The sequence below is a fragment of the Stegodyphus dumicola genome, chromosome 8, assembly GCF_044657685.1.
Source record: "Stegodyphus dumicola isolate Sdum_Otavi_A_Nest chromosome 8, ASM4465768v1".
In the NCBI taxonomy this organism is placed as follows: Eukaryota; Metazoa; Arthropoda; class Arachnida; order Araneae; family Eresidae; genus Stegodyphus; species Stegodyphus dumicola.
Genome location: NC_140775.1, coordinates 74,630,057 through 74,879,704, shown reverse-complemented (window position 1 = coordinate 74,879,704; position 249,648 = coordinate 74,630,057). Strand labels below are relative to the sequence as shown.

The 249,648-nt window shown below is 32.4% G+C and overlaps 1 protein-coding gene, 1 long non-coding RNA gene and 1 pseudogene across 4 annotated transcripts; all 3 read right to left on the bottom strand.

Annotated features, from left to right (window-relative positions):
- Positions 1–26,043: 26,043 nt before the first annotated feature.
- LOC146995880 (uncharacterized) lies at positions 26,044–31,762 on the bottom strand. Its single transcript, XR_015042851.1, has 2 exons — positions 31,655–31,762; positions 26,044–26,204 (listed from the first exon to the last, which is right to left on the bottom strand). It is a non-coding gene; the product is annotated as an uncharacterized LOC146995880 (long non-coding RNA).
- A 41,831-nt stretch (positions 31,763–73,593) lies between these two features.
- On the bottom strand, positions 73,594–74,388 carry LOC146995879 (uncharacterized; annotated as a pseudogene).
- An 8,378-nt stretch (positions 74,389–82,766) lies between these two features.
- Positions 82,767–231,529, bottom strand: Mybbp1A (MYB binding protein 1a). 3 transcript variants are annotated; one of them, XM_085822006.1, is made up of 31 exons: positions 231,346–231,529; positions 216,105–216,221; positions 212,847–212,927; positions 212,533–212,709; positions 204,745–204,867; positions 191,889–191,978; positions 189,384–189,489; positions 189,179–189,273; positions 188,992–189,084; positions 185,163–185,242; positions 184,933–184,996; positions 164,417–164,487; positions 162,826–162,877; positions 162,173–162,295; positions 160,344–160,553; positions 158,634–158,792; positions 156,834–157,049; positions 155,776–155,824; positions 155,548–155,690; positions 152,317–152,450; positions 141,939–142,110; positions 133,664–133,739; positions 129,067–129,116; positions 128,711–128,758; positions 127,162–127,229; positions 122,542–122,590; positions 119,625–119,741; positions 119,447–119,515; positions 111,818–111,925; positions 84,665–84,786; positions 82,767–82,989 (listed from the first exon to the last, which is right to left on the bottom strand). In XM_085822006.1, exons 1-31 carry the CDS (start codon positions 231,475–231,477, stop codon positions 82,821–82,823), a joined length of 3,363 nt encoding a protein of 1,120 aa, XP_085678132.1. In that variant the 5' UTR covers positions 231,478–231,529; the 3' UTR covers positions 82,767–82,820. The 3 variants fall into 3 exon arrangements, with proteins under 3 accessions (XP_085678132.1, XP_085678133.1, XP_085678134.1); XM_085822007.1 differs by having other exon boundaries at positions 231,385–231,522; XM_085822008.1 differs by lacking the exon at positions 188,992–189,084.
- Positions 231,530–249,648: the final 18,119 nt, after the last annotated feature.

Here is a 249,648-nt window from a genome sequence, read left to right as displayed (position 1 = left end):
CTAGCAGACTAAACGTGTTTTCAGCTAGACTTCAGAGAGCTATTCTTTCATATGAAGTTAGTGAATCTAGGCCAGTATATTTGAAAACAATGCACAGAGTGATTTTTCTGAATACTTTAATACTACCTAAAAACTGTATCTTCTAATCTATTAAGCTTAAAAATTCCTATCTTTTTTTAAAAAAGCGACATTAAAGTCGATTTGAAATTCATATTAAGACTAGTAATAATTATTGCAGATTTTCAGAATTTTTAAGAATCAAATGACGAAACTAATGTTATTTCACATTTTCTATACTTTTTGCTTCTTCATAGGAATAGAAAAATATTCCGAAATTTCTATGGTCAAGAGTTCTTACAAATAATTAGGTTAAATATAAATGCGTAGAATTCAAAAAGTGGAAATAATCAAATTAAATTCGGGTTTTGAGGGTTGCTAAAAAGCAAAATTAGAATTTTATCTTCCGTATTCACCAGGTCTTTATTTTCGCAATCGTTGGTCATTAACATATACTTTCAATTATAAAAACAATTTAAATGACGCAGGTAGTCATCTTTTCGTACTTTTAAATTTAAAGAAATCAATTTTGTAAAAATTACGAAACTTAAATTTTTATATCTTTTATACTATAACATTTTAAGCCACTTCCTTCGGTCTCTATACTTATAGTTAGAAAAATACTGTAATCGTTATAAGAAGTAAGATAAAAAAATTTGACTTTCGTAAGACAAAAATTGATCGAGATATTTAACTTCAAAATTTGCCATTTTTGACCTCATATTCAGTTTGCATTGGGAGGGGGGTCGGTTAATAAGTAAATTAGAATTATTTGAGGTTGATTTTTTTCCCCTTAAATATCCTTAAAATGGTATTTTTTTATGGTTTACTAGTGCCTTTAATTTGCATTTTTGTTACCTTTGATATTCGAATGCATTTTCACGCAAATAATTTGTACGTTTAGTACCGAAAGTCTAAGAACTTGCTATTAATATTCTCATGAAGTCTTATTACTTTAGATTCACAATCACGTTAATTGTACAAATTATACTGATCAATATTTCTCACAATGATCAGTATAGAAATGCTAGTAACATATCCTCTGAAGATCAGAAACTATTTTTCTAAACTAATGTTATATTTTTTGTTGCGTACAAATATGAAAACACTTTGTTTTTCAATCTGTACATGTCTCCTAAAAATGAACCTCGATTTTAATACCAAACATCTCGGTCAATTTTTGCGGAAGTCAAAAACTTTTCCGTTTTATTTTTTATAAGGAGTCCAAAATTATCCTAAATATATGTATAGGGACCGGGGAAAAGTATAAAAAGCTGACCTTTCGTATTTTATACACTTTTTTGAAAGTTTAAAAGTACGGAAATGGGAATCTTTTGAGCATTTAAAGCATTTTTGTAAATGGAACTAACTATGTGTCTAAGGCCAAATGTGGCGAAAGTAAAGCCAGGGTAAAGACGTTTATGGACACGATGGGTGTTTTAAAGGATAGAAACCAAAAAACCGTATGAAATTTTTATGTCTGATACATATTAATATCCAAGATTTCTAAAAATTAATTGAAATATTGACTGGAAGTTTTCTTCTAGAGAAGCATATATAACAAACTTGCCATTATTTTACCAGAACCGTCCCCAGCTTCAACGGTGAGACTGTTTTCAAAGGTTCAATTTCAAAGGTTCAATTTCAAAGGTTCGACGACGATATTTTGTACGACGATGATTTAGAACTGCGATGTTTTCTCTTTGCGATGTTTTCTCCCACGATGTTTTGTAGCACGACGTTTTCGCCTTGCGTTGTTTTCGCCGCGACGTTTTCGTCCGCGATGTATTTGCCGCGATGTTATCGGCGGACACCGTTTTCAAAACATTCTCCTCCTTCTTTCCAGAAGCATTCTGTAATTGGAAGTATACGGTTACGAGCATTATTTAAAGATGCGAAGTTTATATACACCGTTCCTACAAAAGTTCCTGTGTGACCATTATTTTCACAACCATTTTTCGTAGACATATACTTCTAGTTATAAATATCTTAAATTACGCAAATATTCATGTTATACAATTTTTATGTAAAAAAAATCTGATTGGGATACCGCACGACTTCTTTGAGCGGTCCACTAACTTATAAATTATACACCTTGTTGGTTGCACTTCATTTAAACTTATTTCCTCGAATTATTCTAACTTAAAATTAACCGATAAAATTAAATATTTCGCTCAGTTTTTGTCGTACAGGAGTCAACTTCTTATAAATTTATTTTTTCATAACAAGTATAAAATTTTTCCAAATACAAGCATAGGAACCGGAAGACAAAGTTAAAATATGGATTTCGTTATTGTCCAAAATTAATATTTTTTTTGACTTGAAATTTCCGAAAACATGAATATTTTCGTCATTTAAAACACTTCTGTAACTGGAAGTATATGACTACGACCAATGATTGCCAAAATAAAGGCTGTATAAAGACTTTAAGGCCGGGTTAGGAGTTGGGTATATACACACACACATATTTATAGTATATATATATTTTAGAAGAGGAACGTTTAAAAGCTAATGCTAAAAAATACATTTGACTCTATATTTCCTTAGCAAAAATGTAAAATCATTCAATAACTAGAAAAAATAATAAAGTAGTAAAAACAATCTCGTAAAAACTAAATGTTAAAATTGCAAGTCGAGATGATTTCAAAATCAGAAGGGGTAAGAAAAAATTATAAATTTTAACTTACAAGTAATTTTAAAAGGACTTTTGTAAAATTTAAGCATATTACAAAAATACATGATATGTACAAAAAATTGCAACAAATGGTAAATAGCTCAATTCGAGGTTTGAGCCGGATTTATCAAGGATTTTCCTTGATAAATCCGGCTCAAACCTCCTGATAAAGCAGCTTAAAACTCGAATCAAGTTAATACCTATAGCGTGTTTCGTCGAATGATAATAATTGAGACCATAAACGCAATTTCACTAAAAGAAAATTCCAACTTAATGACCTAAAAAAGTAGGGTAAGTCTCAATTATATCGCTCTTTTCCCTACGCGCCGGAATTTAAATTGAAAATGTAAAACTTACTATTTAACAAGAAAAAGCTTGACAATAAATCTCACTTATGCAAAGGCACAATTAAAATAAAATAGCTAAAAGGTCACCACTAAAATCTCTCTAATTCATGTTGTTTTGCTACATTTATATATATATATATATATATATAGTGTGTATACTTTGTTACTGTTGATTGTAATAAAAAAGGGCGATGCACAACTACATGTTATTGGAGTCCGATATACAAAATTTCAACGTTCTACGCTTTTGAGGAATGCGATATATAGACGTTCTTACGTACAGAAGTCTTGAAAAAGTTTCTTTTTAAATCCATTTTACAATCCGATTTGGAGAAAAAAGTCCTTTATTCTGTCCCTACGTACAGATGTTAGGCAAAAAAAAAATAATCAAAATATATTTTAGAACGTTCAAACTGGATATTACTGTTAAAATATGATACCAGAAATTTTTCGCGATTACTTCTTTTCCTTCGTAGAAATAAGTAATAATTAATTTTTGAATAATTACAAAAGCTAATGGTCTCTAGGTACATATAATTACACTTCGTAAAACATACGCACATTCTAAAATATGATACACAAAAATGTGTGATTCCGTCATCAAAAACTGACTGAGAGTTTGAATTTTAAAATTTGATTTTAAAGTTATGCTGATTAACTCCTACATAAACTGAAAAATGGAATGTTTGCAGTTGTATGCAATTAAATATAAATTATTGATTTTGGAAAAGGTTTCTGATATTAATAGTGTTGAGTTTTTTTTATTCTTCTGACACCAGTTGTTACGTTATTTTCTTCCTTCAATTCGTACGGGGATTTGGAGTGAATAACGACGACACTTCTTGAAGTATCGAAACACACTTTATTAACCAGTATTGTCAGGACAGTTCCAAAACACGTTTTACAGTCGTCGATGAACTACTATAAACACGCTGACACGATCAGCGACACAGCCTTCAGGTTATCAGCCTATCACGGTGGAAACAGGTTCCTGCAAAGCACCCGACTCTGCTTTCCGGAGTACAGCTCCCGACTCTGCTCGTTCTCGGAACTCCACGTACTCTCGAGACTCTCCACGCTACAACTCGCGATGCTCTCGACGACACACGAGCACAGCTCCCGACTCTTCGGTTCAGTCGTTCCCGGAGCTCAACACGCTCTCTCGACGATGCATTAACAGCGATACACTAAGAGACTCTTCGATGCACTCGACGACCCACTCGGCACTCGCTGGCCGTTTGTCAACTCGATCGTCTCCGCACGGACTAACTAGATGAGACACCGCAATCAGTTAGCGTAACTAACTGACTGCGGACCAGCAAGGTTTGCAGAGCTTTCGGCTTTTAAAGAACATTCTGGGCTAAACCGGTAAGAATTCGTTCCAGAAAGTTCTCCAACCGTCCATGGTATGTTGCCAATTTTTGTCGCCAAATAGGCGATTTATCACCAAATGTGGCAACCCTACAACTGCTTTGCGGGGAAGCCATCTTACCGCGCCTTGACATTTCGTAACAATAGATTAAGTTACGAGCATTGCTATGTAGACTGTCATAGAAAATACAGATCTTTAAAAAAAAATCAAAAAGGAGATTTTACTGTTTCTTACGCTGTTTTCCTTTTACAAAGTGGCATACTTCAATATTATTACATAATCAACTCATAACATTACTTTGGTGTACCAAATGTAACAGAATTTTAAATTAAAGAATGTTAAACACTAGTAAATCATAAAAGGATATATCCTTGAATGACATTTAAGGGAAAAGAATCAGCTTCGAATTATTCTAATTTATTCTTTAATCTATTCTATTAGAATTCTAAATTATTCTAATTTATTCTAATCTAAATTATCCCGACTCCTTGAGGCAAACGGAAGCGGATGGAAAATATCCTAAATTTTGAAATTAGGTATCTCTATCAGTTTTATTGCTCGGAAGTCAAACATTTTGTGCCTTAAATTTTATAATCAGTATAACTTTTAGTAAATAACTATAATTATTGGCAAGAAGTTAGATTATCTGAAAAGTTAGTTAATTGTCTAGGAAGCTTTGCAAAACTGACTTTTAAAATTATAATAAGTAACATAAGTGTCTGCGTCATTTAAACGACTGCTATAATTTTAAGTATATGTGTACCCTCAACTACTGCGAAAATAAAGGCCATATATGGACTTTTGTGGACCACGGTGTACATCTTTATCATGCACTTTGCATAATATAAATTCTGAAATATATATTTTAAAAAAAATTTCTTTGTTTCTTAAGGATACTCTTTTGCTTTTAATAAACCTTGTGCCCATCGCACATATTAACAACATATGACTTAATTTATTTAAGAATCTTTTTGGATTTTTAGACTGCATAAAAGACGCAAGCAGATTAACAATAATGCGATTCATAAATAAAAACCGTAAATTTACCTTTACGCAACAGTTATTTAAATTCTTAAAAACCGTAAAGGTAAATTTACAAGGAACTTTACAGAATTTAAAGTTATTTAAATTCTTAAAAACCGTAAAGGTAAATTTACGGTTTTTAAGAATTTAAATAACTGTTGCTTCGCAGCTAGCCCGCTGTACCCAACTAATTAGTCAGAGATTTATTATTTTTAATGCATTGTCAAACAACTATGAAACCCAGTGCCTTAATGAAGATTTATTGGGTTGCCAGAACATTAGTTCCTTTTATTGGACGTTATGAACTCATTTAAGATTAATTAAAGAGATTAATTAAGAAAACTCCTTAATTGGGGGAACTTCTAAATTCTCAAATCCATAGATTATAAAAGCACCTTACATAAAGTATAATAACTTTTAAGCCTAAAATATTTTAATCTGTTCTTTTTTTTTTTTTTAAATGCATTTAGATACACAAGAAAATGAATTATCTTTTTGTAATATTAATGTAATAATTATCTTTTTTATAGATAAAATAAAAGTTAAAAAAAGTTAGGAAATCCAAAATTAAAAACTTATCACGCTATATTTTATTATTATATACAGAATCTTGTTCTTCTGTGTCCTAAGACGAAAATTTTATTTCATTAACAGTGATCATACTATTCCGATGCTTCCTAATATTCTTTATTATTATCCTAATATTTCAATAACGTTGAAACTTCATAAGTAATAATAATGTAATAAGGTGTGTTTTAATCACTTTTAGGGCCTGTAGTGTCGACTGAATATTTTTAAGCTATATATTAAATAAGAAAGGTCGCCTGCTTTCTACGTATTAATATAGAAAATCCTTTATTGAAATTAGATTTGTTTTTACTTTCTGTATTTTGTTTCGAATTCTCTGTATTATAGCTGTTATTGATTTCAAACCTTTAATGTTATTTGTAATTCTGTAAAAATAATTTTCTAATAATAATGCTTAACACTTTCCTGTACATTACACAATTTTTCTAAATTACACTGTAACTTTTTATTATGAGTTTTGTGATGCCCACAATTAATGGTACAAACTTTTTCAATACTTCAAAACAGCCATTCTTAATATTTTAAAATTTTAACATTTGTCATATAATTTTGAAAAAAGAAAATGACATAAGCCATGTAAATAGGGGAGCGGAATAATACATTTTGAAGAAAACGTGAAAAAGTGGTCAGTTTCTGAATCTGTGAAATTCCTCCACAGAATTTTGTTTACTTGAACAGAAATCATAAGATTAATTGATTTCACTTACAATGAGTTACTGCAATCGTTTAGATGATGAGATGGGATGGAGAAACATGGATAGGCTTGAGACTCCCCAGTCGCATGTGAATGTTGCTTGACTGTTGCGAGTTATGATATTAACTCTGAGCTACGAGTGCCATCACCAGAATGCTCGCTTAAGGCCATCTAAGAACTTAGACACCTGAAGAGGTCAATGCGTGGTTTAAATGCATGATGTCATATAGAGATGATGATTAGAGCTCTCTCTCTAAAACTTGCTGTGCGTCTGGAACTACAATTTCCAGGCAAACTGTACAGATGCCTAAAAGAGCAGATCTTTTACGCCAGACAACCAGCGGTAGGTGTTCCTCTGAAAAGGTCGCAGAAGGCACTCCCTCTCTTATGGAGCCAGGCATACCATTCTTGGGCATACCAAGACTGTATTTTAAATTTTTACAGGAGGAACTTCCCCAGTGAAATTCTGTCTATGAAAAATGCCATAATAAGGTCAATCTACGAGAATTATGTATGGCATAGGCGCATGGGGTTGCCGGGCGGAGGAGCTAGTTAGACTTGTATGAAAGAGTCAAAGAGTTAGACTTGTATGAGCTAGTTAGACTAGTATGAAACTTGACACAATGCAGAGAGCTTGGTTGTTAATGCTTACGAGATGTTTCAGAACGACCTCTACTGAGGTTGTTTGTATCCTGGCCGGTGTGCCTTCTCTCTCCAACTATTTGTTTTTTATTATGATAAATTTCGTTTAAGAACAGGAAATATAGATTTTAAATTATATGGAGATTGTATTGTAACACGGTGTGTTTTTGAAAAATTTGATTCACTCTGCTGAAAGAATTTTTACTCCGTATTATTTGGATGCTCCAAAAATAGGAGAAATTGACTTTTATACAGATGGGTCATGTCTGGGAGACGCCATTGCTTTCGCATAAGTTATATATTATTATGGAACAGAGATTGAGAATAATAAGTTTGAACTCAATGTTTATAACTCAGTTTATCAAGCGGAAGCTATGGCTATTTTTTATTCACTGAAATGGATTAGGAAGACTCTTAAAGGGAAATATGATATACATATTTATTCTGACAGTCTGACAGTTCTTCAAGCTCTCTCACGACCTGATCAAGACAACCCTTTAATAGTAGATATTAGAGAATTATACAAAGACTTGAAAGAAGATCAACATATTGTGTTTAAATTGGGTGAAGGCACACGTTGGACATTTTGGAAATGAGAGGGCGGACGCGCTGGCCAAGGAGGCAATTACCGATGTTAATGCTCGTGATATTGATGTACAGGGATCAACAAAGAAAGCTGTGACTATTACGAAAAGGAGTGAGAAAGGTCTGATCTAAATAAAGGTTACATGAAATTTGTCAAACTTAAAAAAGGTTTATGTTATTCAGACATTGACGTTAATCAAATCATTACAGGTCATGGCCGTTTCCCTTCCTATTTTAAAAGGTTTAAATTACAACAGCCTGACCTCTGTGACATCTGTAAAGAACCGGGCACTGCAGAGCATTATGTGGAAACATGTAGATATTTTACTGATATCAGGAACGAGTTTAAGACAAATGATGTTTTTAATATATATGATATTTTAAATTATTTTAAAAGACTGAAAAAAATTACCAGGGAAATGATGGAGAGGATTAATCATAATAAGCTTGCAGTAGGGATTTTAATCTGAATTTTGTTTTTTAGTTATGTTCTTTATGTCTGTTAAAAGTGCTGTTTCTGGCTTGCTCTGGCGCAGCCCGCAAAAAGGCCATAGGGCGACGTAAAGTCTACCAGGAGGGTCGGGCTGCGTCCCTTATATCATATCATACCAAGACTGAGGCCACGTCTTCTTCAATAATGAGTCGAGATTCAGTACACAGAGTGATTCTTGATAAGCCTTCGTCTGAACAGAGCTTTGAGCTCTCTGTTATCACTCCAACATAAAAAATAGACCGCTTTGGCGGAAGTGAAATCCTTGTATAGGGAGGCATCTTGTTATATGACCATAAAACCACCATCATGTCTCGAGGACGGCACCATGACGACATAACGAATATACAGGAATGAGGTTCTTGAACCTTATATGAAGGTCTTCCCAGAGAGCTCCTGGAAAAGAAATTATTTGATGGACGATAATACGAAGCCACACAGAACTCAGCTTGTCGATGATCTTCCTGAAGAATCGAGTATTCGTCGTAGAGTGTGGGCAGCGAAGTTGCAGACCTTAGTTTTATTGTGATATCTGTGAAATTCTAGGAAAACCCATTGCATGACGTCAGGACCCTCCAAGCATCAGAATGCTCACTTTTAGAAAAATAGAGTTCGTTGTTACATGCTATGATTAACAATTGCATTTACAGTATGAGAACCTGTTGTAAGAGAGGTAAAGCTTTAAGTGATGACCATACTCTTTATTAAATCACTCTGAAATGTAAGTGTCATATTTTGTCTGTTTTAGGTTTCATTTGCTTATCGTAAAACATTTAATCCTCATTTAGTTTGGTATGTCACTATTGACTGTCTCATAGCATTCTACTTTTGTGCACAAAACTTCCTCGTAACAAGCCAATTGTTTTTTGAAATATCATACATTTTATGTCTGTGTTACCGTGAAAGACCGAAATTGGAGAATTTCGACTTTCACCGGAGAATATCAACATTCACCAAATACGTCGGTGAAAGACCGAATATTTCACTATATTCTTGTATATTCGGACCCTCACCGGTGTATGTCGACAATCACAGATATGCTCTGGTGAAAGTCGAAAAGAGAGGTCATAAAGTGCCATAATAGTTTAAGTTGTTACAATAAATAAGATTTGAATCACATAATTTAGTAAGTTTTTTATTACTGTTATTTTATTTTCTCATTTAGAACGTACTGTATAATTAAGTAAGTTTTTAACTTCTATTATTTTCCTTTCTCATTTTGAATGTATTGTGTGTTTTAGGTTCTCATGTTCTTAAGTTCTTATTTCAAGTCTCAAGTGCGTTTATTCGCGACTGAATTACGGAGAAGAAAATATAATATTGTTATATGTTCAACATTGACCATTAGCACACGGTGAATGTCGACATTGACCGGTGAAAGTCAGAAATAAGAGTATTTGGAAAATATTTCGAACATACACCAAGAGACTATGTGAATGTTGACATTCACCGGTGAAAGTCGACATTCTCCAGGTTTCGGTGTTTCACCGTAACATCTGTAATCTTAATTTCGGACACCAATGTAACATTTAATAATTGTTCAAGGTTCCATTGCTCTCACAGCTACTGTATTTTAAAGTGAAAAAGGCTAAACCATGATGCAGTTAAAGAATTATATAAATTAATGGGTTAATATGAATTATTTTATGTATTCAACGCAAGTAAACATAATTATTTCTCTTTAGAGCAAAATATTTTAAAATGCAAATAAACAGTAGGAAGTCAAAAAGCAAAAAGAATTTATTCCTTCTATGAATCAGAGCTATAAAGTCTTTTCTAAATCTTCCTTGTAACACTGGAATATCCCCTTATAAACTGCGAAGTAACAAGATGCAGGAATTCGTCACTGCTTTCAAATGCAAAACTGATTCTTTTGAACCGATTTGTAAAAGTACCATTTAAAATATTTTATGTTTCTTATATAAATAAAAACATATTTGTGCATATAAGGAATAAATTTTAGTTCTTAAAACCTAAATATTATCTATTCTGTTTTATAACTCATTTGAGATAAGATTTAACGTTACACAAGATATCACATACTTTTTTGGACCTATGTATCTTCAAAAAATTGCTTATAAACTAGAAAGTTAACATTTTACCGAATTACCAGTGCAGAAATCTCAATAAAAGAGTGTATGATGCTCTATTTTTAAGTGAAAATTGCTCTATTTTTGTTTTCGTACTGAACACTTTAACGTAACTTGAACAAAGTACACTATCTCATCATAATTTTAAATGCAATCTGAAAAAAAAAAAAATGTTTTAGACATAAATTTCATTTTTTAGGTTAAAATTAATTTTTAATTAAAAAAATGTTTTACGACATATTGTGTTCTGTATTACTTAACAAGCAGAATTTTATATTAATTAAGTAACCTTTCAAAAACATATTTGTAGCATTTATTATTTAAATTAACCAGATATTTATAATTTCAGCCTTTACTATAACTTCTCCTTTCCGTTTCCTCAAATGAGTTAGAGAGTATTAGAGATTATTTAAATGAGGTTTTGGGATGTTGAGACAGAGCGCGTTTCTACTCTCGCGGCCACGTTACTTAGTTCTGCCATCTTTGATAAGATTGTTATTATTCATCTTTTGTGTTTTTGATGCAGCCGTTTAAACTGATATTCCAGTTAGAGTTTTCTAACTCAGATTTAAATGTGATTGTTTGTTCTTTGACAACTAGCCTACATTATTAATTTAAATTCGTCTCTTACTTTAGTTTCATCGCCACAAATGCTGGCTGATTTTATTAAGCACAAGAAGTGCACTTACGTTCAAGTTCTGTTTTAATAAAAAGGTTGTTTTAAACCTTTCAAGTCTTTGTAGCTAATTTCAGACATAGCGATAATTCGCTTAACGTCTGTTAGGGTTTGGAAATAGTTTGTGGTCCCAAAGAAAGCCAAACTCTCTATGTTCAAAAGTAATATTTAAGCAAGCAAAAGAAGAATAATTCCCTGTTGTCTTCCAACATTACCAGTTTTATATTTAACATGCATTGATTGAATAAAGACAAGAGCCATATACAGTGTGTGCCAGAAATATGGCTACGTATTTAATCACGTCTTGTGATGACAGAAAAATGGCGAAGAAAATTGATTGCATTTGGGAAGTCAAGTTTTTAAAGTGAACAACAATACCAACCAGACTCACTTTATTGACTTAAACTGCTCGTTGTTTCGAATGCTTCCACAGTCTTGACGATGTTGCTGCATAGGTGCTATTGTGAGGTTTATCTTTTTGACTATTTCCTTTGAAAACAGTCATTTTCTCTGCTTTCTCACATTCAACAACTACGCTACATTAAAAATCATGTCTGGCCAAGCTCAAGACAGTCATGCTGAACTGTAATTTGCTACCGCGTTTCCCTGCCATCTTTGCTTACGAAGTAATCGTTTTTACATATTGGTTAATGAAATAATAATCACCATATGAATGTTATTTTTTAAATGAAAAAAAAATGTTGCATTTATTTTCTTTTGCAATATACAGTAACACAGTACATTTATTTCAAATGATTAACTGAGAACATAACTTCAGGTAAAACTGAAGTGTAGCTTCTTGTGGGCTTTGTCATAGTTTACGTAATTTAACTTAAAAGTTGGTAAACAATATTTGCTAATCACGTTTAAATAAAAATTTTAATTTTCACCTGCAGATATTAGTCTCTGTTTTACTCATTGACTTACCTTTCGGCAATGTCTTATAGACGACCTTTGTTTCCCCACGCAAATCAAATGTATTTGGACACTGGCTCAAGGTCAAATAAACCCACACAAGGTTTTGTTATTGTTCGTAATTAAAGTATTCCTATTGCCTAAACTCATTTGAAGGTTATTCGGACATAAACAACGTGCTCCTTGTTTACATTGGGTGTGAAAATCACAAAGATAATTTTAAAATTCATATTAACTTTCAACCGATATGATAAGATAAATACTCTACACATAGCATTTATTATAGCCAATATATAGCTTCCGTTTTTTACAGGTGGAAAGTAGGCTAACCATTGGTACTTTTCTGAGTATCTATCTTAAAGCAAGATGTCTGCGTTGTTTCTAAACTTCATGGCATAGGATGAGCGATGATTACCACATGCGGTTTAGTTTCATCACAGTCGCCAAAAATAAGCAAGCAAATTTTGTAAATCCAACATACGCGATTACGTAAAATTCATTCGTGGAAAAGTATGTTCTTGAAACGCTTGATGTCAAATCATGAAATCATAAAAAATATCAACAGGCAAGACTTGGAATTTCTTTTATATTGTTTTGTTAGAATATAGGAATAAAACTGCAGATATTATCAATTGCTTGCAACTTTATTCATGATTATTAGGCTTTTTTAGGTTATTCATGATTATTAGGTTCAGATTAGGTTTTTTTTAATGTACATTTTATTTTATGTGCAATTTAATACGAACAGAAGTTCACATTAAAAACTTTAAACAGCGATATGAAATCCATTTAATTTTTTTGATGTTGTAATCTTGAACAAAAGTGAAATCTCTTACACAACCAACTTTCAAAGCCAGCCACCTTTGAAAATGACCAGTATTCCTGAGAACGTATTTAAATAAGAGTACTGAGTACGTGTCTTAAGATACCGCTTCCACGCAGAAGGACAAAATCATCTGAAGCCATGGGCGGTTACTTCAAAGAGTACTGTGGAATTTTTTGTGAATCCGAAGAAACGAAAGATGAACATTGCTAACAAATCGGCTAAAATTGTTTGTTAATCACAAAATCCTTGAAAGGTAAACATTTGTTCTAAGTATATATTTTAACTATGAGGTTCTTATTATAAGCACATTAGAAAGCTTTCTCGGAAGATAGCGATTTCGGAAAACTGCGAATTCTGACTACGTTGGAAGTTGGGAGTTGCATGAATTATGACTAAACATTATTCATTTTGCAGATACGAGATACCTTAAAAAGTACTGACTGCACCTAAAATGGAATTACAAGTAAATAACAACAGATATTTAAATTATTCGTGCAGCATATTAATGTGTGAGGTCAGGAACTTATGCAGTACGCTCCGGTATCTTATTATTATTACTTACGTGTTCCGCCCTAAGGCACTATACGGAAGAGAGGGATGCCTTCGTGGAGGATTTTCTAATGAAAACTGGCTCGTATTAACACGTTACACGTGGGGGAAAGCACAAAAACGATCATGCAGTCAGACCGTTTGCGGTATTCGAACCTTGGATCGAACTACCAGTGTTCAGGGACTTTACCGCTCGGCTGCTGGTGGGCCTTAAAACCAAATGTCACCAACAGATGGCTGGAAATATTTCCGCACAAAATCCAAATGCAGCAACCGCTTCGCGTGGTATCAAAGGGGGGGGGACTTATTTTGGAGAAAGAAATGCTGCATTTGACAGACTATTTATTGATGAAAAAAAAATGGTCTTCTTATATCAACCAAATCCTACCTCAGTCTCAGGTCTGGAACAAACCGTCAGTCGTTAAGTGTGAAGACATTCCATTCCGGACATTGCAGAATATGTCTGCTATTTTTCTACGTTTCTTGCGACGAATCATTATTTTGAATGGTAGACATTTTGGAAACATTTTCATATAATTTTCAAAAGTAATCGAATAATTGTCAGTTTTTCAGAAATTGAAGTGCCACTTGTTGGTGACATCTGGTACTAAGACAAGGAAACATTCGAAAAATATTTCTACTTTGCGCATTAATCTCTTCTTAGAGTAATTGTAATAGTTATTCTAGCAAGGTTAATTATTATTAATGATTACTATTCTATTTTAAAAACCCTCAATCCATTTTAGGATACTCTATATAAATATTTAACTGCGCGAACGAAAGTCGCTACTTGAGCAGTTTAAATGACAACATGGTGAAACTCTCCGAGATATCAATCCATGGTTCTAGATGATTTTGATCTTCTGTGGATGTGGTCTCCAACAGAACTTGATTACTGATGAATTTTTTAATATCCTAGACACAGTTTTCGTATATTTATCTTCTAAAAGAGCAAAAAGTCAGTGAAACTGTCAGTTTTTATCGTACCTTTAAACACTAGAAATAAACCGTTCTGCAAGATATTCTGCGTTGCCTCTCAACTTGAAAATCTAATCTGAATAAAATTTCTAAAACTTTAACCTTACTTGATCACCGCGTAAATTTTTAAGTGCGGACTACTCTGCCTTGACGTTTTTCCTTTGCATTATCATTCGTTAAAAGTGACCGCGAAAGCCCCGGATGAATAGAAATTAAACTTGACATTTTTCCTAAAAATAGAAAGAAGTCCTTGCGTGCTTTGCTAGAATATGTTAATCCAACCAACGGCTAACGAAACCTATTGAAATAGCTTTGGATTTTTTAGATATTTTGTAAATATGTCTTTGTCGTGTATCTCTATAAAACCTGTATGATCATGTTAGTATTTTGTGATTATACTTGTCCAGGAGAATATAAAGATTATAAACAAATTTCCTTTCCCTAAGATATTTTAGTAATAAGTAATAAGAAGTAAATACAAAATAAAAAATATATTTTTCCGAATATTATTTTTCTATTGTAGGTGATTTTCGTTTTTTTCCCTCACATAGTTATTTTCCAGGTAAAACTATATATTTAACAAAATTAAATGGTTGGAAAGTTTGAGACATTTGTGGCCAATAGAAACATGTCTAGCATTTAAGCTGGCTTGCGATGGAAACTAACTTGTTCTTTGTACTATTAAATAAAATGGCAATTAATTAAACGACTTTTGTAAAGACACGCAAAAACGAAAACTTTACGTTTAAGTCAGCTAAACCTAAGAATACATTTAAGACGTCTTACGATCGATCTGGAGAAAAATAAATAGTAAATCAAAAGACTTATATTAGGATATTTTTGTTGTATTATTATAAACGTAACAAATGATGAGGAAATGTTGTATTTTAAAGTTTTTGCGGATTTTAAATGGGTAAATAAACGAAGAAACACTTTTAACACATTTTCTTCTTAAGGCATTTTTTGTGCCTTAAGAAGTAGCCTTAAGATATATCAAATTAAGCTCAGTACCCTTCATAACCCAGCAACAAAGATCACGGCAAGCATAAGCATTTTGGCTGTAATTTCCTAAATGTTTAATTGAATGTAAGAAGGCAAAATAAACAGCTCTGCAGAGCGTGTTAATGACACTTATTCATATTAATGTTTCTTCTGCTAATGAACTTGAAGATGAGTCATCGGTGAAAGATAGTTCAATTTCTTTTTTTCGGTAGAAGTTCAAAGGGTTAGTTATTTTCCTCCCCCGCAGGTGTCGCGGCAGGTGCAAATATCAAATGACGTCAATTTTTGACGGTACTAGCTTCCTCTCTTGTTTCGAGCTCGTTCTCTTTATTTTAATGTGACACTGCCCTTGACGTTGTTATTGTGTATATTTCTGCAAGCTTCAAAGTCTTGTTTCGAATTTCAATTGTCAGATCGAAATACGTGAATTTGATGACATTTTTGTTGCTGAATTCAAATACATAAACGGAATTTTCCTATCACAAAGGACATTTTGCGACACAAATAAAATTTATATCGCGTTATTTATATCACGCTATGTTAAAATTTATATTACGTATACGTTAATTTACATTATGAAACAAATCAAAAGTTGGATACACAGCATGTCCCATAAATTTGGTCACACTTAAAAAAAATTATGTAAAGTCAACAAATTAGCGTTCAGATTTTCCACGCCTGTTGTCTTGTCGTAAAAGCTCCATGGAATTAGTCACACTTATTTTTTCTGGCAGGGGATGTTGAGGAGAACATGCATCTTAGTATTATAGTTTCACTGATCGTTGTATCGTTAATACCCTGAAAATCTGCAAATGTAAATCGTTCGAAAGATAAGAGCAACTAATAGCTGAGGACTAACTACTACATCAATAGTAATTTTGTAATACATTCGCAAAGGCAAACAGTTAAAAGCGTAGAATCTTTTTCATTCTATTTAAAATGTAACAACAGCAGTGCCAACAATGCTAAAAGGTACTATTATGTACACAACTAAAAAATATACAGTATGGGCAAAATTTTTAGAATTTATCTCTGTTATAAGTCTTCAGGAGAAAACAGCACTCTGATCCACAAATCTATATTTTTTTTTAAAATGTGTTCAGAGTAATTAGGATACCTTGCAAATGATTTTCTACTGCACCTGAGGAATATTTTTTTTACAAACCCAAGAGAAAATAGCAAACTCTGTGGCACACCTACACCTATCGAGGCCTCAGTGGAAATCTCCCTTCCCCCCTCCATTTATTGGAATGATCACCTATAAATGTCAGCACAAATATACAATTAACAATATTTAATTAAAATTAAATTGTAAAAAGGATCTGGAAAACAAAAAAAAATCCTTACATCAGGAGGCAAACATGCATTTAAGAAAACTTAATAATTTGATGATTTAAACAAATGTTTAAAATTTTTCTATTAATAAAAAAGTTAAAACTGTTTCTTGCAAACTTTGAAATTTTTTTTTTCATAGCTTCATCAAAATTAAAGTTTTTAACTACTGCATTTTCAAGGAAAGGATTGCCAAACCGTTAAGTCTTACTTGGCTCACTATTGATCAAAAGTAACTTTAAATCAAGAAAATTTGCTCTTCCAAGAAGAAACTAAAACATTGTCAAAAATGTCTTCAGTGCCAAATATAAGTTATGGACTGATTCTTGGAAGCTCATTTTTACAACAAACATTAGCATTTTCTATGCAGAATACATTTTAGTTTCGTCCTTTTTTATATTTCTATACGCAAGTACATGGCCACTCAGACGGCTCGGGGGCCAGCACCAGATTCGGTGCGACAGGTGCGGTTGCACTGGCTGGTAAAATTTAGAGGCGACAAAATTCTTAACATTTAAAGAAGTTATAATGTATTTCTCCCTCCTTCTTAGCATGCGTTTGTTGTGTAATGGTCAGCACACTCACCCGTATTCGAGAGGTCCACGTTCGTGTCCTGGCGAGGGCATTGCTCATTTTTCATAGCTTCATCTCAGCATCCAAAACTCTGGTGTCTCTATAGTGGGACTCGAAACAAAAAAGGTGGTGGATGATGATCCTCCACCACCAGGATTTGACGATTGGGTCTCTTAACCTCCAGTTGCCCTTTAAAAGGGGTATTTCTTCCGCCTTCTTAGCGTGCCTTCGTGGTGTAATTGTCAGCTCAGTAATGGTGTAATGGTCAGATCCAAGTGCAAGTCTCGGTGAGGGCATTGCTCATTTTTCACGTCTCTCAGCATCAAAAATCCTAATGTCTTTCTCTACAAAGTAAAGTGCAGCAAAATTTAGAGATAGTAAAATTTTCAGAATTCAGTGGAAGCTCTGAGCAACTAAATTTAGGGGTGGCAAAATTTTTAGAATTTAAAGATATGCCTGGTAGTAGGATTTAAAACCCAAAGAGATTACGCCGAATGGCAAAACCCTAGTATTAAGAGGCGTAGATTTTTTTTAACAGAAGCGCTTTGAACGATTCAGTACTGATACGAATTTTGTATATATGCAAATAATTTTGAAGAACTAGTATGTAAATTGTAGTATCTCTTGTACAGCGTAACATGAAAGGTTTCGAGAATGCGAAGCTTCGCTGGAAAAATAAGGTTAAAAGTTCAAGTCCATTTAAACATTGAGGTAAATAGCTATCTGCCCAGATTGGCGAGATAGCAATACCAAGCTGGCGATGGTTTTTGAGACTAATTTTTGTCACCGTTTGGTGACATTTGAGTCCAATTCCTATGCAACTGTAAGTGCATATGCCTCCAGCAATTTCGAAACATGAAGGTACTGAAAATTTCTTGGCGGAAGAGGAAAAACTGTATAAGACAGCAGACAACCTCAGTCTAGTTTCTCCATGAGGTTTTCGTACGCGAGAGTACCCTACCCGGGGATTATCTGATGGGCCGAAATAGTACGATAAAGTTCGCGCTGGCACCGGCTCATACAAAAATATCAAAGTATCAGTTTAGGTTCATTTTGAGTTAAGTTCAGAGTAATGAGAGATCACTTATGCATCTGAGGCCTTTTATATTGGCTTGTGTTTAACTTTCTTAATAGTTTGAAGGGATAACTATTGATTGTGTTCTCTCATACTAAGAAGAGCTATACGAGCATTTTTTGTGGAAAGTTCCAGAACTTTAAAGTGTTTCGTTTGGTAAATTAAATTTTATAAAGCTATAGTGGGTTCTGTGGGCATTCAATCCATTACGAACTTGACGCACATAACAGTACTGTTGCCTAATTTCTGTACCTAAAGGATCAATAGTAGCTGCAACTGAAGGTCTTGAATCACTGAAAGCATTTCTGTTATAAAATCTATATTAATCAGCTTAATGTTTTCTTACATTCAGTTTTGTTTAGCCTGTTGTCTTTCTCCTAGCATTAGTTGGTGTTAGGGCAAGAAGATAATTCTCCGCATTCTTCGAAATGGAATGAATTCCAGCTCAAAGCATATGGAATAATATTACTGTTACCAAAATCATACTAATAATAGTGGCATCTAACCTACAACAAGAGCATATACATACATAACATTAAATTTTCTGTAATATATTGGAAAATATTTATGGCAGTGAAAACTTGAAATACATTTGGAAGGAATTTTGTCAGGAATATGGATGGTGAATGTCCTTTTACATGAATGATTATACCATCTGTTTTGCCACTGAGTTTTACTTAATCCTCAAAGATTCTTTTTTTGGTTTTTTATAACAAAATTTAGACTGGGATATTTCACTGCGATTGTGTCGCCCACTTTGCAGTGCTACTAACCTGCGCATTATTTTTTAAGCTATCTAAGGCGCTGGTAGTGCGCCTTAGATAGCTTAGTGCTTTTGATGATGAGTTATCTCTAATTTTCCTGAGCAGCACTACGATTACGAGCTGAAAAAGACCTGCACTGAAAAAAACACTAGAGGTAAGTAGAATGCTAAATTTCCACGAATCCAACCAGGATCCGAATCTTTCGAATCTCGGAACTTTCGAATCTGCTAAGTAAGCACAGCAAAAGGAGGAAAAAGAGGAGAAATAAAGCAAAATTTAAATTGTCTTTACTAATAAAAAATAGACTACAGTTTTTAAAAAAAGTATCTATGTTTATTAGAAAAATACTAAAAAATTTAGCAAATCAAGTATATAATTTAACTCTTCAATATTGAAGTTCCTTGTTCTCAACATAATTGGCAAACATATTTAAGTAACAATTCAAATTTCAGGTAATAGTTCAAACTTCAACAGCCGTGGTTGAATATTCCAAGTGGTGAAACAAATGGAATCATACAAAGTCGTCATTGTTAGGACGATTGAGAAGCTGAGAGACCTAATAGAAGAGACCTCTGTCGCCAAATCCAGGTGGTGACGAGTTATCGTCCACCAGATGCCACTGTAGAGAGATTTAGAGTTTTTTTAGCCGGGAAGCTTGAAGAAAATGGATGTTCTCGCCGCAATCTTCCGACTGCGAGCTGGACGTGCACAGATGTATGCATTGAAGAAGAAGGAAATTCCTTATACCTTTGAACAAAATATTCATATTCTGGAAGCCATAGTACTAAGAAAATTATTCCTCTACAATCTTTTCTTTAAATTAAAAATGTTTATAGCTTCCTATATTTGACAATGTTTTCTTTAACAGTTATAGTTAGAAAATTTTTAATATTCATCAAGCCAGCTAAACAGGTAACAATGGCGAACAAGAAAAGAAAAACAAATTGCTAGCGCAAACTGCTTTGCAAGGTGGGATGTAGTAAAATAAACATTTTTGGCTTTTGTGATCGCTTAACTGCTTTCATTGTCAAGGTTAAATAAATAACGCATAGCGAATGGAATGTAGATGGTTAACAAAAGGTGAAGAATACAAAAGTGTAGGATGGTTTTTTTTTTTTTTTTTTTTATTTTGTTTTAAGACTAAAAAAAAATGTTTGATTTTTGATTTATGGGTTATAAAAGTCTTCTTATTTCCACTGGTTCTAACCTATGAAGTACTGGAGTTTCCGAAATAAATGGAATAAAATTCGAAGTAAGAAGTATATTTCATTAGTTATTGATAGAAAAGGGAAAGCAAATAAAGGGAAAGAAACTGCTACATAAAGTGTGACGCCGCGATATAACATTCAGTTTTCTTAATAAATCAACCTTTACAGACAAGAGTATACTGAAGACAAGCCTTTTTCGAAATGGAAAATATTTTAATATTTGGTATTCTAATGTAAATTCTTAAATAACTCGCATTCTATCAAAACAATATTTTACAGCCTCATAAAATTTCAAAATACATGCATTGCGATTAGAGAAAGCTAGCTGTATAACCACCATAACACTATTCTCAGGATGTCCTATTTAGGTAGCAACTTCTCAGTACGTATTAAGGATAGTCATAGGATCTTAATTCTCAGATATCCTGACGACTTCGGTTTAACTTAAGGATAACTCAGAATATATTAAGATGCCCTTACTATTTTAAGTCTCAGATGCTTTGAGGCCTCGGTCAATTAACATCTTGATGGTAATCTTAGTGCATTTTCTACAGGACTTCCGTCGTCAAACATTCTATGAATCTTTAATCTTAGCTCTTCAAGGGGTTTAGGATTTTCGAATTTGCTTGAAGATGTCATCGAGATATACTGAGATGAGACCTTAAGCACTTGGGAAGGTGTATTGGGGGATATTCCGAATATTATCAAAATGTGGTAAATAGGACTTCAAATTTCACAGAATCTCGTACATTGTCGAGGATACTTTGCGAATATGTTCTGGAAATATACTGGGATGTGACATTAAGTAGTTAAGAGTATCTGTTTGAGAAGTTACGGATGTACTCCGGGTTGGCTTGTCGATTTGGATACGGCGCAAAATTTGCTATGATTATGATCTGCCAGATACTTGACCTGATAACTCGCAAGTTAAAACTCATGCAGACAAATATACGGAAAATCAGATCCAAAAGATGCATACAATTGACGAACCTACAAAACTAAGACATTAGTATAAGAAACAACATCAGCAAATAGAAACGCAAAAGACAAAATTAAGTCAAAAATAAATTTAAACCGCATTCTACTGACAAGCTATGATCATGTCATATCAGTAAATGACTATAAGCTACGGTACGAATACCTATTAAAATGAGCAGTTAAATCTGTGTATATACACTGGTTATCCTAAATTAAGGAAAAATCACAAAAATCACGATTACTGAAAATGTTACATATAGAATTTAATGAAACTTACCCACAATATACAACAAATAGTAAGGTATCAAATAACATAAAAAGAAATTACCAGACAAATATGGTAGTATAGAAATGAGCACATGTATAAAATGAACAAAATCATAGGTGTTAATTTGCTATAGGAAAAGTACCTTCAATATGGAATATAATCGCATCTAGAAGCAATACAGCACATACAGCGATGTGTGATGCTTTCAATTATGCGGTCTATCAGTTCCATAGGAAGCGAGAGCCATTGCTCTTGCAAAGCAGTTGCAAGCGCGACAAGGGTCTAAGGGGGCGGATTGAGAGCAGCTAGACGTCTCCCTAAAGCATTCCAAACGTGCTCGATAGGATTCAAGTCCGGGAATCGAGCTGGCCACTCCAAGTGCATAATTGTTTCCCGTTGAAGATAATCATCTACGATGGAGCCCTGTGTGGTCTTGCGTTGTGGTCCTGTAGCAGGAAAGCATCCCCTATAGCCCCGGCATATGGGCGCACATAAACATCAAGGATGTCATCTCTGCAAACTTTAGCATTCATGGTTCCCCTTGGAAGGACATGGAGGTCTGTGCGTCCAGCCAAAGAGATGCCACCTCCAACACAGACACTGTCTTCCGTATGCATCTCTTTCACGGATGTTTGACGGAGGATAACGGGTTCCAGATTCTCTCCATATCAAATAACGCTTGCTATCGCTTTCTTGACTAAACCTGGACTGATCCGTAAAGAGAACAGCCCTCCATTGATTAGGTGTCCAGTGGACATGTTGTCGTTCCCACTGCAAACGGTTTCTCCTATGGCGTGACGTGAAAGACACACAAATGGCTGGTCGCCTCGCATACAGACCACCTTCGTGAAGCCTTCTACGCACAGTTGACGTTGACACCAACCTTCCGGTGGCTGCAGCAAGGGAGGATCTAAGAAGAATCGGAGTAGCGGTTCTATAGCGGTTCTAGTTGCGTGCACATAATATCAAATATCGGTCATCGACGCTCGTCGTAGCAGCTGGCCGTCCTTGGCTGAACCTCCTTTAGATACCGAATCTGTGGTTTGAAATTGCCTCCAAAGTCTATGAACCACAGAAGGACTCACATTTAGCCATCTGGCCACCTCTGCTTGACTTTGTCCTACCTCTAGTCTCCCAAGGGCTCTCCATCGTAGTTCTGCAGGCAAATGATGCCTGGAGGTCATTGTAACGAATTGACTATCTCAGATTTCTGATATCACTATCACAATGAAATATGTGGGCTTGCTCTCAAACATGGACTTTTATGCTCCTCGCAGATGACGTATTCCGAGTGCAGCGCCACTAATTTGCATATTGGAGTTTTACTCAGCTACTCTTACTTGGAAACATAGTCAAATTTTACACGGTTTTGCTTATTTTTGAGGGTGTTATTGCTATTTTGGGGCTTTTTCCTTAATTTATGATAACCAGTGTACTTTAGAATAAGTTTAGATCATTACATAATTTGTAAAAACTTAAAACCACATTATCAAAATGGTAAAAAAAAAAAATTGTAAACAGCCCAAATTGTGGTACAAATTAATGCGTTTTAAAGATGTTAAATAGGTTAAAATGAGCTTCGAATCTGAAGAGGTATGAGGCTGCATTCATAAAATATAAACAGCGAGAGGAAAGTAAAACATGGGCAGCCAACTAAAATATGCTGAATGGGTTAAAGGCAAGTCACATTCTGTGCAGATTAATTCCTACTCTCCGCTCAACAGAAGTCAAGATGTCGATGAGTAAGACTAAAGTGACCAGTTCGCAGGAGGGCCAAAAACCTTTCTTACGATATGCACCTATCTCCCACCACTCTGTATTTTATCGGTCTGAGTTTATTATTCACTTGGCTATTCCAGAACTGTTGTCATTTGGTAAGCATTTTCTGAATAATGAGCGTCTGCATGTCTATAAAATGAACAAGATATATCGATACTTCCACCGCTGATTTTGTCTTTACCATCTGCTAATTCATTATTTTTCATCATTCATCCTTCATGCCCAGCAACCCAGCAGTAAAGTATTGCTACGAAATACCCGGGATGCGGTAAGATAGGTTCCCCGCAAAGCGGGTTTAGGATTGCCGAAAAATGGAAAGGAAATGCTGGATTGCCAGATTTGGCACGAAATCCCCCATTTGGCAACATTTGATGAAAAAATTCGCAATATGCCAGAGACGGAAGGAGAACATTCTGGAACGAATTCTTACAGGTTTACCCCAGAATGTTCTCGAAAGCAGTCGAAAGCTATATAAAACCTGCTGTACGCGGAGTAGCAGTTTATCGTGAAGTGTTATCGTGGAGAGTATCGAGAGCACATTGAGGTCAGTAGTAGCGTCTTGAGCTCCGAGAGCGACCGACCCGAGTCGGAAGCTGTACTTTAGTGCTTTGTCGTGAAGCTGTCTTCACCGTTGTAGCCTGATAGTCTGAAGGCTGTGCTGCTGATTGTTTCAGCGTGTTTATCGTAGTTTTTCGACGACTGTAACGCATATTTGGAATTGTCTTCTGTAATACTGACGAATAAATTGTGCTTTGATTTTTCATTAAGTGTTGTAGTCAATCACTCCAAATCCACGAACCCGAAGAAACGCATCAGTGTCACACTGTAAAAAAAAATCTGTAAGGTTACTAAGAAAACTCATGGAAACTGGGATGCCATAGGTTGAGTAACAGCAACAGGTGTTTTCTTTGTAACTTTACAAGAGTTTTGCCTGTAATGGTTACAGATCTTTTTCTTGTAATATCACAGCATATAGTTATGTAAGTAGAACATATTTTTCTCATGTAAAATCCCAAACGATATATCTGTAATGGTTACAGATTATTTGCATGTAATATTACAGCAAATAATTATGTAAAAAGAACATGTTTTTCTCATGTAAAATCCCAAACGATATATCTGTAATGTTTGCAGATTATTTGCGTGTAATACTACATCAAATAATTATGTAAAAAGAACATGTTTTTCTCATGTAAGATCTCAACAGATATATCTGTAACCGTTACAGGTTATTTGCTTGTATTATTACAGCACGTTATTATGTGAGTAGAAGATACTTTTCTTACGTAAAATTCCAATGGTTGTATCTGTAAAGGTTTCAGATTATTTCCTTCTAATATCTCATTAAGTAATTATATGTGTGTAGAATATATTTTTCATAGATGAAATACTAAAGGATATGTGTATAAAAGTAATAGATTTTTGGTCTAAAATAATGCTTATTATAATAAAATGCATTGAAATGCATATAAAGCAATGATATCTGTAGGTATATATATCATTTTGATTAATAATCGATTTGAGCTTAATTTGATAATTAAGTTCAAATTGATATGCTACTCCTTACATTAAATTACATGTATATCCTTTACATAAAATAATGGAAAGTCATCTGGAATTTATATTTGGCCTGTAAAATAGCTGAAAAAAAAACAGTATACTTTATTTGCATGTTTTAGTGTCAATTATTAAGATATGTTCTAGAACTTTCTTTTTAGTAATTTTAGCTAAAATAGACACATGTTCCTTTAGATTTAACTTATATGATTAAACGTGTTGCATGTTGATATGATCATATTATTACAATAAAAGACATTTTGTGAAATATTTCTATGAAGAACTCAGAACAGCTGTTCTTCATGTTTCAAAAATATTATATTCTCTCCTTCTAAAAAATGACATTTTCAGTAAATTAAAGAATTCAACATAGCAATGAACTTTATTTTGTTACTACAAGGAATTCAAAATTTTGTTCATAAGCTTGAATTACAACGTCCAACTAACCTTTTTATTCTTATCTGCACTCAGTGTTTGACAACAGTCTGCTATTGTTTGAAGTAATAGATGGCAACTGCCTAACGTTTTTACCCTACCTTCAAATAATTTCCTTTGAATTAACAGATAGAAGTCTTTCATTAAAAACCTAATATCATGCTTTTTGAATAAGCATAAAACTTCACCAACTGACCTTTATTTTTAAAGCCTTGCTTCCATTAAAATTCTTGATGCTTAATACAATTATGCCTTTAACAAATTTGTTTCAAAAATTAATACTTCAGTTTAGCTTAAAATTTAATGTATTTTAATTTTTTACAAACGTGATATGTAATAAAACTTTAAGCTTAATAATTACCATTTATAAAATGATACTAAAATGTATTCTTAGTTATTATAAATTTCGAGATTTGCATACAAAATTGTGAAATATACATGTGACAACAGAAAACAAACTTTATGCTCTCCCTCTCTATATATATTACAGCATGTTAATTAAGAAGCTTATTGAATTTATAATTTTATTGTGAAACATTATGAAGCAAATAATATGCTAATTAAAATACAGAAGTAAAAATAATTTATTACTTAATTCATAAACTTTACATAAAACCTTAAAAAAAGAATTAATTAAAAAATAACACAATATAACATTTCATAAAAATTCGTTTCGACTGCTTGGAAAAAATGAATGGTTTTTCCCCTTCTTTGTAAACCATGTCTCCTAAATAAAGAAAAAAAAACATTTCTTTTAAAATCATAATCATGCTCTTAAAAAGTTTATAAAAATTATTTTAATAGATGTTTTAAACATGTGCTTATATAACACTTTTTATCATATTTCTTTATAATATCTTAAGTAATCAGGAACAGCTTAAATACTTTAAAAAATTGCATTACAGTGAACCGTCTCATTACTACAAGCTACCTCAGTCAATCACTTTTTTTAATTTAACCAGCATTCCTCATAAAATAACTAATTAGTAAACATAACTTCTCTAAGATGCCCAATATCATAAAAGATCAAAATCTTCAGGAATCACGCATAGCTAGCTTAGAGAAGGTTCATTGTACAAAAACAGCCAATATGCAAGTCTTTCATAAATGAAGCCACCATAGTTATTAAATATAATATACAGTATACTTATATTCAGAATTCAGAATTCAGAACTTGAATAAATTTCTCGAACTGTTTTAGCATTCGAAAAATATTATATTTATTACTTTAAATTTCTAAAACAATATTACATATTGGTCCAAATGAATCACTGGGACTCGGACAACATTTTCCCTAAGCTTTCTTTTAGCAACAGGATTCTGAAATTGTTTTAATGATTTAGGTAATGTTTGTCTTCCTTAAGGCGCTCACAAAACAAGTTACCCTAAATTTTTTTCGTCTGCATAGTGGTCGTTTTCATCTTACTAACTGATTTGCTAGTGGATTTTGGGTGCATGGCCTATTATTTATAAAACAATAATAGTGAACAGCTTCAAGAAAATGGGGATATCTAATGCTCTTGATGCTATATTCCCACTTATTTTTACTAATTTTATCTTCCGAAAATTGAGAGGGAAAAATTAAACGAATAATTTAATTTCCAAAGGACACAATCACAGTAGGAATATAACAAATGAAAAGTAATCATGTATAAACTACTACTATCACAATATTATTTCTTTAAAAGAAACCTCTATTTCAATAAGAATACACATAATTGCGACATCTAATAAGTTATCTCATTTCTTTATAATTTGAATTTCTCTCATTCTCATTGTTGTTCTTGCAATTCCTTAAGCCTCAGATCATACATAAATAATTAGAGAAGATGAATATGCAGCTGATATGGCAAAATTGCACAGTGAATGGCAGTTGGTATTTCCTTTCACTATCATAGATCATTTTTTGTATTAGGCTGACATAATATTCAACAGTTAGAAGAGAAAGATTCAACGGGGCCTTTAGTGTACAAAAGTTTGCCTTTGTTAGTATGACGAAAACAATCAGTATGTCGATAAATCCATTTTAAAATCTTGGGATATTCATTTTCTAAATGGGGGGAAAAATTAAAAGGGGGAAAATTATGCAAATATTTTTTTTAATTTTCAAAATCTGGTTCTAAAGCTGGGTGGGATGGAATATGCAATGCAATCCGGTAATTCTGAAGATCATTGCTCGTGGTAGTACAAACTGAGTGGTGATTACATGCTGTAGAAGACGCCACAAATTGCAGTTCCAGATGCAATAAATGCTTTGAGGTCTAGGGAATAGCATTGGGCAATAATAAGAATGAAATTCAAGGTATAGGGAAGTAGGAATGAAGATTATTATTATCAGATACTGAAATGTTAATGTTACTAAACATTCTTATTGGAATGTAGGTTTCTTTTATATAATAATACTATGATAGTTACCAGTAGTTCATTCATGAATATTTTTGATTGGTTATGGTTTTACTGTAATCACATCCTTCAAAATTAAATTATTGCTTAATTTTCCCCTTGATTTTCATACTATAATATTAGTAAAAAGGAGGAAAAAAGTCTGCAAGTAAACATAACTCCTCTCTATATATCATTATGTCGATAAATCCATTTTAAAATCTTGGGATATTCATTTCCTAAATGCATTAAAAGGGGGATAATTATGCAAATATTTTTTTTTAATTTTCGCGGGCAACTAAGCAAAACAAATGTGACTTTTTCTTCTTTAAAAAATTTGTGTTAATAAATAGTATGAGAATTAAGTTCATTTTAAAGACTTATGACACATGAAATATACATGATCAAAATAAATTAGAAAATTAAGTTCAAATAAATTTTAAGCTAAATTACTTGTTTAAGTTGCAATACTTCAGTTTGATCTATAATCCGGACCTCAAAGCTACAAACTTTCTGCGCATGCGTCGCGTTGAGGCATGCGCGTAAGACCTTTACGGCTGCGAATATGCTTGGGCGCATGCGCATAATACGTTTACACATGTGCGTTTAATGTATAATGGATGGTATAAGCTAAGCTAAAATTATCTAATTCAGTTAATGTTACAGATTGCGTTGTTCCTTAATCTTCGAACTGGATCCGGCTTATTATTTTTTGAAGACTGTTAGAGCAATTTTATAAACGTAAGCTTGAACTTTCAATTATGTCAAATAGAATTTCCGATATATATTTACTAATATGTAAAGGATCTCTAAAGCGAAAGTATGTTTCGAAGTCCATTAAACAAAAAGTGGAATTGCTGCAAAAAAATGGATAAAGGCATAATCCTTTGTTTATCTAACCATTCAGAAATCTGCTGTTTATCAATTTCACGCTACTCTGCGGCGGGGAGGGGAAACGCCGCGGCGCGCAATGTATTGGATGTTCATCTGTCAGCAATCCTTATCTTCAGGGCAGATGTTTTATTTTATTTGGCTTATAATTCCTTACTAAATGTAGTATTTCCTCTCGATGTACTCCGTCTTGTTTATGATTTAAATCAAATTCCTCGTCAATATAATTCGCTTCCGATAGTGAAGAAAGTGATACAGAGGTTATTGAAAACGAAAAAATTTCGATTGACAAATTAGTCGGCATTCTCGACACAGCAATTATAGGACTTCAACAGCGGAACAGAAGAAGAAATTATTGCTGTTTATAGAATTAAAGAGAAAGTATTATCACATAAAACGAAGCAACTTAAACAACTTACATTGAAAGAAATATTTAATAAAGTAAAGAAATAAATATTAAGCTTTTTTTTGATACCCTTTAGATCATAATTGTTCTTTATTTCATAAATTACGGTTTCATATTTTTAATTTTATAATTTCTGCATGCCATCTTACCAGATTTAAACTGATGATCTGTAATCCGGAAAAATCGATAATCCGGAATCGCCGAAGTCCCGACGAGTCCGGATTAACGACTTTTGACTGTACTAAGAAAACCAAACATCATATTCCCATTCTGCACAGTATAAAAATCTTCTGCAAAACTGCAAAAATTACCAACACTTTGGCTTATTTGATAACTTTCAAATTCACCCCTTTGTTTGCAATTAGAATTTATATCTTTAATTTTCCACAGAAATTTGTTTTTGATTTTAAAAAATTTCACTGACACAACTTCATTCACTTCAGCATATATTAATAGATGCACAAGGTTTTCGTACCTTACATAATTTTAAATCTTATGTAACCTAACGTAATTAATAACAAAATCAAAATGTAGATCAGAAACTGCATAAAATTTAATAAATAATTTCTACTAGTGTCACACGAAATGCTATGAAATTAATCAATAAAATGAGATAAAATATATAGAATTAATATTCCACATGTGTGAAGCTGGAAGTTTTACGTTAAATACTTTTTTTTTAATTAAGTATTTTTAAAAATGACCCCTTAGAGCATGGGACCTTTCGTAATTAGAACTTGCAAATCCACTTCGCTAGTCTTTCATAACATTGCTTTTCTTTTATTAACAAGAAATATTGCATTCAGTTATTTAATTTAAGATTTCCAAAAATAATGCTACTGAAAGGCATGAATACTTACTTAAATTTGAAATTAATTTAGTTGACTTAAAATAATATTTAAAAAAATAAATCTTCATATATACGTCTAACAATCAGACCTTATTAATTTTCTTTTATTTGAACAATATCTGAATTCTGCATTAGTTTGGACTAGTAAATCATTGGACAATTAAATACCAAGCTATAAGAGAACTAATGTAGTATACAAATGCACTGAATTTTATTTCCTGCATTAACTTTCAAAGAAAGTAAAATTTTCTGCATATTTGCATCATTTGGATTGATAGAATATGGCAAAGCATGCAAAGGCTATCAGCCTAAAGGGAAGTATATATTCATGAACGGCTTTGTAAGGAAAAGTAACTTGCATTTCCATTTATTCATGTGTGAGTATATATATATATTTACAATTGTTAATGCTAAAATCAATGCTTCATTAAAAATTTATTATTATTTTATTTTTAATACTAACATACAGATACAGAATTGTTTTAAATTCCAATACACAATCATAATTTATTTTTAAGAAAACTTATTTTATAATTTATATATTATATTACATAAATAAGAGAAACATTTGTCAAGAAATATATTAAACTTGTATTAGCAGATTCATGCTATCCTAGTAACAAGACTATCATACTTCAAAACTGTATTAAAATTGGGCAAAACAAAATCAACATAAATTCTACATTAAATGTTTAAAAACTTATAAGTATGCAATGGTAGTTATATATACAATATAATAAATTTTGTAATTTATAAAATAGTAATGGAATATTTTTGGAAATAATGTACAAAATTTTAGTTTTCTTTTATAACTAGTTTAACGAATTTTTAGAAAAATATTTTAGGTCATTTCCATCTTTTCCCTGTTGATATTGGTATATTAAAATATATGGAATAATTAAGTTGCATCTAGTTAGTAAACCAAAACATTACGAAAAGTATGATGCGACATATTTTTAATCAATATAATTACTTCATTTTGGAATTATAACATATTCGTAAGAAATTAATACCATTGAAAAAATAATATTATTACACTAAAGAATAAACGAGATTCTCGACCGCATTGTTCAAGTTTTTGTAATTTTACTTCATAACACACTCGTATATAAACATATTAGACTGAATTATAAACCAAGTATAATTAATTAGGTAATCCTAGAAAAAGAATAAACTAAACCTAGTAAGCAAAAAAAATATATACATTACATTCAGAATTCTAAATGTTTACATAAACTTTTCTCGCAAGGCCTGCCGGGAAAAAGATGTCAAACGTTCTTTGGTCAGACGATTGCAAACGAACGCTAACATGATTAATTTTGTTTTCAACAACCACATTACCGTTTCAATTAAATACCACAACAGTGATTAAATTTTTGAATAATTAGTTATAAATAATACGGGCAATTTAAGGCGTAATTTATCGGATGCACATTGACAAAATACTACTATTAGATCTGCATTTGGAATAAATATTCTGCACTCTTTCAACTCATTAGACATTACGAACACTGATATTAATTAATCGCAAAGCTTAAACGTTTAAATACTTACTCACTACATATAACAGTGCAAAGTGCATGAGAATAATCTGCATATAATGAACAAAAAATATTTCAAACGTAATTGTAAACATTTTCTTACTTACCTGCGCTATACAACCAACATGCATTCAGCCATGTTTTTTTCTGCAACTAGCTTTCAAACACTTTTCTTCTGATTGGCTGATTTCCAGTCAGTCACGTGATTCTTCCGCGCGGCTACTGAAACATTATCTGTAATGTTACAGACAAATTAGCTGTACCAGCCACAGTTTGCTTTCAACCTGTTACCATTACAGGAAATTCTTGTGTAACTTTTTGATTTCTGTAACTTTACAAAACTTTTGCCTGTAAAGAGCGAACTTTTTTTTACAGTGCAGAAGTGGGATTTGCGAATGAATACCAGCGACCCGCCTGCAGGAAAACGCCATGGTGGAGGAAGTGAAGTTCACGGACTTGTTAGCAGCTGTAAAAGCCGGACTAGAAAAATTAAAAACCAGACAGAAAGAGATGAAGGCTACGATGAAAGCCGGATATGAAGAGATGAAGGCTGAGATGAAAGCCGTACTGGAAGAGATGAAAGCCGACAGGAGGACATGAAGGTTAAGATTAGGAGCAAAATAAAATCGTGTCGGGAAAAGAAAACAACCGCTAGAGAAAAAAGAGAGAAAAGCAGCTAGAGAAACTTCAACAAATGGTAGTGGACTAAAAGAAGATTAGAAGCGACTTCTTGAAGTTTAGAAAGAAAATTGAAGCCAAAATAAAATATATGGAAATAACGGTAGGGGCATTTGAAGAATCAAAGAATGAAGAAGAAAGTAGCTAGTGAAGTGTTTGGGAAAGATCAAGAAATGGGAGATGAAACATCTAAAGAGATTAAAGAAAAAGAACGAAAAGATGAAGTAATGAAAAATGGAGAAAGAAACTTTTGATTCTCAAGTGCCTGAAATAGAGATGGAAAAAAGTGAAAATATGACTGTTAAATTGATAGAAACTGATAGTGAAGTTACTAAGTCGCAGTTAGCAAGTTCTAACCATCTGAAAATTCATATGATGCAGAGATAGAAGAAGCTACGTACAGCTTAAGCACAATGTTCTAGTATTGCAAGAAAATACGTTTTCACAAACTACCTGTGTGTCTCACAATGCAAGCTGTACAGACAAAAACTTGATTCTAAACCAGGATACTTCTGTTTGTAAAGAATGGGATTATAGTCATAACTCTTATGCAAAATTCGGAAATGGTTTTCAGGAAATGAAGGAAAATAAGCATATACCAACCTTTAAAAGTACCGAGGTGAACTGTACACATGAGGCGAATAAACTACAATGTGGTGAGTAAACTATTTCAGAACTTCCTGTGAATGAAAAATCTGAAAGGACTGAATCTTCAGACTGTGATATGCAAATATGCAAAATAGAAATACATTTGGAACTGCAGTGAAAAAGTAATTAACCTTAGTATAACTTAATGAAAAGCATGAGAATGAAATTCATTCTGAACTTTAATTAATTTAAAATTGTCATGTGGTTAATTTGTGTATATAACTTGCAAACATTTTTTTCTTTGTTTCTCTTATTTGCTTGTTTTATCACCTTTCGTTTGCATCAAATTTGGATTCCAGCCAAGGATTGTACTGCCCGGGACGTGCAGTCCTTGGGAGGGGGAGGCAGTACTACGAAATGCCCAGCTGTGGTAAGATAGCTTCCCCGCTTTGCGGGGAAGCCATTATTTAGACGTTTTTCGACTAAACGCCCAGTTCGTATTTTCCTTAAACGCATTAGTCGCTTAAGAACAAGTAAATATATTACGCATTTTTTATTTTTTATTCAAGTGAATATTAATAAGCGCATATGCTGAGATTTCCCATCATCTAATAATGAGCACAGTAAAAAATCGATTGGAAAACCAGTTACTATGCATACTTGGAACACCCGCAATTTTCTTCATTTCATAAGCTACTATAAGTTCTTTTCGCAGAATGATAAATAGTTTTCATGCAAAATATTTAACATTTCTTTTAAAGGTCAAGTAATTATGCTTTAAAAACATTGAAAAATCATTTGTTAGAATTCGTCAAGGCTAGGAGAGCGCACCTCGTCATGGTCATTCTCCCATCGCGGGATGTAAATAAATGCTGGAAATGAAGTTGCTTTTGTGCAGTAGATGCAATTACTAACATAAATAGACATACTGGTAAAGAATTAAAGTGAGATAACCTTGAAATTGTTCTTTTTATTTGCATTTAATTGCGAATCATGCTTAAGCTCTGCATTGTCATGACAATAGAGCACAGAATTCCAAAAATTAGAAGGCGAGTAATAAATACAGTGAAGTACTTATGTGTAAAGTATTTACAGATAGGAGATGCCTGTAATAAAATGCAAGGACAATAATTAACTGCTGCTGTACTTGATAATAATAAATGGGCTTTTAACCGTAAGTACTAGTCTGGAAAAATAATTGCATCACTGAAAAAGCGTCTATCTTAATTTGAATATTTTTCTTTTTACCTTGAAAAGAAGCTCAGTGCTCAGTACATCGTTGAATGAATGAGTGAATTAATCGCTTGTGTGTAAATGATGACGTCAGCGGATAATTTGAGTTTCGTCTTTAGATGTTACAAAACCAAAAATTTAAGATTAATTTGACACATTGAAAACAGAGTTTGACAGACACGAAGTGAAGTTGCAGTAAGGTTAGTTTTATTATTTTTTTCTATTTCAAATTTAAATTAACTGTTTGATTAAGCAGTTTTGAGCGATAACTTCAGAAAATTCAGCGTTGACATAAAACAGAATATTTTCATATGAAAACATTTAACTTAAGAAAAAAATATTTTTCTCTGCTTCGCCAAAACCTTACAATAGTATTAAAATACAAATATGGACAAATTATTCGGTTAACAAAGACGTAATGATTTTATTGATAATTATTTATTCATACTATTATTATTATTACTATTATTATACGATTAAATCAACTGTCATTTGAAAACATACATTTTCTTGTTGGTTTTTAATTTAATAATGACAGTACTTAATTAATAGTTATACTTCCCGTAATATTCGAAAGGTATCACAATTATTCTTTAATAACAACAGTTTATCTTTCCATTCTTTTAATTCTACTTTTCTTACTTTCTATATGACTTTTGTGGAAACTGATTATGCTATAAAATAGAATAAAGTCTAGTTTAAGTTATTATTCTAATGGATATTTATTTTATTTTATTAATTTAATTTATAAATATTATTATTTTACGTTTATTAAAAAATTATTAATAATTTGATTAACTATTTTAATTCTATTTTATTTTTCCTTATTATTTACTTCAATTTTTTTATATATTTTTCAATAGATCTGAAAATTAACCCTTAACTTCACAAAATTTCAGTTGTTTAAATTTTCGTGCATGAAAATAAATATAATCAGAAAAATGTTGCTAAAGAATTCAATATGAGTCAAAAATTTGTGTTATTCATAAAGTTAATTAACGGTCGGGAATAAGCGCAAGAGAAAAATGAAATTGGCATCAAGAGAACACTAAAGAAAATTGATGGAAATGTGCTTTTTAGATAAAGAAGTATCTTCAATAGATTAAAAAAAATGAATTAACTTTTATGGGTTTAAAAATACCAGCTCCCACAATGAGGAGAACATTACAACCTAAATAAAAGAGCAAAATGAACAAGCTAATGCAAGAACATGATATATTTAAACCTAAAAAGTTACTAATAAGCTCTTACAGAATTGAGAAAATAAAATAGCCATGAATGATTAGTATTCTGTTTTATTTTGTTGCCTTTAATTCTAACTTTATTCTAAATCTTATTTTTTTAACTTGCATATTTTCTCGGTAAAAAGTTATAAAAAATAAATAATTATATTTAGGGATATTGTAAGGTTATTATTTAAATTAACCAGTTATTTATTATATCAGCATTTACTATAACTTCTTCTTTTCGTTTCGTCACCAAAATGTAAATGAGTTGCATAGAATTTAAACTGAGTTTTTTGAGTTTCAAGAGAACAGCGGGTTTCTGGCATATGTGTGCACGCTACGTTTAATTCCTGCTAGCTCTGATAAGTTGTAATTATTCGGCTTTGAGTTACATCATTGCCGACATTTGAATCTGATGCCCTGGTAATGATTTCCTGAGCCAGCTTAGATCAAGATTTAAATTGTCTATCTGTGACTACTAGTCCACGTTTAAATTGAATATGATTGTTCCTTTAGTTGCATCACCACGATTTGTGGCTGATACTGTTAACATAAAAATGTGCATTTATGTTCTAAGTTCTGTTTAAAAAAAAAAGTTTTGTTTAAATTTTTCCCTAACCTTTTAGTTACTTTCAGACCTAGCGGTAATTTGTTTTGCATCTTTTGCGGTTGCTGGGCAAATTAACTCTCACCAGATCAAGTAGATGTATTAGTAATGACCATAATATATTAATGAGAGCCCATAATATATTAGTAATGAATAGTCTTTTCTGTAAAGAAACACCCCAGTATGTTTATAGGTTTCTTTAAGAAACAGTACATTTAATGCATTGTAAAGCAAGCAAACGTCAGTAATGTTCTGCAATGTTGATGAATTTTAAAGAACTCGGGAGGTTATATTAGTGTGTGCGTGTGATTATGGCGAAGCCTCGAGGGCTATCTACCTAAGGGGAGAAAGACCTTCGTGGAGGACTTTCTAAGGGAAAGTGGCTCGTATACACGTTACACATGGGAAAACCACGAAAACGCCTATGCAGCCAGCCCGTTCGCGGGATTCGAACCTCGGACCGAACTACCAATGTTCCAGCCACTTACCGCTAGGCCGCTGGTGAGCTAGTTATATTAGAGCAATGTAACAATGATATGATAAAAGCACTATAATAATGATGTATTACTCTTACCTCATAAATAGATAAGAGTTTTAATGCTTTTATTGCTTTAAAAACGTAACTTAAAACTCTCAAATGTGAGATTAATTTTCCAAAACATTTTTTTCATTCAAATAGTTTTATTTTATTTCATGATGCACCATAATACAAAGCGGAAAATATTCCTAACTTTTTGGCTAAGCATAATCTAAAAATATTTCCTGTATCATAAAATAACCAAATGAATCCAGTAGAAAATTTGCTATCCCTTAAAAAAAAAAAAAAAAAAAAAAAAAACTGAAGTAGAATTGAAAAAATCAAGGTGGAGCCCATCAAGCTATATAAGATATCTCACCATGACGCGGATGTTAAAAGAAAATGTCAATTCTTAATTGAAAGAATGCCTAAACGTATCAGAATGCTCAGAAAATCAAGTTTTCATAAAAGTATTAAATTATTTTCAATACATTGAAGTTTTACATTTAATGATATAAATCTAATAATTTAAATTCTAATTCATGTTAAATTCTTTGTTAGTTTGTCAATCTGCCCGTAAATGCAACTTTTATTCTAGCAAACTGATTAAATTTGAAATATTTAAAGCTTTTTTTTAAAGTTCCTCTAATATTTTGGCAACAAGAAAATACGAAAACAGCCATCATACTACTTGACATTATCGACTTGCTTTCATTTCTGTCGGTCTAAGAGAAGGGATACTTTCGTGGAGGACTTTCTAAGAGGAAACGGTTTGTATTTTAGTCAGATAAGAAAAAATTGCGAAAACTTCTGAGCTTGCAGCTTTTTCGATGAGATTTGAACTACCAATGTTAAGCGATTTTACTGCTTGGCTGCACTTGCATTTCTGTATCATCATTTAAACTGCATCCTATTATATATTTCATATTATATATTGTTTCTAAAATATCATTCTATTAAGTTTTCGTGAACGGCTGGAACCAATAATGCAAATGATTTATGAAATGAATTAAGTAAGGCATGCTTCCAGATTAAGACAATTTTTAATTATATTCAGCTACTTAGTGACACTGTTTAGCAAAAATATGCAAAATTCAAACTTTCGACCCCGCATTATTTGGAGAATGGTCCATATAATAAGTAATGACTTCTAAGTAATATCTTGCTCTAAAAAATATTTAAAAAAATATGCTTTGGGAAAGTATTCTATAAAAATTCCCTACCTTATTCAGTTCATTTTGTTAAAACGCACTATTTTGAGTCTACCATTGACGATGAAAAAAATAAGCAATGTATTCTTCCAGTCTTTCTGAAATACGCTGTATGAAATTTGGCCAACAAATAAAGCAATTTTTTACTCATCATGCTCATCAGGTAGTCTTTTTACGCCTCTCCATATGCATGCGAGGCTCCAAGCACAGCCGATATAAGGCGGCCGCCTAGGGCGTCGATTTAAGGAAAGGTGCCAGCCAAAATAACTTTGATATTAAGAATACTTACATAAATAAAAGAGCCTGGATGTCTAATGCGAAGCTTAAAATGCATAATATGAATCTCGCTAAATAAATACTGAAAAAGTAGTGATTTGTTTAAAGATAGAAATGCTTCGTTATACCTTTAAATTTTTATCACTAATTTTAAAAAACTAAATTTGCTATATCCTTCTTGAGAGATGTGAACCTGGACAATGGTTAGGCAAGTGAGGCATCAGGCGAACAGCTAAGAAGGACGCCGGCGCACCAGCGGCCGACCGGTAAAAGCCGCTGAACACTGGTAGCTCGGTCCAGGGTTCAAGTCCTGGCGAACGGGCTAACTACATGGAAGTTTTCGTTTTTTTCCCATGTGTAACGTGGATATGAGCTATTTTCCCTTAAAAAGATTTCCATGGGGCATCCCTCCCTTTCCGTAAAGTGCCTAAGGGCGGAGCACGTAATATGTAAAGTGGGAAGTTAAATGAGCTGCGAAATTTTAGAAAAACATTTCAAAATGAATTATAATTCGTCGGCATTCAATTTTGAAACGTGTGAAGAAGCAACGTTTTGCAATAGCATATTTAAAGGAAAAAAAAGAAAGAATGTATGTTCTTTAGCACTTGCAAACACACGTGCTTTTTCTTAATCGTTAAACAAACCAAATCAAAACCTTCATTGATTTTTAACGACTAAGTATCTAAAGTGAAACAGAAGAATCATTGTGATGTATTTTATGTAATTTTTAGCTCGTTATGGTTACTTTATATTTGTACAAATTTCGAACTGGTATGAGATACCAAATGCTAAGTTATTACCCTGTGCTGGAAATAACAACCACTTCAAACAAATCAAATTGAAATTTTATGTATGCCTTCATGGATTTTAATATTGCAAAAATAAAAGAGCTTTTAATGCAATAAAGCCTTCAATGAAATAAAGTAAATAAAAAAGCCTTCAATGAAAATTTTTAAAGATGTAATAATAGCTCGCTTAACAGATGGACCGAATTTTTGTAAAATTACGTTAGGAATATTTTCAACTTTGCCATTCACTAATATTAGGGTGAAAGAACCTTTAAAATGCATAAAATTAAAAAAAAATATATATATATATATTATGCGACATCTTCTCTTGCTCAAAAAATTTTAATATCACTGTATATAGAGCATCTTAAATAATGAAGTAGATTTTGAAAAAAAGTGCTGTCCATTTTATTTCATTAAGAGCAAGAAAAATTAAATTACCAAAAGCGAAAATTTGAATTTTTAATGTAACACTTTTTTATATTCATTGTAATATAACATACATAATATTTATTTAAGTTCTAGTTGCCGTTTATCGAAAAGGTACATTTTAACGTTTTCGTTTAAAAGTTGTAGGATTCTCCACTGTGTAATTCTAAGTTACAGTTGAAAGTGAAGAATCTTAAGAACTAGTAAGCGAATAATCGCTTGAGTTCGCGTACAGGAAACAACAAGTAAGAAGGGTGAAATAACCCTTTATTATTCCAACTAAAGTTTAACAGAACTCCGTCTTGGAGTTGTACAATAAAGCCGACACTTGGGCTTGAACTTAAGAGACTAAGAATTAAACTAAACTAATCTTAACTAAAAAGATATAGCCGAAGCTATCAAAATTCTAACAGAGTTGGCCCCTTAACGCTAATTGACTGCGTAGCTATCAAGGGCCTAAAGTACGGCCGAGCGTAATAATAGCTTACGAGAGAGTAGCCTAAAAAGACGAACGCTTGCAGCCAGAATATCTGATATCTCTCTCTCTAAGACAGTACAACTTTGCGGTTAAATACCGCTCTTCCTCATTAGCATTCAGACGTGACTCTAAAACTACGTTCTAGCCGGAAGTGGTAAGTTGAAATTAAGAATCGATAGGAAAGGAAGTTTAACTGAAAATTTAACTGTTAATAAAATTAAGATAATCCTTACAAAGTTATAAATTATTACATGAATTAGTTTTCTGAATGCATAAAGTTATGATTTCGAAATATTCGAAAAGTTATGGTGCGATTCTATATAATTACCTTTGTTAAACATAGATGTATACAGACAGTTAATTTGTTAATTTGAGTCAATATAGGAGCGCACATTTACTTCTTTGGCTCAGTTGAAAAAATACCTTTGCACGGCTCTGTGAGAGATGGTTTCTTCCTTTCTTTTCTCTTCTTCTTCTTCTTCTTCTTTTTTTTTTTTTTTTTTTTTTTTTTTAAATAATTTTCCAGTTGATGCTTTGTTTTTCACCTAAAAATCATATCTATGCTTTTAATTCCCTACTTAACAATTATTTTTACATAGTATCGTTATCTTGCTTTTCAATTAAAGTCTACTTTCAAAACTATTAAGATTCGATGAAACATACGAATGTTTAATTATGAACATTCACACGAAGCTCCGCTAAATATAGAAAAGGAATTTTAAAAAAACATTTCTTCATCCCACTCATATAAATCAAGCACTTTTTAACTCAAGCAATGATTTTAACAGTTCAAAACTAGGCGTTCCTTTATGACCTTGAAAAATTCAATAGAAGCTCATTAGCAAAAAATAGTCACGTGATTAACACAAATGGATAATTCAGAGGTAAGCAGTTGGGTAGGGTAAGAACTGCGCCAAATTTGATCGAAAATCCCCGTCCCCCTCTTATCTAATCCACGAACTGCGCGACCTTTCCTGTTCCCTATTTCTTTTCCTGGAGTACACTCCTGCTTACATGATCTCATTTCTGGAGCAGCAAAAAAGCACCATAAGAAGTTGATTCCCAAGTTCACATATATTCTTAAGAAAACATTTATTGTTAAATGCGTCATGCCACAATAGGATAAGTGAAATTTTATTATAGTTGCACAATTTATTGTTTTATACTTCATCTCTACTTCCTCGTGATTAATTAACCAAATAGGCTTGAATATACTAGATTTCATAAATTTTAGATATCTCACTATTAATATTTTATATAAAAGTTTGATTCATAAAGCAAAGAAGTTGGTCTCCTCTGTCCTATATAACGGCCAGGTTAAACCACGTGAGGTCGCTATATCAGATTGTTTGTTTTTCTTAAGTTTCCTTGTTAATTTATTTCCTTAAACATTTGGGTAAGAAAAAAACAGTTTATTAACTTTTCAGATTCTGTTATTATTCTTCCCAGCTACGGAGAAGAAATTATGCAGATAGGACTGTCATATATTTCCAATGAAACAAAGAAATTGTTATACCACCTACGTGTTTATTTTGATGCGTAATTCTTTTCTTTACGAAGAGAAATTTCTGTTTTTTACATTCACGAGTTGATACGCCGATAGGGGAGTTTTTTTTTTTTTTTTTTCATTTGCGCATACATATACGTTCCGATATATATAGATATACATTTAGGCTAACACTCCTTTGAGCTAAAAATATTTTAAAATAACATAGCATTACAATTTACGATAGATAGTCTCGCGGCCTGGAGATAAAAATGTTTTGTTCCGTATATTGTTGCCATTGGTCGCTTTGAAATCGTTGAATTTGTTAATCAAAAATTCGTTAAAGTTTTAAAAAATATGAAACAGATAATAAAATTAATTCAAATTCAAGATTCGGGCTTCCAGGTGCCCATATTCGGGTGGAGGACTACATTATTCAAAATTTGATGGCTGTAGGTACCGCTGTGTTTTCGCAATGCGAGAAACATACACGCATTCATGCAGATTCCTCGTTATTTAAATATAATTTTATTTTAATATAAATTTTATATTTTATTTTAATATATAATTTTATTTTATATAACTTAAATAAAAATTTTAGTGATTCGACGCAAAATGCCGTTTCGAGATTGATAATTCTTCTGGCCTAACGCCTCTTTGGGCTAAAAAGAACTTTGAAACTAACTACCATGTATATATTTTCTTTCATCTTTTTATCTTTGATACTGAGCTGTATTATCACTCTTGCCATTTACTTTCCTACCTCTTTCTTTTTCTTCTGTACCTAATATCCTTAAAATTTATCGGGTTGATACATAAGATCATGCAGCTTTTTCCATATTTCCTCTAAATGTCATTGATGATAGAAATGGAGCTTTGCCAAATTCAAAGCTAATTGTACCCCATGCACATATCAATATAAATTGTTTTGCGTCTGCTAACCAGACTTTTTTTAGGGTTTGGAGAATGAAGAAGTTGAAAAGAAGAAACATCTCTACTGTGTTCTTCTGTGTTAATTCGTGTGAGTTCAGGAAAAGTTCCGGTATCCAACATAATATGTGTTAAGATTGTTTCAACAAAGCTTGGTTTAGCCTCGTCTTTAAGATGGTCAAATAATATTTTTAAGATAAGAATCCTCAAATAAATACGCTATGAAGCAATACACTTTAACTGTTATTAGTTGCCAAATGGTAAAGTCATTGCCAGAATTTTTTTGAGTTAAAAGAAAAGTAAGCTATTAAATCCGCTTAACATTCAGTAGATAAATGGGAGGTTCCTCTGCATCCAACATATTTCCTAGATATGATTGCTAAGGATAATTACGCTTCCATATCTTCGGTGAATGCCCTTCGCGGCTGATTATTCAAAATTAATTATAAGCCGAAAACTTTTCTGTGTGAATTTTACACATTCAAACCACGTAGTTTTTATAGGAATGACATTAAAAATATGTATGAACGGTGGGAGCAATGCAGAGGACTACCCTAATTATGCACTGTATGATTAGTTTAACATTGAAAGTAATAAATATACATTGGTCAAAAACTGCAGGCAACTGTAATGAACGAAAGAAAAAAGCAAAAGTTTTATTTCAATAAAATTTTCCGAATGTAGGTTTAGCATAGTATTTCATTTAAATACCTACTAAGACTGTTTCAGCAAAGCATGGTTTAGCCTTGTCGTTAAGATGGTCAAATGATATTATTAAGATAAGAATCCTCAAAAAAATACGCTATGAAGCAAGGGTAAAGTCACTGCCAGAATTTTTTGAGGTAAAAAAAGTAAGCTATTAAATCCGCTTAACAATGAAAGCCCAGATTTTGCAGTTTTGTTAAACAAGGTTTGCAAAAATAGTATATTTATTCATATTTTAAGTTATTTAATCTACATGAAGTGTATGCGAGCATACATGAAAACACGCTGATTTCAAGCCATAAATGCGTCAAGTTCTTCGGAATTTTTAAATATGAAAATTAATGTAAAAAATAAAATTCTTCATATATTTCTTCTAGCTTTCGAAATAAAGCAATCAAACTTGATTTTAAATCCCTTGGGATATCCTGAGGAAAATAGGACCCAATTTCAATGTTGATTAAAGACAAGAAGAAAATTTGGATTTTGGCAAAGGAAGAATGTCCAGAAATAGCAGCAAAGGCAATTAATATCCTGTCACGCTTTTGAACCACATATCTGTAGAAACTGCTTTCAATTGAAAGGAGCCAAAATATTATAACCATCTCCAATTTTTTCAATGAAGTAGTCTGGATAACGTGGAGGGCACGTGATTAAGTGGAATAGCATTTAGCTGCTGGAGAAAATAGAAAACCATTCTTGCACTTACTTTTGAGAGTAATGGGAAAGGTGGCTAATATAAGCAAATTTGATAGAAGGCAGATTGTAAGGTCCCGAAGACTCAAAGGATATCTTCGAAACTGCACGACTGGTTGTTGTTCTGACGTTGTTAGTATTTATGCAAAATGGATAAATGACTGTGAAACCAGCAATAGACGAATAGGCGTTGGAGATCCACGCGTAATCAAAGAAAAAGAATGTCCCGCTTAGTACATCAAAATTGGCGCCATACAGTGGCTCTGCTGACAACCCAAGGTCCAAGTGCAAGCATTTCAGGACACACAGCTCAGCGGACATTGTGGGTATAGGACTACGCAGCAGACGTCCCACTCGTGTGCCAAACCTGTTAACCAAGCCTCATTGTCAACTAGGCCTACAGTGAGCCCGAGAATATCGAGACTTGTTCGATTCTGTACTATAATTTCTCCTTTTCGTAACCCGCACCACGATGCCAAAATTAAAGCTTATTTAAGACGGAATTCGTTGAATGTTTCAAGTATAGAGTTTGGGCAGCTACTGTCGCAAGCTGTACCTTCGTTCAGCTCTGCTAAGTTAGTGTTCATGTATTAGCCATTTTGCTAGTTAAACCGTGCATTTAGGAGTTTCAGTCAACGCCTAATTAAGCTAATTATATTACAGTCTCCGGCTACGAATATACTTTAATTTATAGATTTAATTCTGTTATTTAATACATGTGAGTGGCGACGATTGATTTGTATGTACAAAGTGTGCAATTGTTAGGTTCAAGTTTTAAATAATAATGTTGTTTTAAAATTTTCATAGGATTTTTTAGGTGTACTCCAACTGCGCAAATGAAAATCCCCCCCCGGGTCCTGCTATAGTCCAACTGCGCCAATCAAAATTTCTTCCCCCTGTTGCCTACAGGGTTACAATTTAACATTTCGAAGCCAATTGTAGCCAAGAGGAAAATAAAATAAAGAGATAGAATTACAGATCACAAGAACAAGTAAAAAAATATCTAATAAGCAGGCTAATTACTTGAATAACAGTAATAAATGCGAGATCTAACAAAGAAAGTAAAATGTATTGGTAAACATACACATTAGCATTACAAGCATCTTTCATTTATTATAATAATATGATAAATTAAATAATTATAAAGCATACCAATTATATTTTTTATAAATTACATCAATAATAGTCAAGATGTCTGAACTAGACTGGAAAATTTAATAGAGTTCACTGGCGTGCAAAAGATTATTCCATATCAAAGTGTGTTAAAAATATTTTTGTTAATTAAAGTAATCATGTAAATGTTTGCAGAAATTAATAGTTAAATTTTAAAAAAGTTTAGCGTGAAATCTATTATAACAACATTACTATGCGTTTGGAACACTGACGTATAAATTGTAAATAAATTTAAATTATTATGCTAAGAAGTTTTTTCAAAAATTTTCCTAGAAGAAAGGAATTAGATAAACAGTACTGCAAATTAATATAATCAATCAGTTCTCTCAATAAATAAAAGTTTATTTTTTAAACCAAAAATTAAAAAATGGAATGCAAAAGTTTGTGTAATATACTTGGAAATATCTGAACATATAATTAATTATAAATGTATAATTAAATTAACAACAAACTAATTAACAGTAACATTAAGCTTAATTTCATTCAATCTAAAACAAGCAATTGAGCAGGAGCTCCACATAACTGAAGTTTTATTGCTATTTTACGTAGATTTGCGTATAAAATAAATATTTGCACTTGTGAAACAAGTGAATAATGTACTGATAGTTAACAGGAATTAAAATACAGTCGTTAAAAATATAACTACTTGTCAGAAGGTATGCAAAGTTGCCATAGTTAGAGAAATTGAATGATTATAGAAAACTCATAAAGTTAAGCGCTACAGTGTGAAAAGAAAATTCTGGAATAAACATGTTAAGAAAATTAGATGGAGAAATAATCCTTAATTTATTGATATCCATATAAACTCTGTGCTTTTGGAAAACGTTACATATAATTTGCACCGAGGAATCAACCACTGAAAACGAGTTAATTTCTTTCCTTATTTTTTCTTATTAGAGAGATTTGTAAAAAGGTATGCCAAGGTGAAAATTTTTTCAATATTTTTAAAGAATAAATTAAAAAGTATTTTTACTTCATAAACTGAAATTTTTACGATACATTTTTACAAAGTAAATAAATACAAAAAAAAAATAATAATAAAAAAAAAAAGTCCTGGGAGTTCTCTGGGATTAGAAACTCGGGTCGAACTATTACTGTTTAGTGACTTTTCCGTTTGATCATAAAACCTTTTGAAATTAGGCTGAACAATATATTAAGGAAAATAGAAGATACAGCACAGATAAGAACAAAAGTGAGATGAAACTTTACAATGAGTGTAAAAGAAATTCATTTCCAATTTAGCACATGCCAGACTTTAAATTAATATTTGCTTTGTATGTACAATTTTTACAATATTAATAAACAAAAATAGAGGCTTGCTGTCTCAATAAAATGTCCCATTAATTGCGATAAATGACTTTTTGTAGCACCCAGTATTCTTGGTAAAGAAAGAGGGGACAGGAAACGTCGCTCAGTTCGTGGATTAGATAAAAGGGGGGAGGGGATTTTCGATCAAATTTCGCGCAGTTCGTACCCTACCGATTTTTTATACCTCCACAGACGGAACGATAACGCCCTTGTAGAATTGGAAGCTAAGAAGAGTTGGAAAGAATTTAAAGTTATTTTACACAGGATAGTACCTTACAAGATGACACGTACAAAGCAAGCCCGACTGCATGTTTTTCTAATACAAGTATTAAACTTTCTGCGTAATGAAACACTGCATCGGGAAGCATAAAGAATTTTAAAAAAGTCTTATCCCATATACATGTGATTTCGTGTATGTGTTCAATATTTAACAAAGCAGAATTAACACTTTGATAGTGATTAATTTACTCTGGAATTTAAACACCAATTTTAATTATTGTGAGGACTTTATAGAATTTCATGTCTTCGTTCAAAAATTATTACGCATATCACAAATAAACGCAAGTCATTGCGCATCAAATGTTTGCGGAATAATTTTGAAAAGAGAAAATATTCCTTTACTGCATGATTGAGGTCACTAGACACACATACAAACATAAGCAGAAAAACAAATAATGTTTAAAAGAAGGATAAAAATCATTATAATAATTATAATTTTAGGAAGTAAATAACTGACATAGAAGAGCATCATTTTTTTCTACCCTACATTTACTATTAACTTCACATTAAAAAGTACGGACCTTCAGGCAGTGTAACTTAAGGAACGTAATAACCTTTCGCTGTTTCAAATAGAAATTATCCATTTGTTTAGAAAGGAATACTACAATTTCCTAGAAATTGAGGTCACGTTAAAGATGCGGTTGTTTTTTGATTCATGGTGCGTTTACCTCTTTTTATCACGCTTCGAAATCTGATAATTGTACTCTTTTACGCTAATAACTTTTTTAATAAAGGTGTGGTTAATAATCATGAAGACTTGAAGGATATATTCTGTACAGGAAACGCATATTCCTTTTGTACCAGTGATTTATTGCCTTGTCATTTGCCCTTTATTGTCATCTAAAGAGGAAAGAAGTGAAGGAAAGTGGCAAAGAATATGCGTACCTTGAACACGATTTAACGTAAGATTAGCTCTTTAACGTCTTCAAGTTATAACTGACTACATTTGTTATTAATCAAGCCATCAAACTACAGTGATTAATCAGTTCATACTGATTATTGAAACAGATGCATACAATTTATCTTACAAGCTATGATTACTGCATTAGATAATAACACTTTTAAAGCCACCCACCTTGAATTTAACTTTATATTGGCTGTTCTTGCCCAACTACAAGATGCTCTTATATTACTAAAATATTTTTGAAGGGGATAAAAAGGCTTATAAGTAAGATGGCTTGTTACTTAGAAAGCGCTCTCTAAGAAAGTGAATAAATATTCTAATAGCATGTTTTGTGATAAAATTAAGTAAATATTGAAAATAGCTTGCCTTATAAAAGCTGCTTAAAAGTTATCTTAATTAATTTTTTTAAATATTTGGCTGCACATTTAAGAAGGCTATAGTTTTTTAAAACGGTAAATTAAGAAAACTAAGCATTTCACATTCAACCTAATAGAGTACATTTAGAATCTTCACTTCGTTTCTAAATTTCTCATACAATCCATTTGCGGATTATCCATATTTCCTCCCCCGAAACATTTCTCAGACTGTCACTTAAAAACATAAGATTTTTTTAAAGAAACTCATAACTTTTTATGCTTGAATCTCATTGCTAAGTTTTGAAATGAAACCAGAAACTTTACGCTAATCCGTGACTGAGGAAAACTTGATCACTAATTGATTTTAAAATCTAGAGCAAATCTCAAAATTGTGCCCTTTAAATACTTTTTATCCCTTTTATTATATTTTAATTTCCTAGTATTAGATTTATTAAATTTTAATTTTTCAGTACCTTTCATTCTTTACTTGTGTCAAGCGTCTCAGTCATATACCCTTGCTTGGTTTTTCTTGATTCAAGTGGTGGTGTTGGTGTATTTAATTATGGCAAAGCACACTAGGGCTATCTGCCTAAGGAGAGGGATGCCTTTCGTGGAGGACTTTCTAAGGGAAACTGGCTCGTATACACGTTACACATGGGGAAAACCATGAAAACGCCCATGCAGCCAGCCCGTTCGCGGGATTCGAACCTCGGACCGAACTACCAGTGTTCAGCGTCTTTGCCGCTCGGCCGCTGGTGGGCTCTTTCTTGATTCAAGAGGTAAGGGTAAAAAAAGGCTCCTATACACATATACTATATAGGAGCCTTAGGTAAGGGCATTGAACATTGCAGATATTATTTCTGATATTCAAAGGTGTGAAAGTATTAGTGAAGGTTATGGGATTTTATCAGGCCAAGAAGTGTTTTATGCAACAATCTTAAGATGATAATGAAGATGAAACAGCAAGAGGCTTAAATACAGCGAACAGTAAAAGAAACAGCAAACGACTGAAAGAGCATTGGGCTATTGGAATGCGTAGGCAAGCTGTTAGACTATGTGGATGAATAAACTGAATTTAAATTTAATAAGAAATGTTTGGAAAATAATTCCTACTAAACTGATTGGTATAATAAATATGTTGCATAATAAATATGTTGTATAATAAATTTTTGTATAATAAATGTATAATTTGTATAATGATAATAAAATACTAATACCATTATTCTGAACATAGTAATTATATAGAATGACTATTTCAGTACTAGAGATAAGAAAATTCAAATGCATTTTTTGGGTCGAATACCGAAAGAGTCCTCCTGCATAATACGTACGGAATTTAGAAGATAAACCGTTCAGCTGTAGTTCTGTAAAATTTATTACTTTTCATTACCAAATTATAAATAGTCTTTGCTGCAAATATAAACACACATTTGTTCTTTAGAGCTGTTTTATAAAACTTTAAAATTTATTAAAGAAATTTTACTTATCAATTAATATTACATTTTACTAGTGAAATTTGTGCTTAATTTCGTATTATATGACATAAATTAGGAAAATATGGTAAAGTCTTTACTTTTTAATTAATTAGAATAACCTGCATAGCAGATTAGAATAACTTATATATCAGAACATTTCCTTAACATTTAATTAGGAGAATGCATATCTGAGGATGGTGGATTAATTTTGTTAGAATAAAAATTCCAGGAGCTCAGTTAATAATTACAGTTTTATCAGATCATGAAAACATTTTCTTGTCAGAAATTCTATTGAAAATGTAGAAGTTTGTTCATCCTTATACGCTTATCATGAAATGGCAAAGGAAAGATGATAAATACATCAAGCTCTCAAAAATGATTATGCAGTCTTTATTTTCGTAGCCGTTTGGCGAAAAGAGATACTTTCAATTACAAAATTAAATAATACAAAAATTCATGTTTTTACATTTTCAAATTTAATTCTTTTAGGACTGATATTGTAATATTTTTGATACCAAAAATAACTTTTGAATTTATTCAAAAATATACGTTTAATTTACTCACTCATTTATTTATTTACTTCACTATTTTTTACACTAAGGTAACCAGCAGTTCCTTCTCCCTTCTAGCAAAGATTTGTAATATCTATAGAAAATTTCTTAGAAATTTCATAGCATAAAAATGCATTTCATCAGTACGAGTTGAGTTTACTTTCTAATGTCACTTAACTGTTTTTCAAAAAGGGTATTCGCCCTTGGGAATTTGCTGTCCCTTTCCGACTTAGTTTACAGATAAATGTATTTTTCACAAAGATGATACCATGTTTACAGCAAACGCTTCTTTTGAAATATGTTTTGTCCACTGAAAAATCTTTGGTGTGACAGCGAAATGCCTTTAAAATCTGTGACTACGGAGACAGGCCAAAATTTCTTACACATGAGATCAGATTGTAGAGACTAATCGGTTTTCAGGAAAAAGGACATGAAAAATCAGGCTATGTTCACTCCAGCAGTTAAACCATATTTCTTCTCATTCTTACAGGACATTTTATTACGTACATAATGAAAGGATGCCAGGCGGAGATACTGCTACTTAAACAACGAAAGCACGCTCTGGGGAATGCGATTTCTAAGTTGACTGTTGACTACAAAGCACAAGTAGCTACTTCGAAGTTGTTACTACAAAACCTCTGAACACGAGACGTTAGTGTCTCGATGGAAGAGCAAAGTTAAAGCCCTTTCCAACAGTCTGGTACCCAAATGAAGACTGTAGACCTCGCGAAAGAAAGATTCCTATCATCCCACTTTCCACAAAGATGACAAGGTTTATGCTAATTAGACCGTTTCGCCATCTGGTTCAACTAATCCTAAGAAATGACTCATCTTTCAAAACAATTTCTAAGTTTTTACGTATTTCCAATGGGAGGATTTGGAAGTCTTTGGTTTTGATTGCAGCTGTATACAACAGCATGAAATACTGATTTCTGCCATTTCAGTACTTTGTTAACGTATGATTTATTTGTAAGTATGATTTAAAATTATAAATTGTTTATTGTTTATAACATTAGTTAAACAATCCATCATCGAGTATTTAAATACAGGACAAAGAGAAAGTTGTCTTCGAATCTAATGTTGTTTTAGATTAAATATTCTCAGCACATTTTTCTTAATATTCCGACACTGTTGTAAACCTATAACTTAAGGCAATCTCTAATGTGATCATGACTTTATCGCAGCCAATCTATTATAAACTAGCCTAGTTTACAAAGTGCTTTAAGATTTTATGACACCCAAACGTTGCGCCGTGCTATAACTGCTTCAACCCACAATCATGAAGTTGATATGATGCGCTTGGCACCCATTACATTGCGGTATTTCGACCGAAGACTGACCTTGACAGAATTTCTTCAACGCTATTATTAAAGACAGGATTGCCATAATACTTCTATATCAACAAATGTTTAAGAGTATTATTATTTATGCTGATTAAATATGCTAAGCGGCATTATAATTTCTTGTTATTCCATGATTAGCAGAAAAATATCGATGACGGTAAAATGGGTGACTTTAATGTACAAGAACAGTAAAAGCACTTGAATACATATCTTCTCAAACGAAGACGGAATTGAATAACTCCATGTTTAGTATGCACGTTAGATTGTAATTGAACAAACTGAATATCATTTCGAAAATATCTGTTCAGTTTACCATGTATCTTCCCTCCATAAAAAAAAAAAAAAAAACCCTTTTTCTTAATTTTTTATGTATAACTTAAAAACTTAATCGCTTAGTATTACTTACATCTAACACCCCTTTGATGAAATTCGGTTAGACCAAACAAGCAAACAGATTTTAGAATGAGTGACAATGTATTGTGCATTTTGAATTGAACTTTTCGATACGCATTTGTGTTTCATTTGTGAAGCTTATGTGAAGACCATTAAAATGCATTTCTTTCAGTCCAAATGTAACAGAACTTGTGTTCTAATTAGAAACATTACGTACATTTTGTACATTAATGTACGTAGTGTGCATTTTGTGTTTTATTAGAATCATTTTTATGCCGTTTAATAAGATTTCTCTTTGCAGACCATAATCAAAAAAATAAAAATTCCTTATATAATTAATTCAGTAGGATTTATTGAAAATAGCACTGGCACTTTGACAAAAGATAAGCAGTAACTTTGTCATATAATTTTTCACGATAAAAGATAGCGCTAGGCGTTTCTACTATTAACACTTGGATGTGCTAATCATAGTTATCTGTACCTTTTAATTTAGCTAGAACTATGGTTCTTGCAATTACCACAGAACTAAATACTACTGTGACTTCTTTATTGCCAGGATATTCGGTCTTTAAATTAGCCTATAAAGTACTATTCTTTATAAATTAAAGTGTATTTAGTATAACTCGTAACACTTTATTTAGAAAAATTTACGAATGCTTTCTGGTAGAATTTTTGATAAGTAAATTGGTAATAAGTTTGTTTGTTTCAGAATAAAATTCGGAAATTGTTACTGATGATAAAGATGTTGTTGCGTACGTACGGGTTTGTATTAAATTGAATTCACAAGTCCGATGAAAAGTGAATAAAATTTATTTTCATCACAACAAATAAAAAACAATGCTTAAATTTCCTCAGATATTCGTAATGTATTGCAATATATCGCAGTAGTTATCTTTTAAACTACCAAAACGTTCAAAAGAACTAATTCAAAATAAAGAAAGCTAATCCGATTTAACCGCGAATTCGCTACAGTAAACAACAACAGTTTTCTAAACAAACTGAACTGAGATGTTTTGATCCCGCTTTTTATAAGCTTTTTAATCAGCAGAAGAATATTCTGGTATTTTCTCGATTTTTTTCCCCGAAAAGCAAAAGCGTTCAATTACGAGACATCTATTTATTAAATGCGCGTGCTCCTGTATTTTTAATTTTTCAGACGTAGCTTTCTCTTCATATAAGTCTCGTGCTACATTGCACGGTAATATAAAACAATTTTGATTAATTCTATTTAAAAATATCTAAATCAATAAAAAAACCGTAACACTGCCCCCTTCCTAAGGACTGCACGTCCCAGGCAGTACAATCCCTGGACAGGAAGCCAAACTTAAACTAAGGTAAAATGCAATAATAAACATTGCATTACAATAGCAACATAAACAATAATTGCAATAAGTAACTTAAGTAATTTTCAATTCAAATACTAAATACAAATCAAATACTAAATTCATAAACAAAAAGGACCATGGTCTTACACTATTTACAAATATTTACACTATGTACTATGGCCATAGTAATGAGCTAACCTATCGTATTGAACGACTTTAGGTTTAGAGTTCGATGACTGACGGAGCGAAACCATGACGTTGTTCAGCCTGTTTAGGAGTATGTACGGACCATCTCAAGGTGACTTTAGTTTCGGACAGAGTCGTTTCTGTCGAGTCGGATTTCACAACCACACCTTGTCTCCTTCGTTGAATCGATATTCAGTAGCTCTTATGTCGTATCGTGTCTTCAGCTTCTCCGTCAGCAAGTTAAATCGCTCTAGTGCAAAGTTGTGCATCACTTCAAACCGTGCCTGGAGATCTTGGATGTACTCCTCAGGCGATGAAGGCGCATCCGGAGGGCGACCAACAAGAGATCACAAGGCAGACGAAGGTCACAACCGAAGAGCATCTGAGATGGAGAATAGCTGGTAGTCTGGCGTTTCTCTTCGGTCCTAGTAATGATTTCGGCAGCGGTCTTTCACATGAGACGTCGACGTTTCCAGGTGAGGATCCCTTCTGAGAATGGATAGTCATGCTCTCTGATGCTGAAAGCAGTTTGTTGTTTTTGAAGTCCAAGGAAAAATTGTATTACCTTAAAAAGTCCAATTCGAGTATCCAGGGATCTGTAATTTCTGCCACTTATGCTGTGTGATAGTAGGCGGCACTTCCAAACGTGATATTTAACGTTTAGTTTCCCATTTATGACGATTTTATCACCAAACGCAGTCTGAAGGGTAGCACAGGATGGCGTCCAAATGAGCTTATGTTTAAATCGCTGAGCTAAATCTTTCCGAATGAAGGTAACATTAGCTCCTGTGTCAATGATAATATTTGCAAGGAACTCCATCGATATGCCCATTGATAGACAGTCCGTTTCTGTTGCGACTCACTGTATAAATCTTGATCGCTTTAAAACGGGGTTTTTCACTATCGTTCAAACTCTGCTCCGCGATATGATCATTAATTCGTTTCCTGCATCGTTGCTGTGAAATGGTCTTATTTTTCGTACACTGAGGTGTTCTGCAGTTCCTTCGTTGTGGCCTTCAACTCCGCAGTTCCAGCACTTTGGTTTCTGGTCATTCCTTTTTCGTCTCATGGAATTTAATTGTCTGTTTAAATGGTCTATCTTATTTTCCGTGCAATGGAGAGTTCTGTAATGCCGTCGTATATGGCCTTCAGCACCCCACTTCCAACACTTTAGAGCCAGTCTCACTCTTACTCTATCAAAGCATTCACTTGTCTGGATAAATCTTCTATACGAGCAATCAATTGATCCAGTGACTCGTGGACTCCCTCGGCTCTATTGGGTAGCGATCATGGAGGTAGGAAAGGGAGGAGGGGCCAACCCGCGCTAAAAGTGAAGCACTGCTTTGAGGCTTGGGTCACCAGATGGGGTATTCTTTGTTTACATTCAGAAGCTAGCTTGACAAGATTCTGATAGTATTTCGACACACGACAGTTCCATAGAAATCGAAAAAGGGACACTTTCGCATGAAAGAAACATTCATAGTGGGATGGATAATAGCAATTTGTATAGTTTAGTGACATTTACGCAAAATTCACATCTTGGTTATTTTTCGATAACTAACAACAGTGATTTTGATTATGAATTTGTTTTATAAAATTATAAGCTGTTGCACTACAAAAATATAGATTTTAAGAAAAATGTTATGCTTAAAGAATGAAAAATACCTTACGGTACATTTAAAATTGTATGCGTCTTTCGATACCCTTGACAGAGTATTCGCTACTTTTATTTTATTTTCCAAACGTCAAAATGTTTTAAATAAAACAAATTTTTTTCACATCCATATATTATTGTAACATGTACCTTTCAAAATTTTTTAGAGGAGAGGCTTTACTGCTGCTCATTTTTAATCCATCGTTTTAATTTTATATATCTGAAAAATAATCACTTTGGGCTTACACGTTTTATAAATATAAAATTATGTACGTTAAAATATTTGTAATTAGGCACATAGGTCAGATTAAATAGAGTAACGCATGCAAGGGCTCTCTGCCTAAAGAGAGAGATGCCATGGTGGAAGAATTTTGAAGAAAAACTGACCTTTGAGTGGGTATTAAAAATAATACTTATAATTTTCATTCAAATTATATTCATATATATTTTTTATGTAAAACTTTCGGGTGTATGCTAAATTAGTGTAAATTACTTTACACGAAAAATATAGTGAATGCACAGAAATTAAGGATTTGCACATGCCGGAAATGAAAAATAGGAAATATGTATGGGTATTTATGCATGTGCTTGCAAAAAGCATGTATCTGCCTTTGACAAAATACTTAAATATTCATTAAATTATTTATAAATGCATTTGAAATGAAGAATTTATTCACTTATAAACAACTGTGAAAGTACTGTGAAGAAATCTAATTATTAAATGTATCTAATTTATAATGATTATAAATGTTATCTAAATATATAAATAATAACCTTAATATTGAACTGTAAACATAAATTGAAATCCTGTTGACAAATACGTTATAAGACTATTTAAGCAAGAATTGTTCGCATTGGAAAGCAATCTGTTTGTAAAGCAAATGCTATGAGATGCGCACTTAAGAACGTAATAAAGAGTTTTGGAATATGTATTGTTGAAATGAAGGGTAAAAAAAAAAAATCTGATAAGTATAATTAAAAGAATTATTCCCCTTACATTTTATAATAACTCAGTTACAAGTTTTAAATAATACTTTAAAAAAAAAAAAAAAAAAAAAAAAAAAACTTATTTTATTCCCTTTCAGAAATGTTCAGAGAAAGTCAAATACTATTTAATACCTATTTAATTATTAGAAATTAGCGAAATACTTATTTAAAGTATTTCGCTAATTCCTAATAATTCTCTAATTTAAAATGAACCGAATAGAGCATTAATTATAAATTGATTTGCATTTTTCGATTTAAAAGATGCTTCAGAAGCCAAAAAATCATGTCATATTTAAGAAAGTATTTTAGGAAGAAGCTCTATAAATAGAAAAGAAATAATGCATAATTTTAATATTAATAATACAATAAATTTTGATCTTAATTTTTTGTACCTTAACCGAATAAAATCGAATTACCTTAATATTTTTTTCTAATGTAATTAACGAAAACTTGTGAAAATATTTCATTCAAATTAAACAATTCTGAGAAAACTGTCCTGTGAAAAGTATAGCATTTAATTCCGTTCAGAATGAAATGTTGTTTGAAAATATGTTGTTTTCACATACTTAGGACTCTGAAGTGTTGTAGAAAAAGAAAATATATACATTTATATGTATATTTACGACGTAATTACAAAATATTTACGTCCGAACGCGTCAAATCCCATAGAACTCAATGGTAAATGACCCAATGTTTTGGTCACCGCGTAGGGATCGCCGGTGCTTCAGAGCAGGGTACGGGAGAAACCTGTTTAGGGCGACTCCATCTTACTTCCTACCTCCTTGGTAGCGATTTCTAGGAGTTGCTTGCTGAGTTGCCTCAAATTTCACGGCGTATAACAGAGTGCTTTTTATGTCCTTGAAACCCGCCATTCATAGAGCTTGCTGTGTTTCGGTATCCCGGATGTCATCGATAAAGTACTGCAGGGACAGGATTTCTCTTGTTTCTCTCGTGCACTCCTTAGGTGAGGTGGGACAGCCTTTCAACATCCGTGGCGAGCTTCTAGATTGTTTCCAATGGCTGCTATTGATGGGATATTAAATGAAGCCTGCTGCAGTCTTTTAAACATTTATCGAAGCCATTTCCAATGCGCCGGACAGAGCTTCAAAGCCTAATCTCTGGTTTTGGGGAAGAGTGTGCAGGATATCCGCTGCGTGTGCTCTCAGAGAAACGGCGAACAGCCTGCATTTCTCCTTTAACAGATTCCTGACCCACTTTCATTTCTTCTTGGCCTGCTTTCATCTCTCCTTTAAATGAAGCAAAGGCTGGATTCAGTTGTCTTAACTGCTGTTCCATCGCTCTTGTGATTGGCATTCAAGCCCCACTCCTGATACCAAAATGTGTAGCGTGCGTATAGGTTCGCAATAAATTGAATGCACAAGTCCGATGAAAAGTGAATAAAATTTATTTTCATCACGACACATAAAAAAAAAATGCTTAAATTTCCTCAGATATTCGTACTGTATTGCAATATATCGCAGTAGTTATCTTTTAAACTACCAAAACGTTCAAAAGAACTAATTCAAAATAAAGAAAGCTAATCCGATTTAACCGCGAATTCGCTACAGTAAACAACAACAGTTTTCTAAACAAACTGAACTGAGATGTTTTGATCTCTCTTTTTATCAGCTTTTTAATCAGTAGGAGAATATTCTGGTATTTACTCGATTTTTCCCCGAAAAGCAAAAGCGTTCAATTACGAGACATCTATTTATTAAATGCGCGTGCTCCTGTATATTTCCTGTATAGCTCCTGCACAGTAATATAAAACAATTTTGCTTAATTCTACTTAAAAATATCTAAATCAATAAAAAATACCGTAACAATATTCATAAAAGCTTTAATCTTTTGACTACATTGTGGGTTTCTTGAGTGTGCATTTTATCTTTGTTGTGCGAGACAAACAACAAAGTGTTTGTGTACTGCAATTAATTGCACTAGCTAGTGAATTACATGTTTTATGACGTCAAATAATGACAGAACATTTTGTGGCGTTGATTTTAAATTTCGCAAACGCTCTCACAAATGCTAATTTAGTGAATGGCCGTTTGAAATTGGTATAGTTGAAAGATGAACTAACTCTTTTAGTCCAAAGGGGCAGTGTTCTCAGAAGACCTATTAATTTCGTTTTGGCATTTTGCCTCGTCCACTATAGAACGGCGTTTCACTTTTCAAATTGTTGCCACCAAATATTACAGCTTGCATTATGTTTAAAGGAATTAAATAATGAAGAAACTGCATGAATGTATGTATGTTTTTCGCTTTGTGAAAAACACAACGGTACCTAGAGACATCAAATTTTCAATAACGTATTCCTCCACTAAAATATGGACATCTGAAAGCCCAAATTTAGAATTTTGAATTTGTTTTACTATCTGTTTCATATTTTGTAAACTTTACCGAATTTTCTATTAACAAACTCAATGATTTCAAAGCGAGCAATGTCAACACTGTACTGGGAAAAAAAAAAAAAAAAAAAATGTCCAGCGCCCGAGACTGTGTATCGGAAATTCTAAATATATGCTCCCTTTAAATATTTTGTGATATTGCTGTTGAACTGAATTTTATGGTTTAAGTGGGAAAAACATGATATTTAATAAATAAAGGTAACACGCAAGTTAAAAAAAATGTAATATAAAATCTCAAAGCTTTCAGTTTTTTATTTATTTATTTTTCAGGCAGGCACTATCCATTTTCAGGCTTGATGAACTAATATAAAAGGTCATCACATATTGAACAAAAAGTGATTACATTTTGGTAAGAAATATCATTCCAAAAATATTAAAACATTTCCTCTGAGAAAAATCTTTGCAGAATACTTGCTATGATGCATTTAATTTTCAGAGTTCTTTACCGATACCCATCTATAACTTCAGTGAATAACCGTTTCCAATACCAATCTATAATTTTCTTTTAAATAGCTGTTTATAATGAGAATTCATCCTGGAAGGTAACTCGAATTCCAAAGATTCTACATAATTCGTGATGCAGTTTTATTTCTTGACTTCTTCCAGAATTTTCCTGAAATAACATTACCGTTAGATTGTGGCGAAAAAACATTGTCAGTGATATTCTTATCCATTTATTTTTAGGCATACAAGTGACCACTGAAGTGGATGCAGGTTTAAGCTGAAATCGCTCAACTAGTACATGTGGCTATAATAATTAGCGTTAGTTATGCAGCTTATAATATATGGTAATTAACTGTAATTTCCTGTATGGTTTATTTAGCATTTAAACAATATAATTATTTTATACAGCATAATAATTAAACTCCTTCTTCTCTGCAATTTCATTTATTGAAATAACCGGTTATAAGACTCTATCAAATTTCAGAGTAAAATTATAGCCTCTCCCCCCCCATCCAAAAAAATCATCTTATTTTACAGCAAATATAGTGTATGTTTTTCCCCAATGTCTTAAAGAAGACATAAGAATTCTTTCCTTTTTATTGAAAGACAGAGCAATATTTGCAGCGAGACGCCAATTTAATTAAGAATAAGGAGCAGCTTTTGAACTCAAATTCGCATCATCTTCAGCCAGTTATTTATACTTAAATCACAATCCGTTTTATTAAAATAATCTTTCTGAATATTTAACTACATCTGGGAGGAAGTAATGGGTTTATAAACTTTTGGATAGTTGCTATTTTTTCCAAATTAAGACAAAAATTGAGACAAATTTGCAAGATGACTGAAAGCTGTTCAGCTTGAAGCAATGTAAGGATCCTAAGTTTTACTAACGTTTATTTTATTTTAAATCTTTACTATCACTTCTTATTTTCTACTTCCGGCCAGAATTAAAAGCTTTAACTTATTTATGCAAATTTGTCTTGCGAACGCCAAGTACTTAAGTTGTGGCTTTTTGCCAAGCAAGAGAGAGGAAGGAGCTATTAGAAGCAGGCCGCTTGCCATAGTAGTTTTACTCGGTTGCTGGTTGCCTTCAAGGCCAGAGGTTTAATCCTCTTGATAATTTTAAACGTATCGTAGTGTTAGCAGTTCTCTGTACTACATACGGCTTTTTGATAATATACGGCCAATCTTGGAGGCACTTGTTTGATTAATCCAAAGTTAGTTTAGTTAGAGTTTAGTTAATATTTTTATATTCTTACGTTCAGACCACAAGTGGTTGGTCTCTGTATTCCGAAGTCCGGAAATCATTGTAGAGAGAGAAAAATAAAGGGTTTCGTATACCCTATCTGTGTGTATTGTCTACTTCCCAAATTTATTGAACATAGCTTTAGTAAGCTTCCTGTTCCGAGTCAGGACAGTTAAATGTTCCCTAAGCAAGTAAGGAGGAACAAAAGAACCTGATAGCAAAGCATTGAAAAATTAATTAACAACATGAGAGACATTTATAAAAGTGGCCAGAAAGCAGGACTGGAATTTTTATTATGGCCAATGATTCATCGAACTGAGTCCGTTGTTAGAAACTTCAATATCCTTTGGTTTGTTGGTATATTGATAATAGCGAAAAAAGCAAAAGTAGGTCTTTTTTAGCATCTGAGATGCTATTAATCTCAATCCTCATTTTTTTTTTTTTTTTTCGTATCACTTTTCAAATAAAAGTATGTTACCATCAAATATTATCGCCCCCTATCGTTTTAAAACAATAATATATCTACTATAAAATTGTATGCCAACACATTAAAAGTATGTTACCTTCAATTAGTATTGGCATGCATTACTTGTAAGAAATAATATAACGAATATAAAAAATTCATGGCAACACTTAAAACTATTGGGAATTCTAAAGCTAGACTGCTTTTAAATATTTTATGATTTGCTGTTAAATTTTGTGTCTCATATGTGCGAAGAAAAAAATATTTAATAATAAAGAAACAAAAAATTAATAATAATAAGACAAAATAGTTGTGTAAGTCATCTTACTAAGAAAATTGAAAGTTGATATGATGAACTGAGAAAAGAGAACTGAGAAAGAACTGAGAGAACTGAAAAAACATTAACGGCAACACTTTAACACTATACCGAGAATTACAAATGTCTGATGCTTTTAAAAATTTTGTGTGGTGATCAAAATGAGTATAAAAATAGTATTTAAATTTATTTTGGATATATTTTGAAAAGCACAGATTTTTAGAATTTTTTCTTTCAAATTTTTACAATTTTTTCGTAGATCTTTTTATCAGTTTCTTAAAAATTATGTAAGAAACTAAAATTACCACTACGTAATTTTAGTAGCTCAGAATTTTCATTTAAGAATGTCCAAGCAATATTTAAAACAACAAGGAATACATTAACTCTAAATTTATTTTCAGGCGTTTGTAATCATTTGTCTTGATGTTCATATCGAAACTGACATGTTTTTTGCCTTCGTCATTTTGCCTTTAACACGAGATTTAAATTGAAATTGCGCATCTACATCTTCACTAAGATTTTTAACAATTTTAAACATATTGTTGCGATTAGAATCTCATGTGTATTCTAAGAAAAACGTTTATTTTTCTTCAATGGATTTTAAAGCAAGTTTAATATCCATAGTATTATCTTAAAATCTATTTGCTGATAAGAGTTATTATGCTAAGAATATTGTGCTAATTTATCATAGATGAAATAAATTTTGAAACTTTAATTTTAACGCAGAAATTTTATGCTTTGTGTTATATTAATACATTAAAATTCTTGTGTTCATAAAATGCTTCATAAATTTCTTACGCAGTTATATTGTAGAGGTCGAATTGTTTCGAAAATGCTTTCGCGTCGGTATCTGATGGTGGCTGCTTCAATGTTAACTTAAATATTAAAATTGGATTAATACAGTATCAATTCAGTATTCAAATACAGTATCAATTACAGCTATGCAGATACTGGGGGTAAAATATAGTCAAATGCTCTCCAAGTTTGGCGACTTTTGATGATTTTTCTCCAAATTTGGTGAAACAAATTAGACGCCAAAACCATTGCCAAGTTAGCTATATCTCTCCAAACTTCAATATTAAATAGACTTACTCCTGTAATCTTCTTTTTTTTTTTTTTGCAGAGCATCGCTGTCTTCAGACTTCTCATGTTACATTACACGAAATGTACTACAACTTCACATATAATCTCACTAAAATTCTTTCATATCAACATAATTCGTAACAATGGTTTCGAACCGCCTATAATCGAAACAGAGCAGTTTAAAACCATGTACGTTTGCAATACGTTGCATTTAGAATTCAAATAAATAAATGAATAAATGGCCCTAAAAACGCTTGAAACTCTCGGAGCAAATGCATTCTGATAACTGGAAGTAAAACACGCCAATATAAAATTTAAATTTAGCCTCGTCCTCCCCCCAAAAAAAAAAGTAGCCTCAGTTGCTAAGAGATTTATTCAAAACTAAATTTGCTTTTTCCTAATTTAAAATACAACATGCTTCATAAATTCTGAGGTACAATTTCAAATGCAATATAAATATAAAAAATTCACCAATGATTGCTTTGAGAAATACAAAATAGTCTGCGACGAACACTTTTCTTTCACCAACAACATAAACAGTACGGTATAATGGTTCTAACATTAACATTATTAATAAGTTTATAAAAATGTTTTTTTTTCTAGTACTGTTTCTTTTTGTTTGTTTTTACTTTCTACAAATTACAAGTGTGACAAATTAAATGTTGGCCATTCTGCATGGTATAAAGATATGAAAAGAATTAACGAGTGCTCACAACTGGCAATTTTTAAAACATTTATCTCATTAGAAAAAAAATTTATAAAAGTCATCTGAACCTGGTATTTGTCATTTGAGCTATGATGAATAGGTGTTTCGCGCTAAAGCAATGTATATTAATATAAGGAAAGAAAATGTAAAGTCTTGACTGTTCCTTCAATTAAGATTCAGTGAATTTATTACTTCGTTTCATATTAAGCAGTAGGTATTTTAAAATTAATCAAATTAAAATGCTTTTTTTTTTTTTTTTTTTTTTTTTTTATGGTTAACAGTGTTTTCAAGTACGTAAATCTGAGGCAAGAATTTACATGTGATGCATTCATGTAATTTGACTCATATAAGCGTTTTAAAAAATCATTTGGATTCTCGAAATCTGCTTTGAAACTATCATAGAATTGGAACTATTTGAGAGGAATTTTTGAAGAAGTGTTAGCATAAATCTGTAATAATTTGTCCCTTACATTCATTCTTTAGAACAGAGTTTCTCAAACTTTTTTCAAGTGGGAACCACTTTTGTAAATTAGAATATTCTGAGGACCACCTCACTTTTTCCTTTTTTTTAAAGCAGTTGTTCTGGCATATGTTACTATCAATGCTTTTACATTTTAAAATTAGAGTTCATTAAAATTCGTCTAATTGTATACTAGTATTAAGTAATTAAATTAATAGAAAAAATATACATTTGTTTTTAATAATTCAAGGCTACTAGAACTGGGTTAATTTTATTAACTAAAAATTAAATAAATGTTGTCACCCGCATGAATAAGACCCTCTCGATTCTCGCATAGCTGTTCTATGTTTGAGTGTATGCTTGTAATAGGCACCACGACCATAGTGTTTTACATTCTTCTTTGTTGTTAAGACTTAGAGTGGGAATTCCGTAAGTAAGTTAGTCGGTAATAAATTTCATAAAATGTCAGTTGATCAAGAAAAAGTATTAGACGACTGTCATGTGCAACTGTCATTTCCAAACTCTCGGAGTGATTTTCAATTATAGTGCGGTCGCGCAGTTAATTTAAATTTTATATTTTGCCCTTTCTAGGAAGCTTCACAAGTGCAGGCTTCGAGGACCACTTGTGGTCCACGGACTACAGAGTAAGAAACGCTAATTTAGAAGGGTTAGATTTAAAAAATTTCACGCTACCTGTTCTTTCATTTACTTGTTCATAATTTTTCTTATTGTTTCATAATTTCTTTTACTGTGATTGTTACTTAATGTAAATCTCTCTTTTCCTGTCTTAGACTTCTATTAATTTGCGACAGAAACGATTTTCTACTTATGTTAATGTTATGTACATAAAATTACGCTTGAAACTAAACAAGATAGGTAAAATATATCAAAATAGATAGGATGTTCCAAATAATGAGCCGAAAATTCGGTAAAAATAGGTGTTATTTAATGAATGTAGGTCAAAACCGTAAAGAAATGCGATTTGGCACTCATATATTGACTGCCAATAGGACGTGTACCTTGGATACAAGATACTTTTCAGCAACAACTTAGGTGACAAACAACGTTCTTTTTAGCGCCTCGGAATGAATCAGAAGGTGAATGTGCTTTTTCACTACCTACTCTCCGCCCAGTGTCCAAACTCCCACCGATGTTCAGGACCTACGCATTTGCGTCAATGAGGAAGGACACCACTGTGGGTCTTTTCCTCTTCTCCCTCTACCCCTCTCATTTCTGCCAATAACAAAATAGCGTCGCCCACTAGCAAGAACCGAAGTAATAAAAAACGGCTTTATAGTAGTTCGTTTTGCGGTATCTGAAGAAACAGTTTACCTCTTTACGCATTCGCATCACCACTCGCATGTTCCATTTCTTCCAGGGACAGACAAAATACTGCTTTTTTTACATTGTTGCACAATCTTAAATGATAAAATAGCAAACTGAAAATTAATGCAATTAATCACCTAAAAAGAGCATTTTCCGTAAAATAAACAAAACTAAGTGCCAACAATAATGGCTAAAGTGGAGTATTTATGTCAGAACGATAGCAAAATTGTCCCCCCAAAAAAACATTTCCTTTTAGCGAAAATGCACTACATAATTATTAGTTGAATACACTATCTTCCATAAACATATTAATATTTAATTTCCAAGGAAGTTAGCCATCTTTTAAAGTATCAGAATAAATAATTTAAAACATTTACTGAACTGAAATCTCAGACTATCAAAACCATTGTGGTAGCAAAATAAAATCGTTGAAGTATGATATGTCATCCCAAGTTTCACTCCTTGCAAAATAAAATGATTTTAATATACTTCGTATCTTTCTTTCAGTCAAACATTAGTATAATCCATTTCTTTTAATAATAATCTAAAAATGCACTCTTCGGAAACTGAATATACTGAAATAATTCTCTAAATTTCTCCTAAAATTCAAATATTCCTTTCACTTACGTATAATGAAAAAGAGTTGCTGAGATATATAGTTTCATTCTTTTGTAAATATATAGATGTCTGGCATAGAAGCATTTTCGGAAGCAATGATTGCTTTTTTTTTCATGTCAATGACGGAAACAAAGCGAGTAACTCCTAACTCTCCTAGATCTGTAACTGTAGTCCATTTTAAACTTTTAATGGTCCTCGATTGCCTGCTAACCCATCTCCATATGTTAGGCTTGGCTGACTATCCTTTTTATTTCCTTATATAACTACAAACCAATTATTTTTAAAGATGAACACCTTGAACGCGTACATTCCGCTTAGCGATGACAAATTTGCGCAAAAATACTGAACAGCTAATGAGCAAGTGGCATTGCAGCTAAATCTTTGGTATTTGCCAAATACATGCACCCAAAATGATAAATATTACAATTAAATTCCATAGTTTATCTGAGAACTCAGTTGTAAAATTCTCAATTCTGAAAGCTCTTTTAAGGGCAAATAATGAATCTTCTTTTCAAGAAAGAATTTCCTACCAAAAGATTGCAGAAAGTGATGCTGAGCAGAGTGGATTAACTGAGTGGGGATGTAACATGCTCCTCATAAGGAAGACAAATTATCCGAATCTGTTTTTATAAATCTGTAAAAGCATGAGGTAACTGAGAAGTAGACTGAAAGTCAATGTGGAATGAAAAGGTATGACCACTACATGACGGCAATATGCCTAAGGGAGGAATGTCTTCATAAAGAATTGTCTAAAGGAAACTTGCTGCCATTTACAAACTAATGAAACACTACACAGTCAGCTCGTTCGTTGAGATCAGAATCCAAGTCGAACTATCAGCAGATTTATTCACACGGATTTTTATTAGGCTTATCCATTACGTACCTCGTTTAACTTTTAATTTGTGGTCATCTATTTTAATATTAATGGCCTAATTGTTCTACAATAATAGTAATTTCGTGTAATTAGATGTTAAAACTGCGCAAATAGTTAAAGGAGGATAGCAGGCATAGACTGTTGACAAAGCCTTAGCGTATTTTATCGCCAATCTGGCGACTGAGTAGTTTTCTAGAAAATACATTTCGACAGTTCAGAACCGAATTTTGTAAAAATTTCTGATAGTGCTAGTAGTATGATCTGCTTTTTAGCCAACAGTTTGAATAAAGCTGCTATAAAAGGTCTCCAGTTAGTTGAGAGCTTATCTAGCCTTTCTTGCAGGTTAAGGAGCTGTTGAACTGAGTCATTTGCTCAGAAACTAATCTACAATTTATGACATCCTTCGTACGTTAAGATTATCGCGTTATCTCTAGTTTCTCTTTAAGTTACTTTTAGTAGATATTGGTTTATAAATTATGTTATCAAATGGAGCTTTAAAAAAGTATTCAAATCTTCCTTTTTATTTGCCCTATTTACTCAGATTTTCATAAACCGATAACACATACATTTTCAAAATTTTTGTTCTGATTATATAATTTTAAACGTTCTAACTAAATAAAACATTTAAAATGCTTATTAGTCCAAAGGGATTTGAATCCCGAAGGACTATTAGTTTCGTTTTGGCATTTTGCGTCGGACTCATAAATGTCGGTTCACTTTTCAAACTGTTGCCACAAAATGTTAGAGTCCTGCATTATATTTGAAGAAATTAAATAATGAAAAATCTGCATAAATGTATGTATATTTCTCGTATTGTGATAAAACAACGGTACATAGAGTCATCGAATTTTGAATAACGTAATCCTCCAACGAATATGAGCATGTGGAAGACCAAATTTGAAATTTGAAATTTGTTTTATGATCGATATCCTATTTTTTAAAACTTTGACGAATTTTTGATTAACAAACTCAAGGATTCCAAAGCGAGCAATGGCAACGTTGTGCAGAAAAAACATTTTTATCTCCAGCGCGTGAGTCTCTGTATCGGAAATTCTAAAGATATGCTCGTTTTAAAACTATTTTGCGATATTGCTGTTGCACTGGATCTTATGGTTTTTTTTAAGTGCGAGGAACATGATATTTAATAAAGAAAGATAACACACAAAATTTTAAAAAACGCCCCTTTGGACGTAATTTAAAATCTGAAACATTTCAGATTTTTTTTTTTTTTTTTTTTTTTTTTTTTTAATATACGCATAGCTGCAAAACTTATAGTCGAGATACCAGAATTCTGCTATTAAAATCGCAGACCACGCGATAAATTAATTGCGAAACAGTTTTCTCGGTCTACCTTAGTCCTTGCACTATAACAGTTTATGAAGAACTAAGAGCGGCAAAAATGCATCCACTAATTGGCAGCTAGTTGTAAAAAGCTACTTTTGCTTTTACGAATATAGGTTTGATTTTTGCTCGAGCAACAGTTACTTTATTAAAGTTTCTGTGAAAGTATTTTAACTTAGGATAGAAAATGGAAGAAGTACCGATTAAGATTTTAAAATACCATTTCACTAATTTTCATGCAAGGGAAACAGCCTCTGTATATAAAATGCTGTTTCTAGCATTTTTTACACTAAGTTAAAAACCATCCTGTATAGTTTTTAATAATCTCCATTTCGTCAAAGCCGGCACTACATTTAGTTTACGAAGACTTGATTTTTCTCAATTAAGTACAGGTATCCATTTGGTTTTACCACATTACTGTACTAACAGAAGTACAATAAAATACAGATTAATCGGTTAGTTATAACACCTAAATACGTTTTCTTCCTGATTTTAGCGGTTTCATGTTCAGAGAAATTTCAGCAACGGTCCATGTTATATCTGCACAGATTTATCAAGACATGATGCAATACCAATTTTAACAGAAAATAACCTTCTTTGAAATTCACTATTGAATTTCTTTTCATGTTGATGCATTTATGGCAATTTTTCTTTTGATTTATGTTATTTCTAGAGCTTCTTAAATTTTTATCTCAAATTTTTAACTACACAAAATGATATCTGTTTCCAGTAATTAGCTCTATGCTTACATAAAATAATAATAATAATAAAAATTAGCTCCATATCCATTCATAAAGTCTTGTGGACCTGTAATTTTTCTTAGTATCATTAACTCGAAAAGATTATCTTTTAGTGAGGTGAGCCTCGATATTTTTCTTTAATGAACGAAATTGCACGATTTAACACATGATAATTACAGATGATTCAACACAAAAAGGGGCAAATTAATTTACAGATTACAAGGTTGTCAAAATGAATGTGACCCTTACATCTCTCTGCACTGACATACCAATCCTAGCACTTGCACTGTAATCGATATATTCCCCAAAGCCTTTTATTTGAAGTTATAGAAAAAGAAGAAAATGAAATATGCCTTGAATATCATCTTGCCCACTAGCAGGCTCTTGTATACCGGTAGTTCAACCCACGTGGCTGCATGGTTGGCATTCTACAATATTGAAATAAGCTAGTCTAACCTGAGTAGCACATATAATACTCTTAAAATTAATATTACTTTTACATTAATGTTGTAATTGAAAGTACTCTATAGTCTAAATGCCATAAAAAGACTTAATGGCCACTATCAAACAGAACAAGGATAACAATTTGCACTCAATCAATGGCAATAGCCATTGACATCAAGGGAGCCTTTGACTCCCTTTGGTGGCCAGACGTAATAAATTTTCTGCACAACATGGCGTGCCCAACAGCCATTATTACCATCCTTCGCTCTTACCTTCAAGATCGAAGTGTACAAGTAACATCAGACAGCGGCATTTATGTCAAAAATGTCTTTAGAGGATGCCCACAGGGGTCATGCCTTGGACCAACACTGTGGAATATAGTGGCAAACTCGGCATTTCGTCAGTTTGAGAGCGTAGAATACGCTCGAATCATAGCCTATGCGGACGATTTTATACTAGTTGTGGCAGGAAGGAGTAACCTCGAAATGAGATCTCAATACTGTCTTGATCTGTTCTCCCAATGGGCCAGAGCACATAAGCTTCAGATTTCGGCAGAGAAAACTAAAGCTTTGCTCATAGGACGCAGCAGGCAGCTAAGACGCAACCCAAGCATTAAACTCCATGGGATACCGGTAAAATGTTTCCCCCAATTATCTTGGGCTATTACTCGACAACAGACTTTCTTGGATGCCACATGTCAGGAATCTTAAGACTCGAATTAGCATCCTAAGCAACAACATGAGACGCATGACTTCACATAAATGGGGTATCTCATCTAAGCTACTAAAAATTTGGCATAGAACCATTACAGAAAGAGTAATAACTTATGGAGCAGCAATCTGGGGTGGCGAACTTACCTCTCATATGAAAAGATCCCTGCTCTCTATTCAGAGACAGCAGCTACTTCAAGTATGCAGGGCCTACCGTACCACGTCAACACTAGCAGGTCTACAACAACTAGCAGGAATTCCTCCCCTAGATTTGAGAGTAGAAAGGGAGGCAGCTATCGTAAGGGTTACCAGGCTGGGTCAAACTTCAACACTCTGGGGTCATAGTTATCACCACTCGGACTACGAGGAGCAAAACAACTGCAATAACTTTCATCCAGCAGCTTTTAATCTCTCTGACGGTATCAGTATAAACGACCAACCAATTCAGAGGTACAGTAATAACCTTTTCACAGATGGTTCCAAAACTGAGAACGGCACGGGCAGCGCCTTCTGTAGACTAGAAAATGGAGTTGTAACATTCGAGTGGAAAAGGAAATTAGGCTCGAACAATTCGGTATACCAAGCAGAGCTTCTAGCCATCAGTGCTGCAATTAGATATGCGAACACATGTCAACAGGAGAAATTCTCCATACTCAGTGATTCGGCATCAAGTCTGGCGGCTATCGCAAGTCAAAACAGCCGGAGTCCATTGGTATACAGAATTCAGAAACAGCTTCTGACAATGCCTATTTCGCAAAGACCCACTTTAAAATGGGTTCCCGCTCACACAGGGATTCAAGGCAATGAAGCCGCTGACCTACTGGCCAAGCAGGCAGCCAACTGCACGGATATATTAGAAAGACCAATTAAACTTCCTTGGTCTCATATTAAGCGAACAACTTTGACAAGTCTGCTACAAAATTGGCAAAGTAGATGGACAGAGGCAGAGGTAGGACGAAGGACATTTCGCTTACTGCCAAAAGTTAACATGGAAATAAAGACCCACTGTGCTAGCCTAACACAGTTCTTGACAGGTCATGGACCATTCCCAGTATACCTGAACAGATTCAGACTTAGGGATACTCCTTTCTGCGAATGCGGAGAGGAAGGCGACACGGACCATTATTACTTCCATTGTGTACATACAAGAACCTGGCACTTGAAGAAACCATCGGACTGTGCCTGGGCAATGCGGACGACTAACACACTCAAAAACAGAATAGCCCTTGATAAAATAGAGAAAATCTCAGGACACTGCCTAAGCAGAAACAACCGTGGATAATATTATAATGTTTCAAAAGTTCAGAACTTAAAGCAGATAACCAGAATAACGCTTAGTGCCTTTCAGTTAACAATATGTAAAAACTGTTATTAGTTTATAATATTCAACCTTGTTACTCTGGAGTCTTCCCCGCCGTGATGGTATATAATTCCGTTTGGTTCATGTCCGTGGTCGGAAGCCATCATAGCGGTGCACTCACTCACTCTATAGTCTAAAAATTATTGAGCCTATGGCAGTTGTTAATGGATGCCATTTTTGATTGCACGTTGAATGTTTAACAAAATCTGACTCGGTAATATTAACATTTATATTTAATTCTAGGATGATATATATTTTAACATATATTCACTTATACACAATCACATTGCATGTAGTTACAAGATGAGCATTTTTCAGTTCGCAAGTCCGCATGAGTAAAAGTCAAGAAAGTCATATTACAGCTACGATCACATCACGGAGGGAAAGAGAGGTGAGTGCGTGCTTCACCGACGGCAACCAGGAACTCGAGTAACCAGTTCGAATTTTCCTCCAGAGAGGAAGAGGGAGAAAGCTGGTAGCGCCCTCTCTCGGGGCAGCGGACAAATAATAATAATAAAGAGTTCTCCACAGTATTCCCCCCCCCCCGAGTACCAAAGGTACGATGAAAAAAAAATCAGTTCACAAATATCTGGTGTTGAAGCGCACACGTCTTCCCGATCGTGTGACGACTGGTGGAGCACTGGGAGGAAGCGTAAGGTTGGTCGAAGAAGGAGTATCCGGAGTAGCAGTTGGATCCGGGGCGTCAGGAGGATCGCTGGTCACAGAAACCCGAGTGTTTGAAGCTTCGAAGAAAGCAGGCTTCAGACGATCTATGCTCAGGACGGTTTCCTTGTCGCGTACGAGAACGGTGAAATGCTTATTGTTACGTGCACAGACCTTGAAGGGTCCATCGTATGGAGGAGTGAGTGGTTGTTTGACCGCGTCGTTTCGCACAAACACGTGAGTGCAAGCTCAGTGCGTGATGCACGAAAGGGACAGATTTGTTGTGGCACGAAGTAGGAGTCGGAGACAGCTTCTTCATCGCCTCTCGGAAAGTCTCGACAAAGGATGCTGGATCGACTGGAGCAGAGGATGGCTGAAAGAACTCTGATGGTAATCGAAGGGGTGTGCCGTAGACAAGTTCAGCGGATGTACCTGCGAGGTCTTGCTTGAAAGAAGAACGCAAACCAAGAAGTACAAGAGGAAGTGAAGTAGTCCAACGGGTGTGATTACGGCACTTCAGGGCTGCTTTCAGGTCGCGATGTAAGTGTTCCACTAAGGCGTTGGCGGAAGGATGGTATGGTGAAGTGCGAATTCTGTGTATTCCAAGCATAGATGTCAGAGAAGCGAAAAGGTGTGACTGGAATTGTCGACCTTGATCAATAGTCACAACTGATGGTACACCAAATCGTGCAATCCAACCGGTGATGAATTGTCGAACCACAGAGTCAGCAGAGATGTCCTGAATGGGAAAAGCTTCAGGCCAACGAGTAAATCTGTCAATGCAGGTGAGTAGATATCGATAACCGTCAGATGGTGGCAGAGGACCGACGATGTCTATATGGACATGGTCGAATCGTTCGGATGGCATCGCAATATTTTCCAAAGATGTGTTTTTTTCCAATGTGTGTGCCGGGTAACTTTTGAACGTTGTCACATGATGCAGGAACGAGTCCAGTTGGCAATGTCCTTTAGCATGGATGGCCAAACGAATCTTTCTTGTATGAGCTTTTTGGAAGCCCGGATACCTGGGTGCGATAGGTTGTGAAAACAGTCAAAAACTTTTTTCCTGAACTCAAGTGGTACATAAGGTCGCAGTCTGTTGTTGGAGGTATCGCACAATAGTTGGAGGTCCCGAGTAAGTTGTAATGACTGGAATTTCAGCGAGCAGTTTGGGCCTTCACTCAGACGTTTTAAATCCTCATCAGTGACTTGCGAGTGAGCAATAAGTGTGAAATCCAGTGGTGCATTGGCATCGATGCCCTGAATACGTGAGAGAGTATTCGCGACGACATTGCTGGAACCTCATATATGCTGAATATCAGTGCTGAATTGAGCTATATAATTTAAATGCCGAATTTGTCTCGGGGAAGCAGAATTTGATTTTGATGTGAATGCATAAGTTAGATGTCGGTGATCAGTAAATATAGTGAAGTGTTGACCTTCAAGATTATGCCTGAAATACTTAATAGCTGCGTAAATAGCTAATAATTCTCTATCATACGTGCTGTATTTTTGTTCTGTAGGGGACAGCTAACGTGAGAAAAATCCTAGCGGCTGGTAGTCATTAAAATGCCGAACGTTTAAGACAGCTCCGATGGAAATGTCAGAAGCGTCGACCATCACACTCAGCTTTTGGTTAGGAGAGTGATAGGAGAGAGTTGCAGCATTACTAAGGTCGTGTTTACATTTTTCAAATGCCTGATTAAGTTCGTCGTTCCAAGGAACAGGGCGTTTATCATTTTTACGTGAGTCTTTTAAGAGTTCATTCAGTGAAGCTTGGGTCTCGGCTGCCTTTGGTAAGAAGCGGCGATAAAAGTTTATCATGGCTAAAAAACGTCTGAGCTCGATAATAGTGGTAGGTTTTGGGAAGTCGGCAATTGCTTTTGTTTTCTCAGGCAGGGGTTTTACACCTGAGGCAGTAATGAGGCAACCTAAAAATGAAACAGATCGTTTTCCGAGTACACATTTGTTAGGGTTCAATGTCAAACCATGTTTATTCAAACGATAAAACACGAAGATGACGGATGTGCTCTTCTTCGCTAGTCGATGCAATAAGGATGTCGTCAAAATAAGGGATGCAAAAATCCAATCCAAATAAAACTTCATGTATAAAACTTTGGAAAGTTTGGCCTGAATTTCATAAACCAAACGGCATAGCCAAAAATTCAAAAAGACCAAAAGGAGTTGTGACGGCAGTTTTCGAAATGTCTGCAAGGTTAACAGGAATTTGATGATAGGCACGTGCTAAATCAAGTGTTGAGAATATGTTCTTTCCTGAAAACATTTGAGTGCAATCTTGAATATGGGGTACGGGATAGCGATCCGGAATTGTAACGGCATTTAAGCGACGATAATCCCCGCACGGTCGCCAGTCACCATTAGCCTTACGAACCATGTGCAGGGGGCTTGTCCAAGGACTTTTTGAAGGCTGAATGATGCCTTTTGATAGGAGAAAATCAAACTCTTGACGTGTAGCTTGAAGTAATTCTGGAGATAATCTTCTAGGTTTGGAGAAAATAGGAGGTCCTTTAGTTTCAATGTGATGGAAAATCGTTGACATTGGCGGCCTCTCAAAAGTTTGCGAAGGATTCGTCAAGCTAGGGTAATCGGCAAGAATTTTGTCAAATTTTGAGTTACCCATCAAAATATGAATGCTAGTACTGAGCGGGTTCACATTAGGAAGTCTACCGCAAGAATATAGTTTTGTTTGTCCATCAATTAAACGGTTGTTTTTAACGTCTATGAGTAAGTTGAACTTTGTGAGAAAGTCAACACCTGTGATGGGTTGATTGACGTCTGCCAGGATAAAAGGCTAAGTAAATGAGCGACGTAAGTTTAAATTGATGGTCAAAAGTTTGGTGCCATACGTTGCAATTTTAGTGTCGTTAGCGGCAAAGAGTTCCAATGCAGCTGGTACTTACAGCTGGCATGCTTACTATAACTCTTGGGAATGACAGATAAATCGGCTCCGGTGTCAATTAAAAAAGTCAGCTTTGAGGATGAATCGGCCAAAAGAATTCGATTGATGTGGCGGTCGCAACGTTGGCCGGCAAGCGATCGCCGATCTAGTTTTCCGACTGCCGGAAATTGCACGGAGAAACACATTTTCGTGCCTTGGAACCAAAATTAGTATGGTAGAAACAGATGTTGTTGTATGGTTCTTTATACTGTCGATAGCGTCCACTAGATCTATTACGCCTACTTTTGCGTTTGGAATAGTCTCTTCGTTTACAGGAACGCTCACGGCTGTTTTTGAGGGCTAGCGAAAGTTCATTTACCTGCTTTGTCAGCTCTGCAACTTGCTGTTCAATGGGAGAGGTAGATGCCGTAGCAGCATTTATGTGCGGGAGAGTTGTGAGATCTGTAATTTTATCAGCTACAACTGCTAGCTTTGGAAGATCATCACTTAAGGCAGCAAGAATACTTTGTGTATTTTGCGGGAGACGAGATATCCATAGGAATTTCAACAAAGGTTCTCCAACGGTCTCTCCATCGAGGTTTCGCATACGGCAAAGTAATTGTGATAGGCGTTGATCGCCAAGTTCTAGCCCTTGAAGAAGTGTACGTATCTTTGACTCCTCACTTTTAGAATGTAATTCAATTAAGCGTGTTTTTAGTGTATCATATTTGCCAGTCACAGGTGGGTGTACAACGATATCACAAACGCTATTGAGAATATCAGATTCGATTGCAGATATCACATGATTGAATTTCGTGGAGTCAACAGTGATTCCGGCGATATCAAACTGGGCCTCTAGTTGTGCAAACCACAAAGTAGGGTTGACCTTCTAAAATGGGGGAGGTTTGACGGAAACACGTGAAATATTAAGATCGTCTGCGATGGGTTGTGGTGAAGCCATGATTCACAAAAACAAATATATATTGCCAATATGACACAAATAAATACACAATAATCAGTCACTAATAAGTTCACATACGACACTAGTGCAAAATAAATAAAGTTAATGTAAACATTAACGTGATAGAAACACTTTTGCAGGTAAGCTATCCGAATATAAGCATAAGTAATACTAAGAATTTGCGTGGCTTACCTCCGAATTATACGAGAAATATTTGCTCAGTCAGCAGCAGATTCAGCACAACACAATTCACTTATAGAAAAAATATTCCGAAAAAGCTTATTTTATGATATGTAACCACGTTGTACGATTTATACGGAGATCACTTCAAAGCACTTTGACGATTTGCATGAGACACATGATAATTCAGAACCACGTTGTTAAGCAGGCACAACTGTTTTTCACACTATATTGCTGATGACACGAAAATAATGATGGATTACGCTAGTAGTTTGCATGAACAGAAATAATTTTCACTTCATAGCACATTATAATCACAGAACTTGAGGATGCAAGCAGGTTACAGGAGGCACGTGTTCACTAACTTGACGAGTCACCATTTATGGCAGTTGTTAATGGATGCCATTTTTGATTGCACGTTGAATGTTTAACAAAATCTGACTCGGTAATATTAACATTTATATTTAATTCTAGGATGATATATATTTTAACATATATTCACTTATACACAATCACATTGCATGTAGTTACAAGATGAGCATTTTTCAGTTTGCAAGTCCGCATGAGTAAAAATCAAGAAAGTCATATTACAGCTACGATAACATCACGGAGGGAAAGAGAGGGGAGTGCGTGCTTCACCGACGGCAACCAGGAACCGAGTAACCAGTTCGAATTTTCCTCCAGAGAGGAAGAGGGAGAAAGCTGGTAGCGCCCTCTCTCGGGGCAGCGGACAAATAATAATAATAAAGAGTTCTCCACAAGCCTTTTGCGTCAGCATTACGGTTTTAAACGTCTATATGAGTCACAGCGGGTCAAGCCAAATGTCATTTGAAGCTAGATGATATGCAAAAAGTGTTGAAATTGTTATACTCATGTATAAGGTATTGTGAATTAAAGGTGAGTGAATTTTCTGCAAAACGGTGTTACATTGTATAATTTTATTTCAATAAAGGTACAAATGCTGCACAGTAAAGAAATTTATACTGTTAACAAGAGCAACAAGAGTAAAAGATGGTTCAGTCATTCTTGTTCTGGAAAGTTTGACGTTCAAGCTAATTGCTCCATGACACTCCTTTCTCCTCCATGAGCTGTTGCCATGGAGGTAGGAAAGGAAGGAGGAGCCAACCGGCGCTAAAAGTGAAGCACTGCTTTGAAGCTTGGGTCACCAGATGGGGTGTTCTTTGTTTACATTCAGAAGCTCGCTTGACAGGGTTCTGATAGTATTTCGACACACGACAGTTCCACACATATCGAAAAAGGGACACTTTCGAATGAAAGAAACATTCATAGTGGGATGGATAATAGCAATTTGTATATTTTAGCGACATTTACGCAAAAATCACATCTTGGTTATTTTTCGATAACTAACAACAGCGATTTTGATTATGAATTTGTTTTATAAAATTATAAACTGTTGCACTACAAAAATATAGATTTTAAGAAAAATGTTATGCTTAAAGAATGAAAAATACCTTACGGTACATTTAAAATTGTATGCGTCTTTCAATACCCTTTATACAGTATTCGCTACTTTTATTTTATTTTTCAAACGCCAAAATGTTTTAAATAAAACAAATTTTTTTCACATCCATATATTATTTAACATATGCCTTTTAAAATTTTTTAGAGGAGAGGCTTTACTGCTGCCCATTTTAAACTCATCGTTTTAATTTTATATATCTGAAAAATAATCACTTTGCGCTTACACGTTTTACTTATTTGGGTTAATTAAAAATAAAATTACCATCAAATGCTGCAATCCTCGTCAAAATTAATAAATATACACACAGATATGCCAATAAGTTAGCTTTCCCTTGATTTGGAACAACACATTTGTGTAAAATTATGTACAGTTTTACACAAATGTGTGGAACAGAAGAGGGATACATTTGCGAATTTGGCGGAAGTACCATGTGCAGTCAAGATGATGTGACCATGCGAACGTGCTACATCATCCAGACAGCTTATTCAGAATTTGAAAACAGGGTAATCGACGGAGGTGAAAACATTTGTATATCCTGCCAAAGGAGGTCCGATCATGAATGGTCCTCTTATTGATTCCAGATTGTTAAATGTTTCCCACGCAAGTCTTTTTTTCTCGGAAATTCGAGTTTTATGCTGGCTTCTTAACGTACGCAGGTCATTAAATTATTTATAAATGTATTTGAAATGAAGAATTTATTCACTTATAAACAACTGTGAAGAAATCTAATTATTAAATGTATCTAATTTATAATGATTATAAATGTTATCCAAATATATAATAACCTTAATATTGTATTGTAAACATAAATTGAAATCCTGTTGACAAATACGTTATAAAACTATTTAAGCAAGAATTGTTGGTATTGGAAAGCAATCTGTTAAAAGGTATTGTAAAGCAAATGCTATAAGATGCGCACTTAAGAACGTAATAAAAAGTTTTGGAATATGTATTGTTAAAATGAAGGATAAAAAAAAATCTGATAAGTATAATTAAAAGAACTATTCCCCTTACATTTTATAATAACTAAGTTACAAGTCTTAAATAATACTTTAAAAAAAAAACTTATTTTATTAACTTTCAGAAATCTTCAGAGAAAGTCAAGTACTGTTTAACGTATTTCGCTAATTCCTAATAATTCTCTAATTTAAAATGAATCGAATAGAGCATTAATTATAAATTGACTTACATTTTTCGATTTAAAAGATGCCTCAGAAGCCAAAAAATCATGTCATATTTAAGAAAGTATTTTAGGAAGAAGCTCTATAAATAGAAAAGAAATAATGCATAATTTTAATATTAATAATACAATAAACTTTGATCTTAATTTTTGTACCTTAACCGAATAAAATCGAATTACCTTAATTTTTTTTCTAATGTAATTAACGAAAACTTGTGAAAATATTTCATTCAAATTAAACAATTCTGAGAAAACTGTCCTGTGAAAAGTATAGCATTTAATTCCGTTCAGAATGAAATGTTGTTTAAAAATATGTTGTTTTCATATACTTAGGACTCTGAAGTGTTGTAGAAAAAGAAAATATATACATTTATATGTATATTTACGACGTAATTACGAAATATTTACATCCGAACGCGTCAAATCCTCATTATTGAACTCAATGGTAAATGACCCAGTGTTTTGGTCACCACGTAGGGATCGTCGGTGCTTCAGAGCAGGGTACGGGAGAAACTTGCTTAGGGCGACTCCATCTTACTTCCTACCTCCATGGCTGTTGCTACCAGGTAGAACAATAGATGTGGACCTATACTTTTGACAGTTAGAACAACTGCACCTATCAGTTCAAAAGAAATGACTGGAACTTAGCAACAGAATAGATGTTGTATACCATGCTGACAATACCAGACCACATACATATCAGAAAACTGATAGGCCCCGTTCAGACGAGGGCGTAAAGGGCATAAGTGTGTGTGGTTAAAGTGTAAGTAGTTAAAGCCGAGCTCCGTTGCCAAGGCAACCAGTCACTGCTACGTCATAGAATCTGGTTTAGGTCTCGTGGCATAGAGTTCCAAGTTTTCAACTTTACGCCAAGTTTGGGATAAGCGTCGACCAATCAGAGCGAAGCTAAAACGAAGCGGCTTTCTTTAGACGATTTCGCTGTCACATCGAAGGCGACGTTTTTTTTAATGTGGTTCGTATCCGAACGAAATAAAGAGTTGATCTCGCAAGAAATTACGATGATGACATGCATTTTTTAATGAGTTTTTAATGCATTTTTTTAATGAGTTTTTCAATTTATATTGAAAAATATGGATGAAACTCGTAAAGCGAAAGTTAAGCTCAGGATTATGCACGCTGTGTATGATGATCCTGTAGATGATTGATCCCATCCAATATTTTTCATTCTATTATGAAAAATTCTTTAAAAAATGCATGCTTGCAAAAATTTTATTTTTTCTGTGTAAATTATTAATATTACTTTCTTTCTGTCTATAATTTTTCTTAAAATTATTACTACAATTTTTTCCTGTTTAATTATTTTTGCATTTAAGAATAAATTTATTAAAAAAGCTGAAAATATTGTATTGCTATTTGCTTCAAATGCTGATTCTCTTTCCAAACAAACTTCATGAATTAATTTTACTAAAACATCAAATCAATATCAAGAATCTGTTGTTTTTTTTAACAGTAAAAATATTACTTTAAAAAAAAAAAGAAAAAATTATTTTCACTTATTTAAGAATAGTCACAATAGTCAATTCAATGGTGTAAGCTTTGTAAAAGTAATAAAAGATTAATCTTTTGAGAAAATGCTCTTATGAATTCCAAGAAAGGAAAAATGTAGTGAAATATCCTTAAAACAACAGTCAACAGTCTAGACAGTTTTGTCTCCTGTTGAAGTTCTGTTCTGTTTTTTAATTACGTTCTCCATAAAAGGAATTTACTTTTAATGAAACTAAATAGCACACATAATTCATAACATAAACTATAATTTAATGAATAGTATTTGTTATTATTATCCACTCTTTATTACTATCATTTGAATGGAATTTTGATCATTAAATTCATGCTATTTCTCTGGTAGAAATTCCTGGATAAGGTATGAATGTTTCTAATTTTGATGTATTTGAAAACTTGGGTAGCTAAAATTTGTCAATGTGAAATTACTTTTGAGATTTGGTCGTAAATAGAAATGACAGCATATGTTGAAATTAAATTCAGGGGTGCGGCTTATACATGCAAATTATTAGAAATAGATGTATACAAACAGCTGGCAACATGGCAAAATGTATTTAATGATTGAGCGTAAAATACATTGTTGGGTGAATGTTTTCTAGTATTGTACTAGTTGTGGTTGCTGGTTATTGTGACCAGTTGTGGGATACTAGTACTAGTGATAATTGATACTGGTAGTGCAGCAAACTACTATAGTGATCGATAGGGACAGTGAATAAGGAGTGCTAAGCACACATGTTTCACTGTCACAGAAATATGTTCCTTTTGATTGAAAATTAAATAATAATAATAATAATAATAATGTATGGTAAATACTGTTTTTAGCTTAATTGCTTTCACACCTGCAAAATGGAAAAATATTATATGCAGGCTATCTGTTAGTTATCCTCAAGATTTTTTTTTTAATTAGGCCTATTCAGAATATCATGTTTCTCCTAAGACTGCAGTACAATGCAGAAATATTCCATACTGCTTTGCACAGAAAGACATGATAAAACAGCATTCTGTTGAACCAGTGTTGAGCTGAAAAAGCCATGACACAAAATAACGAAAACGAGCAGAGCGAGCGCGAGAAATAAATTGAGCTAGAAAAAAACAGCGCGCGAAAGGTGTAGATACATCCACGCATGTGCAAATTTAGCTTCTCTCATTGGCCACAGCTTAGACCCCGTCTCGCAGGTGTGAACGGATGTCCCGTATTTTATGCCCTTTTGACTATGCCTCTATGTGCTTTACACCCACGTCTGAACGCACCTATAGAGCCCATAAAGCCCATTACAGCACCAACAGATTATCAATTGTTTCAGTTTTATAAAACTCCCTGAATGGCATTTAGTTTCATAAGAAGTCTTCAAAAATTATGTGTTGCAATTTTTTGAACTGAAGCCACAACAGTCCTACAGCAATGGGATTATGGTGCAGCCAGAAAAATGGCAGGTCATCAAACAAAATGGTTCATATGTGGTTTCATAATGTTGTTTTCTAATAAGCGAAAATTTATTCTCAGTTTTGACTTCCAAAAGCTCAATGCTGTTTAGGCAAACCAATAATAACTATATTTAATAAATATGAAATTTATTAACCTATAAATTATGACTGCATTTAATGAATATAAAATAGGAAACATTTCTATTATTTTTCCTGTGCTTAAACAATATGCTTAAATTTAACATTTTCAGTTAGAATTTCTTTACTTTGAGGCTGTTTCCTCCTACCAGTTTAGTCAAGGAACTGAAAAACTGAAATCAAACAATTTTAGCTTTTACTCTGAGACTGTGAAATCCTCCCCCTTACCAGATGAAAACCTCTAGTCTGTGATCACCATAAAGAAACAAAGTTTGATTCATTAGTCAAAGCAACAGGCTCTAAAGAGAACCTCAAAATCTTCCAAGGCTAGCCCCCCCAAAAAAAGATGAAGAATAAATAATTTGTTGATACATTTTGCCTTTGCTGAATGTGAGAGTTATGTCATTAATACACTGCACATATGGCAAAACCACATTCTGAAAAATTAAATTTTAATAGGAAAAACATAATAGATATAATTCAAATTAAGACAGTATGCATGATTTAAATAAACTAACATATCATTGTAATTAAAAGGGGGGATGTTAATTGAAAAGGTTTTTATTACTGTTTAATAAGCAACTGATACAACTATTTTTCAAAAAAAGCTGGCGATTTTTGCCCAGGACAATGATCAGCAAAATAAACTTTCTCAATAAGAAAGGCAGTTTTCTACTGCTTCTCAGAATTTTTTTTTTTTAACCTGGGCCAATCTCTATTTACAAATTTAGGTAATTCCTATGCCTTTTCTAACTGTACTAACATAAGTTAGTACAGTTAAAAAAGGCACAGGACTGTACTACATGTTTACCTTCTTATAAGTTAAATATGCTTTATCTCCTTCGTTATCATTCCTTTCAGTATCAGATAGTGTTTCAAGATCATCGAATTCTTTATATCTAGATTAATTCTTTGACTATTTCTCCTTCCATATCTCAAAACCTTTTGTCACAAATTGCCTTTGCAATTTGTATGATTTCTTTAGCTTCATTTTCAATCAATGGAAATTCATTAAATTAAAACTATTGAAAATGAATTAATTTCTACATTAATTAATTTATGGCCAGAAATGATTCTAGCAATTCTAATTATTCATGAATAAATGTTGAACCACATATAAATGGAATTCTAGCACTGGACAAATTAAATAAAAACAATTATGATAATGCGAATTTGTGAAATTGTGTTCTGCAAATTCACGCTTGGTAAGAGTTTACTGTATTCTTTTCTGTATCAAGAGATTGTGTTCTCAACATTAACTTCAGACAGTCAGTCGATCATTGTTATATTTTATGATAATATGAGGTGAATAAGAGAGGATGTTTGCTACAAAAAATGTTAACAGTGAAGAAATCAGTACTGCATGCTTCACCATGACAATGCACAAGATCATAACATTATGAAAAAACCACATTTTTTTTTTTTTTTTTTTTTTTTTTTTTTTTTTGTGGATAAAAGCTATTCAAAATAGACCCTCATCTTTCCAACTTGCTAGAGTTGCCACCCTTTAGTTCATGTAAGCTTTCAAAATTTATTTAGCTACATGTGTTACTTTTTGATCAATTTAGCACTTGTGGCTTCTAATCACCAAGATTGATTTGTTTTTCTTTTTTGTTGTTTACTTAATTTGTTTTTTTTTTATGATGCATTCAGAATTGTTAACATGTACATGGCAAAATAACAACTTTTATGACTATATGATTAAGCAGACATGTTAATGTTAAAAAATCAGTTTGCATAAGGCAGTGACAGATAAATCTTGCCTTATATTGTGATATTTACTTCCTTATTATCTTCTTAATAGTTCTTTTCTCTTGAAGCATAAAATTTGTTATTGGTCTTTATCAATCAATTTCCAGAAAACAAGATTTTTTTTTAAACAGATAAATAAGACAAAACAATTCTCAAACCTGAATCTTAATTTTAGAGATTAAGCTCCATGGAACGATACTATTAGAGCTATAAAAATGTTTAGTTTCTTAACTTCTCCCTTTAAAACATACATACTTAATATATATATAACTTTTCTTAGATTAGTATTTAAAACAGACAAAACAATATAAATTTATAAGACATGCATACCAATTTTATACATAAGGATATATATATATTGCTTGATGTGACCTACTGAAGTGCTTTATGAAAAGTGGCCCATTTTATCTAGTTAAATAATTTAAACATTATTTACTATTTACTTGTAATAAAAATGTTGAAAGCACAACAAACTCTTGTTAATTCAAAATTTTGATTGATCAAACAGATATTTCAATCCAAAAATATCAACTAAAAAGAAATAACTTTCTGAATAATTTTGAAAATTCAAACAGTTTTTTTTAGTCCCAATGAATTCAAATTCATTGCTCAAGGTAACTTCCAGACATGACTAAGATTTTTTTTTCAGTTTCAAAAAAGTAGATTACACAATTACTTTTCTCCCAGATATTACAATAATTTTTAAACAAAATAATAAATATTTTATTAACAGTTTTAAAAAGTGTACACAAATTAGCTGTTTTCATCATCATTTTCACTGTTTTCAATTTCCATATTTGAAATAACGTCTATATGCCTTCTCTTCGTCTTTTTACTTTGTTTTGATGATTTCCTTTTCTTTGGCATCACATCAGATGAATCATTCATCTGCTCCATTTCATTGTTTTTGTTAGGAATAGATCTACGAAGAGATATAAAATTTATCATCATTTTATCTAAATAAAGTACCTCGTTATGGAAAACCAATCATGTAAGCATAAATTTGTGAGATTAATAATTTGGCTCCATAGCTGAGTATCTACTTGGGCATACACCTCAAAACAAAACATTCACCAATTTTATATCCCTAACGTTGACCTGCCAAGTCATTATTTATTATATTTTGCTTTCATCATCGCATGTTTATCAATACATGACAGCTTCAGAAATAACTCATGCAGTGATGTCTAAACTTTTTTAATATTAGCAATTGAATAACAAGAGTATGGCAACCTTTTATGCTCACATAACGCTTGGCGATCATTATAGATTTTTAAATGCTCTAAGAAATGTTGACGAGGAAAAATTCAACAAATTTTTCATATGCTAAAAATAGATTTTGTTAATGAAACCAATAGGCCAAAAGATTACATTTAGTGTTATTTTAATTAATAATAACTGATATGTTATTCACCATAAACCCAGAAGCGGCGGCAAAATATATCGGCACGGGACGGCAGAATTTAGGGAAGACGAAATTTTTGGAATTTAGGGAAGCACCGAGCGGCAAAATTAAGAAGTTGATAAGTTTTTATGATTTAGGGAAACACTGGAATCCAAAGTTTAGGCACGGTGAAGATTTAGAACTTAGGAAAGCACTTTGTAGCAGAGTTTAGGACCCGTATAGATTGCTCCAGGTGGTATCAAGCGCCGGCGCTAGATAAAGCATAAGTATATGTGGGAATTTATTTAATCAGGACTCAGATTAGTTTTAAGCATGTGCAAGAAATAAATGTAGGTATAGTAAATAACTAAGGAAATACAATTCAGGCTTAATTCAGTATACAATAAGAGCAAGACAAAATTTAGCAAAACAACTTGGCTTTCATCACCAACCTAGTGATACACAGCCAATAATGTATAATGGACACTATTAAGCTGGCTAAAATTATCTTTACTGATTCTAAGGCATTTCAATTAATGTAGCAGACTGCACTGTTCCCTAATCTTCTAATCTGATCCAGCTTATTATTTCTTGCAAACTTTTATTATTATGCCAATTTTATAAAAGCTAAGCTTGAACTTTCGATTATGTCGAAAAGAGTTTCCAATACTGGAGTTGCCAAAGGATCTACAAAGTGAAACCATGTTTCGATGTCCATTAAAAGCAAAAAGTGGAATTGGTGCAAAAAATAGGTAAAGGCATATCCGTCTCAAAATTACACGAGAAGTATGGCACTAGAAAGTCCACTATATATAACACAAGAAAAAGGAACTTTTTGAATTTTTTGTGGAAGCATCTTAAACAACTTATATTGAAAGAAATGTTTAATAAATTAAACAAATAATAACCTTTTTTTTTTGTGTAAATTTTGATACCCTTTAGATCATAATTGTTCTTTATTTCATAAATTATGATTTAATATTTTTAATTGTATAATTTCTGTATGCCATCTTACCAGATTTAAATTGATGATCTATTATCCAGAAAAATCCCAAATCCGGAATCGGCAAAGTCCCGACCAGTCCGGATTTTGGACTTTGTACTGTATTACTATATACAAATATAGTACTGGTGAATACGACAGTGTCCCTTTACATGTCTATATGAACACAAAACTCACAGCAATATTTACATGAATAATAAAACAACTTACCCTCCTAAAAGTAAAATAATTTTCCTCCACACCATATAACCTCTCTTTGTAAGCTTTTTTGCTTTAGAACGGTTTACACTAGTTAGAAGTGGTAGAAGATCTGAATGCTTTTGCAGCAAAGACTGGAAAAACAAAAAAATAGCTATTTATAAAAGTGAGTATTTAGACATCGCCACAAAAATAAATATATGGCAATAATTAACTGTATATGTGGTAGCTTGAGGATTTACGTGAAAGGTAATATATTAATATTTAAATTGTGATTTCCAGTTCTCAGTTCTTATTTCATTAATCACATTATCAGATAAATGAATATCGTTGCTTCTATAACTGAAATGATGAATGAAATGCATTATTTTGCTGAGAAAAATAAAAATATGTATAACTTACATCTTACAAGTTAGAATATTTTCCACAAACAATATATGCACATATTACACACACCTTCAACAAAATATTCTGTGATTATAATATGGGCAGATGTACACCAGGTTCATATAACATAAATGAAACCAAATGTTCAGGATAATCCATTTGGGTGTTTTGCACATTATCTAATTATGAAATCTTTTGAGAGCCTGAACTAATTTTTTAAATAAATCAAATTGATAATTCAGAAGTCAAACAACAAAAATCAGCGTTATATTTTAAAAATTTCACAGGACTAGTTTTGATGGTTTTACCGACCCACCATCCTCAGCTGCAAAACTGCAAATGAACAAGATAAGAAAGTCTGGACAAGAATAAGCAAGTGCTGCTATCTGTTGCTGAAACCAGAACTAAAACATAATTTCTTTAAGGGCCGAAGGCACAGATGGATTGGAATTAGGATCGTTAACTAGAACAGAAAGATTTTTTTTAATGTGAAATGCCTCTAGAAAATCACTTATCCCATCTGTTGTCCAATGGAAGTTCTCCAATGGCAGATGTTCTTTGAATAATTTTGCCAGCAGAAAAATTGAAAGTGTGATTTTCGGACCAACAATGTACAAGGAAAACAGAAGACTTCTGTTTTCCTTTTTTCTAACATATGCCTCATGTTCCTTGATGCGAAATTTTAAGGCCCTCTTAATTTGGCCAATGTAAATTAAACCACACTGGCAAGGAAACCTATAAATACCCCAGGAATTCATATCCGGAGTGGGGTTCTTGAGTATGGAACTCGGAATTTTATCGATGGGAGAATAAACGACCCGAAAGTTAAATTTCTGCAAAATATGTGCAACTTTATAGCTAATTGATGGAAAAAAGGGAATGACAACAGAATTTTTATAATCTCCTAAAACAAGAGTGTGCCTTTTAGTGTGTTGAGATGAGAATTTTTTAACTGCTTGATAATAATTTTGGGTGAAAAGCCTCTGTCAATAGCTATTGCTTTTAAATAATTTAGTTCTTCATCAAGGAATAGTTTGAAGGAGCAAACTTGAAGAGCACGGAAAACATAGGAATAAAATGAAGCTAACTTTTGTTTAGTCAGATGACATGATTTAAATCCAAACCGATGTAGGTTTACTGTAAACCGCAGTACTGAAGTTGGATGTGTTACATGTGACTAGAATGTCGAGAAACGGAAGAGAATTGCAAGTCTCAAGTTCAAAAGTGAACTGAATAGCAGGATCAATAGAATTCATTGTTGAAAGAACTTTATTTAAATCATCTTTATTACCTTCAAACAGGGTAAAAGTATCGTCTATGTAACGGAACCATGCCTGGAAGTTTAAAGTTTCAAACAATTTTGATTCATAATAATACATGTAGATATCAGCCAGGATGGGACTGAGGGGGCTTCCCATGGCTAATCCCTCAAATTGCTTGTAATATTTATTTTGCAAAACAAAATGTGTTTGTTTCAAACAGAGTTGAGTGAGAGAAATTAGCTCATCAATTTCGATGCAAGAGAAATGAAATTCGCGAAGTTTGGTTTCTATACATCTTAATACACCATCCACTGGAACATTGGTAAATAATGATTTTACATCAAAAAAACCATGAGTAAATTTCTAGGAGAAATGTTTTTAACCTTTTTTACAAACTCTATTGAATTTTTTATGGTGTAAATATTATTGTCTAATAAGCCTCGTTCACAAGAGCAGATTCGACCGGTAGCGAAAACCGGTTCTTCCAACGTGTCCCGTTCACATGGGACAAGCATTAACTGCCTCGCCGAATTGGAGGTAGAACTTGGTTGAATGTTTCTTACCTCTCGGGAGCAGGGCAAATGGGGAGATTTCCCGTACTATACTGCGCGGTTCACTTAATTTTAGTTACTGCTCGCTGGACTGTCAGCGAAACAATCGCGCTGATAGATGTCTGGGGATCCTCCCCCAAATTAGATAGAACTGTACAAGATACGGAAATTGTAGACAAATACAGACAAGGTTATCTGATGCTAGGTATTCCAGAAATATCGTTAAAATTAAAACTAAAGTTAAGACAAGTGCATATCGGCTTCAACGCAAAAAGGGACTCTGTACTTTTGAATGATTTTTTTTTTTTTTATTATTTAAGCATTTTCATCTACTTTTTATGAATATTATTAAATGGTTTTGTGAGACAAAATAATTTTAAGCTGAAAAAAAGTTTTTGCTAGCATTTTTTTTAATTTAAATTTTTGAAGAAAAATTTTACAATTAAAATGTCTTTCTTCTCCTACAATTTTCAATGTCTTCCCCCCCAGTTTTTTTATTGTATTTATTAGAGTGTTCTTAATAACTTCAAGGAATGATTTTGCAATTAATGAATTAGTTTCTGAGAAAAAAATACACTTTTATCTAAAATCTTTAAAACAAATATGATCTCAGTCACATTTTCATTTCAAATAATTTTTCCCGAAAGTATTTTGCAAAATCCATCCTTGTTTCTATAAAGTATATAATTTTATATAAACAGTAAAAATAATAAAAAATTTAGTCCATACCTGTATATGTTTTAGGAGTAAAAGGATTTATTGAAAAAAGTGGAAAAGGTTTCTCAGTTTGCATTTGCAGTTTAAAGAATGAAAACTGTCTAAATAGACATTTAATCATTTCAAATCTTTAAAATTTTATTACTGAATTTCAATATACACATATGTATATAAATCAAACCTAGTGCTATTTATTCAATTGGTAAATATAAACATAAATTACAATCCTTTTTTTAAAACCTTATGTGGCCAGACAAATTGCAAAAACTCATAAAACACAAGCAGAATTTTTCTTTACCTGTTTTTGTTTTGTAAAACACGTTCAAAACAATTTTAATACTACATTACTTAATTATAATATTGCTGCGTGCGTACGGGTTTGTAATAGATTGATAATAGTTCGTAAATGATTGTCATTGCATTCAAATCCGATGATAGCTTAATTAAGTTTATTTTATCCACATAAACACTTCAAAGTTCTGGAATTTTCCACAGAAATACCCATACAAGTGTTTAGCATATCACTAAGTATAATCAGTAGTTATGCTTCAATCTAATAAGAACGTTAAACACAACGGAATGCAAAACAAATCTTAAGAGAAAAATAACTCAAAAATATCTCCAATCTCACGCTGAACTAACAACTGGTAACAATAACAACTTATATAGCGTAAATAATGTCATAAAAATAGTGTGGTATAATGAAATTATTACTTTGAAACCGATGTTTCGAATTGATGCCCAAGAAGAACCAATATTTTCCATTCTGCTTCATTGCATATCTTTTAAAAAAGTACAAAATCATCCAATTAATTTCCTTTATCATTTTTTTTAAATGCGAAAAGTTTGTTTTATAAGCTGTGAAAATGTCGGAAGTTTGTAACCGATATATTTTTAGACATGAAATTTTAAAATTAATGGGCGTCAAAAAGTCTAAAAATATGAACGATTTTCAAAAAATTCTCCCAAAATATTTTTAAAAAAAAATTACGCTAAAAATTTCATTTAATTTTTTTTTCTTTCACAGTGTGTTATGGTGCAAACTATAATATTATGAGATCCTCAGTTTATTTGTTAATATCTGCAAAAAGTCGTTTCAACTTTAAATTTGAAAAAAAAAAATCTAATCCTCTAAAAATCAAAAGCGTGTCACCACATCCACAAGCAGTGTATGTACAAAGTTTGAGTTCTATATCTTATCGGGAAGCAGTTTAAAAATCCATTACCATCTTTTAACCATAGCGACAAGCACCAAGAGTGAACTAAATAACAGCTTATAAAATAATAATAATAATTAAAAAGCATATATTTTTCAGGAACCATTACGAAAGTTCAGGTACCAGTTGCGAAAGTACAGATTACAAAATTAACAACAGTAAACCACGTTAAAAATGTGTAAACAGTATTAGAAATCTGCCAATTCGGAGACGTGATTGTTCAGAGAGGCTTTAGGTGTAAAGGGGAAGGAAGGCGGTGGTCTTCTGAACGGGTCCTAAAGACGAAACTCTTTCATGTCTCCTTTTTCTCCCCTTGCTAACGGCAGCTGTGCGAAGGAGCGTTGCATGTGAACGGGGCTATAGAGTTTAAAATCTAGAAACTAAATATTTAGCTAATGAATAAGAGGCAGTACCTAAATTTAATACAATAGGACAGAAGGGAATACCACTTTTATGAATTTTGGGAAGAGCATATAATCTGGCACAATTCGCAACAGATGGGACAAGCGAATGTTTTAAGTTGCTTGAAATGATTTGCGAAGATTTGATCGCAGTTTTTATTTTTGACAAGTCCGAAGGTTGAGGATCTTTAGGGATCGGATTATATGGTCCTTCATTTAAGAGTTTAGTGACACCATCGATGAAAGTGTTCTTATCCATGACGACTATCTGGCCACCTTTGTTGGCCTTTGAAACGATAATATCCGGGTTAGAATGAATTTCGCGCATTGTAGCTCTTTCTCTCACAGTTAGATTTTGTTTCAAAGGTTTATTATTGAATTTCACATTATGAGCGATAAGATGCCTATTCATTTCTTTCTGTGAATCTGAAACTTTACTGAACTTGAAAGCTTTTTTGATAGGAGCGAAAATCTTTGGAATCGAGGGTTTACAGGTTTGTGAGAAGTTAAAATTCTATTTTAGAATTCTCTCTTGTTCTTCTGAAAGACTAACATTAGAAATATTAACTATTGGCTTGATTCAGAAGTCAAACAACAAAAATCAGCGTTAATTTACAAAATTTTCACAGGACTAGTTTCGATGGTTTTACCGAACCATCATCTTCAGCTGCAAAACCGCAAATGAACAAGATAGGAAATAATGTTTAGATAAGATAAGAAAGCAGGACAAGAATAAGCAAGTGGCGCCATCTGTTGGCGAAACCAGAACTAAAACATAATTTCTCTAAAAGCCGAAGGCAAATTTGGATTGGAATTAGGATCGTTAACTAGAACAGAAAGATTTTTATGAATGTGAAATGCCTCTAGAAAATCCAGTTCTCCAATGGAAGATGTTTTTTGAATAATTTTGGCAGCAGAAAAATTGAAAGTGTGGTTTTCGGACCAACAATGTTGAGCAACAGAAGACTTCTGTGTTTCCTTTTTTCTAACATATGCCTCATGTTCTTTGACGCGAAATTTTAAGGCTCTATTAGTTTGGCCAATGTAAATTAAACCGCACTGGCAAGGAATCCTATAAATACCCCAGGAATTCATATCCGGAATGGGGTCCTTGAGTATAGAAGTTCGAATTTTATTGATGGGAGAGTAAACAATTTTATTGATGGGAGAGTTATTTTATTGATGGGAGAGTGAACTCTATAAGCTTCATCTGGAACTCGCTAAAACATATCCAAAATTCACTGCACTTGAACAAAAGTCTTGGTCTAGAACGGAGAATGCAGTTAACCGTCATCAAAACACCCTTGCAGTTAAATTCGAAAAACTTCTTTCACAGTCTTCCAGTTCAAGTAGTTCAAAAAATCTTCCCATTGTAAACATCAAGCCAATAGTTAATATTTCTAATGTTAGTCTTTCAGAAGAACAAGAGAGAATTCTAAAATATAATTTTAACTTCTCACTAACCTGTAAACCCTCAATTCCAAAGATTTTGGCTCCTATCGAAAAAGCTTTCAAGTTCAGTAAAGTTTCAGATTCACAGAAAGAAATGATTAGGCATCTTATCGCTCATAATGTGAAAGTCAATAATAAACCTTTGAAACCAAATCTAACTGCGAGAGAAAGAGCTACAATGCGCGAGATTCATTCTAACCCGGATATTGTCATTTCAAAGGCCGACAAAGGTGGCCAGATAGTCGTCATGGATAAGAACACTTACATCGATGGTGTCACTAAACTCTTAAACGAAGGACCATATAATCCGATCCCTAAAGATCCTTCACCTTCGGACTTATCCAAAATAAAAACTGCGATCAAATCTTCGCAAATCATTTCAAGCAACTTAAAACATTCGCTTATCCCATCTGTTGCGAATTGTGCCAGATTATATGCTCTTCCCAAAATTCATAAAAGTGGTATTCCTTTCCGCCCTATTGTATCAAATTTAGGTACTGCCTCGTATCCATTAGCTAAATATTTAGTTTCTAGATTTTCCACTCTATTAGACAATAACATTTACACCATAAAAAATTCAATAGAGTTTGTAAAAAAGGTTAAAAACATTTCTCCTCGTAATTTACTCATGGTTCCTTTTGATGTAAAATCATTATTCACCAATGTCCCAGTGGAGGGTGCATTAAGATGTCTAGAAACCAGACTTCGCGAATTTCATTTCTCTTGCATCGAAATTGATGAGCTAATTTCTCTCACTCTGTTTGAAACAAACACATTTTGTTTTCCAAAATAAATATTACAAGCAATTTGAGGGATTAGCCATGGGAAGCCCCCTCAGTCCCATCCTGGCTGATATCTACATGCATTATTATGAATCAAAATTGTTTGAAACTTTAAACTTCCCGCCATGGTTCCGCTACGTAGACGATACTTTTACCCTGTATGAAGGTAATAAAGATGATTTAAATAGAGTTCTCTCAACAATGAATTCTATTGATCCTGCTATTCAGTTCACTTTTGAACTTGAGACTTGCAATTCTCTTCCGTTTCTCGACATTCTGGTCACACGTAACACATCCAACTTCATTACTACAGTTTACCGTAAACCTTCATTGGTTTGCCTTCCACCACACTTTAAATCATGTCATCCGACTAAACAAAAGTTAGCTTCATTTTATTCCTATGTTTTCCGTGCTGTTCAAGTTTGCTCCTCCAAACTAGCCCTTGATGAAGAACTAAATTATTTAAAAGCAATAGCTATTGACAGCGGCTTTTCACCCAACATTATTAATCAAGCAGTTAAAAAATTCTCATCTCAACACACTAAAAGCCACACTCTTATTTTAGGAGATTATAAAAATTCTGTTGTCATTCCCTTCTTTCCATCAATTAGCTATAAAGTTGCACATATTTTGCAGAAATTTAACTTTCGGGTTGTTTACTCTCCCATCAATAAAATTCCAACTTCTATACTCAAGGACCCCATTCCGGATATGAATTCCTGGGGTATTTATAGGATTCCTTGCCAGTGCGGTTTAATTTACATTGGCCAAACTAAGAGAGCCTTAAAATTTCGCGTCAAAGAACATGAGGCATATGTTAGAAAAAAGGAAACACAGAAGTCTTCTGTTGCTCAACATTGTTGGTCCGAAAATCACACTTTCAATTTTTCTGCTGCCAAAATTATTCAAAAAACATCTTCCATTGGAGAAGTGGATTTTCTAGAGGCATTTCACATTCATAAAAATCTTTCTGTTCTAGTTAACGATCCTAATTCCAATCCAAATTTGCCTTCGGCTTTTAGAGAAATTATGTTTTAGTTCTGGTTTCGCCAACAGATGGCGCCACTTGCTTATTCTTGTCCTGGCTTTCTTATCTTATCTAAACATTATTTCCTATCTTGTTCATTTGCGGTTTTGCAGCTGAAGATGATGGTTCGGTAAAACCATCGAAACTAGTCCTGTGAAAATTTTGTAAATTAACGCTGATTTTTGTTGTTTGACTTCTGAATTAGTATTTGTTCGGCGTGTTATTGTGTCTTAATTATAGAAGCCCCAAACAGGCTTACATTTTGCTTTCTTTTTTGCACGTGGTGTGGCCGCCATTTTGTGATTGTAGGAGTTTCGGTGAGTACATTTTTGCAATTTTCAAGTTATGTTTATGTTTTGTACATTTGGATATTGTGCTTTGCTTGTCTGATTTCATGCATTTTGCTTACAACATTTTGTTTTCATATTCATTTCAGTGAGGGATTTTTCTGCTATTTTGTGTGTACTTTATTATTGCTCAGTTAATTTAGTTTGATTTTCTGCATTGTTTATCCGTTAATCGTTTCACTAAATTACGCCTGAAACGGCAAAAATTCCTGAATCATCTTGACTTTTTACTTAAATGTAAATGTAAAAAATTGATCCCCAATTTTATTCAAATCAAATCTAATCAAAAACCTTCGAGTCGCGTTTCAAGAATTCTGTTAAATTGCAAACTTGCCTTACTTCGGTCCATGATAAGGGATACACGTCAACAATTGTCCAAAATTGAACATGAACTCTATAAGCTTCATCTGGAACTCGCTAAAACATATCCAAAATTCACTGCCCTTGAACAAAAGTCTTGGTCTAGAACGGAGAATGCAGTTAACCGTCATAAAAACACCCTTGCAGTTAAATTCGAAAAACTTCTTTTACAGTCTTCCAGTTCAAGTAGTTCAAAAAATCTTCCCATTGTAAACATCAAGCCAATAGTTAATATTTCTAATGTTAGTCTTTCAGAAGAACAAGAGAGAATTCTAAAATATAATTTTAACTTCTCACAAACCTGTAAACCCTCGATTCCAAAGATTTTGGCTCCTATCGAAAAAGCTTTCAAGTTCAGTAAAGTTTCAGATTCACAGAAAGAAATGATTAGGCATCTTATCGCTCATAATGTGAAATTCAATAATAAACCTTTGAAACCAAATCTAACTGCGAGAGAAAGAGCTACAATGCGCGAGATTCATTCTAACCCGGATATTGTCATTTCAAAGGCCGACAAAGGTGGCCAGATAGTCGTCATGGATAAGAACACTTACATCGATGGTGTCACTAAACTCTTAAACGAAGGACCATATAATCCGATCCCTAAAGATCCTTCACCTTCGGACTTATCCAAAATAAAAACTGCGATCAAATCTTCGCAAATCATTTCAAGCAACTTAAAACATTCGCTTATCCCATCTGTTGCGAATTGTGCCAGATTATATGCTCTTCCCAAAATTCATAAAAGTGGTATTCCTTTCCGCCCTATTGTATCAAATTTAGGTACTGCCTCGTATCCATTAGCTAAATATTTAGTTTCTAGATTTTCCACTCTATTAGACAATAACATTTACACCATAAAAAATTCAATAGAGTTTGTAAAAAAGGTTAAAAACATTTCTCCTCATAATTTACTCATGGTTCCTTTTGATGTAAAATCATTATTCACCAATGTCCCAGTGGAGGGTGCATTAAGATGTCTAGAAACCAGACTTCGCAAATTTCATTTCTCTTGCATCGAAATTGATGAGCTAATTTCTCTCACTCAACTCTGTTTGAAACAAACACATTTTGTTTTCCAAAATAAATATTACAAGCAAACTGAGGGATTAGCCATGGGAAGCCCCCTCAGTCCCATCCTGGCTGATATCTACATGCATTATTATGAATCAAAATTGTTTGAAACTTTAAACTTCCCGGCATGGTTCCGCTACGTAGACGATACTTTTACCCTGTTTGAAGGTAATAAAGATGATTTAAATAGAGTTCTTTCAACAATGAATTCTATTGATCCTGCTATTCAGTTCACTTTTGAACTTGAGACTTGCAATTCTCTTCCGTTTCTCGACATTCTGGTCACACGTAACACATCCAACTTCATTACTACAGTTTACCGTAAACCTTCATCGGTTTGCCTTCCACCACACTTTAAATCATGTCATCCGACTAAACAAAAGTTAGCTTCATTTTATTCCTATGTTTTCCGTGCTCTTCAAGTTTGCTCCTCCAAACTAGCCCTTGATGAAGAACTAAATTATTTAAAAGCAATAGCTATTGACAGGGGCTTTTCACCCAACATTATTAATGAAGCAGTTAAAAAATTCTCATCTCAACACACTAAAAGCCACACTCTTATTTTAGGAGATTATAAAAATTCTGTTGTCATTCCCTTCTTTCCATCAATTAGCTATAAAGTTGCACATATTTTGCAGAAATTTAACTTTCGGGTTGTTTACTCTCCCATCAATAAAATTCCAACTTCTATACTCAAGGACCCCATTCCGGATATGAATTCCTGGGGTATTTATAGGATTCCTTGCCAGTGCGGTTTAATTTACATTGGCCAAACTAAGAGAGCCTTAAAATTTCGCGTCAAAGAACATGAGGCATATGTTAGAAAAAAGGAAACACAGAAGTCTTCTGTTGCTCAACATTGTTGGTCCGAAAATCACACTTTCAATTTTTCTGCTGCCAAAATTATTCAAAAAACATCTTCCATTGGAGAAGTGGATTTTCTAGAGGCATTTCACATTCATAAAAATCTTTCTGTTCTAGTTAACGATCCTAATTCCAATCCAAATTTGCCTTCGGCTTTTAGAGAAATTATGTTTTAGTTCTGGTTTCGCCAACAGATGGCGCCACTTGCTTATTCTTGTCCTGGCTTTCTTATCTTATCTAAACATTATTTCCTATCTTGTTCATTTGCGGTTTTGCAGCTGAAGATGATGGTTCGGTAAAACCATCGAAACTAGTCCTGTGAAAATTTTGTAAATTAACGCTGATTTTTGTTGTTTGACTTCTGAATTAGTATTTGTTCGGCGTGTTATTGTGTCTTAATTATTGGCTTGATGTTTATAATGGGAAGATTTTTTTAACTACTTGAACTGGAAGACTGTAAAAGAAGTTTTTCGAATTTAACTGCAAGTGTGTTTTTATGACGGTTCACTGCATTCTCCATTCTAGACCAAGACTTTCGTTCAAGGGCAGTGAATTTTGGATATGAATTAGCGAGTTCCTGATGAAGTTTATAGATTTCATGTTCAATTTTGGACAATTGTTGACGTGTATCCCTTATGATGGACCGAAGTAAGGCAAGCTTGCAATTTAACAGAATTCTTGAAACGCGACGGAAAGGTTTTTCATTAGATTTGATTTGAATAAAATTGGGGATCAGTTTTTTACATTTAAGTAAAAAATCAAGATGATTCAGGAATTTTTGCTGTTTCAGGCGTAATTTAGAGAAATGATTAATGGATGAAGGCATGATAAACAATGCAGAAAATCAAACTAATTTAACTAAGCAATAATAAAGCACACACAAAACAGCAAAAAAATCTTTCACAGAAACGAATAGAAACCAAAACGTTCGTAAACAAAATGTATGAAATCAGACAAGCAAAGCACAATATCCAAATATGCAAAACATAAACAAAACTTCAAAATTGGGGGGGGGGAGTACTTACCGAAAACCATGCAATCACAAAATGGCGGCCACACCACGTGCAAAAAAGGAAGCAAAAAATAAGCCATTTTTGGCTCCAAAACACATACAAACGCAACACGACAAAAACCATGTGGAAAAAAGAAAGCACAAAATAAGCCTGTTTGGGGCTTCTATAATTAAGACACAATAACACGCCGAACAAATACTAATTCAGAAGTCAAACAACAAAAAATCAGCGTTATATTTTCCAAATTTCTCAGGACTAGTTTCAATGGTTTTACCAAACCACCATCCTCAGCTGCAAAACCGCAAATGAACAAGATAAGAAATAATGATTAGATAAGCTAAAAAAGCCTCGACAAGAATAAGCAAGTGGCGTCATCTGTAGATGAAACCAAAACTAAAACATAGTTTCTTTAAAGGCCGAAGGCAAATTTGTATTGGAATTAGGATCGTTAACTAGAACAGAAAGATTTTTATGAATGTGAAATGCCTCTAGAAAATCCACTTCTCCAATGGAAGATGTTTTTTGAATAATTTTGGCAGCAGAAAAATTGAAAGTGTGGTTTTCGGACCAACAATGTTGAGCAACAGAAGACTTCTGTGTTTCCTTTTTTCTAACATATGCCTCATGTTCTTTGACGCGAAATTTTAAGGCTCTATTAGTTTGGCCAATGTAAATTAAACCGCACTGGCAAGGAATCCTATAAATACCCCAGGAATTCATATCCGGAATGGGGTCCTTGAGTATAGAAGTTGGAATTTTATTGATGGGAGAGTAAACAATTTTATTGATGGGAGAGTTATTTTATTGATGGAATTTTATTGATGGGAGAGTGAACTCTATAAGCTTCATCTGGAACTCGCTAAAACATATCCAAAATTCACTGCCCTTGAACAAAAGTCTTGGTCTAGAACGGAGAATGCAGTTAACCGTCATAAAAACACCCTTGCAGTTAAATTCGAAAAACTTCTTTTACAGTCTTCCAGTTCAAGTAGTTCAAAAAATCTTCCCATTGTAAACATCAAGCCAATAGTTAATATTTCTAATGTTAGTCTTTCCAAAGAACAAGAGAGAATTCTAAAATATAATTTTAACTTCTCACTAACATGTAAACCCTCAATTCCAAAGATTTTGGCTCCTATCGAAAAAGCTTTCAAGTTCAGTAAAGTTTCAGATTCACAGAAAGAAATGATTAGGCATCTTATCGCTCATAATGTGAAATTCAATAATAAACCTTTGAAACCAAATCTAACTGCGAGAGAAAGAGCTACAATGCGCGAGATTCATTCTAACCCGGATATTGTCATTTCAAAGGCCGACAAAGGTGGCCAGATAGTCGTCATGGATAAGAACACTTACATCGATGGTGTCACTAAACTCTTAAACGAAGGACCATATAATCCGATCCCTAAAGATCCTTCACCTTCGGACTTATCCAAAATAAAAACTGCGATCAAATCTTCGCAAATCATTTCAAGCAACTTAAAACATTCGCTTATCCCATCTGTTGCGAATTGTGCCAGATTATATGCTCTTCCCAAAATTCATAAAAGTGGTATTCCTTTCCGCCCTATTGTATCAAATTTAGGTACTGCCTCGTATCCATTAGCTAAATATTTAGTTTCTAGATTTTCCACTCTATTAGACAATAACATTTACACCATAAAAAATTCAATAGAGTTTGTAAAAAAGGTTAAAAACATTTCTCCTCCTAATTTACTCATGGTTTCTTTTGATGTAAAATCATCATTCACCAATGTCCCAGTGGAGGGTGCATTAAGATGTCTAGAAACCAGACTTCGCGAATTTCATTTCTCTTGCATCGAAATTGATGAGCTAATTTCTCTCACTCTGTTTGAAACAAACACATTTTGTTTTCCAAAATAAATATTACAAGCAAACTGAGGGATTAGCCATGGGAAGCCCCCTCAGTCCCATCCTGGCTGATATCTACATGCATTATTATGAATCAAAATTGTTTGAAACTTTAAACTTCCCGGCATGGTTCCGCTACGTAGACGATATTTTTACCCTGTTTGAAGGTAATAAAGATGATTTAAATAGAGTTCTTTCAACAATGAATTCTATTGATCCTGCTATTCAGTTCACTTTTGAACTTGAGACTTGCAATTCTCTTCCGTTTCTCGACATTCTGGTCACACGTAACACATCCAACTTCATTACTACAGTTTACCGTAAACCTTCATCGGTTTGCCTTCCACCACACTTTAAATCATGTCATCCGACTAAACAAAAGTTAGCTTCATTTTATTCCTATGTTTTCCGTGCTCTTCAAGTTTGCTCCTCCAAACTAGCCCTTGATGAAGAACTAAATTATTTAAAAGCAATAGCTATTGACAGGGGCTTTTCACCCAACATTATTAATCAAGCAGTTAAAAAATTCTCATCTCAACACACTAAAAGCCACACTCTTATTTTAGGAGATTATAAAAATTCTGTTGTCATTCCCTTCTTTCCATCAATTAGCTATAAAGTTGCACATATTTTGCAGAAATTTAACTTTCGGGTTGTTTACTCTCCCATCAATAAAATTCCAACTTCTATACTCAAGGACCCCATTCCGGATATGAATTCCTGGGGTATTTATAGGATTCCTTGCCAGTGTGGTTTAATTTACATTGGCCAAACTAAGAGAGCCTTAAAATTTCGCGTCAAAGAACATGAGGCATATGTTAGAAAAAAGGAAACACAGAAGTCTTCTGTTGCTCAACATTGTTGGTCCGAAAATCACACTTTCAATTTTTCTGCTGCCAAAATTATTCAAAAAACATCTTCCATTGGAGAAGTGGATTTTCTAGAGGCATTTCACATTCATAAAAATCTTTCTGTTCTAGTTAACGATCCTAATTCCAATCCAAATTTGCCTTCGGCTTTTAGAGAAATTATGTTTTAGTTCTGGTTTCGCCAACAGATGGCGCCACTTGCTTATTCTTGTCCTGGCTTTCTTATCTTATCTAAACATTATTTCCTATCTTGTTCATTTGCGGTTTTGCAGCTGAAGATGATGGTTCGGTAAAACCATCGAAACTAGTCCTGTGAAAATTTTGTAAATTAACGCTGATTTTTGTTGTTTGACTTCTGAATTAGTATTTGATCGGCGTGTTATTGTGTCTTAATTATAGAAGCCCCAAACAGGCTTACATTTTGCTTTCTTTTTTGCACGTGGTGTGGCTGCCATTTTGTGATTGTAGGAGTTTCGGTGAGTACATTTTTGCAATTTTCAAGTTATGTTTATGTTTTGTACATTTGGATATTGTGCTTTGCTTGTCTGATTTCATGCATTTTGCTTACAACATTTTGTTTTCTATTCATTTCAGTGAGGGATTTTTCTGCTATTTTGTGTGTACTTTATTATTGCTCAGTTAATTTAGTTTGATTTTCTGCATTGTTTATCCGTTAATCGTTTCACTAAATTACGCCTGAAACGGCAAAAATTCCTGAATCATCTTGACTTTTTACTTAAATGTAAATGTAAAAAATTGATCCCCAATTTTATTCAAATCAAATCTAATCAAAAACCTTCGAGTCGCGTTTCAAGAATTCTGTTAAATTGCAAACTTGCCTTACTTCGGTCCATGATAAGGGATACACGTCAACAATTGTCCAAAATTGAACATGAACTCTATAAGCTTCATCTGGAACTCGCTAAAACATATCCAAAATTCACTGCCCTTGAACAAAAGTCTTGGTCTAGAACGGAGAATGCAGTTAACCGTCATAAAAACACCCTTGCAGTTAAATTCGAAAAACTTCTTTTACAGTCTTCCAGTTCAAGTAGTTCAAAAAATCTTCCCATTGTAAACATCAAGCCAATAGTTAATATTTCTAATGTTAGTCTTTCCAAAGAACAAGAGAGAATTCTAAAATATAATTTTAACTTCTCACTAACCTGTAAACCCTCAATTCCAAAGATTTTGGCTCCTATCGAAAAAGCTTTCAAGTTCAGTAAAGTTTCAGATTCACAGAAAGAAATGATTAGGCATCTTATCGCTCATAATGTGAAATTCAATAATAAACCTTTGAAACCAAATCTAACTGCGAGAGAAAGAGCTACAATGCGCGAGATTCATTCTAACCCGGATATTGTCATTTCAAAGGCCGACAAAGGTGGCCAGATAGTCGTCATGGATAAGAACACTTACATCGATGGTGTCACTAAACTCTTAAACGAAGGACCATATAATCCGATCCCTAAAGATCCTTCACCTTCGGACTTATCCAAAATAAAAACTGCGATCAAATCTTCGCAAATCATTTCAAGCAACTTAAAACATTCGCTTATCCCATCTGTTGCGAATTGTGCCAGATTATATGCTCTTCCCAAAATTCATAAAAGTGGTATTCCTTTCCGCCCTATTGTATCAAATTTAGGTACTGCCTCGTATCCATTAGCTAAATATTTAGTTTCTAGATTTTCCACTCTATTAGACAATAACATTTACACCATAAAAAATTCAATAGAGTTTGTAAAAAAGGTTAAAAACATTTCTTCTCATAATTTACTCATGGTTCCTTTTGATGTAAAATCATTATTCACCAATGTCCCAGTGGAGGGTGCATTAAGATGTCTAGAAACCAGACTTCGCAAATTTCATTTCTCTTGCATCGAAATTGATGAGCTAATTTCTCTCACTCAACTCTGTTTGAAACAAACACATTTTGTTTTCCAAAATAAATATTACAAGCAAACTGAGGGATTAGCCATGGGAAGCCCCCTCAGTCCCATCCTGGCTGATATCTACATGCATTATTATGAATCAAAATTGTTTGAAACTTTAAACTTCCCGGCATGGTTCCGCTACGTAGACGATACTTTTACCCTGTTTGAAGGTAATAAAGATGATTTAAATAGAGTTCTTTCAACAATGAATTCTATTGATCCTGCTATTCAGTTCCCTTTTGAACTTGAGACTTGCAATTCTCTTCCGTTTCTCGACATTCTGGTCACACGTAACACATCCAACTTCATTACTACAGTTTACCGTAAACCTTCATCGGTTTGCCTTCCACCACACTTTAAATCATGTCATCCGACTAAACAAAAGTTAGCTTCATTTTATTCCTATGTTTTCCGTGCTCTTCAAGTTTGCTCCTCCAAACTAGCCCTTGATGAAGAACTAAATTATTTAAAAGCAATAGCTATTGACAGGGGCTATTCACCCAACATTATTAATCAAGCAGTTAAAAAATTCTCATCTCAACACACTAAAAGCCGCACTCTTATTTTAGGAGATTATAAAAATTCTGTTGTCATTCCCTTCTTTCCATCAATTAGCTATAAAGTTGCACATATTTTGCAGAAATTTAACTTTCGGGTTGTTTACTCTCCCATCAATAAAATTCCAACTTCTATACTCAAGGACCCCATTCCGGATATGAATTCCTGGGGTATTTATAGGATTCCTTGCCAGTGCGGTTTAATTTACATTGGCCAAACTAAGAGAGCCTTAAAATTTCGCGTCAAAGAACATGAGGCATATGTTAGAAAAGAGGAAACACAGAAGTCTTCTGTTGCTCAACATTGTTGGTCCGAAAATCACACTTTCAATTTTTCTGCTGCCAAAATTATTCAAAAAACATCTTCCATTGGAGAAGTGGATTTTCTAGAGGCATTTCACATTCATAAAAATCTTTCTGTTCTAGTTAACGATCCTAATTCCAATCCAAATTTGCCTTCGGCTTTGAGAGAAATTATGTTTTAGTTCTGGTTTCGCCAACAGATGGCGCCACTTGCTTATTCTTGTCCTGGCTTTCTTATCTTATCTAAACATTATTTCCTATCTTGTTCATTTGCGGTTTTGCAGCTGAAGATGATGGTTCGGTAAAACCATCGAAACTAGTCCTGTGAAAATTTTGTAAATTAACGCTGATTTTTGTTGTTTGACTTCTGAATTAGTATTTGTTCGGCGTGTTATTGTGTCTTAATTATTGGCTTGATGTTTATAATGGGAAGATTTTTTTAACTACTTGAACTGGAAGACTGTAAAAGAAGTTTTTCGAATTTAACTGCAAGTGTGTTTTTATGACGGTTCACTGCATTCTCCATTCTAGACCAAGACTTTCGTTCAAGGGCAGTGAATTTTGGATATGAATTAGCGAGTTCCTGATGAAGTTTATAGATTTCATGTTCAATTTTGGACAATTGTTGACGTGTATCCCTTATGATGGACCGAAGTAAGGCAAGCTTGCAATTTAACAGAATTCTTGAAACGCGACGGAAAGGTTTTTCATTAGATTTGATTTGAATAAAATTGGGGATCAGTTTTTTACATTTAAGTAAAAAATCAAGATGATTCAGGAATTTTTGCTGTTTCAGGCGTAATTTAGAGAAATGATTAATGGATGAAGGCATGATAAACAATGCAGAAAATCAAACTAATTTAACTAAGCAATAATAAAGCACACACAAAACAGCAAAAAAATCTTTCACAGAAACGAATAGAAACCAAAACGTTCGTAAACAAAATGTATGAAATCAGACAAGCAAAGCACAATATCCAAATATGCAAAACATAAACAAAACTTCAAAATTGGGGGGGGGGAGTACTTACCGAAAACCATGCAATCACAAAATGGCGGCCACACCACGTGCAAAAAAGGAAGCAAAAAATAAGCCATTTTTGGCTCCAAAACACATACAAACGCAACACGACAAAAACCATGTGGAAAAAAGAAAGCACAAAATAAGCCTGTTTGGGGCTTCTATAATTAAGACACAATAACACGCCGAACAAATACTAATTCAGAAGTCAAACAACAAAAAATCAGCGTTATATTTTCCAAATTTCTCAGGACTAGTTTCAATGGTTTTACCAAACCACCATCCTCAGCTGCAAAACCGCAAATGAACAAGATAAGAAATAATGATTAGATAAGCTAAAAAAGCCTCGACAAGAATAAGCAAGTGGCGTCATCTGTAGATGAAACCAAAACTAAAACATAGTTTCTTTAAAGGCCGAAGGCAAATTTGTATTGGAATTAGGATCGTTAACTAGAACAGAAAGATTTTTATGAATGTGAAATGCCTCTAGAAAATCCACTTCTCCAATGGAAGATGTTTTTTGAATAATTTTGGCAGCAGAAAAATTGAAAGTGTGGTTTTCGGACCAACAATGTTGAGCAACAGAAGACTTCTGTGTTTCCTTTTTTCTAACATATGCCTCATGTTCTTTGACGCGAAATTTTAAGGCTCTATTAGTTTGGCCAATGTAAATTAAACCGCACTGGCAAGGAATCCTATAAATACCCCAGGAATTCATATCCGGAATGGGGTCCTTGAGTATAGAAGTTGGAATTTTATTGATGGGAGAGTAAACAATTTTATTGATGGGAGAGTTATTTTATTGATGGAATTTTATTGATGGGAGAGTGAACTCTATAAGCTTCATCTGGAACTCGCTAAAACATATCCAAAATTCACTGCCCTTGAACAAAAGTCTTGGTCTAGAACGGAGAATGCAGTTAACCGTCATAAAAACACCCTTGCAGTTAAATTCGAAAAACTTCTTTTACAGTCTTCCAGTTCAAGTAGTTCAAAAAATCTTCCCATTGTAAACATCAAGCCAATAGTTAATATTTCTAATGTTAGTCTTTCCAAAGAACAAGAGAGAATTCTAAAATATAATTTTAACTTCTCACTAACCTGTAAACCCTCAATTCCAAAGATTTTGGCTCCTATCGAAAAAGCTTTCAAGTTCAGTAAAGTTTCAGATTCACAGAAAGAAATGATTAGGCATCTTATCGCTCATAATGTGAAATTCAATAATAAACCTTTGAAACCAAATCTAACTGCGAGAGAAAGAGCTACAATGCGCGAGATTCATTCTAACCCGGATATTGTCATTTCAAAGGCCGACAAAGGTGGCCAGATAGTCGTCATGGATAAGAACACTTACATCGATGGTGTCACTAAACTCTTAAACGAAGGACCATATAATCCGATCCCTAAAGATCCTTCACCTTCGGACTTATCCAAAATAAAAACTGCGATCAAATCTTCGCAAATCATTTCAAGCAACTTAAAACATTCGCTTATCCCATCTGTTGCGAATTGTGCCAGATTATATGCTCTTCCCAAAATTCATAAAAGTGGTATTCCTTTCCGCCCTATTGTATCAAATTTAGGTACTGCCTCGTATCCATTAGCTAAATATTTAGTTTCTAGATTTTCCACTCTATTAGACAATAACATTTACACCATAAAAAATTCAATAGAGTTTGTAAAAAAGGTTAAAAACATTTCTCCTCGTAATTTACTCATGGTTTCTTTTGATGTAAAATCATCATTCACCAATGTCCCAGTGGAGGGTGCATTAAGATGTCTAGAAACCAGACTTCGCGAATTTCATTTCTCTTGCATCGAAATTGATGAGCTAATTTCTCTCACTCTGTTTGAAACAAACACATTTTGTTTTCCAAAATAAATATTACAAGCAAACTGAGGGATTAGCCATGGGAAGCCCCCTCAGTCCCATCCTGGCTGATATCTACATGCATTATTATGAATCAAAATTGTTTGAAACTTTAAACTTCCCGGCATGGTTCCGCTACGTAGACGATATTTTTACCCTGTTTGAAGGTAATAAAGATGATTTAAATAGAGTTCTTTCAACAATGAATTCTATTGATCCTGCTATTCAGTTCACTTTTGAACTTGAGACTTGCAATTCTCTTCCGTTTCTCGACATTCTGGTCACACGTAACACATCCAACTTCATTACTACAGTTTACCGTAAACCTTCATCGGTTTGCCTTCCACCACACTTTAAATCATGTCATCCGACTAAACAAAAGTTAGCTTCATTTTATTCCTATGTTTTCCGTGCTCTTCAAGTTTGCTCCTCCAAACTAGCCCTTGATGAAGAACTAAATTATTTAAAAGCAATAGCTATTGACAGGGGCTTTTCACCCAACATTATTAATCAAGCAGTTAAAAAATTCTCATCTCAACACACTAAAAGCCACACTCTTATTTTAGGAGATTATAAAAATTCTGTTGTCATTCCCTTCTTTCCATGAATTAGCTATAAAGTTGCACATATTTTGCAGAAATTTAACTTTCGGGTTGTTTACTCTCCCATCAATAAAATTCCAACTTCTATACTCAAGGACCCCATTCCGGATATGAATTCCTGGGGTATTTATAGGATTCCTTGCCAGTGTGGTTTAATTTACATTGGCCAAACTAAGAGAGCCTTAAAATTTCGCGTCAAAGAACATGAGGCATATGTTAGAAAAAAGGAAACACAGAAGTCTTCTGTTGCTCAACATTGTTGGTCCGAAAATCACACTTTCAATTTTTCTGCTGCCAAAATTATTCAAAAAACATCTTCCATTGGAGAAGTGGATTTTCTAGAGGCATTTCACATTCATAAAAATCTTTCTGTTCTAGTTAACGATCCTAATTCCAATCCAAATTTGCCTTCGGCTTTTAGAGAAATTATGTTTTAGTTCTGGTTTCGCCAACAGATGGCGCCACTTGCTTATTCTTGTCCTGGCTTTCTTATCTTATCTAAACATTATTTCCTATCTTGTTCATTTGCGGTTTTGCAGCTGAAGATGATGGTTCGGTAAAACCATCGAAACTAGTCCTGTGAAAATTTTGTAAATTAACGCTGATTTTTGTTGTTTGACTTCTGAATTAGTATTTGATCGGCGTGTTATTGTGTCTTAATTATAGAAGCCCCAAACAGGCTTACATTTTGCTTTCTTTTTTGCACGTGGTGTGGCTGCCATTTTGTGATTGTAGGAGTTTCGGTGAGTACATTTTTGCAATTTTCAAGTTATGTTTATGTTTTGTACATTTGGATATTGTGCTTTGCTTGTCTGATTTCATGCATTTTGCTTACAACATTTTGTTTTCTATTCATTTCAGTGAGGGATTTTTCTGCTATTTTGTGTGTACTTTATTATTGCTCAGTTAATTTAGTTTGATTTTCTGCATTGTTTATCCGTTAATCGTTTCACTAAATTACGCCTGAAACGGCAAAAATTCCTGAATCATCTTGACTTTTTACTTAAATGTAAATGTAAAAAATTGATCCCCAATTTTATTCAAATCAAATCTAATCAAAAACCTTCGAGTCGCGTTTCAAGAATTCTGTTAAATTGCAAACTTGCCTTACTTCGGTCCATGATAAGGGATACACGTCAACAATTGTCCAAAATTGAACATGAACTCTATAAGCTTCATCTGGAACTCGCTAAAACATATCCAAAATTCACTGCCCTTGAACAAAAGTCTTGGTCTAGAACGGAGAATGCAGTTAACCGTCATAAAAACACCCTTGCAGTTAAATTCGAAAAACTTCTTTTACAGTCTTCCAGTTCAAGTAGTTCAAAAAATCTTCCCATTGTAAACATCAAGCCAATAGTTAATATTTCTGATGTTAGTCTTTCAGAAGAACAAGAGAGAATTCTAAAATATAATTTTAACTTCTCACAAACCTGTAAACCCTCGATTCCAAAGATTTTGGCTCCTATCGAAAAAGCTTTCAAGTTCAGTAAAGTTTCAGATTCACAGAAAGAAATGATTAGGCATCTTATCGCTCATAATGTGAAATTCAATAATAAACCTTTGAAACCAAATCTAACTGCGAGAGAAAGAGCTACAATGCGCGAGATTCATTCTAACCCGGATATTGTCATTTCAAAGGCCGACAAAGGTGGCCAGATAGTCGTCATGGATAAGAACACTTACATCGATGGTGTCACTAAACTCTTAAACGAAGGACCATATAATCCGATCCCTAAAGATCCTTCACCTTCGGACTTATCCAAAATAAAAACTGCGATCAAATCTTCGCAAATCATTTCAAGCAACTTAAAACATTCGCTTATCCCATCTGTTGCGAATTGTGCCAGATTATATGCTCTTCCCAAAATTCATAAAAGTGGTATTCCTTTCCGCCCTATTGTATCAAATTTAGGTACTGCCTCGTATCCATTAGCTAAATATTTAGTTTCTAGATTTTCCACTCTATTAGACAATAACATTTACACCATAAAAAATTCAATAGAGTTTGTAAAAAAGGTTAAAAACATTTCTCCTCGTAATTTACTCATGGTTCCTTTTGATGTAAAATCATTATTCACCAATGTCCCAGTGGAGGGTGCATTAAGATGTCTAGAAACCAGACTTCGCAAATTTCATTTCTCTTGCATCGAAATTGATGAGCTAATTTCTCTCACTCAACTCTGTTTGAAACAAACACATTTTGTTTTCCAAAATAAATATTACAAGCAAACTGAGGGATTAGCCATGGGAAGCCCCCTCAGTCCCATCCTGGCTGATATCTACATGCATTATTATGAATCAAAATTGTTTGAAACTTTAAACTTCCCGGCATGGTTCCGCTACGTAGACGATACTTTTACCCTGTTTGAAGGTAATAAAGATGATTTAAATAGAGTTCTTTCAACAATGAATTCTATTGATCCTGCTATTCAGTTCACTTTTGAACTTGAGACTTGCAATTCTCTTCCGTTTCTCGACATTCTGGTCACACGTAACACATCCAACTTCATTACTACAGTTTACCGTAAACCTTCATCGGTTTGCCTTCCACCACACTTTAAATCATGTCATCCGACTAAACAAAAGTTAGCTTCATTTTATTCCTATGTTTTCCGTGCTCTTCAAGTTTGCTCCTCCAAACTAGCCCTTGATGAAGAACTAAATTATTTAAAAGCAATAGCTATTGACAGGGGCTTTTCACCCAACATTATTAATCAAGCAGTTAAAAAATTCTCATCTGAACACACAAAATGCCACACCCTTATTTTAGGAAATTATAAAAGTTCTGTTGTCATTCCCTTCTTTCCATCAATTAGCTATAAAGTTGCACATATTTTGCAGAAATTTAACTTTCGGGTTGTTTACTCTCCCATCAATAAAATTCCAACTTCTATACTCAAGGACCCCATTCCGGATATGAATTCCTGGGGTATTTATAGGATTCCTTGCCAGTGTGGTTTAATTTACATTGGCCAAACTAAGAGAGCCTTAAAATTTCGCGTCAAAGAACATGAGGCATATGTTAGAAAAAAGGAAACACAGAAGTCTTCTGTTGCTCAACATTGTTGGTCCGAAAATCACACTTTCAATTTTTCTGCTGCCAAAATTATTCAAAAAACATCTTCCATTGGAGAACTGGATTTTCTAGAGGCATTTCACATTCATAAAAATCTTTCTGTTCTAGTTAACGATCCTAATTCCAATCCAAATTTGCCTTCGGCTTTTAGAGAAATTATGTTTTAGTTCTGGTTTCGCCAACAGATGGCGATACTTGCTTATTCTTGTCCTGGCTTTCTTATCTTATCTAAACATTATTTCCTATCTTGTTCATTTGCGGTTTTGCAGCTGAAGATGATGGTTCGGTAAAACCATCGAAACTAGTCCTGTGAAAATTTTGTAAATTAACGCTGATTTTTGTTGTTTGACTTCTGAATTAGTATTTGTTCGGCGTGTTATTGTGTCTTAATTATTGGCTTGATGTTTATAATGGGAAGATTTTTTTAACTACTTGAACTGGAAGACTGTAAAAGAAGTTTTTCGAATTTAACTGCAAGTGTGTTTTTATGACGGTTAACTGCATTCTCCATTCTAGACCAAGACTTTCGTTCAAGGGCAGTGAATTTTGGATATGAATTAGCGAGTTCCTGATGAAGTTTATAGATTTCATGTTCAATTTTGGACAATTGTTGACGTGTATCCCTTATGATGGACCGAAGTAAGGCAAGCTTGCAATTTAACAGAATTCTTGAAACGCGACGGGAAGGTTTTTCATTAGATTTGCTTTGAATAAAATTGGGGATCAGTTTTTTACATTTAAGTAAAAAATCAAGATGATTCAGGAATTTTTGCTGTTTCAGGCGTAATTTAGTGAAATGATTAATGGATGAAGGCATGATAAACAATGCAGAAAATCAAACTAATTTAACTAAGCAATAATAAAGCACACACAAAACAGCAAAAAAATCTTTCACAGAAACGAATAGAAACCAAAACGTTCGTAAACAAAATGTATGAAATCAGACAAGCAAAGCACAATATCCAAATATGCAAAACATAAACAAAACTTCAAAATTGGAGGGGGGGAGTACTTACCGAAAACCATGCAATCACAAAATGGCGGCCACACCACGTGCAAAAAAGGAAGCAAAAAATAAGCCATTTTTGGCTCCAAAACACATACAAACGCAACACGACAAAAACCATGTGGAAAAAAGAAAGCACAAAATAAGCCTGTTTGGGGCTTCTATAATTAAGACACAATAACACGCCGAACAAATACTAATTCAGAAGTCAAACAACAAAAAATCAGCGTTATATTTTCAAAATTTCTCAGGACTTGTTTCAATGGTTTTACCAAACCACCATCCTCAGCTGCAAAACCGCAAATGAACAAGATAAGAAATAATGATTAGATAAGCTAAAAAAGCCTCGACAAGAATAAGCAAGTGGCGTCATCTGTAGATGAAACCAAAACTAAAACATAGTTTCTTTAAAGGCCGAAGGCAAAGAGGGATTGGAATTAGGATCGTTAACTAGAACAGAAATATTTTTTTGAATGTGAAATACCTTTAGAAAATCCAGTTCTCCAATGGAAGATTTTTTTTAATAACTTTGGCAGATATTTCTTTAATAACTTTAGCTATAGACAGGGGTTTTTTACCCAACATTATTAATCAAGCAGTTAAAAATTCTCGTCTCAACACACTAAAAGGCACACTCTTGTTTTAAGAGATTATAAAAATTCTGTTGTCATTCCCTTCTTTCCATCAATTAGCTATAAAGTTGCACATATTTTGCAGAAATTTAACTTTCGGGTTGTTTATTCTCCCATCAATAAAATTCCAAGTTCCATACTCAAAGACCCCATTCCAGATATGAATTCCTGGGGTATTTATAGGTTTCCTTGTCAGTGTGGTTTAATTTACATTGCCAAACTAAGAGAGCCTTAAAATTTCGCATCAAGGAACATGAGGCATATGTTAGAAAAAAGGAAACACAGAAGTCTTCTGTTGATCAACATTGTTGGTCCGAAAATCACACTTTTTTCTGCTGCCAAAACTATTCAAAAAATATCTTGCATTGGAGAACTGGATTTTCACATTCAAAAGAGAGTAGAGGCATTTCACATTCAAAAAAATCTTTCTGTTCTAGTTAACGATCCTAATTCAGCCTTTAAAGAAATTATGTTTTAGTTCTGGTTTCATCAACAGATGGCGCCACTTGCTTATTCTGGTCCAGGCTTTCTTATCTTATCTAATCATTATTTCTTATCTTGTTCATTTGAGGTTTTGCAGCTGAGGATGGTGGTTTGGTAAAACCATCGAAACTAGTCCTGTGAAATTTTGAAAACATTACACTGATTTTTGTTGTTTGATTTCTGAATTAGTATTTGTTCGGCGTGTTATTGTGTCTTAATGTTAGTGCTGTTTGAAACCATATGTAAAGTATAGAATCTCAGAATTTGGTCTAGCAATAAAATAAATCAAATTATTGTCAAAGACATTCTACATCTTATGGAAGAATGAGAAGACCTAGATAAAATCAGGCTAGCACACACTGGAAGTATGAATATGTTGAAGCAATGGTTTTCAAACTATGGATTCAACAAAATTGCGCAAAATGTGGGTTCCATTAAATATATGCAAATATCCACTGACAAAATTTTAATTTTGTATAAAAATATACACAGTGAAAAGACAACTGAAAATTCCAGAATTGTTTTTAATTTAATTTTATAAAATACACATAAATAATATGATTTTGGCTTACAAATTCATATTACATTACATATAACAATACAAAATATTTGCATTTTGTGTATTATCATTTTGTTTTTGAATTTTATTATTAAACATACAAGTATATAAGTTTTTATTTCTATGTAAAAATCTAGCCTTTTCATAGATGAAGCATACCCACCTAGACATGGGTTGTCCATCGGGTTAAAGCGGAAAATCAATATCTTATTAGGTTTCATAAATATTGGGAATCTCTTTAAATGCATCAACAACTATTCTATAAGTATTTGCTGCAAAGTAATACTGAATCATAAAAATTAACTTTGTACCATTCATTGAAACAACTGACCATCAATATCCATTTTGGAATTTCCATAATTTTTGAAAGTTTCATGTATCTTGGATTGCTTTAAATAAACTGGTAAACTGATGATATCCAATTTTATAATATTTTTTGTTGTTATTGTATTGTTTTCATCACACTTTTTACAGAAGATGCACAGAATTTTGGCTCAACAGTTGCATACAAAATTATTGCATGCTCTTCACATGAAAAGGCTGGAGACCCTCCTTAGATTATCTACAGTAACTCAGTTCGAGGAAAATATGAATTTAAATCTGGCATTATCCCTTGCAAATGAGGATACATATATGAAGTTGCAAATGCATTTAAATACAACAGCAATACCTACATTAAAAGGCACAGCCAAAAAGTTTTAAAATTTACAATTTAATTAATAAAAATTTTAATATTTAAATACAACTGTTGTATTTAAATAATTCTGTTAATGCTGTTGTATTTTAATGCAAATGCAACAGCAATACCTGTAATAAAGGCACAGCAAAAATTAAAAAAAAATTACAATTTAATTAATAAAAATTTAAATATTTTTACGCAGATTCTTCAATGAAATTATTGATAAAAGAAAAAATAATTACCTTTTTTGTCTTTTCTTTAACAAGCTTATCTGTCATATAAAGAACATTTGATAGTTCTGTTATATGAGAAGGTTTTATTTCAAAATCTGTCAGAGCTATTCTGAGACCCTGAAATAAATTTGGCAATTAAATAACAAGTATAAATATAAAAAAGAATACATAAAAAAAAAAAAAAAAATTACAAATAAAGAAATGAAATAGCTTTCTTTTATCCAAGATGATTCTGTATACTCACAACCTCCATCTATATAACTACATTAAACATAGAGATACTTTCTGATAATTTTTCTAAGCTACAGAAAATACTTTGCTAATATCCTCAAATATGGTATTTCTAAAAGAAAGTGAGGCTAAGAATATGGAATACGTCACTAGATAGTTTTACTGAACTAGAGCTAAATCCCCCTGTTACTAATCTTCTGGATAAGTAGACGAAAAACTAAAGGATAATAGGTGTTTTATATAACAAAGTGACAAAAGGTCTTATGTCAAATGAAGATATAGTAGTCATGAAACTAAGGAATACACAATAGTTAGATGGTCAGAGAAATTTGGCTGAAAAGCATTTCATGACATTAAGAAATTTGCTTGATCTATGGCTTTCATGAAACTAAAGAATATGCAATAGCTAATTGTTTAGAAAAATCTAACTTATAAGCATAGGAAATTTTCTTCATAGTCCAACAAAAGGAATTACCTCCCCAGCACTAGTTTTGTAAGACTCCTGTATGATCACAAGATAATGTAAAATACTTTGAAATCATTTCAGAAAAAAAATTAACTTTTTGACACAAGAAAATCATCTGCAGCTTCCACAACAGATATAAATGGCAAAGAAATACAGATGAAAGACTATGATAAAACCAATCTTAAGCAAAAGTTCTTTAGAAAGGATTTGGGGGAAAGAAGAAGAAGAAGCTTCAAGAAAAGAAGAAACTTAACTGAAAATAAAATGACCAGAATAGAAGCAAATTGACACTTAATGATGAAGAAAAAAATATAGATATGTTACTTGCAAAAAAACTTGAATTTCAAAGCTGTCAAACTGAACAGTTTCCAAAACTTGAGAATGAATTTATCCCAAAGAAGAAAATAAAATATCTTGAGTAAATGGATACTAAAACTGAAGAAACAATTCTTTCAATTCTTATTTCCTGGAGAACATTTAAAATCAAATTTACTAAAATATCTACACTGCAATTAATTGCACTATAATATACCAGAATTAAAAAACACACAGAAAAAAAAAAAAAAAAAAACTTTCAATTATTACTTCCACTTTGGTAATAAACTGGATAACACTCATAAGAGAGAAAAAAAATAGCAGTAAAAACTTTGAGGCAAGCATAAAAAATAGCATCTACATCTATCTAAATTCAGACAAAAGCTATCAGAATATTGCAAGATATTTGCAAAAAACATGTGAACTGCACAAGATGCCAATGAAAAAAACTCATTTTACTTAAAAAACCATATTTTTTTAAATTATTTAATTAAAAAAAACACTCTTCTGAGATATTCTAACTGAAGGTATAAAAGAAGAATTTAACTTCTATATACTCTAATAAATAAACTAAACAGCTTGTAATTACACTGTTTGTAAAATTTTCTTGAGGAAAAGGAAAAAAAGCAATTAATTACCCACCATTATGCCAATTAGAATCAACAAAAAAGCATTTTAATTGAAGGTATAAACGAACTCATAGTCTGTAAAAAAAAGTTATTATTTTATGGAACTTATAAAAAAATAAAGATGGAAGAGGAATTTACAACTAAGATATATTCTCAGCTTATGAATTATAGTTCCATAAAAATCTAGAAAGAGAATGCAATGCTATAAGAACCTATATATTGGATATTTGCAGTATACTTATATCACAGGCCAATTAATATTAACAAATAAGGAGATTATCAACACAATAAATATGTCAAAAAAATTCTCATGATTAAAAAAAAAGAAACAAAAAATTAAATCCGTCTGCAACCTTTATTTGAAAAAATGTCTGTTCTCATGCAGAAGTTATCCAGAATATCAAGTAACACAAGATGATCAGAAATGGTATTTTTAATTAATGATGATTATACGCCAAACCAAAAATTTATTCATATCTTAAAAATGGCAGAAACCAAAAAAAGGGAACACAGGGAGGGAAAATGAAGCGAATGAAAAATCATGAAGAAAAAAAAAAAATTTTCAAGACAAGAAAAACTACCATTTGAAAAATTATATACTGGCCTTAGAGCTATGGAAATACTGCAGGAATGCAGTAACTTAGATGAATACATTGTGTGGTACAACATTTGGACTTGGGAGCAATGCTGCTCATAATACTTTACTAAACTCCAACTACGAATATTTATTGGATTCATAGAATTTGAGAGTCATGGCAAGAAAAAGAATTCTTTTCACATTTTCAAAAACATTCCTTACATTGTTGACTAAATGCTGACTCCAACTAAATGTTCAGTGTGACATTTAGCACTAATTTTCAGGACTCTCTCTCTTAAACATAAAATTAGTAAAGCAACAACTTTGCGTTTGGCATAGATTTAGTAAAGATCTCAATTGATTTCGAAGGCAAACAGGCACAGGTTCCTCTTCATCAGAAGCAAATAAATCTGCAAGACTGAACTTCTGATGAAGAGGAACCAGCACCTGTTTACTCTTGAAATTAATTGAGATCTTAACTAAATCTATGCCAAACACAAGGTTGCTGCTTAATTAATTTGATGTTTAACTTTGGCATGTTTCTCTTCTGTTTTGTCTCTCTTTTAACATCTAAAGAAATGGACTAAACAAGGGGTTCTCAACCGGGCGTATGCGTACCACTGGTGGTACGCAAGAAAAAAATAGGTGGTATGCAAAGAAAAAGTATTTTTAACTATTAATTTCGAAAATCTCGTGAAGAAAAAGAAAATTTTGATAGAAATTTCCGGTTAAAATTCCATAATCGGGGTGAGCGCCAAACTTGGAGAGAATTTTTTTTATTTGGTGCGATTTTGATTTGATTTTGGTTTCCAGCTACATGTTATCTTGTGGCAAACCTAGAGCTTTATTTCAGTAATTGTAAGAAGGCGAATTTAGTGTAGCCAGAAGATTTTTTTTTTTAAATTTAATTTTGAAATACTGTGTTTGTTTTAAAAAGTTTTACTGTTTGATATTATTATTATATATATAAATGTTTAATATTATATTTATATAAATATTTGTAGAAGGTTAAGCTGTTAGTGGTGGAAGAATGTTGAATTTGAGATGAAGTTATGAATGTTTTCATTTAATTTTATTAATTTTTTTTTAAAGTTTTGTTTCTTGCATGTGGCAATTGAAAGTTGTGGAATATTTAAAGTTTTGAACAAAAGTTTTGTTTAATGTATTGAATTTCAGGACGTTGTTTTATCATTTAATCAATTTCATTTACTATTCTGTTTACACATAATAATCACTGTTCACCACTGTACACAAAAATTTGCTTTTCTGTTTACATTTAAAACTCACTTCACAGTGCTATGATCTGATAAGTGTATATATTTATTTACTCAATAATTATTTACAAGAACTGTTCATTCTACTATTTTATGATGAATTACATGGATAGGACTATGTTTTACTAATTTATCATCTCATTTTACTATTCTGTTTATGTAAAATAACGGCATTTCACTACTGCAAAACTTAAAAGTTACTATTCTGTTTACGTTTAAAAATCACATCTTAGTGCTTTCATTGCCGCCAAAAAAATTCGCCAAATTTTGAAGCCAGAATAGTTTAGCACCAACTTACCCCGCTTATGGAATATTAGCCAAATTTCCTGTGATCGAACTGAAGATTTCAAAAATAATATACTTGTTAACTTTTGTCTGAACCGAAAAATAACTTTCAAATAAAGCTATTAATTTTTTTTATTCCCTTTTTGTACAACCTATTTGTGTGAACAAGGATTTCCTTACATGCTATATTTAGAAATTATATATAGAACAAAATTATAAGTGGATCTTAATTTGCGATTAAAACCAAGTGAAATAAGACCAGACACAAAGAAATTTGTCTCTCTTAAACAGGTCCAAATTTTGCACTAAATTTTAGAATTAAAGTATTATAACTTAAATTTTGATAATAAAATTTTGATAATAAAATGGGCTACCAAAATGGTAACCTATTTTGAATCTAATACATTTTTTTATGTATGCATATTTAATACAAATAGCCAATAGGTTGTTCAAATGGCAATATATATTTATTTTTAATATTTCCATTGTGAAATTGAAAAATAATCACTGTAAAATGTAGCGGTGGTACTTAAGTAATTCAGTTTTTATTTAGATGGTACGCGTCAGTTGAAAGGTTGAGAACCGCTGGACTAAACTGATCATGATAAACATGAAAGTATGAATTGTCTGAATCTGACCTACAAGAATGATGGGATGAAATGCTTCCTCAATAAGAGAGAAAAAAATAGCTCAGACCATTATACTCTCATCCACTTGGATGTATTTCATAAGTCATTCAAGTAAGATGGAATCTTGAGGTAAATATCACATACAGTTTTATGTAAGCTTCAGATAACGTATTGTATGATCCACCATATAAATCATTGATAACACAGTGCAAATAATAAGAATACCATCAAAAGTGTGTGAACAATGTGATTTTGAACAAAATTAGTCTGGCTATTGAGAACAGTCTTGAACTGTGTACTCGTACAAATATGGACCATTTGCACTTTGGCAGCTGAGAAGGGTGGTTTGGTAAAACCACCAAAACTTGTCCTGGAAAATTTGCATATACAATGCAGATTTTTGTTGTTTGACTTACAGATTTTTGTTGTTTAAATAAATCTGCACTCATTATTGCAGCCAAAAGTATGATAGAAATCAGCCATAATGTGCCTTGATACTGCAGATAACTAAGCCAGCTTGATTGACTTCAGATTTCTATGAAAGATGTTTATTAATCATCCAAAATCTACTTTGGAACATGTTCCAAATATAGTTCATTTTTACACCATATCTTGTGTCAGGTATTGTATTGACAAGAATAAAAATGTGCACTGCCACTATTATTTTTTTAATAAAATAAAACATATAAAAAACTATTTCCTTTCCAATTTTCCATGAAACTTAATGTCTGTAATAATGAATGATCATGAATTTTTTAAAGCCCAAATTTATAACATGTGTTTAAAATTTAATTTTGGTCCTTTTATTAATTACTGCATTTGATGGCATATAAGACGCACCCTTATTTAGAAGGCCACACACAAGGGAAAAAAGTTTCAATAGTCCGCACGACAATAACTTAAAATGTGGTTTCTTTTAGTTCTCATGTTTCGTAAAAGCCAAATAAACAATCATTGAAGGCAATTACCAAACATATTTTTATTAAGGAAAATTAACAAACGGCAAGCTATTTTGAACATGATATGTAAATTTCAATAAAGAATAAATGAATGAACGGCAAGCAATCAAGCATAATACAAAATAAAGCAGAAACAACAAAAAACACAGATTCAAGGAAAATGTTGTCTATCATGAAATTAGACTTTAATCACTTTCAAAACCATAAAAATCCTTTTCACTATCATCATCATCGAAAATGAGAATATCGTCATCACTACTGCTTCCGTCATCGCTAATATCACCTTCTTCGAATAATGCATCATCTTCTGGTCTGTCAAGAGCATTACTGATTCCACACTTCTTAAAGGACTTAACAATTACTTCAGCCTTTACGTCCTCCCAAGATCTTTTTACTCACTCACAGACTTGTAAAATAGAGGGCCGCTTCATTCTACCTGAGGTTGTGAGGGCGTGATGTGGCTTTCCTATCCACTTGTTCCATCATTCTCGCACTTTTTCCTAAATGGCTTATTCACCGATACATCTCTAAAGGCTGCAATTGGCTAGTCAGTCCACCAGGAATGACAGCTATCTAGGTTTTTGATTCTCTCACTTTATTCTTTATGGTTTCAGTTCTATGGACGCTACACTGATCCAAAACAAAAGAGAGGGTTTTCTTAAGAGTCTACCAGGTCGCCTCGCCCATACATTCTGTAACCACAGTTTCATTCCAGCTTCGTCCATCCAGCCTTTGGGATGAACATGAACTATTACACCCGTTGGAAGTTTTTCTTTCGGATGAGTTTTCCTTTTGAATATGAAAAACGGTGGTAGTTTTGTGCCATCAGCACAACATGTTAGAACTACTATATATCAGGTTTTTTCATGACCTGTGGTCTTTATGGTTATTGATTTAGACCCTTTAATACTCACAGTCTTGTTGGATGGTACATCAAATGTGAGTGGAATTTCATCCATATTTCCTATTTGACCGAGCTTAAAAGAAGTTTTCTTGCGTGCATTTATAACAAACCTATGAAATGCTAGTATTTTTTCTTCATAATCTGTTGTTTTTGTGCGCATTGATAAGCCTCGCCTTTTCATGAACCTGTAGCACAGGCCCTCAGACCCTGAAAAGTTCTGATTCCCATGTTTTTCTGCAAATCCTTTGGCCTTATGGATTATCATTTTGGTTGAAACACATATTCCAGATTTCCTCTTATCTATCACCCACATTTTTACGGCATTTTCAAGTTCAGGCCAAGCTGGAGCTGGGCATCGAAGGTTATGTTTTTGTTTTTTAGCAGTCTTCAGTTAATCTTCCTGCAGTCGCCAAGCACGTATCATTTTTTCGGTAGGTGGTGGACCGAAATGCCTTGCTGCTGCTCTGTTTTCATGCCCTTTGGCGTAGTTTAACACTCCTAGTTTATACTGAATTGTATAGCTTAATCTCTTGTTTCCTGTAGTCATATTTTCCAGGGTTTTTTTTTTTTTTTTTTCAAATAGTTTTAAGCACCGATACTGACACGTTTGTACAGAGTAGCACCAATACCGACACGTGTGTCGGCTGAGTCAAAGAAAGTCTATGTAAAGAAGGAAAGGCTCCATAGACGTAATGTGACCATCGAACCTGTTCAAACTTTGACATCAGCTTTGAGCTTTGGTGCTTTTTGGCGACAGATATTTTACGCATGCGCAAAATAATTATGGCAGATGTAGGAAAAGTTATGTGTGTCTAGACCTTTATCTGGGCTAAAAATAACATTCAGTATTGAAAGTAAAGCTGTTTCCTTCACGTATAAGATGCAGGTAACTTTTTTGAGACCAAATTTAGGAAAAAAAGTGTGTCTTATATGCTGTCAAATACTTACTTGGTGGTTGATTTTATAATCAATAGCTTATGAATAATGCCAAATGGTATGCTTACTCTTGCAGTGCAAATATTGCCAACCATATGCATGATTGGCTTCTGATGTTGATTGGACTAAAAAAGTTTTTACTTTTTTCCTTTACTTATTTTTAATTTTTAGAAACTAGTAAGGAATACCTACTTGTAAATGCAACTACTAGAGACTTAATGCTTTATTCCTAAATAAGATGGTTTACATAACATGCAAACATGTAAAAGCAATATGAAAATTTAATGGACATAGATATTTGGACATTATAACAAACATATATATTTAATAATGTTAAACATGCGAAAGCAATATCAAAATTTAATGGACATAGTAACTGTAGGTAACTTTATATTATTTATGCCTGTTAGTTATTTAAATTTAATAGTATTACCTCTACAGCTGCAGGAATTAACTTATTTCCTAATTCAAGCCACTGATCTGAACTTACATCTTTTTGACTCTATAAATAAAGAGAAAAACATAAGAATTCAAACAAGTAAATACATATACAGATTCACACAAATGAATCAATAAAATATTTTGCAATAGAAATGAAAATTAAATATTACCTTAGCAAACTTTAAAGCTTCAGAAATAAGACCCAAACATTGAGTTCTTTTATACATTCTAATATCACTATGGAGAGCATAGGTTATGCAGGGCTCAATAAAATCCCATGCTACATCCTAAGATCAAGAAAATAATAATAATAAATAAAAAAATTAAAGCACATCTATAATAAGTTAATAATTACATATGTGTTGTGATATACTATAATATGGCAATTCATAAAAAATTATATGCAAGGAAGCTTTGACTTTCGCACATTCTACTTTCACATAATTCGCTACTTCACAGATTTTTAAAAGTTCAGTTATTTAAAGATTTCTCTCAATATTGCAAAAACTGTGATTTAAATCTGAAGCCAATGTTAGTTTATCAAGCAGAAACTCTCAGAGCGCTGAAAGGAAGACATAAAGAATTTCTTCCAGTCATTTGGTAATTAACCCTCTGAGTGGCACAGGATTTTTGATCCGTCATGAAGACCAGTATTTAAACAGCATTAATTAATTTAATTTGTATAATTACTTATTTTAGTCTGCATTTTCATAAGTTTACATTCACTAAGATGATATTTACATTATTAAAGAAAGTAAGAAAGCAAAATATTTTAAATTATAAGCTAATATATACAAAGTAGCAAAACTTCTGATGACCGCATAAAACCTGGTCATAACGCTCAGAGGGTTAAATAAAAGGCCTAGGTTTACTGCATTAATATTTAAAGACTGGTTCAATTTTCCTTTCATGCCAGCAGTTAAGCAATATTGTAAATATAAAGATTCACAATTTAAAACATTATTTTTCTTAGACAATACTCCAGAACTATGAGAATTTCTGCAGAATTTATAGCCAGAAATCAATATAGTGTTTCTTCCTCCTCAATATGACCTGCCTCATTTAGCCCATGGATCAAACAGCAATAGTTATGCTTAAACAATATTATATGAGGACAATACTCGATCAGGCCATCAAGGCAGGGAAAGTGGCTATATTAAGAAACTTTTAGGATAACTATAATACATGGAACACAATGAACATTATTGAAGACATGGGCTGAAATAAAAGGATCCTGGAAACAATTAGACCCGTAAAAAATGAGCGATTTTATAAATTCTGAAGAAACTTTGGAAATTATTGCAGATAAAACAGTTAAGCGAGCAAAAAGAGGTGAAATATAAAGTGAAAGAGAGGAAGAAGAAGCTGTTAAAATCGCCACGACTTTGAGAATCAAGAATATGATTTCATGCATCTTGACAAATTTTTGCATATCATGGAAAAATGTAACCCCAATGGAGAACATATATCTTAAGTATGTATGGTGATTGAGAACGGCACAGCATGGTGTAGAATTCTTTATCAAGAAAAGAGAAAAAAAAAAGGGGGGTATTCAACTAACTCTAAAGGAAAAAACCCGAAAACACTTAACTGCTTTCCATACAAATTTTTTGAAAAAAACTGCAACAAATTTTCACATTTTTTTTATTTTATTATTAAATACAAGGAAATGAAACAAACCAAAACATGTAGGTTTTAAGTTGAATTGTTAATTTTTTACAGATGTAAAAGCATTTAGTTTGAATATTAGTTTACTATCCCGAGTTATTTTGGGAAAATAAAAAATGATAAATATTAGTCTTTGTATGATAGGTTTTAAAACAAGGGACAACACACAGTGATACCTGACATTCTGTACACTGGTATCTGATCTCTTTTCTTACTGGCTCACCACTGGAATCTCTTTTACGGGAGCACAGAGTACACTGTCTCGTTGAAATTGATTTTTTTTTTCAGTAACAAGAATAACATCTGGAAAATGTCCACTTCTTCATAATCACTATCTGAAAAATCATCGCTTTCACTATCTTGCATCATCCCCATTATTTTACTTTTGTCAATGCAACTATCCTTCCTTATACAGTACTAATTCACAAGCCAACATATACTATACAATAGGGAAAACACATGATCAGTCATGCCAAAAGAACCACGAAATCAACAAAACTTGGCAAACTGCTAATCAAAGCTGAATATTTCCCTTCATTTCCTCCAGGCTGAGTAAAACCGCGATAAAACAAATCATACTGACAAATTCTGCTTTTCCCGAGTTTTCTCGGGATAACAATTAACTGCAATATATATGAACCCAAGATAACTCAGGATAATCAGGCAAGCAGTTAAATACACCTCATTAAGTTAATAATGTATACTGATGAATAAATATTTTAAAGTACAATTTTTAATGTTCTTTTCTTTTACTTCCCAATACAATCGAGCATTCAACATTTGCACCCATTTCCAGACACCAATTATGTGCAAAAGTTGAGGGCTGCCTAAAATAACAACAATACAATAAAAACAAAGCAATGAAACAAAAACCAATTTTTCAGTATAAAGAAAAACTTTAGTAATGAAGTCAAAAATGCTCAAAACATAATTATCTTTCTTATATTAACAAAGAAAACAAATTAAAGGGGTGACATTAAGTAGAAAAATTCTAGATAAAGTAACAAATAAAAGAAAATTTGCTGTTACAAAAATTTCATAGAAATGGCACCTTTCTATTAAATCCCAACTAGTTTAGGAATACTTTAACCCACTTAGTCACTTATACTTCAAAACAAAATTTTAAAAATATATAAATAAATCAATTTTTTCTAGTCTGAGTTAGTTAAAATCATCTCTGATCAGGATACGAAAATAACTCCTAAACAATACACATTCAAAATCATTGCTTTTCTAGGACTTGGATAAAATTCTAAAAATAATTCATGGATATTTATGAAGTTAAATATAATAACATCAATGAAATTTTCCATTATAGAAAGCAGTTTCAAGAAGCATCATAACTTTAACAAAAATTGACAAGGTGTATAAGGTAATCATGTCTAAATAATAATACCATAAATAAATAAAATAACCTACAGGGCAAGCATCCATGACTGCTACAAAAAAAAGTGGTAGCATACTGCTTCTATTAAAATAGAAAATAAAAAATTAACATTCACAAAAAAATCAAAATACTATTATAAAAGCATGAAAATTGTAATTTAAATATGTCACTTAATTTTTCCACCAAAGTTATGCAGAAGTTAAAAAATAATTACATAAAGTAGTTTAAATGCATTTGTATCTGATCCATCTCTCTAAAGCAACAAACTGTTATTACAACAAGAAACAACTGAAATCCCAACACCAGAAAACTTTATACATTGCCTCAATTGAATTAATGCAATAAAAATGCTTACCTTTAATTCAAATGCAAATTTCAAGAAATGTAAACTTACAGCACTGCTGCTTTGAAATAGAGTATTATAAATATGTAATAATTTGGAGCAAGATGTTTTTAGAATTTAAAGATTTCAAAGTAGCATTTAAAACTCAAGACATTAAGCTTTACTAAAAAATTCATCTAAAAATTTGAATTCTGATTATTATTATTATTATTATTATTATTATTATTATTTTTTTTTTTCTTGAAACATTACCAATTTTTCAGAGAGTTTCAACAATTACAAAATACTGATCTCTGTTTTTATTTGACTCATATCCTTTTAAACACATTCCATATAACATTTCTAAAATGTGAAAACAAAAAATAAAAATTTTAAATTCATTTATTCTCTTAAATGATATAAAGATGAATTTTAACATGCACAAAATTTCAAGATAAAAGTTTTATTTTAATTATTTGAATTTAGTGGTAACTTTAATCAATTTTAGGCCCAGTGGCTAGCACATAGCGCAGTAGCACCACAGGTCCGGGGTTCGATTCCCGGGCTGGGCAAGGTTGACTCAGCCTTTCATCCTTTGATTTCTATCACTTAGGTCAATAAAATGAGTACCAAGTTTGCTTCGGAACTAAACACTGGGGGTCCTGCGACAAACTGATTACTTGTTCAGGGCATATGCTTATGCACCCCAGGGCCCACGCTCAAGAAAGCAGATTTCTGGCACTGCAGGCCTTGGCCCATTAGGGTTGTTATGCCACTGAGTTTAGTTTTTTTTTTTTAAATCAATTTTAACCCTCTGAGTGGAATGACCACTTTTATCTGGTCTTTGCCCTTGCTATATATTAGTTTATAATTTAAAATATTTTGCTTTCTTACTTTCTTTATTGATGTAAATATCATGTTAATTAATGGTACTTTATGATTAGCTATTGATATTCGACACTAAATTATTTTGATACTTGCAGAAACTATGGTGTACAATATTTTACCAATCCTATACCACCAAAAATTTTACAATTTTTTCTTACATTTTTCATAAAATTTGCAAACAAACAATAAATAAGTTCTCCCAAGCTATTTTTTATGGAATTCTAGTACAAAATTTGATTTAAAGCAACTCCTGTAATAGTATTTTGAAGCAATTTGATGCCAGGTTTTTGTTTTAGTCAGTGATTTTTCCTATAGGAAGGGGATAATATTAGGATGTGCCATCATTCAATCTAATTAAAGAAAATCCTTATTACCACTGTTATTATCACTTTCTTAACCACAGCATTTATAATAAGCTCAAAATTTCTATCTCAATTTCTAAACAAAATATCACTCAAATAATATTATTTTAATAGATTAAAAATAAAAATTTCAAATGTACTTAATGCTTTTCTAATTATTATAAAATGATAGTTTTCATCATAAAAATTTTCCATACAATTTTCATAAATTGCTATAAAAAATTAAAATTCATCTAAAAATTTGAATTCTGATTATTTAATTTTTTTTTTCTTGAAACATTACCAATTTTTCAGAGAGTTTCAACTTCAATTACAAAATACTGATCTCTGTTTTTATTTGACTCATATCCTTTTAAACACATTCCATATAACAACATTTCTAAAATGTGAAAACAAAAAATAAAAATTTTAAATTCATTTATTCTCTTAAATGATATAAAGATGAATTTTAACATGCACAAAATTTCAAGATAAAAGTTTTATTTTAATTATTCGAATTTAGTGGTAACTTTATAGAAAGAAAATAGGGTATGAAGATGCGATGGACTATGTTTCGAGTAGCCTAACGTAACCTTGTTACATTTTAATATTGAAACACTTTTCTTTCCATAATCCTACTCTGAATTTTGGAGATTTTAACATTCTCATCAAAACTGTTATGTATTTACCATCGACAGTTTTTGTAGACCTCTTCTATTTTTTAACAATATATTACTCTGTCAGTCAGCTGTCTTAAACGGTCTCGACCTACAAATGGCTACATGGGTAAGAAAGCTGAATACTGGTAATTCAGGCCAGGTTCAGATCCTGGCCAATGAGGTCACATATAGAGTGTTTACACATTTTAAGAATGATTTCAGAGCCATTTAATTATGCTTAAAATGTAAAGAGTACTTTTTTAAGTGGTTGATCTATTTTTCTGGATTATAAGTCTTCCATGATAGAAGGGTTATTCATCAAATTTCCAGGGGTAGTAATTTCCATTACTTTTCACAGTTCATAAATTGTGGAGCATTTGCATTCAGAAAAAGCTTTTTCAAGAGACTAAATACAAAATAGTCCATAAGTAAAATGTCTGGAGACTTTGCAGGAATATATTGAAAAGGTATATATGCAATACCTGTATCAGTCTTCATCTTTTCAAGGAATGCAGTGGTATAATTAGAAGTATGACTTGTTGCTTTGTCTTGAAGAAATTTCAGTCTTTGAAAGTCATTGGGATAAAGAAATGGAATTTAATATCAGACGAAAAAATTTCTCTTGATAGTACGTTGAGTTGATTTTAAGAATTTTCCCCCACACTTCCTATTTTTAAGTCCCCACTCTTAAAGAACCCTATGACAATCATAAAGCCATTACTGAAACCTTCTTTGTATTGATGGAACCAGATTTGAACATTTTCACATTATTTTTAATTATAAATAGAACCCCCATTTTTCTTTTCTTTCTATTCCCCCCTGTTGCAGTCGTTTAGGTAAATCATGCTTCATCAAGGGTCACAAAATATTTCCATTTACCCCCTGCTAGTTTTAATACAGAATTCCACAAATTGTTTCACACTGAGCCACATGCTGGTGAACATTGTTTTTAGCTTTTTAAGTTGGTTCACTGTTTTACTTATTGTTGCTACAGATGTACTTAAAGATTTTACAATTTATTTCTGTGCCTCTTGTTACAAATGATTTAACTTTAGAAACATTAGAAATAATACATGCCTTTTTTTTTTTTTTTTTTTTTTTTGCATTCATTTGAAATCAATCTACTTTCCATGTATAATTAATAATTGAAGGTTTTTCCCTTTTAGATAAATAACATTGCTTATTTTGAACTTCGAAATTTTAATACCACGCAGTTTACAATATTTTCAAATTATGGAATACAAATATTTCTCTTTGAAAAGCACAAAAACATGTCCTTCAATCCAGAGTTTGTTTACATGCGACATTTTGAAAGAGCAATAAATTTGGTAGCAGAGGACATTCCTTATATCAAATAATAAGGTGTTACCAAAAACGTCTATTCTAAAACATTTACTTTCAAATTCTTTATCGAAATCCTTCTAAAAGTGTGTGAACACTCTCTGTAAATATGGTCCTCCAAGAAAGCATCCTTCTTTTAGGAAGAAAGTCCCATGTGCTTTGTATCAATTAGTTAATCAAGCAACTAAATTAAAAATTCTTGGACTACAGTGGATTTCACTTTTGAGTTAATCAAAGTAATAATTTTATTTCTTTAACAAGTCAGGTAACGCAGGAATCTATCGCATTATCTTAGGAAATGTATCTCAAAGCAAACAGCAATATTGCTATTCACTGCTTTTAAAATATTCCAGAATTTTATTACTTACATAATTAAAGTAATACAGTACAAAGTCCATAATCCGGACTCATCGGGACTTCGGCGATTTCGGATTAAGAGTTTTTCCGTATTACTGATCATCAATTAAAATCTGGTAAGATGGCATGCAGAAATTATACAATTAAAAATATGAAACCATAATTAATGAAATAAAGAGCAATTATGATCTAACGGGTATCAAAATTTACAAAAAAAAGCTTAATATTTATTTGTTTACTTTATTAAACATTTCTTTCAATGTAAGTGTTTAAGTCGCTTCGTTTTTTTGTGCTAAACATGCATAAGCATTAAACGCGCATGCGTAACATTAAACGCACATGCGTAAACACATTAAAAAAAGTTTATGACTTTGACGTCCGGATTATAGATCATTCCAGATAATGGATGTCTGGATTACAGACTTTGTACTCTATACACATTTTTTAACATAAATACGCATTTTAATATTAAAATGCACACCTTTTTAATATACCACAAAATCATTTTGCAAATACTTATTTTTCCCTTAAAAAATAAAATACAAGATTTATATGGATGTATTATTTTATATGGATTTTAAACTTATACAGAAGCTTGTCTAATTTCAAAAATAGTTCTTAACATTATTTTAGTGCAAATGTAGAAGTCTCAATGACTTGTAATTTCAAAAATAAAACCAAGTGATAACACTTTAGAGCAGGAACATATCCTAAATAGAAGAAAAAGCTATTATTCTTACTTACTTTCCTTTTACAAATGTATCTAATGCGGATAAGTACATTTTCATATATGCAGGAAGTTTTCTTGGTTTCTAAACATAAAAGCAAATTAACAATTTAAAAAGCTCAATTAATGAGAAATAACATGTAAAAAGACAACATAAAAGATGCTATCAAAGATGAAAAATGCAAGTTATAAATATATTTAATTATTGAAAATATAAATTATTACAATAATTTTACAACTGCATAATTTAAAAATTTAAATTATTTTTAAAAATATCTTTAAAATAATTGCTATATCAAATTTCTCTTATTTGCAAATTATGAAGGAAAACAATGTATTAATTCTCCCCCCCCCAGTGTTAGCAACTTCTGTTATCAGAAATTTGGTTTATGATATACTGATGGCTTCTTTTACTTCTTTACCAGTTGCAAGATTATGCAATTCTTTCTTCCCAAATAAGTGCAGTATCTGTCAATCATTAATCTGTAAAGTGAGCTGATACATTTCCACCCACTTTGGCGCATAGCTGGAATGCGAGCTGAACTCGCTGATGATTATTAAAGGTATTCTTTGCATTTAACAAAGAACTGTCATCTGATCTCTTGAAGCCTTCAGCAGTTTAAATCATATTTCTCTAATTGCATTTACATATCTTTACATATTTTGAATTTATTGGATTATATTACCTATTATTACTTTTATGTAAATCTGAATCCCCAAAAAATTATGAGCTTTATTTCACACTGTTTAACAAAAGAGAACTTTAAAAAGGATGACTATGCAAAAATCTTGTACAAAAGTAAATGCTGAAAATGAGTCTTTAACTGGCAGGTAGCTTCTGTTAAAATATGCAGAAAAACTAGCCTGAGAAAATGAAAGATATATGATAAAAAAAATAAATACGATATATATGATAAAAAAATAAAGGAGAAGAAATGATGCAAAAAGTATAACACAATCCATGTACTGCAGTGTATCATTAAATACAAGATTATACATTTGAACCCTCTTCTAGATAATTTTAATGTTTTTCTAAAATTATTGTTAAAATAGTTTCAATTATTACTCAGATGTTCGAAGTTATATTGAAATTGGTATTATTAATACTTTCAATGTTTACACTAAAAACTGAATTAAAAAAATCCTTTAATTCAATCCAGTTCATTATTCTGATGATTTACTCATTTTCTACTAAATGTGGTAGTTCCCCCCCCCTTCATTTTCAATATCAGTTGCTTTGGTATTCAATGTCAGTTGCTTTGGTAGATGAATGCCTATTATATGTCACAATAATTCTATATTACACTTGACCAAGGTAAAGGGACAAAATATCATTAAATTGTTTAAAATTAATTAATTCAATCTTAGACTGCTATTAATTTCAAGGAAATGATCTTTCAAGAAAATCTGACCCCAATTTCAGATTGAATTTAATCTAATTTTAAAATTGACTTCTCTTACATCTACAATTTAAAAAACAGAAACTTTCCTTCAAAACATTGATGCCAAATTTTATTTTTAAATTAGTCTAAAAGAAACAATAATTCATTCTTAAAAAATATGCACCTTCTTTTCAGCAGAAGTTTCTTTTTCCAGCTTTCTAAAACATAATACCTGAAATACAAAATACAAAAAGTTAACACAAATTTTAATTTTCCATATCACAAAAGTATGTTCAAATGCTGAGAAGAAAGTTTAAATTCCCATCTAACAAAAAAATGCAAATTTCTATAATTTATCATAATACATAAAAAGTTTTAACACTTTTCCCAGTGAGAAGATAAGTAAATAACATGGTTGTTTTATAGAGGGACATAACAGCAATTTTGAATCAATCTTACATCCAGAATAATTTAAAAACATAAATTCATTTGTAATACTTTAAATAAAGTAAACTCTCAAAAAAGTATTTTTCAACTTACCAGAAAAACACAGAGTGAATATATCTTTGTAGCTATTGTCAAATTATTTTCTAAAAACAGAAATAAAGAAATAAATAAATAGATAAATAAATAAAAATAAAGTCAGAATTTCTAATGAAGTTTAAAAAAATAAAATAAAAAAAACTGAATACAAATGTAGCATAGCTTTTGTTAAGTAGAATATAAATCAAAACAGAAGAGATGTATGCCAAAGTAAAACATAACATCAGCAAAGCAACAACTTTGTGTTTGGTGTGTTGTGTGACTATAGTCAATAGTCAAGACTATTGATTCTGAGAACAAACAGGTACACATCTCTCTTCACCAGGTGCAAAGAAATCTGCAACAGAGAGAAAAACTAGGGTAGTATTTAAAATCTAAAAGAAAAGCCAGTGTTCATCCAAAAGGCTTCTTTCACAAATGAATTGGATTTTCTTGAAGCTTTTTGCACTCTCAGAGATTTATCTTGTTTAGTGAATGACTTTAATTCCTATCCAATTTTTCGTAATGCTTTTAAAATTTTATTAACTTAATTTTTCAATTTTTGTTACTATTTTCCCTGACAAATGGCATTATCTTTTTGCTCACTTTACTCCTTTCCAGTATAAATACAACTGTGGCTTTCCCTTCATTGCAGATTTCTTGGCTCTGGAAGATGAGGGATCTATATCTGTTTGCCCTCAAAATCAATCAAGTTTTGAGCATGTAAAGATTACTTTCTAACCAAGTAAATGATATATATTCTAAGTATAAAGAAACGTCTTTCATAAATTACAATTTTTAACTCTCAGTTGCTTAAAAATTGCATATATTTTTTTAATGTATATGCTACCGGCAAAGTATGAAATGCCGGCATTCTAACGATTATAGGCAAAGTATGAAATATGAAAATTATTACATACTTTCCCTAAGCATTGTGTATAATATACTTAGGCATTCTATAGAATGACAAATACTCTTCAAGCAAAGTATGAAAATGATAAGGCTGTTATTTAAAAGATGTCTATTCATCAAAAACACAAATGTTATTTTGAAAAATTAATTAAAAAGTGCCATTAAAAAAACTGTTATTCAAAATATATAAAAGAAAGATAGTGAGGTATCTTGATACAGTGTAATAAATTTGTATTTTCTATCTGGCTGAGACTGGGAATTGGTAAGATCTACCTGACAGCGGAAATTAAATTTAGAAACAATCATAAGTTTCACAACAATGCTTTTTTTAATACCTTTTTGTTTCTTTTTTCTGGTAAGGCTCACAAAAGTTGTTCTACACTTCAATATCATTACATGGAATGTTTTTGTATTTGGTTGAAAGTTATTTCAACATTCTGTCACGTTGTCATTCATATCCAGTACTCAAATGAGTTTTCGTGAAATACTGGAAATAACTCAGTGTCCGTGACGTAATACTGTATAGTATGACACCTTCTTTAACAGGATCAATGAATACAATTTTATTTTCCACAAAAATACAACTGTGGTGATTCAGAAACCAGTAGTCCCATGGTTACTTCTTAATAGTCACGTTGGCTTTTTTACATCATTTATTAACTTCTGGTAAGTAGTTTGGTTCTTCAAAACGAATTGCAAATGTATTTCATACTTTGCCGGTTTGTCATTTGGCATTCCATAGAATGCCTAGGAAATATGAATCATTTCATTTTTAGGCATTATATACAATGCCTAGGCATTTTATAGAATGCTGGATTTCACCCTTTGCCGGAAACATAACATATATTTCAAATCTACACATATTTGCAAGTTAAAATATGAAGCACATTCTTGTAACATAGATTTCGTGCACAGGAACAGGTTTTCATAAAAATCAGTTTTAAAAATAATCACATAAAAGACAAAAATTCTGAAAAAATCAATCTTGATTAAACTATGATTTATTTTGCAGAATAAAAATGTAAAATATATATATACTAATGAAAATATTAATATCTAGTGTAATACACATATTACACTAGATATTAAATTTGCTGTGGCAAATTTCAAAACAATGTTTCAGCTAAAGTCACGAATTAGGTGCAATTAATTATATGCAAAGCCACATTCTTTGCATATAATTAATTGCACCTAATTCGTGATTTTTTATATTTTATTATTTTTTTTAAAGCAACAACAGCACACTGTTTGTAAAGCTCTTTTTTATGGGGTTAAGAGGTATGTGGCTTGCAAAATGAAATGAGGTGTCAATCTCAAAGAGCTGAGAGTAAAATTAGGTTTTCCAGATGTATCACATGTATCTTCATCTGAATACTTTTCGATACTTTGCTCCATCATTTGCAAACGAAATTCCAGAAGCTTTAATTTTTGCAATTGGTTGTCCTTTTTGTAAAGTACAAAAGCACTCCATAGAAACTGATCCAATTCTGGACAGTTAATGAAGTATTTTTGGATTCATCATAACCTGGAGATGTGTGAGAAATAACAATCTGTTTTGCTGTCACTGCCTCTTTAAAATAACTAAAATCGCTTTCAGTATCAGAAACATTATTAGGGACATATGTTCTATCACTTATTGAATGTTTCATGCAAGCTTTATTCTGAATATAAAAAAGGAAAAGGATATGAGTGGGAGTGTTTGCAAAATCAGTTAGTGAACTCTATGCAAATACAAAAAAAAAAAAAAAAAAAAAATGCATTATTGATGATTAAGCAGGGGGAGAACTAGGATGTGCTTTTAAATACAGGGGAAAACTGCATTCTCACGAAAATCGCTGGATCATCAAATTTTGTTCATTCTTCCTGTTGCCCAAGGAAATTGCAGGATAAGCAATCAGAGGGTTAATGCTATTTATTATTTACTTTGCATGAAAGTACACTGGTGGCCATTAAAATTGCAACACCGGGAAGGAATGATCTGACAAACATATATCTGACGAATGAAAAGGAAGAGGTTGGGATATGCTAATGATTAGTATTTCAGCATATTTAGACGATGCAGGAGGGAGAAACGACATCTGAAGCACAGGAGCATAAAAGAAAAGCTGTGTTTCCGATTTCTCTATAGCGATTTGTAAGGTCGGAGTTTGTTCAGAATATTGTGTTATGCCTTGAATAATAAGAAATGCTTACCAGAAAGTGTCAGAATTCAATAGAGGCAAGATAATTGCCTATCGAGAGTGTGGATTATTGTTCCATGATATCACCCATTGGACTGGTTGACATCCAACCACTGTCATGCAAATATGGAATTAATGCGTTGCTCAGGCTCATACTGAACAGCAACATGCAGGACCTCAACACCCTCCAATGACTAATGCCTGAGGGTAGAGATATTTTGTAGAGTCAATCCTGCAAAAGCATACAGTCACATCACGGACCATTAGGAAATGGGCATGTTTGCAGCATGTCAAGTATCCGCTCGTATGGTGCATCGACAATTAATTTGGCTTGCCTTTACAATGCAGCATGGAGAGAGACAGAGACTCTGGTATCCAGAATAACAAAGTTGGATACAGGAGTGGCACAATGTCATCTTTTCAGATGAGTCCCAGTTCTGTGTGCAGTATTCTGATGGCAGTATACGTGTCTGGAGGCTCCATGAAAACTGCACGTCACCTGCTTGCATTTGATATTGGCATAGGGACCCTGCACCTGGTGTGATGCTTTGGGCAGCCATTGGGTACACGACATGCACATCTCTAAGTTTGAATCGATGGTAATTTGAATGCAGACCGGTACATTTCTGACATCAGTGGTTGTGGCCGATCCTCGAGGGTTCACAAATGCCATTTTTCAATAAGATAATGTAAGACCACAAGTTGCACGTCGTGTTTTGACCTTCCTCAATACACAGGGTATTCTATTGCTGCCCTGGCCTGCACAGTCTCCAGATCTGTCATATATTGAAAACATCTGGAAATGGGTTGCTGAGATACTGGCCCGCCACCCCTATCCAGCTAATATGGTCAATGAAGTGTGGTATAGACTTGAAGCAGCATGGAACGAGTTGCCTGTTTCTGTCATCCAAGTCCAGTTCGACTCCATGACTAACTGGGTAAGGGCTATTTTAACTGCAAGGGCTACCACATACTTCTACTAATTTCAAAACCCTGTCCCCTTCCCCAATATTGCTTACAAATGTGATTTGTCATTTTGTCTTCATGCCATACTGTATACGCACAGTAAATATCTTTTTTATATTTTCTTTCCTTCCCAGAGTTGCCAGCAGTGTATATAAACATAAAATTAAAAAAAATAACAACATATAAACATAATAATAAATATGTACTATAAATTTTTGCCATAAACTGCTTTCTCCAAATGAAAACATTCCTTTAAACTACTTGTTGGGAAACAAATACAACATGTTACGCTATTTAGAGTTAAAAATAAAAATTTTACACTTTCTTCGGTTTCACTATCAATGAAATAAGTGAAGGAAGACGAATGTAACACACACAAAATTATTATACAAATTGAAATTTTCTATGTGTAGTTACAAAAGGAAAGTACAATCCACTCATACAAAAACTCATAAGCACCTATAAAAATAACAGACATTCAACAGAGCATAACTGAATGAAAAACATATTGATGATAACATCCGTCTAAAATTTATACTCAGTTAAAACAGACTTACCTTTATGACATTTGGCTATTAGGACATCTAAAAGTTGCTTTAATTCTCCTTTCTCAACACCTTTGCTATCTTGAAACTAAGTGTATCAAAATAATTAGTTAAAAGAAAAATTTCACAAAGCTACCTGATGAAAACAATAATTAAATACAGAATATACAGTTTATAAAGTCCTGAAGCCATTTTGATGTTTAATAATTCATAAAATAATAAAGATAGATTAAAATTAATAACATAAATGGTTAGATAGACTCAAAAAGTTTCATGACCCTTGTCAATGAACTTCCATGTGAACCCCCTTCATCGCACAGAGAATATTAAGTCGATATTCAATTTCACGCCAGCTACCGGCAAGCATGTCGGCATCCACAGAGGCTATTGCGGTTGTAATTCTGGCTTTTAGGTCATCAATGTTCGACACTCTCCTCCTGTAAACGTTGTCCTTTACAAATCCCCAAAGGAAAAAGTCCAGCGGCGTTATATCAGGTGATCTGGGTGGCCAAGGAATTGGACCTCCTTGCCAAATTCATCTTCCTGTAAAATGGTCATTGAAAGAACTATGAACGATGGTACCGCAATGAGGTGGTGCACCATCTTGTTGCAAAAAAGACATGTGGCTAAAGCTCTTCTAGTTGTGGAAATACAAAGTTTCCCAACATGTCTAAGTATACGACTGATGAGACCATTTTTTCTGTAAAAAAGAAAGGCCTAGTGACTTGGTCGTGCATTAGTCCACACCACACATTAACCTTTGGGGAATCCCTTTGTGCCTCACGGTATTCATGGAGGTTTTCAGATCCTCATATGCGCACATTATGGCGATTTATGATGCCAAAAACAAAAGAGAGAAAAATGCTATTAATAAGCAGACGATATTTAGAAAAGTACAGATATTTATACTGGAAAATGAAATTATCTGAAATTAACCCCACTCGCAGATGATATTTACAAAAGTAAAGATATTCAAACCTGAAAAGGAAAACATATAAGTTATTTCATCAATAAATGCCATAAGTTTGTTTATATCTTCATTATTTTATAAGTTATTAAACATCAAAATGGGTCCGGGGCTTTATAAACATCCTGTATATTTTTCAGTGTTATTAAAATATTATTAATTGAAATCTGTTACAATACAGAAAATTAAAACTTTTTTGGATAATAAAGCACTATTTATTTTAAAGCAAATGAATATATTTTAAAAGCACATAAAGTAAGGGAAGGAAATACATAATTGTCCAGCGTTTACTTTTTTTATTTACAAATTATACCGAAATACAAGATCAACTGTTAAAACTGTTAGGATCTTTAGGGTCTTTATTATGTTTTTCTGAATATTTAGCATAATCTCTCTTTCTCCCTTATTTTAGGAAGAGAAGGTAGTTCATACAGAATAAATCAGTGAGAAAAAGAAATGATTAAGAATAATTAAATGTTTCTTTGCAATCAATCACTGCATAATTATTGCTCTGTGTGAAGAGAATGCTATTGTTTTTCACTACTCAATTTTAGATCTTCCTTAAGCAAACGATATTTTAAAATTTAAGATATGTAAACTGATTGACACCTTAGTTGGGACTGATTGAAAAAATTCAGTCCCAAAGCTTGTATTTAATGCTACAGTTAAAAAGCCACTTATCTTTGAACGTACTAGTATTATGTAAATTACTTCTTAAAAATAAGTCTCATTTTTAATGTAAGGACACTGGCCTTTTCCCAATCACAATATTCATAATTTTAATACAAGAAATTTTTAATTTGAGCATTTCTCCTTTTCTATAGATGCATACTTATTTCTGATGTTACCTATATGCATATACAGTACAAAGTCCGTAATCCAGACTCGTCGGGACTTCGGCGGTCATATACAGTACAAAGTCTGTAATCCGGACTCGTCGGTTCCAGATTAGGGGTTTTTCTGAATTATAGATCATCAATTTAAATCTGGTAAAATGGCATGCAGAAATTATACAATTAAAAATATGAAACCGTAATTTATGAAATAAAGAGCAATTATGATATAAAGGGTATCAAATTTTACAGAAAAAAGCTTAATATTTATTTGTTTACTTTATTAAACATTTCTTTCAATGCGTGCATGCGTAAAGCATACATTACGCATAGTCAAAATTAGAAAATTCCAACCAGAAAACTATTTGATGTGTATTCATGATATTTATAATGACATGGAAATTGATTTAAATCTTATCAAAGACAGAGTACATCGAGATGAAATACTACATTTAGTAAGAAATTATAAGCCGAATAAAATAAAAACATTTGCCCTGAAGATGAGGATAGTGCTGACAGATCAACTTCCAGTTCACTGCGTGCCACGACCCCCCCCCCTGGCTGAGCAGCGTGAAATTGATAAACAGATTTCGGAATGGTTAGAGAAACAAATCATTAAGCCAAGCTGTTCTGATTACCCAAGTAATATCGTGCTAAGTAGAAAAAAATGCGTTTCATTTAGACTATGCCTGGACTTAAACGACACTTAAAACCTGATGAATCCCTTTCCGAATATTTAATTGCCATGCGTGAAATAGCCAGTCGCGGTTCTGTTGATGATTCATCAATTCTTGATTATGTAATCATGGGATACCGGATCAGAGTAGTAACAAAAGGTACTACAGTCAAAAGTCGTTAATTTGGACACCCATAATCCGGACCTCAAAGCTAAAAACTTTCTGCGCATGCACAGCGTTGGCACATGCGTTTTACGCATGCGCGTAAGACCTTGACTACTGCGCATATGCGTGTGCGCAACTGCAGAATACGTTTTCGCTTGCGCGTTTAATGTATAACGGACGGTGTAAGCTAAAATTATCTAATTATCTATTTCAGTTAATGTTAATGATTGCATTGTCCCTTAATCTTCGAATTGGATCCCGCTTATTATTTTTTGCAGACTGTAAGAGCAATTTTATAAAAGTAAACTTGAACTTTCGATTATGTCAAATAGAATTTCCGATGCTGGAACTTCCAAAGGATCTACAAAACGAAAGTATGTTTCGATGTCCAACAAACAAAAAGTGGAATTGCTGCAAAAAAATGGATAAAGACATGAAGAATGCGACGGAGAGGTTAGTGAAAACGAAAAAATTTCGATTGACAAGTTAGTCGGTATTCTCGGCACAGCAATTAACGGGACTTGAACAGCGGAACTTTGTAACTGAACAAGAAATTATGTCTTTTTATAGAATTAAAGAGAAAGTATTATCACATAAAATGAAGCAACTTAAACAACTTACATTGAGAGAAATGTTTAATAAAGTAAACAAATAAATATTAAGCCTTTTTTTTTTTTTTTTTTTTTTGTAAATTTTGATACCCTTTAGATCATAATTGTTCTTTATTTCATAAATTACGGTTTCATATTTTTAATTTTAGAATTTCTGCATGCCATCTTACAAGATTTAAACTGATGATCTATAATCCGGAAAAATCGATAATCCGGAATCGCCGAAGTCCCGACGAGTCTGGATTAACGACTTTTGACTGTATTCGATTTTGAGGGGCGTAAAAAATCACCAAACTATTGTTGATACCAGTGCTGCCAAAAATAACTGCGGCAACCCTAACGCAAGAAAGAAGTATAATAGTATATAATTACTGCATGTTTATCAGCACATGAAAACTTTTGTATTGACTCATGCAGCAATGCCCAGACAATCTTTTTTTTATATTAGTAATTAAATAAAAAAGAATATGGTAAATTTTATATTAGTAATTAAATAAAATAAGAATATGGTTTCATTTGACATTACACTTGCTGGTGATTATAGATTTAAGTTAAATGCGCTAAGAAATGTTGATGAGGAAAAGTTTTAACAAAATTTTCTTTCCATATGCTAAAAATAGATTTTGTTAATGATACTCATAGGTCAAAAGGTTATATTTTGTGCTATTTGAATTAAGAATAACTGATTTGTTATTCACATAAACTTAAAACCGGTGTCAGGGCTCGTATGGTCACACCGATGGCAGAAGTTAGGGAGGACATACAGAAGCACCGAGCAACAAAATTAAGAGATGACAAAATTTTTAGAATTCACATAAACCCAGAACCAGAACTCGTACAGCTGGCAACAGAAGGTGGAATTTTTAGAATTTATAATAGAATCACAGAGAAACAAAATTAAGGAATAAAAAAAATTTTAGAATTTAAGAAAGCATCAAGACCCAAAATTTAAGTGCGGCAAAAATTTACAACTTAGGGAGGCGCTTGTTAGCAGAATTTAGGACTGCATCAGGCGGTAAGATATCTAGCGCCAGCCCTCGATAAGCCTTAAGTATCTGTGGGAATTTATTTATTCAGGACTCAGATAAGCCTTAAGCACGTGCAAGAAATAGACATAAGTATAAAAAATAACTAAAATAACAGAATTCAGGCTTAATTGTCTCATGCACAATAGAAGCAAGACAAAATTTAGCAAAATAACTTTTCTTTCGACGTCAATCTTGCGATAGCTGATACTCTCAGCTGATAATGAAGCTGCTAAACTATTTGCAGATGAATTTATTGAATTCGCTAATAGTGATAAGTTATCTCAACAAATTTACAAAGCTGAAAAAACTGGTCTTTTCTGGTAATATATACTGTGAAATACCTTGACATACTGTACAGAAAAGTCTCCAACTGATGTCAAAGATTCCAAAAACGAGACTAACGATTCTAGCATGCGCAAATGCTGCAGGAATGCATAAGCATAAAGCTTTAGTAATCCGAAAAAATACACCACATCGAAGATTTAAAGGAGTAAAGATTTCCCCATTATATATCATGCAAATAAAAATCCATGGATGACACAAGCATTAATGAATGTTTGGTTTGATAATCATTTCATGCCCGAGTCTTGACAGCATTTGAATTCAGTTGGTTTACCTGATGATTGTATACAACTTTTGGGCTCATACTTCACTTAAAGTTTGAGTGAAAAGATAGTGTATCCGCATTATTCTTTTGTCCAAATTGTACATCCATCACTCAGCCTATAGATATCGGAATAGTACGCGAGCTGAAATGCATGTAAAAAGTAACATTTGTAAAGTCCACGTTAAATTTTGTGAATAATGGCAAGACTATTCAAGACTTTTTGAAATATTTTAGCATAAAATCTGCTGTATGGAGCATCGCAAGATCGTTGGAGATTGTCCTTCCAGATACTTTAAAAAATGCTTGGTATAACTTATGGACAGCTACCATATTTTCTGGTGAGACTGAAGATAGCCATGAATTTGAGTTTTCGGATATCGCAAAACAAATGTGAAATTTCCCTACTAATGGATTTTGTAAAGAAATGTGAAGAAGTAGTAATAAATGAAGATGATATAACAGAAGTTTTTCATTGTGATGACAATGCCCCAATCTTCAATCAATTAACTGATGAGGAAATCTGTTTGTATGGTTCTAGATCCAGAAAATGTCACTACAAATAGTGTAGAAAGTGATAGAAAGGTTACTAAAAAAGAAGAAAAATTTCCTGATGAGGTTGGAATTCTCGTAGCAACAATTGCAGGATGAACAAGAAATTAGATTTATGTATAGAATTAAAGAGAAAATATTAGCACAGAAAACGAAGCAACTTAAACAAACTTAAATCGAAAGACATTTACTAAGCCTTTTTTTCATAAATTTTGATAGTCTTTAGATCATAAATGCTTCATTATTTCATAAATCACGATTTCATATTTTTAATTTTATAATTTCTACATGCCATCTTGGTAGATTTAAACTGATGACCTAATACCCGGAAAAATCCCATATTCGGGATTGATTGAAGTCCCAACCAGTCCGTATCTCAGACTTTGTACTGCATATGTCTTTCCTAGAACAATACAATAAGAGTTATTTGTTCAAATTCAATCTCAGTTTTAAACGAGACCTCCCTGACAGTCTTACAATCCACTTTCTCAAACATCAGTCTTTTTATTAAGGACTTCCCGTAAGCATAGACTCCAGTCTACAGCAAATACCCAAGCAGTCAATGAGTGAATAACATTTTTACAAGTTTGAAACTGTGCACGTACAGAATATTTCTTTAATTATCTGTCAAATGTAATTAATTTAATTATATTTAGCTTAAAATACAAAAATATTAAAAAAAATTAACTATTTCGTGTAAATTATATGTATATTTAATTAAAATTTTTCATTTTATTACTCCAGAAATATCACATATCTACTAATAAATTATTGAAGCAAATGATTTTAGTCTTAATAATCAAAGAAGAAATCCATAAATCATATAACTTTGAAAGTTTTGGATTCTGATTTCTACACAAGGCGTGGTGAATTATATTCTAGATACAGCCATATATATAATCATCAACAAAAATAACTTATACTTCATTTATATAACATGTTTCACAAGCTTAACTTCTGCATTAGAAAATTTTTTCCTGTAACACATTTGCTACATGTTTACTTTTCAATGAGAATGGCTTTAAGGACTTTCATACCTAAATTTGTTCAAAATACTTTTTTTTTAAATAATAGAAAAAATTCTTTCATGGGTTGCATTTAAATGAATTTTTCCCCTACTAGGGGAGAATCTTCAAAAATATTGCATTTTAAAGGCTGCTTTGAATAGTCCCAAAATGAGATTGGAAGATTGTGTTCAACTAAAAATCGAATTAAATGGCACTCAACTTCTACAACATCCATTTCACCTTAAATGAAAAAAAAAAAAAAAATCTTATATTTCTTTCCAGTTTATAGCATTAATTTCTTTATGCCTTTGAGTGAATATGTGCCATTTACAGTCCTCTTTTATACTATGCACAACCAAATTTCTTGTTTTTGTTGCTACTGCAAAGTGCATGATTTGCAGAAATGTTAGAGGCTTTAACCCTTTGAGGGGCGGTATATAAAATAATTTAAATTGTGGTAAAATTTTGCATGAATTATAACTTATGGACCCTAAGGTCATAAAATTGAGGCTTAAAAAAATCTAGAGGGAAATCCTAAATTTAGAGAGTCGGTATATATTTTATACTGACGCCCCTCTAAGACATTTTTTTTTTCCAGTTAGCTGCCAATTGTTAATTTTTGTTTTTTGAATTAATTTTGTGCACTTTTGATGTGCATCTGTAGAGATGGGTGCTTGAATATAGTTATGTAAGTCTAAAGAAAAAAATTTTTTAAATTTCGGTAGAAATTAAAAATTTTAAAAATAAAATGTATGTTTTTATGCACTTAACTAATATGGGCAACCCGGCTGAACATACTTATGTAAAATATGGGTAAAAAGCTTTTGAACTTGATTTAAATTCAATATTATTATTTTATAAAAAAAATTAGTAAATATGACACTGCATGTGTAAATCGTATCATGCTGCAACTGAACTAGTATAATATTGCAAGGAGATACAGTCAAAAGTCGTTAATCCGGACTTGTCAGGACTTCGGCGATTCCGGATTATCGATTTTTCCGGATTATAGATCTATAAACTATTATAATGTATAGGAGAAGCCTGGTGCTGCCATCTGTTGGCAAGGTACCCTCATTAGAAATGCCGGTATATATTATATACCAGTATTAAAAACGTACACATAATCTTCTTTTAATTATCAATTTTGATTGAAATGCAGTAAATATAAAAGGTTCAGCATGTGTACGTCATATATTTACAGATTTTGAATTTTTTCTTTCCCTCCAATAGAATTTATCAATCTTCAAACATGATATCTTGGAACGAGGTAATTAATTTCATAACTGCAAAATATTGAGCATTCATAGGGTGGTGCTGCCATTTAGAATCGAAAGGAAATACTAGAAACTTACGATTATAGCTTTTGGTGTAGAGAAATTAGCATTTTTTCCAAGGTTAAAAAATTGATAAACAAGTTTCAAAGATTTAATGCATGGAAATTCTATAGAATACGAGTCTAAATTTCTGGCTCAACAATTTAACCTCTTATTCTGAACTGGTATAATTCACGAATTTAGAAACTTCCAGTTTAGCCACAACTGACAAGAAACACAAGCTGCATTTTCTCGCCGTAATAAAACCAAATGGAACCTGCAAGTTAAACAAGTCATAACTAGCTAAGTCCCTAACAGTCATTGGAGAAATAAGTTGATTTTGTTTTACATATCATTCTACTTGTTCCCTTTCAGTAAATACAAGTTCCTTTGATATTTTCCATAGATCATATTTTTGAAGGAATTTCCTTAGAAACTATAAAGAATATAGCTGGAGTCATAATTAGCATAATGGTACATTACAAAACATAACAGAAAATGCAAATAATATTTTCTAAACAAATTACCTTCCTTAACTTTGCCATGACTTGAATTGTTGAAACAGCTTTCAGTTGGAGTTGTTTCTGATGTTCACCTGTATGCCCAAATTCATATGCAGCTAAAACAGGTTCAATGCATTGCAAAACTAAATGCATGGGTGGCTCAGATTTTAAATATGTTACAATTAGGTCTAAGCACCTAAAATAATCAAAATACAAGTTTTATTAATGCATCATTAGACTAATTAAAATAAGAAAAGAAATGTCCCATATCATTATGTAATTATTTATTTCTTGAAATTACTAACATGTCAAAAAATTAAAATTTTCACTATTCACATACTTGCCAATCTATGAATTTTCTCAACAAAAAAATTTTTTTAATGATAAAAATACATAAAAAGAAAATGTATTTTTTCACAATAAATTAACTTTAAATAATAATAAAAAACTAGATAAACATTTCTCTGAAGATAACCAGCATGTGCATACATATTTCAAACATTTTCTTATTTCAGTATTATGTAGCTGTTAGAATTGTTTCAATTTTTCTCTCCTTTTAGAACTTTTTCAAAATAATAATAAATATTAACAATGTATTCATCCACACTTTTATTGGTAAAGAAGCTGCCCCTTTTTCAGTTGCTAAATTTAAGAGGTGACAAGTACGGGGCACCTCATAATTTGCAAATCTGAATTTTCTTCTTAAAAAAAATACCATTACTGGCACCATTACTGGCATTTCGATTCCATGAAACATTTTCTAAATAAAGCTGTAGCATTATCCAAAGTATTCAGCGGAAAGTTGTGCTCCAGTAAAAAAGCAGAGAATAGGCATTCTGCATTAATAACTTTTTGGTCCTTTGTTTCCACAGAACTTAATCCCCCCCCCAATATAACTGACATTGTCCTTGTGTACACAAATTTTAAAAACATCAGCCCTTCCACTGTGCAAATCAAAATATTGCAATGACAAAAGGTGAACATCCCACATGTATTAAATTTTCTTGACAAAATAATAGAAATAAAAGCCATCTGTGTATGATTATAGAAATATTCACAAATATTTTAACCTTTTTTTGCAGGAATTGGAAATGTTAGTAATCTATCAAAGTAATGAATAAATGAACCACGACTGCAATTTATAGAGCTTGAATCCAGACACAACAACAAAATATTTAAAGATAAGCATCTGGTGTTCTAGTCATTACAGGTCACAGTTTCTTTCACACTAAGCTGATCAAATCATTATCTGCACACAGCACCATCAATACATTAAAATTCTCTACATATCCTCCCCACATGAATGAAGTTCATCATAACTCAAATTTTCATCTATATGAATATCAAATGAATAACATTCTAATTATTACATATCTAATAAATTAATCTAATGAATATCAAAATTATAATTCAATAACAAATTCACAAAAAGTTAACATAATAAAAAAATAATTTCGTATAAGGTTTGTAAACTTAATAATACAGTACAAAGTCTTTAATCCGGACTCGTCGGAACTTCGGCGATCCCGGATTAGGGGTTTTTCTTGATTATAGTTTATCAATTTAAATCTAATAAGATGGCATGCAGAAATTATAAAATTAAAAGTATGAAACCATAATTTATGAAATAAAGAGCAATTATGATCTAAAGGGTATCAAAATTTACAAAAAAAAAGCTTAATATTTATTTTTTTACTTTATTAAATATTCCTTTTAATAGTTGTTTGAGTTGATTTTTTTTTTTTTTTTTTTTTTTTTTTTTGTGCTAATATTTTCTCTTTAATTCTATAAACAGACATAATTTCTCATTCAGTTCCACTTTTCAAGTCCTGTAATTGGTGTGTTGAGAATACCGACTAACTTGTCATTCAAAATTTTTTTGTTTTCAATAACCTCTTTGTCACTTTCTTCACTTTTGGAAGCGGTACATCGAAACATGCTTTCACTTTGTGATCCTTTTGCAGCTCCAGAATCGGAAACTCTTTTTGACATAATCAAGAGTTCAAGCTTACTTTTTATAAAATTGCTCTAACAGTCTGCAAAAAATAATAAGCCGGATCCAATTAGAAGATAAAGGAACAACGCAATCTGCAACATTAACTGAAATAGATAATTTTAGCCTAGCTTATACCGTCCGTTATACATTAAATGTGCATGCATAAACGTATTATGTGCATGCACAGAAAGTTTGTAGCTTTGAGGTCCGGATTATGGACGCCCGGATGAAAGACTCTGTACTGTAGTCCTTTAAAGTCAATCATAAAGTACTTTAGTCCTATATTTTAAACTGGTATAGGAGTTGAACTAGTCTCCGAGTTGCCCCATCTTTAGTCTTAATTTAATACCATAAGCTCTTGCCATGACCACTTTACTTTGTTTTGTTTATCAGCAAGTGAAAGAACTTTGCATGGAAATGAATACACAACTAAATTTTGCACTGAGTGAAAATGCAGCCATCAGTTGATTAATATGCTTAAACTCTTTTTTATTTAGTTCATCCTTGAAGCTGCTGCTAGAAATTGTCATTTTCTTAGATTCTTCATATTGTGTAATAAGATGGAAACTTTGAAACATTCAATTACAGTTTTTCAGAATTCAAATAATTACAAAACTTCCAATTCTGTTTTTGATTTCTTTTTCTGATGTATCATAAAGCTACCTCTTCCAGAATCAATTTATTAAAATCAGACATAAGAAATTATCGTAAATCCGATACCTTCATTTAAAGTTTCCAGGGATTGAATATTTGTTTTCTATTTCATCATATAATTTTTGAAGAGCTGCTTTTCTGGATCTAGGTTAATCTTTAAAAGACTGGGGAACTTGGAACAGTTTCACTTAAAAATACATATAATCCAAATTCATTTCCACTTCTTTTAGCTGAAATTGTAAAGGGAAACTATTACTGTTTTGAAACTTTTCCTTTAGGTCGCCTTTCTTAGTTTTCAGATAAGAGATTAGGATCTCATTGTATTTGTATTACAGATAATACAAAGAAATTTTTCTCTTTTCTGTTGTCTCTTTTCCCTAAATTAGGGAAACATAAGACAGCGAGATTTTGTAGCTAAATAACTGTCGAATGGTGGAATACTAACTTTTAACTTTGTATTATAATGAAATATGCCTTAACAGCAAATACCTTCTACGTATGCCTAAAATCAGTATACAGTCTAATCAGTTTTTATTTGTTTTCAACAGAATTTGTAGCCACATTTTAGTTAAAAAAATAAGCACCTATAAGCACTTTTCAAGCACATTTTAAGTAAAAAAAAATAAGCACCTATCTAATTACATTATACATAACTGCATAACCTTAAAAGAAAAATTAGACTTGTAATTTAAAATATGAGAAATTCAGTATTTATTAAGAGAGAATGAGCATTACTCAAACCATGGAAAACAATTACATTCTTTTTTTTTTTTTTCCCTCCCAATTTTAAATAACAGTTCAATTTACAGAACTAGTTTACAATGAGAAAAAAAACTATGCAGAGCTATATATATTACAAGATTTAATGATGAAATTTCATTTCAAAATAGAGAAAATAAATAATAATAAGCCATATTTATCATATTTGCTTGGCACATAAAAATAAATACAATTTATTTTTCCACTCATACAAATATTTAAATAACTTAAATCAAAATTCTGAGCATTTTCTAAATTTTCATTGTATAACAGTTTTCTCTTAACAGATACTGCAAGCAAAATAATTTAAGTAAAAATAAGTAAAAAAAGGAATATTTCTGAAATCAGAAGATGGGAAATTACTTCATTCAGTCATCCTTTAACAGTAAAAGCTTAACTAACCGGCATACTCGGAAACTGCCGAATATCTGAAAATTCCGGATAGTGGAGCGTAATTGGTAAAAGTGGGGGTAGATTGTACGGTTCTTTAGATTTTTCAGCTAAATAACGCTTTTGACATTTCAATATGTGCATCATATAAAAAATAGCCCAATGGAACTGAAAAAAAATCTGCTTAGCAAACACAGTAAAACTCTTTTGTCTCTGGAAAATATCGCATACGTTACTGCGCAATACGTGCGTTCTTCCTCACGATATTATGCAATCGGAATCAACAGCTGCCGATATTCAGAGAATAAATAACTAAATAAAGGAAAACACCCCTTTGTTTCGTCATGCGTGCATGTGGCATATTTATCATTGAGCAGGACACATCACGCTCCGCGCGATATCTCTGCCTTACTCATATTGATTAATAAAGAGATTTACCAATCCGGGGTGTTTTTCATTTTAATTTTGAGCAGACTGCGTTAAATTTCTGGAATAGAAACATTTTCCGCTTGGGTTGGTAGACTGCAGAACTTTTAATCCTATTTAATCCAGATTGGAAAGTGACAAAAAAAAGTCCTCCGTTGCTTGCTTTGCTGCAAACTGTAACGGTTTCAATATTGGAGATTTTGCAGAGAAAGGAGAGGACCCTCAACTTCTGTACTGTATAATGCATTGGAAAAAATATATATATATATATTTATTGCAGGTTATGTGAGATATATATATTTTCTCACATAACCTGCAATTCGCATTCATTTTGTTACAAATATTGTGTAACAGCTTATATTTATATATTCAACAAATTCTCTTGTATTTTTTGTATCAACAAATTGTATTTTTTTTTTTTGTGACATTAGTTTTGTTTACCTTTTTCATTAGTATTTTTATTATTTTTTTAATTTATAGATCCCCTCATTTTATCGTAAGTATTTCATTTTTAAACTAGATTATTGTTCGTTGTTCTTAATTGCATTTTTGTGATAAAAGCTTTTTTTTCCCTTTAGCATGTTTTTTTCTTAAATATTCTCTTTCACAAAAAAAAAAAAAAAAAAAAAAAAAAAAAAAAAAAAAAAAAAAAGATTTTATTGATTATATTTTTACTGCATTGCATTGCAATTTGCATGTTTCAAACAGCAATATTAAATACAAAAATCACAATAAAAAGGGGAAATATAAAGAAAAAAATACATTTTTGATGACACTGAAAAATTGGTGAAATTAATATTAATATCACAAAATTTCAAGTGGATTTATTAACTTTATTTATTTATATAGACCCACCACAGGTCGAGTGTTAATATCGATGAACACTGGTAGCTAGACTCAGTTCACATTTTGGTGAACTAGCTGGCTGCATGTGTAACACGAGTACCAACCAAATTTCCTTAAAATGTCCTCCAGGAAGACCCTTCTTCCTTGGGCAGATAGCTCTTTGTACCTTGGTCATTATCCAAATATTTCGAATTTTATTTATACGTAGCGTATTCGGAAACCGTTTCATTGTAGCGCCGTCGCAGTGCTGTGGTAGGCGTCCCGGGCATGCGCACTAGTCTTTCTTGTTCGCTGACTTTCAATTGTCACCATTTTGATTGCTCTATGTTGTGTTTTTAGTTTGCTGTGCACATTCAAAATGTTTAAGACAATTAGTTCTCCCGCTACCTGTGAGATTGGTGCCGTGATTAAATTTTTGAGCGCAAGGAATGTTAAACCGGCCAAAATTTATCGTCAAGTGTCAGAAGTTTACAGTGAATACGCGATAAGTGATGGAATGGTGAGAAAGTGGGTAAGAATGTTTAATGCAGGTCGAACAAATGTCCACGCCAAGGCTCGGAGTGGTCGCCCTTCTGTTGGTTTTTCGATGATTTGGTAAGGAATTCATGAGAACAGACGCTTCACAATGACAACTCTTTCAGAGGCATTTCCACAAATTTCACTTACTGTTTTGTTCGAAATTGTGTCTGACCGCTTGAATTATCGGTATGATGGTATTCCCGATGGTTTCCAAAAATGCTCACTGATGTTCACAAAACAAAGCGACTTGGTAGTGCCCTGACATTTCTCACGCAGTACAGTGATGAGGGAGAAAACTTTTTAAACTAAATTGTGACAGGTGATCAAACTTGGGTGTGTCATTTCACACCAGAATCGAAACAACAATTGATGGAGTGGAGACACATTCATTCTCCGAAAAACCAAAAGTTCAAAGTGACAATGTCATCACAAAAAATCATGTGCACTCTCTTCTGGGATAGGAAAGGCGTTTTGCTTACTGAATTTCTTCCCAGAGGTGAAAACATTAATGCGGCACGATATTGTGAGACTTTAAAAAAACTAAGGCGTGCCATTCAAAACAAACGAAGAGGAATGCTCAGTAAAGGAATTGTGTTGCTCCATGACAATGCTCGGCCCCATACTGCTGGTGTCACTCAATCGTTAATTCGACAGTTTCATTGGGAGCAGTTCGATCACCCGCCGTACAGCTCGCACTTGGCGCCGTCCGACTATCACATGTTCCTGCACATGAAGTGTGAGCTTGGTGGCAAGCGCTTTGGATCTGACGATGACAGGAAAAATGCTGTGGAGTCGTGGTTATCGAAACTGGCGGGAAGTTTCTTTGATGATGGTATACAAAAACTGGTCACCCGCTATGACAAGTGTTTGATCATTGGCGGAAACTATGTTGAAAAATAGTTTAAGGCATGTATTTTCATGTAAAAATAAAATTGGATTCGAAAAAATTGTTTTACTTCCCCCCCCCCAAAACGGTACTTAGTTTACGCATTCGCCTCGTACGTGCGTACAAAGACTGGAATTGTCATAAACAGATAATTATCCTATCATAATAGAGATGCTGTTATGCAGGTCATTTCTGCAGGAATTTAGCTCATATTTTAATTATGCACAAGAATGCGATGTGTACTGAAATTACAAATGTTATTAAAATAGCATTTCTCATTATTATTTCATCACAGTGATGGCAATTTTATTATTAATTTAAAAAAAAGCTTATGCTGAAAAATAATTTAGCATCTCGGTAAAATATGAAATAAGATAAAAGAGATAATATAGATAAAATTAGACAGTATAGATGAATTAGACTGTATGATTATGCAAAATTATGCTAGCACTGTTTGCCTATACGTAAAAATAACATCATTAGAGACTATATTTATTATTATTCATTATGTGCTCTGTTATTAAGCACTACACAGAAAGAGAAGGATGCTTCATGGAAGATGTTTTAAGGGGAACTGGTTCATATGCACATACACATGGAGAAAACCTCGAACATGCCCATGCATCCAGCCCATTCGCCTGGACTTGAATCCAGGACTGAACTACCAGAGTTCAGTAGCTTTTATCTCTCGGCCGCTGATGGGCCTTTATTAAGGACTTTCCGCATGAAACTGCCCCATATGTTCGTTGTACATGTGTAGGTGAAGGAAAAAACAGAAGCTTTATTTAGCTTTAGCAGCAAATAGAACCTTTAAGAACAACCAGTGTATATTGATTTCACTGATATGTCATTAGGTAACATTCAATTGACCAAAGGTATGACCTGACTGTCATCAATACAGGTATAATTTCTTATAAGCAAAAGAATACACATGTACCTATATTTTAATTATTAATACTTATTTTGATTATCTCCTACGAAACAAAGAGTAAATGCTAATTTAATGAGAGATTTTTTTTAAAGTTAAATAATGCTGTAAAACTGTAATTTAACACAATTCCCACAATTTGGATTTGCAAATATTTATAACAAAAGAAATATAGAAAGCAAATATATAAGAGCAATTATTGCTGATCTCATAGGTCTCGACTTAAAGAGGGGAATTAGTCTTTTTCCATAAAATGATCGATAATTGGAATATTATCGTGTTTCGTTTCTTTGGATTTTTGAATAAAACTTCCATGCCAAATGCGAAAAAAATACAATATAATATTTGAATTTAAATCTGTGATTTTCAAATATATATATACACACATAGATATATAGATACGTCTATATATATATATATATATATATATACACACATAGATATATGTATACGTCTCTATATATATACACAGTTATCATATATACATGATATTTACACATATGTACATGTGTATGCTTTTATCTGCATGTGGATATAATATGCATATATCTGTTTGCAAACACATACACAATTAACATACATACATGTTACACATTTGCATTTCTGTTGCATATGTATAGACCATACGCAAATGCATATCAGCATTGTTAGGTTACTTATGTAGAATTCTAGAGACCAAGTCAATCATGTGAAACACAACTGAAATTTTCTGCTTTGAGCTAACATTTCATTGCAGAAGGAAAAAGAAAGGAAATTTACGAAACCCCATAATTTTGAGGCACAAAGGTCATCAGACAAGTGGCAGGGAAACGTTATCACACAATGACTTTCTCTGCACACTAAATGGAAAGAATGGTGGAAAGAATTTCTCTGGCCAAAATTTTGGCCACAGCCGTATTTTTGAGACTCTGCAGCTCTGCCCTATAATTCGGTCACCCGTCCTCTAAGCATTAAGCAACTTATCAAAGTGACAGTTTTATTGTAATTTTTGCTAATCACAGCAAATCCTTGAATTGCATCCAATTAAAAACTATAAACCCCTTAAAGCTTTTCAGGTATGAACATTTTCCAGAATCAGATAAACATGTTTTTGTGAATGGAATTATAAACTGGATCTAAAAATCAAGCCAACTGCTTTAATCACCATAATATTTCGAGAGAGTTTCGGAAGTTTCACTATTTTTGACTGAAAGATTACATTCTACTAATACTGAAAGCACCTTCCAAATTATCAGAATTAGTATTTGGTAATGCTTAGACTTTATTTAGTTTCTTCTTTCAAATACATATAGACTCCAACCTACAGTAAAATTTCTCAGTAGTCAATGTGCAGATGGCATTTTTACAACTTTGAAAACGAGCATATGTTTGGCATATTTGTATATAACGTAAGGCATATTTTTTCACTAACCATTATTGTAATAAATTTAATTGCATTTAACATAAAATCCATATATATAATGAATAATTAAAAATACTTCTTGTAAATTATATGTATATTTAATTAGAAATTTTCCTTTTACTCCTCAAGCAAAAATATCACTAAATATATTATTACTGAAGCAAATATTTTAAATCAACATTATACAGGAAAATCTAGATTATTGAAGCAAATATTTTACATATTGAAGCAATTATATTATAGAAGCAAATATTTTAAGTCACTGAAAATCATACAGGAAAATCAGAATCCACAAATAATATACCTTTATGAGGTTTCTGGATTCTTATTTCTACAGGGAAATAAAATTTTTAAAAAAAATTTAATTTTAGATATACAAGAATAACACACATCAGAAAGTACTTATATTTTATTTGTACATTATAAACGCAAGGCTCAATATGTAGCATGCTTCAGATCTGAATTAAAGAATTTTTTTTAATAACACAATTCTTCATTTGCCTGCAAATTTATCTTTTCAATCAGAACTGCTTCACAAGCTAAATACCATACCTAAAATTTGTTAAAATTCAGCCATTGGTCCTTTTTGTTTTTAGCATTCAAGCCCTGTAACCAGAAAAATAATTCTCACCCTCAAAATGAATGCTGTGTCTTACTTCATACTCCATACTATGAGTGACAAAATGATGAGGTCTTCATAGAATAGATTCTTGGTTATTAGTAATCCAAACAAGTGATGAATAAATGAGATATGACGGCAGTTTATGAAGCTTGAATCCACACACAACAATAAATCATTTATTTTAAAGACTAGCATTTGGCATTCCTGTCATTACAGGCCAGAGTTTCTTTTACACTGAACTGATCAAAACATTCATCAGCCACCCAACAGATATAGTGATTACCATCGCTGACTGTCCTGTCGTGTTGAAGGGCCTGGGTTCGAATCCCGGAGAAGGCATGGATGTTTGTAAATGTACAGTGTCGGTATGGCATGACGTCACTCCAAATATGCGGCAAGCCGAAAGTTTTCTCGTGTGGTTTGTGGAAGGGAAGAAGGGTGAGAAACCCTAGGACCCATGATGATCTTTATCAAAATTGGGGGTGGAACTGAGCTAAATCGCACTGTCACCTGAACGGTGTTCAAGGCTGTTGCCAATGGCAGGCGTATTCTAGTGCTCCTTGCCATGAGAAATTTTGTGGGCTTGGGCTCAGCATAATCAACAACAACAACAACAACATTCATCAAACACTGTATGTGCATAGTGCTATCTATATAATAACATTCTCTACAGTATTTTCAAAGCATTATTGTTTTCTCTTATAAAGCTCAAATTTATTTCTAATTTACTTTCTGCATGATAAAGAGTTAGGTACTTAATATTAATTTTTCTTCTTTATTTTCTTAGTTATCCTTGTATCTACTATTATGTAGCAAAACTTTTTTTTTCTCTTGATTTACATAATGAAATGTAATAAAAGGGATTTAGAAAAAGATTTTAGAAAGGCTATTTACGGTTTGCAGTTATTATTGAACAAAATACCTTACTTAACTACTTTTTATATATTTATTATAACCTAAAATTATATTATTACCTTATCCTAAAAGAATACATTGCTTTATCTTCAGAACTCATATGCGTGTGACCAAGTTTCATGCTACTCTGAAAAGCTTTAGAAAGGGCTTCATCTAGCTGAAACATCTCAGAATCAGTGAGAACAACAGATTCCTGTTAAGAAGAATAAAAAAAAAAAAAAAAAGGGGGGGGGATAAATGTATTTTATAATAAAAATTATACATGCATAGCATTCACAGTATTAGAAAAATTAGTTTCAAGCATGTTACATATACTGTAAAGTTAAACTGAAGAACAAATTTTTTGATTCAGTTTAATTTCAATTATTATTAAAATTCATTATCATATTGAAATAAAAAAACTTACAAAATTATATTAAAAATATAAAAATAATTTTCGAGTGAGACAGAAAAAAAAGATGTTACTTAAAAATTACTTTTTTTACAAAGACAGCAATAAAAAGTTTAAAAAAAATGTCATACTCCACTACAAATGATTTTGAACTAGTGGGAATGGAGTAGGGGGAAATTTCATGAAAAATATAATAATTAGAGATAATAATTGTATGTGAATTGTGAATTTTCCAGTCTTTTTAAGATACTGAGTGAAAATCATTGAACACTAACATTTTATTATATTTTATTCAATATTTTTCACTTTCCTGTACTTATTATGCCTGTTTAGTAATTTCCATTAATTAATTAATTTTTAATTAAATTCACTTTCCTGTACTTATTATGCCTGTTTAGTAATTTCCAGATCACAATTATAAAAGTATAAAATATATACAAAACTGCATTGAAAATTAATAACATTTAAAGAAAAAAATATAATTATTTTCATTTCTGATAGTTAACAACTTAAAAAAGTACAGCAATATTGAGTTTCATGAGACATCTAAAGAAAAAAATATTTTTAATGATTACACAAGCAACATTATAAGCGATTATACATTAAAAAAAATATTTTTCAGTATTTTTATCCTTTTTTCCTCTATAACAAACAGTAATATGTCACTTATAAATTATTTTCTATCTTTATTTTATAACTCATAGCGTGTATCATACATGCATATGTAAGCTGAGACGTTTCGGAATTGGTTCTTTTATTTATCATATGTTTTTTTTTTGGGGGGGGGTTCCTCCAAATGATAGCATTGTATCAAATTGCACATTTCGTAACTTTTTATAAACAGTTCAAAAGAAGAGAAATGCAAATCTATCTTTTATCGGTTTAGGCTCCAAGCATATGATTTGGAAATATTTACATAATAGTCACTGTTCACTCTCTGCCTCTGGATGTGCAATTTTAACATTTGCAACCCCAATGGATTGATGCCAGATGTGCTTTGTTAGCACACTGAAGCGTTTCTATCATAGAAATAAAGAATAGCTAAATGTTTTACCACCATATTGTAACACTTACAATGTTTTATTACTGCTGTTCCTAAGTTTAACATAAAATTCAATTACATCTCTACAAGGGACATCTCCCTCACCTGCCACAATAAAATGTACAACATACTTTCATTCACTGTGACTAAATACTGAAGACTGGCATATTCTGAAATCCTAAATTTTCATAAACCGCAAGTGAAACACCAAAGTTAAAAAAAAAAAAAAAAAAAAAAGTTAGTAAATTGAAGTACACGTACTCAAAAAGTAGTTATAATATTTGCATAAAAATATACTGTTAAATATTGTATAGCATATAAAATAATGAAATGTATAAAATAAAAATTTTAAACTCACAGAACAGTAAGATCTAGAGCAGAAATTCTTTCAGGTAAGTCTCAAAATTGTTTACATTCTAAAGTCATAATTCATATTTGCTTAATTGATGCATATTTTCAGTTATAGAAACTAGAGATGGATGGTCCTCTCTGGAACCGACTCACTTAACTGAGCAAATGATCAGCGCTCTAGCGAAAATGTAATGGCAGTTCTTTAACAGTTCACCGAGAGCTGTTGTTGGAATATGTGGAAAAATTTAATTCTTCTCAACATAAACACTAGCATTCTTCGCTTTATTATTTACCCAAAATGTCTCTGAGCTTTCTTTTAACGTGTGTATGTGTGTATGTATGTATATATGTATGCTTTTAATTTGCTTGTGTTCTATCTAGTATTTAAAAAACAAAACATTAAATAAACCGATGCATCTCAGCAAACCTGAACACCCCTATTTGCAAATGGATGGATTCCCCCCTTCCTCTGACAGTGCAAGGATCCGTTTATGTGGATTGTAGGAACTAGTTCATTTGATTCTCAACTGTTAGAGCTCCGGGTCTAGTCACAGATCTGGGTCCTTTGGAGTTGTGATTATTCATTCTTTCACTGCTTCTGCTCTAACCGCGGATCTGATTCCTATTGAGTCTTCCTTATTCGTTTTTATCACTCCTGCTCTAGCTGCAAATCTGGCTCCTGCGCAGTCTTGATTATTGCTCTTTTCACATCCTCGGAACTGTTCCTTTGAATTTCATTTCGATTCTTTGAATACTATCATAGTATAGCTATGTATATTAGGTAGCACCTTTTTAATGCGATATTACTGTAACATTTATGTAAAATAATAAATTATATTTTTAATTATTTACTTATTTTAAAAACATCTTGTAATCAAGAGCTGTGAATTTCTCTTAATCTTCTTTAGAATTAGTATATATTTAGAAATATAAATCTTTCCATCTAATATATTTTTTCAAGGTTGCAAAACAAAATGTGGACCCTACCAAACAGAGTAACTTCACATCATTTTGTCAAATTCTATGGAAAAAAAAAAAAAAAAAATAATGTTGATATTTTCAGCAGACAATTTCCTGTTCTTTGGGATCTGCTTCCAATCTAAAAAATTATTTTTACACTGTGCTTTGTAGTAGCAACAAAATATCAATTATAGTAATAAAATAATGCAATCTTTAACAAAAGTGAGTTTAGGTTTCATTATTTTTAACATTCAGCATTTTTTGTTCCAGAAATGTATTGTTGTTAGACTAAAGAAATCAGTTAAGAGGAGTGAGCGGTTGAGTTGATAAGAACTGATTCACTTCAGTGAGCAAATGGTTCCGATCTGATCTTTTAAAGGAGCGGTTTTGTCCATCTCTATTAGAAACTGATACTATATTGTACCACATGTTAATTTATTTTCAAAGTCATAATGCTTCTATATAAAAAGTCAGAAAATATTAAAGGCATACAAAACTATCTGCATGCAACATAACATGAAAAATAAAGTAACAAAGGGAACTTACTACATCACTTCCATCAGGTTCAGCAGCAGAACCAAGAGCACTTTTAACTTTTTCTCTGAATTCCTCATCAACTTTGTCAGTGTTACTTACTTCTTCATCACTGCTGCTTTCGGATACAAATTCTATTTCCTCATTTTCTTCTCCTTTAAAAAATAAAATTAGATAAAATAATTATATGTTAAATAATACACAAGCCAATATTTTCCTAACCTAACTACAACAACTTACCAGATTCAATTTCCATCTCTTCTTGGCTTGGATTTTGTGGATTGATAACCTAAAATACAGTAAAAAATAAATAAATGGAAATTTATTTAATAAATGGAAAAGCAAACCATTATTCATGCATACTTAGCGAAATAATTTGAAAGATACAATTTTCACATGCAATGAATATTCAAAATTTTCAAAAATGTTAGCTAGTGTTAAGTTAAAATCAGAAAAACTTTAAATACTTGATTTTTTAACTATGATATTTTTCAATAACTTCTGCAGAAAATTAAATTAATTTAATTGTAAAAATATAAATAGATTGATGTGATGGACATCTTTTATAAAGATTTTACACATAGTTTAGCTCAACTATGAATACAGAAATAGACAATGCAAACACATTGTTTGAAAATCAAATTTGTCGTTAATATCTTAGTTTAATGTTTTTATTTATCTCATTACTCCTGAAAAGAAGACAACCAGCCAGCCAAGGATCAACAACAATAATTAACTAATAAACTACAATTATATTTCTGCAATCAATTTTAACATATTTTAAAAACAACAATGAAATTGTATACTAAATAATGTTTCAGTTTTCTAATGTGATCAACAGAGTGAATAGGGAAATTCTTATTTGTACAGCAATGTCCCTGTATATAAATATCCACATCCTTAATAAGTTTATCTTCGTTAATATCAGAACTTTATGAGTATTCAGACACTTGCATTTGTGCCAAGGTGAAATCGTAAAAATTTATATTTTGGAAAATACTGATTTTCATGATAGTGCCTTGACTTTTATAATAGACACTACTATAAAAGCATCACTTCACATTCACAAACTTCTGGGTTTTTTTCTTTTTTTTAGATATAAATTCAATTCATGAAATAAAAAATTCAGTACATATTATTGAAACATCAATGAAAAAATATTGCTAAAAGTTTCATGAAATATTTGTAAATTAGTCGATATTCTTCACATGCAAAATTATCTCAACATAACTTAGAACATAAAATTGCACTGATGCTTTAAATACATTTCAACATTGCTATATTGGAAGTAAACTTACATCTAGAACTACTTGCAAAGCTTCTTTTGTTATGAAAGGACACAGTAATGGAAACACAGAAATGATGAGTCGATGCACATGATGAGAGGAATTTGATAAGAGAGATAATAGCACATCAACAACAACCCCAATCCATGGAGGTTCATTTTCCTCATCTGCAGTTTGATCTAGCTGCTTTTGAGCTTTCAAAGCTTTCTTGCAGCATATGTTTAATTCCTAAGAAAGAAGAAAAGGACAATAGAAATACTAAATTATGTTCTAACTGAAAAAGGAAATTTTTAAACATATATTTTAAGAAATCAAATAACTTTTCACAAAACTAATGATTTCCTTAGGTGGCTGTGCACATTACATTGCACAATATCCAATAACCTTGCAATTAAAGTAATTCTATTATCAGGGGGAGAATTCTCAGTTATTGTTGCATACAACTGGTGACAAGCAGTAGTTTGATCGGCATTTTCTGATTATCTGTACCTCCATCTAAAAATTGTGCATTTATTGACAACTTTGGAGAGCATTTGCAAACTCACTGTCAGTTAATCTTTCACCATGTATGAAAGGCAACAGAACCTTTCAAAATAGCAGTGCACTACGAATTTCACCCAGCAATCAATAAAATTCAAATTGCAAGAAACAGCAGTAATAAATCATTTATCTTTTTTGAGAAATCATTCTCTTTTGCACTGTTGTTCTCTCCACATACACAGCAATTTCTTTTTCATTTAAAAAATTATCAGAGAATTGCATAAATTTGGTAGTGAACAACATTGGCCATTAGCTACAACTGCTTCATTAATACTTTTTCGACAATTTCCGGTGAGGGTGCAGGTGATTAAAAAGTACTGTTCAATCATTATAGTACATAATCTAAAATCCATTTTTACATTAAAAAGTTGAATGACATAACAGCTAAATCCACCTTCTTCACAGGGCAACCGCTGAATATTGGGGAGGGTGGGAACCACAGAATGTAAAAGAAATAATTAAGGAAACAACAAACGTCATTTTATAAATGTTACTGGTCACTGTCAAGTTGGTCTCTAACCGAGATGTTAGCCATACAGAGTTTAGATGCCAGCTCATTAGAAGATACTATAATGTAGCTTGCAACTTATTAAAAGATGACAATATAGTTAATTTTGCAGACGACTTGAGTACACGAGTCACTCTGAGCAATAAGGGAGAGACAAAACTGTAACGGCATTGTATGTACAAAATTAAATTACAGCTAGGCATATGTTAATGCAGAAGGACATATCATTTAAACATATGGGCAGTTGATAAACTAATAATCAGAAATATAGATATTCATACTGCATTATGTACAGAGTTAAATATAGTCAACAGCACTGAGTATAGAGGGAGTGTGCCGCTGTACTCATATTGCCACAGGAAACTTATGTTGTGGATATGTTTGAGGCAGGCTGGATATGGCTTGAAATGACTCAGGAGGCAGTGGCACAATATGTAATGATTGAGGCAATTTTATTTTGCGCAGATCTGGTACTGCAAATGTTATCGGCCCATACTGACAAGTTTGTAGAAACTGATTTTTTAAGGTGGTACCCTGAAGTCTGTGGGCAGTCAAATATTTGTAATGGTCTGGTGTTCTTATAAATGTTACTAATACAACTATTCAAATAACTATACTATAATATACTATATGACAAATTTATAGTGTATATACTACAAATGATTAACATAATATAACATGCATTACCATAAATCCAATCACATTCAGAAAAAATTACATAACATTTATTATTAGCTTTATAATTAGTTATACAAATATCATACCTCTAAAGCTTCAGGAATATGCTGAGGGTCATGAAACAAGTGAAATCCTAATTGCAAGAGAAGTGTTTGAAAAATTTTAGCTTCATGGATATTTTCTTTCTTGTCTTGTTTAATTAGTTTATGTACTACAGATTTCATGTGTTTCCATGCCTCTTGGATCTGTATTATATAAAGTATTCATAAATTTAAGTAAATTCACACAGTGGGGAAAAAAAAAAAAAAAAAAAAAAAAATTTAGCAACCATAAAAGTTAGTCATTAATTAGCACTGTTATATAACTTCTTATTCGGTATTCCATCCTCTGAATAATACTGAAATACCCTAATATGTGAGCAAAAAAATAATTCTGAGAAGGTAACAGAGAAAAATTCCATGATATCTGAACTCAGAAATAGCATCTAAAGTAATCAGCGTAGTATCTAGATATTACGAGAATGTATAATATTAAGACATAAGAAAACAACAGATTTTGAATTTTACAATTAACAAACACATTTAACAGTCAAAATAATCGTATCATAATTTTAAATTATTCATTGTGTGTTCTACTACGAAGCAATAGGCCATCTGAAAATTTTAACTAAATTAAAATTTTTCATAGGTCCACATATACTAAGAATAAATAAATAAAATTATTTTTAAAATTATGCAAAATTCACATTTATATTGGTTGGTATTAATATAACTTGCCATCAAATGTTTTCAACACATGGAAACTGTCAAATAGTATGAAGCATGATTTCAGAACATAATCATAAGATCTTTGTCTTGATTTTATATAATCCCACTAAATCCTTAATAGGCTTTTTTTTTTGGTTGGGGGGGGGGGTAAAGAAGGATAAATGTCACTTCTCTGCTTTTTCTGCACATTTTCAGAAACTGATTAAAATTTGGAATATGTCTTTTACATAGCAGCATGCAGTGAAGCATTTTCAAAATTACAAAAATCCTGGCATCAAAATGCATGCATTAGTGTACATAACATGGAACTTTATTTGAAAAACAGATAAGCAATAGTGATGAATTGAGCTTATATTTAATTTTTTACATGATATATCTATACTGTGTACCTGTTGATTATGTAACTATACAAAGAGTTCCTTTAAATTTCTGTTGGACTGACTGTTATATATTTAGTATATAATACTTATTATGTTAGAAATTTAAGTAACACAGTTTCTCATAAGTTGTCTTTAATAAATACAGATAAAATATACCTCTTGTACTTATTTTTCTCATTGCATATTTTAACATAACTCATATTTGTCATTAGACTTACCAAGTAGAAAAAAGAAAGTAATAAATTTCATAAATTAAAATATCACACCCTAAATATTTAAATACTGAAGGATGCCTATGCATTATTATTCCAAGTTCTCTAATACATGAATAAATAATTTTAGAGTAAGAAAGAAGGAAAAAGTTTGCCCCTTCCTCTCCTTTAATGTTTATTGCACTTCAAGCAGACACTTAAAAGCAATTTACATATCACAATGGTAGTATGATACCCAAAAGTTCCTATCAATAATTATTTATAAATAACATAAAATTTTCTTCTGCTTAATTGACCAGCATTTAATATTACCTTTTACAATAATGTTACATGAAACTCTTTTCTTTGTTGCCATATAATAATTATAATATAGTTAATATTAAATATATAATTAAAACTGTAGAATGAATTTTTACAAAGGAAATTACAAATTATACCTTTTCAATAGGGAAAGCAGGGGATACATTTTCATTTGCAGCTATAAGTTGATCAGCATACTCAACAAGTGATAAAAGATACTCCAAAAACTGGTGAAGAGGGGTTCGCTGATTTTTTGATGTGTGAGATAGAGAATAGAAAGACTTATAGAAACTACTGACAAAGAACTCTCTCAGCTTGTCTGGAACTGCACCGCATGCATGCTCACACTAAAAGTAAAAATAAAAAACAAATAAAAAATCTTTACTAATTTTACTTGCATTGAAAAAATTCAAATTCTTTTGAAAACTCCACACAAGTCACAGAGTACTACAGCTTTTGGATTAATGATGCACTGTAAATTAACATGAGTTTTGAATGTACCTAAATATTTGAATTTTGGAAACTTCACAAGTCACAGAGCATTGAACACAGCATTTGATAAATCTTTTAGTTAAATTTTACCTCTTGTCAAAAATTTGTTTAAGAACAGGAAGGTTGCAAAAGTACAATGTTATATAATCAGGTTTAATATTGTTTATCAGGGTCAAGTTCTCAAATTACTAGATCATCTTGGTTAGTGCAGGTGATAAATTCCCATACCAATGGCATCTGGGTTTGAATCTTGGGTAAAGCATGGACATTTGACTAGTTTTTATGGTGACACAGGAGCATTTAAAATTTGTCAAACGAAAAGTTCTCTCAAGAAGTTAGTGGCAGGACAAACACAGGAAATCAGGCTATCAGATCATATCTCAAGGGAAATTTTGGTTGAAACTGAAATGAAGTTTAGATAGACAACCCTGGGTTGCTTCATCTAAATTAAATAAGTCTAATCTAACCCTTAAATTTTCAGGAAACAAAGCACAATAAATGTTTGTTCTGAATAAAGTCAAATTTTGAAAATGATAGTCATCATTTGTATCAAAAGGATGCACATATTCCCAAAAATAAAATAAAACACAAGAACTCATAAACCTTAAGAGATCTAAATCATTGCAATAAATTATTTGTGGGACTAAGAAAGAACTACAAGATGCAATATTAGTTAATGGCTATTGCTATTTGATATATTTTACACTGCAAAAGCGTAAAAGATATGCTTTGATTTAAACCAGCGTTTCTCAACCTTTGGACTAACGCGTACCACCTAAACAAAAATTATAAATTTTAGTACAACCATTACAAAGTACTACTGCCACCCCCCTCTTGAACAAAGCTCAGATCAATTTACAAGTGTTAGAGAAAAAACTCAATCAGGATGTTTGGGTTTTAAGTTTTGAATTTAATAGTTAAAAATACTTTGCTTCTTTGCATACCACCTATTTTTCTCTTGTGTACCACCAGTGGTATGCATACCACTGGTTGAGAATCCCCGATTCAAATCATACATACTTTACTAATAAGAAGTGTTAGTATCAATATATTTACATTTCCTCTGTCCACCTAAATTTCATAAAGGGGAATTTATAAATCATTCACAGTATTTGGAGCTTAACATTTGAATTGCTCAAGAGATTCAAACCTGTAAAAATAATATTTAATGCTGTTATATTTTTTCTAACATGTTGTTAAATAAAACTGTGAAGTAGGAATTTTGGAATGGTAAACTGAAATTAAATTTTAAATACATTTTAAAGACCTTTATGAGCAATGTGACAGATGAGGGAAAAAAAATTTTAATATTTTTATTAATACAAAGCTTCTGAAATGCATTTTAATAGTTTAAGGGGTATTAAAAGGTAAAACTGCAAAATGATGCAAACTTATAAAATCATACAGTAAGGGAGATGGGAAATGAAACTGAATTAACACAGCCTTCTGACTAAAATTAAAATAATTAACTTACATGCAATATATCTTCACAAGACACTTTAATATCGAAAAAAGAATGCAAGAATAAAAATTTCATAATGTTCAGTCTCCATTCAATATCACCAATCATTACAGGATGTGACAGCAAATTCCCAATCTAAAATTTAAAGAAAAAACTCAACTTTTGAAATAAAATAAATAAATAAATAAAGTTTTAGAAATTGCAAATTACATTATTTCATAATTTCTGCACCTTTTATTCATTACAGATATTAATATTTTACCTATTGTTTCATTGAAAAACAGACTAGCATAATACCAAAAAAAGTTTTTATTCAATGAAAATTTTATGCTGTTAATCATAAAAAGTGTATATTATTTAAATTAGTCTAATTTAAGCATTTATTTTTGTGATAAGAATTCAAATTTTTAATGTAAAACAAAACACAGCCACTACTTAAAAACAGACACATATTAATTAGTCAGAAAATGAGCCTTAAATGATACTAGGGAGAAAAGTAATTAGCAAAATTTATTTCAGTTTTCCTCTTCTCTTTCATTTAATAAGCATAAAAATACTTCACTGATAGTGAAACTGTTAAGTAAAATGTCACCAAAAACAGCTTCAATATCATAAAAATTCAAAAGTATCATAAAAATTATTAATTATTGTTAAAAATCACTTACTTGTACTACTGCATAGAAATATTTAGAACTTGCAACGCTTTCCCCTTCAATGCTATAAAAAATACGACATCATACTATCATGCAAAAGAGAAAACAAATAGCTATTAAAAATTAATGGAAGATATGCACAGTATATAAGGCTTGCTCATTGATATTACATTTAAAGGCTATTTAAACTTCTGATACTTTTCTTTCAGTTACATTGAATTTCTACCAATACGTATTTTTTTAGTTTCTCAAAATTTTCTAAACAATACTTAACAAGAAGGATATTCATTAAATTCAGTCACAGTACCCTTGAGTCTGCATAGCAATATTATTTTATTTCTATTGTGAATGAAATCACATATAATTTTTCAGTTAACAGGCTGAATTTGGCTTACAGTATTTTAAAAAGACTATGGGCTACAGTCTCAAAACTGCCTATTTTGCTACCAAATTCTGAAAGAGGAAAAAGAAAACCTCTAAAATGAAGAAATTTAAATAATTTTTATATGTATTTAAATGAGATTGCCATAGTTTCATAAATTGTCCTGAATATATTAATGCAAACTGCTAATTAATAATATATTAAACAGAAGAGAATTTTAAAATGTCTCTTAATGGGCAAAATAAAATATAGAGTACTGATAATTCCATCCTTTAGTTTTCAAAAACTAAATTGTAATTAGATGGATTTTTCATGTTTTGTTTTTTAAAAATATGCATAATGTATACAAGAGCCAACTCTTATAAAGTTTCTGAAAAAAATGGCAACCCTGAGAACTGCTCCAAATTTTAATTTGGAGCAGTTCTCAGGGTTGCCATTTTTTTAAAGATTTTGTATATTGTAAGCATTTAATATAACATATGAAAATTACTACATATGCGGGAAATGGTGATGCAACTGTAACTTTATTATGTAACTTTCACGTACTATATCTAGATGAGCAGGCAGACAAGACGTTAATGAAGAATGAAGACATGGTGTAACATTATTTTTTCTTTTCTTTTCATTTCGATTTATGTAACTAAATCGTACTTTAGTAATAACTCGTTGAGTTTTAGTTATGATCATTAGTGATGTTTCTCATGTATATATATATATATATGGATGCTGCTGCACAAGTGTTGAGGGGAATGTGAGAATTTTAGGAAAATTATGAAGAGGAGAGGAGGAAAATCTTGAGAATCTAATTATAGGACATTCTTTATTTCTATGAATACATTTTACAAGAAAAAGAAAATTTAATGATAACAAATAAACAATATTTATTCACTGTGAATTTAGTTTAAGATAAGGATTCGGATGTTATCTTTTCAGAAACAGCCATCAAGTTGCCTTTATCATTCATGAAAATAAGCAGATGGAATATATCTTTGAAATGCTGATAAATTTCCACTAAATTTTCATGCACTGCACAAATATGTATTGATTTTGTATTAAATAATATCCTATTACAAAATTTATAAAAAGGAGAGAAAAACAATAGTGTGAAAACAAACAAAAAAAATGATATCAGATCATTTTATACAATTAAAATTAATGTTAAAGTGTTAATATGAAACAAACATTTTCTTGAAATAAAATGCATTGAATTAATAAACATACTTTTCATTTTCTTGATTCAAAACAACAGTTTTTAATAGTTCACAAAACTCCTTGACTGCTTCAGGTAGAAGCTGCAAATATATGTAAATGTTTTATTCGGAAAAGCTTCCACGAAAAGATTGTAAATACATTTATCAATCACAAATACACACACAAGAAAACTTCTTACACCAAAAATATGTATGCATTGTGATATACTTTTATATTTCCTTACTTTCTTTGCATTATATAGCATAAGGCAGAAGTTACGTACCAGTGACTTATATAATCAGGTGTAATTGATAACATATAAAGTGTAAGGACTGCATTTTATTTTTAAAAATGTGTATTTTATTATTAATTTTGTTTATTACTTATATTTATGTATTTAGTTTCACTGTGCATTACTAAGTTAAAATGGTCCTCTGTCAGCATACTTTCAGGCATATATTTTTAAAATGTTTTAAGTAATATCATATAAGAAATAGTATATGGTGGAAAATAAACCAATCACATTGAATTTAAAGAAATTCTGAAGATATTACAGATGTTAAAAAAAAATGAATTTTCTTCTGGGAAGTCCTATTTTTTTTAAAGATTTTTAATACAGAAAAAGTTAAGTAAGCTTATACGTTAACATAAATGATCTATAGTTAATTACAAAACCACTCTGAAATACTGAGACTTCTTACATTCATTAATCACAACAGCTTTTTTTCTTACCTGTACCATTTATACAGGCAAGAAATAGCAAGCCAATTTTACAATTTTTTAACTATGTCATTTCTCATTTTGGAATGCAAAGATTTTGATGGGAAGAAATATGAGGCAGAAAAAATACCTTGCCTCATCAATACTAGAAAAATCTAAATGCTGCTTGGCATATTTTATCAAGAATGGTTGCTTCAGAATCAGAAGTCAGACTTACCATACTGCTGATGGCAAGTGATATCACATCAGTTTTTAAATTTGCTGATATATTCCAAGCAAACTTGTAAGTCCAGCTAAAAGTGTCCTGTTTGAACCATGAAAAGCAGTGCTTTATGATTATCAGGATACGGGAAAGTACAAAACTTTTCTCAATTAGGTTAAAAAAGTGTACATTAATTGAAAAGCGCCATATAACCAAATAGCAATTCATAAACCGATCAAAGAATGCATGTACGTGTGCAATAAAACCTTTCAACAAAATTAAAGAACAAAAAAAATTTTAAATATGCAGTGTGTGCAAAATGCAACTTTATACATGGTATTAAAATATGTGCATGAAAATAAAATAAAATTATCCTTCACTAGCAAGCTCCAGACCAAGCTAAACTTTTAAGTATCTAAATTTGGATTACAATGACCTGTCTCTAGACGTGGAAAATGACATAGTAAAGTCTGCCTTGTTTGACAGCATTTCATGTTGACTTTGTACCTAAGTTGCGATGAGTCAATCAGCGCCATAAACCATACAGGTCAAAGCAGATGATGTGTTTTATATCCAATAGAAAACCTCCATCGGTCTCGGAACCAACATAATAATTTTACACAGTTTTCAATATTCATTCTTCAGAGCTTTATTTTTTAAATAAGTTGCATTAATAATAATAGTACGGTACAAAGTCTTTAATCCGGACATCCATAATTCAGAATGATCTATAATCCGGACCTCAAAAGCTACAAACTTTCTGCGCATGCGTTTATGCATGCGCATAATACCTTTATGCATGTGCATAATACGTTTACGCATACGCGTTTAATGTATAACAGACGATATAAGCTAAGCTAAAACTATCTAATTATCTATTTCAGTTAATGTTGCAGATTGCATTGTTCCTTAATCTTCTAATTGGATTCGGCTTATTATTTTTTGCAGACTGTTTGAGCAATATTATAAAAAGTAAGCTTGATCTTTCGTTTATGTCAAAAAGAGTTTCTGATTCTGGAGCTGCCAAAGGCAAAAGCATGTTTCGATGTACCACTTCCGATAGTGAAGAAAGTAACAAGGTTATCAAGAGGTTATTAAAAACGAAAAAATTTCGATTGACAAGTTAGTCGGTATTCTCAATACACCAATTACAGGACTTGAACGGTGGAACTGAACAAGAAATTATGTCTGTTTATAAAATTAAAGAGAAAGTATTAGCACAAAAAAAAAGAAGCAACTTAAACAACTATTAAAAGGAATGTTTAATAATGTAAACAAATAAATATTTAGCTTTTTTCTTTGTAAATTTTGATACCCTTTAGATCATAATTGCTCTTTATTTCATAAATTATGGTTTCATATTTTTAATTTTATAATTTCTGCATGCCATTTTAGCAGATTTAAGTTGATGATCTCTAATCCGGAATCGCCAAAGTCCCGACGAGTCTGGATTAAAGACTTTGTACTGTATAATAAACAGGATGCTTAATAACAAACAAAAACACAGATTAAAAATGCCACTAAAAGTAATTAAAAGTTGTAAACTAAAATGATTATAAAAATAATAAAATTAATGAAGTAAAAAAGGAAAACAATTAATTATGAAGCATAATGAACGTAATGTTACTGAAAAAGCCCAAAGTCTGGTAAATCCTAGGTTTTACCAGTAAAACATAGCTTTTACCAAAGTGGCTTGGCAAAAGTCTGAAGTACGCTTTAATATGATTCCATTCTGCACTTTTACCAAGCCTTTGCGGTAAATCCTAGGACTTACAAATGCCTTCAGGTAAAAGCCCGAAAAGGCGGATTACTTATGATAGGATTTTCAATTCGCAGATATATTGCATGTCCCCAAAAAAGTTAAAACACGCTTTAACTTTTTAATTGATAATTTAAATTGTAAAAGTGATAAAAAATAAGGTTTGATTTAAGATTATGACGATGAAACTGTCTTATAATTATTTTTCAGAGTTACAAGAAATAATTTTTTTTTTTCAAAATGCAATATTTATGCCATTTCACAAATAAGATAACAGCTTTAAACAGCTGCATTTTCTGAGTCCTTGTCGCCCAATTAAAGACAGTTTGTTACTGCTTCATGTACATTTATTTCTCCTGTACCAACTTCTTCAATGTTCAAAAAATTTTCTTTGCAAAAGGTAACCTGGTTTTTTGTGTACAACGATTTTAATTTACTAAACTTAGTACCAAGAATATAAAACTCATCATCTTTAATGTCTGTAATAATGGCTGATACTGATTTTAAATCGATTTTGAATCAATAAGTACTTTTATTTTAACATTTTATCCTAGACTAGGTTTCGGAAAGCTTTTAGTAGACGCAATCTCATCTTCTTTGCATGCTTCTCAAGTCGTTCCTTAGCTGTCATTTGAAACACTTTCACATTTAACATTAAGACACAATAACACGCCGAATAAATACTAATTCAGAAGACAAACAACAAAAATCAGCGTTATATTTACAAAATTTCCACAGGACTAGTTTCGATGGTTTTACCGAACCACCATCCTCAGCTGCAAAACTGCAAATGAACAAGATAGGAAAAAATGATTAGATAAGATAAGAAAGCCTGGACAAGAATAAGCAAGTGGCGCCATCTGTTGGTGAAACCAGAACTAAAACATAATTTCTTTAAAGGCCGAAGGCAAATTTGGATTGGAATTAGGATCGTTAACTAGAACAGAAAGATTTTTATGAATGTGAAATGCCTCTAGAAAATCCAGTTCTCCAATGGAAGATGTTTTTTGAATAATTTTGGCAGCAGAAATATTGAAAGTGTGATTTTCGGACCAACAATGTTACAGAACAGAAGACTTCTGTGTTTCCTTTTTTCTAACATATGCCTCATGTTCCTTGATGCGAAATTTTAACGCTCTCTTAGTTTGGCCAATGTAAATTAAACCACACTGGCAAGGAATCCTATAAATACCCCAGGAATTCATATCTGGAATGGGGTCCTTAAGTTTGGAACACGGAATTTTATTGATGGGAGAATAAACAACCCGAAAGTTAAATTTCTGCAAAATATGTGCAACTTTATAGCTAATTGAGCTATAAAGTTGCACATATTTACACTGCCATTTAACATTGTTGATAATCGCACCCATTGAGTCCGAGCATATATCTGGTTCTTTTTTTTTTTTTTTTTTAATTTGAACTTCAGTATCTACTTCCATCACTATGCATGTTTCTTTTTCACATGCATATATATTGCAATTCTAAATCAATTGTTCGTTCAAGATCAATGCCTTCATCTGCTCTTAATTGGCCTTTATCATGGTTAATAACCATGGATTCATTATTAAAATTTATAATTTTTTCAAAGTCCTCTTCAGTGGACATGTTATTGATCAAAATATATGGAAAGACTTGAGTTAGGAAGTCCCAGCTTCATAGGGCAACCAAACATAGCCTTGTAAGGTAAACATTTGATTCCTTCGTGATATGCTTTATTTTTCATTGCCTGATCAAACTTTAATCCTCCCAATCACTTTTCTGTCCTATTTGTTTCCATCCATGTTGCCAACATGTTCTCAACATCTTGGTTCACTCCTTCAACAGATCCTTGCAATTGACTGTGTCTTGGCTCATTGTGAACTATTCTTATATCACACCACATTTTATATAAACTGTTTATGATATGGTTGCAAAATTCCCTCCCACTGTCAGAATGGAGAATGTTTGGGGCTTTAAAAGTTGTGAAAATATCCAGAAAGCGATATGTTACTTGATCAGATCTTTTACTGTGCAGACTTCGAAGTAGGACGAATTTTGTAAGATAATCTTTATACACTAAAATGAATTTCATATCACGATCAGGATTGGACTGCATATCTATTAGGTCAACTTAGCAATGAGAATTCATTTTGCACAACTGGTTTGATTACAATCCCCTTTTTCACAGTTTTTTGTCTTTTCTGACAGGGTTCATATAGTCTCAAATATGTGATGATAAATTCTACTATTACATTCTTTTACTTGCAATTCAGTTCCTTAACCAACTGTGGCGCCCTCATTTAAGAGTGTGCACCGTTTTGTGTCGCCAGAATCGAGCCATGACGAGTATATTCGTCAATCACAGAGTAAGTTTTGCTCGTAAGATATTGGCATGAAAAAGATGGGTATATTTTATAAAATTGAAAATTTTATTACTAATATTTACTTATTTGGTAAATAAGTAAATATTAGTAAATAACATAAGCATATATTACATACATATTAAACTAGAAATGCAATAAATTAAATATTATACATATAAGAGTAAGAATTTAAATTCCTGCTGCGGAGAGGCTTTCAGCGAAACAGGGTACTAAACACAATGGGACTTTGCAAATTGAACACCAGTAATGCAATTCCTTTCTGATCTTACGATTGTAGCAATGCAAACACCTTCGCATAGGGTTGTTTCTTTTCTATGTTCCGGGTATATAATCCGGAACATGATTTCCACCTAATTGGCTAATTGGCTAAAGGTCTAAATGGCCGAGTTTGTGTCGATTTATTTCTTTCAACTGGATATGTAGCAAAAGTGTCTTCAATAAATTTGAGCAAAAAGTTAACACACAATAATGTTCCATTATTTTTTTTATATAATATGAATGCACTCAGACACATAATATCTAAGAAATGGAGGAATATCTTTTTGTAGTACTTTTTGAGTCGTTTTCTTGCTGCGGAGAATGCTATGATAATTCCATCGCTCATATCCACTCCACCCATTCTTTTCTCTGTTTCTATTATGTTGCTTTATACGCACATTGCTTAAACTGCTTTATACACATGATGAGTATACACGTCAGTACACAAAATTGTGCCACTTTTCCATGAGAAGTATACTCGTCAATCACAGTTAACTGGTTCTTCTAACATGGCCAACTGTGATATGAGCATTGTTTATGACATTGAAGATTTCATCAATTGTAACAGAATATACAGGTTCTTCCAACATGGCCAACTGTGATATGAGCATTGTTTATGACATTGTAGATTTCATTAATTGTAATAGAATATAGAATTTCTGCTTTTTCTGCAGATAGTGATGCTATAAGTTTTTCTATTCCTCCAATAATTAGAATATCACAACGTTTCAAACTTCTGTAGTGAATTGATTGTTTTTGTTTCACACATTTTGTTTCTTCATTTATTAAAGAAGTATATTACTCATTTGTTAAATAAAAGCTGTTATCGGGCTTCTCTTTTACAGGTTCAGAAAAAATGTTGTAAAAATTTTTCCACATAACTTCACTCATTTCCTTTCAGCAAAATAAACAGCGCAAAATATGTCAAAATGGAAACAAACTGCTTCTATTTTAGATCGTAGCTGCTTACATTTATTTGAATTCACTCGAAACTAGACTGCAAATGGAGCAAATTAGAAGGAGCAGGCACAGAAAAGTGTCACAATGGAATTTGCAAGCTAAATTTATTCAGAGTCGATTTAAATCCCTTGTATAGGGCCTTTTACTGGAATGCATTGGTAAAAGTCTGAAATAGATTCATATTAAAACATACTTCAGACTTTTACCAAGCCACTTTGATAAAAGCTAGGTTTAACCAGTAAAACTTAGGATTTATCAGATTGGGCTTTTACAGTAACACACACACACACACACACACACATATATATATATATATAATAATAATTTATTTCCTAAACAGTATTGATTAATTGATTATATTATCTCCTAAGTTTAATTAAAGTAGAATTATTTTAAAAGTGTGCATCCATACTGGTAAGTTATATTTTGAAAGATGTTTTGAAGTAATTTGAAAGCAAAATGTTAATAATGTTTTAATGGGGACTGGAGTTAAATCATCACGAGGAATAATATTACAATTGTAAAAGTAAAAATTAAAACATGTAATTATTGTCATTGATCGGAAATTAGTTGACTTTTCAAGGGGAACAAACCAACTCCCGTTCAATGATCAATAATTGATAAAAATACGTAAATATGAAAGTGTTTCGTCTTTACTCGAGTTATAAGTTAAAGCCAAACCGGCAATTCTAGTCAGGCCAAATATTTCCGCGAATAGTTGTTACTCAAAGAACTGATTCTCATGAAGCATTTTAGTCAATTCAATTTGGAGTAAAAATCAATTACTGTAGAAAAATCTTGTAAAACTCGAGTAATTGTCCCCGACACTATCATCTTTATGTATTTGAGTACTATATTATTTGTAGAAATTAAACATGGGAAATTGTCATTATGAAATCGAAATCAAAGTAAAGTTGAAATAAACATAGAAGATTATAAAAAAGATAAATAATGCAAACTTTGCAAAAACAAATCAAAGAGAACATAAAAATAATATAAAAATAATATAAAAATAAAATAGAAAATAATATAAATAAGATCAGTGAATGTACATGAAGATATAAAGGCCAGAAAGGTATTAAGTAACTTACATTCTTTCTAGTGGGGGAGTTGGCAGTGTGTTCTCTTCGTGTCTGACTCAGAAGTGTAGGGTGTCCGAAAATTCTTAGCAGCAGTAGGGGCTTTGAATTATATCAGTCGGTAAGACTTGGTTGAAGAAATTTATGGTAGTGGGTGGGACTTTGAATTCTTGAGGGATGTATTTTGTGGAGTTCTTATCTGAGAGAGACCGTCTGTTAAGATTTTTTTTAAAATACTAGTGAATGGAAATTAATTAATTTCTGGCTAATTGTCGTGTCGCAATGATTAAGAATTTAAGAAAGGAAAAAGGCATTAGCAACACGACAATTAGCCAGAAATTAATTAATTTCCATTCACTAGTATTTTTAAAAAAATCTTAACAGACGGTCTCTCTCAGATAAGAACTCCACAAAATACATCCCTCAAGAATTCAAAGTCCCACCCACTACCATAAATTTCTTCAACCAAGTCTTACCGACTGATATAATTCAAAGCCCCTACTGCCGCTAAGAATTTTCGGACACCCTACACTTCTGAGTCAGACACGAAGAGAACACACTGCCAACTCCCCCACTAGAAAGAATGTAAGTTACTTAATACCTTTCTGGCCTTTATATCTTCATGTACATTCACTGATCTTATTTATATTATTTTCTATTTTATTTTTATATTATTTTTATGTTCTCTTTGATTTGTTTTTGCAAAGTTTGCATTATTTATCTTTTTTATAATCTTCTATGTTTATTTCAGCTTTACTTTGATTTCGATTTCATAATGACAATTTCCAATGTTTAATTTCTACAAATAATATAGTACTCAAATACATAAAGATGATAGTGTCGGGGACGATTACTCGAGTTTTACAAGATTTCTCTACAGTAATTGATTTTTACTCCAAATTGAATTGACTAAAATGCTTCATGAGAATCAGTTCTTTGAGTAACAACTATTCGCGGAAATATTTGGCCTGACTAGAATTGCCGGTTTGGCTTTAACTTATAACTCGAGTAAAGACGAAACACTTTCATATTTACGTATTTTTATCAATTATTGATCATTGAACGGGAGTTGGTTTTTTTCCCCTTGAAAAGTCAACTAATTTCCGATCAATGACAATAATTACATGTTTTAATTTTTACTTTTACAATTGTAATATTATTCCTCGTGATGATTTAACTCCAGTCCCCATTAAAACATTATTAACATTTTGCTTTCAAATTACTTCAAAACATCTTTCAAAATATAACTTACCAGTATGGATGCACACTTTTAAAATAATTCTACTTTAATTAAACTTAGGAGATAATATAATCAATTAATCAATACTGTTTAGGAAATAAATTATTATTAACTAACTTTGCAGCAATTGCGCAAGTAATAATAACTTGTATTCGCACTAAATGGATTTAAGTTCATACAACATATATATATATATATATATATATATATATTTAAACATTCATTTACATAAAAGAAGAAAAATAAATTGATTATATATAGCATGAAATATATCATATGCTTGTGACAGATTTATAATAAAGCATACATATTAAGAACATAAAAAAGAAAAAGGAAATTTTATCCCTATATATAATGAAAAAATCTAATAATTATATATTTTTTAATTAAAAATTATTATGTAAATAATTAATTGATATAAAATATTATGTATAGTAATAAAATAACGTAAAATTATTATACATTACAAGCATAAATTACAATTACATAATTAATAAAATATTATGTAAAATTAATTAATTGATATAAAAATTATATTTCATCAATAATACTAAAATCACGTTAAATTATTATACGTAACGTGCAAAAATTTCAATAATTTTCATTTTAAAAGAATTCTGTTAATTACATAATTAGAGAAACAACAAAACATTTAAAGATTGGAAAGCAGAAAACTGTTTTATGTCCATTAACAGAAATTTTCAGAGAAATTAGTTTTCATGTTGTTTAACTTCAACGATAAAAAAATATTGTTATAAAATCAAACAAAAAATTCATAATAAACTTTAAACCTTTATTTAGTGAAATTTTCATAATAAACTATGCATATATACAGGCACAGTATGAAGTCTGAGATCTGGACTCGTCGGGACTTCCGCAATTTCGAGTTTGATATTTTTTCTGATATTAGACTGTAGTGATAATGATAAGAAGCATGCCACGTGTCTGCCAATAAATACGGTAACCTTAGGTAGAAGAGCAGAGAGAGAGAAAGAGACCGGCTGTTTGGGAAGGAGCATGCATGCATTTTTGAAGTCTTGAAATAAAGATTCATTTTTAGCGTGTAATATGTCTGCTGAAAGTTCTTGATGAATACAGTGAGAACATTTAAAGTAATATGGGCAACTAGAATCCTGTGGGATCTACAACAATTACTACAAAATCATCAGTTTAAATCTAGTAAGATGACTCGTAGCGATTATAAAATTTAAAATATTAAATAATGAAGCGTTTATGACCTTAAGGGAATGAAAATTAGCCCCCTCCCAAACAAAACCTAAATATTTATTTGTTGTGCCTTTTCTTAAAAGGTCTTTCAATGTAAGTTGCTTAACTTGCTCTCCCTTTTTTTTTTTTTTTTTTTTGTGTGTGTGTGTGTGTGTGTGGGTGCATGTGTGTGCGCTAGTATTTTTATTTTAATTCTGCAGATAGACATAATTTTCTTTCAGTTATAAAGTTCCATAATTCAAGCTCTACAAATGCCATGTTGAGAATTTCCACTAAATTGTCAATCGAAATGTTTTCATTCTCCGCAAACTCTCTGTCACTTTTTTCACTATCAGTAGTGATATTTCTGGATTTAGAATTATACTACAGATTTTTCCATTCATTAATTGATTAATGATTGGGGCACTGTTATCAAAATAAAAATTCTTTTACATCATCTTATTATTATTTCCCCACATTTCTTCACATTTCTTGGAATTTTTGCTTTTTGTTTGCAATATCCTGATGTGCATTTTGTTTGCTGAAAGCCTTCAAAGTCACAACTAGCACCATAAAGCTTATCTAACATTTGCAGTATACTATTGGCAATATATCATGAGATTAATGACTAATAACATGTTGTTCCGCTAAATTTTGTCTTGCTTCTATCACATACTGAATAAGTTCTGAACTATATTAGTTATACATTTGGCTTACACCTGTTTACTACACATACGTAAGGCATGTCTGAGTCTCGAATAAATAACTAATCTTAAGGCTTATCCAGAGCTGGCACTAGACTTTGCTACTAAGCACATCTCTAAATTCTATAAATACTGCCACTCCTAAATTTTGCAGCCCAATGCCTTTTTTAAATTCTAAAGATTTTGCCATCCTTAATTGTATTGCTCAGTTTTATTACTCTAAATTTTAAAAAATTTGCCTCTCCTAAATTCTGCCACACAGAGCAACTGCACAAGATTTGGCGCAGGTCCTGAGCTTATCTCAATAAGAAATCAATTATTCTCAATTCAAACAGCACTAAATATAATCTTTTGATTTACGAGTATCATTTATAAAATTTATTCTTTGCATATCGAAAAAAATTCCTGTTAAATTTCTCCTCATCAACACACTCAACATTTTGCAGCAGAGTTAGCTTGTGGCAATCTAATGTTCAACTGCGCGCACAGCCAATCCACGTCATGTGGTTTATGTAAAAACTGCTAGCTTGTCAGTAAACTCGCTCACTTCGCTCTTAGCTGCAGCATAGGATGTTTGAATTTTAGTTTAGTAGATTTTGTTATTTCGTTCTGTTATTCCAGTTATGTTTAAAGTTATGGTGTGTGTGAATAAAGGTTATGTTTAAGGAAATGGAGTCATGTCAATTCAAGGATATACACCAAGCACATAACCACCACACCATAAAATGGTGACCCTGCGTTAACGACCATAAAATGGCGACCTGGCTACTTGCATGAAGATTATACTGGTTGTTCGTTCAAGAGCTTGGTTCCAGAACTTTTGTGTTTTTTCCCCTTCAGTACCTGACATGGAGGAAACAGCAGCCGTCAAGATTCCAATTTATACAGTCAAAAGTCGTTAATCCGGACTCGTCGGGACTTCGGCGATTCCGGATTATAGATCATCAGTTTGAATCTCGTAAGATGGCATGCAGAAATTCTAAAATTAAAAATATGAAACCGTAATTTATGAAATAAAGAACAATTATGATCTAAAGGGTATCAAAATTTGCAAAAAGAAAAAGCTTAATATTTATTTGTTTACTTAAATAAACATTTCTTTCAATGTAAGTTGTTTAAGTTTTGCTTCGTTTCATGTGATAATACTTTCTCTTTAATTCTATTAAACAGACATAATTTCTTGTTCACTTACAAAGTTCCGCTGTTCAAGTCCTATAATTGCTGTGTCAAGAACACCGACTAATTTGTCAATCGAAATTTTTTCGTTTTCAATAACCTCTGTAACTTTTCTTCGCTATCGGAAGCGAATTATAATGACGAGGAACTTGTTTTAAATCATATCAAAGAGGGAGCATATCGAGATGAAATACTACATTTGGTAAGGAATTATAAGCCAAATAAAATAAAAACATCTGCCCTGAAGATAAGGATAGTGCTGACAGATAACTTCCAATTCATTACGCGCCCGCCGCGCGGCGTTCCCCCCGCCGAGCAGCGTGAAATTGATAAACAGATTTCGGATTTCAAAACATACTTTCGCTTTAGATCCTTTACATATTAACAAATATATATCGGAAATTCTATTTGATATAATCGAAAGTTTAAGCTTACTTTTATAAAATTGCTCTTACAGTCTGCAAAAAATAATAAGCCGGATCCAATTCGAAAATTAAGGAACAACGCAATCATCAACATTAACTGAAATAGATAATTAGATAATTTTAGCTTATACGTCCATTATACATAAAACGCGCACGCGAAAACGTATTCTGCACTTGCGCACACTCAAATGCGCAGTCGTAAAAGGTCTTACGCGCACGCGTAAACGCCTATGCGCATGTGTCAACGCGGCGCATGCGCAGAAAGTTTTTAGTTTTGAGGTCCGAATTATGGGTGTCTGAATTAACGACTTTTGACTGTAATACGATTGACCCGGCATTATGGTTTGCTATGTGTGAAGCAACTTTTGCTTTAGCCGTGCCTAAGCCTATTACGGAAGCGAAGACAAAATTTAACTACTGCGTCGCTCATTTGCCGCCGTAAATTGCTGCGTTGGTTAGAGATATCATTCTCCGGGAACGTACAGATGCTTCTTACAAAGACCTCAAAGCTGCTATTACAAAACGCTTTGGTGAAAGCAGTACGAGTGAAATACAGAAATTACTCACCGGCGAGCAACTTGGAGAGAGAAAGCCATCAGAACTTCTACGAGTAATGACTAGAAGGGCTGAAAAATACAAGGTGCCTGACTCTTTGTTACTGGAATTATTCATGCACCAGATGCCGCCAAATGTTCAGTCTATTCTAGCGTCGGTTGAGCCGCTCGATTCATCGAAAGCTGCCAGTATCGCAGATAGAATATTGGAAGTTACACCCGCTCAGGTAAACGAAGTTTCTTCTCGTGTACCTCTCAATGTCTCTGAGTATTCTAAATTGGATTCCCTGTTGGAGAAAGTGTGCAAATTGCGCAGCGAGGTTTTGTTTCTACGACGATCACACAGTATTTCCGAAAATCGCTATAACAGGAAGCGAAGCCCTTCAGCTAAAGCTGCTTCGAACTGTTCCTATTGTTGGTATCATCAAAAATTTAGCGATAAGGCTAAAAAGTGTGTTCCACCATGCACATTCCAGGGAAATGTACTAGGGAAAGTATAGTGGCGACATGCACTTTACCCTCTGAGTCTCGTCGCCTTTTCATTAGAGACACGAAATCGAATAGAATATTTTTGTGCGACACTGGCTCAGACGTCAGTCTTCTTTCAGCAACCAGACAGGAAGCGCGTCAAACACCTATCATGACGTTTTCTGCAGCAAATGGTACCCCTATTCCAGTTTATGGGCAAAGAGCGTTAAGTATTGACCTTAGACTTTGTCGTAATTTTAATTTTACTTTTTATGTGTGTAAAGTGTCAACAAATATTATTGGATCTGATTTCTAGCATTATTTTGATTTATTACCTGATTTAAGGAACAAAAAACTTGTTGATTTAAAAACACGTTTAAAATTAACTGCAGTGTAATTAACACACATTTATATTCTGTTAAAACAATTATAAATTGTATTTATGATAAATTACTGTCTAACTATCCTTCACTGTCAAAGCTTCCTGATCTCAATAAGACTGTTAAGTATAATACTATGCATTTCATTGAAACCATTGGTCCTCCTGTTTCATGTAAGCCAAGGAGATTAGCTCCAGATAGATTAAAAATTGCTAAGCATGAAATTCAGAAAATGATCAATTTAGGTCACATGCGACCCTCCGAAAGTAATTACTCCTCTCCTTTTTACATGGTGTCAAAAAAGGGCACAAACAAATTGAGACCTGTGGGAGATTTTCGGAGGTTAAATGCTCAGACAGTGAAGGATAAGTATCCTATTCCCAATATTTGCGATTTTGCAGCGGAGTTACATGGAATAAAGGTATTTTCTCGATTAGATTTGGTTAAAGCATATCACCAAATTCCAATTAATCCCTCTGATATCCATAAAACAGCTATTGCCACTAATTTTGGACTTTTTGAGAGCATAAGAATGCAATTTGGGTTATGCAATGCAGTTGCAACCTTTCAACGCTTTATTGATGAAGTAACTCGCGAGCTGCAGGAGTATTTGCTTTTGTCGATGATATATTGATAGCGTCAAAAGACGAAAATGAGCATTTGATACACTTAAAAGCCCTTTTTGAAAGATTAAGTAATTATTGGTTAAGACTTAATGTATCTAAATGCAGTTTTGGTTTAACTTCTTTGGAATTTTTGGGTTTTCAAGGATCTGAACAGGGTTTAAAATCTTTACCCGAGAGGGTAGAAGCTATTCAAAAATTTCCTAAACCAAACACATTAACTCAGTTAAGAAAATTTCTTGGCATATTTAGATTTTACAGACATTTTGTCCCAAGAGCTTCACATGTTTTAGCTCCCTTGAATAGGTTACTGGAAGGCTGCATTAATAAAAGGAAACCTTCACAACCAAGCAAAACAAAAGAATATCCTCTCGAATGGGACGACAAAGGCAAGAAAGCATTCAAAAATGCAAAAAAGACAATTGCTGAGACAACCCTTCTGAAACACACAATTCCTGGTGAGACTTTGAAACTTTGTACTGATGCATCAGACGTTGCGGTTGGTAGCTCATTAATGCAACTGCATAATTCAGTTTGGGAATCCATTGCGTTTCTATCTGTTAAATTCAGCAAAAGTCAAAGGAAATGGTCAACTTATGATCTATTGGCAATTTATTTGTCTATTAGGAAGTTTCGGCACATGTTTGAAGGCAGAGTCTTTACAATCTACACTGACCAAAAGCCCTTACTATATGCTTTTAAGCAGAAGCCCAAAAAGTGTTCTCCACGACAACTTTGTTATCTTGATTTTATTGGCCAATTTTCCACTGACATATAATACATCAAAGGTCATGACAATATCGTTGCTGATGCCTTATCTAGGGTAGAAATAGATGCAGTATCTGATAATCAACACATTGATTATAAAAAGTTATCCGAAGCACAAATTCAGGACTCTGAAATTCAAAATTCCTTATCGCAATCTTCACCAGTTTTAAACTTGAGAAACATTACTTTCCTTTAGAAGATGTTACTCTTTACTGTAATATGGACACAGGTATACCTCGACCGTTCATACCTGAATCTTTTCGCTCTAAAATATTTCAGAAGATTCACTGTCTTTCTCACGTTGGTATTTCAATTTCAACAAAGCTAATTACTAGGCGCTATTTTTGGCCTAACATGAAGAAATTTATTAAAACTGCAGTTCAATCCTGTATACAGTGCCAACGTTCTAAAACCTCTAGGCATATTCAATCAACAATTTATGTATATCCCGCACTTCAAACCTGTTCTCATGTATTTCTGCGTATCGATTCTGATAAACCACCTCTAACTCCACCTTACACTGGTCCTCATACTGTGGTTAAACGAATGGACAAAAATTTTATTATTGAGGTAAATAACAAAAAGATCACAGTTACAATCGATTATTTAAAACTAGCATATATGTTGTCAGAATGTATAAATTCACCTGTAATTCCTCAGTTTCCACAGGAAGTCTGCGAAGACTCAAAAATTGTTCCTAAACAAGTAGTTACCTGTAGTGGACGTCGTGTTCATTTTCCTAAAAAACTAATTACTGTAATATGATTATAGTTTTCTCTCGCGGTTTGCTGCAAATGTTACAATGTATAGATACTTGGAATAATTATTTTTGCATATGTATTGAGTTATATAAAATGCTTATTAACTTTTCATTATTTCTGTTTAATTAAGTCATGCATTGTATGGGTATATATTCCAATCAGAATAGTAAATGTATTATTACTATTCATATATTTGTATTTCTTTTTGTACGTACAATTTTAAAGTATAACTGTTATTTGAATGTGCATATCTTAAATTGAAAATTTACAGCCAACCCCTTTTGTGTCATGACTGTGTCACTGGGGTGGATACTCTGTGGCAATCTAATGTTTGACTGCGTGCGCAGCCAATCCACGTCATGTGGTTTATGTAAAAACTGCTAGCGCGGCAGTGAACTCGCTCACTTCGCCCTTAGCTGCAGCATAGGATGTTTGAATTTTAGTTTAGTAGATTTTGTTATTTCATTGTTATTCCAGTTATGTTTAAAGTTATGGTGTGTGTGAATAAAGGTTATGTTTAAAGAAATGGAGTCATGTCAATTCAAGGATATACACCAAGCACATAACCACCACGCCACCATAAGCAGAAGTCTGTAATCATTGCCAAGTGTAATAATAACATAAAAATATTACTATACGCTTTCAGATTCAAATACTCATAACAAAAAAATTTTTTTTAAAAATAAAATCTGAAAGCCCAAATGGGGGTTCCCCCATTTATAGACACATACACGTTTTGAGAGCATTTGGGCTAATGCCACATTGTGCTAAAAATATTTAAAAACAGCATATCTTTCAAATTTCTGACAGACAATCTCGCTCACCGGAAATAAAAATGTTTTACTCCTTAGTGTTGCCATTGCTTGCTTTGAAATTGCTGAGTTTTTTTAATAAAAAATTCATTAAAGTTTTATAAAATATAAAACAGACAAAAAAAGAAAAATCTGAAGGATTTCAGATTTTAAATTACATCCAAAGGGGCTTTTTTTAACGTTTTGTGTGTTACTTTTATTTATTAAATAACCTGTTCTTCGCATGCTTGCTTTTAAATTGTTGAGTTTGATAATCAAAAATTCGTTAAAGCTTTACAAAAGTTGAAACAAATAATAAAATAAACTCCAAATTTGGGATTCCAGATGCCTATATTTGGGTGGAAACGTACGTTATTCAAAATTGGATGGCTCTAGGTACCGCTGTTTTATCACAATGTGAGAAACATACACAAATTTATGCAGATTTTTCATTATTTCATTTCTTTAAATATAATAAAGGGCGATAATATTTGGTGGCAACAATTTCAAAAGTGAATCGGACATTTATAGCAAACCAATGCAAAATGCCAAAACGAAAATAATAAGTCCTTCAGGGCAAATTGCAACTTTGGACTAGTAAAACAAATTCCAAATTTGGTGTCCATGTTCCGGTGGAGAACTATGTTATTCAAAATTTGATGACTGTAGGTACCATTGTTTTTCACAGTGCGAGAAACATACATACGTTCATGTAGATTCTTCATTATTTAGTTTCTTTAAATATAATACAAGGTGATAGTATTTGGTGGCAACAATTTGAAAAGTGATTCAGACATTTAAAATGATTTAACAAAAAATGCCATTTTGAGGCCAATGCCCATTTGGACTAAAGATTTTTTAGACACTATTGCGTGTGTCCTTTCTCAAGCTCCAGTTTGTTGATAGTCATGCGGTGATAAAAGCAGAAAATAACAAATAACGGTTCAGCGGTTGGTGTCAGTGCCAAAGTGAAGTTAAGAATCAATATTCTACATGTTTCATTATAAAAAATGTGCATTAAAAAAAAGTTCCTGTTGATTCGAAGTTCTGGATTTTATATCATTCCAGATAGTTGAGATAAACAGATTTCAGACTTTGTACTGCATACATAAAATTTTATTTTATATCATTGATTATTCGCATAATAATTCTAGGTTAATTATGTATATATTAGATTTTTATGTTATTTATAAAATCAGTTTTTCCTCTCACATATATCTAAAAGACACTTTATTATACATCTAATTCTCAGCAACATATGATGTATTTAATGCTATATAGGAAGAAATCGATTTATTTTTTTCTTTTTTGTAATTGAATAATAATTATAGAAATGCATACAGGCTAATGGGAAAAACTTATAAAACTTTTCTGGTTTTAGCTGTAATTCTACACAAAATAAACTGGGAGACATGGAATTCATATTACAGAGCCACAATGTAGTAGTTAAAGGATGAGGAAAGTATAATAGCAAAAAAAAAAAAAAAAAAAAAAAAAAAGAATAAGAAATATATAGTATGGAATGAATAGAAAAAAGGCTTTATTGACAGAACGGCATTGGTCAGAAAACAGTCTGGCCAAAAGGGAGAACAATAAACCAAAGAGGCTTAGTAAGTGATACGACTGACTCCCTTAATTGCATGGCTGGGTTGCACTGTCTGCCAATACTCAATGCCAGATTATCTAAGAGTTCCCATTCTTCAAGGAACATCTGTATGAGTAGTGTGTTGCTCCAGAAGGTAAGATTGTGTCACCCAAGCATCTCACCTAAGTATCCTACACATTTTCAGTGGGATTTATATCAGAGAAGCATGCTGGCCAATTCATTTTGTTTCTCTAGAAGATAAAACTGTGCCACCAAGCATCTCCACAACGTACACCACACATGTTCAGTTGGATTTAAAGCAGGGAGGCATGCTGGCCAATGCATTCTGTGGACATATTCACTTTCCAGGAACAGCATGTGCCCAGTGGGGCTGTGCATTGTCCTCCATAAAAACATAACCAATGATATCCCATAAAAGACACATGTGGGAAAAGATAACTTCAAGGTAGGACAACCTCTGGCAAGTGATTCCATGTCAAAAATGTGCAGCTTTGTCGAGCCATTAATCATAATGCCTTCCCATACAAGCACACCAAGACCACCCAAATGGTCTCTTTCCCTGATGCTAGTGGACGAAAACATGTTCCTACTTCTTTGCATATCAATTGGGGCTGAAAATTGTTTGTCAGACTGAAATGAACCTCATTGGTAAAGACAATGTGACTCCATTGCTGAGGTTTCCAGTTTTTGTTTTCTCTATGCTTCTGCAGATGGTGCCACTGATGGGCCACTGTCAACGGTATGCAGCATTCAGGATGGTAGGCCACCTTTATGAAGCTGTCTGGTCACAGTAAAACAGGAAACTTTGGGCAGACATGCATGATTACATACAACTTTTAAAGTACTTCCTTGTAAAAATCTTCATTAACTGTCTGTCCAGGTGGCATGAACTCTTTGTAGACTATCCCCTTGGTGTCAAAGAAGGCAATGAGCATAGACTTTCAATTTTGATAGGCTCACTTGAGCCTTTTTTTGATGAGGCAATTGGGGGTGCTTGCCACTCTGCACTCTCACTGTTCCAGGATCATAGTGAAAAACCCATGTTTTATCACCGGTAATCACTCTTCAAAAAAATTAAGGTCACTTGTTAGACACTCCAATAATTCACATGCAATCAGCACATGGTTTTCTTTCTGCCCATTGGTCAAAATCCTTGGAACCAGCTCAGCATAATCTTCTGCATTTGAATTTTTTCCCTGATGATTTGATGCACAACCGATTTTGTAAGTCCTAACATCTTCGTGATCATTCAGATACCTATCCAACAATTAAAGCTAAAAAATGTTTTAATTTTAGCCACATTGTCTGAAGTTTGAGGACTTGATGGACGTTCAGTACATTGTTCATCCTCTCTACCGTCTTTGAAGGTTTTGTGCTTGTTCTTGAGCCTTGGACAAATAATTTTTCCCATATGCTTCTTGTAACATGGCAAGCATCTCAGTGGTCAATTTATTTGGTTTTACACAAAACTTTATGGAGTATTGCTGCTCAACACTCCGCTGCATTCAGAAAACCTAAACCTTCAAATGCGTGTCTGCTTCATGAGTGATCTGGGTGCTGCAACGACTCAAGGACGACTATCTTCCACCAGACTCTGAAGCTGACAGCCCTCCCATGCCACCCGCAAACTCAGCACTCTTGGCCTTCTACTTGGCATGAAAAATTCAGTCTCATTACTTTCTGGACAGACCCTATCATATATTTTTATTTATTTTTCATATTCTGCATTTTTATTGGCATTTTTAATTACTGTTTCTTTCTCTCGGCTATTAAGCCTTCTATTTATTATTACTATTGTTACAATTTATTTTTTAAATTAAGCCCTAAAAAAAAAGGCATTAAAATTTTGCAAATTACTAAGTTTGTTGTGAGACCAATGGAGATCTCCTATTGAATGAAAACCATATCATCTGCTTTTGACTGCTTTGAATGATAACTCAGAATAATTTAGATAAAAAAATCACCCTGGGTAGATGAAATGCTGTCAAGTGACAAGTCTGTGAGGGGAAGTTTACTGAGTCACTGAGCAACTCGTCTCCTTGTGTAGATGAGCTTTTAAAGATAAGAGAATACACACTCTTACATTTAAAATGAGTTCCAGAAAATGACAAAGCCTAATGTTTGCGAGAAAAAATTTCTATGATATTATTTCTTGTAAATTAATACCATACGAAGAACTAGTACCTTATTTACCAAAGAAGACTTCATTATTCAAGATATAGCTGTAGATTTATTTCACTGAATCACTTGCAACTTGGAAAAAAATATTTTCCATAAGTGACAAACTTTTTATTTTACTAAGAGGCCAAATACCTCTTTGATGTGTTAAGAAGAAAACAAAAGAAAAACCACTTATTGTTGTATTTCTTAGAAGTAGAATTTATTTTTTCAAACTTAAGTTTAAAAAAATACTTAGACCCTACCTAAAAATTTAAAACTACAAATACATTTCATATTAAATATCAGTGGGGATATACAAAAAATGAAAAGTACTTATCCTCACATTTTGAATTAATTCAGACACGTCTTTCTTCTTTAGAATTCGATCTAATAACACTGTGCTAGGCCTGAAATTAAATATATATATATATATATATAAATGAATATTTACTGCTGCTAATAAGTATATATATTTACATATTATACATACCTACTATAAATTTTCTAACATACAGGTTATACTACCTAAAATTTAAATTTCATGTTTAATATCTATCAAATATTAATACTTACATTTGTAGAAAAGTCTTTAAAATTAATATCTGTATCTCAGGAGTAGAATTTTTCTTTGCATAATCACATAAAAATGCAGCCTGTTAAAGAAATATAAAATTTTTTCATATTTTCTTAAAAATGCGATGCACATAAGCATAAAATTTAAATAATCCTATCACAAAAAGTAATATATTGATACAAAAGATCTCGTTTTTCAGTTGCAAAAAAGGTTGTTTAGCTTTACATCACATTAAGATAAGTTTAAGCTTCAAAATTCTATCAGCTTTTACAAATATATTCCAGCACATTGAGAAACAGCATTAGGGAACTAACAAGCTTCCTTTGTTATAACTGATTATGCCATTGATGAACTGGGGTACTATGACAGAAATATCCAATAGACATATATCACTTTAAAACACTGCTTACATGAAAACAGCAAAGCTTAACAAGTTCAAGTAGTCTCCATCCACTTATGGTGTCACTCTGCCAATGACTAGATATTTTGACAGAACAAAAATCCAAAGTCAATCTTGTAAAGAAATTGCATATTGACAGCAAATTGTTCATGGCTATTGCAGCTTGGCATTGAGGCATGCACCAAATTTGTTTATCTCTTTGGACACCAGAAGACAAGTTAATGGTGCTGTCATGTAATGCAGCACTACAGAAGTGTCCTAAAAAGTCTTATCATGAGATAAGAAGACATGACTGATCACACCAATAGACCACCAAACAAGCAGTAACAGCTTGTTTGTAAATGGAGGAGTGGTTTGTTTTTCAGAGTCTACCCAATATACTGATCACTTATGACTGTTGCATCATATCAATTTTTATCAGATGTGACAATCCAATGTAGAATTCCTTCTTGGGTTATTCCTCAAGACTAAGCAAATCGAACACTTCCAAAGAGAATGCCTTGTTCAGTGCCAACTCATGTAATAACCACTTGCTCAACTTTTCCACTTTACTGATAGTGTGGCAACACAAAACAATAGCCAATATGATGCATTCAAGCTTGTCTGCAGTTCACAGAATCAATTTTGATGATACTCTTCAGAAGCTCATATGAAACTGTAATCAACTGGCAACCACACAGATGATTTTCCAATGTTTTATTGACATCCAAAATTTTACTTATGTATATTGAGTTTATTAACCACACCTGTGCCAAATAAAATAATGTTGATGTTTTGCACCACCAAGTTGTGCAGAATGTTCCAATTTAAACTTATAGTAGAAAAAGCACAGCTATGGATTCTCGATGGTTCACTTCAGTGATACCTCTTGAAACAGCAGTACATCTACTGATAATCTTGTAGCCCAGCCTGTCACACAGGCTTGTAGTAATGCTTGATGTAGCACATAAGACTTCAGAACACCAATCCTGAGTCAAATGGCTGGTTCCCATTATATCTGCAATCAGACATTTAAATCTCTCTAACTCAATATTTCCTTCAATAGCTAAATAAAATATAATAAATTAAAAATATTAGAGAAAGCATAACAATTATATATCTCCACATTGTTGGAAATAAAACACATATAATAAAGTGCAGCAATCTTAGCATTAAGCACAAATTATTTTTTTAGCAATTTTTAAATTGCATACTTAATATCAAATACATTCAACAGTCATGAATAATACTATTAATAGCACAATCTGAGGGCTTTATTTTATGGGTCTTAAAATCAATACTTTTTAATGTATCAGTTTGATATTTTTAAATATTTAAATCTTCCTACAAAATAAGTCTTCATTAAATTCTTCAAGTACTTTACATAAACTTATGTAAATTTACTACAATCATGCTGATAATAGTAAATTTTGATAATGATTAACTGCATTTTATGCTTTCATTAATTTCTTTAAGGCTTGAAATTTTCTGTAAATTTCTTGAAGCAATTTAATAAAATGATTACAATAACAACATTTCATGCTTTATTGAGACTTTAACAACTATCAATATTTTACATCTTTAAAGATAGACGCATACACTCAGCAAACTTTATTTAGCTGATTACACTCAAAACAATTTTTTTTTTCCTTAACGTACAAAATCTTTTCAAACTCCAGATTAAATCATGCTCACTTGCATAATTAACAAAATTTAGATGGCATACAACTATAAATATGTTATACCTTTAGAGATAGATGCATACACTCAGCAAACTTTAATTAGTTAATTACAGTCCCCCCCCCAATTTTTTTTTTTTTTAAATATAAAATCTTTTTTAAACTCCATGTTAGATCATGCTCACTTGCATAATTAACAAAATTTACATGGCATATTCATGCATTATAGTAAAAATAAATAATTTCACAAAAAGGTAGTAAGCTAATCACTACATAGTATAAAACAAAGTCGCTTTCTCTGTCCCTATATCCCTATGTATGCTTAAATCTTTAAAACTATGCAACGGATTTTGATGCGTTTTTTTTTTTTTTTAATAGATAGAGTGACTGAAGAGGAAGGTTTATATGTATAATAACATCCATTAAATAGTGGAGAAATACTGTTATTTTTTAGGTTTCTAATGTGATGTCGTAAATAATTACATTTTTTCTGCTTACATTGCAAATGCAGGCTGAACCCTAAGAGATTTATCAAAATAATATACTAAGTATTGTACACATTGAAAAGGTCTACAGATTTAAAAATTGCGGGACGTAGCGTTTGCGGTGGTACCGGCCGGCCGGGGCGGTGGGAGCGTGCCTATAAATAGCACGTCGGAGGCCACAGTTCTCCCTATAGCACTTTGAATTTAGCAGCGATCGGACGCATTTATTATCGGAGCTCTCTAGCTTTCAGCGCGACAACGTATCAGTAATTATAAGTAAGTTACGATAAATAATTGTATGATAGTAGTTTTAAAATATAAATGATATTCTATTCTAAGGTTAATTTTTAAATCGCACTTATGGTAATTATAAGTACATAAGGTTAGATAAGATTAGATTAAATAAAACCATAATTTATGGATTGGAATTTTCTATTAAGATCTTAGTTAAAATTTAGAGTTAAATCAATTTAATATTAGGGAAATTATTTTCAAAAATCGTAATTTAAGGTGAGGTATATAAGTTCAGAAAAAGATTATGAACTGCGATTCATTGTTAAAATATCCATTAATATTTTATACCCGTGCGAAGCCGGAGTGGGTCGCTAGTATGATTATAATTCTTTCTTTATCACAGCTCTGAAGATAATGCTATCAAGTTAAACTATAAATATACACATCACGACTTTTCCATGAATCATTCTCAAAAAGAATCTTTCTAAAAAATTCTAGTGTTAAAATTTAGATAACTTTCTAAGGTACTTTAAAGCCTAATTTTTCTAAGCTCAAACAAAATAATTATCTCTCTGTGGAAATCAACCTTTCAATTCCCATGGGTAGGGGTCATCTAGGATATTTAATTATCATAGTTACTGAGGTAAGTTATATGTCAAACATTATTCGCTTTAACATTTAAGGCATCCTTTAAAAAAAGAAAATACAAAGCCCACATCAAATGTGTAGCAATGGTAGTTTTATTAACCTATTCTATTCCAGAGTCTCTTCTGTTTCCTTTTGTTTACACATGAGCTATTGTAATGACAATGAAAGTATATTACCAAATGAATTTTTTTCCACAGAAATTCCTTTCCTTATCTAAAAACAATCAATTTATTCAAAATCAGTGCTTATTTAAGGTTGCTGCTTTAAGATTTCGATTCAAACCAGATGTTATGATTGAATAAAATTAAATTTTAACAAATACCTGAACTGTTGTTAAAAAAATAAAGAGAGTTAGAATAAGTGCAAATTCTAAAAATACATAAATGAGTTTAAGCTTTCTTACCATCTTCTCAGCTGCAGGATTCAACACATGTTTTGGATGCATGTAAACATTCATAAACTTTAAAGAAAATTTAGGAGCTAAAACACATTTAATCTAAAAAGAAAATAATTAATATTTCTAGTTAATACTGTAATTTCAGAATTAAAATATAATACATAATATGTCAAAATTCAGTTTTTAAGCTTACCACTTTCTTTTTTTCAGTTGTTTGCAGCATTTTTTTTATCATTTCAAACCCAACATAAACCCTCTGTTCATGGTGAGCAATATCAAATAAATTTTCTAAAAGTAGAAGCCAAGACAAGTTTTAAAACAAATTTGTCCTTTATCATATTTCAATATTTATGTCTGAAAAGGATATCATAAAAATTTAACACAAAGAGTTCACATACCATCAACAACTGGAATCCAAATTTCTTTAATATCCTTTCTTTCCTTAACCAATGCTAAAAATTCTAAGCAATACGGATGTAATTGTGGAAGCAAAGCACCAGTTTGCTAAAAATAAATGAATAAATAAATAAAATTTCATACACAGTGAACAACTGAATTAAGAATTTCCTTGTATTTTTTGGTAAAAAAAAAAAAAAAAAAAAAGTGAAGATTTTAAAAGTGGAATTATGCTACCTCGATTTCGAAAAGGCATTTGACAGAGTGTGGTATGCAGGCCTCCTGCATAAATTGAATAATTTTATGCTTCCAAACGGTTTCATAAAACTCATTAGTTCCTATCTGAAAAACAGGACTTTTCAAGTTCGCTGCGGTGACGCCTTATATGTCAGAAAAACAATTCATAGCGGGGTCCCGCAAGGGTCCGTTCTTTCCCCCCGTCTCTATAATGTTTATATGATTTCCCGCACCCATTCAACATGAAAACACTCAAATACGCTGACGACACTGTAGTACTGACTGAATCCAGAAATCCTCAGCTTGCTCTAAGTAATTTACAAATGCATCTCAATATGATCAATCACTGGTGCAAGACTTGGAAAACTAAGCTCAATGCCTCTAAATATTGTTTTGTGCTCTATCGGAGATAGAAAACAAGATTAAGAGTCAACACTGATATCTACTTAGATAGAACTCTAATCCCTGTAAATAATTCCTATAAATATTTAGGTGTTTACATAGATAAGTCTCTCAACTTCAAAGATCATATTTCTTACATCTTAAACAAAGCAAATGCAGCCTACATGGCAATTTATCCTATTAATGGCAAAAAATAAAGAAAATGCTTTACATATCTCTAATTCGACCGATCATGCTATATGCAGTGTCGGCCTGGGCAATTACCAATAAAACTAAGCGCAAAAAACTGGATATACTTCAAAATAAAATTCTATGTAGCATTGTGAATGCACCTTGGTACGTGAGAAACTCTATAATTCATAACGACCTGAATATTCCATCTGTGCATAACTTTATACTCATGATAGCTCACAACTTCTTCGAGAAGATTAAACCTAGTCACTGTAACACAATTAAACAAACGTTGGATTATGATCCAACCATTGAATATACTGTCAAACGCCCAAGGACAATTCATCATGGTGGTAACTTGTAAATTTTAATTTTAAAATTTACTTGAACTCTGAATGTTTTTCGCACTGACCACACGTCATGAACTTTGCTTAATTTCCTCCGCTAGAGAAATTGGACGCTATCCCATTATTTGTGTTGCATCTTATACTTATGTTAATCAAGAAACTTTTCTTTTATTCAAGTTTTTTATGTTACTATTTCATTTTTTAATTATTTTGTATGAATTTTTACTATATCATATGATTCTACGAACTTTTGAACTTTTTACGGCCTATCTAGCTACTGCATACTTCTGAAGGACTTTGAACTCTTATGCCATTCACAGCTTCAAACTGTCTTCGCGATATTTTCATGATGCCTCACTACTGCTTATCCTGCACTCTTACTAGTTATATTGCACTCACTGCATTTGCCATATAACTCACTGCACCTGCCTGCATGCTTCAATTTAATGCCATTGCTTATTACTGGACAATTTTTATGATGAATACCTACTTTTGTAAGTATTAAGATGTGCCTGCTCACGCAGCTGAATTTTCTTCGCCCACGGGTGTTGGTACTTCTTTAGTACCATTTATTTGGAAATATCTTTGCCTAGTGCACTTTAATGTGATCTACTGGCGAAAACTCTTTAGCAGTTAAAGACCAGAAAAAGTAAGTCATAAGTCATAAAAGTGGAATTCTTTTAGGTTGAGTTTTAAATTTATTTAACATTAAAGGCTTAGTTTTAAGGGTTGAAAACATTAAGGATTATTATCATTATTATTTAAGATGGGAAGCAAAATATTTGTATGTTAAGATAGTCTTTCTAGATCAGGTGTGTTTCCCCCCCCCTTCCCGTAGAGGATGAGAATTGTAAACCAAAATATTAAATTTGGAACTACGTTTCAATATTGGAAGATAATAGCTGAATAAAAAATAAGTTTAAATAAGAATTAAAAAAATTATGATAATTTACTAATTAATACTAAAACATTTCATGCTTTAATACATTGCTTTTTCAAACAATTTAAAATAAATCAAACATTACATGTTGAATACACAAAACAATACAACAACTAAGAATTACATGAAGAAATATAAAATAATAAATCTGTAATTACAAAAACTAATATTAAAAAAAGTACATAAAAGTATGTTCTACAAGTGAGACATAGTCATTATATATTATATTCATTATTAATGTGAAATATAATGAAATATTATATTAAGACTTGTGAAATATTAAAATAAAATAGTTTGCAATGACAAAGCACAAGCAGTGTTCATAAAAAATATATATTTTTTTTTACACAATGTTTAAGATTAGAAAACTAAAATAAGAAGACATATTAATAAATTAATAACTAACTTACTCTCATCATATTCTTATGATGCTCTAAATTTTCAGGGGAGAACACATCACAGTTTCCCCAATGCTTTGTTAAATATCTTTCAATTATTTCCTACATGAAAAGACAAGTTATTATTGAAAATAAAATGCAAAAAATAAATTAAACATAAGTTGTTTTTTAAAAAAATGCCCACTAAGAATTTCACGAGCTGCTAATTATTTCGGTACTTGTTGATTTTTGGAGCAAATGCAAAAAAACAAAGCAAACACTCATTTCTTCATAGGTTCCCCTTGCCTTTTGTGTTTGTTTATTAGGTTTAATTGTCCCTTACAGTGACATTCCATCTGCTTTCTAAAATTTATATTTCATCCAGAAACATGTTAACTATTTTCAGTTCACCATCAAGTGAAAAACAGGCTTTTCTATTCTTCTCCCCCCCCCAAAAAAAAATTACATACTAGCCTGTATAAGGACAATCATGAAATAAAATATTTCGATGTAATTATCAAGAAAAGCATCATGAAGGGAATTGGTTACGTGGATCAAAAATCACTTGTTGCACTACATCAAGTTTTACCTTGTTGATCAGAAAAATGACATCAATCAGGAGATCTGAAAAACAGTAATTAAAACCCAGTATAGCAAACTTAGTTTATAATGAACAATTTTTTGGTCATGTGCAGTTTCCTTCAGATTAAAATTAATATTGTTTTATATGGCTATAGCAAGCTTTCAGATATAACAAACTTTATGGATATCTTTCGCTAAATGTTTTTTGCAATTTTCATAATTTTATCCAGAACTTCGGTAAATTTTGATTGAAAAATTACTATCTCTTAAAATTATCCATTTTAGGATGATAGGTTCCCATCCATTCATTAAAAAACTATCAACTTTTTTTTTCCCCCAGCATTTGCTACAATATCTACCAGGTGCGTCATAAATTCGTGCAAAGTTCAAAAATTCATAATAAAGGAAGGAATGCACGGAAAAATTTTCTGTTTTTCTGTTTGTGTAAATATGGTCAGAAAGACATTGGGTTTTTTTTCTATGTTAAAAAAAATATTTCCAAAAGTAACTGACAGAGGGCACTCACATGTCACACTGAGAGGTTTTATTTAAATCACGCAAACAGAAACAGACAATCAAACAATAACATGATACTATGCATTTATTTTATAGTAACAGATGTTCAACATTACCACCACCACAAGGTAATAAGAAAGTGAGGCGCGTCACTACGCCTATTACAGCAGAGCGTAGCATGTCGACATCCATGGCAGCGACGGTCAGTCGAAAGGCATTTTTCAGTTCCACCAGTGTGGTTGGGGAGCCCCGGTGCATGCGAGACTTTAAGTTTCCCCTAAATCAAAAATCTAACACGGTCAAGTCTGGTGACCTTGAGGGCCACTGAATCTTACAACCACGACTTATCACTTGGTCTTCAGTGAAAGATTCCAACAGGAACATCTTGATGTTGTGTGCAATATGGGTTAGGAAACCATGCTGCATAAAGTGACAACAGGTAATGCATGTCTTTCCTGCAATGCAGGCACAATGTAGTCACGCAAAAGTGTAAGATACCTTGCTGCAGTGACTGTACAGGTTTTCCCGTCTGATACAGGACAGGGTCCTTCAAAAAAGAAAGGGCCAGAATAAAAGATGCAGTGAAACCACACCAAATAGTAACATGAGGAGAATGCAGTGGCTGGCTCTGGTGCTCATGAGGGTTTGACGTCGCCCGAATACAACTGTTTTGCATATTAACATCACTGTACAGTGAAAGGTGGGCTTCATCCATCCACATGACATTCAGCAATCATTGAGGGTTACGTTCCCTTTGTGCCAGAGCCCATGTAGCAGACTTTTGTCTTGCATCTGTATCTGCCAGTAATAACTGGTGAAGTCACTGGATTTTGTACAGATACAGATCCAACATTCCGTGCAGAATACGTCGAATTGATTCTTCTGGAATCCCCATTCTTCTCTCAGCTTTACGAGCACTGCTCATCCCCGTTGATGTTTCAGCTGCCATATCTTTCATGACACTTTGTACCATATAGACACGGTCCACTCTCAAAGGTGGTCTGCCACTTTGTTGATGGTCTTCCAAACTCCCCGTTTCCTTAAAATGTCCTACTAAATTCCGTATCCCATTCAATGAAATAGGGCTTTTTTGCACCTTCAGTCCTTTCTTCGTGTCAAACTTTTGCAATGTAACAGTTGTGGATTCACCATTCTTGTAGAACAATTTAACCACCAACGCCAGATCTGGCAAAGAAAGCATGCTGCCAGCTTCAAATGACGGATCTATTTTATTAATAGCCTGATTTGCATAAAACATCTCAGTATGACGGGTGAGCGCACTCTGTTGGTTACTTTTGAAAACCTTTCTTTTTTCTACATGGAAAAAAATCCAATATTTTTTTACCATAGTGCCAAAAACAGAAAATGTTTCCATGCATTTCATCTTTTATTACAAATTTTTGAACTTTGCACAAATTTATGACGCACCTGGTATGTAAGGAAACAAAGTTTCTCCTCTGTGCATCACTATCAAGAACATAGAGAGATCATCATCGAAAAATCTTGATCATGATATTGCATGTAGCTCTTTTTATTACATACTTAAGATATAAAAGTTCTGTTCACAGAAAAAGGCCCAAATATTTCACAGAAATAAAAAGATTAAAAAAAAATTATGGTTATTTACAGGGTTCGTACACATTTCCTTACATGAAAATTAAGGACTTTTAAGGACCATCAAAGAAAAAATTAAGGACCTATCAGCAAACAAAAAAAAAAAAAAAAAAAACAAATAGAATAAAGCAAATATCCATACAACCGACTTCATGCTTGTAATTTCACTTTAAGAAACTAACAGAAGTGTGTATTATGCACTATTATTAAATTCACTTTAATACTTACCATAAAACGATTTTGAAAATTAAACTAACTCCCTATGAAGTAGATAACATTAAGTTATGAAGTAGATAACATTAAATTAGGAACATAATTTCTTTAAAAACATGTATAAGTGTATTTTACATTAATAACAGTCACTATTTTAGAGATTTACATGATTATTATTTAACTTATTTGATATTTATTTAAACACAGTCAACTACTATTATAATCATAATGCAAGAATATTTTGCAGATTAAAATAACTGATTTGTAAACATACAATTTATTTCCTTGGTTTTTTGAAAGATACTAGAATAATAAACTGTACAATAAAAGATACAAAACATTTGTGCTTTTTTTAAATCTGAAATCTTTTCAGCTATTTTAACATCTAATTTATTTATGTCTATTTCCTTTTCTTTAACTATTCTTCTAAGTTCATTTGCTTTGATAAACAAATCAATGTTCATGCTGGTCTCAACTTCATCTGCTAAAGCATCTACTTCTTTATTAAGATCTTTAATGTCCCTTTGAAGAAATTTTTTTCTTCTGCTTCATATAATCAATTTCTTCCTCAATGATATTTCTTTTCCTCTTTGAATTTTCAGATTTAGTTAAAGATTTTTGTTCTTCTAAATATTGCATATATTTAGACCTTGCAGAAGCTGCTGCTGATCTCCTTTCTTTATTAATTTCAATATTAAGAACATCTCCAGAAAATTTTATGTAATCAAATACTGTGCGTTGAAAAATGTATGATGAGTCACTTAAATTTTCAATTTCAATTGCTTTATTTACAGAGAAGCCCCTTTCCACAGAGGCCTGTCCATGTGACAAGATAAGAATCATTTTCACTATTTTCCATACTTTTGAATAGTGCAAATCATGAAAATAAGAAGTGAGAAATGTATCAAGAGAAAGATTTTTAGGATCAAAAGTAGAAAATTCATGTAAATTTGTCTTAACTACTTTGTCTAGAAACTCTCCAAACTGCAGCAGAATTTCATCCCAATCATCTTGTAAAACATGTTTATTCTGCATTAATACCGTTAGAACTATTTTCATTTTGTTCTGGGCTTTTTCTGGACTTTTAATCATCAATCGCGGGTTTATACAAGATGCATTTCGAATAAGAGAATAATTTATTGGACATTTAGACATTAAGTGTTGTACTATTGTTAAGACACATTGTTGACCTTCTTGTTTCAATGCAAAACTTTCAGCTTGTGAAATGTCCTTCTTGCGGCATTTATCATTCATTAACTGCTCAGCAATGAATCCCAAATAAACTTTACTTTTATCATTATAACAATTTGGATCATTAAAATTAAATTTATAAAGATTTTCTGCTTTAGTTATTTTTGAATATTCTAGTTTCAAAATTTTAAAGTGCTGAAGGCAATCATTTACAAGTTTTAAGATATCTTCAGCAAAAAAGGGAATAAGTGGTTTATCACTTTGATAATATTCAAGGAAAGGCAATAATATTTTCGACAGAGAGAGAAAAAAATTAAATTTTATAAGAAATGTTTTATCTTTAGTTGCCTCCAAAATATTTGAGAAGGATTTCGATGAATTTTTTTTTAACTTCCCCATTTCAACTTCTTTAATGTACAGTAACAAGTCATACCATATTTCAATGGCTCTTTCAACTGCTGGGACATTTTGCAACCATCGGTAAAAGCAGAACTTCACAGGTAGCTTTTTTAAGCCAGATATAACTTAAAAAATTTTCATGTCTTGCAGGAGAATCTTTAAAAATCCAATATAAGGAGGATAAGAATGATGGAATGTCCCAGCCAGTGGATGACATCCTATGCTTTAAAGCATTGTTAAGAATGTGTACACCCCATGTCCCTAATGTCAAGCATTGAATGTTATATTCCTTTGTCAAGTCCTGTTGCAATAAATCATAAAACTTCCAGTTTACTGCAGGACCATCCATCGATATTTGTAAGAGTTTTGAAAAGTCTACTTTTTCAACACATTCATAAAATTTGGATAAAATAATTTCACTTGTTGCATGCCCTATAAATGCAGAAGTAAGGTACTGAGTTCGGACCTTATTTTCGTGATGCCAGTACCTCACATAAATATCTAGTTGCTTCTTTTGATTTGGCAGATTAAGAGTCTCATCAAATAGTAATGTAAAAAACACAGCATTTTTTACAATGCTTTAGTAACAAAGTTTTAAAATAAGGGCCAAAACCAAAATAACAGATATAAGCACATTTCTTTTCAGCACATGAAAACTATTTTGCAATGGAACTATCCGGAACATTTTAGTGAATAATGGCCCAATATCATCGCACGATTTAAAAGAATAGTGGCTTTTGATGCACTTAAAAGCCCACAATATTTCTTCATCTGTAACTTCAGATTTGAAATGAAAAGAACTGATTTTATTATTTTCTACACTTATTGATGTTGAATTAGCAATTACATCTTTTCCTGAAGTAGATGGTTCTTCTAACTTGACAAAATTCATGATACTGTTAGAAGAAACTCTGCAGTTGAGAAGGGAAAGATGTTTTGCAGCTAAAAGGGTCATTACATGCAAGGCATTAGTAAAATTAAGTATCGCATATATATGTATATAATGTATATATATATATAATAAGAAATGTATACTGAAAATATACATTTTTTACTATATATATATATATATATATATATATATATACAGTACAAATTCCGAGATCCGGACATCCAATATCTGGAATGATCTAAAAATCCGGACCTCAAAGCCCCCACCAACCAACTTTTGAGGGCTTTTTTGGAGGGAAGGGGTATGCTTTACACATGCGCATTAGATTTTTTTCCTCATCATAAAAAAACATGCTGGAAATCCTGATTCTTAATCTCAGTTTGGCGCTAAATAAAATATCTCATTATTGATGAAATAATTATTTTAGCATAAATTTGTGTGATTAGTAACTTGACTCCATAGCTGCGTAGCTGCTTGGCATAATCTCAAACCGAAACATTTGTTAATTTTACACCAACTAATATTTTATATCCTTGATGCTGAAATTGCGAATCATTATTTATTGTATTTTGCTTTCATCACCGCACATTTATCAATGGATGACAACTTGAGTGATGACTCATGCAGCGACGCCAAATAACAGAGTATTATCCGATTACAGATTTAAGTTTAATGCACTAAAATGTTGACAAGGGGAGATTTAAAAGAAATTTCTTTCCTTATGCTAAAAATAGATTTTGTTAATGATACTCATAGGACAAACGATTATATTTAGTGCTATTTGAATTAAGAATAACTGATTTGTTATTCACATAAAGCCAGAACCAGCGCCAGAGCTCGCATGGCCGCACCAGGCGGCAGAATTTAGGGAAGTTAAACAGAAGTTTTTCATTGCGATGACAATGCCCCAATCATCAATCAATTAACGGAGGCCGAAATCTGTAGTATGGTTCTAAATCCAGAAAATACAGCTACCGATAGTGAAGAAAGTAACAGAGAGGTTACTGAATAAGAAAAAATTTTGATTGACAAGTTATTCGGAATTCTCGATACAGCAATTACAGGACTTGAACAATGGAACTTAATAACTTAACAAGAAATTATATGTCTATAGTATTAGTCTAAAGTATCCGCAGAGAAAACAAATCAAACAACTCACATTGAAAGAAATGTTTAATAAAGTAAACATATAAATATTAAGCTCTTTTCTTTTGTAAATTTTGATACCCTTTAAATCATAAATGCTTCATTATTTCATAAATCACGATTTCATACTTTCAATTTTATAATTTCTACGTGCCATCTTAGTAGATTTAAAATGATCTAATATCCGGAAAAATCTCAAATCTGGGATCGCCGAAGTCCCGACCTCGGACTTTGTACTGTATAAATATATATATATATATATATATAATACGGAATGTATATTTTCAGTTAAACTTCTACCCAATAACTTTAGTAATTCATGAAAGTTAATTTTGCATCTAGTTAATTCAGGAAAATTAGTTTCAATTATTTGTTTTCAGCTTTTCAATTATTTGTTAAAAGTATTAAAAATTTTTTAATTAGTTAGTTGTTTTCAACTAATAATTGTATCGCCATTAGCAAAAATAATGCATTACTATCAACAGCATATAGGATTAAACCAAATACTTAATTGTCTATTAAAGCTTCAAAATGTATTTCCGAACTTCACTTTTTCTCGGCTACCAAAATCGAATTTGCCCTTGGAGACCTAAAATCGAAATGGAGCCAACAGATTTCACGCAAAATCGATAACAGACCCACCCTCTGCAGAAATAAACTCATAATCCCAATATCCCATACATATAGTATGTACAAAAGAGAATAAACTCCATAGAAGGTGATAAAAAATTAATTTATTGCTTAATTGAAACAAACACAAAAATTAAGCTAAGCAAAACCATGTAAAAAAAATTAAACTTAATTTTCATGTGAATTTTCAGCGCTGACTCTCCCATTATAGAAATTTCAATTTGTTTCAGACAAAGACCACATTTAGCTTTATAAGGATTGTCATCCATCAATATCCAGTCTTTGTAGTCAGCTTGATGAAGCCACAGTTTATTGAAAATGCACTTTCCAGGCATCTTGTTCCTATTGGCGTCGGAAGAGTTGTGGCCTTCCAGGTTGGAATTGCTCTAATTTTGGCAAATATTTTCAGAATACCCCCCCCTTTTTTTTTCTTGAGCACCTTCATCACCATTTTCGCCTCTCAAAGAACTTTCGGCTTCACGCTTTCGTCACAATCTGCCTAAATTTATGGATAACACCTGTTTCGAAAGATTGGGTGAATAGCCAATCAGACACCGATACTTTCGTCGGGGTAGCTAATTCCCCCCCCCAGTTTGCAGCGCAAATCCGCCAACAGACTGGTTAAGAGCCGTGCAATTTTAATTCCATATTCATGAGAAATCGCAATTCACACATAGAATGGCAATCATTAGAAATGATAAGAAATGTCAAATGAGCAAAATTAAAGACCGTTTATTCATTTTGGCCAAAATTAAGGACTTTTAAGGACCAAAAATCATTTTTGAAAAATTAAGGACTTTTAAGGACCATATGAACCCTGATTTATAATAACACTTAAAAATATTGGTCAATAAATTGTTATTAGCATTATACATGGTCAGTAATTAATTTCTGTATAATTAATTTTATTTTCAGATTTTCATATCATAACTTTTTAAAATAAGTGTTCAAAAAATTTAATCACACTTTCATCCACTCAAATTTGACAATTTAGTTCAAAGATGTGATATAAAATCAAATAGTCACTGAGTGATGATATAAAATCAAATAGTCACTGGATTAGGTATTTTCACTCAATTTCCTTTCTTTATTTCGTGCTTATAACTGTACAAGAAGCCTTATCTAAAAGCATGTCAACCTGAAATACTAATGCAAAAATATTTGAAAGAAAAATGTTATTAATTGAATCTCTATCACCGAATAGAGGAAATTAATTATGTTAACCCTCTGGCTGCTCAGCCACCAGTTTCCACAGGCAACTCAAATGTAGCAAAATCTGCTCATCCCACGATTTTCGCGGGCATGTGTTGTTTTCTCCTGTTTAACCATTGAAATAAATTATATACAATATTAGATGTTTAGTTCAGGTTTTGGCCAACAGAGATCGTTAGTTGTCCACTAAATTGTGGCATTTGAAGGCACGTGGTATTACCGCTCAAACTTCACTTTTTGCCGCTTTTTTCTTACAGAAATGGCTGGTAGAAAACGTTAAGCAATTATCTTGATTATTTAATTAAATTTATTGATTAGATTAATAATTAGATTGATCATTAATTACAGTTATTGAATCTGGTGCAAAGACTGTGAAGTTGGACTTTGCCTTGAACCCTGTTTTGAATTCTATCATACTAAACTGCATTTCTAAGGTAGTTATTCCTCAGTGCTTTATATTTTCTTAAATTTTATAAATTTTGCTTTTTTTATATTATACAATAAATAGAAATTAACTGTAATTCGACTGAAATTTATTTTAAAAACATTTTTTTAGATGATAACATCTGAAATTGGTTTTTCTGGCAATTTAAGTTTCTCATGATAAAAATCTATATAAAAAGTATTTTCTAGAAAGAAATATTTTCTAGAAAGAAAAAGTTCATTTTTTAATTCTCCAATGTATATAGGTTTAAAATATGGAAAGAAAAAAAAAGAGAGAGAGAGAGAGAATTTTTGAAGAGATTTCAGTCCACAAATTGAGCAGTCAGAGGGTTAATAGAAAAATGTTCCTTCATAATGTGCCATGATATTATTTATGCTTGTAAGGTATGCCGTAAAATTCTTTATGCTTGCGAGGTGTGCTGTGATCTAAAAAAGGTTGGATAGTATTGTTTTAGGGATTTGAAATTTTTTATTCTTATCTGTTTTGTTTCAGTATTTAAAAATTGTCAAAGTTCTGTTTTCTGCATGGGGATCTTTTACAATATTTAGGATATTCTTTAAAAGGGTTATTACACTTTTGCTAGGCAACTATACATATTTTCAGCAAAATAAATCCATTCTCATTGGACATTCGACACAGCACGTTAGTGATGAAATTACCTTTCACATATCATATTTTGCAGAAGCGCAAAACTTCAATAAAGGAGTAAAGACAGAGTAAAGACAGTTAGGTAAAATATTCTTTTACCTAACTGTCTTTACTCTCCAGCAGAAAAATTTTCAGCTTTAAAAATTAATCCGTATGCCAAGCAGTCATCGTATAATGTTGTGTATTGAAGGTAAGATGAGTATTATTTGAAAAATATAGAATGGATGTAACCAAATCCATATCCATTGGAAATGCAGTTAATTGAGTCTACAATTGCCACCACATGTGGAAGAGATTGATTATTTTTATTCTTGGAAAAAATTTGGATACAAGGAAAACATTTACGTAGACCAAACATAACAATGCTGAAGAAGCATAGCTGAAACAATTCATCTTTTAAAGAAGTGACAATCTGCCATTATCTGGACAATTTCTAATCTTAAATATGTGTTTTAGATGAAGATGTTTAATTGGAGGCAGGGATAAATAGAAGGGCTAGGTCATTCCTTTGTTCGACTCCTCGCCGACGCGAGCCTCATGGAGGGGGTTAACTGGAAGTAATCTGATGTGTCTGTGTTGCACCTGCTCTGATTTCGCACGTTTAAAACTGTAGTTTCATTCAGTTGCGAGACGATTTTCTGGAGGTCGCATATCCCAAATTAATTTTAATCATACATATTTGTTTTATAATAACGCAAATATTTAATAATTTGTGTATATATATATATATAGTTTTAGTCAGTTTTCCTTTTAAATTCTATATTTAAAGTATCTTTTATGTAATATTGCTTCTAGTACTGTAGCAACTTGCCGTAACACTTATAGAAATACGAAAGGAAGAGATATTGTATTTCACGCTTTCCCAAAGGACAATTTGCTTTTGTCGAAAGAATGGATGCCTAAATGTTGAAGACAGGATTCTATTAATGTGAAAAATGCAAGAATTTGCGGCAAACGTTTTCTGTGTAGTGATTGTAAAGATGACATGAGAAATCACTTGCTTGGATTGCCGCAAAAGAAACAGTTGAAATGCAATACTGTGCCGAAAGTAAATTTATCGCGTGCAGTAAACGAAATAACACCAAGAAATCGGAGACATTTGAAAAGAAAACTAATGCAGTGTTTTTGAAAGACTACATGAATTAGAAAATTTATTTTGAGGCCAAGAACGAAATTGAAGATGACAATAATACATCAAATGTGAATGATTTTGAAATAAAATTCACAAGTGACAATGCCCTAAGTGACAATATACCTGAATGATCTAAGTGTAAAGATAAACAAGAATGTATTGATAATTTGAAGAACAAAATAATATCCTTAGAAAATTGTAATAAAATATTGAAAAATAAAGAAAGGAAAAGGAAAGAAGAGAAAAGAAGGAAAAAATCAGGTGGACTAGTGAAGATATTTCACGTTGCATTGTCATAAGAGCTCTGTAGAATATGTTTCTTAAATAGAAATGCATATGCTTTTCCCCAAAGAAAAGCAACCCAAAAAGCAAAAAAGTAGATTGCTTCGAATGTAATAGCCAACAAATAATATTTCAACAACTTGTAGTTGCATTGTGACTGTACAAGTAAGCATATATAATATGTTTTGATTTGAAATATTTCTAGATGACATTTTAGAAATTAATAGCGTAAAGCATATTTCAAATGAGAACTAATTTTGTTAAGTTATTGTTAAAGTTATTTTTATTGTATCCTGTGTTATTATTGATTCGATTTTGTACTAGCTTAGCATTCTAGATAAAATATAATAGTGTAACATTAAAGTAATTGGCATAAGAAAACCTGCCTTCTGAACCCCCACTTTTGAAAAATTAAATAATTTTTTTAGGTACTGTGAGTAAAGTTGTTTTGTCTAAATTAAGCTAATCTTACACGCATTTATTTAAATGTAATATTGATGTAAGCCTAAGTTACAAAATTATTTTTAAAAATATATGTTATTATATTGAATTGGGAGAAAAATATGCCAATGTAAAATTTAAAATTAGGCTGAAACTCAAACTTAGATTAGCAGAAATTTTGAAAACTATGCCAATTTAAGGTTGTTTATTGATTAATTTTAAATAGCTGTTATTATAGTTACCTTATAAGCAATAGTATAGTTCCCTTAGTTAACATGCAGATAAAGAAATGATTAGAAATAAACAGGCATTTAAAGAAAAAAAAATCCCTGCAAATTAAAAAAAGGAACTTTATGCTAAGAGTAGCGCATTTTATCTGTTATTTTAAAATTGAGTAAGTACTATTAAATTTTTTAATGTTCAGTGTAAAATGCATGCTGCAGTAACATTGTCTCTTCTAAATTATAGCCATCTTTCACGCACAGCTCATTTTAAATGCTGGTTCTTCAGATTTAAAACGCTAATTTCTTTGTTGTCAATTGCATCTCCGTGCTCAGTGTCATCATGGCTACGTCATCACTCCCCACTGCCTGTTTCAGGGGTAAAAGCTCTATGAGCTAGCCCTTCTCTTTTAAGTCCTGAAATGGAGGTATGAATCTAAAACATAAGAGCTACATAATTTACGCTAAGTAATTCATCATCTAAAATTATTAACATATGGTGAAATTGAAAGACAACAAAAAGGAAATTTAGTAATTACATGCAATAATAATTATTATTAACCATTAAATATGACTTTTTTAATCATTCACTTCTTTTAAGAGATGAGATAATGCTAATTAGCCCTTTTTGTGATTCATCAATCAATTTTTACGTTATTTAGAGAGATAATCCATATTTTTTTAATCAGATCTGATATAGCGAACCAAACTTTCAATCCCTTAAAGTTCATTTATAGCAATATTCATCTCTAAGTTAACTTGAAGTAAAAACTACCAATCAGACTACCTCAAAATACATAACTCTCTTCAGAACACACATTTAAGAAAATAATTTAAAATATTAAGTAAACAGATAAACTTCTGCATTTTGGAGTTAATGTAACATTAAATATAATATTTATATAAATCTGAATGACTGAAAAAAAGGATAAATCAATATGATAAATAACCAACATATGAAAACAGACAAATCGTTTCTATTAAGTATCAGTAATCATGTTTTTACAGACTTACAAAAGAGAATTTACTCAAATGCTAACTACATAGTTAATAAAAACTACAAAAATAAAATGTCCCAAAATATAGTTTTACTACTAATACTCAACACAAATTCATTTATGAATCAGTTAACAGCATGTCAAATAATAGTAAAATCTGCTGAAGATAAGTTAAATATCAATTCATAAGAACAGCATACTAGCAAATAAATTTTTAAGTGAAATCCCTCGTGTAAGCACTTTCAAATTACAGATACATCAGATGTTTTTATGATTGAGATATTTTTAAATGTAAATACATAGCAAAAATTTTAATTAAATGCTTACAGGAAACATTCGCAGACATAAGAGAAGTAGCCATATAGAATCAGGAGAATGATTTTCCAAACCAGAAAATATCTTCTTCTTTAAATGAGGCCAAACATTTTCTTTGAAAATTTCTTTTGATAACTAAAACATATATAATAAAGAATAATAAATACTTGCCTTCATTAGTCTGCCAACTTACAAAAATATTTATCAGTAAAATTTGATTTATCCAAAATGAAGATACTTACTACATTTTTTCCAAGTATACATGGGTAAAATATATTTCATTATTTTTAATCAAGTAATATCATATAATAGTCTCAATATTATCTAAATATATTTCTTTCTTTATTGATGAAACGACAATCATACATTAAAGTTTAATTATTCAACATTTTGGATACATACTTGAATTAAGTAATCAACAGAATTTAGTATGTTCAGATAGAAATATATTTAAACTTAAATGTAATAATATTTAAAATATTATTTGAAAATATATATACTTGATATCATTATAAAGTGTAAAGATAATACAAAGTAAAATATTTACATGTTTCTTTCTTAACAACTTAAAAGAATCTCATGAAGAATCCTAATACCTGGATTCTAAATATAAAGATGCTTCAGTGGGTTTTTTTACAGCTATTTTCCTCCTCTTCATAGAAGTAACTGCTTTGAAACAGACACCAGTTTTTGGCTACAGCAAATATTCTTCTAAACTTTAAATTTTCTAACTGTAATTTTGTTGCAACTGTTTTATAGGCTGTTTAGCTCATTTCATTTACCTATTTCTCCATGCATTCTGAAAATCTGTCAATTCTTTTGTAATATGAATTTATCAATAAAATATTCAATTACCAGTTTACAGCCTAACATGTCATGCACAACACTGCCAAGTAATTATACTCATAATCAATAAAAAAAAAAAGTTTCCTCCCCTAAAAAGAATTTATAGAGAAAAAGTATTGAAAATGAAGCAGCAGACGGTTAGTTGGCAAATAAGTATGGTAGGTAGTTAACATTAATAAAATGGTTGATTAACTTTATGAGCTTAAAAATGTTTTTGGAGGGAGGGGGGAATTTAAAAAAATCTAGCAGGCAGGCTTCATTGAATAAGTAATTTGTAATGCAAGAATTTATAACTTTTTTTGCTAGGTGTTTACACATTTTTAGAATAAATTTGATACATTTAAAAGAAAGAAAGAAAGAAAAAAAAAAAAAAAGAGTAAATGTTAAGGAGCAAAAATTTCTGGTAGCACCTTATTACTTGACATGAGAAATATTATCTGCTACTTTAAAATTTATTCTTTTTACAAAATGTTGCATGTAAACAAGCTGTGGATTGAAGGATATATTTTTGCACTTTCCAAATTCTTATTCCGCAATAAAAAACATTGTAAAATGCATGGAATTAAAATTCCTAAATGCAAAGTAAGCACTATTACTAATCAGAAAAAAAAAAAAAAAAAAAAAAAGACCATCAATCATTACTTGCACATGGGAAGAAAGCTAAGCAAATGCCCAAAAAATGTAAGAATTGTGTCTAATGTTTCTAAAGTTAAATCTTTGGTAATGAAAGAAAATTTGCCCATGGCGAAATCAAGTCTTTAAGTACATCTGTAACAACAACAAATAAAATAATAAATTAATGTTTAAAACTTAAAAAAAAGCTAAAAAACATATTGTTCATCAGCTTTTGCTAAGATATATGGCTTGATGCAGAACAATTGTGGAATCCTTTATGAAAACTATTTAACAGGGGACAAAGGGAAATACATTGTGACCCTTCATGAAGCATGGGTTTTCCTAAATAACTGCTAATAAAAAGGTCCATTTCTTATCCTAATGAAGAGGGAAAATTGTATAAACTTGGTTCTGTGATTGCAATGAATGTGTCAGTAAAGAGTTTATGAACGTCACAGGATTCTCTTACAGTGGAAAATAAAAAATAAGAAGAGTAGAAAAAAGCATTAAAATTAACTCAATGTACTATCAAGACAAAGATTTACATCCAATATTTAGAGAAGAAATTTCATTTCTTTATCTCAGTGACCTTTAAGGAGTAAAACTTCATCAAGACAAAGCAAGAAGTCATACTTCTAAATACATGACTGCATTCCTCAAAAAAATGAAAACTGATACAGATATTACATATATAACTTTTCAACATATTCCTCAAAATCCCCTGATGCTTTTCCTTGAAAAGAGCTCTTTCTAAGTGTAAACCTACCACGACTGATGAACTCTGAAAAGTAGTGGAAGATGAATGGAAATCAGTGTCCTTAGAAATTTGATGAAAAGCCCTTCTATTATGAAAATCAAGATGCAAATTTCTAATCCAGAAAAAGGCTATTAGATTGAACATTTAAAAAAATATTCTTTACATTTTAAACATTAATTAAACGACCTCCAGAACCATTCTAAAAGAGTGTACACACCTTCTGCATTTAAAATCCATTTAAAACATTTAAACATACTGTTCACCTATAATATTTCGTAAATAAAGTGCAAATTTTCTCTTTCTTCCTATATTATTTTTATTAACATAACAGTATTAATAAAGCAATATATTACATACTACAGTCTTTTTCTTCAAGAGACAGCTTTTTATCTTAAAAGTAGAGGGCTTTTAATAAGGTAGATTCATAATGCAAACAAATCAATAAATGTCATGACCGATAGTTATCTTTTCTAAGATGAACACCTCACAGAACACAAAAATAGTCTGGAACCTTTGAGGATCATCATAGAGAGTTCCCAGTATAATTATCAGTGTTACAAAGATACTCTGAATGGCACCAAGATAGTAATAAAACATCTGCCATTCAAGCAACAAAATTTATTACTTCTAATTATATTAATTATGAGGGCAATAAAAATGTTTTCATATTTCTCAGCAACAGCAAGAGAATTAAAAATATGTGGTGTCTGAATAGGAATTCAGTTATAAACTATAAGTATTATTAAAAGTCTACTTCAAAGTCCGAGATCTGGAATCACGAAGACTTAGCCATTCTGCATTTTAGAAATTCTCAAATTTTAGATCATCAGTTTAAACATAGTAAAATTACATGCGAAAATCACAAGATTAAAAATTATCTTCATTAACATTCCCTTAAGAGAGAGCTATTTTGCATAAAGAAAGATTTTGTTCGAATCATTGAAACCATTTTTTTTAATTCTGGTGAAATTAAAATATTATTTGAAACTAAAATAGTGATATTTTCTGGATTTAAAATCATACTTCAAATATTTGCGGTTCTGATAATTGATTGATGATTAAGGCATTGTCATTACAATATATGATTTTAGTTATATAACCATCATTTAATATTTCTTCTTGTATTCCCTTAATCAAAAAATTTAGCTTTAACTTGTGATATCTAAAAACTTTCAGGGCTGTGGCTATCATCATTATTATGAAATTTGGTAACTGGTTATAAATTATGCCAAGCATTTAAAAAATATCTTGGAGACATAACTTATGATCTGGCAATGCCCCACCTATCAGATTTTATGTTAAATATTTCTAGAACTGGATGATCTTACTGTTGCATGGTTTTTCTTAAGCTATTTTATATCTGCATTTCAGTGCAGACAAAATTTTTGATACCTATTGGCTTATTGACAGATGTACAGTTTCAGGGAAAGAGTAAAACAGCAACATGATCATTTACTAAAACTGTAATTTTGTTAAGATTAATAATAATAAATGCAGCACAATAATGAGTACTTCAAATCAGAAAGTTAAGGATGAATGCAACTTGGGACATTAATGGAAGTTCTTCATTCTTTCTCCCTTTCCTGCTGCTATGTAAATAAAAGAAAACACTCAGATAGGAAAATATTAATCGATTCAGAACCACCCAAGGAATTATGGCTAACATTAATTCAACATCAGTCACTTCATTGTAATTCACTGCAGTGTGATTCCCTAGCCATCAGTTATTTGTAAAAGGCATGCAGGAATTAATCTCAGCTAGTCGAAAGAAAAACTGCTTTTATGGTACGCCTGCTTTTTCTTCAGTATTACATTCTCCACTCCTAAACTTTGCAAAAAAAACTTTTTTTTATAGTGGACCAGAGATCTGGACTTTGCACTGTACTCTAATTAATTTTATTCTTTAACTCTTCTTCAGACTCAGTCACGTTTTTACTAATAACCAAGTGACTGCAGATGACGAGCGAGCCTTCACCCACTAGTGAATATAAAATCTTAAAATATGCTAAGAAGATAGATTTATTCTTTTCTTTCCTTTTTAAATTCTCTATTAGAGAACATTTAAGCATTATCAATTTTGGTACTCTCGGACTGTCCACCGAACCCTCTCACAAAGCTGCCAACTACTGGTGATTAATATTTCACCAACTTAACAGAGATGAAATACAGTAGCCATTTGAAAAAATCATGGCATACTGAAAATTGCATACAACAGCAATGAATCAATGAAATTAGAAATGCAAGAAACATCCATAATAAAATATTAAAAATTACATAAAATAAACATCTATAATGAAACACTCAAAATTACATGAAACAACAATAAATTAATTAAAGTAAAAATGCAACAAACATCCATGCATTAACTTTAATGCAACAAACATATGTTAACAAAAATATTTTAGATTTCTTTTCTAATAGTCTTCTGCAAAGTCTTTAAGTCTTGAAACATTAATATTAATATCTCTTTGTTTTAACTCCAAAAAAAATTTAAAAATCAGAGAATTGCAGAATCCTTGGCATTGCAGAGTAACTTAATGCTGCTCTCTGCGTACACATCAACCTGTCTTAACTTGAAAAATTATCAAAGAATTGCACAAATTAACTTCATAGAATACAAACTTTCTATAGATAAACTCCTTTTTCATTAGTAAGCAAACTCCACAGTGGTTTTACAATTTGTTCAGGGTTCGTAGCCACATTTTAGTTAAAAAAAAATAAGTACTTTTCAAGCACATTTTAAGGAAAAAATAAGCACCTGTTCAATTACATATATGCACAACTGCATAATCTTAAACTAAAAATGAGATTTAACTGTAATTCAAAATCCTAGAAATTCAGTATTTAAAGAGAGAATCAGCATTACTCAAACATAGGAAACAATTACAATTATTTTTTAATTTCAATTTATAGAACAATTCAGTTCAATTTATAGAACTAGTTTACATTGAGAGGGGATGAAAGAACCCTATGCAAAACTAAATTATATCACAAGATATAATGATGAAATAACAGTTTAAGGAAAATAAATAATAATAAACTGTATTTATTATATTCATACAAAATACTTTAGAACATGAAAAAAGAAACAAGAAAAAAGATTTATGCTTATTAATTAAATTTAATTTAATGATTTATGCTTATTAATTAGTAATATTACTTTTATTTTTGATTTTTCTTTTCTTTCTTTTCATTAATGTCTGAATCCCAATCTTTTAAGAGAGTTTGTTTTTCACAAATAGTTTGAACATTTCATTGGATTTATTTAAAAGATTAAAGTCTTTTGTAACTTCAGCCTTTTCAGCAAATTCATTTGCTTTATTTTCAAGCACTTTAACTTCTCTTTCTGAGAGAGTTTTCTTTCTTTTTAAAAGAAATCAATTCATGTGTTAATTCTGCTGCTTCGTTTTTTTTTTTTTTTTTTTTTTTTTTTCCTTTTCAATTCATTTCACCCCCTGCTCTTCCAAATATAAGTGATACTGTGAATGAGCTGATGAAGCTGCCGCTCTCATCTCTTTCGTAACTGACACATTGTGTATCCCACCAGCATGTTTCACATAATCACAAACTATGTGCTGGGCAATGTACGAATTTCCTCCCAGCCCCCCGGTTTTCTGTTTCTATATTTTTATCGATGCTAAATCCTCATTCAACAGTGGCTTGCCCCCATGGGAAATAGATAATTTTAAATGTTTCCTATAACTTGAAGTATTTTCCATTAATGAATGTGTGCAAAAAAGGATCTAATCTTATTTTTCTCACATCGTAGGCTTTAAATTCTGTAAGGTATGGCTGGACGACATTTTCGATGAAATCAGAATAGTCCAAAAGAATGTTATTGCATTCTTCTTCTGCAATATGACCTTTTTTGGAAAAATGCACCAATGTACTTTTCATTTTCTCGTATGCTTTTGTTCTGTTTTGTGCCACACACTTCGGTTTACTTACGATCCATGCGACTCTCCCATACTTGCTATGTTGATTTCAGTTTTACACCAGGAACACATGGCCTTGCAATTATTTTCGCTTTGTTTAAGCCAGTTAGAATATTCTTCCTTAGAAAGCCTATCTGTGTTAAAAACACACTTACCCATTTTTAAAGTTTAGCTATATTTCAGCATTTACTACAAATATAAATATTTATACATATGCTTATAATATAAGCATAACAATCGTAATAAATGTGAATATGAACTGACCACATGGGATTTGGAACGTCTATAGTCTGTGGGTGGGAGGAAAAGTATGTAAAATATACCGGAATTTTCTACCCCTTTCACAACTCTTTGACCAACAGAATGACGTACACCTGTCTCTACTCACGCAAATCAAAGGTTATGTTAATGCGAAGAAAGCTATTTCTGGAAGTATGAATCACGATTTGATGCTCCAGATAAGAAAGAAAAAGTTGTTTATTTAGTTATGGCTTTGATGCGGGGGGAAAAACACTAAAAACAAAAAAATACATGCTTTAGAGAAAAAGTAAGCACTTATAAGGGCTTTTATAATTTATTTTCAATTATGAGGACTTATAAGCACTTGTAAGGACCACTATGAACCCTATTGTTACAAAAAAAAAAAAAAACTACATGCTAATCACAACAAGCAGAAAACACAAAGCTGACCCTTGAATTTCAAAACCACATGTGTTAACCCCACCATTATGTACTGGTGCAATATGCAGGTAACCATTAGTGAGCTCTCAGACATATATTTTTGTAAAATTCTGGGTTCCCTATATAGCATTGATTCTTGTCAAGGTTGGGAGGTTAATCCAAAAGTACCTCAAGTTCGTACATACTTAAAATCTTGAAACTTTAATATTAAAAAATAATAATATGGTACCCTTTCCATTAAAACTACACCATGCATTGTCGTTGCTCTACTGGCATATTTTTTCCCACATATTTAGCCTGACACTAGACAAAATGAAATTATCAGGAACAGCAAGGAGAAATCTCTAACTTCAGAATAAAATACTCTAAAAATCCAGTGTGGTGGAAAAAACATGATTCCTGTTACTTTTTACCTTTTTATATAGGTTTTTCACCATTTTCTACTATTTTGTTGCATCCATCAATTTTAACAATAGGACGACATAACCAGAAATTGATACATAACTTTCTTACATAATTATTCCAATCAATTTTATGTTGTGTTTAATTTGAAGCAAACTTTGATTTGCAAAACTCAACATTAATACCAGACCTGATAAGCAAATGAATAATATTGCAGTAACGAAAGAACTACGCAGTTAAAAAAAACACATATATATTTGGACACCTGTTTCTTCCCAACTTAAGCATTAACTGCATAATTACTTGTATTTTTTAAGTTACATTTAAATTTTATAAGGTAGTTATCTGACCACAATATTTCTTTATGAATAATGTCTCTTTCTTAAAAAAACAAGATAGCCACTTCAACATCTTCTAAAAAATCCCAAAGTTATAAAGGTAACTATTTCTAGAAAAGAAGCGAAATCAAAGTGATGACACCTGCTGACAAAGAAATATGGAGGGGGGAAAACACCAAGTGTTAAGGTTTTAATGTAAAAGTACCAATAATAATACATAACTCACCTGAGTGAAAAGATTAATAGTGAGCTCATAACAAGCAATCATTATATAATTTTTCTCTTGGCAAAGTTCATAGATGGACAAAACTACTTCTGGCAAATGATTATTATCAGCAAGTCTTCCTGAACGCACAAGTGCTGTATATGCAAATAACTGACCAAATATCGCATCTCGTTTTTCCTTTAAAAATTTAAAATGAAATAAATAAGCATTTTGTTATACAGTAACAAATAAAATACAGAATTTGGAAGAAAAGCTAAGAAAACTTTAAAATAAGGGAAAACAATTTCTTAATATTTTTTCAAATTTTATATTACCTCAGCCTTTGCTAGAGATAGCTTTCTCTTAATAAGTTCTAAAATACGTTCTACTGGAATAGTACGTATATGCACCAGTACCTAAAATTATAAAAAAATTTTTCATTTTTTATTTCATATCAATAAACTTGCTCTGCAATTATTCTTTTAAATAAATACTATGTTTTTAGTAAATAATGAAGAAATAATTACATAATAATGATAATAACAAAAAAGATAATCATTCTAAAGAAAACAATTTTATGAAATAACTTTAAAATTCACTGAAATCAACAAAGACAGATTTTTAATAGTTCAGTCTAAATAACCTCAATAAATTTAGTCTAAATAACCTCAATAACACTTTAAATAGTAATAAAAATAGCTGGTACTTCCTTGGTTAAAATTGCAACCATATTTGATCATCGAAATTGCGAAACTTAATCATTCAAACTATAGCATGCAAATTTCAAATGTTGTTAATATTTTATGCAATTCCTATTTCAACAGGGAAATACCAAACATTTTTTCTTTTTTTTTTTTTAATTTCTTAAATTGTTCAAAATGGGAGTAACAAATTATCTCAAAAACTGATAAAAATTATACTGTAGCAAAACTCGTTCCTTTTGAGCTAGCACATTCTTGCTCAATGGCTAAGATGCCAGATTCAAAAACCGATGGTCCACAATACAAAACTCATTGGAGGCAAGTCACCTAAGAATTTTTATTTTGTTTAAATTTCCTTCCCATTAATTTATTTCCTTTAAATCAATTTACTAGAGAACATTGTCCATTTTCTAGAAGCTTTAAAGTCTAAAATGTTCCAGCTCATTCATCAAGTGTATATAAGCGATTATTTATTTAGTTCAAATAAAAAAAGTCTTGAGACATGAGTACTATTCTCTTCATTTGTACGATCACTTCATCTATGCAACAGTTTGGTGGAGGAGATGAGTCCACAGTTGAAAAAAATTCTCCAATGTACACCATAGCCAAATTTTAAAAATAACACCACCTTTAACACTATAAACGGATGATGCGTAAAAGCCCTTGATGATTCAAGTGCTGATTATTAAGTCATATCTAAAAAGCTATGTCGACAATGCAATGCTCCTGTATTTACTGAGAATAGATTTATACTGAAAACTGCCCGTGGTAAACCTGCAGCCATCTCGGGACACTGTGCATTAAAAGTAAAGAGGTCATTTGAATTCCTTGTGCTTCTGCAACGTAGCCATCAAATGATACTTAAACATTACTTTTTCACTGCCTTTTTAATTGGTTGTTTAGCATAATTCTTAGTGCACCAGTATTTTTAAAAATGGTTGTTGTTTTTTTGCATCTTAGCTTGAAGATAAAATTTGTTGCCAACAGTTGGCAACTCTTCAGGTTGGTTTACAGACAATCAGAATGTACCCTTAAAACTTATACTTTTCATATGGGGTCTAGGACTTTTCATCGTCGGCATTTAACCATGGCCGTTTGGCCGTCAAGACATATTTTCTTTGCACGACTGTATTATATCTTACTGTATTATGCTAGTATTAAATTTATTTAGTTTTATAATTGTGTTTACTTTTTGTATACTTAATAAAGGCTGTTTGTAATATATATAGTTATTTACAAGTATGAGATACAGAGAAATTAGACATAGTAAGTTGGATAATTATGCCAGTATCAAAGAGAACCGGGGCTAAACCTCTGATACAGTAAAAAGTCTGTAATCCGGAATGATCTATAATCCGGACCTCAAAGCTACAAACTTTATGCGCATGCGTAAATGCATTAATGCATTTATGCATGCACGTTTAATGTATAACGCACGCGACGGTATAAGCTAGGCTAAAATTATCTAAGGCATTTCAGTTAATGTGACAGATTGCACTGTTCCTTAATCTTCTAATTGGATCCTGCTTATTATTTTTTTGCAGACTGTTGGAACAATTTTATAAAAATTAAGCTTGAACTTTCGATTATGTCAAATAGAGTTTCCAATTCTGGAGCTGACGAAGGATCTACAAAGCGAAATCGTGTTTCGATGTCCATTAAACAAAAAGTGGAATTGCTGCAAAAAATGGATAAAGGGCTATCCATCTCAAAATTACGTGAGAAGTATGGCATTGGAAAGTCCATTATATATGACACAAGAAAAAAGAACTTTTTGAATTTTTTGTGGAAGCATCTTAAACAACTTACATTGAAAGAAATGTTTAATAAAGTAAACAAATAAATATTAATCTTTTTTTGTGTAAATTTTGATACCCTTTAGATCATAATTGTTCTTTATTTCATAAATTAAGATTTCATATTTTTAATTGTATAATTTCTGCATGCCATCTTACTAAATTTAAATTGATGATCTATAATCCGGAATCGCCGAAGTCCCGACGAGTTCGGATTACGGACTTTGTACTGTATAACAGAAGCTATATTATCACTTTTAAAATTATGCAGGAGCAAAATTTACATGATTCATCAAAATTTCTTGGAATTTTAATCAGCTAGTTCAGAGAAATCACTCAAAAAAGCAGGAAATTGACATTTTTATGAAATCTGAATGGGAAATGGATTTAATTTGGAATCTTGTCAGCACATACATTACTCTCTTAAAATTAATATGTCATGTGTAACGATGTATTTGTAAAAAATTATACACAAAAACATTTTATACATTATTTTATATAAAATGTTTATTCAATTAAATTATTAAACTAAACAGAATTATTAAATTAAATCAATATAATACAATCGTGTAAAGAAAAATATTTCCTGATGGTGAAACGGCCATGGTGAATAGTCCCATTCCCTTTCATATATACATTGAAATAAATTATTTACAGGAAAATATTTATTTTCATATCTTGTTTTTATATTTACTAACTGAGATCAGAAAAAAGTCTTGATAATAAAAACGGGTAGCAAATGAAACAAAGTGCTCATCTATTGAATCAGATATCTGATCTATTGAATTATGCCATGTAAGTATATCTTTTCTACATAGTAAGGGATTATTTAGCTAAAATAAAAAAATGATTTCCAAATGTTTATTTATTCAGTTGATTATGGAACACCCTTACAACTGCCTACATAAAAAAGCCTTTAGGAGAGACTTTCTAAGGAAAACTGGCTCAAAGTCACATGGTTAAAAAAAAAACTTTCAGTCAGCCTGTTTGCCAAAAGTGAAACTCAGGTTAAACAGCCAGTGCTTAGCTGGGTCATCAAATCAGTAACATATGGGCTTTAAATGTTTGAATTTTTATAAAAAAACAATCAGCTTACCTCTCCAAGAAGAAGAGTAAAACCAAGCCTAGCTGCTTCTCTAGATGAAGCCAAGCCTTGTATAAGTCTTTTAAGAACATACTGTAAATCTTTACATACTTCACCTTCATTTTCAGTCTAAAAAGCAATAAAAGACTTATTAAGTTTCTAAAAATATATTACCAGGAGATTTAGTAAGAATTTCATCATAGTTTACACTTTTTGCACAGGCACGTGAATCTTAATTATGTAATAGGAAAATTATAATAACAGTTATATGATTAACAGTTGATTAGAGTCAACTGTTAATTATCATTCTCATATAATCATCCAAAATAAATACAGTCAAAAGTCGTTAATTCGGACACCCATAATCCGGAATGATCTATAATCCGGACCTCAAAGCTACAAACTTTCTGCGCATGCGTCGCTTTCACGCATGCGCACAGGCGTTTACGAGAGCGCATAAGACCCTTACAGCTGCGAATATGTTTGTGCGCATGCGCGTTTAATGTGTAACGGAGTTATACGCTAAGCTAAAGTTATCTAATTCAGTTAATGTTGCAGATTGCGTTGTTCCTTAATCTTCGAATTGGATCCGGCTTATTATTTTTTGCAGACTGTTAGAGCAATTTTATAAAAGTAAGCTTGAACTTTCGATTATGTCAAATAGAATTTCCGATATATATTTACTACAAAGCGAAAGTATGTTTTGAAATCCGAAATCTGTTTATCAATTTCAAGCTGCTCTGCGGCAGAGGGGGGGGGGCAGAAACGTCATTATTAGATTATGATAGATTAGAAAGATTATGTCAAATAGAATTTCCGATATATATTTACTAATATGTAATTTGTATCTACAAAGCGAAAGTATGTTTTGAAATCCGAAATCTGTTTATCAATTTCACGCTGCGGATTGGAAGTTGATCTGTCAGCACTATCCTTATCTTCAGATGTTTTTATTTTATTTGGTTTATAATTCCGTACTAAGAGTAGTATTTCATCTCGATATACTCCGTCTTTGATATGATTTAAATCAAGTTCCTCGTCATTATAATTCGCTTCCGATAGTGAAGAAAGTGACCCAGAGGTTATTGAAAACGAAAACATTTCGATTGACAAATTAGTCGGTATTCTCAACACAGCAATTATAGGACTTGAACAGAGGAATTTTGTAACTAAACAAGAAATTATGTCTGTTTAATAGAATTAAAGAGAAAGTATTATCACATGAAACGAAGCAACTTACATTGAAGGAAATGTTTAATAAAGTAAACAAATAAATATTAAGCTTTTTCTTTTTGTAAATTTTGATACCCTTTAGATCATAATTGTTCTTTATTTCATAAATTACGGTTTCATATTTTTAATTTTGTAATTTCTGCATGCCATCTTACCAGATTTAAACTGATGATCTATAATCCGGAAAAATCGATAATCCGGAATCGCCGAAGTCCCGACGAGTCCGGATTAACGACTTTTGACTGTAAATAGATAAAAAATTAGATAGGAAATGAAAGAAATTCCTGGCCAAAAGAAAAACTGCCCTTTATTCAGGTTACTGTAATCAAATGTATATTTTAATAAAATTATATTTACAACAAATAAATACAGTCAAAAGTCTTTAATCCGAACGTCCATAATCGGGAATGATCTATAATCCGGACCTCAAAGCTACAAACTTTCTGCGCATGCGTAAACGCATATGCGTTTACACATGCACGTTTAATGTATAATGGATGGTATAAGCTAAGCTAAAATTATCTAACTATCTATTTCAGTTAATGTTGCAGATTGCGTTGTTCCTTGATCTTCTAATTGGATCCGGCTTAATTATACTTTGCAGACTGTTAAAGCAATTTTATAAAATTAAGCTTGAACTTTCGATTATGTCAAAAAGAATTTCCTGATTCTGGAGCTGCTAAAGGACTTACAAAGTGAAAGTATGTCTCAATGTCCAACAAACAAAAAGTGGAATTGCTGCAAAAAATGGATAAAGGCATATCCTTTGAGTCTCTAACCATTCCAAAATATGTTTAATTTCAGGCAGCTCTGCGACGGGGAAGGCTGGCGCATAATGAACTGGAAGTTGATCTGTCAGCACTATCCTTATCTTCAGGGCAGATGTTTTTATTTTATTTGGCTTATAATTCCTTACTAAATGTAGTATTTCTTCTCGATATACTCCGTCTTTGATATGATTTAAATCAAATTCCTCATCCTTATAAATGTCACGAATACACATCAAGTAGTTTTCTGGTAGCAATTTTCTAATTTCAACTATGCGTAACGTATGCTTTACGCATGCGCGCATTGAAAGAAATGTTTAATAAAGTAAACAAACAAAAATTAACTTTTTTTTTGTAAATTTTGATACCCTTTAGATCATAATTGCTCTTTATTTCATAAATAATGGTTTCATATTTTTAATTTTATAATTTCTGCATGCCATCTTACCAGATTTAAACTGATGATCTATAATCCGGAATTGCGGAAGTCCCGAAGAGTCTGGATTAAAGACTTTTGACTATACTAAGTGTGCTATCGAGTTATTCCCATTTATACCCTATATTCTTGCTGATGGGTTAGGCCTCTTCTAGCAGGTAAGTTGTAGCCACATACATCTAGACATGTCGAAATGGTTAAAATTTACTCTACAGTATCCCTTGGCAAATCGTGTCCTTTTTGACGCTGAGATCGACGCCAGGAAGGATCGGCACCAATTACAAGATGCCGCCGATCCTCCCGCCTGCCACACAAAACCAAAATAATCTTATTTTGGTTATGTGCAGCATATTTATTTTGGTTTTGTGTAGAGTTTGTGTAAGTCTTTTTGACTTACACAAGCTCAATGTCCAGGTACACATTTTAACTCAAAAAACCTATTTTAACTTAACCTATTTATAAAAAGACTTATTTTAACTAAAAAAAAAATCAGGGAATTGCACAAACTAGGCATTGTGCACTGCCTTAACTTTGTCCATGTACACATCTATTTTCACTTGAACAAAATCAGGAAGCTAAAACAAAGTTAAAACTATCGTGTTAACCAGAAAAAATTCGCCGCTCTCTTAACACACAGAGATGAACAAATAATCAAAAATACACAAAGAGAGAGTAGTAAATAACCAAAAATACATATTTCCTAACATAAAAACATTAAACAACAAATTTTTAACAAAAATTAACATTCAGAAATAAATAAAGTGCCAATTTTTTAACATAGCTTTTTTCATGTGCATATGCTCACGCATCCCAAACACCATCTCCTCCATCCTCCATGCAAGCAATTCAATTCAATTTTTCATTGATTTGGCTCATCCGCTGTTAATTAACATTCATCCTCTTACCCACCTCGGACATACTGAAATGATGGTACCCACAGCAAAATAATAGCAAGTTCAAAATCCAAGACCATACCACACACGTGCAACCAAACACAGCAACTAAAAGAATAGTAAGAACCAAAAACCTGGGTCTGTATGAAAGAGTAACTATTACCTGAAATCAAAAGTAATCCCACACATTGCTCGATTTCGATGTCACCACTTTGAACAAAACCGAAAATGAAGGCTAATTTGAATTAATCACTGATATCCATAGCTTATTATTTCACTGCTCTGGCTCAATGGACCAAAAATGATTAAGAATAAGACTAATGGACCATAACTTAAAATTTACACAAACACTTTAAAATAGGAGAAATGTCGTCTATGTGACGACACAGCATTTTTTTTTATGCACACATCACTCAAAGCACTGTAGCAATAAAACAAAAAAAAGAATAGAACACATAAATTTCATACTTGATAGGTTCGTGTTACCATAGCAACCATAATTGAATCATGAGGCAGTACTGTCATATATTGTTGCAAAGACACACTATAAATTTGTTCTGAACAAAAATACTAAACAATTACTAAGAATAGCCAAAATCGAAATTTAACACAACACGTTTGGCGATATTCGAAGAAATAACCCCTTTTTTATGACAAAAAAAAAAGTTCTACTGAAGGCTAGTTCTACCAACATCATCAACATTAGAAACCCAATTTCCCGTAGTGGGCTTCCAGATTTCATGAACAACCAAGACCATCTGGCAATTTTTTTCACACAGAAACCAAGGGGTACCGTACAGTAAAGATCAGCTGTCAAAATTATGATTAGAAGATCTAACAATGAAGACTTGCCATGATACTCTGAGCAACCAGATGTCAGTATAATGAAGCATATTTGGCATACCACTGTGAAACACAAAAAAAACTACATTTTCTACTAAAAAGCTATACTTCTACAAAATTAAAGATTGTTTTACAGGAAATATTTTGTTGACTGCCTACAGAATGCATACTAATATTGCGTGTGCTCTGTCATATCTCTTGCAGTTTTATACTGCATGATATAAAGTCCCTTGATTCAGCAGTATTCAATACAGTATAATGCGTAAAGTCCGAAATCCGGAATGATCTAAAATCCGAACCTCAAAACCACCAACAACTTTTTCTCGTAAGCTTTACGTATGCACATTTGATTCCCTCCTCTGAGCATAATAAAACATCTGGAGAGTCCTGATTCTTAATTTCACTTCGACACTAAATAAAATACCTTGTTATTGAAGAAAGAATCACGTTAGCATAAATCTGTACGATCAGTAATATGGCCCTGTTACTGCATATCAGCTTGGCACACATCTCAGACCAAAACATTCCACATAGATATATTGTTGATCTGACGCCAACCTGGTGAATCATTTTTTATTATACTTTCCTTCCATCACTGCATGTTTATCAACAAATGACAATTTCAGTAATGACTCATGTAGCAATGTCTAAACAACTTTTTACTTCCTTGTATGAAGTAAAAAGGAAGTACTATTATAATCGTGAAAAGTTTCAGGAAGCATATTTGAACGAAAATATCCATGTTGACCGCTATCGAATGCAATTTAACGATGTTTTTGCGTGACACCTGTATGTAAGGACAGAATAAAAAACTTCCCCCCCCCATAAAATTATAAAACTGATTTAAAATGAATTCTAAAGAGAATTTTTTGTGGCATCTGTGCATACGTACGTATCTCGCATAACTTAAAAACAAGTAGCCTCAAAACATTGAAATTTTCTATGTACTACTGCTATAACATGTACATGTGTACCTCATATATTGGTTGCAATCAGCCACACCAAAAGGTATATAAATATATGTATATATATATATATCCACTCTGTTACTCGACTCAGCAAGCTCTGTTTCTTTATTCTTATATGTTTGTGAATTGTACCTTTTTTGCTTTAAAATGATTGAATTATGTTGTTCTTATCTTCCGGTTAAGGTTTTTATGCATTTAGAAAATCTGCATGCAATATTTGTACAATTATTAACAATTAAAAAGCTACTTATGTGCAGTTAAGCCTAATTTTTAAATAACATGGCGGACATATTTGTTTACATTTGAAACAGCAGAATAGTAAATCTGTTGCCAATCTAGAGAAAGTAAGCTTCGCAAAAACAAAGATAATGCCTTCTTTTAATATTGTGAATTAAATCATGCTTAATTCATTCTGGAATTTTTTCGAGGAAATAAATGTTTAAGATTTATTTCGTAATTTAGATATTTTGAGTTTTTATGTATTTTTGCCTTGTCACGAAATGAGAACTGAATTAGTTGAATGAGAAATACTAAATCGTCTGTGAAAAACTTTTTTTTTTTTTTTTGTTGTTGTTTTGTTTGCTTAATTTCTTTTATACATCGTTCTAGATTTATTATAGTATTTGAATAGAACATGTGGCAACAATTAGATAATTCTTCAAATGATATAAATTTTGTTCATTCTGAGTTATAATATGAACGAAATATAACACTGTTAAGTGAACCTAGCGCCAGAGTATCACTATGGTACACAAATATAGTGAATTTTAAAAGAGTGCAATTATGCTGTTGTGGTTTATGCACTATTTGACGAAGTAGATTTAATTCAATCCAATAAGTTTAAATGAAATGCAAGAAAAAATGTGTATAATTTAATATTCCATACAAGGAAGTCATGTGGTGTACACAGCAGATTTTTTATGTTAGTGATTGAATAACAAAGGAGTATGGGAACCTTTTATGTTGACATTACGCTTGGCGATGATTACAGATTTAAGTTAAATGAGCTAAAAATGTTGACGAGGAAAAATTTACCAAAAATTTCTTTCCATATACTAAAAAACGATTTTGTTGATGATACTCATAGACCCAAAGATTATATTTAGGGCTATTTGAATTAAGAATTACTGATTTTTTATTCACATAAACCCAGAACCAGCACCAGGGCTCGTATGGCCGCACCGTGTCGTAGAATTTAAGACCCACAGAGACTGGATCGGGCAGCAAGATATCTAGCACCTGCCCTCAATAAGGCTTAAGTATATGTGGGAATTTATTTATTCAGAACTCTGATAAGCCTTAAGCATGCGCAAGAGATAGACATAAATATAATAAATAACTAAACTAATACAATTCAGGTTTAATTGTCTCAGTGTGCAATAGAAGCAAGATAAAATTTAACGGAACTTGTCGTTAGTCGCCAAGCTCATGATGTGTAGCCAAATATGTATAGTGAAGAATAACTAAATTTAATGATAATAGCTGCTAATTTTTAAGTTTTTCAGATATCACATAACACAGGTGAAATTTTCCAATTAACGGGTTTTGTAAAGAAACGTGGAGAAGACGATATAAAAGAAGTTTTTCATTGTCATGACAATGCTTCTTGATCATCAGTCATTTACTGAATGGCAAAATCTGTAGTATGGTTCTAAATCCAGAAAATACCGCTACCACTAGTGAGAAAGTTACAGAGAAGATACTGAAAGCGAAAAAATTTCGATTGACAAGTTAATCGGAATTTTCGAAGCAGCAGTTACAGGACTTCCAACAATATAACTAAACAAGAGATTATGTCTATCTACAGAATTAAAGAGAAAATATTAGCACAAAAAAAAAACGAAACAACTTAAACAACTTACATTGAAAGAAATGTTTAATAAGGTAAATAAATAAATATTAAGTTTTTTTTTTTTTTTTTTTTTTTTTTTTTAAATTTTGTTACCTTTAGATCATAAATACTTCATTATTTCGTAAATCAAGATTTCATATTTTTAATTTTATAATTTCTACATGCTATCTTACTGGATTTAAACAGCGACTTCATATAACAGGTATACAGCTAACCCACAGAGAATTCGTCTGCTAGGGTGTCTCCAACATATATCACGTGACTCATGGTCTTGGTGCTCTTGGGGAGTGATAGCTTACGACGTTCATCGCCAGTTTGGCGCACTTTTGATATGGCAGGTAGTGTTTTTTATTTCCATCTGCTGGCAGTCAGCAGACAACGACCTCGAATTAGGTTATTCGATTTTTTACAATTATTTTTAGATATAACTTAACCCCTTTTTTCCTGAATATTTTATCTATATTTTTAAAAATCGCTTTAAATTATTTGTGCCATTGTTTAAGATGTTTATGTTAAATAATTTTAGGAAGAAAATCTAAAATAAATAATAAAAAATTGAGATGGAAACTTTAATTTTGAATAACGTTTAAAAATTAATTGCACTACTGTTATAATATTTGAGAAGGTTAAAAAATTCTTGTTTATTTTTTAATGCATTGCATCCTAAAGAGAAAAAGAAAATCACATTGCAATATATGTATTTATGCAATTCATGAAATATATACTTACAGACTGTTGACTTTCACCTGGAACTATAAACTATTACTGTCCAAACTTATAATATAGTTTATGATACAAAAAGATAAATTATACTTAAATCTTATTACAGAAAACTATTTTACTTTCTTATACGGGGGTTGGAACTTTAATAGTGGCAACACAGCTGAAAAAACAAAGAATATCGCGTATACCATACGTGAATTACATACCTACCTTACCTCTCAGCAAAAAGACTCGTCCTGCCTATGTCATGCGCATGCGGAGTGACGCGAAGAACGGATCCTTGTATTAGCTCGCAGTCTAAAGTAAGTGTTGTCAGGATGTTTTCAAAACAAGAACAATGATGTTGGATAAAAATTGAATGTGCCAGAGGTCGTAGAGCACGACAGTGTCATCAAGGGCTTCAAGAGGCTTGCGGGGAATCTGCATTGCCTTACAGAACCGTAGCAAGATGGGTGAAAGCATTCAATGAAGGACACCTAAACGTGGCAGACATGCTGCGGCCAGGTCGTCCGAGTGTCAGCGATGCAGACGTGCAAGCTGTTGCCACACTAATGGAGTGATCGCCGCCAAACGATTTGTCAGCTGAACGGACAAACAGGATAAGACTGTGCTGCACATTCTGAAGGAACGCCTGTCCATGAGAAAAATTGCTTCACGATGGGTTCCAAATCAATTGACAGAAATGCAGAAATGGCTACGGTACGATGCTGCCCGAACCCACCTGGAGTGCTATGAACGCGAAGGAGATGCTTTTTTACGCCGTATCATTACACTGGATGAGACTTGGGCCCAATCATACCAGCCAGAACTGAAAAACGCCAATCAAACGAATGGCGTCATCACGGGTCACCACGACATTCGAAATTTCGTTATGAACCCCAGCAATGTGAAAGTTATGGTGATTCTCGTGTACAACTGTGATGGTGTCATCCTAATGCATACCATTCCTCCACAGCAGACCGTCACTGCACAGTATTACTGCTCATTTTCGAAGCACAATCTCCGACCAGGTTTGAGAAAAAAATGGCGACACTTTCTGCAGAACGCTCCTCTCATTTTCCATGACAATGCTCAGCCGCATGCAGCGCAAGCTGTGACTGATTTGTTCAAGCGATGGGGCTGGAAAGTGCTTTATTATCCACCATACTCCCCAGATCTAAGCCCTTGTGACTATGACTTAATTCCTAAGATGAAGGAACCACTTTGTGGCACTCGCTTACAAACTGTTCCTGAGATTCTTGCGGCAGTAGACCGGTCCATTCAAACTATCAACAAAACAGGCACTGCTACAGGTATTCTGCGACTTCCACATCGTTGGAAACGGGTTGTACACAATGCTGGTGACTATATTGAAGGACTGTAAAACATGGTGACATGACTCACTTTTGTATTCCTTGTAAATAAATAGTTGCCACTATTAAAGTTTCAACCCTCGTATTTAAGTAAACATAATGTTACTTAATTTAAAGTCAGAAATAGTTTTGGGAACAATTTCATTTACTTTTGACCTTTCAGTGTTACCAATAATACTTGCATTCTGGAAATGTACGATACTAAAGGATTTTTTTTATTTTTAAAAAGATCTTTCACTGATTATAAATGCCCATTTTTTTCAGTTACTTGCGTATTAAAGTGCTTATAAACTTAGCAATGTCCAGAAAATAATTTCATGCAAACTTAGAAGCTACTGCCTTAACTGTATGCTGCTATACATTAAATTTAGTAAGATTTCATATTTTGCACATCAGCTGTGAAATGTACATTTCCAAAATAAAATTTTCTTTCTGAATTATAAATTCAAACATGACAATACATATTCTATTTTATTCCTGTATCTCAATTAAATAAATACATTGTGAAAATGTGCATTTAAATGTAGTATTTACTATAAAGTAAGTGGATTTAATTACAAATAAACACTCAAAAATTAAGTAAAACAAAAATGTACTACTTTGTACGAACTCCAGTTTTTTAAACACGAGCAGGACGCACATTTTGAACAAAAAGCTTTTGTTCTTCACCAGCTGCAAAGGATCCAACTTGCATCTGATGAAGAAATAAAGCTTTTCGTTTGAAAAGCACGTCCGGCTCATATTTAAAAAGTTTGGTGTTCATACAAAGTAGTATATTTTTATTTTAAGTGGATTAATGCTATTTTTTATTTATTTAAATTATTTTTCTAAAGTATATCAGGTACAAGTACCAAAAATCACCTACTCAAACTGGTAGTCAAGTATATTCCAAATTTCCTATTTTTGATAGGTAAATAAGTAATGAGCTTTTTAAAACAAAAACACACAATTTGTTAGAAATATAGAAACTACATATTATTATATACTACATGAATAACTTTATGAAATACAATACCCTATATATGGCTCAGATATGGGAAATTTGAATTATGAAACATTTTTTGGAGTAATATAAATTTAAAAAAAAAAAATTAGCTTGTAAAACCATGGAAATCTTTATAGATATATGAAGAATGTGATATTTACTTTTAAAAAATCAATACATAAAACAGTGTAAATAAAATACAAACTACAAATTAAAAATACATGCTTTCATTTTAACAAATACAGGGCTTAAATAAAACTGACTGTTTCACAGAAAAGAAACAAAAAAGCTTTTATGAATAGAAAGTGAAAACTAGTAAAGATATAATGATGAAAGCCTCTTTCAAACCTGCAAAAGTTCACTCAGATACAGTTTTGATGGGTTTTTTCTTTTTTTGACAAACTATATATATATATACTGTTTGTATGCAACAAAAAGTTAAGGCCTGTTTTCAAGGATTTTTTTTTTTTTTTTAATTTAACTCTTACTAAAAATCTTAATATACACTTAATCCTCATTATAAGTTAAAGAAAATTCTATAGTTATGATATATTTATGTTGCTAAAAATAGTTTTAAAGGAAAAGGTTTTTTAAAAAAATTAAACAAACGTTACTATGAAAGCAAAAACTCTGCAATCAAATATTGAGGTGATTAAGTTACAAATAGGTGGCACTTTTAAGTATAGGCAATCTGTTGACATTACGAGTTAATACCATTTTATTCCTTATACTTGTAATGTTTAGTAAGTTCGAATTCACTGCCACTTTATTCCTGCTTTATCAGATCCTTTTTGTGCATTAGCTTAAATTAAAAAAAAATTAGGATTTATTCATGCATTATTAGTTAAGATACACTAGTATATAAATTTTCAGCTCATTTATAGATTTTGAATTAGCTTTTTTTTTTTTTTTTTTTTTTTTTTTTTTTTTTTAACAAAGTAAACATATCGCACAATCTTATCTCAATAATTTAATAATAATAGCACTTTCCTTTCTTTTTTTTTTTTATCGCAAGCAGTACTTGTTTATGAAACCAAAACGTGTACGACTTGGCGAAAAAAGGTTAGTGCCAATTGGCGCAGCTTTCTATTTCAACGGAGTACACGGAAAAAGAACATAAAATGCAATTATTTGTAAAAGGTGATTCCAGTAAATAATGTCACAATATTTATTACATTTTGATGCTATTAAATACAGCTGAAAATGTCATATACAGCAGCAATTTTCTTATACAATATGGCTGAAACTTTCCAACCAATTCAACAGAGATAGTAAAATGACAAAAATACTGGAAATAAAATAATAAATTATGCAGTTTTAACTTAGCTATGAAAGATTACAGGTCCCCCTTTTACAAAACTTTCTTTACATCCATAGGCGCTGCAGCGGATAACGATTTTTTCTTAAATTTTATGTGACCAAGCAGAGCAGGCGTCTTTTGTACCATAGAAATGAATGGAAAGTATTTCCGAACTTTCGGAATTCGACCAGCAGTCACGTGACACTAATGTTGGAACCGGTTGGAGGTTGCAATAAGCTCTCTACCAGTATATATCTTGTTGGATTTAAACTGATGATCTAATATCCGGAATCGCCGAAGTCCCAACGACTCTGGATTTCGGACTTTGTACTGTATACAAATATTTTAAGCTGTATTTCTTTTATTATTGTTATCATCAGCATTTTCCATTTTTACTATTCAAGTCATAGCTGATATGCTTTTAAGCTTACTACTGTGATAAAAAAAAAATTATCACAAATGACATCATAAAATATAATTAGTTCATTGGTAAATATTCAATTAAATATTCCCATTCAAAGTAATCTTTTAATACATTGCATTCATACCAATATTTTTATGGTACTTTCCAATTATTCACACTGACAGTGAAAAGTATTGATGAGGCAATGCATCTTGTTACCAAAATGTATTTATGGGGCAACTCACGATGTTGATAAAAGGTATTTATGTGATAACCCAGCTATGCACTTAGATGCTACTAGATGGCTTTCCAGTTCTTCATTTATTTTAGGATTTGGGTGCTGAAGTCATACACAATGCCAAGATAGTGCAATTCCTTTATATATTATATATATTTTTTTTGAAGGAAAAATAAATTGTTGTATACACAGAAAAAAAAAAAAAGAAAAACACTACAAAGAAAAAGAAAAGAAAAAAAAAAAAGGATGTGTATGAATCATGCATGGAAAAGTAAAAAGTACTTACATTTGTAAACACATTTTAAGTTGCTTTCATGAAATCCCTACAGGCCAGTCAGCGTATTTTATTTCACTGCATTAAGTCTCAAAATAGTGAAAATAAAATGGCAGTTTAAACTATGAAAATTAAAAAACAAAGTCACAAGGTCTCATACTCAGCAAATATAAAACATATGGAGTTATACTTGTTGAATTTTTGACTAAAAATTAACAATGAAGAAGCATATTATGAGCAAATGTCCTATCATAGTACAAAATCCATGAATTCTGTTTTCGATAAGTGGCTTCGGTAAAAGTATAGTTTAGGGTACCCCTTGGCGAAACTTGGCGGTACATGGATACCGATTTTGTGCAATTCTTTGACTCGTTATTTTGGCTTGCGAAGCGGCAATTTTTTCGCCAAAAATCGCCACTACACAAAGCCAAAATAACAAGACAAACAATTGCACAAACTCGGCATCCATGTACACATCGACTTATTTTCACTTAATCCCCCCCCCCCGAATTGCACAAAAATGGGATTGCGCACTCCTTTGACTTTATCCATGTACACGTCGACCTATTTTCACTTTTAAAAAAATCCTCGAATTGCACAAAAATGGCATTGTGCACTCTTTTAACTTTATCCATGTACACGTCGACCTATTTTTACTTAAAAAAAATTCCCAGAATTGCACAAACTTGCATTGCGCACTCTCTTTACTTTGTTCATGTACACATCAATATATTTTCACTTAAAAAGTCAAAGGAGCACCAAATTCTACAATATAGGCAAACAAAAATACATAATCTCAATAAAATACATTTTAAACCAAACAATAAAATAACATAAAAGAGGAAAAACATGTTATACATTTAAGCACTACCAAAAGCAAATATTCACGTGCCATGATTTTCGAGTTCGCTTCGTACACCCAGAGCCACGTAAAAATCAAAATATCAATCACACTCAAATGACTTTTTTCAAACCAGGTACTCTTTCTCATTGAATGCTTCACGTAGCGACCATCTGAACCTTTCTTCCTACAAACCCATTCAAATCCATCTAAATGGTTTTTACGTTCGACTAGACATATATCCTTCCTACATACAGGACACTTAAAATGGCAGAAGCAGTTCCGCAAAGGATCCGTTAAATGTAAACATTGCCAAAAATGGCGATAAAAGTTCAAAGCTGGTAACCCAGTGAATTGGTTTGTCGGAGGTAGCAACCTGGTTCGCTTTTAGAAGAATATTTCTCGTCTGTTCGGGGCTCCGTTTTGCCGCTGGCTAGCGGTGCGTCACTACCGGGTGAGGTGATGAAAATCGGCCGGGGGGAGGGTGAAAAAACATAAAGTTTCTAACCAAAAATATTTGACAAGAATCCATGTACACAGCGACATGTTTTAACTTAAAAAAACATCTACGAATGGCATACTGTAGGCAACGAACGAATCTACGAACTACGCACACCTCACTTTAATACATTAACATAACAACAATAAATTTCAAAGAATACCATGTACACAGCGTTCTGTTTCAACTTTAAAAAACATCTACGAATTGCACAATCTACACTAAAAACAAATCAAGAAAATAAACTAAAATAAATTTCAGACAATTCAAAAAACAACAATAAAAATGGAAATTCATACAAAAAACAATGAATATAACATTCCACAAAATAAAAACAATAAAATAAAATGCATTTACCATAATGAAAGCTTCTTTTAAAAGCAGAAATATCTTTCCCCCTATCTTCTCAGATACAGAGCATACAAAGTCCAAAATACATTCGTTAAAAAATTTCGCCAGTCACAACGTCCGTGAAGAAAACTTCCACGATTTTGCTTTATCACATTCCTTCCTAAGATTCAAAATTTTGAAAGTAACAATAAAAAATTCCTCCAACGTTAACTTGCTACACAAAAACCAAGATCCAAACCTTAAACTCTCCTGACCCCCACATACTTTATTAGCAACAATTTTACTGCAAACCCACACAAGTCTATCAGAAACACCATTTTCAAACACGAGTTCTCATATCAGCTCCGCATTTCGGACACGTTAAACTCCGTTTTAAAAGTCCCGACTCCCACAGAAATTCCAAAAATGCACTACGATCCCCATAAATACATCCGTGAACAAAAGACTCGTTAACAACTCCAACATCATACCTTTTCATACTAAATTTACTCTGCACACAACCTAAAATACGCAACTGAAACCTTCCCAACACGTCTTTCATCGCAACATAAGCCATTTCAAAAACACACGCGACATGAACCAATTAGCAATTAAACTACTCCACCAAAAGATTTTTCAACGTCGACATGGTTGCCATACAACATGCAATCGCGCCAAAAAACATATCGCCACATTTGGTGAAATTAGGGCGTTTATCAGAGTTGTACCAGAGTTTTTTGTTTTCATATGTGCCAAATAAAGAATTGTAATTCTGTAATTTGAAAGTGATTTGTTACTGCTACTTATAGGTCCTGAATATCTCTAAAGTGTGAATCTTTTCTTTTCAGTGTATTACAGGGGATGAGTGATACTGCATCTGCACAAAGCCAGTACACAGATAAACAAGCTTCACACAGCAATCGAACCTGCGCTCTAATTATCACATCACCGTCTAAGATGGCAAGAATCAGATATTGGTATACAAAATAAGTCTCAGTTAACGAGACTTCTTTAAAAGGAATGCTCAGCAGATGTAAAAAACAGGTCATACATGGTAGATAATAAAAATTTTAACTCGCAATGTAACATAAACAATATAAATACCTTCCTAACGATAGCGTTTAACTTTCAAAATATCATATTAAAAACTCCTCATTTTAACAGAAGAAGCTATCTTAAAAATCTAATAAAAATATAAGACAACAACGAAGTAAAATTATATATAGAGAGATCATAATGACAAAACAAAATGAGTCGCATTTGTTTAAATAATTCATGAAACATAATATGAAAAATTTTTTAAAAAATTAGATTACTTCACTCTGCAATTTCAGTAAGATGCGAAGTATACTTGCACAAGCATGAACGCGGATAGATGTTGCTGTGTCACTCAACTTGTAAAATAATTCCAAAATATTCTTATGCATTCTCTTCTCATTCATATCCATGCTTAAACTACTCACTACACGTGAAAAAATCAAAAATATTACTATAAATGCCGGAACCGGAAAACGTTGAGATGAGATGTACACAGTTGTCCGAGAACTAACACATAGGCCTTGAGGTCTAATACATAGCTTAAGATTCCACCATAGCTGTGAAAAATTGTATTTTTCAAATAGTTGCAAACGTAAGTCATTATTTTGTTTATATTTTATTTTATCTGTGAATAATGCACGCTGAAATTCATTTTTCACATATTTGTATCTGTGAGATTTTTTAGTAGTTAGGTTCTGGCAACAGTAAAATATTGTCACAAAGTCGGAAGTCCGTGACAATTATGCGACTACAAACGCTGACGGTTTACGGAAGTTAGCGGGTCTCACGTAACTGGTGGCAACAATACGTCACAAACTATTTGTCTGGGTTACTATAATTGGCTGTTTTCCACTTTTTTATGTGAATTTCGAGAAGTTTAGTTTATAGAAAATCCTTAATACCGTGATGTAAACAAACACCGATGGCAAAAAATTATTTGGTAACTACATCCATTACGTATTGATAAATGTTTCTACATGATTACATATAACTGCATTAATAACCAAATAAAACAAACTTAGATTACAAATGCGTTGTGTAATGGAGCATGTAACTAAAACTTCAGAATTGTAGAATCCGGAAGATTTTTTTTTTCCGAGTTAGAAGTATAACAAAATACGAGCAGTGTTCTAATAAATTTTTAAATCTTCATATTCTTTAATATTACTGCTGTTTTTGATAACATGATCATAACATAACTGATGATCATAACATAACTGATAATTAATTATACTGCTGTTTTTGATAACATTAACAACTTCAGTTGGTGTTAAAATAAAATCTAGTAATTCAGCTGAATATTGCTTTTCATGAAAGCACGAGAATATTTTAATGGGATTATTAAAGTATCTGTAATAAAGAAAAAAAAAAGTAGGTTAGGAATAAACAGTAAGTAAAAGGAAGATTACTAATAATATATATTAACAATTGTATACATGTGTAACTTTGTGAATTGTGAAATAATGATATTTGTTCATTTTATAATTTAATAAATATTATGAAAAAGCTACGTACTTTTTAAAAAATCATTTGCACTTGTTTTTCATTATTGCATTTAAGTTTTATTCATTATTTGAATCAATATATATAAGAATATAAGAGAATCGTATACATTTTACAAGTAAAATATTATACGCAGTATGAATGGAGATATGTTACTGTAAGATCCTAAAGTCTGGTAAATCCTAGGTTTTACCAGTAAAACCTAGCTTTTACCAAAGTAGCTTGTTAAAAGCTCGAAGTATGCTTTAATATGATTCCACTTCAGCCTTTGAGGTAAAACCGAGGAGTTACCAATGCCTTCTGGTAAAATCCTGAAACGAGGGATTTAAATCAACCTTGAATAAGCCTCTGCACACAAATTCCGTCATGACACATTTCTGTTCCTGCCTCTCCTTATTTGCACCATTCGCAGTCTAACTTGGACATAATTTTTACAAGTGTAAGCAGCTACGATCTAAAAAAGAAGAAGTTTGGGCGCAAGTGCAGAATCGCCCACTTATTGATGTGCACATGGACAAAGTCAAGGGAGTGCGTAGTGCCAAGTTTGTGTAATTCTCTGATGTTATTTTAAGCAAAAATAGGTCGTTGTGTACATGGACACTGAGTTTGTGCAATTCTTAGACTTGTTATTTTCAAGTTGGCGATTTTGAGAAACGCGCTAAGCAGGGGTGATTCTGCACTTTCCCTGAAGTTTGTTTCCATTTTTACATACTTTGCTTTTTTTATTTTGCTGATGGGAAATGAGTGATGTTATGTGGAAAAAGATTATGACATTTTGTCTGAATTTGTAAAAAATAAGCCTGATAACTGCTTTTATTTAACAAGTGAGAAATGTGTGATGGAGAAACAAACAGTTCATTACAGAAGGTTGAAACGCTGTCGTATTCTAATTGGAGGAAAGGACAAACTTATAATATCACTATTTGCAAAAATCCTATATTATGTTACAACTGATGACGTCTTCAACACAGCACTAATATTGCAATTGGCCATGGTGAAAGAACTTGCATGATTAAAGAACTGAATCATAAGTACAAGAATGTAACAGTAGAACCTATCTTCACATATTTAAGACTATGCGAACCATGTCAGAAGAAACAAAAAACTGTGAAAGAGGGGATTGTAATTAAATCAGTTGTGCATAGTGAAATGAATTATCGATGCCAAGTCAACCTAATAGATATGCAGTCCAATACTGATCATGATATGAAATTCATTTGAGTGCATCAAGATCATCTTACACAATTTGTCCTACTCCGAAGTTTACACAGTAAAAGAATTGTTGAAGTAGCATATCACTTTCTGGATATTTTCATAGCTTTTGGAGCCCTGAACATTCTTCATTCTGATAACAGGAGGGAATTTTGCAACCAAATCAAATCATAAACAATTTATGTGAAATGTGGAGTGATATAAATATAGCTCACTGAAAACCGAGACACAGTCAGTCACAAAGTTCTGTCGAACGGGTGAACCAAGATGTTGAGAACATGTTGGAAACAAATAAGATAGGAAATTGGTCAGAAGGATTAAAATTTGTTCAAAAAGAAAAAAGAAAGCATATCAGGAGGGATTCAAATGTTCATCTTAATGAAGCTATCCTGTGATGTCCTGCAAAGTTGTCCTATGAAGCTAGGACTTGCTAACTCAGTTTTGCCACATAATTTGATTAGTAACATGACCACTGAAAGGATTTAGAAAAAAGTTATAAGTATGTATTACTAATGAATGTGTGGTTAATACAGAAAATGGGAAAACTAATCTCGAATCAACAGTTGATTTAGAATCGCAAGATAATAATAATGCATATGAAAAATAATCAGGCATAACAATGGAAGCAGATACTGAAGTTTGAATTGAAATGAAAGAACCAGATATATGCTCTGACACAACGGGTGCAATTATCAAGAAAACTCAAAATGTGAAAGTGTTTCCAGTTAAGGAAGGACTTCAGAAGCAGGCAAAGAAGATGAAGACTGTGTCTACTAAAAACTTTCCGAAACCTACATTTGGACAAATACTTTTGGAAAAATGTTAAAATAAAAGTACCTGATATTGATAGATCAAAAATGGATCCAAAATCAATAATAGCCATTATTAGAGATATTTAAGATGATGAGTTTTTATGTTTTTGATAGTAAGTTCGGTAAATTAAAATCGTTGTAAACAGGAAAGAAGTTTATTTTTTGTAAAGAAAAAATTTTTGAACATTGAAGTTGGTATAGAAAGAATAAGTGTATGTGAAATAGTAAAAAAAAAAAAAAATTCTTTAGTTGGGGGACAAGGACTTAGAAAATGCAGCTGTTAAAAAAGTGTACTACGAACATCTGTTTGTGCAAATCAGCTGATCTACTTTGTAAATCCAAATGCCATAACAATCAAACTTGTTGTAACAGGTAATAAAATGTATTAAAGTAGTAGTACTAAAGAAAAACATGCTGCAGTTTTCTTATTTTTTTAGTTACGTGCTTATTTAACTCTACCTTATATGTTGTGGTATTTCAATTCCTGGGTTTTTAATCTTTTTTTTTTTTTTTTTTTTTTTTCAATCTTAGAACTTTGTATTTATCAAGTAATAAAACAGAAGCTGCTTACAGTATCATCTGTATTCAGGCTTACAGTACTGGATATTAAGATCCTTCAAGATTCAATGTTATTCAAGTTTGGCATGTTTGATAGTGAATACAAGTAAAATATGTTACAAATAAGAAATATTTGAATTTCAGTTATTATAGTTGATACTCAAGTCATAAAAATTTTATTTATTCCTTGTTAGTTGAAATAATATTTTAGGATATTATGAGTTAAATTTTGTAAACTATATACTTAAAAAGAAAAACCTTTGAAAATTTGTCCTTAGGTGATAAAACAATATTAAAATATAGCATATAAGCATAAAATTAGAATTCAATAGCCAAGCCAGAATTTAAATTACTAAAGTTTAAAATGCTAAATTTAAATTACTAAAGTTAAAAATAGTGTGAAGACAGTCTCATGTTATTTCGAGCTTCCCAATAATGTTTAAGTAGAGAATTCTTTGTTAGAGCAGGACAAAGAAGGAAGTGATCACTATCCATAAAGCCAGAATGGCAGAGATAATCAAGACTATTAAAAATTCCAGTCTTACTCATATGGACAGCCCAGCAATGATATTCCACTGCTAATCAAAACACAACTATTGTATCTTCACAAGGGCACCAGTCTAGTAAATCATCAAAATCCTTGAGTTTTTCCCTCAATGTAAATTAAACAAAACCCTGCTGTGGCTCAAAGTTTATCTGAGACATCTATGAAAGTCTAAGAATGTTGTTGAAACTTGAGTTGGAAATTTGTATCTCATGAGACATGCACAGTTGTCCAGTTCAGTATAAAAGTAACTCTTAGGGTTGTTTTTTTCAATGCCAGTCAAGGCGAAGAATCTGATTTTGTTCAACAATTTGTTCTTTAAATCCTCAAAGGCAGTTATTAATTGAGTGCTGGAATATTTCATTACAGTAAGTAGGTTTGTAAGTTGTAAATAAAGTGAAAGTCGCATATCCCCACCTTACTCCTGTTGTTTAATTGCATTGAAACAATTATTTATCCTTAACGTTAGTTACTCCACCCATTAATTCCAAGACCAATTCCTATTTAAGACAATTACCATGTAGTTAAAAGTTTAGAAACAATTATTTCAATGATAATTCCTCCAATCCATTAATTCCAAGACAAATTTCTATTTAAGACAATTCCCATTTAGTTAAAAGTTTAGTATTGAGGACATGGATATTATTATATAAAACTCCAAGTCAAAAAGGCTTGTGACACAATACAAAAGTTATACAGGCAGGCTTTTCTGTTTCTATGCATGTTATTTAATTGGCACCAAGTACTCAAGTCTTCATGACATCATTTAATTAACTATTTCTGTGTATCTTTTTTGAGGATGGAAGACCATATCACCAAATTTTCAGCATACATCAATACATTTACATCCCTATCTTCTAACATAAATATAAGATTGTTGACATGTATATTACAAAGGAACAGCTGAACATAGTATCCTAGGGAAGACGGGACTGAAGTTGCTTGTGATGAGATATGAGTAAAGTGTAATACAATATGTTGTGTTATTCATAACAGAGTGCATTTATTATAAGACAGATCATTTAAAAAAATCATTATTTGAGTTTTGCATTTCTATTTTTTATTTTATTTTCTATTACTTGATTCTCCCTTTAAAACAACTGTAATAATAGAGATACAAGACTGAAATAATGATTTTGTTTCTTACCTGCTTTAAAATGAACACACTGTATGTCAGTGTTAGACTAATATCAAATTATATGGAACTAGAAGCATATCTTCTATCCTTCATTTCTTTCCAAATTCAGTACCAAGCATCATTTCATCATGTGGTGGAATATGCGAATTAAACTGTTGGTCATACAGGTATAATTCCACTGTGCTAATGCTGCAGCCATCCAAATTTTGGGGGATACATCTGAGTGTCTTCCATTTCTCGTTCCCTGCCACCAAACCACTCAAGAGGACTTTTGGCTCACTAGTCTTTTTAAATGGCTGCATATCACACACATACTATTACACTAACAAACATCCATGCACTCTCTGGAATTTGAATCCAGGCCCAAAGTAGTATACATTTAATGAAAACATAATTATAAGGTGGCAGATGAAATTTTGGTAGTTTGAATTTATTTGACATTTCCTATGTTATTAATTTTATGTGTTCAATTGTTATTATTTTCACTTCTATGTGCGGTTTTTATTGCTTCTTTTTTGTGCCGAAGAATTCAATGAGTTCATAGTACATCAGTAGTCATGTAATAACTTTTTTTTTTTTTTTTTTCCTCACAGTTTACATAAATACAACTTTACAATGTTTGTAAATAATGCTTTTATATTCAATTATCTGGATTTAGTATTTAAAGTAACAATACTTTTCCATTATGTGCTTGCCACCCTTTTTGACACCTGTGAAAGAGAAGCTAAACACATGTTGAGACCTAGTGGTAGCATTATTGGTGGACTGTGTGTATGAACAAGAATAATTAAATACCCACATACTATTACAATAATACCTATAAGATGTGTGGCAGATGCATAATGGAAAAGTAAAGTAACTTCAGTTAAGAAGAAGAGCTATCAAAAGCTCAACATTGGCTGGGAAATTTGTGAAAAGTATGTAATATTGAGAGAAAAATTGTGAGATTTTGCATAAATAACTAAAATAAAATAAATTGATATAGTTCAAGAAAAATAACTGAAAAGGCTGGAGGTAAAAATCCTGAGTTCATGACAGTTTCTTCTGACTATGATCCTAGTATAAAGTGACCACATTTTCATTGAGACAAACTGACACAAATGGAATGAAATGAAAATTGTAATTTAGTTATGAAAGCAGACCAATAATTCAAAAAATATATTTTATTGTATACATTCATATACTTTTCTTTTTGCTTCTGCAAATTTTTTGTCGTACAATGTTTTGATCATTTACAATGTACAATCAATTGATCTGAAACTTTGATTGTGGTTTATAGTGTGGAAAGCAAATAGCCCTTCAGCTAATGCTAGCTGTTCCTCCATTAACAATAGATATTCCTTGACGAGACGTACCGACAATGATCGAACATCACCGAGTAAATCTAACTCGTTACATCGCCTATTTTAGTGTACTCTGCATACATTTTATGTGTTTTTTTATTTATGTATTTTTATTTCTTTATATTTACTATAATAATTAATAAATAATAGGTAATATATTTTAACAGTACATTTAAAATAAGAGATGCAGATGTTTTCTAAAAAAGCGGGACATTTTTAAAAATCTGTGGGGCACGGGACAATCCTCCAAAAAGCAGGACTGTCCCGCCAAAATCAGGACGTGTTATCCTAGTAATTTTGACATTAGTAATAATGAGAGCAATAATTGCATTGCTTTAGCATTTTTCTCTTCATAAAAGAAATTGAGTAATGTACTTCAACATTGATGTGATAAGATAGAATTCTTCTGTAAGTGATGGCAAAGAACTGAAAGATCTGCTAGAGAAAGGAGATAATTATTTTATTTTAGAAAATATTCACCAAATCATTGCATCAGAGACTTGAACAATGGAGATCATAATTAATTAATCATAGTGAAGAAAAAGACCCATTTTGCTTCTGTTTTAGCTGTTTTTCAGTAATAAAAAATCACTCTCTTGTGATGGATATAAGGACTTGGAGCATTTACATCTGCCTCTGAAATGAAATAAAAGATGTCTAAAAACCACCTGAAACCTCATGAGAGCTGGCACTAGAATCTGTTCGGTCACACCAGATGACATTATTTAGAAATAGGGGCCCACCAGCGGCCGAGCGGTGTCACCAAGCACTGGTAGTTTGGTCCGAGGTTCGAATCCTGCAAACGGGCTGGCTGCATGGCCGTTTTCGTGGTTTTACCCATGTGTAACGTGTATCAGTTTCCCTTACAAAGTCCTCCACAAAGGCATCCCTCCCCTTAGGCAGATAGCCCTTAAGGCTTTGCCATAGTTAAATAACCTAACCTAACATTTAGAAATAGTTGAGATTACAACAAGTGGAAAAAAATTCTAGTGTTGAAAAGGCCTAATCGTGAATCCCATAAGAAATGATTCACTTGTAATCTAAAATAAGAGACAGTAGATTCGATGCAATAAAATTATTAAATGTAGGCTTTAGTGTACAAAAGCATAGCAAAACATGTAATGGCCACATCCCAAAGTTCAGCTGAACTTTTATATCCAAATTGTTACTGAAAATATCTAAAAGACTACTTTAAATTATTTCAGAAAAAACATTAAAGTAAGTTGGTTTATTTTATTTCTGGGACTAAATAAAAGAAAATAATTTATGCAGAAAAGCATTAAAATATAATGATTTATTTTGTTTCTGGGAAGATAAAACAGAAGAAAAGTTATGCAGTCAGGAATGCTAAGTAATGCGACATATTTTTAGATAATAGTCATTAAATGATATAAGCAAAATACATTATAAGGTTTCTTAATGTGGATGAAGGTATGTTCCATGTATAAAAATTTCTGAAAATTTCACATATGAAAATATATTCTGAAAATTCAATTTAAACTGAATATTTATATTAACAAACATTTATCAGATGCAAATATTCTTGTCCCAAACATGTGTGCTCAAAGTCATGACAATAGATACCACATGAAAAGAATACATTAAGGAGTTCCATAAATAATGCGTTAGGGATTTGAAGCACAGAGCTGATTTTTATATTATCTCTTTACATTCTCTGAATCATAAGAACTGATTGAATTAAAAATAATGCCTCAACGTTTTCTGGTGAAAGGTCTAGAAATTATGTGTTTTTATAATTTTAAATATCAATACATATTTTTGAGGTTACACTGAGGAATTTTTAAAACATATATTGCAATGCTGACTCTAACTATGTAGAGCATTACATAGATATTTTTTTGCCTTAAGCAGAGGCATACCCCTATGTTTATTGAAATTAATGATATTTATACGCTTTCATATTCATTGAAGATAAATATTTCAAATCACAACATTCTAACACTTATAATATGTTCAATCATAGCTTTATATATTCAGAAAAATTATGTTACAATTAATGATCCATATTTATAAACTGAGAAATGTTTAAAAAATAGCAAATATCAAAGAAACAGAATAGATAGCAATGTAAAAAATGCTGTACTAATTATGTAATTTTATATACAGTCAAAAGTCGTTAATTCGGACACCCATAATCCGGACCTCAAATCTACAAACTTTCTGCGCATGCGTCGCTTTGACGCATGCGCGTAAGACCTTTACGGCTGCGAATATGCGTGTGCGCATGCGCATAATACGTTTACGCAAGCGCGTTTAATGTATAACGGACGGTATAAGCTAAGCTGAAATTATCTAATTCAGGTAATGTTGCAGATTGCGTTGTTCCTTAATCTTCGAATTGGATCCGGCTTATTATTTTTTGCAGACTGTTACAGCAATTTTATAAAAGTAAGCTTGAACTTTCGATTATGTCAAATAGAATTTCCAATATATATTTACTAATATGTAAAGGATCTACAAAGCGAAAGTATGTTTCGAAGTCCATTAAACCAAAAGTGGAATTGCTGCAAAAAATGGATAAAGGCATATCCTTTGATTATCTAATCATTCCGAAATATGTTTATCAATTTCACGCTGCTCTGCGGGGGAAGGGAAACGACACGGCGCGCAATGAATTGGAAGTTGATCTGTCAGCACTATCCTTATCTTCAGGGCAGATGTTTTTATTTTATTTGGCTTATAATTCCTTACTAGATATAGTATTTCATCTCGATCTCCGTCTTTGATATGATTTCAATCAAATTCCTCCTCGTTATAATTCGCTTCCGATAGTGAAGAAAGTGACACAGAGGTTATTGAAAACGAAAAAATTTCGATTGACAAATTAGTCGGTATTCTCGACACAGCAATTATAGGACTTGAACAGCGGAACTTTGTAACTGAAGAAGAAATTATGTCTGTTTATAGAATTAAAGAGAAAGTATTATCACATAAAACAAAGCAACTTAAACAACTTACATTGAAAGAAATGTTTAATAAAAAAAAACAAATAAATATTAAGCTCTTTTTTTTTTTTTTTTTTTTTTTTTTTTTTTTTTTTTTTTGTAAATTTTGATATCCTTTAGATCATAATTGTTCTTTATTTCATAAATTACGGTTTCATATTTTAAATTTTATAACTTCTGCATGCCATCTTACCAGATATAAACTGATGATCTATAATCCGGAATCGCCGAAGTCCCGACGAGTCCGGATTAACGACTTTTGACTGTATATAATTTAATTCTCCTTACCTTTATAGAACAAAATCATCAATATTTTTTCCAGAAGGAATTTGATAGCTTAATTCATATTCTATACAAAGAATAGATGAAGATGTTTCATAATTTTTTATTATTTTAAGATTATAGAAGCTTCTCTTACCATCAGCAACAGTAACTGGGAATATTAGCCTTATTTAAGCTTCAAATTTCATTATGATTGAACTAAACTGTAATTAGAGAATTATCTTCAAAAGATTTAAAGCAGTCTTACTGTTCAAATAACTGGTTTTTAAAGCTAGAAAGTTGTGATGAAATTTTTATTTGTATATCATTTAGGTATTTAAATGCTAAATTATAAGCTTCTTCATTTGGATAGCTTAAATTTTATTAATGTTAATTTTTCACTGATTAGAAAATGAAAGTCAAAAGATAACTCTTTAAATTTACATATCTCAGTTTTTTTTTTTTTTTTGTTTTTTTTTTTTTTGTTGTTGTTGTTGTTGTAAGATTAAAACGTATATTACTTCTTTCATTTCTACTACGAGAATTCTCCCCCCCTGCAAAATTAGTTCTTTTATCAATTTATTACATTTTCACCTTCTCTTCAGATTAGGTTACTTATATTTAAAGCTAAATATCAAATTTCTAAAAAATGTTTTCAGAAATAATTTTATGTCTTCATTCTAATCAATGACAATCCCTCTTTTTTATATTTATATAAATAATTCAATTCAGTTGTAGATTGTCAGGATTTCTTTGGATTGGGAGATGTGAAAAATTAGCAATGCCTTCGCCGGGACTCGAACCTAGACCTCTCGAATACGCACCGAGTGTACTACCATTACACCACGAAAGCATGCACAAAGGAGGGAGGGAAAATATCTTAGGGAACCCAATCGCCAAATCCTGATGGCGAAGAATCATCATCCACCATCTTTTAGGTCGGGGCCACTGTAGAGTCATTAGGTTATTTTCGAGCAAGAGGATATGGGAAATGAGAAATACCCTCGTCAGGATTCGAACCTCGTCATTTCGAATACGAAACGGGTGTGCTAACAGTTACATCACGAAGGCATGCTGAAAGGAGGGAGAATAACAAAGCAAAATAAAGGAAATTTTCTCCTGGGAAATTCGAAATAAAATTTAGAATGCAAAAGTGGGCTATTGTGGTAATAATTGGCAATTAAGAAAGCATTTTTAGATTTGAATATAAGCTACCAGATAATAAATAAAGGTACAGCAGTGTAAATAAAAACTAAATAGTAGAGTAAAGCAGAAGAATTATTGCTGATTCCATGGACAGATCCCGACGTTTTAAGGGGAATCATAATAACATACATATATATTGGGTTTTAACGAAACTTTCCCGCCACCTCAAATATCGTCTTCGCAAACATAATACGCTGGCGTGTTAAATCATATTTTGTCAAATGGTTTTTGGCATTTGAAAAAAAAAGAGATTTATTTTAGAACACTCATAGAGATATTAGGTATTTTTTGGAAGCAGAACAAGGGAAAAATTAACAACACCTTGGCCGGGAATCGAACCACAGACCTCTAGAATACTCGCCGAGTGTGCTGACCACTACACTACGAAGGCAGGAGAAATTCTTTATATACTCTCCCTTTTAAAGGGCGTCTGGGGTTTTAGGGGACCCAATCGCCAAATCCTGGGTGTGGAGAATCATCATCAACCACCCTTTTAGTTCGGGCGCCACTGTAGAGACATTAGGTATGTTTTGGGAGCATGAGAAGTTAAAAATGAGCAACACCTTCGCCGGTAATCGAACCACGGACCTCTGGAATACGCGCCCAGCGTGCTGACGACTACACTGCGAAGGCATGCTAATAAGGCGGGAGAACTAGCTTATACACTGTGTTGTGAAATTTGTAAAAAATTATCGTTACTATTAAGTACAAGGTGTCTGAAATAGAACTATCACGCTACCAGATTAGAACCATCATTTACTTCCAATTCTGTTTCAAAAAATCAGCTACAAAATGTCACCAAATCATGTGCTACAGCTTTAGGTACTAATGTCGTAACATATGACACTGTGAAAGTTTGGAACCGAAAGTTCAAAAACAAGGGCTGGGCTCAAAAGCAGAGCGCTCTGGCAGGCCTACTGACGTTGATGAGGCCCGCTTGCGAGAACTTGTAGAAGAAAATCAGTATAGAACCCATCGAGAGCTTGCTAAGGAGTTAGACGTTAGTCCCATATCCATTAGCCGCGCTATACGTCGCATAAACTTGACGTATAAGTTCAATCGCTGGGTGCCACATGAACTGTCTCAAAAAGATAAGGATATACGTGTTCGGGCTTGCACTAATCTGCTCGAATATCAACGCAAGGACAAAATTCTGGACCGGATCGTCACTTGTGATGAAAAGTGGATTTACTTCAATAACACAGGCCGAAAAGAGGGTTGTTCTGTGGCCTGTGAGCCCGTTGGCAGCGTCGCAAAGCGCAATTTGACTAACAAAAAGATACTTTCCAGAATACGTTGGCTCATGCGAGCAGTGTGTGGTCGGGCGTTGTACTGCTGATAGAGGGCATTGGCCACTCCCTGAAGGTACAGAAGTGTCAGCAGCCGCAGCACATGATCCACGTATCATTGGGCCGTCATAATGCCTTGAATACGAACTAGAGGTGACCTGGAATCGTAAGCAGTTGGCCCCCAAACCATGATGTCGCGCAGAGGAGCGTTCCACAATTGCTGCCGGGATTGAACCTGTCTCCACATCGACGCCACACTCGGAGACTATCATTGGAGAAACAGAAGCTAGTCTCACCCTGAGAACACGACCTATGTGCCATTCCGTCGTCCACATTGCTCGAGCACGGCACCATTGCAGACGTTGGAGTGTATGATGTGGGTTCAATTGCAGTTTCTTAGGGGACGCCACGAATGCAGGCCACTAGTTACCAATCGACGGCAAATAGCTCTGGTCAATATTGGAGCATGCAGGGTGTCTTGAACATGCTGCAGAAAGGAGGTAGAAGTGACTTGCGAGTGCGCCACCTCCTGTCGTCGAATGCGTCGGTCCATACGTGCTGACGTCACTCTGGCTGCACCGGCACCCGTCGAACTTGGCACATTTTCTTGTTCCAACCATCGTTGCCACAGCTGGTACACTGTGGACGCATCAAGGTGTGTGTCAGCTGAGGTTTCCGTATGGACCAACCTGCCTTTCTCAGTCCGATCACCATGCCCCTCTTAAATTCTGCCTCCGTTGACGGCCTGGCATTCTCTGCTATTAGACGCGTCCTCTAAGATAAGAACAGATTTTGTACGATGATTTCCCTAGCAGAAATAACGGCACTAAAGTTGAACATTCTGAAGGTTCCTTCCCTTATATCTTTTTCAACGTGCGTTGGAGAGCTGCACATCTCACATCATTCGCATAATTCGGTGAGGTGCGTCTACCCTGAAATTTGCGTAATTTTTAGGCCTGTCCTGCTTGGTGTTGCATTTTCCAATGTTGGGTAGTGTATTTTCTCTCATATCCTTGTTTTAAACAGTGCAGAATTTCGATTTTTGTACCGTTAGATAGGACGAAAAATAATATTCCAAATTAAGAGTTTTTGGAACTTCTCTTGAAGTTCCAAAAAGTCTTAATTTTTAAAAACTCTTAATTTTAAAGTAATTTACCAAATTTGTACTTTAAAAAAAATCATTCAGTTTTTTTTTTTTTTTTTTTTATGGCGTTATTCTTGATTGTGACGAATTTATGATTCGAAATATTTGATCCTTCGTTTTTAGCAACGTACAGTTTCAAGTGATGGGCATTTAATTTGCACACAAATGTAGATTTCAGCAGGTAAATTAGGTACTAATTATGTTAACAGATGCGGGCTTGGAAGAGTTTGCCGCGTTTTAAAATATTTTGAGTTTTTGCAGAGAGATTATGTTGCAATAAGACATTTTTAATCATCAAAGCGTTCCCTCAAAGCTATCGGCAAATAATGTTTACTTCTTAAATTTTATTTGAAATAAAACAGAGCCTGGTATATAACGCAATTCGAAAAGGAAGAATTTCCATCTTAAAAATTAAAGGGCCTGAAATAAAAATAGAATTTTTATCTTATACAAACATACACATATACAAAGTGATTAAAAAATATCAGCCAAAAATGAAAGGCAGATAGAGGGGATGAAATAAAGAGATTTTGTAATGGAATATGTGCGCTTAGAGGGGATACAGGCCGTTGTTGAGCGGTAAGTAAAAGCGTTTAGCTGGCGAAAATCATCGTTACTCTTGCAGATTTGGAGCGGCATGCATCCCTAAAAAAACACGAAATTCGGCGGTAAAGCTCAGAACCAAGGATACTGCCTTGCGGGATACTGGATCTTATAGGTCTTGGAGTTGACTTTTCATTTCCTTGTGCAACGAAGAATGTACATTTGTGCAAAAAAGAGAAGATCAGAAGAATAAGTTCTCTAGGTTCTAGTTTGATAAGCTTGAAGATGAGCCTCTCATGGCAGAGGCGGTCAAATACTTTTGCCACGTCCAGCATAAGGAGCGCAACACTTATTGTGAAATGCAGATCGGACGAATTCAACAATTCTCACGAGTTGGCAAGTCATGCTAAGATTTTTTCTGAAGCCTTATTGATCGTTAGATAAAAGATGAAAATATGGCTCGATTCTTGTGAGTATAATTCGTTCCTAAATTTTTCCTAGGCTGGATAACAGACTGATAGGTCGATATCCGTCAGGTTTGGTGAGAAGAAAGGTCTTTGCTTGATAACAAGGATCAGGAAAATAATTTAGTGTAAAACAGGCGTTAAGTATGCTGGCAAATTTACTGATAATATTTCTGGGCAAGTTACGAAGCATTTTGTTGGTATCTTATAATGTCGTGAAAGAAAGGAGTGGCACTTAAAAACAAAGGCCATAAATTATTGATGGGTAATTTCTTTTCATCCCCCAAACTTTTTTTAAAATTTATTAAATGCAAATAAAACAAATGCATATTGAACTATTATTCTGTATAGGAAGCATATCCAAAATGATATAAGGGAAAAATTATCTGAATAGAGGAGAAACGAACAGTGCGTTTCACAAATGGGATGACAACTCTACGCTGGAAAAATAAGCTTGACATTTTCATGTTGATTCATATGCATAATCTAGTGGTTATATACTGACTACCAATAAGTATTTGGACACCTATGCAAATGATGACATCTGCGGTCCTAAGGTACGTCACGGACTCCGCCGGTATATATCGTGTAGGAAACAGCATCGGCTTTAGTCGCGGGCAAGATGCCTCGCAGTTCGGAGCTCTCTGATTTCGAGAAAGGTATAATTATCGGGTATCACAAATGTGTCCGATCCTTAAGGAACATATCTAATGATCTGAAGTACTCAAAATCGACAGAGGCCTATGTGATTAAGAAGTGCAAGGTGTGCGATGATTGTCGGAATATGCCCCGAGTCGGCAGACCAAAGAAACTGAAAGATAGAGACCGACGAGTGCTGTCCAGAGAAATTCGGAAGAACCACACCCAACCAATGTCCCTCATCCGCGAGGAGTTTCTACAGGTATGCGGGAGTATTGTTTCAATGAATACCATCCGTAAGGAAGCCCATTTGTTTGGTTTTCATGGTCGTGATGCTGCCCATAAGCCTTTGATCACAAAGTCCAACCGCGCTGTTCGGTTAATGTGGTGCAAAGCACATCGAAATTGGACCGTAGATCAGTGGAAACGGGTTCTTTGGAGTGACGAATCAAGGTTCACCCTTTACCGTTCGGATGGCAGGGTCTGGGTCTGGCGTCTACCTGGAGAACGTCTCCTGCCAGAATGCATTGTGCCAACAGTCAAGTTCGGTGGAGGTGGAATTATGGTCTGGGGGTGTTTCTCCTGGTATGGGCTGGGACCTTTAGTCCCCATTCATGGTAAGCTCAACTCCGATGCCTACTGCACTATTTTGGATGATAATGTGCTTCCTACGTTGTGGCAGTTTTACGGGTTGGACCCCTGTTACTTTCAGGACGACAATGCCAGTTGTCATGTTTCGACGTTAACCAAGGCTTGGTATGGTGCCAATGGAGTTCATCGAATGGACTGGCCTGCCAAGAGTCCAGACCTGAGCCCTATCGAAAACCTCTGGGACGAGTTGCATCGCCGAATTCAGGGGTGCAATACCCGTGCAAAATTGGCGAAGGAACTTCTATGTCTTCTCCAAGCCGAGTGGAAGAATATACCACTAGCTGTCATACAAAAACTTGTGAAACGTATGCCCTGGAGGGTCCACGCTGTAATTACCTCTCGTGGAGGCTCTACCAATTATTGATTTTGAATAAAATTATTTTTTCTTTTCTATCACAGGTGTCCAAATACTTATTGGTAGTCAGTGTAGCTGCTGGGAAGTCAAAACTCGAAATTGCAGCTTGTTGCTTTTCCCTCGTGTCTAACGTGATTTATAAGCCGCTTTCTCTCGAAGTCTTCGACGAACTTAAAAGTTTAATTAATTAATTAAAGAAATTCGAGGACTATCTGTGTGGGAAGAGATGCCGACGTAGAAGACTTCCTAAGGAAAGCAGGCACACATTCACGTTTTATATGAGGAAAGCCATGAAACCTTTCATGTTCGCCTGAATTTTAACCCCTGTTGACCTACCAGTGTTCAGCGATCTTACCACTCTTTCGCTGGTGGGTTCCTCCACAAAAGTATCCATATTTTAGGCAACTAGCAATGAACTTCTGAAAACTAATGAGCAGATTTTAACGAAATTTGCTATGAATATACATTTATAGCAGAGAAAGAGATGTACTATTCAAAAATCATTTCATACATGCGCTATTGTCAATAAAGTTCACGATGCAAGGATTTCGAAAATCCACGTTGTGATATCGAACTAAAAATAAGTGTAATATGGGCTATGTGTCCCTCTCACAGCCAGACAGGTCGCGCAAGGTGACGCCATACTGGACATGAGGCAGTTAAGGAATCCCTGTGTCAGGCGATCCCACTTCTACAGCAAGGCAGTTTTCAACTTCGCTTTAGTTCTTGGAGGGGGAAATGGCGAGATTAAACTGGACTACCAAAAGCGTCGTTGAAGACATGTTTTATAGGATTAAGGTGAGGACATCTAGCTGGCCAGTCCATGTTGACAAATATACTTTACTTTACAAGTAATGGTTGACTAGCTGAGCCCTTTATAGACCACCGTTATCGTTTATTAGCAGGAACCCACCACCAATTGCGCTCCTGGAAAGTCGAAAAGAGAGCTCTAAGATCTCTCTATACCTTGTAATAGTCTGGAAGCATTTGTCAAACACATGCAGGGTGTGTGGCTATTCAACATAATGCCTGTTCAAACCATTACACTTCCACAACCATAATGATCTTTTTTCTGATGAAGAGGGGGTGGTATCTTGTTGCATACTCTCTCCAGATAACAGAGGCGTAGCTAGGTTTTCAGCGCCCGGGGACAACTGAAGATTTTGCGCCCCTTTCTCTGTGCCAAAAACTGAAACATTTCATTCTAAAATTTCGTAACATGAATTTGGCGCCCCCTGAATGCTGCGCCCGGGGACAGATGTCCCCCCTTGCCCCACCGTAGCTATGCCACTGCCAGATAAAGATACGCTAAGAATCAGTGCCCCAGGATGAATCGCGGCTCACCTGTGAAAAAGCACGCTGCTCCGCTGAAATCTGGCTCAAGGCACGTGTCATCTATACTATGCTAAACATGCTCTCTTCCGTGCTGCAGTGAGCAGAACGCAACCAGAGATTTTCCTGGCATACAGCCCTATCTCACGAAGCTTTGAGGCAGACCGTAAAACTCGAGTTACATTGACAGCACACATCTCACGTAACAGCTGTAGCAGTCCTGTGTCGCCGCCCTGAATGTGCTAAATTATGATTCTTTCATCGTTTTAAATGTTTGTGGACCATGTCCAGGTCTTCCTGATATAGATCCATTGTGTACTTCTCGGAAGTGCATATAAAATGGGAACGCTATAGATCCATTGTACTGAAACTACTTCCGGAAATTGCAAATGACACTGGACTTTACATTGCAGCCATCTGCGCTTTTGACTGTCCTATCTCCAATCTACTGACAATCCCCCCCTTATTCCATCATCTATACATTCTTGGCTACTAATTTTACCTGATACGTCATAAAATTTACCCCCACTCTTGCGAGAAACACAGCAAATGTTGTGAAGAAGTACAAGTACACAAATCGCCGAACACCCTTCGTGCGGCCTAGATACCCTCCGCAGATAT

Coding starts and splice junctions, on each gene's coding strand:
- Mybbp1A (XM_085822006.1), bottom strand. CDS start 231,477: ATGGATATGAATGAGAAGAGAATGCATAAGAATATTTTGGAATTATTT. Junction 189,274..189,383: donor TTGGATTCCAGTTGTTGATG/GTATGTGAACTC, acceptor TTCTACTTTTAG/AAAATTTATTTGATATTGCT. Junction 185,243..188,991: donor ATCCTGCAGCTGAGAAGATG/GTAAGAAAGCTT, acceptor TTTCTTTAACAG/GCTGCATTTTTATGTGATTA.